The sequence below is a fragment of the Ornithorhynchus anatinus genome, chromosome 19 (assembly GCF_004115215.2).
Source record: "Ornithorhynchus anatinus isolate Pmale09 chromosome 19, mOrnAna1.pri.v4, whole genome shotgun sequence".
NCBI classification, from domain to species: Eukaryota; Metazoa; Chordata; class Mammalia; order Monotremata; family Ornithorhynchidae; genus Ornithorhynchus; species Ornithorhynchus anatinus.
Genome location: NC_041746.1, coordinates 18,167,254 through 18,455,611, shown reverse-complemented (window position 1 = coordinate 18,455,611; position 288,358 = coordinate 18,167,254). Strand labels below are relative to the sequence as shown.

General features: G+C 47.4%; 3 protein-coding genes, 1 long non-coding RNA gene and 1 other non-coding gene across 8 annotated transcripts; 3 read left to right on the top strand and 2 right to left on the bottom strand.

Annotated features, from left to right (window-relative positions):
* The first annotated feature begins 57,751 nt into the window (after window positions 1-57,751).
* Window positions 57,752-57,889, top strand: LOC114805770. Its single transcript, XR_003753794.1, has one exon. It is a non-coding gene; the product is annotated as a small nucleolar RNA SNORA7 (small nucleolar RNA).
* Window positions 57,890-69,631: 11,742 nt separating this feature from the next.
* On the top strand, window positions 69,632-89,219 carry CCN6 (cellular communication network factor 6). Its single transcript, XM_029047677.1, has 5 exons — window positions 69,632-69,709; window positions 71,213-71,465; window positions 75,971-76,213; window positions 81,721-81,920; window positions 87,751-89,219. Exons 1-5 carry the CDS (start codon window positions 69,632-69,634, stop codon window positions 88,030-88,032), a joined length of 1,056 nt encoding a protein of 351 aa, XP_028903510.1. The 3' UTR covers window positions 88,033-89,219.
* On the bottom strand, window positions 89,220-115,472 carry TUBE1 (tubulin epsilon 1). Of its 3 annotated transcripts, XM_039914836.1 has the most exons (13): window positions 111,864-111,928; window positions 110,253-110,416; window positions 109,998-110,050; window positions 109,548-109,714; window positions 107,753-107,810; window positions 105,206-105,321; window positions 103,429-103,550; window positions 100,444-100,631; window positions 98,488-98,663; window positions 97,115-97,255; window positions 92,415-92,555; window positions 91,629-91,803; window positions 89,220-89,863 (listed from the first exon to the last, which is right to left on the bottom strand). In XM_039914836.1, exons 6-13 carry the CDS (start codon window positions 105,304-105,306, stop codon window positions 89,705-89,707), a joined length of 1,203 nt encoding a protein of 400 aa, XP_039770770.1. In that variant the 5' UTR covers window positions 105,307-105,321; window positions 107,753-107,810; window positions 109,548-109,714; window positions 109,998-110,050; window positions 110,253-110,416; window positions 111,864-111,928; the 3' UTR covers window positions 89,220-89,704. The 3 variants fall into 3 exon arrangements, with proteins under 3 accessions (XP_039770770.1, XP_028903522.1, XP_028903523.1); XM_029047689.2 differs by lacking the exons at window positions 109,548-109,714; window positions 110,253-110,416 and adding an exon at window positions 115,380-115,472 and having other exon boundaries at window positions 111,864-111,937; XM_029047690.2 differs by lacking the exon at window positions 109,548-109,714.
* A 4,490-nt stretch (window positions 115,473-119,962) lies between these two features.
* LAMA4 (laminin subunit alpha 4) lies at window positions 119,963-280,394 on the bottom strand. Of its 2 annotated transcripts, XM_029047122.1 has the most exons (38): window positions 279,826-280,394; window positions 228,967-229,068; window positions 215,792-215,916; window positions 211,020-211,100; window positions 209,826-210,040; window positions 206,150-206,245; window positions 204,572-204,723; window positions 202,303-202,413; window positions 197,180-197,291; window positions 193,557-193,724; window positions 191,616-191,809; window positions 187,533-187,649; window positions 186,766-186,914; window positions 183,260-183,401; window positions 179,862-179,958; window positions 178,769-178,885; window positions 177,081-177,260; window positions 175,766-175,905; window positions 172,772-172,945; window positions 166,305-166,450; window positions 164,785-164,947; window positions 162,059-162,192; window positions 159,977-160,148; window positions 157,267-157,398; window positions 149,326-149,468; window positions 146,544-146,682; window positions 143,513-143,650; window positions 141,474-141,607; window positions 138,651-138,815; window positions 136,568-136,721; window positions 134,555-134,742; window positions 131,505-131,694; window positions 130,253-130,414; window positions 129,405-129,564; window positions 128,251-128,381; window positions 125,750-125,843; window positions 123,732-123,851; window positions 119,963-120,552 (listed from the first exon to the last, which is right to left on the bottom strand). In XM_029047122.1, the coding sequence occupies exons 1-38, from the start codon at window positions 280,000-280,002 to the stop codon at window positions 120,407-120,409; spliced, it is 5,460 nt and encodes a 1,819-aa protein (XP_028902955.1). In that variant the 5' UTR covers window positions 280,003-280,394; the 3' UTR covers window positions 119,963-120,406. The 2 variants fall into 2 exon arrangements, with proteins under 2 accessions (XP_028902955.1, XP_028902956.1); XM_029047123.1 differs by lacking the exon at window positions 228,967-229,068.
* Window positions 120,552-136,496, top strand: LOC114805661. The gene is made up of 4 exons (XR_003753662.2): window positions 120,552-120,682; window positions 125,642-125,935; window positions 127,067-127,170; window positions 136,432-136,496. It is a non-coding gene; the product is annotated as an uncharacterized LOC114805661 (long non-coding RNA).
* Window positions 280,395-288,358: the final 7,964 nt, after the last annotated feature.

Below are 288,358 nucleotides of genomic sequence, written 5' to 3'. Positions count from 1 at the left end.
CAGACTGTAAGCTCCTTGTGGGCAGGGGAAGTGTCTACCGTCGCTGTTAGACTGTATTTTCCCACATATTGAGTACGGTGCTCTGCACACAGTAAGGACTCAATCAATACGACTGATTTATCGACTGCTAAATCAATAGGAGCGGAGGTCAAGGAAACATAAGTGTAGGAGGGGCTACAGAGAGAATATTGCAAATGTTTACCGTGTGCCAAGCCCTGTACTAAATGCTGGGGCAGTGTAACCGGGTCAGATGCATTTACTCAGCTCCCGAGCAAAACAAAACAAAAGAACCCCAGATTTAGTGTCTCGTTATAAGCCTGTAATATGATCTTGGTGAAGAATTGCAGAAAGAGACAATGGCAGTGTGGCCTAATGAAAGAGCACAGGCCTGAGAGTCAGAGGACTTGGGTTCAAATCCTGACTCCGCTACTTGTCTGCTACGCTCACTTGAAACTCACTTGTTTCAGTGTCCTCATCTGTGAAATGGGCATTCAATATCTGTTCTTCCTCCTACATAGCCCCATATCAGTCAGTCAGTCAATCATATTTATCGAGCCCTTACTACGCGCAGAACTCTGTACTCAGCCCTTGGGAGAGTACGATATAACAATAAGCAGAAACATTCCCTGCCCACAACGAGCTTACATTTTAGAGGGGGAGACAGACATTAATAGGAGTAATTAAATAAATGACAGATATGTACATAAATGCTGTGGGCTTGGAGGAGGGATGAATAAAGGAAGCAAATCAGGGTGACGCAGAAGGGAATGGGAGAAGAGGGCTTAATTAGGAAAGGCCTCTTGGAGGAGTTGTGCTTTCAATAAAGCTTTGAAGAGGGGGAGAGTCATCTTCTGTTGGATATAAAGAGAGAGGGCCCAGGTGGAAGAGGAACTCTATCCAACCCGAGAGTCAGAGGATGTGGGTTCTAATCCCACCTCTGCCACTTGTCTGCTCTGTGACCTTGGACAAGCCATTCAACTTCTCCGTGCCTCAGTTACCTCATCTGGAAAATGGGGATTAAACCTGTGAGCCCCACGTGGGACAACCTGATTACCTGTATCTACCCCAGTGCTTAGAACTGAGCTTGGCACATAGTAAGCACTTAACACACACCATAAAAATTATTAGTATTTCTTGTATCTCCCCAGTGCTTAGTACAGTATTGGACATATAGTAAGTGCTTAACCAATACCCCCTTCATCATTGCCATTAGCTTTCCATTTGTTCACACAGGAGGCAGAAATATATGAATGATAAACCCTGGGAAAGGACTTTTGCCTTGGAATGAACTTGCTAAAACAACATTTAAACAATAAACAATTTTGCTTGTTTTCATTCATGGTACTCTCTTTGGTACTCTCATAGATATTTATGCTTCAAGAAAATTCTTCCTCCCTCACAACCCAATTTCGCCTTTTTCTTCATCCAGCCATGAAGTCATAAAGTCCCCTGTGTTTATGACAATAGTTCGTTGCTATGGGAATCATTGGGATATCATAAGTTTATCCTATTCTGCAAGATCTAATGGGAAAAGCAACAATAATAATATTAATATTCTGCAGGCCCCTATTGCTTTTGCAGGGAGTAACAGAGAAGTAAAAATCTTCAAAATGAGCTCGGGTCTTGTTCAGAGTCCTACTTTGGAATCATGGCTAGGGTGGGGTGGAACATAATAACTGCAGTATTTATTAAGCCCTTTCTGTGTGCCGCACACTGTATTAAGCGATAATCAGGTCAGATACAGTCCCTGGCCCACACAGTGCTCACTGAGTAGGAGGTAGAACAAGTATTTCAACCCCATTTTACAGATGAGGCTCCTAACGAACAGAGAAGTCAAGTGGCTTGTCCAAGATCACACAGCAGGTTTGCAGCAGAGCAGAAATTAGAACCTGGATCCCCTTTCAGATTCCATGCTCTTTCCACAAGGCTACAATCTTAACATCCACCAAGCGCAGCAAGTTCAGCACCTGAGCTCCCTCACTTTATCTCCTTCTGCAATGAGGTAAATTGAGTCTTCGACTTTCACTGGGTCTCTCTCTATTTTTCTGTCTGCCTGCGGGTCTGTCTTCCCCACCTGCTCCTAAATAGGACAGCCTGATCGAATCTAAGAGAGATAAAAGAAAAACAGCCACATGAGCCTAATCTAGTAGGGTGAGAAAGAGGCTACGAGCAGCTGGGGGCTGGACTGGAGAGTGGAAACGGGGGTTATATGGAGAGGGGGAATGTATTTACTGACTCCTGAATTGTACTCTCAAAAGTTCTTTTCAAACCGGCCCGCCTGAGAGGGTGATAAGATAATTGCGGGGGAGAAATGGGCTAGAAGGATCATGAAAACCAGGGTGAGAAAGGGCTGTTGGCCTATCCCTCCCAGACGTAACTTGGGCATTCTGAGAGACTTTTGGCTGTCGGTCAATGGTGGAAAAACTCCACTCCACTCTGGCTGAGGCAGAGTTTTCCTCAGAGAGGACTTGGACAAGAGTGTTGGTTTGAACTTCCTGCTCCTGTCGTGAAACTTGGTGAGAAGAAACTTCCGCTGGGGTGAGGCATTTCTCTCTGCCTAAGCTATACACCTGGAAGCTACGGTGAGCTAATATGCCACAGGGACTGTATCCGAACTGATTAACCTAGTACAGTATTGGACACATAGTAAGTGCTTAACCAATTCCCCCTTCATCATTGCCATTAGCTTTCCATTTGTTCACACAGGAGGCAGAAATATATGAATGATAAACCCTGGGAAAGGACTTTTGCCTTGGAACGAACTTGTTAAAACAACATTTAAACAATAAACAATATTGCTTGTTTTCATTCATGGTACTCTCTTTGCTGTCAGAGAGATTTATGCTTCAAGAAAATTCTTCCTCAGCGCTTAGACGACCTTTCAAAAAATTGTGAGCGCTTAGAAGATACTATAAAAAAAAGCAGGGGAGAGAAAAGACAAACCTAGTTTTGTGATGGCTCTTTCCAAGAGACATAGAAAGACTTTATCAGGCCTCCCTTTCCCTTCCACCTAAAAACCAGAAAGCTCAGAAAAAAGAAGATGGGAGTTATTCAAGACATTTTAAAAAAACTAAACCAATAGAATAGTTTAAAGGTTTAATTCGATCATTTATTTCAATGGCTATATATGGTTTTGGTTTTTTTTAAATTAATGGATCTTGTTAAGCATTTACTATGTGCCAGATAGTAAGTGCTGGGGTTGATACAAGTTACTGAGGTTGGACACAGTCCCTGTCCCACATGGGTCTCACAGTCTTAATCTCCAATTTACAGATAATTCTAGTTGTCTTTTGTATTTGAAGATGTCATGAATTATGCTGTCAAGTCATCTCCGACCCATACTGACTCCATGAACACGTCTCTCCCAGAACGTCCCACCTCCGTCGGCGATTGTTCTGATAGTGTAACCAAAGAGTTTTCTTGGTTAAAAAAAACAAAGCGGTTTACCATTGCCTTCTTCCATGAAGTAATAATAATAATAATGTTGCTATTTGTTAAACGCTTACTATGTGCAGAGCACTGTTCTAAGCGCTGGGGTAGATACAGGGTGATCAGGTTGTCCCACGTGGGGCTCACGGTTTTAATCCCCATTTTACAGATGAGAAAACTCGAGTCTCCACCCTCGACTCGCTCCCGTGCCGCTGCTGCCCAGAACAGGTGACTTTTGACTTGTATTAGATTGCCTGCCACTCACTAACCACTGCCCAAGCTAAGAACGGAATGGGTATGGCTCGGCTTGACTCTCCCTCCTGTAGCCGAGACTGGCAGCCTACTGGAAACTCTCCGGGTGCCATCCTGAGAGGGGGAAGAAGATATCACTGATGGTGAAATTCAACAAGGAGTGCTTGTACGGCGCGGCCATAACTGTGCACACTAAAAGGCTGCTCCTTGCTGTGCTGTCATGTTTATCATTATTAAGAATTATAATTAGTAGTAATTATTATTTGGGTATTCGTTAAGCACTTACCAAGTACCGAGCACTGTAATAAACCCTAGCTACCAGACAATCAGGTCCCAGGTGGGGCTCACATTCTAAGAGAGGGAGCACAGTTGTCGAATCCCCATTTTGCAGATGAGGGAACTGAGGCGCAGCCAAGTTAAGTGATTTGCCCAAGGTCACACAACAGGTAAGTGGTGGAGCCAGAATTAGAACCCAGGTCTTCTGATTCTTCGGCCTGCGTTCGCTCCCTAGGACATGCTATCTTCCCCAGTGTTTAATGTTTTCAGTGCCTGACGTTTTCCCTTTCACCTCCTTGTCTTCTTTCCTATGGAGTTTTCGCTTCAAAGAGCTGTTCCTCTTTTAATAGTAGAGCACCACGCTGGTTTATCCTTGGCAATCGACTCCCAGTTTTCAGCTCTAATGCATCGTTGCCTGCGGCTTTTGTTTCCCCGTGCCTTTAAAAGGTTTCCTCTACCCTCCTGGTTCTCAGTTTCTCAATTTCAGCTCTCCAAACAGCATCTATCTGGGCTTTCTGCTGTCAGTCCTTCTCACGTGTCCCATTCGGCGTAGCCATGTTGAGACGCACTTAGCTGCGATGCTGGGAAACCGACCACATTCCAGAAATTCACTGTTTGTGATGTATGGAAAGCACACAGTATCCCTATTGTGGTAGCTCAAAGAATTTTACAGGCTACTGCTCACTTAGTCTCGCAACATCTCCGAGAGGTTGAAAGGAGGCGAGCCTTATTGTTCCAGTTTTACTAATGAAATGGCAGCACAGAGCGACTCGTCTAATGGTACAGCAACTCGGATGGGGATTGGGATTGAATCCCAACCAATAATTGAGTCCTCCATCCATCCATATTTGCAAATTTGCATTTATATAAAGTTTATTTGTGTGAATGGAGGCAACTCCTTTGGTTCTGCCCCATTAAGACTTAAATTATCCTTTAGTCCTGGAGGGGCTAAATGGTCTTTGTAATCTTTGTGGAAACACACAAGCACACACGCACACCCACACTCTGGGAGAGTAGAGGGAACCAAAAAAAGAGGTTTTTATTAATATTTTCTCACAAGTTTCATTTTTCAAAATGGATTTTTCTCATTTGCCTCTGAATTTTCTTCTATTAGACTGTGCTGCTTTTGAAATGTGGAACCTCAAATTGAATTCAGTGTTCCCACCAGGGCCCCAATAAATGCCAAGTAAAGCAGAATAATAACATGACTGTTCTACACTTGAGTAATATCCTTACTAATTCAGCCCAATATACCATTTTCTCTCATTGCCACAGAGATGCATTGCTGATTTGTATTCAATTTATTATTCATCGTCGTCTGTGGGAGACCTGCATTTTCCAATAGTAGATTTGTGAGTTTAATAATTGTTCCTTCCTATGCGAACCACTTTGTTTGCCTTAATTGAATCACGTTTTATTGAACCTATTCCTTCAGTTTATCAAGATCGAGCTGTGTGTTAATCGCATCTTCCGGGCCTCCTGGAAAGAGCATGGGCCTTGGATTCAGAGGTCCCGGGATCAACTCTTGGAAATAGCACCTGCCTGCTGCGAAAACTTTGGCAAATTATTTAACTTCTCCGTGTCGCGGTGTCCTCATCTGTAAAATGGATTCGATACCTGTTCTCCTTCTTACTTAGTCAACCGTATTTATTGAGCGTGAAGCACTGTACCAAGTGCTTGGGAGAGTATAACGATGTAATGGACACATTCTCTGCCCACCGGGAGCTTACAGATAGACTGTGAGTCTCATGTGGGACAGGGACTGTGATCCACCTGGTTATCTTGTATCATGTTGTTTGGTACTCTCTCTTAGGGCTTAGAACAATGCTTGAAAGAAAGTAAGTGCTTGACTACCACCAGTACTTGAGTGAATAAATTGAATTAGTGCACTTCCTCCCTTTCTTAGACTGGAAGCTCGCGGTAGGCAGGCAACGTGACTGCTACCTCTGCAGTCTTGTACTCTCCCAACTGCTCAGTACAGTGTTCTGCGCATCGGAAGCGTTCAATAAATACGACTGATGGACTTCCCCAACTTTGAAATGGAAGTATTACCTAGGATTAGGAGATCTTCTTCTCCCGCCTTGACCGAGACCGAGAACCTGAGACTGTTCTGAATCGGCAGGAGACATCCATGCTCAGCTTTGTGTTGAGTGACTAATGAGATATTCTGTGTAAGCTTTTTTTTTTGTATTTGTTAAGCATTTACTAGATGCCCAACAAGTTCTAAGCGGTGAGGTTGTTATAACCAAATTAGGCTGGACAGAGTCCCGTCCCTGTCGAAGTAGAAGGGAGAATAGAAGAAGCGAGGCACAGAGAAGTTAAGTGACTTGCCCAAAGTCAGACAGCAGGCTAGTAGCGGAACTGGGATCAGAACCCAGGTCCTCCGAATCCCAGGCCAGACCTCTTTCCACTAAACCAGGCTGCTTCTCCTGCCTTTTGGACTGGGAACGTGTCTACCCACTCTATTATATTATACTCTTTCCAGCTCTTTGCAGAGTGCTCTGCACATCATAAATGATGAATAAATACAATTGATACATACAATCAATAAATCAATAAATGCAATCAATATTACAGTGATTTCTTCTACCATCACCCCTTTTGCACCATCTTGTCGTTCCTTTTCCTGTAAATACACAGATGCAGTGTGACCTAGTGGATAGAGCACGGGTCTGGGAGTCAGAGGGACCCGGGTTCTAGTCCCTGCTCCACCACTTGTCTGCTGTGTGTGATCTAGGGTAAGTCATTTCACTTCCTCTTTGCCTCAGTTCCCTCTTCTGCAAAAGGGAGATTCCGATCCCTGTATTCCCTCCTACTTAAAGACCCTAAGGCCCAAGTCAGATCTGATTACCTTCTATCTACCCCAGCACTTAGCACAGAGTAAGTCCTCAACAAGTATTATCATCATCAATATTATTATTTCAGATCCAAGAGCAAAGGTGATGCGAAATAGAGAGCGATTAGTAGGAAGAACCCCAACTACTGCAGCCCATACCGGGGTCTCCTTGCCCCTGCTCTGGGACTGTAAGCTCATTGTGGGCAGGGATTGTGCCTGTTATATTGTACTCTCCCAAGCGCTTAGTACAGTGCTGTGCACACTGTAAGTGCTCAATAAATATGATCGAATGAATGAATCAATGAATGAGTGAGTGAGCGAGTCAGCTCCGAGATCACCCACACATTTGTTGACTTCAGAAGAAAACCCCGTGCTCACATCCCCAGGCCTCTCCCCGCACACAATATCCTTCCTTCTACGGAGCTTCACACTAAGTCCCTCCTTCCTCTTTCCCGGCTCCGTCCTCTGCCGGGAAGGTAGGGCCACCTTGTAGTTCAGACTGGGAGAAGGACTGTTCGGCAGCCATTAAAAACACCCTGTTTGTCCCATCTTGAAGGGTTTTGCCTGAATAACGTTTCGTGAAATAAAATATGCCAATCCATTATGGAAGTGGGGAGGTGGGGACTTAGTCAGGGAAGGCCTTTTGTATGAGATGTGACCTTAATGATGCTTTGAAGGTGTGGAGGTGATAGGTATGGAGGGAGAGGGGAGACGCGGGCAAGGAATCGGCGGCGAGACAGATGAGATCAAAGTACAATGAGCAGGTTGGTGTTAGATGAGCGAAGCTCCCAAGAAGCTTATACTCTTAATGGAAGAGACAAACATAAAAGTATTTACTAATAGAGAGGTCAAAATAAATTGAACATATACATGTATGTACATATATACATGCACATATAATGTGTACCTACATATGCATGAATGCTAAAGAAGATTTAAGTACATTCACAAGTGCTAGAGTGGACTGAAAGGATGATATGGCTCAGGGTGCTGGGATATTCAGGAAAGCTTGTTGGAGGAGGAGGAGGAATTTTAGGAGGGATTTGAATACGGGGGGAGCTGTGGGCTGTCTGATGTGGGGAGGGAGGAAATGCCAAGCCTGGGGAACTATGTGAGTTGAGAGGATGAGGGCGGGAGAGTCAAGATGGAGGTACAGACAGAAGGTTGAATTGAGAAGGACCTTAGTACAGTTTTCTGCTCACAGTAAGCATTCAATAAATGCGATTGATTGACCAAGTCAGAAATTTGGGGAATAGCAGGCGAAGAGAACAGATTTTGTACAGTGGGGCCAGATGGTGGAGAGGCATGAAGCTGATTTGGAGGAGTTTTTCGTTGAGAGAATAGGGATGGGGTCTACTAGTTCTATTATACTCCCCCAAGCATTTTGTACAGCACTCTGCTCTCAGTAAGGGCTCAATAAATACCACCGACTGATCGTAAAAATGTATCCTGACAGAGAACTTTGTCTTTAAGCCTAGAGAAGAGAGGGCCTTTATAATAAAGGTTCATTCTGGGACAACGGCAGACCTGGATTTCATTATCAGCTAAGAAATTTCAGTGCCCGGGACCTTGAGTGGGTCTTGTCTTTAAGTGGGTTGAGGGACGATTTCCTCATTTATTATGTGTGGGTGATGATAATCATAAAGTCATCCTCCCGGAGATCTTCCAAAGTGTGTTTCTAGTGTTTCTACCTCCAAGGAGCCTAGTGCACTTTATTACAAATGTACAGTGTCATCACCGTCAATTACTGCAGAAACAGTGGAAAGAGCACAGGTCTGGGAGTCAGAGGATCTGAGTTCTAATCCCAGCTCTGCCAGCAACTTGCTGTATGACCTTGGGCAAGTCACTTAACTTCTCTGTGAGGCAATTTCCTAAGCCGTAAAAGGGGGATTCAGTCGCTGTTCTCCCTCTTACTTAAACTGTGAGTCCCATTTTGGACAGGGACTGTGTCTAACTTGTCTCTACCCCAAAGCTTGACATACAATAAATGCTTAATAAACATAACAATAATAATGATGATCATCATCATCCTCATCATCTCACTCAATTAGGATTTCAGTATTGCATTATGCAGTATTACCTATTAGATAGAGCATGGGCTTAGGAGTTAGAAGAAACTGGATACTGATTTTGGCTCTGCCACTGGCCTGCTGTGTGAGACTTTGGGCAAGTCACAACTTCCCTGTGTCTCAGTTACCTCATCTGTAAAATAGGGGTTAAGACTACAGTCGTAAGCCCCCGGTTTGTACCATTCATTCATTCAAAGGTATTTATTGAGCATTTACTGTGTGCAGAGCACTGTATTAAGCTCTTGGAATGTACAGTTCGGCATCCAGGCAACCGGGACCTTCCTGGATCGGGGAAGCCTCGGTGACACGTAGTAAAATCAAACCACACCTCTGATCAGCAAGGTTACCGTGGAGTGTTTTTTATTTAGTTTTACTAGCGTGCAAGGGAGTGACACATACACACACTCGTTCCCTCCACCAAGGGTCCAATACCAGTCTGCTGGTCAAGGGATCCCGTTCTGTCACTGCTTCTTCTTTCTGCTTCCAAGTATTGTTACCTCCTGATGCTCTGGGCACACTCTGATTTAGGTCCTTGCCCCCCTTTCCCTCCGCCGCCCTCGCTCCACTCACCCACAGCCCCGGATCACCTCCTCTGTCCGCCTCCTACGCTCCTATGCTCGAGCTGCCGAGTGCTGCTGGCGAAAGTCCAAACACCAAGCCAACCTCACACACTTCAAATTTATCCTTTCCTGCCTTAACTCTGCCCTCTCCTCCGCCAGGCAAAACTTCTTCTCCTCCCTCATCGACACCCTTGCCCGTCACCCCCACCGATTGTTCCGCACCTTTAACTCTCTCCTTAGGCCCCCTGTTCCTCCCCCTCCCCCATCTCTCACCCCCAATGATCTGGCCACCTATTTCCTCACGAAAATCAACACAATAAGGTCTGAGCTCCCCAAAGTCACCCCTCCGCCTCTCCCCTCCCCTCCACCAACCCTCTCCCCTACTTTCCCATCCTTCCCTGCAGTAACCTCAGAGGAGATCTCCTCCCTCCTCGCAAGTGCCACCCCCTCCACCTGCGCCTCGGACCCCATTCCCTCTCACCTTATTAAAACCATCGCCCCTGCCCTCCTCCCTTCCTTAACTTCTATTTTTAACCACTCGATCTCCAAGGGCTCCTTCCCCTCTGCCTTCAAACATGCCCACATCTCCCCCATCCTAAAAAGACCCGCTCTCGACCCCACTTCCCCCTCCAGTTATCGCCCTATCTCCCTACTACCCTTCCTTTCCAAAATCCTAGAACGAGTCATCTACAATCGATGCTTAGAATTCCTTAACTCCCATTCTCTCCTAGACCCCCTCCAATCTGGCTTCCGTCCCCTCCACTCTACCGAGACCGCTCTCTCTAAGGTCACCCGTGACCTCCTTCTTGCCAAATCCAATGGCTCCTACTCCGTTCTGATCCTCCTCGACCTCTCTGCTGCCTTTGACACTGTCGACCATTCCCTCCTCCTCCATACCTTATCTCACCTTGGCTTCATGGACTCCCTCCTCTCCTGGTTCTCCTCTCACCTCTCTGGCCGGTCATTCTCGGTCTCCTTCGCGGGCGCCTCCTCCCCCTCCCATCCTTTAACTGTTGGAGTTCCTCGAGGGTCAGTTCTTGGCCCTCTTCTGTTCTCCATTTACACTCACTCCCTCGGCAAACTCGTTCGCTCTCACGGCTTCGACTACCATCTCTACGCAGATGACACGCAGATCTACATCTCCGCCCCTGTCCTCTCCCCCTCCCTTCAGGCTTGCATCGGAGAAGCAGCGTGGCTCAGTGGAAAGAGCATGGGCTTTGGAGTCAGGGCTCATGAGTTCGAATCCCAGCTCTGCCACTTGTCGGCTGTGTGACTGTGGGCAAGTCACTTAACTTCTCTGTGCCTCAGTTACCTCATCTCTAAAATGGGGATTAAGACTGTGAGCCCCACGTGGGACGTCCTGATTCCCCTGTGTCTACCCCAGCGCTTAGAACAGTGCTCGGCACATAGTAAGCACTTAGCAAATACCAACATTATTATTATTATCTCCTCCCGCCTCCAGGACGTCTCCACCTGGATGTCGGCCCGCCACCTAAAACTCAACATGAGCAAGACTGAGCTCCTCATCTTCCCTCCCGAACCCGATCCTCTCCCAGACTTCCCTATCACCGTGGATGGTGCGACCGTCCTTCCCCTCTCTCAGGCCCGCGATCTCAGTGTCATCCTTGACTTGTCTCTCTCGTTCACCCCACACGTCCTATCTGTCACTGAGACCTGCCGGTCTCACCTTTACAATCTCGCCAAGATCTGCCCTTTCCTCTCCACCCAGATGGCTACCTTACTGCTACGGGCTCTCGTTATATCCCGGCTAGACTACTGTGTCGGCCTTCTCTCCGACCTCCCTTCCTCCTCTCTCGCCCCGCTCCGGTCTATTCTTCACTCCGCTGCCCGGCTCATCTTCCCGCAGAAACGATCTGGGCATGTCACTCCCCTTCTTAAACAACTCCAGTGGTTGCCCTATCAACCTCCGTTCCAAACAAAAACTCCTCACTCTAGGCTTCGACACTCTACATCACCTTGCCCCTTCCTACCTCTCCTCCCTTCTCTCTTTCTACCGCCCACCCCGCATGCTCCGCTCCTCTGCCGCCCACCTCCTTGCCGTCCCTTGGTCTTGTCCATCCCACCATCAACCCCTGGGCCGCGTCCTCCCGCGGTCCCGGAATGCCCACCCTCCTCACCTCCGCCAAACTGATTCTCTTCCCCTCTTCAAAACCCTACTTAAAACTCACCTCCTCCAAGAGGCCTTCCCAGACTGAGCTCCCCTTCTCCCTCTACTCCCTCTACCACCCCCCCTTCACCTCTCCGCAGCTTAACCCTCTTTTCCCCCCATCTCCCTCCGCTCCTCCCCCTCTCCCTTCCCATCCCCTCAGCACTGTACTCGTCCGCTCAACCGTATATATTTTCATTACCCTATTTATTTTGTTAATGAAATGTACATCGCCTCAATTCTATTTAGTCGCCATTGTTTTTACGAGACGTTCTTCCCCTCGACTCTATTTATCGCCATCGTTCTCGTCTGTCCGTCTCCCCCGATTAGACCGTAAGCCCGTCAAACGGCAGGGACCGTCTCTATCTGTTGCCGACTTGTTCATTCCAAGCGCTTAGTACAGTGCTCTGCACATAGTAAGCGCTCAATAAATACGAATGAATGAATGAATGAATGAATGAAGGTCCAACTCCAGGTATTTTCCCCACTGCACGACTCAGTGCTGCTTCTCTGCTTGCCTCCTGTTGATTCAAAGCAACCGCCTTTTATCTGCCTTAGTCGTCGCAGCTGTGACTCTACTTGGCAGTCATTGATTGGCCCAGGACCGTTACTGGATAAAACAGGGAGAGCAAGTCAGGGAGAGGGGGAGAGGAATATGGCAGAGATGGGATATAAATCACTCTTTCCATCAACACGCATCTCCCTCTCCCTAGTGCTGTCTCCACTGTCCACTGACTGTCAGTCAGTCAGTCCTATTTGAGTGCTTACTGCGTGCAGAGCACTGTACTAGAGCTGGGGAGAGTACAGTGTAGCAATATAACAGACACGGTCCCTGCCCACAACAAGCCTGTAATCTAGATGGGGAGACAGATATTAAAACAAAGCAATAAAATGTTAGATATGTACATAAGTGCTATGGCACCGGGATGGGGGATGAATAAAGAGAGCTAAAAGAGAGCAAGTCAAGGTGTCGCAGGAGGGAGGGAGAAGAGAAAAGGAGGGCTTAATCAGGGAAGGCCTCTTGGAGGAGATGGGCCTTCAATAAAGCTCTGAAGGAGGGGAGAGTAATTTTCTGTTGGATATGAAGAGGGAGGGCATTTCAGTCCAGAGGGAGAACAGGGGCAAGAGGTTGGCGGCAAGATAGAAGAGATCGAGGTAAGTGAGAAGGTAGGCATTAGAAGGGTGAAGTCTGCAGGCTGAGTTGTAGTAGGAGAGTAGTGAGCTGAGGTAGAAGAGGGAAAGGTAAAATAAAAAAAAAGTTGCTGCTATGGAAATTCACACTTTTTTATGGTGTTTGTTAAGCGCTTATTATGTGTCAATCACTGTTCTAAGCACCACAAGTTCATCGTGCCTGAAACAGTCCCTCTCTCATACGGGACTCACAGTTTAAGTCGGAAGGAGAAGAGCTATTGAATGCCCGTATTGTGGTTGAGAAAACAGAGGCACAGAGAAGTTAAGTGAGTTGTACCTGGTCACACAGTAAGCACTCGGCAGAGCAGGGATCAGAACCAAGGTTCTCTGACTCCCAGGCCCGCGTTTTACTCACCAGGCCACCCTGCTTCCCACTTCAACTCCTCTCCCTAACCCTGAGGCTTGGGGTGATATCTTTAGGAACTACTGCAAAAACTGTAGAAGTAAAATCTTTACCAAAAATAAACAAGCTTGAACACTGCTCCATGTCTTTTCATAGTAAATGGAGTGGAGTGGCTGCGTGACTCACATAAGACAACATCTGCCTGGTTGAAGGTGGAGGTTGTATCTGTAACATTTCTAATACTTGTGAATGACAAAATAGCTAATGGTTAAACATTCAGCAACTCAGCTACTTGGGGATCTGCATTGCAGTGTTAGGGAAATGTGCTTAATTTGGGGTTTTGGACTCCGGTTCATCCAATACTTAATGATATCCAAATCTTGGTCTTTAATTGGCGAGTTGATGTATTGCACTCGCCCAAGCAATTAGTACAGTGCTCTGCACACAGTAAGCGCGCAGTAAATACCACTGATTGATCTGAGGTTGAGGCCTTTATTTAAGAATGAGAACTAACAATAACTATTATTATGGTATTTGTTAAGTGCTTACTATATGCCGAGCACTGTTCTAAGCTCTGGGGTGGATACAAGGTAATCAGGTTGTCCCATATGGGGCTATCTTAATCCATATTTTAAAGATGAGATAACTGAGGCACAGAGAAGTTAAGTGTCTCACCCACGGTCATACAGCAGACAAGTGGAAGAGCCAGGATTAGAACCCACGTCCTCTGACTCCCAAGCCCGTGCTCTTTCCACTAAGCCACGCTGCTTCTCCAAGGAGAAGCAGGAGAAACTACCCAAGAAATGACACAAAAACCGATCACAGATCTGCTTCTATAAAGAAACTTATAATGAGATAATTGTGGTATTAAATAAGTGCCGAGCGCTGAATCAAGAGCTGGGGTAGATGATCAGGTAACACGTGGGACTCACATTCTAAGTAGGAGAGAGAACAGATATTGAATTCCCAATTTTCAGGTGAGGGAACTGAGGCACAGAGAAGCTAAGTGACTTGACCAAGGTCCCACAACAGGTAAATGATGGAGCCAGACTTAGAAACTCCCAGGGCCAAGTCCTTTCCACTAGTCCTTGCTTCTTTATGTCTAACAAGAGAAGCAAAAACTCCCAGAAAAAGACATTTCTTCCACAAAGAAAAATGATCAAATCTTTCAGAGATCATATTCCAAAGCAAAAATCAATTCTCTGGTAACAGTAGCAAGAAACCAGTACTTGAATTTGCTAAATCAACTAGAACTGTCCAAGACACAATAAATATTATGAAAAACATTATGAAAAACTAAACTATATTCAAACATAAAAATTGTAGCTAATTAAAAAAATACTTTTGGAGTAGAAACCAGGTCTGTTGCGTGGTGGGATGGCTAAAGTGGGACATCTATCACCTCCTCTGAGTCTGGAAGAAAGTTACATCTCGGCTTGCCTGCTTAGATCCCCTGTTACAGCGTCTGGCTAGCAAACAATTCTACTTAGGGGAACCAGTCCTGAATTGCTTGAAGGCCCTTTAAAAGTCTGTCTTATTTTGCCTTTTTTTTTAATGGTATCCATTAAACATTTACTATGTACCAGGCATTGCACCGAACACCGAGGTTGATTCAAGCTAATCAGGTTGGACACAGTCCCTGTCCCACATGGGGCTCAGTCTTAATCCCCATTTTACAGACGAGGTCACTGAGGCACAGAGAAGTTAAGTGACTTGCCCAGGGTTTGTGACAGACAAGTGGAGGAGCGGAATCGTAACCCAGGTCCTTCTGACTCCCGGACCTGTGCTCTATCCCCCAGGCCGGGCTGCGTCCCTTAATCAGGACTGGTTTAAGGTTCCTGTGGGCACCGGAGAAGGTGAGTTAGGGGATTCCTCACCCCAAATTCTAACCCCTCTCCACCAGAATGTCACCCACCTGCACACGTGTCCTTTGATCTACGTGTGTCTGCAAGCCTTGCATCCCGGCAGAACCCTCCATGTAAGGGGTGGAGTCTGAAGCGGAGGCGACTACAGTGACCCTGCTCTCCCTCCATCAAGTCTTCTGGACTACCAAGACAGAAAGATGAATTCCACCGAGCATGACATTTTAATTTTGGATACACTCCTCGCTTCTTATTTATTACTTCATTCTCCTTCGAGACCTGACAAACTGATCATTGCGTTCGAGTGAAAAAGGCCCCAAGCATGTTTAATCGTTTGGCTTTTTTCAGCCAATAAAAGGCAGTTTGGGGAGACAGAGTGAAAGATCAGTCTGTGCACTGTTCTCCCAGCGGGGCAGGAAAGTAAGACGGATGATTTAGGTATTTGTTAAAGACTTACTATGTTTCAAGGGCTGAGATAGGTATAGCGTAATCCTGTCAGACACAGTTCTCTGTTCCACACCCAGCTCACGATCAAAATGGGAGGGAGAGTAGGCATTTAATCCCCATTTTACAAATGAGGAATCTGAGGCACAGAGAGGTTAAATGTTTTGCCCCCAGATCCCACGACGGGCAAGTGGCAGAGATGAGATTAGATCCCAAGTCGCCTGACTCTGAGCCCTCAGCTCTTTTCACTAGGCCACGTTGCCTCTCGGTCAGTCAGTCGAACACATTTTTTGAGAGTTTACCGTGAGCAGGGCACATGGGAGAGTACAATACAACAAGAAATAGACATATTCCCTGCCCACAGTGAGTTTACAGTCTAGAGGGGCAAGCTTAAAGTTTAGAGGGCCAAAATATACTCGCTTTGGGCGTGGAATGGAAGCCGGGCCTCCGGCGGGGCAGGAGAGAATTCTACCTCTAAAGCACACATGCTCACAGGGCCAGAACTCGCTTCAGGCTTGCTAAGCCAGAAGCCCCCTTTCCCTCTGCTCCTCCCCCTCTCCCTTCCCCTCAGCACTGTTCTCGGCCACTCAACTGTATATATCTTCATTACCCTATTTATTTTGCTAAAGAGATGTACATCACCTTGATTCTATTATTTTGTTAATGAGATGTACATCACCTTGATTCTATTTATTTGCTATTGTTTTAATGAGATGTTCATCCCCTTGATTCTATTTATTGCTATTGTTTGTGTCCGTCTCCCCCGATTAGACTGTAAGCCTGTCAAAGGGCAGGGACTGCCTCTATCTGTTACCGATTTGTACATTCCAAGCGTTTAGTACAGTGCTCTGCACATAGTAAGCGCTCGATAAATACTATTGAATGAATGAACAAGCGTGCTCCTCCTTTTAGAACCGTTTGTAGGGACAGAAAATGTTCCTGCTCTGTTATTTTGCTTCCTTCCTTTCCTGGACACTTATGTCCTCCTGGGAGAAGGATACTCCTGGGGTTGTTTCCAAAGGGAGCTCCCTGAGTCAAGAGGAAGTGAAGCTTCACGCTGGAAAAGAATCCACTTGTAATTTAGCCAAACGCAGGAGATGAGCACAGCTCTGCCGGGGAGCTACCCTGTTGCCCATTTAGGCAGTGATGATTCAGGCTGGAAAACACCTCTTTTGTTCCTTCTCCACAGGAGTGCATTTGCTGCATTGGCGATGATTACTGGGTCTGACTAGAAAGGACACAATCCATCAACCTTTCTCTAGGAAAAACCTGGCCATTTATTAAACCTGCTTCTGGGCATTTCTAGAGCGAGTGGCCGGACTAGAGACGTGGTCCGATTTGTCTAATTTGCCTCAGTTGCATCCTAAGGAGCTGGAGGCAGAATATCTAAAAAAAAGCAGCCTGGCCTCGTGGATAGAGCACAGGTCTGGAAGTCAGAAGGACCTGGGTTCTAATTCTGACCCTGCCACTTGTCTGCCCCGCGACCTTGGGCAAGTCACTTAGCTTCCCTGTGCCTCAGTTACCTCATCTGTAAAATGAGGATTAAGACTGTGAGCCTCATATGGGACAGGGGTTGTGGCCAACCCTATCAGCTTGTATCTATCCCTGCATTCAGAACAGTGCTTGACACATAGTATGTGCTTAACAAATACTATTATTATTATTAACAAGCTCCCTGCTAGGTCCCTCTTCTGTTCTCTCTAACTGGAGGCTCCCAGGAAGATGGTGTTGATTCTGGGATCCTCAAAGGTTTCAGGCTTCCTTCCACTGGCCCCCAATCTCATCTTAGTCCAGTGATCCAATTTGTTTACTGCCTCTGGCTAGCAGAACACCAGCAGACTCCCAGCTGCTAATGAAATGCAAAGTTCCCTCTTGACAAGTAATCATTTCTAGAAGCAGGAAGTGCACAATCCATCAATCAGCGGTGTTTATTGAACCTTACTGTGTGTTTCAACACTGTGAGAAGCAGCACGGTGTGGACAAAGCACTGGCATGGGAGGCAGAAGGTTGTGGATTTTTATTCTGGCTCTGTCGCTTGTGTGTTGTGTGATTCTGGGAAGTCACTTCTCTGTGGCTCAGTTACCTTATCTGCAAAATGGGGGTTGAGACTGTGAGCCCCACGTGGGACAGGGATTGTGTTCAATCCAATTTCCTTGTATCTACCCCACTGCTTAGCACAGTGCCTGGCACACAGTAAGCACGTAACAGATACCGACAAATAGTAGTGCGGCTCAGTGGAAAGAGCATGGGCTTGGGAGTCAGAGGACGTGGGCTCCAATCCCGGCTCCGCCACTTGTCTGCTATGTGATCTTGGGCAAGCCGCTTAACATCTCTGTGCCTCAGTTACCTCATCTGTAAAATGGGGATTAAGACTATGAGCCCCACATGGGGCACCCTCATTACCTTGTATCTCCCCCAGCGCTTAGAACCGTTCTCGGCACATAGGGAGCGCTTAACAAATACAATAATTATTAAATACCACAATTATTATTATTTTCACCAAGTTCTTGGGACCATACAATAGAATTGGTAGATCTGATCCCTACCCTAGAGAATCTTATAATCTAGTGTCCGAAAGTGAATTATTGGTCCTGATATCGCATCTGCTTAAATGTCTCTACGTCGGTTCTCATCCTCATTCATTCAGTTGTATTTATTGAGCACTTACTGTGTGCAGAGCACTGTGCCAAACGCTTGGGAAGTACAATTCGGCAACAAATAGAGGCAACCTCTACCCAACAACTGGCTCACGGTCTAGAAGGCGGAGGAGACAAACAACAAAACAAAACCAGTAGACAGGCATCAATAGCATCAATAGAAATCAAAAGAATTATAGATATATATATATACATCATGATAAATTGAATGATAAATATGTACACATATACACAAGTGCTGTGGGGCGGGGAGGGGAGTAGAGCGGAGGGAGGGAGTGGGGACGATGGGGAGGGGAGGAGGAGCAGAGGAAAAGGGGGGTTCACTCTAGGGTATGTGGGGAAGAGGAATAGATTGGGTTTTAGGTCAGGGATATGACGGGGAAAATTCTCCTTACCGCATTCACAGGTGATGTGGCCCTTCACAGCACTACTATGACCATCTGTTGCCCCAGGCAGGTTGTCTGAGAGAGAAAGGTAGGGCAGGTGAGGGGAGGAGTGGTCCACAGAGGGATCAGTATAATTCCATTTATTTATATCGATGCTATCGATGCCTGTTTACTTGTTTTGATGTCGTCTCCCCCCTTCTAGGCTGTGAGCCCATTGTTGGGCAGGGATTGTCTCTGTTGTTGAACTGTACTTTCCAAGCGATTAGTACATTGCTCTGCACACAGTATGTGCTCAATAAATACGATTGAACGAATGAATGATCGGTCTTATTTATTGAGCGCTTACTGTGTGCAGGGCACTGTACTGATAGCTTGGGAGAGTACAATAAAACAGAAGTAGCAGACACATTCCCTGCTCATAACGAGCTTAGATTCTAAGAGGGGGAGATGGACGTTAGTAAGAATAAATAACATAATATATAATGAAAAGATACTATTAATAATAATTATGGTATTTGTTAAGCACTTACTATGTGCCAGGCACTGTACTAAGAACTGGAGTGGATACAAGCACACGGGTCATGGGTTTGAATCCCGGATCTGCCACTTGTCAGCTGTGTGACTGTGGGCAAGTCACTTAACTTCTCTGTGCCTCAGTTCCCTCATCGGTAAAATGGGGATGAAGACTGTGAGCCTCACGTGGGACAATCCGATTACCCTGTATCTCCCCCAGCGCTTAGAACAGTGCTCTGCACATAGTAAGCGCTTAACAAATACCAACATTACTATTATTGGGTTGGGCACAGTCCCTGTCCCATATGGGACTCACTGTCTCAATCCCCATTTTACAGAGGGTAACTGAGATCCAGAGAAGAGAAGTGACTTTCCCTAGGTCACACAGCAGACAAGTGGCGGGACCAGGATTAGAACCCACGACCTTCTGACTCCCAGGCCCTTGCTCTATCCACTACATCACACTGTTATTGGTGGTGGGGTAAATATCAAATGTTTAAAGGTCGCAGATTGAAGTGCACAGTTGACCCAGAGGGGAAAGTGAGCGGGGAAAAAGAGGGTTTAATTGGGGTTGGCCTCTAGGAGGAAATGCGACCTTAGTGATGCTTCCAAGGTGGACAAAATGGGGGTCTAGTGTGTATGGAGGGGGTGACAGTTCCAGGCTAGGGGGAGGATGTGGGAAAGGGGTCGGCCGCGGGATAGACGAGATCGGGGCACAGTAAGTAACCCGGTGGCAAGGAAGCGAAGTGGGCTGACTGGGTTGTAACAGGAGATTAGTGAGTTGAGGTAGGATTCAAAAATTGGTTTAGCATTGCCTTCTTCCACTTCGTAAACTGGAGTCTCCGCCCTCGACTCCCTCCCATGCCGCTGCTGCCCACCACGGGTGAGTTTTGACTTGTAGCAGAAGGCCTATCGCTTGCTAGCCACTGGCCAAACTAGGAACGGAATGGACAGACTACTGCTTGACTCTCCCTCCCGTAGCCGAGACTGGTAGAGGACTGGAAACTTCCCGGGTGTGACTCTGAGAGGTCCCATTGGATTGTACTTCCCCAAATTCTTAGTGCAGTCCTCTGCACGCGGTAAGCCCTCAATAATTACCATTGATTGACTGCTAATTCTGCATCTTAGTGAATACACCTGGTAATGATTGTTGTCTTCCAGTTTTACGCGTGGTAGCTGTTACAGGCTGTGGACCACTGGAGATCATCACCCAGGTGAAAGGAAAAGGGGAGGAAGAAGTCTAATTTCCCTTCCTCTGCACGTTTGCGCGTTTGGGTGTTCATGTCTACCTTGTCTCTGGGCCCCCGTGAATTTTCCTCTGTCTTTCTCTCTTTCCTATACCTCCCAGTTTCCTCATCTGTAAAATGGGGATTCAATCCCTGTTCTCCCAAGCGCTTAGTATAGTGCCTTGCACATAGTAAGAGCTCAATAAATATGATTTATCGATTGATTCTTCTCCCTCATACTTAGAATGAGAACCCTGATTGCGATTTGAATACCTTGCATCTATGCCGGCTTTTAGGACAGCGCTTGCAAACAAATTCCACAATTATGACACTCTGCTTCCCTCGAAACCCTCTCCTAGACCTTTGGCCTTGGCCTTACGGAAGTTTCCCCTCCACAGAAGCCCCACCCTCATCCCACCTTCTGCTCCAGAATTTTCACACTCAAACCACTGCGGGCTCCAGCTCATAAAAATAGCAGAGGCAGACTTCTGGCACTTCAGTTCTGCCAGCTGTCAGGGATTCTTGTCTCGTAGGGCAGCGTCTGCTAATTCTGTTGTATTATATTCTCCCAAGTGCTTTGAACAGTGCTCTGCATATGGTAAGCGCTCAATAAATACCATTGATTAATTGATTTTAGCCTGAGGAGTCAACAACAGAAGGTCTTACTGCAGTTTCTTCTTTCACACCGTGGGGAAGGCTGTCTCACTGTGCGTTATGGAGACAAAGGAATTTAGCTTACCAAAAATCATGGCTTTCTGAAGTTAGGTATTAAAGGAACTCGGTTTTCTGATCTGGGATCATGCTTCCCTTCCAGGAAGAGATGAGTAAAACTGAGTCTTCAGCCCAGATCTCTCTGCCTGAGCTGTTTACAGCTCATGAGTCAGATTCAGCCTGGCTCTGGCACTTCCTTAGCTCTATTCCCGCTAAGGATGGTGGAAGGAACCCCCAAGGCCAGCAGCAGCCGCCTGTAGGGCTTGCTTCCCCTCCGGGTCAGCAAGGAGCCACCCTGGGTGAAAGGGGCTGCAGTTCTGGAGTTCAGTGACTCTTCATCCCTGGCCAAAACACTGCTCACCCCTGCTCTGGGGCCTAATTTCTCCAAACCCTGCGGTAAGTCTAGCTCTGGGCAGAAAGTGCTTTTCTGAAAGAAGAGTGTGGGAAACCAGAGGTGAAAGTACGCTGGAGCTCACTGGAACGGGATCCTGGCAAAAGAATCATTACCAGAACTGTTGCTTGGGATTACGAAGCTCCGGGGGAAGTCTGGGGTTGCAGCGAGAGTTCTCGGTCCGGCCTCACCCCTCAGCGGCGGCCTCACAGAGCCTCTGACCTAGTCCCGGCCTGGCCGTTTTCAGGGAGGAAGAGGAGGGAAAGGTGGGCCGCTCGTCCCCCTCCTTCTGTCCCCCCACAATCTCTGTCACAGCTGGGGTGCCTGGAGCAGGAGAGGCTGGGAGGATCCAGAGAGGAAGGCATCGGAAGCTTTTTGCCGAGCTCTTTGATTTCCGCCAGGGTGATGCTCAGGACCCCAGCTTTGGTGGTCACCCTCTGAGCGGGAGAGACTAATCCCGTTTTCTAGCCCAAGTATAGCCAGATAGGTGAGTGTCCTCTCCCACTGGGCTGCAGGGGAGATAGAGAATAATTAGGGTACTCGTTAAGCGCTTACTGTGTGCCAAGTACTGTTCTAAGCACTGTTCTAAAGCACACTTCATCCCCATTTTACAGATGAGGGAACTGGGGCCCAGAGAAGTGAAGTGACTTGCCCAAGGTCACAGCAAACATGTGGCAGAGCCGGGATTAGAACCCATGACCTTCCGACTCCCAGGTCCGGGTTCTAGCCAATAAGACGCCGCTTCTCGTGCTTCTGGTGCCTTGGGCATGGGGAGGTGGACAGAGCCAAGACCACTCTCTGGTTTCTGCCATCTGACCACAGCTAGAGACCAGGGAGGGGCTGGGGTGCTCGGCCTCCATCCCCGACCCCTGCCTCATCTCCTGCTTGCCCCAAAGCCCCCTCTCCCACCTATTTATTGCGATATTATTCTCTCCGAAGCACTCAATACTGTGCTCTACACCCAGTAAGTGTTCAGTAAATACGATCGAACGGATAATCCCGCCCGGGCCGTGACATCTTCACATCACCCCATGGGCCTGGCTTAAAGTGGGTGATGTCATGGACACACAGCGAAGAAAGGGTCACCCCGGCTGAAAGCCTTTTCTCAAGTACCATTTACGAAGGCAGTGATTTTTCCGAGACCTTCCCTCCTGCCTGAGAACTTGGCTGGGCCAAGTTTTGCCCCCCCACCGTATTTCCACTTTTAAAACTCATTCCAAGGCTCTTCCTTCTGCAAACAAAAGCTAAATGAGGTTGTACTCACTTGCATGTATTATTTATTTTTCATTTCATAAAATATCCTTGACACAACAGTCTGTGGGTGCCCAAGAATGAATTAACATACAGAGTGCCTGAAGAGCTGAACTCATTCCACAGAGACATCGAGAGTCTCAGAAATATTCCCTCTTCAAATTCCGTCAGGGAGCAGCCTGGCCCTTTTAGCGAACTTTGGTTGTAGATTAACCACAAGTTCAGATGAAGACCAGCCAACAAAAGCATCTAAACGGATCTCTAGGGTGTCTAAGTGCCATTTTTGGTTGTATTAAAAGTATTAAGTATTTACTGTGTGCAAAACACTGTGCTAGCACTGGGAAGGTCCTTTGGCCTTTCAGGGGTTCATAGTCTAAGGGGAGGCTTTGGGGACAGACACAATAGGTGAAATACAATAAAATAAGGTGAAATCAGTCATCAGTCAGTCAGTGGTAATTATTACATGCTTATTATGTGCAGAGCACTGTACTAAGCACGTGGGCTCCTCCTCTGCCTCCCACCCCCTAACCGTGGGTGTCCCTCAGGGTTCTGGGTCCCCTTCTACTCTCCATCTCCGCCCACCGCCCGGAGAACTCATTCACTCCCGTGGCTTCAACTACCTCCTCTACGCGGACGATTCCCAAATCTACATCTCCAGCCCTGATCTCTCTTCCTCCCTGCAGTCTTGCATTTCCTCCCGCCTCCCAGACGTCTCTACTTGGATGTGCTGTCGTCTCCTCGAACACATGCCTAAAACAGAACTCTTTATCTTTTCATCCAAACCCCGTCCTCTTTGTGACTTTCCCATCACTATGGATAGTACCGTCATCTTTTCTGTCTCACGAGCCCGAAACCTTGGCGTTAATCCCTGAGTCCTCTCTCTCTTTCAACCCAAATATTCGATCTGTCACTAAATCCCGTGGAGTCAAGCTTCACGACATCGTTAAAATCCGTCCTTTCCTCTCCATCCAAATTGCCGCCGTATTAATCCCGGCACTTATCCTATCCCGCCTTGGTTACTGTTTCCGCCTCCTTGCTGATCTCCCTGCCTCCTCTCTCTTCCCACTCTGCTGCCCGGATCATTCTTCTGCAAAAACGCTCAGGCCAAGTTTCCCCACTCCTCAAGAACCTCTAATGGTTGCCCCTCCACTCCACATCAAGCAGAAACTCCTTACCATCTGCTTTAAAGTATCAATCACCTCGCCCCCCCTACCTCACCTCAGTACTCTCCTACTACAACCCAGCCCGCACACTTCACTCCACTAATGCCAATTCACTGTACCTTGATCTCATCTATCTCACCGCCAACCTCTTGCCCACATCCTGCCTCTGGCCTGGAACGCCCTCCCTCTTCGTATCCGACAGACAATTACTCTCCCCACCTTCAAAGCCTTATTGAAGGCCCATCTCCTCCAAGAGGCCTTTCCTGACTAAGCCTTGATTTCCTCGTCTCCCACTCCCTTCTACGTCGCCCTGACCTGCTCCTATTACTTATCCCCTCTCCCAGCCCCACAGCATAACTGCAATTTATATTTATATTAACGTCCGTCTCCTCCTCTAGACTGTAATCTTGCGGTGGGCTGGGAATGCGTCTGTTATATTGTCACGTTGTACTCTCCCGAGCGTTTATTACAGTGTTCTGCATAGAGCAAGTGCTCAATAAATAAGATTGATTGACACAGGCTGAGCTTTTGTATTTCTCTTATTATTCATATTGAATAATATGATTTCCCACCTAGTAATCGTTATCTTATTAGAAGAAGAAATAGGAAGAAAAAACATTTCATTCTTTCCCCACTCTTTAATGGTTACGGGCTTTCAGAGCTTGTGAGGAGAGACGGTAGGAGCTATTAGCAGAAACCCTTCTCAGCAGGTAGCAAAGCCACTGAAAATATCCATTCTTTCTCTCTCAAATGGACGGCCATCTCCATGGAAACAGAAAAGAAGAGACTCCGGCAGGCACTCTGGGACCATTTGCCTCATTTTGGCCAATCCAAAATTTGGCTCCGCTTGGTCTGGGCCTGGATATAGCAGCCCCTGACCAGACTTTTCGGGCCTCTTGAGACACTGGCCCCCGGCTGAGAAGTGAAATGTCCATTTTAGAATGCAGCAAACAGATCCCTCAAGAAGCCCCCACTCTTCGGGGTATTATAAAATAATAATAATAATGATATTTGTTAAGTGTTTACTATGTGTCAGGCACTGTTCTGAGTACTGGGATAGATACAAGTTAATCAGGACAGACACAGTCCCTGTCTCCCTTGGGGCTCAGAGTCTAAGTAGGAAAGTGAGCAGGTATTGAATCCCCATTTTACAGATGAAGAAACCAAGGCACTGAGAAGTTAAGTAACTTGATGTCAAACAGCAGTAAAAGTGGTGGAGCCAGGATTAGAACTCAGGGTCTCTGCTTCCCAGGTCGATTCTCTTTCCATTAGCCCATTTACTTCCCTGGGTATATCTGGAGTTTTAGGTTCTACAAGATTTTAAAAATAAAGAGCATTTAAAGACTAAACCTATGCTTTGTAAGACTCAAGCCATGACATTTCTTACTTCCCTATTTGATTTTTATCTGGTACCATCCCTCCTTGTTTAAACCACCCAGGAGCCATGAGCTGTTGTTTACTAAGGATCCAAATAGAATTGGAAGCATTGGGAATTCTCTTTCAGAATCTCATTAAGAGCAATAAGCTCCCGACTCCCTCTAGACTGTAAACTCACCGTGGGCAGGGAACGTATCGGCCAACTCACTCGTACTCTCCCAAGGGCTTACATAGTTCTGAGGCACAGAGAAGTTAAGTGGCTTGCCCACAGTCACACAGCTGACAAGTGGCAGAGCCGGAATTCGAACGCTTGACCTCTGACTCCCAAGCCCGGGCTCTTTCCACGGAGCTACGCTGCTTCAGTAAATATCACTGATTAATAAACCTGGGTTTCTCTGTCATCTAACACTGTCTCTTGCACACTCTGTAAGGTCTGTTAATCGTTCTGTATTTGGACTGCAGGCATTTCTGCTTCTATTAGTTCTTGGGACTAAATTATTATCGACATACATCATAACATTCATGGCATTTATGAAGCGCTTACAAATGTTCCAAGTGTTAAGTAGATTCCAAATATATCAGATTGGACACAGTCCCTGTCTCGCATAGGAGTTACGGTCTAAAAGGGAGGGGAGAACAAATAGTTTCTCCCCATTGTGCAGATGAGGAGACTGAGGCACAGAGCAGTTTAGTGACTTGCACAAGATCCAACAGCCCGCATGTGGCGGAGTTCTTTCCGCTAGGCCGTTTCTGCCTTTCATATCAATCGACCAGTCAACCGTCCGATGGTATTTTTGTGTGCTCGCCGTGTGCAGGACACTGAACTAAGCATCTGGGAGACTAGTTGGTAGATAAGTGTCCTGTCCACGAGGAGCTTAGAGTCTCAGAGGGGTGATCTGTCTAAGATGCTACTTCTGCCTGCTGGTTCCTCCCCTTTTGAAGCGAGTCGCTGAAACGTTGCTTTCGAGGCAGTAGCAGAAGCAAGGAGAGAATGTCTGCTGTTTGCAGAGTGAACTACGCTTACCCTCGTTCTCCATTTCCTTAATGGGCTCGTCGTATACGACGCTAATGAACGGGTGCTTCCCTACCTGTATCCCCAGTGGATATAAGAGAAAGCTCAGCCTTGGCTCTCCTCCCTTTCCTCAAGGAAAGGCTATGAAGTCTTTGACCGTTTGCCATGATCTGTGAAATGAGATGCCTTGTGCAACCACTTCAGGGAGTGAGCAGTAAAACACATTCAATAGGGCCTCATTTTCTGTTCTGAGGGCTGATGTGCTCCAGTGCTGATTGGAATAGCCAGGTGCTGGATTATAATAACTGTGGTATTTCTAAAGGGCTTACTATGGGCCAAGTACTGTGGTAGACGCTAGGTAATCAGATTGGACGCAGTCCCTGCTCCACATGGGGCTCACAGTCTAAGAAGTGGGACAACAGGTATTGAATACCCATTATACAAATGGGGAAACTGTGGGACAGAGACATTAAGTGACTTAACCAAGGTCAAATAGGCAGCTGATGGAGCCAGGACTGATGGAGCCAGGATTAGAACCCAGATCTCCCGAATTCTCTTCCCCTCTTCAAAACCCTACTTAAAGTTCACCTCCTCCAAGAGGCCTTCCCAGACTGAGCTCCCCTTTTCCCTATTGCTCTCTCTACCCCCCCCTTCACCTCTCCTCAGCTAAGCCCTCTTTTCCCCCCTTTCCTTCTGCTCCTCCCCCTCTCCCTTCCCCTCCCCTCAGCACTGTACTCGCCCGCTCAACTGTATATATTTTTATTACCCTATTTATTTTGTTAATGAGATGTACATCGCCTTGATTCTATTTATTTGCTATTGTTTTAATGAGATGCTCATCCCCTTGATTCCATTTATTGCTATTGTTCTTCTCTGTCCATCTTCCCCGATTAGATTGTAAGCCCGTCAAAGGGCAGGGACTGTCTCTATCTGTTACCGATTTGTACATGCCAAGCGCTTAGTACAGTGCTCTGCACATAGTAAGCGCTCCATAAATACTATTGAATGAATGAATGAATCCCAAGTCCTGTGTTCTTTCTACTAGGAGCAGCGCCAGAAGCAGCATGGCCTAATGGATAGAGCACGGGACTGGATGGACCTGGGTTCTAATCCCGATCCCCCATTTGTCTGTGTGACCTTGGGCAAGTCACTTAACTTCTCCGTGCTTCAGTTGCCTCGTCTGTAAAATGAGGATTAGGACTGTGAGCCCCATGAGGGACATGGACTGTGTCCAATCTCATTTGCTTCCATCTACCCCAGCGCTTAACAGTGCCTGGTACATAGTAAGCGCTTAACAAACACCTCACACAAACAGAGGAGCAGCTTTCATACCTGTCCAGTTTACTATGCAGAAAACCTGAAGTGTTCTTGTTCAGTCTCATTTTAAAAAACTCAGGTAGTGTCTTCCCCCTCTCTCAGGAAAGTACCTAGAGAGTTTCCACTACTCTACCAGTCTTGGCTAATAATTATAATAATAATGTTGGTATTTGTTAAGGGCTTACTATGTGCAGAGCACTGTTCTAAGCGCTGGGGTAGATACAGGGTAATCAGATTGTCCCATGTGAGACTCACAGTTAATCCCCATTTTACAGATGAGGTAACAGAGGCACAGAGAAGTTAAGTGATTAATGGGTGGAAGAGTCAAGCGGAGGCACATCCATTTCATTTCTAGCTTGGCCAGTGGCTAGCGAGTGGCAGGCAATCTGCTACAAGTCAAAACTCACCCGTGCTGAGAAGCAGCAGCATGGAAGATAGTCGAGGGCGGAGACTTAATTGTGCAAAAGACGGCGGGCAACCACTTCCGAATTTTTACCCCAAACCCCTCCATGGATACACCACCAGAACAATTACAGATGGGGGTGGGGTATTCTGGGAGATATATTTCCACGGAGTCGCTATGGGTCGGAGACGACTCGACAGCGTAAGACAACTACGTCTTCAAATTCTAAAGGACATTTCTGTCGACACCAAAATGCACCCATCCCTGTTGCCTTAAAAAGTCTCCGCTGTGGTCCTGATCCTCTTTCCTTACACAACAAGGTGGGAGCATCAGTGGAAAAACAGGGTAACCCTTAAAGTCAGTTTTCCTTCTCTCCCACTATACACCAGCACACACACCCTGCTCCTCTCGAGTCAACCTACTCACTGTGATTCATTTTCCTCTCCCTTGCCACTGACTAGTGCCAGGAGATGTTGATGCCACGCTTAAAGAAATTATAGATTCCCAATCACCTTCTTTGAACATATTCCACCAGTTAAAAGCATTGATTTACAAGACATTTACAGGTTGTTTCCCCTGATTTGTTCACCCAGAAAGTTGAGACTTTCTCTGATTGAATCTCCTTTACGAGCTCTGAGAGGTAGGGGTTGTGGGGATTGGGGGAAGGAAAGAAAAAGGAAGAGGGAGAGGCACCCGGCCCGCATCATTTTGGGGACTGGAATTTCATGTTCAATGTTTCATTTCATGCCTAATAATTAAAAACGCACTAGAATCCCTGACGAAAACAAGATCAGATTTTGGTTTTAAAATGTGCCTAGTGAAAAGTTGGCAGTGCAACTCGTTCCGAGTAGGGAACAGGAGCTTCCCTGGCCCAGTTGGGATTAAAAATTCACTCCGGGGTGGTTACATGGCCGATCGGGAGGTGGGGGAGATAAGGGGAGCGCTTACTATGTGTCAAGCACTGTTATAAACGCTGGGGTAGCTACAAGTTTATCAGGGTGGACGTAGTTCCCTTCCCACATGGGGCTCACAGTCTAAGTAGGAGGAAGCTGACTCTCTTCTCTAACCCGTTATAAAACAAAAACGCCAGAGCCAGAAATAAAGCCCAAACTTGAGCAATCACCAAGTAAAACCCTTCAAGGGAGATAAATAATCTTAGTTCAAAATGTTTCCTTCCCTTCTACAGTGTAAAGTTACTGGTGAATCACCCATGTATGTAACTTCGGGAAGGAAATATTTCCTTTTCTGCTGCAGAAGCTTAAAGGGCCATTGACCGTGGCCCGGGGATTATTCGCACGGGAGAATGATTCCAGGCCTATGGCATGTCCATTCCTGGACACCTGACCTCTTCCTGAATGGAAACGTTTACAATCCTAGGGAATTCCGCCCTTTTCCTGTGGCGATGCCTGTTTCTCATAGCAACTTGGATTCAACCCTCTGCCTCTCTCCACCTCCCCTGACCAACTCGCCCCACCCCATTTAATAGTAACAAGACATTCTGTTGATCAGAAGCATTTTTACTGAATATGGATACTATGTAGCTGACCTTATATAGTATAAGTAAGTAATTCTGGCTTTCTCTTGAATTTAAAGGGGGATTTGGGATCTCACAAAGCTCAGCTGCCTGGATTCTCTCTTCTTAAAAATTAAAAGTTTTGCTGGAATCTAGAAAAACTCAGAATTGAACTGCATGATCACCACACTCCCCGTAAAGTAACTCTCTCCTAATGACATGTCGTTAACTATGAATTGTAAATCCAAGTACCGGGTTTTTTTTATATGGTATTTGTTAAATGCTTACTATATGTGAAAAACTCTTCTAAGTGCTGGAGTAGCAACGGGTTAAATAGTCAGACTCATTCACAGTCTCGCATGAGGCTCAAAGTCCAAGTAGGGAAGTGATATTTAATCCCCATTTCACAGTTGTGGACACTGAGGCACAGAGAAGTTGTGACTTTCCAACTTCCGAGGCAGCACCTTAGACTGGGAGCCTCACGTGGGGCAGGGACTATTTCTAACCAGATTAACCCCAGTGCTTAGAATAGTGCTTGACACATAGTAAACACTAACACTGTAATACTAATAATAAAATCTCAAGCTTGTTGTACCCCAAGGAATTACATAAACAAATTTGTGGCTTTCCGGTTGGACATTAATGCATCTACTAAGGTGTAGCGCAGTGTGGATTCCTGTTGCACTCTGAGTTCTTTCAAAAATCTCAAATCTCCACCTGAGGGCTCTAGGTCTGAATGTACTATCCATGTGGAATTTTGAGACAACCGGTCTATCGGGGTTACTTTCCCTAGGATGTTTCTAAACACCCAGAACTCTGGCTCAAAAGTTTAGATTAATGCCCAAGAAGAAGAAAAGGAAACAACTAAGATTTCTCCCTCCTACTTAGACCGTGAGCCCCATGTGGGACGGTGACTGTGTCTGACCTGATTATGTTCTATCCACCCCATCGCTTAGTACAGTACATGGTACATAGTAAGCGCTTAAATAAAAGCACCGTCATTATTGTACACTCTTCGATTTAAAAACACCATTTTATCCAGATAATATTATAAAATCCCAACAAGTGTCCTTAGATCCCTAAATGTCTGAGAGGATACATTCTCAAGCAGGACAATCACCAAGATGATCTGGGGTACTTGCAGGCAGAGAGAGTGCCCCATTTAGACTCTTTCGGATTTGCCGGTGGGCTCTGATTCACAGGTGTTTCTAGCTTCTGGGATAGTTCCCAGACACTACATTCTGGTAGAATAAGAGTAAGAGAAACAGCGTGGTCAGTGGAAAGAGCATAAGCCTGGGAATCAGAGGACTTGGGTTCTAATCCGGGCTCCTTCATTACTTGCTGCGTGACCTTGGGTGAGTCGATTTCCTCACTTTTCTCACTTATAAAATGAGGATTCAATACTGTTCTCTCTCCCACTTCGACTTTGAGCCCCATGAGTGACTGGGACTGTGTCCAAACGGATTATCCTGTATCTGTCTCAATGCTTAGTACAATTCTTGGTACATAGTGCTGAAAAAATAGCACAGTTACTAAGTTTCCTACTTCCCCTTCAGTTCTCTGACCTCAGTTCCACTTCCAGTAGGAGCCTGAACATATGTTTAGACTGTGAGCCCATCACTAGACAGGGATTGTCTCTATCTGTTGCCTAATGGTACGTTCCAAGCGCTCAGTACAGTGCTCTGCACATAGTAAGCCCTCAATAAATACGATTGAATGAATGAATGGTCACAATCAGACTAGCGTTGTCACAACCAAGCTCTGCCACCAATCGGGTGAATAAGTGGCCTGACCCTTGCCTGGTTCAGAGGCGGCATGGAAGGATTGACGTCTAACGTTTTTATTTTAGGCTCCCAGCCTCATTCTGCCATGACCAAGGTCTTGGAAGTGGTTTCAGTAGGAGGAATAACAGTTTTAACAGTAATAAAATGTAGTAAAACAGTAGTAAAATGTTTTAAGTACCTGCTTCTTACAGAACACTGTACTAGGCACTGGGTTGAAATACATGGATGGGGATTAGACGCGATCTCTGGCAAACCAGGGCCTCGCCATCTAAGAATCAAGGAGGGGAGAGAGGACAAGCGACAGATACATCAGGTAAATCGAAACAATTAAAACACTAAACATAAAAGACCCAGATAGTTTACAGAAAGAATAGTAGGGTACCATGCTTGAAGGAACAGAATTTCAAGCTCCTCACAGCTCAGCAGCAGGCCAGTGACAGAGCAGGGATTATATCCCGGATCTCCCGACTCCCAGTTCTATGGTCCTTCCATTAGGTCAGCCGGCCTTCCAAATTCTGTGTTCCGGTTCTGGCTACATCCCAAGCCCAGTGTTCTTGGGAAAATGACTTCACCTCTCTGGGCTTCAGTTTCTCCATCTAAAATGGTAATCTGGGAGCCAGATTCTCCCAGGTATAAAACTGAGACTAAACTACAGTTTTAGAGAGGTGCTGATCTTTTTCAAGGTCCTAATTGAAGAAATGAACATTTCTATTTCTCTACGCACTATTGTTTCTATGTACTAAGTAGTCAATCCTAGTAGGAGCAGCATGGTTTAGTGGAAAGAGCCCGGGCTTGTGAGTCAGAGGTTCTAATCCCAGCTCTGCCACTTGTCAGCTTTGTGACTTTGGGCAAATCACTTAACTTCTCTGTGCCTCAGTTACCTCATCTGTAAAATGAGGAGTAAGACCGTGAACCCCAAGTGGGTCAACCCAATAACCTTGTATCTACCCCAGTATAGAACAGAGCTTGGCACATAGTAATCGCTTAACAAATACCATCAATATTATTATTATTCCAAAGCACCTTAAATAGCTAGAGAAATATGGCTCAGGGAATTAGCACCAAGCCCAAAGTTTCTAAGGGCTTAATCCTCCATACTTTTCTTTATTGTCTTATGCTGTCGAGTCGTGACCGATCCAGAGCGACACCATGGACACATCTCTCCCAGAAAGCCCCACCTCCATCTGCCATCGTTCTGGTAGCGGATCCATAGAGTTTTCTTGGTAAAAACATGGAAGCTGTTTACCATCTCCTTAGTCTCCGCCTTGATTCTCTCCCATGCCACCGCTGCCCAGCAAGGGTGAGTTTGACTTGTAGCAGATTGCCTTCCACACGCTAGCCACCGCCTAAGCTAGGAATGGAATAGGGAGGCCTCTGCTTGACTCTTCCTTCTGCAGTTGAGACTGGTAGAGTACTGAAAACTCTTCAGGTGCGACCCGGAGTCCTGAAACCTGATTCTTAACGCCCTCGGTGAAGAAGTTCCTGATGATGACCAGAAAACATCTCTGTTCTGTTATAAAGTCCCGAAAACATTGTGGGAATGTGGGATTGGGCGCACCCTCCTCTTGAAAGGTATAGCAAAGGAATCATCGCTGAACTGCCTCCCAGAGATCCTGTCTTCGGCCTTAGCCATGACGTGACAGCCTGGGGAAGGGAATCTGTTTCTTCCAGACCACCTGTTTCAACCTGACCGGTGACCCTCGCCCCTTCATCCCGGTGACTCTGGACAATTGGACGTGATCATCTCTGGCAATGTACCGTGCGGCTGATGAGGAGGAACTGGTTTTAAGGCCTCCTCTGGGACCTGAGGCAGCTCTCTAATCCATGGGATGCAAAGACTTTTTGCTATTAACTAAAGGTATGCTAGTGGGGGAGGGCTTTTGTTATCTGTCCCACTGCTGCTCAATCTGCAGGCGGCACACACTTCCACCATCCCTGGCCCCTTACCTCAGTGCAGTGCCTCAAACCCCTAGTGGTCCACCAATGATGACGATGATGTTGTTTTGTTTTGTTCTGTTCTCTTTGGCTTTGCTATCTCCCCCGTTTAGACTGTGAACCCGTTATTGGGCAGGGATTATATCTATCTGTTGCCGAATTGTATATTCCAAGCTCTTAATACAGTGCTCTGCACATAGTAAGTGCTCAGTAAATGCTATCGAATGAATGAATCCTCCATACTATCCATATATTTATACATCTAGCCACTGTCCATATTTGAAGGTGTCACTGCTGCCAGAGAAATCCCTTCGATGGATGTGAGTGCCATACTGAACACCCGAAAATATAGTAAGACACATTTAATCAGCCAATCAAAGGTATGTATTGAGCGCTTACTATGCACCAAGCAACTCTACTAAGCACTAGGGAAAGGACAATAAGACAGATCTGGTAGACATGAGATCCTCGAGGAGTTTATAGTCTGGGTAGGGGGAGGGCAGTCATGTTCTCCCCACTTCTCAAAAAACATTCCTTTCTTTTGAGGTTTGAAGACACACTTTTTTACTTTAATATGTTCATCTCTTTTTCATTATTCCCGGGGAAAAGAACCTCCCTCGTTTCTTATGCGCCTGATCAGATCTGCCACTCTCTTCATTTCTTCCTAGAGCTTTGTCTCCGTTTCCAATTGCTCTGTTTTATAATTTATCAGCACATTAATACTATGCAGACATAGAAACCAATTTGGCTTTAAAGATCCCTCTTGACATAGGTGCTTGGAAAATGAAATGCAAATGTTTCTTCTTCTGCTCTGCATGATAATACTCGGCAGGGACCGTTCTCTAACCGAAAGATGCTCAAAGCCCTTGAAAATCCCATGTGACTAAGACTCCAATTGTGCTTCCTTGAAGCTCCGAATCTAACCATGACCCACGCTGAAGGATGGACTAGAACTGCAGATTTTTCAACTAGAGAATTTTAGAAACAATCTGAAATGCTTGTGGCCAGAACTGTCCGGCAGACATCACAAGGGCTTCGTGTGAGAAATCTATTGTATTTTATCAGCGGAATGTGTGTAAGGGCCATTTCTAGAATAAGGGCTAATGAACAGGACTGAAAAGGTGGGGAACGTAAAGGGAGGGAAATGGGAATGGCATCGCGTATCTTTACTTCTTAGGCTGCAGATCTCTATGTCCCTTCTTTTTCACCTCAGGGCCTTGCCCGGAAGTTTGGAACTGTCCAGCAGTTAGGATGACGTGGGTGATGATTTCTAAACATTCAGAACATGCTCCAATTACTACAACCAACTCACAATTATCCCTGGAAGTGCCAGAGACCTTTTTGAGCAGAAGAGCCAAGCAAAATGAAACTTTGAGCAATTGGTGGGCCAAGAACCACACATACGATTTACTCAAATGTTTTCATAGAGTGTATCATAATGAATCTAAAGATCTTAAATGCTATAAATGCCTTGAGAGCTTCAGGCCCTAGCTTGCACATATGTAATGTCTGCTTTGTGACAGTAGGAGCAGATTAAACTCCATCCCCGGGGTCCTGGGCTACTGAGGCTCCCATCTGACCACATTGCTTCATGTGGGACATGGTGATGACATCGTTATGTCACGTGACTGCTTCATAGCTACAGTTGTTGCTGTCGGCAAGAAGAGAAACAGAGAGAAAATCAGAGGAGGAAAAATAAGGTGAGGGAAGAGGGATGATTCTATGGGTGAATTCTGGCAGAGATTAGTCAATCGATCACTCCGAGAGCTGTGGGGCTGAGGGTGGAGTGAATAAAGGGTACAGATCCAAGCGCCGCGATGACACGGAAGGGAGTGGGAGAAGAGGAAATGAGGGCTCAGTTGGGGAAGGCCTCTTGGAGGAGATGGGCCTTCAATCAGGCTTTGAAGGTGGGGAGAGTGATCATCTGCTGGATAGGAAGGGGGAGAGAATTCCAGGCCAGAGGCAGGACACGGGCAAGGTGACAGCGGCAGTGAGATAGATGAGATGGAGGTACAGTGAGTAGATTGGCATCAGAGGAGCAAAGTGTGCGGGCAGGGTTGTAGAAGAAAATCAGGGAGGTAAGAAAGGAGGGGTCAAGGCGATTGCTTTAGAGTCAGTGATAAAGAGTTCTGTTTGATGAGGAGTCCTCCGAGGGAGTGGTTGTTGATTGGAGAATGGACGGTGACCAAAACTAAACCTTGAGGGACTTTCTCTGTTAGGGGATGGGAGGCAGAGGAGGAGCCTGAGAAAAAGCAGCCAGAGAGTCTCCCGTATCCTCCCGTCTCATCTCCTCCTCCTGGCTATGTAAGAAGAAAATGTCTCCATGCTTGGCTATGGCTAGCAGTGGTCAGTCAGTCAGTTGGTCGTATTTATTGAGCACTTTCGGTGTGCAGAGCACTCGGGAGAATAAAATATAACAACAGACACATTCCTTGCCCACACTGAGTTTATAGTCTAGGCTGGGGACACCGACATTAACACGAATAAATAAAATTACAGATATGTACAAAAGTTCTGTGGGGGGTGGGAGGGAAGATGAATCAAGGCAGCGCAGAAGGGAGTGGGAGAAGAGGAAAGGAGGACTTAGGAAAGATTTCTGGTGGTGTGGCCCCCTCCGCCTTCCCCAGAACCACTCTTCTAGAGCAGAAGCCCCTTCCCCTCAGAGCCCACACCCTTCTTCTGCTTCTGCTCCTGACCACAATGTCCTCACTTCCCTGTGTAGAGTGACAGTGTGGTCTGGTGGAAGGAGCATGGGCCTGGGAATCAGAGGACGTAGGTTCTGATTCCAGCTCTGTTGGTATCACCTGGGGAAAGGCACTTCTCTTTTCTGTGCTTAATTTACTCCGTTGGATAAGGTGGGGGTGTTCAGTGCTTGTTCTCCCTTCCCCTTAGTCTGTGAACTCCTTATGGGACAGGAACTCAGTCTGACCTGACAATAAATACGATTCAACAAATGAAAGAATTATTTTCTATTTATCTCAGTGCACAGTACGGTGCTTTGCAAATAATAAGCATTTAAGTATTATTATTTCCGCTTTTTCTCCAGGCTCTGAAAAACTGTCAAGTCCATGGAATCCTCCAGGGTTTGCGGGGACTTCCCACAGGTTGTAGACAATACCACTATCCTCCCTAGCTCACAAGCCCATGACCTTGACCTTGTCCTCAACTCATCTTCCTCACACAACCCGCATATTTATCTGTCACTAAATCCTGTCAGTTCTACCTTCAGCACATCGCTAAAATCCACCCTTTCCTCTCCATCCACCTGCTTCGATGCAGATCGTAGCACTTATCCTATCCCACCTTGACTCCTGCATCTTTACCATTGACGTCAATAAAGAGAAGCGGCCGGGCCTAGTCGAAAGAGCGTGGGCCTGGGAGTCGGAGGACTTGGGTTCTCATTCCAGTGTGGCCACTCGCCTGCTGTGTGACTTTGGACAAATCACTTCACTTCTCTGTGCCTCAGTCTCTTCATCTGTAAAATGGGGATTCAATACCCATCCTCCCTCCCCTTTAGACTCCGAGTTATAGGTTTGAGCTCACCATCAGTACATCACCAAAAGAGACACAGCGCGGTCTAGTAGAAACAGCATGGGCCTGGGAGTCAGAAGGACCTGGATTCTAATTCCAGCTCCGCCACATGTCTGCTGTGTGACCGTAGGCAAGTAACTTAACTTCTCTGGGGCTCGGTCACCTCATCTGTAAAATGGGGATTAAGAGGGTGAGCCCCATGTGGGCCAGGGACTGTGCTCAACCTGATTGACTTGTACCTACCCCAGTGCTAAGAACAATGCTTAGCACTTGATAAGAGAAGCAGCGTGGCTCAGTGGAAAGAGTCCGGGCTTGGGAGTCAGAGGTCATGGGTTCGAATTCCGGCTCGGCCACTTGGCAGCTGTGTGACTGTGGGCAAGTCACTTAACTTCTCTGTGCCTCAGTTCCCTCATCTGGAAAATGGGGATTAAGACTGTGAGCCTCACGTGGGACAACCTGATTACCCTGTATCTACCGCAGTGCTTAGAACAGTGCTCTGCACATAGTAAGCGCTTAACAAATACCAACAATATTATTATTATTAACCAAGTAGAACAACAATAATAATAATAATAAAGAGCTGAGTCTATTTAAGATCAAAAATAATATAAATCGGCTAGCAGTCCTTCTTGCCAGAGTCCACTTGGACAACGCGACTCGAGCTGGCAGAGCCCAGGTTCCTCTTTCCTACCCTTTCCACATTTAACATTCAATCCAACACAGTGGCTTAGCCCAGGGAGGAAGTAGAACAGCGGCCCAGTGGGCGGAGTGATGGAGTGAAACTACCGGGGGGGGGGGGCTTAGTCATCGTCATCATCTTCATCGTCACCATTCTACAGAAGAAGCTGGGGAGTGTCCGTCAATCAATCAATGCCTATTTATTGGACACTTACTTTGTGCAGCTCACTACACTCTGTGCTTGAGAGAGTACAGTACAGTAGGTAGACACAATCCCCACCCTTGAAGAGCTTCCTGAAGAGCAGATAACTGTGATGTTTGCTAAGAGCTTACTATAGGCCAGGAACTCTACCAAGAGCCGGGCTAGATCTAAGATAAGCTGTTCGGACACGGTCCCTCTACCACCTGGAGCTTCTGGTTTAAGTAGGAGGGAAAACAGGTAAAAGAGGAAAACCTCTTTTTAGAGATGAGGAAACTGAAACACAGAGAAGTGAAGTGACTTGTCCAAGGTTGCTCAGCAGACAAATGGATCCTGGGATAACTTTCTATTGGCCTAGATGCCAATTTCAACACCATCACCTTGGTCCTGGAACTCAGTGGTGGCCATCGGCATCTTTTCTCCCCCCCAGATCATCTCCCGCCAAAGCTGCCTCCATACCTCTGAAAACGGGACTGGCTGGGGACAAAATGAGCGGCAGCCTCTGCCAGGCTGGGCAGTAGTGAGGGGGATGACGGGAGGGAGGGAGATGAGCCCTTTAGTTTGGAAGAAAAGCCCTGCTCAGAATGCGTGTTATTTCTAGTTCTGGTTTTTCCTTCTAATAAACACATTTTTGGTCCTAATTAAGCCTACCCCTCTTCGATGGCAGCACTCAGCTAGAGTCTGCTTGCAGTTGTCAGATCTGAAATTCTGACACTTGCTTCCATTCTTTGAAACCGTGCTCCAGTGACTTTGAAGTATTTCTCTTGTCTGCCTTTGGAAACATTTTCCTTTCACTACCACTCTCTGCTAAAACATCTCTTTTTTTTCTAAATTTTTACTTGAACTCTATTTGGATGCCGAACTCCACTGAATGCTTTTCTTCCAGGATTCATGATTGTCTTTGAAAGCACCGGGTGGTTTCTCACCTCCAGATCAGCACGGCTCCTGAACGAAACAAGCTCCTTCCTGGGGAACCGTGGCCTCAAACTGCATCTCATTCTTGCCAAAGTGCGCTTGAATTCTGGAGGCTGCGAGTTACAATTCAAGATGTGCAGCCAGGGCCGCTTGTGTCATTAGGTTTAAAACTTCTTTTTTCTTGTTGTCTTATTTTGGGAAAAAAATTTCCTCTCCATGTCAGAGTCTTAGTTGCTTTAAGACCAACGTGCCTTGTTGTTTCAACGCATTCACTCAATCAGTGGTATTTACTGAGCATTTGCTAAGCATCTGGGAAAGTGCAATAGAGTTAATAGGCACAATCTCTGTCCTCGAGAAGCTTACAGCATAGTGGGAGAGGCAGATGCGAAAATTAATTCAAGGAAAGGGAAGCCACGAAGTTTAAGGATGTGTACGTAAGTGATGTGGTGGTGGGGTGAGCGTATGAAGGGACGCGGACCCGACTGCACGGGTGAAACAGAAGGGAGAGTGAATAATGTGGGGGAGATGAGTGATTAGTCAGGGAGCGCTTCCTGCAGGAGATTTAATTTTAATAGGAGTTTGAAGAAGCGGAGAACAGTGGTCCTTTAGATACGAAGGAGGGCTTGAGTAAGAGGTCAATGGTAAGAGACATGAGAGCGTGGCTCAGTGAGTAGGTTGGTGAGAGAAGAGCGAAGGGTGTGGGCTGGGTTGGAGTGTTTCAGTAGGGGGTAGAGAGCTGATTGAGTGCCTCAAAGCTGATGGTGATGAGTTTCTCGCTGATGGGGAGAAAGATGGGCTTTGGAGGAGTGGGACTATGTGCCCAGAACAATGTTTTAGGAAAATGATCTGGGCTGTGCAGTGAAGTATGGACAGGAAAGGGGTGAGGCTGGAGGCAGGGGGGCTAGCCGGGAGGCGGGGGCGGGAGTCAAGGTAGGATATGGTGCTTGGACCAGCATCTGTAATCCTTACGTATTTATATCTGTCATCAACGTTTAAGTTAATGTGCGTATATACACATATACATGTGTATTTATATGTACATATACATACACAGATACACAATATAGGCCCGGGAGTCAGAAAGCCATGGGTTCTAATCCCAGCTCCATCACTTGTCTGCTGTGTGACCTTGAGTAAGAGACCTCACTTCTCTGTGCCTCAGTTCCCTCATATGTGAAAAGGCGATTGAGAATGTGAGCCCCCATGTAGGACAAGGGACTGTATCCAACCCGATATGCTTGTACCCACCCCAGAGCTTAGTACAGTGCCTGGCACATAGTAAGCACTTAACAAATACCATAATTATTATACATATACATATATGTAAACATATGCATATAAATACATACATATATCCATGCATCAATAGTGTATTTAATAATTTCTTCTGGAATTTCATCTTGGTCTAACTCCTTATCTGATCCCTGTTCTTCTCACTGCTCCCATTATTTGTAAATGTGTGATGTCTGTCTTCCCCATTAGACTGTGAGCTCCTTGTAGAAGAGGAGCTCTGTGCTCCTCTGTGCTCTGTGCTTTGGTTGTACTTTTTCAGATACTTAGCACAATGCATTTGCACTCGGTAGCTGCTCAGAAAAATCCCAGTCGATCAGTCCGAGGTATTTATTGAATGCTTACTAAGCCCTAGGGAGAGTACAATGGAGTGAGAGACACAGTTCCTGCCCTCCAGAAGCTATTTCTCTAAATCAAGGGCCGTTAGAGCTATTGATGGGAAATCGGCCATTGGGAATAACTACAGATTCATCTCGCATTTCTGTTAGATCGTGATGGGCTTATTCCATAACGCTGTTGACTGACCGCAGAAAGCATAGATATTCCTTAGAAAATACAATAGGACCCTGGGAGTTCCTGCCATCTTCAAATGGGCGTCACCCCAGTTCACGTAAGGTTAATCATTTAATGCAAAAGCTTGGAAATTTAGTAGCTCGTGGGGTAATGAACGGCTGCTTCGATGAGGGGGCCAAATAGCAAACCTGCTTAATGGATCTGAGGGCCGAACGACTTGAGGTCATCATCTTTTAGATGGCCCAGCTGGCCTACGTCTCCAACTTGCAATGAATTTATGGACAATAGCTTTACTAGTGCTGAATTGCCGTGCTGTGTTGGCAGCTCCTATGGCCTTTTAGCTCTCCGAAGCATTGGTTAAAAACCACATACCTCATAGGGGTGTTGGGTGGGTCAGTAAGATTCTTATTATGTCCTCTGCATTTAAATATTAAAAATCAGAGCACCATTTAGTGCCCTTATAGAGATAATGCAGTTTCCAAAAGGGCCTAACTTACTTCCAAAGTAGCTAAAGCTCTCTGGAAATCTGGCAGATAGAAAAGCGGATTCACCGGTTGGAAGACTAAGCTCTCAGGCTAATATAAAAGTACAGGGTAAGTAGTGATCATAAGAGCAACAACAAAAATAATGATAACAGCGACGGTAACGTCTTGGTTAAGTGCTTTCTACGTGACAATCACGGTACTAAACGCTGGGCAGCAACAGAGTAACAAACTACCAGAAACACGGCTTGCTTCCCCTTTCCTGCCGACGAGATGGGCAGAGGTGAAAGCTTGGAAGAATCAATCGAGTATCGCTGCCTCCAGTTAGCTGAACAAAAAGAAGAGAAATTTCACAAAATTTTCCAAATTTTGCAAAGATGCTGCCCTTCCCAGGGTGTTCAGGGATGACACGGCAAAAAATCAGATCCGGAGATACGTGCACACACAGGCACACGTCCACACGCGTGATATAATGATCTTATGGCCACCATGTTGGAAGAGCAACATGAGCCCTCCTGAGGAGCCAGAGTTGGAGGAAGATGCCTGTGTATGCCCCTGGTTGACGGTCCACATTCCCGGTCTGTGAGCCCACATTTTTTCAAAATAATGTTTTTTAAGCCCTATGTGCTGGGCACTGTACTAAACTCTGGGCTACTCCTCTTGAGCTTCACAGAGAGTCCCGCCCCAGCCTTCCCTGGCACCGGCCCCAGTTAGGAAGATCGGGTGACTTTGGAATTTAAAATACTAAGACAACTGATCAGTAGCCACTGCTGACTGCTTGTTCATCGGATCGCTTTGAAGGATTTCTCTTCGTTAACGTGCCATAGTGTCAATTGAGCCAATCTGTAGTAGAAGCCGGATTCTAATCCCAGCTCTGTCACCTGCCTGCTGTATCATCTTGGGCAAGTCACTTGATTTCTCCATGCCTCAGTCAATCGGTCATATTTATTGAGTGCTTACTGCGTGCAGAGCACTGTACTAAATGCTTGGGAAAGTACAATATAACAACATAATGGACACATTCCCTGTCCACAGTGAGCTTTCCTCAGTTTCTTCATCTGTAAAACGGAGATTAAATACCTGTTGTCCCTCCTAATGACTGTTAGCCAGTTGAGAAACAGAGACTATGCCGATCTGCTTATTTTATGTCTACCCAGTGCTTAGTGTTTAATATAATACTTGGCACAAGGTGAGCGCTTAGCAAATATTCCTACCGTTATTATTTTTTTTTATTACTCCACTATTTAGCGCTGCACTTTATGCATGGTGAATGCTTAAGAAATGCTACTGTTATTTTTCTTCTCTACCTGTAATTTATTTTAATATCTGTCTCTAAGGCAAGATTCTTGGTTCTTTGAGGACAGGGATCAAGCCTACCATTTCTGTTGTACTGTACTATCCCCAAGGCCTGCAAACTGGAAGTGCTCAATAAATACCATTGACTGAGTAAATGATCTCAAGAAACCCCTCTCCAGGGTTTTTGAGGTTGAATTAGCCATTTGGGCTTCTTACATCCTCTGCTCCTCCTCCCCGCCCCAACCCCTACTCCCTCCCTCTGCTCTACCTCCCTCCCAGCCCTACAGCCCTTGTGTATATATGTACATATTGATTATTCTATTTATTTTATTAATTATGCATACATATCTATAATTCTATTTATTTATATCGATGCTACTGATGCCTGTCTACTGGCTTTGTTTTGTTTAGTTATCTGCCTCCCCCGCTTCTAGACTGTGAGCCTGTTGTTGGGTAGGGATCGTCTCTGTTGCCAAATTGTACTTTCCAAGCGCTTAGTACAGTGCTCTGCACATAGTAAGCGCTCAATAAATATGATTGAATGAATGAAGGGAGCAAAAAAACCCAGATGATTGCCGAACCCTCCATTTCATTTGGGGCGAAGAGGGCACAGGTCTGCTCATGTTTTTGAGAGCACATTCTAGGGCTGAGCTGAAGCTCCCTTCTTTTCTTGGCTGTCAGTTCATCTGAGATCTGAGTACATCTGGACTTTGCTTGGCTAAACCTCATCCTGTTGTGTTGGGGCTTACGAAATCACTCGGTCATGCTCCTGGGCTTCAAACGGTAAGGGATTGATTGGAAAGCATGACACAAACAACTCACGATAATCGCAGACAGTCTCTACCTTGCACTTTGGAGAATAGGTAGAGTTCAGATGACTCGATGTTTTCTTTCTAAAATTAGTAAGTGCCCAGTTTCTAAATGAAGGTTTTTGTGGTGGGGTTAAATTCTGGTGCTTACCATTCCGTTGTTGTTGGAGAAAAAGCGGTCGATATAGAGAGCAAACCCCGATGATTTGGGCGTTTCTGCTGAAGGAAAAAACTATGACAGAGTGCTGAATTTTCGGCTTATGTAACTTGGCCTACTGGAAATTTGGATTTGAAAGTCAGAGTCTTCGTGAGAATAGGTTTTGATTAGACCTACAAGTCATCTTTCATTAACAAAGTGTCAGACTCCACTAGAAACGAACTAACACCCCGGGATTGAAACATCTGCATAGTTTGAAATATAAAACCCAAGGCAGCCATATTATCTTGCCTGTGATTTCGAGCAGCCTAAAACCATAGCTGAAAATCGAAGCAGCGCTACACTGGATGAGAGCAATAGTCAATCCAGGCAAGTGTTACGTCTCTGTTAGGCGCCCCAGAGAACCCATCTGGGAAGAAAGTGACAGTTCCCCTCTAAAACCAACTAGAAACCATTAAGGACCTGTCATCCAGTGCTACTTGAGTGGCATTTCATTTTTAAATTAAATTTATCCAACCCCACTTGATTGGTATTGTCTCCCTATACAACTTCCTGTGATAATGAATTCTGCAGGAGTGAAGGACGCTTTCTTGCATTTTTCATCTCTCGCTTTTATCACACTTTCCCCCATCAAAGCCCTACTGAAGGCTCACCTCCTCCGAGAGGCCTTCCCAGACTAAGCCCACCTTTTCCTCAGTTCCTCCTCCCCCCTCCATTGCCCCGACTCACTCCCTTTGCTAACCACCCCCCTCCCCACCTCACAGCACTCGAATATATTTGTATATATATATCTATAATTCTATTTATGTTATTGCCTGTTTACTCGTTTTGATGTATATGCATTTATAATTCTATTTATATTAATGCCTGTTTACTTGTTTTGATGTCTGTCTGCCCGCCTTCTAGACTGTGAGCCCTTTGTGGGGAGGGATTGTTTCTCTTCACTGTTGAATCGTACTTTCCAAGCGCTTAATACAGTGCTGTGCACATAGTAAGAGCTCAATAACTGTGACTGAATGAATGAATGCTAACCGGGTGACCCCCGGACCCTAGCAATGTGAGATTTGGTGAAGAGCCATTCTGGATTCATCCTTCCCCGAGGAAGCCCTTTTAAGATACTTTGCCCGATTATGTCCTCTTTCCCCTACACCCTCTCCCTTTTGCATCATCTGTGTACTTGGAATGGTATTTATTGAGTGCAGAACACTGTACTAAGCGCTTGGGAGAGTACAATGTAACCAAGTTGGTAGACCTCATCCTGTCCACAGTGAGCTTACGGCTCTTAAATAAGTTACGGATATGTACTTCTGTGCTGTGGGGCTGAGGGAGGGGTGAATATAAAGGGAGCAAATCCAAGTGTAGAAGGGAGTGGGAGAAGAGGAAACGAGGGCTTTGTATGACTCCATCACGTTATGTTCGTAATGGCCAACCTAGGGAGTTTTTCTGGGGGAAACCCTGTCCCCCGCTTTGTTGCAAAACCACCGTGGTCCTTTTCTAGGTTCCTGCACACGCAGGCTGGGCTCAGGCTGAACCTGGGCCCTCTGACAATTTTAACCGACATCGCATCACCCCATCGCTCCCACCACCGGACTGCTGCCCTTCTGACGGATTCATCGCAGGCCTCCCTTACTCTCTGAAGCCACGGACGTGAAGTCTACTAAGCCAGGGAGCAAGCAGCTCCGGTCTTTCTGCCGCAGCCTCCTCGACGAGGAGGCTCCCCTCATCGCCCGCGCCTCTTCCGTCGGTAGCATCGACCGGGTTCACCAGGAAGACTCTAGTGCCTCCACTCCGCCAGCCCGATTAGTTAAGCACTACGACTGACTTACTGGAAGCCATCAGGTGAACGGGGGACGCCCACCTCTGCATAATGATTACAGCAGAGTCTCAACCAGCAAAAAATAATGGTGGCATTTGTTAAGCGCTTACTCTGTGCCAGGCACTGAACTAAGCACTGAGGTGGATACAGACTAATCCCCGTCCCACGTGAAGCTCAGAGTCTCGATCCCCATTTTACTTTCTCTGAAGCACAGAGAAGTGAAGTGACTTGCCCAAGGTCACACAGCAGAGAAGTGGCAGAGCCGGGATTCGAACCCATGACCTTCTGTCACCCAGGCCCACGTTCTATCGACTACACCATGCTGCCTCTTATACACTGGGAAGCTTCGGAGAAGAGGGTGGGGGAAATCATGGAAACTGGAGAGTCAGTCGTCTGTGTATCCTCTACACAAGAGGAATGCTGTAATAGGAAGTTGGAATTTAGGTGGAAAGGCCAAGTCTTGTTACAGCAAAACAGATGTGCAGTTTTGCGGTATTACAAAGACACTGTATCACTGGGCCTATGTATTTCATTAAAAGGAATTTTGCAAAGAAATAAACATCATTTCCTTTCTATCGCTAAGGGAATTTCAGGAAAGGGTGGCATAACCTACCCTATTTGGCGAGCAGAGAAAAAACTATAGCCTCCAGTTTCTTTTGCCAGAGTTAGGCTTATTCACTGAGCTTTGTTTTTAGAATTCAGTCCAAATAGGAGGTTGAAGTTTTCCAAAGACTCTTTATCTTCTTCCCCATCCAAATGACTTAATTTATTTGGCAATTCTGACTTCCTGCCTTCAAGAAAAACAAAAGCTTACAAAAATGTTGCATAAGCCATTTGTCATCAAATAACTCTTTAAACATTTTGATGATCGAGGTGTAAACAACTCAAATGCTGCTACTAGACTCACCCTTTGAAACCAATCTCTCTCCGCATTTACGGAACCAACCACAGAGACTTATAACGGGATGACAAAAACCAAGAAGGTGACTGAAATCCTGAGTCCGTTGTTGGGAAGGGATCGTCTCGACCTGTTGCCGAATTGTACTTTCCAAGGGCTTAGTACAGTGCTCTGCACACAGTAAGCGCTCAATAAATACGATCGAATGAATCAATACCGGTCTCTGGGACCTTCTAGATCTGAAGAAGGCGGCCCAAACTGTAGGCCTCAAGTAGCCTTTCCTGCTACATCTAAGTTCAATTGGCCAATGGTAAGAAGCCTTCCTCTGAGAGAGCTTTATTTTGGAAGCTATCAGGACCTAGGCCCTCCGGGCTTTTTCCAATGAGAAGTAATGCAATTGAGAAAGGCAAACGAGCTGAATGTCAGCCCACCCTTTGTCATCTCAATGAGAAGCATCTCCAGCTAGTTGGCAATCTACACGTCGACACGTCCAATTACCACAGGGAACCCAGGTTTGAAAGTGCACCCAAAAGACCACCAGCTGAGACTATTTTGCTGGCTGGAAGTTAGTGGTGGAGGCAAAGAGAGTCTCATCAGGCTCACCATGCTCCCAAAATAGGGCTTTGAAAACTACTTTGGGATATCCGTCGGAGTCCGAGTGCTTTATTCAATGTCTTCTTGGGGGTTAATAAAGTGTTGGTATTTGTTAAGTGCTTACTATGTGCAGAGCACTGTTCTAAGTGTTGGGGTAGATATAGGGTAATCAGGTAATCTCACGTGAGGCTCACAGTTAATCCCCATTTTAGAGATGAGGTCACTGAGGCTCAGAGAAGTGAAGTGACTTGCCCAAAGTCACACAGCTGACAAGTGGAAGAGCCAGAATTCGAACCCATGACCTCTGACTCTCAAGCCCGGAGTCTTTCCACTGAGCCACGCTGTTACTAGCCCAAACATTTATATTATGATCTTGTCCCTGGGATTTTAGCTTGGGAACACGGTTTGACTTGTCTGAAATAATAATAATTACGGTACTTTTTACATGCATGCTATGTAATAATGTTGGTATTTGTTAAGCGCTTACTATGTGCCGAGCACTGTTCTAAGCGCTGGGGTAGACATAGGGGAATCAGGTTGTCCCACATGGGGCTCACAGTCTTAATCCCCATTTTACAGATGAGGGAACTGAGGCAAACACTACTAAGCAATGGGTTAGATACAAGATAATCAGGTCCCACATGGGGCTCACAGTCTAAGCAGGAGAAAGAACAGGTACTGAATCACCATTTTGCAAATAAGAGAAATGAGGCCCAGAGAAGTGAAGTGACTTCCCCAAGGTCAAACAGCAGGAAAGTGGCAGAGATGGAATTAGAACCCAGGTCTTCTGGCTCCCAGGCCCAGGCTCTTTAGTGACTGGCCCGAGGTCACACAGCGGACAAGTGGCGGAGCCGGGATTAGAACCGATGATCAAAACAGACTTTTTTTTTCCTCCCAAGGAGAGAGTGAACTGTCTTGACTTTAATGACACTGTTGACTTTGGCAGCCTTGTACTGTCAAGCCCCGGATGGTGACTCCTTCCTGGATGGATGGATAAGGAGATTGACCAAACACAGAAGTTGTCAACTCAACTAATGGCCGCTTTTTGGAAGAATGACACGGACTCCACCGGGACCTGATCGGGCAGTTGACATCATACCTCCCCCTCTCCATGTGACCCTTAACCTAGGATGCCCCCCAAAATCATAGACACCCCCAGAAGATGTAGGAATGCTCCAGGCCACCCAAGAAGTGACGTCATAGGTGGAAAGGCTTGCATTTTGAGGGCAGATCTGGGGAGGAGAGTGGGATTTTGGAGGTGGTAATAGGAAGGCTCAATCTCTGCTCCACTACCCAGGTCAGAGAATGACGAAGCAGTGGTTGATATGCTCACGTAAGAAGGCCAAGCTCCATCCATTGGCTGGTCAGCTCCTTCTTTGGGTGACTCTCCTGGGATGCTGGGGTTGGGTGATCTGTGGTGTCTGGGGGTGATCCTCCAGGGACATCCATACACGGTCGATGGAGGACGGCTCATCGGAAACTATATAACCGTTTAGGACGATGAGCACTTAGGAAAACAGAACCATTTGGGAATGACAATATGTTTTTTTAGGGGAAATAATGCCTCAATGGAGCTCTTGAGGGGATCAATAAATATAGGGGTAGAAGAGACCTCACAGAGTGTACTTAGATTTTCAAGTTGTCATTGGGGTAACACTGTTGCATACCCAATGCACTCAAAGGATTGGAGAGAATATTCTGTCGTGGAGAGAAAACTGACTAAACATAGGCAACAAACTTAAGGGCAGGGAGTGTACCTTCTGACTTACTGTATCGTACTTTTCCAAGTGTTTAGTACCGCACACGCACTGGTGATCGATTGGTCAAATGGTAGAGATAAATGACCATTTTGGGGTTTGAAACAGTATCGTCTAGTGGAAAAACACGGGTCTGGGAGGGGACTTGGGTTCTAATCTCAGCTCCACCACTTGCCTGCTGGGTGACCGTGGCCGAGTCACTTAACTGATCTGGGCCTTAGCTTCCTCATCTACGTTACAGGGATGAAATAGCTGTTCTCCTTTCCTCCTAGACAGTGAGTCTCGTGTGGGACAGGGCCTGTGTCTGACCCAGTGTTTAGTATAGTAAACTGCAAATCTTCGCTACTGCCCCACAGAGACCTCCGCTCTCTCGATCCCATCCGTCTTTCCAATAGCATCTCGCCTCACCTTGCCGCCCTGTCCTCTCTTCCCCCTCTCGACGATCAGGTCTCCGCTCTCAACTCCACCCTCACTACTCATCTCGACTCTCTCGCCCCCCTTTCCCTCCGCCGCTCTCGCGCCACTAACCCACAGCCCCGGATCACCTCCTCCGTCCGCCTCCTACGCTCCTATGCTCGAGCTGCCGAGCGCCGCTGGCGAAAGTCCAAGCACCGAGCCGACCTCACACACTTCAAATTTATCCTTTCCTGCCTTAACTCTGCCCTCTCCTCCGCCAGGCAAAGCTTCTTCTCCTCCCTCATCGACACCCATGCCCGTCACCCCCGCCGATTGTTCCGGACCTTTAACTCTCTCCTTAGGCCCCCTGTTCCTCCCCCTCCCCCATCTCTCACCCCTAATGATCTGGCCACCTATTTCCTCACGAAAATCAACACGATCAGGTCTGAGCTCCCCAAAGTCACCCCTCCGCCTCTCCCCTCCCCCCCAACAACCCCCTCCCCTACTTTCCCATCCTTCCCTGCAGTATCCTCAGAGGAGATCTCCTCCCTCCTCGCAAGTGCCACCCCCTCCACCTGCGCCTCGGACCCCATTCCCTCTCACCTTCTTAAAACCATCGCCCCTGCCCTCCTCCCTTCCTTAACTTCTATTTTTAACCACTCAATCTCCAAGGGCTCCTTCCCCTCTGCCTTCAAACACGCCCACGTCTCCCCCATCCTAAAAAAACCCGCTCTTGACCCCACTTCCCCCTCCAGTTATCGTCCTATCTCCCTACTACCCTTCCTTTCCAAAATCTTAGAACGAGTCGTCTACAATCGATGCCTAGAATTCCTTAACTCCCATTCTCTCCTAGACCCCCTCCGATCTGGCTTCCGTCCCCTCCACTCTACCGAGACTGCTCTCTCTAAGGTCACCCATGACCTCCTTCTTGCCAAATCCAATGGCTCCTACTCCATTCTGATCCTCCTTGACCTCTCTGCTGCCTTTGACACTGTCGACCATCCCCTCCTCCTCCGTACCTTATCTCACCTTGGCTTCACGGACTCTGTCCTCTCCTGGTTCTCCTCTTACCTCTCTGGCCGATCATTCTCGGTCTCCTACGCCGGAGCCTCCTCCCCCTCCCATCCTTTAACTGTTGGAGTTCCTCAAGGGTCAGTTCTTGGCCCTCTTCTGTTCTCCATTTACACTCACTCCCTCGGTGAACTCATCCGCTCTCACGGCTTTGACTACCATCTCTACGCAGATGACACGCAGATCTACATCTCCGCCCCTGTCCTCTCCCCCTCCCTTCGGGCTCGCATCTCCTCCTGCCTCCGGGACGTCTCCACCTGGATGTCGGCCCGCCACCTAAAACTCAACATGAGCAAGACTGAGCTCCTCATCTTCCCTCCCAAGCCCGGTCCGCTCCCAGACTTCTCCATCACCGTGGATGGCACGACCATCCTTCCCGTCCCGCAGGCCCGCAATCTCGGTGTCATCCTTGACTCGTCCCTCTCGTTCACCCCACACATCCTATCCGTTACCGAGACCTGCCGGTTTCACCTCTACGATATCGCCAAGATCCGCCCTTTCCTCTCCACCCAAACGGCTACCTTACTATTACGGGCTCTCGTTATATCCCGGCTAGACTACTGTGTCAGCCTTCTCTGTGACCTCCCTTCCTCCTCTCTCGCCCCGCTCCGGTCTATTCTTCACTCCGCTGCCCGGCTCATCTTCCTGCAGAAACGATCTGGGCATGTCACTCCCCTTCTTAAACAACTCCAGTGGTTGCCTATCGACCTCCGCTCCAAACAAAAACTCCTCACTCTAGGCTTCGAGGCTCTCCATCACCTTGCCCCTTCCTACCTCTCCTCCCTTCTCTCTTTCCACCGCCCACCCCGCACGCTCCGCTCCTCTGCCGCCCACCTCCTCGCCGTCCCTCGGTCTCGCCTATCCCGCCGTCGACCCCCGGGTCACGTCCTCCCACGGTCCTGGAACGCCCTCCCTCCTCACCTCCGCCAAACTGATTCTCTTTCCCTCTTCAAAACCTTACTTAAAAATCACCTCCTCCAAGAGGCCTTCCCAGACTGAGCTCCTCTTCCCCCTCTACTCCCTCTGCCATCCCCCCTTTACCTCTCCGCAGCTAAAGCCTCATTTTCCCCTTTTCCCTCTGCTCCTCCACCTCTCCCTTCCCATCCCCACAGCACTGTACCCGTCCGCTCAACTGTATATATTTTCGTTACCCTATTTATTTTGTTAATGAATTGTACATCGCCTTGATTCTATTTAGTTGCCATTGTTTTTACGAGATGTTCTTCCCCTTGACGCTGTTTAGTGCCATTGTTCTTGTCTGTCCGTCTCCCCCGATTAGACTGTAAGCCCGTCAAACGGCAGGGACTGTCTCTATCTGTTGCCGACTTGTTCATCCCAAGCGCTTAGTACAGTGCTCTGCACATAGTAAGCGCTCAATAAATACTATTGAATATAGTGCTTGGCTCCTATTAAATGCCTAACAAATACCACAATTTTTCTTTAAATTATCATTATTATTAATCAGTGGGATGCCCCAGGCATCAGTGTTATAGACCAATTTTGTTTAATTTCATTGAAGTCTCCTAGTTTGGCCCGACACTAAGATTTTCTGACTAGTGAAATTCTATGCGGAAGGGGATAAATTCTGGCATAAACCTGGTAATCCTGAGATAGTGGTTCAGTAAATGGCTGGTGAGCTTCAACCAATCTATCCATGGTATTTATGAAGTGCTAACCTTCTACAGAGCATTGGACTAAGCACTTGGGAGAGTACAGTGTATCAGAGTTGGTTAGGCAGGTTCCTCGCCTACAGTGAGCTTACAGTCCAGAGGAACTTCAGCTTCAGAATGAACAATTAATATCCCTAGGGAAAAATAATCCCGATTACAGCTACATTCATTGCACAGGACCCAGATCTAGGCATTATTGGTTCAACGATCAAAAGAACATAGCAGCGTGGCCTAGTGGATAGAGCACGGGTCTGGGAGTCAGAGGGACCTGGGGTCTAATCTCAGCGGACACTTCTCTGCTGTGTGACTTTGGACGATCACTTCACTTCTCTGGGCCTCAGTAACCTCACCTGTAAAATGGGGATTAAGAATGTGAGCCCCATGTGGGACATGAACTGTGTCCAGCCTAATTAGCTTATATCTACCCCAGGGCTTAATAAATTCTTTAAAAAAAAAAAAGGCAGCCAAACAGGACAACCAAGTGCCAGGAGTGAGTGCTCAATAAATGCCACTGATTGATTGATCGACTGACTGAAGACCATAGGAAACAAAACAAAGGATGTAGTTTTTTCCCTACTCAAAATATTAGTAAATAATGGTGTTTGGTAAACAGTTACTAAGTGCCAGGTGTGCTGTATTAAGTGCTGGGGCGGATGCAAACAAATCGGGTTGGATACAGTCCATGTTCCTCTTGGGGCTCACAGTCAAAATCTCCATTTTACAGAAGGGGTAACCGAGGGACAGAGAAGTGAAGTGACTTGCCCAAGGTCACACAGCAGACAAGTGGAGGATGTGGGATTAGAACCCATGATCTTCTGCCTCCCAGGCCTGTGCTCTATCCACTATACCATGCTGCTTCCTGGGCCCGCACCTGGAATCTCACCTGTGCTTGCGTGGCTCAGTGGAAAGAGCCTGGGCTTGGGAGCTAGAGGTCATGGGTTCGAATTCCGCATCTGCCACTCGTCAGCTGTGTGACTGTGGGCAAGTCACTTCACTTCTCTGGGCCTCAGTTACCTCATCTATAAAATGGAGATTAAGACCGTGAGCCTCACTTGGGACAACCTGATTACCCTGTAATAATAATAATAAAGTTGGAATTGGTTAAGCGCTTACTATGTGCAGAGCACTGTTCTAAGCGCTGGGGGAGATACAGGGTAATCAGGTTGTCCCACGTGAGGCTCACAGTTAATCCCCATTTTACAGATGAGGTAACTGAGGCCCAGAGAAGTGAAGTGACTTGCCCAGTCACACAGCTGACAAGTGGCAGAGCCGGGAGTCGAACTCATGACCTCTGACTCCGAAGCCCAGGCTCTTTCCAACTGAGCCACGCTGTTTCCCATATCTACCCCACTGCTTAGAACAGAGCTCCGCACATAGTAAGTGCTTAACAAATACCAACATTATTATTATTATTATTACTTCCTATTTCAGGGTTTAAGATCCTCCAGGTCTGGGACTGTGCTTACAAATCATTTTCTTGGTACAATACCCAGCTCTGCCCCGAGGGTGCTTAAGAAATGTTATTGAATGATGCTGCTGGCATGCCAACGTGCCGTTGTGTTGTGTTTTTTTTAAATAAAAGCGACTAAATACCTGATAGAGACAGAAAACAAGGTCAGGCGAAACCGTTGGGTTGGAAATGGAAAAAGGACAACAGAGCGCTTTTATTTCTGCACAGCCTCACAAGTTTTGGTTAAAATGCTGGCTTGCATTTTGTTTTCATTTCCAGTGGGTATGTTTTCAGTTGGCACTCAAACTCAATGCGTAAATGGTGTGGGAGGTTCAAAAGTTGCATTAGCATTTCCTTTCTAAGAGGCACGGTAGGATCTTCGGGGAGCTCTGTCGGCTTCAGAGCACACCGAGCACGTCTTCCTAACTGCACAATTACCAGATGCCGCGGAGTAAAAGAATTCTCTTTCGATGCTGGAAATCCTGCCTTCCGCTGAGAAGCAGCTGACTTCCAGGCCTTGCCTGGTCCTTACTGGCATCATTCTGGTTTCTCTTTTTTTTTAAATGGAATTTGTTAAGGACTTACTCTACGCCAGGCACCGTTCTAAGCCCTGGGGTAGATATAAGATGGGTTCATGGGTTCGAATCCCGGCTCTGCCACTTGTCAGCTGTGTGACTGTGGGCAGGTCACGTCACTTCTCTGTGCCTCAGTTACCCCATCTGTAAAATGGGGATTAACTGTGAGCCTCACGTGGGACAATCTGATGACCCTGTATCTCCCCCAGGCTTAGAACGGTGCTCTGCACATAGTAAGCGCTTAACAAATACCGACATTATTATTACATTATTAAGATAGTCAGATCGGACACAGTGGGGCTCACGTGGGGCTCACAGTTTGAATCCCCATTTTACAGATGAGGAAACCGAGGCAAAGAGAAACAAAGTGACTTGCCCAAGATCACACAGCAGATAAGTGGTAGAGCCGGAGTTAGAGCCCAGGTCCTTCTGACTCTCAGGCCTGTGCTCTATCCATTAGGCCACACTGCTTCCTTTTCCATCCCTCTGGAAATCCCTTTGACAGTTTGTATGTTGGCCGTGTTCTGTGTCCATCTGAGGTCATCTCTTGACGATGGAGCTATGGGAGACTTTTGTCCTATTTCCTCTACTGCATTTTTGTCAGCTTTCATACATACCGTAGAGGGAAGCAGCGTGGCTCAGTGGAAAGAGCCCGGGCTTGGGAGTCAGAGGTCATGGGTTCGAATTCGTGCTCTGGCACTTGTCAGCTGTGTGGACCGTGGGCGAGTCACTTCACTTCTCTGGGCCTCAGTTCCCTCATCTGTAAAATGGGGATTAAGACTGTAAGACTGGGACACCGTGATTACCCTGTATCTACCCCAGTGCTTAGAACAGTGCTCTGCACATAGTAAACACTTAACAAATACCAACATTATTATTATTACCGTGATCTAGCTCTATAGTTCTGCTTTATTCTGCCTCTTGCTCTCCACACACAAGTTTTGGTTTCCCATCTTAGCCTAGCTCCCTTACCTTCTTTTGCTGTCATAAACAGGTCACTCCTTCCCCACACCCTCGTAACCCATCTCAGCGTAGCGAGTTTTACCTCCCGACTAGAAGCACCTCATCACTCTATTCACCATCTACACCCACTCCCTTGGAAAACTCATTCGCTCCGATGATTTCAATTACCCCCTCTGTGGAGATGATTCTCAAATCTACAACTCTCCCCCCTGCACTCTCGCATTTCCTCCCGCCTTCAAGACCCGTCTACGTGGATATCATGCTGACAGCGCAAACTTAACATGTGCGAAACAGAACTCCTCGTCTTCCCACCCAAACCCTGTCCTCTCCTTGATTTTCCTATCGCCGTAGAGAGCATCTCCAGCCTTCCTGACTCGCAAGCCCTAAATCTTGGTGTTATCCTTGACTCGTGTCTCTCATTCGACACACATATTCAAACCATCCCTAAATCCCGTCGGTTCAAGCTTCACGACATCACTAAAATCTGCCTCTTCCTCTCCATTCAAATCGCCACCGCGTTAATCCAAGCATTTGTCTGATCCCGCGTGACTGCTGTATTAGCCTCCTTCCTGACTTCTCTGTCTCCCGTCTCTCCACACTCCGGGCCGCACTTCACTCTGCTTCTCGAATCATTTTTCTACAAAAACGTTCAGTTCACGTTTCCCCGCTTCTCAAGAACCTCCAGTGGTCGCCCATCCACCTCCGCATCAAACAGAAACTCCTTACCATCGGTTTTACAAGCACTCCATCACCTTGCCCCCTCCCACCTCACCTCGCTGCTCTCCGATTGCAACCCGGCCCACGCACTTCTCCGATGCCAACTTACTCACTGTACCTCAAAACTGTCTGTCTCACTTCCGATCTCTCACCCACATCCTGCCCCTGGCCCGGAATGCCCTCCCTCCTCATATCCGACAGACATTTTCTCTCCCCAACTTCAAAACGTTATTGAAGGCGCGTCTCTTCCAAGAGGCCTTCCCAGACTAACCCTTCATTTCTTCTTTTCTCACTCCCTTCTGAGTCACCCTGGTTTGCTCCCTTTATTCACCCATCCCTCAGCCGCACGGCACTTAGCGATCAATTGTATTTATTGAGCACTTACTGTGGGCAGAGCACTGTACTAAGCACTTGGGAGGGTACAATCTAACAATAAACAGACACGTTCCCTACCCACAACGAGCTTACAGTCTGCAGAGACAGACATTATAAATAAATAAATTATCGATACGGACGTAAGTTCTATGGAGCTGGAAGAGGGGATGAATAAAGGGAGCAAGTCGGGGTGATGCAGAAGGGAGTGGTAGAAGAGGAAAGGAGGGCTTAGTCAGGGAAGGCTTCTTGGAGGCTTCGATAAGGCTTGGAAGGGGGGAGAGTAACTGTCTCGTAATCGTACTAATGTACAAATCCGTAATTTATTTATATTAATACCTGTCTCCCCCCTCTAGACTGTGAGCTCATCGTTGGCAGGGAATATGTCAACGAACTCTGTTGTATTGTACTCACCCAGGTGCTTAGTACAGTTCTGTGCACACAGTAAGTGCTCAGTAAATATGATTATTAACCCTTTTGGATTTTTTATGGTATTTCTAAGTGCTCACTATGAGCCAGACACTGTACCCATAGACAAGCAGAATAGTCATAGAGAAGCAGCATGGCATAGTGGACAGAGCATGGCCACTCGTCTCCCGTGTGACCTTGGACAAGTCATTTCACTTCCCTGGGCCTCAGTTACCTGTAAAAGGGGGATTAAGACTCAGTCCCATGTGAGACAGGGACCGTGCCCAACTCAATTACCTCGTATCTACCCCAGCGTTTAAAGCAGTGTTTGGCACATAGTAAACGCTTAACGAGTACCGTAATTACTATTAACAAATACCATGAAAAAGCACCGTTTTAAGTGTCGAGCTGGATAAAAGCCAATCTCATCAGACATAGTCCCAGTCCCACTTGGGTCTCACAGTCTAAGTAGGAGGGAGAACAGGTATTGAATCCCCATTTTACAGATGAGGAAACAGAGGCACAGAGTAGTGAAAGTCACACAGAGACCAAGCTGTGAAGCCGGAATTAGAATCTAGGTCCTCTGACTTCCAGACCCTTGCTCTTTATTCCGAAATCCTAAAATCCAGTGTAAATGCCCACTCCTAGAAGAGTTAAAATGATTTCTGTTGTCATTTGTATCTGCCTCCAATTAAAGCCAATTTTCCCTAGCCTACATGCTTCTCCTGCTCTTTCATTGTAAACCACAAGAATCTGACAAGTGCCCATTAAACCCCATAACTGTGAATGCAGAGTGCTGGCTGTAATTATTTTCAATGAGGTTTTTAGTTTTTAGATTCCTACCTACGGCATCAGGCCCCAGAGTGACCACAGTTGGTTTTAAATGATTTCTGATTGCTTTGCCGTTTTTTGGCCTGAAATACACTAGGAGCCGTGCCTCGCCTCTTTGCTCCGGCTCCGCGGAGTTAATGGTGTTGGTGAAATTACGGCAGAGTCCTTCCTCTGTGAGCCCTTGAAGCTCTTTACTGGAAAGCGAGATACGGGAAGTCCTCGACTTAAGATGTTCCAACTAAGATTGATGACTCTTTTAGCATTTCTAAATTTACATCTCGCTTCAGCTTTACAATACGTTGCTTTTGACTCTACAACAACATTTTCCTATGTGTTTCTTATACGCTTCACATATCTTTCCAATATGGCCCCTGCTCTGGAGGTGTGGAGGAGGGCGGGGGATGGGGAAATGCTTTTCAAAGGCATGATGGGGTGGGTGAGATGAGGGAGAAATGAAAAGAGAGAGGGTCAGAGTGGAGGGGGAGATGGAGAGGTTGGTGACGCAGGCAAAGCTTCCCTGGTAAAGTCACCAGGAAGAATCAAGATGTTAACGTGACTTCCAGTAAAGGAAAAATCGACCACCTTATCTACCAATCGATCAATCCATAAGATGTATTAAACACTTACTATGTGTAGAACCTTATGCTAAGTTCTTGAGAGAGTAAAATAGAATTAATTGACAGGACCCCGCAGTCAAAGAGTTTACAATCTCTTTGAGGGAAGGAATAATAGAAAACATAAGATATGTATGTAAGCGCTACAGAGGGCTGGGAATAGTCAGGTGGCACAAGGGTGCTGATCTGGGAGTTGATGGAATCAAAATGCGGAGATTAAGAAATGAAGTGGGGAAGGCCCCTCGGAGGAGATGGGATTTTTGAAGTTCTTTGAAGATGGAGAGAGCAAGTCTCTGTTCGATGTGGAGGGGATGGAGTTCCAGCCAGCAGGGAGGCGGTGAGCAAGAGGTTGTTGGCGGGAGAGACGAGAATGAGGCCCAGTGATGAGGTTAGCTTGAGAGGAACAAACAGAGCAAGATGGATTGTAGTGGGTGAAGGGATTGGTGAGATAAGAGGAAGAGAATTGATTCTGGGTCTTGAAATCAATGGTCAGTAGTTTCTACTAGATGCAGAGAGGAATGGGCAACCACTGGAGGTTTTTGAGGAGAGGGGAGAAACATGGAGATCACTGTAGGAAAATGATCTCCGCAGCAGAACGAAGTATGGTTCAAAGAAAGGGGAGACAGGATGCAGGGAGACCAGTGAGGAGGCTGATGAATTAAAGTGGGATGTGACCAGAGCAACCTCTCAGGGTCACACCTGGAGAGTTTCCAGTCCTCTACCAGTCTCGACTACGGGAGGGAGAGTCAAGCAGAGGCCTACCCATTCCATTCCTAACTTGGGCAGTAGCTAGCAAGTGGAAGGCAATCTGCTACAAGTCAAAATTCCCTTGTGCTGGGGAGCAGCAGCATGAGAGGGAGTCGAGGGTGGAAACACAAGTTTACCTCGTGGGAGGAGGCAGTGGTAAACCACTTCTGCATTTTTACCAAGAAAACCCTATGGATACACTTTCAGAACGATCGCAGATGGAGGTGGGGCGTTGAAGCGTCGCTATGGGTCGGAAACGACTCGACAGCAGAAGACAAGACAAATGACAGTGATCAGTGAAGGGAACAGAGGGGTGACTGTTTGGATGGAGAGGAGGGGCAGATCCCTGAAATGTCCTGGAGCAAGAACCCAAATCATTTGGTATCAGACAGAATATGGGCGTTGAAAGGGAAGGAGTGAAAGGTAAACCAAGTAGCCTAGTGGAGCTAGGGAGCCAGAAGACACGCATTCTAATCCCGCTCTATCATTTGCCTGCTGTGTGACCCTAGGCAAGTCACTTAACTTCTTGGTGCCTCAGTTTCCTCAACTGTAAAATAACCATTCATGATCTGTTCTCCCTCCCTCTTATAATTTGAGCTCCTCGCAGGGCAGGGTCTGTGTTTGATCCAATTATATATCAACCCCAGATCTCAGTACAGTGTTTGACCCACAGCAAGTATTTAGCAAATACTATAATCATCATAATCTCAAGGTTAAGGGAGTGATAGGCTGCAACCTATGATGAAATCTCTCTGACTCAATAGACTTAATGTGACTACACTGCTCATCTGTAAGTGACCGACTATATTATCCTGAGTAATTTTCACAAAAATAGCTTATCTGACCTTGGTACAAGAACGAATCCCCCATTTAAAACACCGCCCCTGGGAGAAAATTGGTTCAAACATGCCACGATTCAACTTCGCCCGCAGTTTTCATGAACCTGTCGTGTTACAGCCAGAGGACTGTCTCCATCCCAGTTTTAATGGCATTTAAATGATGAGAAAACAGCCTAAGATCAAGCAAAGCTAGCCCCTTCCCTTCTCTGCCTGGTTCTGTGGGGCCACGAAACAGAAAGACATTCCGGAGATGATGAGCCTGCCTCCCTGTGTCGGTCTTTGCTTCGATCCTTGAACGTTAGATCCTTAACTCAAGTTGAGAGACCTCTTGAGCCCCTTCCTGTGTTCAAATCAGGGGCTTGGCCACATGACAACTTCGATGCAGTTTGGATCGCGCTCCTCTGAAGGGTTCAGTTAACCCCAGTGACACGTGTTAAGTCGTACTTTCACGCCAGAAGATCGAGATCTGCCTTGTTTCCCCGTAACTTAGCTTCTGCTACTTAGAGAAACAGCATGGCCCAGTGGAAAGAGCGTAGGCCTGGGAGTCAGAGGACCTGGTTTCTAATGCTGGCACCCTCCTCTTGCCCACTGTGTGACCTTGGGTAAGTCACTTAACTTTTCTATGCCTCAGTTTTCTCATCGGTAAAATGGGGATTAAGTCTTACTCCTACCTACACTGTGAGCCCCGTGAAGGACAGGAACTGTGCCCCACCTGATATCTACCTCAGCTCTTAGAACGGTGCCTGACACATAGTAAGCACTTAATAATATTAATTCTTATTAAATCATCAGATCCTAGGCAAGCGGTCCCACGGGAGGGGGGAAGCAGGCCCACAAGATGGGGAGGAGCATTGGTAACGAAGGAAAGAGCAGGAGGCGTGGGAGACGCCGGCCACTATGGCGAGTCAGTCTAAAGACCCATTAGTCTTGGGTCTGGGCAACCTCCAGTCTCCTCCCTGATGAAGAGCCTGATGAAATCAAGAGAGATATGACCTTGGTGGATGTTGGATCCATCCAGTTTGGCGGACTGGAACTCCCGCCCGTTTCATATCTGACAACCCGAGCAGTGAGGCCTAGTGGATGGAGCAAGAGCCTGGGAGCCAGAGGATCTAATCCCGGTTCTGTCCCTTCCCTGCTGTGTGACCTCGGGTTTCTCTCATTCGATCGTATTTATTGAGCACTTATTGTGTGCAGAGCTCTGTACTAAGTGCTTGGGAAAGTACAATAAACTGTGACATTCCCTGCCCACAATAAGCTTACAGTACATAAGTGAATAGATCCAACAGACAGCTTAAAGAAACAAGACAGACCATGGAAAAAATATATTTTCTTCCACTTCAGAGAGTCTCAGACCGACACGGGAAAAACGAAACCTTCCCCTCTCCTCCGCACTGTGCTCATTTGTATATATTTTGATTACCCTATTTATTTTGTTAATGAGGTGTCCGTCCCCTTGATTCTATTTATCGTTTTTGTCCGTCCGTCTCCCCCGATTAGACTGTGAGCCCGTCATTGCGCAGGGATTGTACGCTCCAAGCGCTCAGTACAGTGCTCTGCACATAGTAAGCGCTCGATAAATACTACTGAAAGAAAGAAGGAAACGAAGCCAGCTCATCTTTCTTAACGAAATCAAGAAGATGCCAGGTAAACAGAAGGTTACACAGCCAACTGTTTTTTATAAGATTGTCCGAGATGCCAGAAATGATAGACTGCGGGGCAGGAAAACGAATCCCGAAGGGATCCGAGGTCAACGAGAGTGTCTTGTTGGGTTGGTTCTTCGGCTTCTCTGCGGTCCATCGAGCAGAGTTCCTTGACAGAAGCGATGTGCTGCAGACTCCTGGAGCCATCGTGACAGGTTGAAGCAGGAGGCTGATGCGTGAACTTACTGCACCACCTACAGCCAACCGACATCATAACAGGGAGAGACTGGACCTCGAAAAAAGATCCATTGGGATACGGTACCGATGGAGTCCAATGGACTCACAAGGAGGAAAGACAAACAGCAAAATATGGTCCGAGGAAATGCATTTCTAACGTAGCGTAACCTAGTGAAAAGAGCATGGGCCTGGGAATTATGGGACCTATTTTGGAGTCGCGGCTCTGCCGAGGCCTACTGTGAGAACTCAGGCCATCCCCGAACCTCCTTTGATTTCACTTTCCTCCTCTAGAAATAGACTGCGAGCCCGTCAATGGGCAGGGATTGTCTCTATCTGTTGCCGAGTTGTACATCCCAAGTGCTTAGTACAGTGCTCTGCACATAGTAAGTGCTCAATAAATACGATTGAGTGGATTGGGAACCCCGGGGAGACAGGAACTGTGTCTGATCTTACAACCTTATGTCCATCCCAGCGCTGAACGTATATCGAGTGCTTATTACTATTATTATTTATCAAGCAATCGTATTTTTCCAATCCCGTTCTAAGCGCTTGGGAGAGAACAATATAACAAGATCCAAAAAAACCTAACTGTAACAGAAAACCTAAACAAGTGATTATAAGCACAATCAAAATAATAACAAACAACATAAATATATAGAAACAGCGTGGCTTAGTGGAAAGAGCCCAGGCTTGGGAGCCTGAGGTCATGGGTTCGACTCCCGGCTCTGCCACTTATCAGCTGTGTGACCTTGGGCAAGTCACTTAACTTCTCTGGACCTCAGGTACCTTATCTGGAAAATGGGGATTAAGTCTGTGAGACACACTTGGGACAACCTGATTTAACTTGTATCTACCCCAGTGCTTAGAACAGTGCTTGGCACATAGTAAGCACTGAACAAATACCAACATTATTATTATTTTCAATTTTTTTTAACCTGTACACAAATACTACATTTTCAACACCTTTCACATCCTAAACAGCCAAAAGTCACGTTTGCTAGCAACCTAGAATTCTGTTTTTATCTATGCTAAATTAATCTGCCATTATCTGATGATAAATTGAAATGGGCTCCAGTCCCCAGTTGAACAAGTGCCGAGTAGCTGAGACTCCATTTCCAAGCTCTAGTTACTTCAATCAAAATCTTGCAAAAGTTGAGGAGGAGAGAAAGAGAGGTATTTGGACAAAAGAGAACAAAAATAAACTTTGCAGCACCCTCTTGAAGTATTTTAAAAGGTGGTCCAAAATCTCAAATTTCTGAGCCTTTATACCATCTGACTTGAAAGGGAACTCGGTTTAAACATTTCAGGGTATTACCACTCATCCACCCTATCTTCTCTATTGGTATTTTCCTCTGGGAGCAACTATTCAAAGGGACTGATGCAAGGGGGATGGAAGTGTTGGACAGGGGTTCAATTTAGCTCTTAATGATGGTAGAATAAGCAAAACAGAATCGTCCCGGGGCTAAAGTTTCGGTCCACTGGGCTAAAACCGAAAGGGTGAAGTAGGAATAGCACATAACTACCTGGAGGCGTACAACTCTTAGGAGAGTCCCCTTCATAACATTGCTAAAATCCACCCTTTTCTTATCAACCAAACTCAGTCAAGTGTCCAGCTGGGTTCACTGTGAACTGGAGTCTTGCCAAGGTCACCAACCCTCAGGACACGGCTTCCCCAAATCTGAGGAAGACCTCAGTGGGCTTTCTTCACACACTGGGTTCAGACCTGGTGGCTAGAGTCCTGCCACATATTTGTCGGCCGCTGTGATTACAATTTGCCGCAGCCCAGTGGAAAATCCTCACAGAGTTGTAAGTGAACTGCACCTCTGCTTTGGTAGCTCCTCCTAGAAAGTGTAGCCATTTTGGTTCCCGTCAGACCCGAGCTGAATCTGGATGCCAAGGCCGACTCAGGTGAACAAAGATCAGAACTGGATTGGTCTGCCCATAGATTTTGATCCCAGTGAAGCTCTACTGGGTGTCCAGTAGGGAAAAGCACAGAATAGGCAGCATGGCCTAGTGGAAAGAGCATGGGCCTGGGAGTCAGAGGACCTGGGTTCTAATCCCAGCTCTGCCAGTTGTCTGCTGTTTTATATTGGACAAGTCACAAATTGTGCATCAGTCACCTCATTTGTGAGCCCCATCTGGGTGTGCCCAATCTGATGAACTTGTATCTACCCCAGTGCTTAGTACAGTGTTTTTCTCATAGTGAGCCCTTAACAGATACCATAAAAAGCAGACCCTTATTTAAAAAGCCAAGGAAACATTCCTCCTCCCCTGAAACGAACCGCAATGGGACTCCGGATTATGCTTAATGGCAGGGACCATTTTGTATTTCTAGTGCACTACTGTTGGAGAAATAAAGGAAATGTGACAGACTGCAAAGATGTTATTGAGATTTTGGTGTGATCAGAAAGACTTTAGATGGAGGCTGTGGAAAAATGAACGTAGTTTCCGGAAGGAAATAAAAACAGGTTAATGAGGAATGTTTCAAAGAGAGCCAATCCACACTGAGGTTTTCTGAGATTTATGAGAAAATAACTGCCTTAAAAGAGGATGAAAGCCATTTCATGAAAGACTTTTTTTAGTGACAGAGTCAAGAAAGACAATTAGAAAGCTGCATATGTGAATGAAAGGACAGTTGCCATTTAAAAAACAGTCTATTTTGATAGAATCAGGACTGATTTTTATGTATTTTTGAAGAATTTCTTCAATATTCTTCCACAAAGAGGAGCTTTCTCCAGGAACATACAACGGACCTGTAATACTACTACTAATAATAATATTTTAAGTGCCTACTATGCGCCGAGCACTGTTCTAAGTGCTGGGGTATTTACAAGGACAGGAGAATCCTTCCACGTGGGCTCCGTGCAGTGGTGGTTAGCATATTGTGAACTCTGACCAACTGGGAGAGGAAGATATGACATTACGTCTACTTATTTTTCCTAGATTCCTTGATAACGATCTGGCGATTCTTTTAAACTGTGAGCCCCACGAGGGACAGGGATTATGCTTAATTCCCTCCTATTTTCTCCCAGTGCTTAGTACAACATTCACAGTACAGTGATCGCCAGGTCGAGCCAAATGCTTATTCTCTCCCATCTTGACTACTGCATTAGCCTTCCTGACCTCCCTGCCTCCCGTCTCTTTCCCACTCCAGGGCTAAATTCAATCCTGCCCAGATTATGTTCCTAAAAAACTGTTCAGTCCATGTTTCCCTTCTCTTCAAGGATCTCCATTAGTTGCCCTTCCACCTCCACATCAGACAGAAACTCCTTTCCATTGGCTTTAAAGGATTCAATCACCTTGTAGTCCCCCTTTCCCACATTTTACCTCACTGATGTCCTCCTACAACTGAGCACATTCACTTCAGCCCACTTTTTTTTTTTTAAAAATGGTATGGGTCAGAAATGACTCGATGGCATAAGATGAGACCCCCCAACGCTTATTACAGTACTTGGTCCAGAGTAAGCTCTCATCCAATATCAAAAATATTTCCCAGGACCAAGTTAATACCTCCTAGACCCACCCCGACACTCAACTGTGATGCTAGCAGAAGCCCGTGTGTAGACAAGGAAGAGAGATCAGACCAATTAACATACCAAGAAATGGAGTCTGAGTTTCTACTGAAAAATAGGTGTTTCTCTAATATTTTTATGTGTTTGGGGGAAGTTTCCGGCTTTCAGGGTATCGGGCAAAGTAATAATAGCAAAGGCATAATTGCTCACTTTCACTGGAAAAGGATGGACGAATGATTGCTCTTTTTATCCATAAACACTTTGGAACGCAATGTGGGGAGGTAGATTTTCCACCCAGTTTGGAGAAAAGGAAGTGTGCTTCCCCAAGCCAGTTCTCGCTACGAAGCCGTTCTTCTGAATTCCAAGGAGGGAGAATCCAGTGAACGGCAAACTTATTTCACTGGGGCTCCTCCAGGGTAGTGGTTAAGTGGGAACGAACAGGGTGTCCAAATGATCCTCAAAAAGGAAAGAAGTCTATTCCAACAAGTTATATATAGAGAAGGTGAAGCAGCGTGTGTGTGTGTTTTCTCACGCCGAGGCAAGGTAGGCTTTGCGGAGACACAGAAGAGAGCTTTGTGTACCCTGAGAGCATTGAACAGACTCAGCCTTCTCTCTATCTCTCATTTTCACTTCAGATTCCTCAGGAACATGCAGAGAGTCCTCTTCCCCACCCTTCTCATCACTATTTGCACTTCGTTGGTAAGTCCTGGCCAGTTTTTGTTTCCCTTCCAGGGGACGGTAACAGCTCTGATTTGCTTTATGACCAAAAAAAAAAAAGGAATTAAAAAGGGAAAAATGAATTACTTCAGGCATTCATGCAAAATAGGAAGCCATTTTCCACGCTGAGTGAAATTCTTTAGTTTTTTTTCAGTGCATCAAAAAAGTGAAATATTATTGACTTTCACTTCACTGAAATAGATCTCTTAAGATATTTTAAATCATTTCAATTTCTAATCTTAAAAAAATGAAACCATTTTCCCCAGCAACGAACATTTTTATATGGCATAGTATTTACAGTAAACACTGCCTCGCCATTTGGGTTCCAAGCCGAGCCCACCCATTCCACAGTCTGGTTTTGAAATAAATGAGCAAAGATGCACTGGGATCAGTGTTTTGACAACAAAAAGGCTCAGTTAAACTGAAAGAAGGGCTTAAGGCTTCTGTGGCTTACACACATTTTCTGCTCATGAAACATTAGAAACCAGTCCACAGAGCCTTTTAAGCCTATTTAAAAGTTGAACTCATCTGCGCTTAGTAACAAAATAAATCATTTGGTGTAGGCTCTTCATTGATTCATTTAGAAAGAAACAAGGAGGATTTAAGAAGGTATTTTTTCCCATTGGTCAATTTTAGGCTCCGTTCGTCGGGCTAGAAAATCAGCTCTTAACCATTAGAAGTCCGGCATACTGGGGATTAAACCTAAATGAGGACAGTGAATAGAGAATAAGAATTTAGATTTTTTTTTTAAGGAATATAACTGGATAGCTCAATAAAGTAGCATGACCAAATTATAGCATTTATCACCACAGGTCTCCACAGGGCTTGATTTTTCAAGTTCAGATCAGGATGGGAGTGGAGAAGGTGAGGGAGAAAGGTGGAACTGAGTGTACTCACCATTATGCTTTCTTGTCTCTAAACTCAGCCACCGTTTAGTCCAGAAGTGTCCCTAGCTCGTTGTGGGTGGGAACGTTTCTGTTGTATTGTTGTGTTGTATGCTCCCAAGTGCTGAGTAAAGTGCTCAGCACACAGTCAGCGCTCAATAAATATGATTGATTGACACTTGCAGTTTATTGTTTTGAGACTGTTGTACTCTCGCTGGATTCTCCTTCCCTCCTAGCAGTGAACAGTGGTTTTAGTAGAATTGGTGGTAGATGAAGGTGCGAGCGTGGCGTAGTGGACAGAACACGGGCCTGGGGGTCAAAAGGTGACCGGTCCTAAATCCCGGCTCTGCCACTTGGCTGCAGTGTGGCCGTGGGCAAGTCACTTCACTTCTCTGTGCCTCAGTTACCTCATCTGTAAAATGGGGATTAAGACTGGGAGCCCTACGAGGGACAGGGACCGCGTCCAACCCGATTATCTTGTATCCGCCCCAGTGCTTGGTACAGTGACTGGCACACAGTAAGCACTTAAATACCATAATTATGAAGTTCACCTCAAGGGCAAGGGGCTTCATCTTAGTTGGCCACAAGTCTACATTTAGGGGCTTGTCTCAAACCTTTAGAACATAAAAACTCTGCCTTTCAAAACACACACACACACACACATATATATGTGGATATATATATTAAGACTGTATACTAGTTTTAAAGAGAAATGAAATTGCAATATTGACAGAGAGAAGTGACACTGGGCAGGTAGATTTCTTCACAAGGAAAGTGGTGCTTTCGGATGTGGCTGGTGAGAGATATTACATATTGACCTTTGCTATTGTCAGTCTTCTCAGGGGCCTGATTTCTTGGTTTCATTAAAAAAAAAAAGAGAAAAATCCAGGTGAAGTCAGTGTTAACCTTCCTCACTTCACAGGTCTCTAAAGATTGAATTGTATCTACCTCAGTATTTGATGCAGAGTAAGTTCTCGCTTAACAATTACTATTATACATTACATATTAATGCAATGTAAGCGATAGGCTAGGTGGCTGAGCAACAATATTAATTATTCTGGATTTAAATTACTTCACACCAAAGTATTTTCAGCAATGCACTAAATGGCATCCTGGACATTTGAATGAGTCTCCCTAAGCACCTAATGTAATAATACTGATGGCACTAATAATTAAGCACTTAATATGTACTAAATCCCAAAGTAGAGACAACATAATCCAGTCGATACAACCACTGCCCCACGTGGAGCTCACACTCTCAGGGGGAAGGAAAACTGGTATCTACTTAATCTCCATTTGACAAATGAGGATACTGAGGCACCGAGAAGTTAATTAACTTGCCCAAAGTCACACGGCAAATGGTGGAGGTGATATTAGAACCCAGACCCCTGACTCCCAGGCCTTGGTCTTCCCGCGAGGCCGTGCTGCTTCTCTATCATATAGCAGGGAATCACATGGGCCGTCTGGAGTGAGGTAATAGGGGGTGGGGTCTGGGGTTGGATCAGCCCGCACCCCCATTTTGGGCTTCCTCTGGCCGGAGGAAGGTGTGGTGATGGAAAACAGCACACTGAATGCTCGTTGGGAGCGCAGATCTCCTCGGGGGCAGTCGTCCTAGCAGGCACGAATGCCGCCTCCTCCGTCCGGAAGCGAGACCAGGTGACTTCTGGGTTGTGGCCAGAAATGTATCCGCATTTGGCCTGGGAAAGGCTTGGCCAATGGGCCTAGGAAGAAGAGGGCCAGATGAAGCAGGTTCCAGCTATATTGACTTCTGCAAGGTTCCACCTGTAGGGATCGGAGACGAACCAAATTCCCAACTACGACAACCTACGCCAGCCCACACAGTCCACTCCTCTGATGCCAACTCGCTCACTGTACCACGATCTCATCTGTCTCACCACCGACCCATGTCCTCCCTCTGGCCTGGAACACCCTTTCCCGCCATATCTAACGGACTACGATTCTCCCCATCTTCAAAGCCCTGCTAAAATCAAACCTCCTCCAAGAGGCCTTCACTCACTAAGCCCTCATTTTCTCATCTAAGCCCTTTCTTCTGCATCACTTCTGAACTTGGGTCTGCACCTCTAAAGTGCTTTGATAGTCACCCCTCCCCGGCCCTACACCACTTATGTACATATCCATCTGCAATTCATTTCACATACATATCCATCCACAATTCATTTCACTGTCTGTCTCCCCTTCTAGGCTATAAGCTCTTGGTGGGCAGGGATTGTGGCTACCTATTCTGTTGTACTCTCCCAAGGCATTAATACAGTGCTCTACACACAGTAAATGCTCACTAAATGCCACCGACTGATCCCAAATCGTGCTGTAAAAGCAGAGATAACACAAAGATGGAATGACCATCATGATTATCCCGGAAGGGGAACAAAATGAGCGTTTCTCTCCCGATCCATCATAATGGTCCCCTCCTTCCATCAGTCAGTTGAATTTATTAAGCCCTTCTTGTGTGCAGAGTGGGGTGGGATGGGCCAGCCCCCCCCACCAGGACCAACCAGCACTTTCCTGGACCAGGGGAGCCTCAATGACACATGGTAGAAGTCAAACCACACCTCTGATCACCAAGGTTAAAGTTTTTTACTTCATTTTACCAACATGAAAGGGAGTGACACATATACACACACACACCCACTCCACCAAGGATCCAATGCCGGTCCGTGGTCAAAGAAGCCTATTCTGCCACCGTGTCTTCTTTCGGCTTCCAAGCACTGCTCTCCTCCTGCAGATGTTTCCCTCTCTGCCTCCTGTGAAAGAGGATCCCCTTCCAAGCAACCGCCTTTTATCTGCCTTACGCGGGACAGTTGTGGCTCTATGTGGCAGCCATTGATTGGCCCAGCCCCGTTACCTGGGAGAACAGGGAGAGAAAGCCATTCCTCCCTCCATGCTTCACCCCCACAGACCAGCAGTCCCCTGCCTTAGATAGAGCCCATCAGTGCCTTGGCAAAATCTCTCCCTTGTTGTTGTTCGTGCCATCACAAACAGTCACGAACAAGGCAGCTTGCTGGGGGCTCATCACACAGAGCACTGGACTAAGGTCTTGGGAGAGGACAATATAACAGAGCTGGTAATAATAACGATAATAATGATAGTATTTATTAGGTGCTTACTAAGAACCAAGCACTAAATCCTGGGGTAGAAACAATCTAATCAGGATGGACACAATCCCTGTCCCACAAAGGGCTCATGGTCTTCATCCCCATTTTACAGATGAGATAACTGAGGCACAGAGAAGTTAAGCGACTTGTCCAAAGTCACACAAACGGATAAGTGGCGGAGCCGGGATTAGAACGCACAACCTCTGACTCCCAAGCCCTTGCTCTTTCCACTGAGCCATGCTGCTTCTACTTTTCAATAATGATAATAATGGGATTTAAGTTAATAATAATTTTGGTACTTGTTAAGTGGTTACTATGTGCCTCGTTCAGTTCTAGGCCCCGAGGTGGTACAAGTTGATCAGGTTGGACGCAATCCCTCTTCCACATTGGGTGCACACTCTAAAATTCCCATTTTTAACAGATGAGGTAACTGAGGCACGGAGAAGTTAAGTGATTCGCCTAAGGTCACCCAGCAGACGTGTGGTAGAGTCAGGATTAGAACTCACGACCTTCCGACTCCCAGGGCCGTGCTCCGTCCTCCACGTGGTGCTGTTGAAGAAGGGACAGGAGGAGAAAGGGAGGGGAAAGGAACAGGGGGGATTTTAGGGAGATCACACCTGATGGTTTCAATTTTCTCGATGAAGTTAATCATCTGAAACAGCTGGCACTGGCAATGGGCGTCAGTAAGTTCTTAATGGGCAGGGAACGTTTCTGCTATTTCTGTTGCGTTGTACTCTCCCTAGAGTTTAATACAGTGTTCTGCACATAGTAAGTGTTCAGTAAATACCACTGATGATGATAAATAAGGATGGAGAAATAATGTTGGTGGGCAGAGAAGAGGCCAGAATGAAATCAGGTGAGGTTGAATTTGGATGGACGAGGTGGCCCGAAAGCTGGATTTCTGCCAGCAGTTCTCTGCAGCTCAAGCCCAGGAGACGAGGAAGAGGAGTGTGAGGTGATCCGGGGCTACAGGAAGGTGGAACAAGGTCTGAGGAGGAACAGGGAAGCAAGGGAGCTGAATTCAGTGCCGAGAGTGATGTGAAGGGAGCCGATTTGTGCATCAAGAGTAGGTAGTCTGGGTATGGAGGCCAAATGGGGCATGATTGCTTTAGAAAATTGGAGGGGGTCAAAAGAGTGGCGGTCTCTGCGAGGGAATAGGACAGATTTTCGGGGAGGTGTGTCGGGGAGAGAAGGCAGGTGTGGGGGATTTTGTCAGACAGAAGATCTTCGGAGGCGGTGAAGGTAGAGATCGTACAGTGAATGGAGTCGGTGAGGTTTAGTGTGTATCCCAACTAGTGAGTGGGTGGGGCGGAGCAGGAGGTGAGTGGATTTGAGAAGTGAGAGAAAGTGAGAGTGAAAGGATCATCAGGAATATTCACATGGATACTGAAGTCCCCAAGGATCACTGTAGGGAGAGAGAGAGAGGGAGAAAGAAGTGAGAAAGGGAAGAATGGAGATAAAAGAAAATTTGGAGGTGGTAAGGCCTGTTCTCCTTGATATAGTTGATGTAGTGCTTGGCCTACAGTAAGCACTAAACAGATGTATTAATAATGATTAATTTTTATTTAAATATACACCTATTAAAGGATCGTGTGGTTTAAGGTATCAGGTGGCATACACTATTTTCCAGCCTCTTGCCTCAGTCTTCCCGTATCAAATAGTTCAAAACTTTGATTTTGTACAACTTTTCAATATTTTATAAAGTAAAATAGAAACAAGTGGCCAGGGTAGAGAGAACACCACCAGCTGTGGAATTGGAATGGAAAAACATCTATCACGGTGGTCCCTGTGAACCATCTACTTCCCCTGATTCACTAATTGCCCTCGAATCAATGTGATTTTCTGTAACGGAGGATCCTTCGAGAACACTACCCTCCTAGCGGAAAGAGCGCGGGCCTGGGAGTCGGAAGGACCTGAGCTCTAATCCCGGCTCTGCCACTTGCCTGCTGGGTGACCCGAGGCAAGTCACTTAACTTCTCTGTGCCTCAGATCCCTTGACTGTGAAATGGGGATTCCATACCTGTTCTCCCTCGTAGTTTCACTGTGAGCCCCATGTGGGACCTGATTACCTATATTAGAGAAAGATCCCGGGCCTGGGAGTCGGAAGGACTTGGGTTCTAATCCCGGCTCTGCCTCTTGTCAGCTGGGTGACCTTGGGCAAGTCATTTAACTTCTCTTTGCCTCGGTCACTTCAGTTGGAAAATGGAGATTAAGACTTTAAGTCCCATGTGGAGACAGGGACTGTAACCACCCAGCTTTGCTCATCTTCACCCCAGGGCCCGGCACATAGTAAGCGCTTAACGGATGCCACAGTCGCGATCATCGCCATCTTGTATCTACTCCAGCATTTTTAGTACAGTGCTTGGCACCTAGTGATCGTTTAACAAATACCCCGATTATTATTACGTCAGTCCCACTGCAGGTCCCGAAACAATGGGCGGTTGGGTGAGAAGCCTGAGGATAAAGCTCCCGACGTTGGCGGAGGACGGCAGCGCCTGGAGTTTTGCCACTGGCCTTGCAAATGCCCCGGGAGGCCCACCTGCCCTCCGGGGGTGAGCCTGGTAAAGGATGGCTGTGGGTGCTGTAGAACCTGTGCCAAGCAGCAAGGGGAAACCTGCAACGAGGCTGACGTCTGCGACCCTCACAAAGGCCTTTACTGTGACTACTCTGCGGACCGGCCCAGATACCAGGTTGGCGTGTGTGCGTGTAAGTTGACGTTTTTGGAATCGCACTTTCCGGAGAAGGGAGGCCGGCTGCGTTGGAAGAAGACAGCGGATGCTCGGTTTGGAATTGTCGGTGAAATGGCTGGCAGGACTAAGGCCTGGAAATCCCTCCTCTGTCTCATACCCCACACCAACAATCTCCCCACCTTCAAAGCCCTCCTCAAACTACACTTCCTCCAAGAGACCTTCCTTAGTACAGTGCCTGGCACATAGTAAGCGCTTAAAAAGTACCATGATTATTATTAACCCTTCGTCTCCCCTAGCTACCCTCCCCTCTGCATCAACTATAACCACCGCTTACCTGTAGACTGTAAGCTCCTCCTGCATTCAATCGTACTTATTGAGCGCTTACTGTGTACGGGGCGCTTACTACGTGCAAAGCACCGTACTAACCGCTGGGGGACTACAATGTAACGATAACCAGACACATTCCCTGCTCTCAACGAGCACTGTAAGCTCCTTGTGGGCAGACATCGTGTGGACCAACTAATTCTGTTGTACTGTACTTTTACCAAGCGCTCAGTACGGTGCTCTGTACCCAGTAAGCGCTCCGAAAATACCGACTGATCCTTATACTTTTATCGATATGGATCCTTACATATTTTCCCTCTCTACAATTTATTTTAATGTCCTTCTCCCCCCGTAGAATATAAACTCCTTTAGGCAAGGGACAGTGTCGACGGATTCCATTGCACTTTACTGAATGTTCGATGTAGTGCTCTGTACATAGTAAGTGCTCAATAAATACTCTCGATTGATTGAGGACTGAGAGGGTAATCAATGGGCATTCCACTTTCATACTGAAGAATCATTCTGCAGTTCAAAGGTTCTGCTGCAGATGGTGAAAATATATCCACAAGTGTGGGGGAATTCTGAATTTCCTGCACACTAGCCATGAAAATATAATGGGACTCCATTCTGGGGTCGTCATCATTTACGATGAGCGCTGATCAGAAGCTAAAGGTGCTACTGAGGAATATTGAATTTCCTGCACACTAGCCATGAAAATATATATGTTGGTATTTAAGCGCTTACTATGTACAGAGCACTGTTCCAAGCGCTGGGGTAGATACAGGGTAATCGGGTTGCCCCGCATGAGAATCACAGTCTTAATCCCCCTTTTACAGGTGAGGGAACTGAGGCACAGAGAAGTTAAGCGACTTGCCCACAGTCACACAGCTGACAAGCGGCCGAGCCGGGATTCGAACCCATGACCTCTGACTCCCAAGCCCGGACTCTTTCCACTGAGCCGTGCTGCTTTATAATGGGACTCCATTCTGGGATCCTCATCATTTAGGTTGAGCACTGACCAGATGCTAAAGGTGTTACTGAGTAATCCTGCTGCCTCTCCTAAGCAAGAGACCGGAGCGGGGATGGCTCTATTTGAATCTATGAATTTTCTTTCAATAGTAGTAAGTGGAAATTGTAATTTTTATTGAGTGCTTATTGGGTGCCGTGCCCTGAATTGAGCACCGAGGAAGAGTACATAGGTGGGAATTAGACACGGCCGCCGTCCTTCGAGGTACTCCAAATTTAGGAATAGATGTGAGGGAGGAGGGAGCAGACGCTAGGATTCACGACAGAGTAAAACACTAAAACAGCGTGAAAGACAAGGACAAATAGGCAAGCAGTGTGGTTCAGTGGAAAGAGCCCGGGCTTGGGAGTCGGAGGTCATGGGTTTGAATCCCAGCTCCGCCGTTTAATAATAATAATAATAATGTTGGTATTTGTTAAGCGCTTACTATGTGCAAAACACTGTTCTAAGCACTGGGGGGATACGAGGTGATCAGGTTGCCCCTCATGGGGCTCACAGTCTTCAACCCCATTTTACATATAAGGGAATTGAGGCCCAGAGAAGTTCAGTGACTTGAACGAAGTCACACAGCTGACAAGTGGCGGAGCGGGGATTAGAACCCATGACCTCTGACTCCCAAGCCCGGGCTCTTTCCACTGAGCCACGTCAGGTGTGGGCAAGTCACTTAACTTCTCTGTGCCTCAGTGACCTTATCTGTAAAACGGGGATGAAGACCGTGAGCCTCACGTGGGACGACCTGATTACCCTATAACTTCCCCAGCACTTAGAACAGTGCTCTGCACATAGTAGGCGCCTAACAAATACCAGCATTATTAAAATATTCATTCATTCCATAGTATTTATTGAGCGCTTACTATGTGCAGAGCACCGTACTAAGCGCTTGGAATGAACAAGTCGGCAACAGATAGAGACGGTCCCTGCCTTTCGACGGGCTTACGGTCTGATCGGGGGAGACGGACAGACGAGAACGATGGCGATAAATAGAGTCGAGGGGAAGAACGTCTCGTAAAAACAATGGCGACTGAATAGAATCGAGGGCAACGGAAACTAAAAGCCAAACAATAGGGGGCTGAAAGTAAAGGAGCAGAATTTCAGGCTTGTCTAGGTTCCGATTCCAAGGTTTCCTGGAGGCCTCATGCTACAGGAGCTGTTCTCTTTCTGGAAACTCCAACGGAGGGCTTGAGGAGCAACGTGGGCTAGCCCGGGCCTGGGAGTCAGAAGGACTCGGGTTCAAATCCCAGCTCCGCCACATAGCTGCGTGGGATCTTGAGTCAGTCGCTTAACTCCTCTGTGCCTCAGTTACCTCATCTGTAAAATGGGGATTAAGACTGGGAGCCCCATGTGGGACAGGGGCTCCGTCCAACCCGATTTGCTTGATATCCATCACGGCGCTCAGTACAGGGCCTGGTACATAATGAGGCACTTATAAATACCGCAATTATTATTATCTTTCCATCCAGGTGATGGAAGGCAGGATGGGCTGGAGGCCCCTGGGTCGTGCGGAGGGGAGCTGGGAGGCAGTGAGGTTGGTAAAAGAACATGCCAAGGCCAGGGGCCCTGGGGGACGGAAGGAAAGGCAGTTGCCCCGGTCATGGTGGGGTGGCAAACGTTCAGGGCATTGAGGCCGTAGTTACCTCCCGTTTCCCTCAGCTACAAATTCAGTTGCATCTTTCCAGATCTTTTTTAAACACAGCTAATGAAAGAAAACATCAGTTTCTGTTCACCGCAATACAAGGACATAATAAAGTGGAAGGGGATTGGTCCAATGATTGGGAAGATGGAGACTTTGCCTAAGGAGAATAGACTGGATTGGTTCAGAGGAAAGATAGAGCTCGAGAGAGGACATGATTGTAGAAAATCACAAAGGGCCTGGAGTGGGTGAAATCGGATTTCTTTTCTCCAAATCCCGCAACACCAAAACAAGAAGGCTCCACTGAAGCTCCAAGGAAGTAGGTTTAAAACAAACAGAGGGAATCACTTCGTGGCTCAGTGGAAAGAGCCCAGGCTTGGGAGTCTGAGGTCATGGGTTCGAATTCTGGCTCTGCCATTTGTCAGCTGTGGGACTGTGGGCGAGTCACTTCACTTCTCTGTGCCTCAGTTACCTCATCTGTAAAATGGGGATTAACTGTGAGCTTCACGTGGGACAACCTGATGACCCTGTACCTAACCCAGTGCTTAGAACAGTACTCTGCACATAGTAAGCGCTTAACAAATACCAACATTATTATTATTATCATAACTCAAAGTATAGGGTGGTAAATATTTGGAAATGGTTTCCTTGGAAAGCTCTGCAGGAAGAAACAGGAGTAGGTTCTAAAGGGTCTTGGATAAAATCATGGATCAGTCAATCATATTTATTGAGCACTTAACCGAGTGCAAAGCATTGTATTAAGTACTTGAGAGAGTACAATATAATAATAAAAAGACGCATTCCCTGGCTATAACAAGATTACAGTCTAGAGGGAGAGACAGACATTAAATAAATTACAGATATGTACATAAGTGCTGTGGTGACGGGAGAGGAGAATGAAAAAAAGGAGCAAGTGAGGGTGACGCAAAAGGGAGTGGGAGAAGAGGAAAGGAGGGCTTAGGGACCGGTGATACCTATCAATCTTCACACAGTTCCTTCAAAAAAAACCTGTTGTCACCGTCAGAGACCAAACACTAGATCATTGATCTGCTCCGGTAAGTAGCACTTAGATTCTGATTTTTCTCTTCATGGCAGATATGTCAACAAAGACATGATGTTCTTAGTCATTCTTTGACTCTGGTGCCTTCAGCTTCCAAAATCAACCAGCCAAATATTTCCTCAGAGAAGCAGCATGGCTTGGTGGAATGAGCACGGGCTTAGGAGTCAGAGGTCGTGGGTTCTAATCTCCGCTCTGCCGCTTGTCAGCTGTGCGACCTTGGGCAAATCACTTCACTTCTCGGGCCCTCAGTGACCTCATCTGTAAAAGGGGGATTAAGACTGGGACTGGACAACCTGATTACTTTGTATCTACCCCAGCCCTTAGAACAGTGGTCAGCACGTAGTAAACACTTAACGAATACCATCATCATCATCGTGTTTCCCTTGTTTTGTGGACTCGATTTTTCTCTTCTCTTACTGATAGATGTTGCCGTTGAAAATGTGATTACGTCCACTGATAGTGATCTGCCATTTCCCTTTTCAGATCTGATTGCTGTCGGATGTGAGCTCAATCGGGTACACTATCGCAACGGTCAGGTTTTTCAGCCCAATCCGCTGTATAAATGCCTGTGCGTCAGCGGTGCAATTGGATGTATGCCCTTACTCATACCTAAACTAGCCCGCAGTCACTGCCCTGGGACCGAAACGGGAAAAAAATCGGATCATTCAACCTGTGACTCCGGAATGTTACGGCAGCAGCTGTCCGCGACCTACAAGACAATCCCAGGTGCGCCTCTCTAGCCAAATGTTTTTCCTATATTCCATAATGATAAAGATGTTATCTGGGAAGTGCCGATTATGGTGATATACCAAGCTCTGGAGATCCAGATAGATCAGCTCGGATGAAATTCCAATTCCAAAATGGGCCTCATAACCTCAGAGGGAAAGAGAACAGGTATTTAAATTCCCATTTTACAGATAAGAAGGTGAGGCCCAGAGAAGCGAAGTGACTTGTCCAATGTCATCCAGTGGCAGAGCTGGGATTGGAACCCACATCCCCTGACTCTCAGATCTATGCTTGCTCTGTGTGAGCTCACTGGTCAGAAACAAAAATAACCGCTGGTCTTCCCACCTATTTATCATCTCAACATTCACCTCTCCTCATTAGATTTGAGCCTCTGATTACTATGTTTTTGGGAAGTGGAAAAGTTTACTTGGAAGGCAGCAATACTCATGTTAAATTGTTCTCTGCCTGAACTGAAAATTTTCAGAATTTTTCAAACATGCACATTCCTCCTATATTAAGTAAGCATAAAGTGGGTAAAGTGTTAAGAGTCTGGGAGAATAAAGTTCTTGTCTCCAGGATTTGACTGCTAGACTAGAAGGAGAGCATTCTTATACCCATCGTATTACTGTTTTAATTCAGCCTTGCAACTAGATACCTAATCACAGTTATTTGTAACATCTTCCTTCCCCTTTCCTTCCCCCAACTCTCAAGAGGTATATAGATAAATCTAATATCACTATGTTAGTTATTTGCCAGGCTCACAAAACTCTGGAACCCTGGACGACTCTTGGAATGGACAACAATTAATGAATCATTAGTTAGCATTAGAAACTTGGAGCATCAGCAGTGTCCATTAGGCAAAGATTGGTTGAAACCTTAAATTTGGAAATATAAACCCCGTGGGGCAGTTTTGAATTAGTTTAAACAAAAACACATTCTAGGATTTCTCAATTTTTTTAAAAATATGGCTCTTCCATTATATCCCTACACTAGCTACTTAACTGAAAAGATATTAAATCTTGGTTTTTTTTTCAAATATTATATCATCCTTGAATACTTTAGTGGGCTATCTCCATAAGGTCACATATTCATATTACAGTTTCCCTGACTCTTTTCTTTTATTATTAATTCCAGTGGGTTTCCTTATGGTAATTCCACTGACATGAACTAGGTATGTAAGTGCTTTTGATTCATTGGATGAAATTGTATAAAAATGGGAAATACAGTAAACAAAGTAAATGTTCGTATACTCACAGGAAGGGCCATCAGAAAAGGAACTGTTTTCATTAAGACCGTGAGTCCCACATGGGACTGAAAACTGCGCCCAACCTGATTTACTTGTGTCCACCTCAGCGTTTAGTACAGTGCCTGGCATATAGTAAGCACTTAACAAATACCAGAGTCATTATCATTATTGTTAGAAGAGTAACTGACCCCTTGCGGGGTAGGGAGTGTATCTGAGCTGATTATATTACATGAATCCCAGGACTTATTGCATACAGCAAATAGCACTTAGCAGATAGCACTATTACGATTGATGTGGATGACGGTGATTATTATCATTATTATCATAAACTTGCTGGCCGATCTGTGGGTTCTGGTACTAGGTTTACTTAAAAAAGACTCTTCCTATAGTCACTGATCCTGACAGGAAACTATTCGCCTTGGTGTTGCTGAAATGTACCCTCCCAAGCGCTCAGTACAGTTGTCTGCACACAGTAAGCTCTCAAATACGATTTAATGAATGAATGATGTCAGTTAATCATATTTATTGAGCACTTAGTGTGTGTAGAGAACCATACTAAGAGCTTAGGAGGGTACAGTACAACTGTATAACAGACACATTCCCTGCCCACAATGAGCTTACAGTCTAGAGGGGGAGACAGACATTTAAAAAAAAAATTACAAATATGTGCAAAAGAGTTGTGGGACTGGGTAGGGGGATGAATAAGGGGACCAAATCAGGGTGACTCAGGAGCGAGTTGAAGGAAAGAAAATGAAGGCTTAGTCAGGGAAGGTCTCTTGGAGATGGGCCTTCAATAGGGCTTTGAAGGGGGGAGAGTTGTCGTCTGTCGGATTTGAGGAAGGAGGGCATTCTGAGCCAGAGGCACGATGTGGACGAGTGGTCGGTGACGAGACGGACGAGAGTATCAGAGGAGCGAAGTGAGCCGGTTGGACTGTAGTACGAGAGTGGTGAGGTGGAGTAGGAGGCGGAAAGGAGTTGAGTGCTTTAAAGCCAAGGGTGAGGATTTTTGTTTGACGCGGAGGTGGATGAGCGACCGCTGGAGGTCCTTGAGGAGTGGGGAAACAGGCCCCGAACGTTTTAATAGAAAAATGTTCCAGGCAGCAGAGTGAAATATGGACTGGAGTGGGAAGAGAGGGCAGTGAGGTTAGCATTCATTCATTCATTCAATAATATTTCTTGAGCGCTTACTATGTGCAGAGCACTGTACTAAGCGCTTGGAATGTACAAATCGGGAACAGATAGAGACAATGCCTGCCCTTTGGCGGGCTTACGGTCTTATTTAATGAGCTCTTACTGTGTGCAGAACATTGTACTCTGCTTTTGGGACAAAACAATGCAACAGTAAACAGACACGCTTCCTGCCCACAACGACCTTACAGTCTAGAGGAAATGAGCAGTCGCCTGATCAGTGACTCGAACCCTGGACTCTCAGATTAAAAGTCTGATGCTCTACCGACCGAGAGCAGCCGGGCTCCAAAGAGGCCGATACAGTAACCAGGGCCAGATAAGTGATTGGATTAATAATAATGATAATATTTAAGTGCTTATTTTGTGCGATTAAGCTCTAACATGGTAGTAGAATGGAGCGGAAAGCACAGATCTTAGCGACGTTGTGAAGGTCCGACTGACAGGATTTGGAGATGGATTAAATATATGTGTTGAATGAGAGAGATGCATTGAAAAATGTAATAATTATGGTATTTGTTTAGCCCTTACTATGTGCAGAGCACTGTTCTAAGCGCTGGAGGAGATACAGGGTAATCAGATTATCCCACGTGGGGCTCACATTTTTTAATCCCCATTTTTACAGATGAGGTAACTGAGGCATAGAGAAGTTACGTGACTTGCCCAAGGTCACACAGCAGACAAGTGGTGGAGCCAGGATTAGAAGCCACGACTTCTGACTCCCAAGCCCGGGCGCCTTCCACTAAACCACGCTGCTTTTTAAATATATGGGGCAGTGTTCCCTAATTCAAGAAGGTTTATGACTGGATCCTAGTTTCTGAATGGTCAGCAAGAAATCATGACATGATATAACCTCCTCTCTTCTCAGTGCTTAAAACTCAAGCTAAACTTTAATTTTTAAGTACTATTCCTCCTGTGTTCATGCTTTTTCTTCATAAACCATTTATAGCAGCATCCTTAACTGCATTTTCCAGTTTACTTCCAATTAGATGTACCCGATATGCAAATTCATTCAACGAGTGGCATTGTATGCTTCTTGTTTACGGAGAATTGTCATAAGCTCTTGGGAAAATGTAATAGAGTAAAACAGTTAACCTCTCTTTATTGACTGCAGATACGTGCCAGGTTTTTAATCTGCTTCTGCATTAAGGTCTTTAAAAACTGTTGGCTTCCTTCCAGATCCCCAAGGATTTTTTTCCCCTCCCCTACATCTCTTTTGGGGAATTTTATATCCTGTAGAAGCATATAGAAGCTTGCAAAGAATTATCATATCCAAATTTTCACCTGGACTACTCCCTGTTGGAAAATAGTCATCTGAAATGAGTGCGGTCAGGAGAAATTACCAGAAGTGCTCTGGAGTTAGAGAGATGCTCAGGGAGGAGAGGGCTTTGGGTCCTATGGCCAGACTTGGGTTCGCTTTATGAGTTTAGAGGAGCGGCGCGGCTCAGTGGAAAGAGCCCGGGCTTGGGAGTCAGAGGTCATGGGTTCGAATCCCGGCTCTGCCACTTGGCAGCTGTGTGACTGTGGGCCTTCACTTTTCTGGGCCTCAGTTACCTCATCTGTAAAATGGGGATTAACTGTGAGCCTCACGTGGGACAACCTGATTACCCGGTATCTCCCCCAGCGCTTAGAACAGTGCTCTGCACATAGTAAGCGCTTAACAAATGCCCACATTATTAAGTTTGTTAGGGAGGCAGCTTCCAAGAGAGCCAAGCAGATCTTAGGGAGTAGGCAGAATTTAAATCTAGGCATAGTTTGTTGATGTCTGCCTCCCCCGCTCTAGACTGTAAGCCTGTTGTGGGCAGGGACTGTGACTCTTTATTGCTGTATTGTAGTCTCCCAAGTGCTTAGTACCATGTTCTGCGCACACTAAGCGCTCAATAAATACAACCGGATGAACAAACTCCTCCTCTGTAAGACTGTAGGCTCCTTGTTGTCGGGGAAATGTCTACCGAATCTGCTACGTGGTACTCTCCCAAGTGCTTACTTCAGTGCTCTGCACGCAGAAAATGTCTCAATACAACTGATCGAGCGATTGATTGTCTCCCCCCCTAGACTGTAAGCTCCTTGTGGGCAGGAAACATAAATGGCAAATCTGGTACATTGAACTCAAGTGCTTAGTACGGTGTTCTGCACACGGTACTCAATAAAAATGATTGAATTATGTACCTGGCGTTTCATTCATTCTACCTCAGAGCATGTTCTCAGAAAGCTTAATTCATTTTTGTTGGATAATAGTTTCTCAGAATCCGAAAGAGGTCCCTCAGGGAAGCAATTTTTCAATCTAAATTATTTGGGGGTCCCTCAAGGAATTCCAGGTTTCGGAGAGATTAAAGAATGATAAGTATTACTGAAACTAGGGGAATGAGTCCACCAAAATATTTTTAGTCTTGAAAGGTAATAATACTGATACATACATAAGTGCATACTATGTGCCCAACTCTACACTAAGTGCTGGGGTAAATACAAAATAATTAGATTGATGCCATCCCTGTCCCACATAGGGCCCGTAGTCTGTGTCGGAAGGAATGGGAGGTAATTCCCATTTTACAGATGGGGAAACTGAGGTACAGAGAAGTTAAGTGACTTGCCCAAAGTTCCCCGGCATGTGAGCGCAAAGGCAGAATTAGAACCCAGGTCTTCTGACTCCCAGATCTGTGCTCTTTCTACGAGGCCCAACTGCTTCTCTAAAGTTGACAGTCAATTCATATTCTGATTAACACCTTGCATTTCCTATACCTAACTTCAATTCCAACGTTCTGCTCGCAGTCACTTCAGGAGCGAGGAAGAACCAAGAGAAAATCAGTCTAAACTTCCATTAACCAGAGGCTGGCCTGCTTGGAAATGACTAAGTGAAAAGTGCGGCAATGGGAAATGGATCTTTTCATTGCCGATGTTAAAATTAAAAAGATATATATCGATCGGGGGACGGCGGGAGGAAAGCGTGAAGGGGAGACAGAACTCATTATAATTTCGTTCGGGGGTTTCGCATCGCGTTTACATCAAGATGACTTCGAAAAACAATTAACACTACCCACGTTCAGTGATGGATAGAATGCCTCACTCTCTGTTTTAGCTTACAGGCATCTGCGTCTCCCGCTGATTTTGAAGAGGAGATGCTTAATTCAGGCCACAGCATGGAGTCCTTGTTCTAGAACGTGTGGGATTGGCATATCAAATAGGATAACCAATGAAAACAGTAACTGTGAAATGAGAAAAGAGAAGAGACTCTGCTACATCCAGCCTTGTGACAGTACTATATTGAAGACTATCAAGGTAAGATTCGATTACAGTACGGGGAGTGTGATTGAAAAATAAAATGCTATTTTATCTAAAACAACTAGGGTACTTGGCTGCTGTGTATTAGTACTTCTGGATAGCGGAACAGAGAGAAAATACGGAGCTCTGTAGGGATTTGATATCTGTTCTCCTTCTCTTCTAGACTGTGAGTCTCCCAGACAGTTGGTCTCCCCCGCCCTCGAAACCTTATTGAAGGCCCACCTCCTCCAAGAGGCCTTCCCAGATTAAGCCCCACTTTTTCTCATCTCCCACTCCCTTCTGCATCGCCCTGACTTGCTCCCTTTGCTCTTCTCCCCTCCCGGCCCCGCACCGCTTATTTCCATATCCGTACATATTGATGTCTGTCTCCCCGCCTCTTTACCGTAAGCTCGCCGAGGCGGGGAATGTGACTGTCGTCGTATTGTACACTCCCGAGCACTTAGTACGGTGTTGCGCCCACGGTAAGCGCTCAGTCATTACGACTGAATGAATGAACGTGGAACAGGGATTGCGTTCAACACGATTAAAATGTACCTGACCCGGAGCTTGGCATGTAGGAGGTGCTTAATAAATACCACGGTTATGAATAAAATGCCCTGATACACTGGCATAAGGATACAGAGAGAAAGCGGAAGTCTTAAAGCTTCCGAAAAGTCCCGGCGGGCCTTTACTAAGAGCTCCGTGTCACTTCAGAGGAGGAGGAGGTAGGAATTGAGTCTCCTACATAGCTCAGTGGATTTGAATAGGCTATTGAGAAGAAACCACACGACCTAGTGGAAATAGCACGAGCCTGAAAGTCAGAGGACCTGGGTCTAATCCTGGTTTTGCCCCTTGCCTGCCGAGTGACCTTGGCTGAGTCACTTATCGGTGCCTTGGCTTTCTCATCTGTAAAGTGGGGATCCAATACCCGTTCTCCCAACCCCCTCAGTCTGCGGGACAGGGACGGTGTCCACCTTGATTATCTTGTATCTACCCCAGTACTTAGTACAGCGAGCGGCACGTAGTAAGCGCTTGATAAATACCATTATTATTAGGGAAGATGTTTCTTTCAGTTCATCCAATAATAATGATATCGGTATTTGTTATTCACTTAAGCCACCTACTGGGGCACATTCAAGATAATCGGGTTGGACACAGCCCATATCCCACATGGGTTTCACGGTCTGAGAGGGAGGGAGACCAGGTATTTCATCCCCATTTTACATATAAGGAAGCTAAAGCATAGAGAAGTTTTGTGGCTTGCCCAAAGTCATAATAATAATAATAATAATAATGATGTTGGCATTTAAGCACTTACTATGTGCAAGGCACTGTTCTAAGCTCTGGGGGATACAAAGTGATCAGGTTGTCCCACATGGGGCTCACGGTCTTCATTCCCATTTTGCAGATGAGGTAACTGAGGCGCAGGGAATTTAAGTGACTTGCCCAAGGTCACACAGCTGACAAGCGGCAGAGCCGGGATTTGAACCCGTCATCTCTGACTCCCTAGCTCTTTCCACTGAGCCACGCTGCTTCTCTAAGTCATATAGCAGGCAAGTGGCAGAGGCAGAATAAGAACCCAAGTCCTTGCATTCAATCGTATTTGAGTGCTTACTCTGTGCAGAGCACTGTACTAAGTGCTTGGCGACTGAGGCCCAGAAAGGTTGAGTTCGTTCATTCATTCATTCATTCATTCATTGATTCAATACTATTTATTGAGTGCTTACTAAGTCTTTTGAACCCCAGACTCATGCTTTTTCTACTAGGCCATGCTTCTTTGAAATAGTGGATAGAGCACGGGCCTGGGAGTCAGAAGGTCATGGGTTCTAATCCCAGCTCCATCACCTGTCTGCTGTGTTACCTTGGGCAAGTCATTTTACTGTACGGTGCCTCGGTTACCTCATTTGTAAAATGGGGATTGAGACTGTAAGCCTCATGTGGGAGAGGGGCTGTGTCCAATGCAATTTGCTTGTATCTACTCCAGTGATGATGACGATTATGGTATTTGTTAAGCGCTTACTATATGGCAAGCACTGTTCTAAGCACTGGAGCAGATACAAGGTAATCAGGTTGTCCCACGAGGGGCTCACAGACTTAATCCCCATTTCACAGATGAGGTAACTGAGGCACCAAGAAGTTAAGTGGCTTGCCCAAGGTCACCCGGCAGGCAAGTGGCGGAGCCGGAATTAGAACTCACGTCCAGTACAGTGACCGGAATACAGTGAACACTTACAAATACCATCATTATTATTATTCTCTACTATCTCCTTTACTTCCTTGTCCAAATTCTCATTCCGAGGATAATGCAGCTAGAATGGTGAAAGCTGCCTAGAGAGATAATTTAGCTAAAAGCTTTACAGACCCCTCCCAGCCAAAGTACACTGATAAGGTGGCTTAGTCATTAATCTGTTGTACCCTCCCTCTGGATGGATCTACTGAGCCCTACTGGTGAATCAACAACCCGAGGACAAGGGAAAAACATGGAGATTAAGAGAAATCAGTTTATTATAATAATAATATTGGTATTTAAGCGCTTACTCTGTGCAGAGCTCTCTTCTGAGCCCTGGGATAGATACAGGATAATCAGGTTGTCCCACGTGAGGTTCACAGTCTTAATCCCCATTTTCCAGATGAGGTCACTGAGGCACAGAGAAGTGAAGTGACCTGCCCACGGTCACACAGCCGCCAAGTGGCAGAGCTGGGATTCGAACCCATGACCTCCGACTCCCAAGCCTGGGCTCTTTCCCCTGAGCTACAGTTTAAAAAGAAAGGCAGCGGGAAAATAATCTCCTCGGCTGCTGATAGATGAATAAACCCTCTCTGGCCCTTACCTGAGGGGTCAGAGACAAGAAGCTGAGCGCTACAGATATAATCATAATTATTTTCATAATTTTGGTATTTGTTAAGCGCTCACTATATACCAAGCCTCAGGGACCCTTGGGAGAATGTGCAGAGGAGGGGAGAAGGCGTATCTGTTGGTAAGATCGCTGGAAGTCGGCAGTTCTTTCTGGATTTCGCTGCTTTCTATCTACGAAAGAGTGAATCGATTAGACTGTGAACCCGTCAGTGGGCAGGGATTGTCTCTCTCTGTTGCCGAATTGTACATTCCAAGCGCTTAGTCCAGTGCTCTGCACGTGCGCTCAATAAATACTTTTGAATGAATGAACCCTCGTGGATCTGCTACGTGGTCCCCTATTTCTTCGTAAGGGAGGGTAGCTCCAGGATCCCGAGGACGGAGAGTGAGTGAGGTGATCTCTCTCTGCTGTCACCCTCGGTGCCAGGGAGCTACCTGGAAGCACGACACCCCATCTTGACCCATCGTCCTCGAAAGGGGGATGCTATTTTCCTCGAACCAAATGGTGGTTCCAGAGCCCTTGGGGGGCTGGTTCAACTGGGCGGTCTTTAAGGAGCCGCTCCTACGACATGGCTCGGGGACTATCCGGTCAAACATCGGTCGCTCGGGCCCGAAAATCCCTCGATCAATGGTATTTAGTGAGCACTTACTGTGTGCCGAGCACTGCGCTACGTGCTTGGGAGAGTACGATATAAAGGAGTTGGGAGAAGCAGCGTGGCTCAGTGGAAAGAGCCCGGGCTTGGGAGTCAGAGGTCATGGGTTTGAATTCCGGCTCTGCCACCTGTCAGCTTTGTAACTGTGGGCAAGTCATTTGACTTCTCTGTACCTCAGTTACCTCGTCTGTAAAATGGGGATGAAGACTGTGAGCCTCACGTGGGACAACCTGATGACCCTGTATCTCCCCCAGCGCTTAGAACAGTGCTCTGCACATAGTAAGCGCTTAACAAACACCAACATTATTATTATTATCTTCAAACCAAATGGTGGTTCTAGAGTCCATGGGGGGCTGGTTCAATGGGGCGGTCTTTAAGGAGCCGCTCCTACAATATAGCTCGGGGACTATCTGCTCAAGCATCGGTCGCTGGGACCTGAAAATGCCTCGATCAATGGTATTCGGTAAGCATTTACTGTGTGCCGAGCACTGTGCTACGTGCTTGGGAGAGTACGATGTTACCGGAGTTGGTAGAAACATTCCCTGCCCGCAGGGAGCTTACAGTCTAGAAGGGGAGACAGACTTTCACGCATTCATTCGATGGTATTTACGGAGCACTTACTGTGTCCAGAGCACTGTACTAAGAGTTTGGGAAGGTACAATATAACTATAAACAGACACGCTTCCTGGCCACAGTGAGTCAGGCATTAGTACAAATAAATTACAGATATATGCGTAAGTCACCTCTCAGGGTCGCAGCCGGAGAGCTTCCAGGCCTCTATCGGTCTCGGCTAACGGGTGGGAGAGTCAAGCAGAGGCCAATCCATTCCATTCCTAGCCTGGGTAGCGGCTAGCGAGCGGCGGGCCATCTGCTACAAGTCCAAACTTACCCCCGCTGGGCAGCAGCGGCCCGGGAGAGAGTCGAGGGCGGAAGACTCAGGTTTACCGCGCGGACGGAGGCGACGTTAAACCTCTTCCGGATTTTCACCGAGGAAGCTCTCTGGATCCACCTGGAACGACTGCAGATGGAGGTGGGGACCTCTGGGAGAGACGTGTCCGTGGCTTCGCTACGGGTCGGACACGACTCGACGGCGTAAGGCGACTGCAACCTATAAGTGTCGCGGGGCTGAGGGTAACTGTTACAGTCGTTCTATTGTAACACTCAGTTGTTATATTGTACTCTCCCAAGCGCTTAGGACAGTTCTCTGCACACAGTAAGCACTCAGTAAATACAAGTGACTTACTGACTGGAAGGAATAAAAGGATGCAAATCCAAGGGCAACAACTAGAAGTTGCAGGCCTTCAGAACCTCAGACTTTCCCACGGAGCCCCCTATCCCAGCCTCGACTTACCACACCTCTGTCCTTTCTTCTTGGGGCCCCAAACTGCCCACCGAGCCTCGCCCCTCATCACCCCATCCCTCCCATTTCCTCCCCAGCTCTCCGTCCCCTACGCCCATAAAGATTGGCCCGAGGAAGCCCCATTCCACTGTGGGCCAAATTTCTTTTATTCTTGACCAACTCCGGACTCGATCACCGCTCTTCCCTCACGATCACCAATCCCTCATCCATCCCAGATGATATCCTCTCTCCTATACTTTCTCCCAAAGGGATCTCCCCTTGTTATAGTGGACTCTCCCCAGCTTTTAGTACGGTAGGTATTCAAGCAACGTGATGGACTGATTCTTCTCACTCCCCCTCACTCGTGGGGAAAGAGGGAGGAGTCGGCCTGTTCCCCGCCGCCCCATAATGTCACTTTTGCACCATCCCATCCCACAGTCCTTCACTTTCTCTTCCTTTGAAGCCCACGTCGTCTGCCTCTACCGACCACCAAAATGACTAGTTGCCGTCATCGACTACTGCTTTTCTGAGTAATTTTGATGCATTTCTCCCTGCTTCCTTCTCTCCTTCTCCTCCCCCCATAAAATCCCATCTCCTCCAACAAGACTTCCCCATTAACTCCCATCTCCTCCAATAAGACGTCCCCATTAACTCCCAATACTCAAGCCCCTTTTCTGAATAATTCTGAGGCATTTCTCCCTGCTTCCTTCTCTCCTCCTCCTCTCTGCATAAAATCTCATCTCCTCCAAGAAGCCTTCCCAGTTAACTCCCAATACTCAAGCCATATCAACCTCAGTCACTTATATCGTGTACATAGTTATTTATACCCTCCCTTAGCACTTGAATACATATGAATGATCAACTGTACAATTTATATTTCTCCATTGGTAAATATTTTAAATTCGGGTCCCCCTCCAAAAGAGCAAAATCTCCTTGGGGTTGAACATTCTGTAGTCTGGTTTAGATCGTTTTCTTCACTTCAAGCATCACTTTACTTTCCAGGTTCCCAAAGGAAAAACCTGTCAACCAACATTCCGACCTTCCAAAGCAGAGAAACTTGCCTTTTCTGGATGCGCCAGCACTCAGAGCTACAAACCAACTTTCTGTGGCGTGTGCTTAGACAAGAGATGCTGCATCCCCAACAAATCTAAAATGATTACGATTCAATTTGACTGCCCAGATGAAGCGTCGTTTAAGTGGAGGATGATGTGGATCACCTCTTGTGTCTGTCAGCAGATCTGCAGAGATCCGGGAGATATATTTTCTGAGCTCAGAATTTTATGAACGGGCTTGACGTGGTCAGCCGTCATCTCCTCAAAGCCTGTTTCCTGAAATTTCCATCTCAAGTTTGCCCCTAAAACTGAAAATGCACAAGTTGGTATTGCTGATGTGGACCTGCTCTTGGCAGACATGAAGATGCACTTGTGAAATCTTCCCCCCGTGACATGGTCGTGATGGTATTTATTAAGTGCTTACTACTGTACTAAGTGCTGGGAAGGAGTAGACGAGTGAGAAAAAGACATGGGAATCGCTCAGGAGTATTAAATGTTTTTATATGAGTTATTCTTATACTGGGAAAGTGTAGCAAGGTTATTGATAAAAATAAAATCAGGCCCTAATATGTTGACTCTCACAAGGATGGTGGATTATGTGCAGAACCAAGAAGTCTGCTGTGGTCTGCCCCTAATTGTCAACAGAGGCGATTTAAAAAATATATTTTTTGAAATTATTTCCAGTAATTCATTGCACTATGCAACAAAACCTGGAAATATCCACAGTCAGATGAAGCACAAAAAAAACCCACCAAAACATTTGGGTCAAGCTGACTCCCAGGATTGGACTTTAAAAATTAAGGTAAATAATCCTACAATAAAATACATTTTTCCTGCTCTTTGCTCATCTTATAATCTTTCAAATTTCTTTTGCGAACTAAAGAATAGTTCTTTTTTAAAGTATTTCTAGACATGGCCCGATTCAAGATCTTCCACACTTTTTCCCCCAGTAAGTTTTGTAACTTTGATCAAATGCTTGTTTGAATGTCGGATAAATTAGTCCCTTTAATTTCAGCGGTACTAAGAAAAAGAATGAAAGTTCTGAACTAAGGAAAATGGAAAAGCACTTAGTACATTATTTAGACTTGGATAAATAGATTTTAGTTTCCAAGAATTGCCTCAACAAATAAAACTCATTTAAAGCTTTGCATTATAAATTAAAAAACTATTGTATAGTCACGCTATAATCGAAGTTCCCTTGAAGGACTCTTAAACTGCAGTTTATATTAATTGTGAAGTGTCTATTTACTGAACTACTCAGAGATGTAACAGATCCTGAACAGGTCAAGCTCGGCAGGTGTCTGTATGGCTGTATATATTTTATGTGCGACAAAGCAATACCTAATAAAAGTTCATACATGCAATATTTAATATTATTCAATAATTCAGTTTGATAAAAAAAGCAGATTGAAATGGAAATGGAAAGTAATACTTTTTAATGAATGAAATATGAAGCCAAGGAGTTGAATATTCAATTACACAAAAATATAAACATTTTATGGAAAAACATTCTCATCTTTGAATAGCTTTACCGTGAATCACCGGTTGGTTAGACAGCGCTGCAGAATACAATCGAGTGCTGTAATAATTAAGACTTTATTAAATAGCTGATGATTAGCGCAGACATCACAACCAGTTAAAGATGGACTCCCCAGTGCTAACTCACCTGAAAAAGGGACCGTCTTCCCCAAACCACAATCGCAAGTCTAGCGGCTTCAGATATTTCAGTCCGGCACCTTCGACCAACGGGACCAAAACGCAAATCTCAATCCGCTTTCTAGACACAAGGCACTGAGGAAATTCGAAGGCTTTGGGTGAATTCTCTAGTAGCAAAATCACAGCTTTAAGGGCCATCCGGCGAGTTGCACATCACCGCAGGGGGGACCGTCGGAGGCTTTTTTCCCTTACATGGCTACGTTCAGCCTAGGTGGGGCTTGCACGGGCGTACGCTTAGTAGCATCCAGCTGCCTATATTCCTCAATGAGAGAAGTCAACGACGAAACGGCTTCGGTGAAACAGCTCTCCTCCATCCCTTCGACCTGTAGGTAGTGATGAAGGTGAGCCTGGAAAATGAAATCGATCGATCGATCAGTGGCTTCCCTGGAGTGCTTACTGTGTGCAGAGCACTGTCCTCGGCGCTTGGGCGAGCGCGATACAACGGCGGAGTTGGTAGAAACGTTCCCCGCCTCCGGCAAGCTGAACGGGGGGCAGAAGAAGCCACGGCCACAAAGGAGACTAGAGTTGGGTAACCGAAACAGGCCGTAAATGTAGAAACATTAGGTCATTTGTTATCATGCGTACACGTGTTGCCAAAGTGAACTTTCTAAGTGCTCAGTACGGTGCTCTGCACAGCAAGCGCTCAATAAATACGACAATGAATGAATATATGAAGATTTAACCAAACGTATCAAAACATACGCAAAGACCAATTACGCTTCTAGTGGATATCTGGCACTGTTTTTTGGTTTTGCCTCCTTATCTCCCAATTCTTCAGGGGGCTTTCGTTTGAAAAGAGCTGCTCTCCTGTTGATTACGGGGCGTCATGTGGAGCAGGCTGATGCGACTGTATCCCAGATCGCTGCTGAAGCATTATCTGGGTTCCCTCTTACCGTGTCCCAGTTTCACCTCACCAACTAGCAGTTTCTCGGCTAGTTCCGTGTCCTCCATTCCTACCAGTGAAGTGATATTAAGGTGAACCTCACTTCAGACTGTGCGAGATCTGATTATCTCGTCTCTACCCCAGCAAGGACGACTGCGCTTGGCAAATGATAAGCACTTAACAATAACGTCATCCTAATCCCAATAATTATCATTTAACGCTACGAGACTATTGGTTCCAGGACTGTGTTTAAAGTGATCCCATTTTGCCATTTGGCCCGTAAGCGACTCCGATGTGATCGCTCAAGTAGTCAGAGGGAGCGTCTGGAGCAAGCCAGAGACTGAATCTGCTCTGCGCAAAATCGAGGTCTGTGTTTTTTAAATGGTAAAAACACATCCCGCTTTGCCTTTGAGAAAATTAAACAGGGGGTAGCAACTGCACGATTTTGTTGTCTCATTTTTAGACTGGTGTGTAAAACTATTTCCATCCTCACAGAAATGGAGTTCTTGCCAGTGTGTACTTCCTGGGAGTTGGCCCTGTTGACTGTAAGTTCACTGTGGATAAGGAATGTGTCTGCCAACTCTATACTATTTTACTTCCCCAAGTGCTTAGTACAGTGCTCTGCACATAGTAAGCGCTCTATAAATCCTCCTGATTGAACGGATATTGATACTTCTTGCTTATGAGCCCTGAGACTCTTTGCTGTGGCCCTTGCTTGTTGGCCTTTATGAGTCAAAGGCAGGCAAAGGGGGACGAAGACAGGTTCTGTGAACCAGAAACGCCACAGATGCTATTGTGGTCAAATTATACAGACGTGGTTTATCGGGGTATCTGGTGTGAACTCTGAGGAAAGAACAATGGTATGTGGCTTGCGGAAATACTACTCCTGTTGGCAAACATTCTCCCCATGAGTTTCTAAACGGCATGGAGCATTCTCCTGGGAAACATTTTCGGCAAAGAAATTTCCTCCGAATAAATCCTACCCCCAAAATACGGGAAGGGCCATGGAAATCATACCCACACCTACCCGTAAACCGCGCCAATCCTTACATTTGGCAACAGAAGAGATTATCTTTCTCAAGGATCGAGCGATATCAATCAGATCCAACTATTTATCGCCGAGAGGCATCCCAGTCTAACAGCGGTACCGTCCCTAATAAGCGTAGGTCTTAAAAATGTCTATTTTAATACGTCTGTGACGTAGTGGTCTTTAATAAATCTCCACTTACCTTTTTCTTGAAGAGTCTTAAAAATCTCTCTCTGAGTTCCATGAAAGTAGGCTTTACACAGGTGTTGTTGGCTAATGCCAACAGTGAGTGAGAATGGCCAACCGGAGGTATTGAACATAGGCTGGTTTTCCAGCCTTCTTGATTCCAGGAAACAAACTGGAGAGAAGGTTTCAACCTGCAACACAAAAGCTGACACCTAAGGATCACATAACGACGGATCTGACAACATAGGGTGACAGGAATTTTAAGAAACGCACCAACTTTCTGGGGAAATCAAAGGAAAAAAATGTGGAAGTGATTTTCACTAAATTAAGTAGACACAGCTAGAATTCACTGGATAATGGCCAATAATGATCTTTCGGGGGCAAAGTCCACATAGGTGCAATTGGCACTGAACCTTTACTTGGAGTTCAAGTCTAGTGGGTACAGCACGGTCCTGGGAATCAGAAGAATCTGGGTTCTAATTCCGGCGCGGTCACCTGTCTGCTGTGTGACCCTGGGCAAGTCACTTAGCTTCTCTGACCCTCAGTTAACATCTCTAAAATGGGGATTAAGACTGTAAGCCCCAGGTGGGACAGGGACTGTGTCAAGACCGATTAGCTTGTATCTATCCCATTGTTTAGTACAGTACCTGGCACATAATAAGTACTTAAGAAATATCACAATTTTTATTATTATTATTTCTGCCTTCATATCAAAAACAAATTTACTGGAATCAGTTATCACAATTTTTTTAAAAATTCAGCTTTTACCATTCAAGCAGATTGAAAAAGTATCAAGTCAAACCTTTCAATGTTCCTGCGAAGATCTGAAACGTGGACATTTCCTCGAACCATAAGAGCACAAGCAAGGTAGAGACTGTGTTTTGGGTCAGCTCGAATTAGTTGGTGATCTTTGCTAAAGGCATCTGAAAACATCTGATCCAACCTAGAATAACGAAAGTCATTTTTTTACAGCAAATGTTATTTATTGAACAAAACCAGTTTACGGGTCCTACATATTACTACTTAATGAAAATGCAAGTCCTATTTAAATATAAATTTAAAATGACATGCTAATGTCTAATGACATTAGAAGGTCAGCTTCTAATTCTGTTTATGTCACTTGTCTACTGCATGACCCTGGGCAAGTCATTTAACATCTTTGTACCTCGGTTTCCTCATCTGTAAAACGGAGATTAAATATCCAGTCTCCCCTCCCATTTAGACTGTGAGCCTCGTATAGGACAGAGCCTGTATCCAATCCTGCCTTGCATCTGCCGTCGTGCTTATCACAGAGTTTTGCTTCCAGTCACAACATCACTAAAATCCACCCTTTCCTCTCCATCCAAACTGCTACCAAGCAGTTAACTGTTCCCGCCTTGACTGCTCCATCAGCCTCCTTGCTGACCTCCCTGTCTTCTGCCTCTCCCGTTCTAGTCCAAACCTCACTCTGCGGCTCGGATCATTTTTCTGAAAAAGAGGTCAGTCCACGTCTCATCACTCCTCAAGAAACTCCATTTGTCGCCTCTTCCGCATCAAACGGAACCTCCTGCCCCTTGGTTTTAAAGCACTCAATCACCTTGTCCCTTTCTATCCTACCTCGCTGATTTCCTATTACAATCCACCACGCTTACGTTGCTCTTCTGTCGCCAACCTCCTCACTCGACTTCGATCTTGTCTCTCTTTCGTTCTTTCATTCAATAGTATTTATTGAGTGCTTACTATGTGCAGAGCACTGTACTAAGCGCTTGGAATGCACAATTTGGCAACAGATAGAGACAATCCCTGCCCCATGACGGGCTCTCAGTCTAATCGGGGGAGATGGATGGACAAAAACAAGACAACATAATCACGATAAATAGAATCAAGGGGATAGACACCTCATTAACAAAATAAATAGGGTAATAAAAATATACACCCCTCACCTAAGGCCTGCCTCCGGCCTGGAACTCCCTTTCCCTTCATACCCAGCAGACCATCACTCTCCTGGTCTTCAAAGCCTTATTAAATTCACACCTCCATCCAGAGCTCTCCCTGACTAAACTCTCATTTCCTCTCTCTCCCTTCGGCTTCACTCCTCACTTGGATTTGTAACATTTATATTCCCCACCCTCAGCCCCATAGCACTTAGGTACGTATCTGTAATTTATTCACTTAATGTCTGTCTCCTCCTTAGACTGTAGGCTTCTACCAACCCTATTGTACTTTCCCAAGCCCTCAGTACAGGACTCTGCACAGAATAAGCACTCAGTAAATAAGATTGCTTAACCAGGATTAGAACTCAGGTCCTCTGACTCCCAGCCCCAAACTCTTTCCACTGGGCCGTACTACTTCTTTAGAGTATAAGCTCCTTCTGAGCAGGAAATGTGATCCTTGTCTGATTTATACTTCATAGGACTTTAGTACAGTGCATTCCACTCAGTGGGTGCTCAATAAATGCTATTACTACGGATATTACAAGGAAAGGGTTGAAGCGAAGTTATGCCATGGCTTTGGGATTAGGATTCTATTGTGATGCTTTAAATTATGCTATAACTTTCAAACGTTTTCAGATATTTTCAAATGTACCCAATGATTGGGAAACCTCATTTTTAAATACCCAAACTCGTTCTAACTACGCCCATTATGGATTTCACTAAAGTGGGCAGAAGGAATTTCATTTTTGCAGAAATGGCAACAAGCGAAATCCTAGAATATTAAAGTAATCTTTACTTAGAGAAGATAACATTCAAAACCCCCTAATTTATGTCTTCTGTTCTCCTCCAAGACAAAAATAGATGCAGAATACAGAACTAGAATTCCTTAAACTAAACCACAACCAAAAGCCCCTCAACTGCTTAAAGCAGCTTCTGACAATTTAAAATAGCTTTTAAAACCCTCTTTAATTACAGCAATGAGTCACTGGTTTTATAAAAAACAAAAAATACCTAATACCTTGTTTAATCAAGATATAAACTTAACCTGTAGATTATCTGATCAATGACATGGCAGAATTTTAGGAACTTGTAGTAGATTAGCAGATAAAGATTCTAAATATAAAAGTCACTAATTCAGTGAAAATATTTGGGTGAACAACAGTTTAAAAATAATTCACATTTGATATTTCATTTATCTACTATTCGTGGTTTTGAAACTTCGCTCCCTACTAGTGCTTTCTTTTTATTAATAGAAACTTTTTACTCATTTTTAAACAAACACAATTCTCTGAATTTCAGCTCGGTGGAATGCATAGGATGAAAATGCTGTAGATTACCATTACTCACCACCAAAGTCAAGTTTATCAAGCACTATATCCCCCAAAGTAATCTTATGTACCTAAATTTATTTGATTAATTTGAATTTATTTTACTGGGGAAGCTTCTGCATTGCTAGAGTTTGGGTGAGATTATGCACAGCAGGCCTCGGGGAATTCATGTCCTTTGACGTTACGCAATATGAAAATTGACTATACACCAGAATTATACAAAAAAACCACCTCTTATAATGTTACCATGTTGAAGTTACAAAAGTAACCACTTTGAAGGAGTGCTTAAAAAAAATGAGTTCTTTCAACGTATTTTTTTCTCAGAAAAATGAATGACTATTTTAGGTACTATATTCAAAGAACTGGTAGCTGTAAATTCCTTTGTCTGCAGTAAACGCCTCAATATGAAAACCACAGTCCTCTACAGTGGAACAACAGTTATGTTTACAAACATTTAATTCAGTTGTACACAGACAGTAGAGGGATCAATAAATTCGACTGATTGATCGATTGGTTACAGCAGCGTGGTTTATTTCACTATGCTTGTCAGAGGCAAAAGAAAAAATGCTCTTTTGCTTGAGCCTCTAGATTTCTGCCACTTGCACTCCCAAAGAATGCTCTTTAAATGTCCTTGAGGTATTTATAAATATTGTGAGTATTCAGTTCAACAAAGATGTTCCTAACCTTCCAAGTTTCACTTGCGATCCACATAAGAAAAAACAAAACCCCCAAAACTGTTATTTATATTGAGACTAATTATTCAGTTGTATTTATTGAGCGCTTACTGGGTGCAGAACATTGCACTAAGTGCTTGGAGAATAATATTAATAATAATAATAATAATAATGTTGGTATTTGTTAAGTGTTTACTATGTGCAGAGCACTGTTCTAAGCGCTGGGGTAGATACAGGGTCATCAGGTTGTCCCACGTGAGGCTCACAGTCTTAATCCCCATTTTACAGATGAGGGAACTGAGGCGCAGAGAAGTTAAGTGATTGCCCATAGTCACACAGCTGCCAAGTGGCCGAGCCGGGATTCGAACCCATGACCTCTGACTTCCAAGCTCGGGCTATTGCCATTGAGCCATGCTGCTTAGGCATTAATTACATGTTTAGCTTATTTGCTAAGATTATTTTTCTTCTCTGAAATTAGGCATTGATTAAATGTTTGGCTTATTTGCTAAGTAGGATGATTTTTCCTCTCTGAAATACCTCGATTTTATGGGGCCATTTCAAATCCATAATGGCTTTAGAGTAATCAATCAACCGATGGCCCGAATTTGGGTGACAGGGCTGATTTAGGACCGCTTGCCTCCACTGCTTCGAGATCGACAACGGACGGACGGAGCTTGCCCAGGTGACCTTGAGTGGTCTGACACTGTCAACCATCCCTCTAGACCAGGAGCTCATTGTGGGCAAAGGACAGTGCCTGTTTGTTCTTATAATATACTCTCCCAAGCGCTCAGTACAGTGCTTTGCACGCCGTAAGCTCTCAATAAATATGACTGAATGAACCAACGAATGAACCCTCCGCTTCTCCTAGAAACATTATCCAACCTCAGCTTCACCAACATGTCCTGGTTCTCCCCCTCTAGACTGAAAGCTCGTTGTGGGCAGGGAATTCATCTGTTCTATTGTACTTTTTCAATTGTATATATTTTCATTACCCTATTTATTTTGTTAATGAAATGTACATCGTCTTGATTCGATTTATTTGCTATTGTTTTAATGAGATGTTCATCTCTTGATTCTATTTATTGCTATTGTTCTCGTCTGTCCGTCTCCCCCGATTAGACCGTGAGCCCGTCAAAGGGCAGGGACCGTCTCTATCTGTTACCGATTTGTCCATTCCAAGCGCTTAGTACAGTGCTCTGCACATAGTAAGCGCTCAATAAATACTATTGAATGAATGAATACTCTCCCAAGTGTTTAGTAGAGTGCTCCGCACCCAGTAGGCGCTCAATAAATACGACTGATTGACTACCTCTGAACATCTACCGGTTCTAGGTAGCACAGATAGATGCTCATTGCTCTCCCAGAAGGTTTCAGGGTGGGAATTACTCCTCTCTGCAAGCCGTCGCTGAGTCCCCTCGAAGAAATAGCCAAGAAGGAAGCCCCATCCCCTGGAGGCAAGATGGCAGGAGTAAAACTGCTCTCCGGTCATTTCTTGCCACCTACCGCCGGTCTCGAAACAGACCAAAAATAAGTCTCCTTAAATATCAAATTCCATTTGGAACCTACAGAAAAATAAAGCCGTCCTACCTTCGAGGAGGAACATCGACATCTGCAAGTGTGTACAGAGGAGTGAGGCTTGAAACAAGATAATGAAGTTGAGGAAAGGGAACCAAATTCATGCTGATTTCATTAAGGTCCATGTTAAGGGAGCCTTCGAACCTGGCAGAGCTAAACATTGAACAAAATATGATTAAGAAAAATGAATTTATTTTGAAATTATGCAGAAGCAGTTTTTAACATAATTCTTTTTAATGAATATTTCTCAAATCATTTTATACAGTACAATTTCCACAGTATCATTGGATATTGGAAAAGAATATTTCGTGCTACTAGACAAAAAATGAATTTCCTAGATCATACGAATGACAAAAAGCCTCAAGGCACCTTGGCTTTCCTTTTTGAAAATTCGATTTAAAATGGACCAGGACAATTTGTAGTTAAGCCTGAACGCTGATTAACACAACAGTTTGATTTTTCTAAGGTGGATTGCCACATATAGGGCTGAATCTTCTCTAAGAATAATATTCCTTTTAACCAGAACTAGCAATCGATTGCATTATTTTTTTTCTCTTCTGTAATGGAATATGCTAATACATTTACAGAGGTGGGGAAAGGGGTTAAGGTCCTTCTCTTAGGTTTAACTCAGAAGTATATATTCTAAATTGCCAGGCCCCAAAGTCCGAAGGCCTGAAACCTTCTCAAAGTTTATACTGCAAACTAAGAATTAGTCATTGAGAATGCCTTTGTCTCCTCCTACCTCATCTTGCTGCTCTCCTACTACAACCCAGTCTGCTCACTTCACTCCTCTAATGCCCGCCTACTCACAGTCTCGTCTATCTCGCCACCGACCTCTCGCCCACATCCCGCTTCTGGGCCTGGAACACCCTCCTTTTTCATATCTGACAGACAATACTCCCCCACTTTCATAGCCTTATTGAAAGCACATCTCCTCCAAGAAGCCTTCCCTGTCTAAGCTCTCTTATCCTCTTCTTCCACTCCCTGACTTCCTTCATTCATCCACCGTCCCAGGCGCACAGAGGTTATACACATATCCGTAATTTATTTACTTATATTAAAGTCTGGCTCCGCCACTAGATTATAAACTCACTGTGGGCAGGGAATGGGTCTTAATATTGTTATACTTTACTCTCCCAAGCACTTAAAATAGCGCTCTGCACACAATACGCACTCAGTAAGTCCGACTGATTGATTGATGCCACAAGAGCGCCAGACACGTCCTGGAATCTAAAGAGAGACCACGTCTAATTCCCACCTCTGTATTCTCTCCCAGTGTCTAATACAGTGCTTGGCACACAGTAAGTGCTCAACACACTTACTACTAAACACTCTTAAGTATGGCCGTTACAGCTTTGACAAAAACCAGTCGCCCTAATTATTACCTTGTCAAATTGAGCAGTAAATTTGCCACGATGTTGTTCATCGTATCGAATGGTTTCGCCTGATGCTTTCTGATACCTCCTTCGCTTGAAGTTATCAAACTTCTCGGCTTCAAGGTCGTACCTGGCTTTCCGGACTTTGTCATCTGATTAATTTTGCTGACGATGTCAAACAGAGACTTACAAGGAGAGAAACGTGAAACAAGGACTGAAGAAGGCAGAATACGGTCACGGTTTCATCCTTCATAAAACAATTTTCAGTCGGGAAGTCTCAGTGAGACGGTGACCGAGACGGTGGCCAAATCCGATGGTTTCTCCTCCACCTTTATCCTCGACTGCTGCTTTTGACGCTGTGGACCACCCCCTTCGATTTGAAATATAACCAATCGATCGTATTTATTGAGCACTTAACTGTGTGCACGGCACTGCACTAAACACTCGGGAGAGTACGATGTGATAGAGTTGGTAGACATATCTCCTCCCTAAAGTGATTATCCAAACTTGGCTCGAATGACACTATCATCTCCTGTTTCTCCACCCATCTCTCTGACTGCTCATTATTATTCTCTTTCCCAGCTCTTCCTCTGTCACCCCTTCTATTCTCCATCTAAACCCACTCCCTCGGAAAACTCAATCTCTCCCAAGGCCTCAACTACCATCGCTACGTGGACAATTCCCGAATCGACTTCTGCCGGCCTCACCTCTCTCCTTCTCTGTAGTTTTGCACTTCCTCCTACCTTCAGGACATCTCCACTTGGATGTCACACTGACACCTCTTCTTCCCACCTAGACCCTGTCCTCCCCTTGTCTATCACTGTAGAAAACACCACCAACCTCCGTCTCACAAGCCTGTAGCCTTTGGCATTATCCTCGACTCATCTCTCTCATTCAATCCACATATTCAATCTGTCACCAAGTGCTACTTTCACATGATCGCTAAACTCCACTCTTTCCTCTCCATCCAAACTGTTATTATGCTGATCCAGATACTCATCATAGCCCATCCTGACTACTGTATCAGCCTCCTTGCCGACTTCCCTGCCTCCTCTTTTTCTCCTCCTCAGTCCTTACTTCACTCTGCTGCCCGGATGATTTTTCTAAGAAATCATTCAACCCACATCTCCTCATTCTTCAAGATCAACCAGTGATTTGCCCAATCAATCCAGCATTAAAGAGAAACTCCTTACTATCAGCATGCTCCCTTCTACCTTACCCTGCTGATTTCCTACTATAACCCAGATGACACATTTCTCTCCTCTGATGTCAACTTACTCACTGTACTTCGATCTTATCTCACATTCGGCTCCTGGTCAAGCTAGACCCCTTGGGTCTTTATTTCACGGTACCCATGTCTGGTCGTAGACATATCTCCGCTCTTTGCTTTTCAACATTTAAGTTCTCTACCTTACATTTTCCCCTGTTAAATTGCACAATTTTCAGAGGAGGATTTTTCCAATTTGTCTCTGTCATTTTTAAGGTTACCGCTCTTTTCTTAATGGGTTGGCAATCTCACCCAAATTGGAATCGTCTGAAAATTGAATGCGCTGCTCTCAATTCCTCAAAGTTCTGTTCCAACCTGCTATTGGAGCTAAAGATTTTGAACCCGCCTCGGAATGGGGGGGTGGGTGTCATTGATAGACCACCTCAGAGTGATGGTGAGCTACTGCTTTCTCATGTGGAGTGTAATCCCAGAGCTCACTGTTCATCCACGAACGGCTGTATGACTAAAGACTATAATTTCCCTGTTTGTCAACGTGACTGTCATGGGTGACTGAATGAAAACACTTCTGGAAGCAGTTTTTGGTGAAGCAAAGGGACGTGAGTTTATTGACATCACCCAAGCTGAAGTCTATTTGACCTTCACGAAGCCAAATCAGTTACACCTTCACATCGCGTGCACTTCTAGTGCTTGCAAATTGCCGTATATAAAGAAGGCAGAGAACCGACAGTTTGCCTTACTTCGTTTTCGATGGGAAGCACACAGTCAGCATGCTCATTCAGTTCCTTCATCGCCAAGACGCTGTTGTACGGTGAAGTGATGACGTCGTCTTCCCCGGATGGATAGACTGAAGTAACCAATCTGTACACTTCTGGGAATTCTTCTTCAAGCACATTTAAAACAAATGTGCCGAGGCCAGATCCTGTGCCTAACAGTGGAAATGCATAAGAAAACAGATGAAGTGACATTCAAGATCAGGGATAGTCCACTGTCTTAAACATGTCTTAAAATCCCATTTAAAAAACTAAAATGATCACATTCTGCACTTGACCTTTCATCCATTCATTTGAAAATTGTTCCACTGTAATTTTCAAATGATTCCTGCACTTAAACACTCATTTCATGTTCCGTTTCAGGTGAAATCATCACAGAGAGGAGACAAATTTGGAGCTCTCAAATTCCACACTTTCTCTTCTCTACGCTCACTTAAGGTAGCACGGGGCCGACCGTTACCGTCATCAAAATTCTTTCCCATCCCCATCAGCCACTGCCTTCCAGATGATTCCACCATTTGTCGATCACGTCTATCTGACTCCCCATTAGATGTATCATACTTTTGCTTAGTGCAGTGCTCTGTGCACAGTAACAGAAGTAATGTTGGTATTTGTTAAGCGATCACTATGTGCTGAGCACTGTTCTAAGCGCTGGCGTAGATACAGGGTAATCAGGTTGTCCCACGGTCATAATCCCCATTTTACAGATGAGGTAACTGAGGCACCGAGAAGTAAAGTGACTTGCCCAAAGTCACACAGCGGATAGGTGGCGGAGCCAGGATTAGAATCCATGACCTCTGACTCCTAAGCCCGTGCGTAAGCAGTTCATAAATACCACTGATGGATTATAAGCCCGTAGAGAGCAGGAAACGTATTCTGCTTTGGGAGTTGCCCTCCTAAGCACTTAGAACGATGTTTCGAACTGTTTTTCTGCACCCACCACCCCACTAAGCAGAAACCTCCACTGGCTGCCACGAACGGCCGTATGATTGAATACCATAATTCTCTCTGCACCAAACACAAACCATCAGCTCTCAGTCTCTCTCCTTCCTATTTATCCATTCCCTTCTCGCACTGTCTCTCACTGTACCTTCCTCTCAAGCTGCCTCACTCACCATGCCTCGTTCTCGGGCTCGCTCTCGCCGCCGACCCCCTGTTCACCTCCCCTCTCCTGCCCGGGGACTCCCACTTCTAATCCGTCAGACCTCTGCTCTCCCCATCTTCTGAAATCCTGGCTCCTCCGAGGACCCTTCCTGATTGATTCCTCGCCTCCCTACCTATAACCCTTTGGTCTCCCGGGTACTTCCGCACCACCTAATTCTTGAATACTCACCTCCTATCCCCAAGAAGCACATATGTACAGAGGTAGGTACATATCTGTTGCTTTCTCCTATCTGTAATTTATTTTAGGGTCTGTCTCTCCCACTATCAGTAAATACTACTTTTGTGAAGAGCGAGGATAACGTGTATTATCTCTGTTGTGCTAGTGCAGTGTTCGACACCCAGTAAGCACTAAGTCAGTATTATTAATTGATCACTTTAGTATAATCAGTAAGGGAATCAATAAATACCACTGCCTGGCCCTTTTATCTAGTTTGTTTCTTTCCCCTTCTCCTCATTTCATGAAGAAGGGGGAGATAAAAACACGCTCAGAAAGAGCATGACGGCTGGTACCCTACTCCAAGTTAATCAATAATCAAAGACAGGGATCAATAAGGGAATTGGCTGAAAGGGCAACATCTTTCACGCCATCTCGGTTCTATTGGGAGGAAGGGCTGGGGATGGGGAAAGAGAAATTAGGGGGCTTGGGAAATCAACTGGATTCAGCTTTAGTCAGATGACAATATTTTCAACTACAAATCTGGCACATTCAAAATCTTCTTAGCCAATTCATAATTATCCATTTTCCCACAAACAGCCTCAAAACAATAGCGGAAAGTTGAGCTGTGCCTTTTCTATCTTACCTGTAATATGTGAGTTTTATGAATTTATGATACAGTTGGAAGTTTTATTAAAGAAGTATAAGGTTGAATGTAATACATTTTTCTGCTGCGAAACTCTCTGGCTTATGAAAGCATAAAAATATGACGATTTTTGCATTACTGATCCTAAAATTCCACCAAGATTTAAAAAAATGCCCTAGTGCACATCAACCGAGATAATGTACGTCAGTGGGCGGGGATTGCCTCTATCTGTTGCCGAACTGTACATTCCAAGCGCTTAGTACAGTGCTCTGCACATAGTAAGCGCTCAATTAATACTATTGAATGAATAATGTGTCCTACTTCTGCTCGGGGGTCAGGAGATCTGAGTTCTAGTCCCAGCTTGGGCATGACCCTGCTGTGTGTCTGTGGGCAAGTCATTCAACCTCGCGATCTCTTTCTTCATCCGTAAAATGGGGTTCAGAAGGATCGCGAGTCCTCCTCCTTACACTGAGCCCAACCTGAGACAGGGACTGTTTCCAATCTGTTCAACTTGTCTGCACCCTAGTGCTTAGCCCAATGTTTGTCACATCGTAAGCACTGTGAATACCACCGTAATACCATCTGGCAGCAGCGTGGCCTAGCGGATAGAGCATGGCCCTGGGAGCCAGATTCACCTGGGTTCTTCCCGGCTCCGCCACTGGTCTGCTGTGTGACCTTGGGTCACTTAGCTCCTCTGGGCCTCATTTACCTCATCTGTAAAATGGGGATTAGGACTGTGAGCCCCACGTGGAATAGGGACTGTGTCCAACCTAATTACCTTGTACCTTCCTGAGCACTTAGAACAGTGCTTGACACACAGTAAGCGCTTACCAAACACCATCATCATCATTATGAATACCATCATAATTGCTATTATCACAACAGTGTTTTATCAGCACGAAGAACATCCCCAAGGACCAAATGTGTAGAAATTTACAGCAATATCACTTTCAAAAATTGAATCGTGATTTTGAACTAATCAATTTACCTCCTCCCATGGAATGAAGGACAAAGAAACACTGCAAACAATCACAGTGCTCTGCTGTCTTTCTAAGCTTTTCCACAATGCGTTCCCGATACTGGCGGCCAAAAGTTTTGTGCCCTACGGCCCTGAAAGAAAGAAATCAGGATTTTACAATCCCCGCAAAAACCGTCATGAGTCTAGTCAATCTACCGTATTCGGGCTGGATGGAGTCATCCATTCATTCGATCGTATTTATTGAGCGCGTACTGTGTGCCGAGCACTCTACTAAGCGCTTGGAAAGTACAATTTGGCAACAGATAGAGACAATCCCTACCCAGCAACGGCCTCACTGTCTATAAGACTATGTGAAACTCAGTAGAAGATACAACTCGGCAGCTGGAAGGACTTCATCACTAAAAGACATGAAATTGCATAGCTCCTCTGCATTACATAATGACCGCCGAAGAACCTCTCAATCCATTCTTTACTCCGAAAGTGCCGAATACTCAACGAAATGTCTAGAATCAAATATAGACCGATAACGGCCGAAGGAAAGACAAATCATGCCGAGCAACACGACGAACGGTCCGTACCGAAGGAGTATCGGATTGGAAGGTCGGAGGATAGATGAGATGGAGGCAGAGTGAGAAGGTCGGCAGTAGAGGATCAGAGTGTGCGGGCTGGGTTGTAGTAGGAGAGTAGTGAGGTGAGGTAGGAGAAGGCAAGGTGATCGAGGGCTTTAAACACGTAAATCCTTTTTTTTTTCAGGCAGTTAATTCCCTGTCCCTGCCATAATGGCAGAGTGACGGGTTCATACTTTTAGAATATGACAATAATGACTTATTAATGTTTGTCCTCCAGAGTTACATCATGGCTGAGAAACGTACAGCTCTGGATGGATAATCTACCAGAACACATGATGAGAATGCTGTTGGCTTCATGAGAGTTCCATGATAGAGGAGTGACAATATTTTGCACAAGGTCAATCTGTGTCGTCCCGTGCTGACATCCCTGGATGGCTATTAGGTAGGACCTACCTCATCCTGCCCCCTTATTCTCTTTTGCTCTTCCCACCTCGCTGTTCTTACTCTCTCCTCCTCCTCTCACCATTTTTTTATAATGGTATTTGTTAAGTGCTTACTATGCGTCAAGCACTGTTCTTTCATTCATTCATTCAATAGTATTTATTGAGCGCTTACTATGTGCAGAGCACTGTACTAAGCGCTTGAAATGTACAAATAGGTAACAGATAGAGACAGTCCCCGCCCTTTGACGGGCTTACGGTCCAATCGGGGACTGTTCTAAGTTCTGGGGTATATAAAAGATAATCAGGGTGGACAGAGTCCCTGTCCCACATGGGGCTCACACTCCAAGTAGGAGGGAGACTATGTACTGAATCCCCATTTTACAGTAACAAAAGGCAGGTCGTCACTGGAGGTCAAATATTAGAGGCAAGTTGTTATATCTGCTACCAAATTAATTGGTAAACCATATTCCTGGCTTGGGGAGGTGAGCAATTAAGGGATCTTTCCAGTTAGTCTCAACTACTGGAGACAATCATGCACTATCTACGAAGGAAAAGCGATTATTTCTTTCTGCTTCATCTCCCTTTCAAAATAATAAAGAAGAAGGACAATGTAATATAGAGGCCAGGGAGATTGATTTGGGTGCCTACTGCATATTAAAGGCAGTATATATTAAAAAGGTAATGAATTAGCAGACAAGGATCATTAGGCCAAAGCCAAATGGAGTGGAAAATGAGAAACTGTAAGCAACTCCAATAAGCGTTCGATATTCTCACCAATTATTCCCTGAGCCGGAAACATCCGTGATGAGCTGCTTACTATCAAACACATCTCTCAATGGTCCCTGCAGGATCTCGTTCACGACACCTTCCTCCATGTCGATCAAGACTGCCTGAGAAAGAAAATGTAATCAGAAAACATCTCTTCGGGATTATTATTCAAAAGGAACAAAGGACATCTGTGAGAAAAAGCTGCTTTGTTCTTCTCAGATTTGGAGTTCAAACTAAAAGCGATGCAGAGGGCCGCCTCGACGAAAAACCAATCTTACCCCTCGTTGGAAAGTGATTAAGATTAATTAAGATCTAATTAAGATTAAGATTCCAGGTGGTGTGTTATTATCCCCGAAGTTATTCTTCTATCATCCTTTATTACGACTCTGTGCCTGGAAGAGTAGCCTTCCAGAAGGCAGATGTCCCTCTGACATCTATGGGAGCGTCGCACGGAATCCGAACCTGACAAGAGTTCTACACGGGCTGAAAATCTGGGACCCGGCCACGGTCGGACCGAAGATTTCCTCTGCGTCGAGCAGAAGCTCCGGGTCGTCGGCTTCCAGGAGCATCTCCCCGACCATCTCCTCTGACTTCACCGTCTTGCTTCACCCTTATTCTCCAGCTGTCACAGTTTGCTCCTCCCAAGTGAACTTTCTTACTGTGGTTCTCTGATGGTCACTCGAGCTAACCCCACACTTACAGATAGGGGTGATAAGCCTCAGAAGTTGCCAGAATTGGTAGAATCTCACTCCCGAGACCCCCTCTACCCGAGGGAGGCTAATCTGCTTAAACACCAGGGCCTGAAAAAGAGTCCATCTCAGGAGAGGATTAGATAACAATAATATTGATAATACTTATGGTATTTGTTAAGCGCTTACAAAGTGCCGCGGGAGATACAAGGTAATCAGGTTGTGCCACGTGGGGCTCACAGTCTTAATCCCCATTTTACAGATGAGGCACAGAGGTCCTCTTGATGTTTGGGGATGCTCATCTGGAAGCCAAAAGTTCTCAGCAAGCGGCCCAAAGAGAGGAGCTCCTTGTGGTCAAGAAACATGACTACCAACATTATCGTACTGCCTTCTCCCAAGTGCTTGGTAGAGTGTTCTGCACGTGGTAAATCCTGAATAAAGACCACTGATTCACGGACCGTGGATTAGGGTTGGCTTGGCGGAAGTCCACGATTCTCACTCATCCTGGGAAGGGAACAGTGGGAGGGCTTTAAGACCTTGTGGCCACTCTCAGGCATTCAAGCTCCCCTTCCAGGAGCTGCTCTGGCTCCGGGCTCTGGAGGACAATCTCATTCTTCATTTATTCCCCTATTGCTTAGGGAAGGAGTCCTCCCCACTGTAACTTCCTCCCCCAAATCTCCACCAGACCACAGATCATCTCCCCTTTTCCAAGCAGTCCCCCCCCACCCCAAAGCCACCTTTACCACTTACACAGAGAATCAGTTTACTGTATTCCACCTATTTATTCATTCTTCCATACTCTCGTTATTATCACACGTATTTATTTTCTGCCTGTTCCCACTATGTGTAAGTAATCAATGTCAGCAAGTCTCTCCCCTTTTACTGTAAACTATTTGAGGCAGAAACACATGTCAGTTATTTTTATTCCTCTAGTCTGTAAGCTTCCCCCTTGGAGATAAGCACTTAGTTGAGAAGCAGCGTGGCTTAGTGGAAAGAGCCTGGGCTTGGGGGGGTCAGAGGCCATGTGTTCTATTCCCGGCTCCGCCACTTGTCTGCTGTGTGACCTTGGGCAAGTCACTTAACTTCTCTGTGCCTCAGTCCCCCCATCTATAAAATGGGGATTGAGACTGTGAGCCCCATGTGGGACAACCTGATTACCTTGTATCTACCCCAGTGCTTAGAACAGTGCTTGACACATAGTAAGCGCTTAACAAATACCACCATTATTATTATTACAGTCACGGCCATAGTAAGCGCTTAATAAATCAGACTGAACGACTGTAAGCTCCTTGTGGGCAGGGATTCTATTTGTCTGCTCTATTGCACTGTACTCTGCCAAGTATTTTATACAGTGCTCTGCACACAGTACGTGCTCGATAAACACCACTGATTATTGTATATTCCAAGGTGTTTAATCCAGTGCTCTGCACTCAAAGGATACTACTGATTGTCGGCGTGTAGGTGCAGTTGTTTGGTTATTTCCTGTTGCCGGGCTTGCCCCGAATTTGCTGTTTCTCTTGATCTGAGTGGACCCCCAAATTAGGGGGATGGGATATGGACTTTTCTGCCTCAACCTTAGCCCAGTCTGTCTTTGTATATGGTGGTTCCTCCGGGGTTCAAACGATTCCTCCGGGGTTCAAACGATTGAACCTTATTATTAATTTATCCAATCCAGTAATAAAAATGCAACTCCTTTTCATATATGTGGACATCAGACTCCATTTCAGCTCCAATAATCTGAAGATTTTAGCAGTTTAAAATTTACTCTGAAAAAGGTGTAAGCAAAAAGAATTCATAAGGTCGGGATACCAATATGATATTAAAATTGTGTTAGTATAAAGAAAAATCTTTGGGTATGTCTTACTCTGGCTTTTAGTGAACAAATTTTCCCTTTGGAAATATCCGCGTCACCACCACCAACTCTGGAAAAAAAAAAAACAGAAAGAAATGATTGGTAAAAGCTAACTAGTAACTAGTATTTTTGCATGAGTCATTTCTAGAGGATTTTTTAATCATTTTGATCAAAAACAATGACTCAAGATCCGTTGGTAAACGGCAAAAGATTCTATTCAAGTCAAAGAGACACTGTCCCCGTTCTCTGGGATTTAGAGGAACCTGTTCCATTTAGCTAGAAGAGGGTCATTTCTGACTTGGGAAAAAGAAGTCTCAGTGGAGTGAGGAAGGGAGAAAGTCGATGGTGCAAGAGTCTGGGATGAGCACCGGGGCAGGAAAATGGATCGATAGGGAGAGGATGTGGGGAGGATCCAGGGAGAGACTCGGGGTTTGAAAGCGTATTTGAAAGGAGAGAGGAAGGAGCCATCAGAGAGTGAGCGGTTTAAGATGGGGACAGAGGGTGAAGAAGTGTGGGCACAAGTGTTTTAAGAAAGTGAGAAGAGATCAAATTGGTGGGGGTGGGGGTAGTTTTTGAAAGCAGGCAGTCAGTCACCTCTTTGCAGGTAGCTGAGAAGGAAAGGGGATAGGAGGAAGTTGGGAAAGTGAGGGGAAGACTGAAGTGACCACATCTGATGGTTTCAATTTTGGTGTCCAGGGGTCTTTCTTGGATTCCCTACTCTTGTGGAACACTCACTTTCTTCCAGGATATCTTTATTCATTCATTCATTCAATAGTATTTATTGAGCGCTTACTATGTGCAGAGCACTGTACTAAGCGCTTGGGATGAACAAGTCGGCAACAGATAGAGACAGTCCCTGCCGTTTGACGGGCTTACAGTCTAATCGGGGGAGACGGACAGACAAGAACAATGGCACTAAACAGCGTCAAGGGGAAGAACATCTCGTAAAAACAATGGCAACTAAATAGAATCAAGGCGATGTACAATTCATTAACAAAATAAATAGGGTAACGAAAATATATACAGTATAACGAAGCAGCGTGGCTCAGTGGAAAGAGCACGGGCTTTGGAGTCAGAACTCATGGGTTCGAATCCCGGCTCGGCCACTTGTCAGCTGTGTGACTTTGGGCAAGTCACTTCACTTCTCGGTGCCTCAGTTACCTCATCTGTAAAATGGGGATTAAGACTGTGAGCCCCATGTGGGACAACCTGATTCCCCTGTGTCTACCCCAGCGCTTAGAACAGTGCTCGGCACATAGTAAGCGCTTAACAAATACCAACATTATTATATCTTTACGTGGATGTCCCACTGGCAACTTAGCGCAAATTGGCCAAAACTGAATTCTACATCTTCCCATCAACCTGCTCCTCCTCCTCGTCTTCCTGACGCAATTGACAATTCACTATCTTCACCGTCACTGAGCTTGTAAACCCGGTGCCAACTGTGACTTCTCCCTATCTTTAATGCTTACATTCTGTCTATTGTTAAATCCTGACAGTTGTTTCTCCACAATATTCTTGGAACCACCCTCTCTTGTCCACCCAAATGGTCACTATCTTGGTTCAAACTCTTGTCTTCTCTGGATTGGATGGTGGCGCTTATTCAGTCTCGCTGTGTCCAACCTCCCCCTGTTCAGCGTGTATTACATTCTGTGGCTCAGGTCATCATCTGAATCTGCCATTCATTTTCTCCTCTCCTCCAAATACCCCAATTGGGTATCCAATTCCTTTTGCATTAAGCTAAAAATCCTCACCATTCTTTTCTTGTTCCTGTTTTTCCTCATAATTGAAAATAATTGGTGTCTACCTGTCTCTCTTGCAAAACAAGAAGCTCCTCGAGAGCAGGAATTGTGTCTTTTATCTTGATTGTAACCTCCCAAATGCTTGGTACTCTACTTTTCACAGAGGCACTCCAGAAATATAAGTAGTTTGCTCTGGGCAAAAATAACTCTCTACCAGTCAGACGACTTTCATCTGGGAAAAAAAAACCTGTCATCACTCTGGCTGCAATGAATATACAGAAAAGGAAGAAAACAGGATGAAACAGAGTCATAATGCTTTGGAGATTAAGGCACTAGTAAACCCAGCACTCTATGGTAGTTAAAATATTTAGACACCAAATAGAGACAAACCTAATCAGTGCTGAAGTTATCTAAATCTACGATTTCTGTAGTCTAAAGTATCCCTCTTATATGGAGGGCAACTCTCTTTTGTTTCCTTGCACAGTGTGAGAAATTTATAATTAAGCATATCTTACCTGGCATCCACATTTCTAAAGAAGCTGCTTAATGACTCGTCATAAATTCCATTCTAAAATAAAAAAAATGGGTCCCAGAGTAAGTAAAGTTTCAATGTCACAATTCTTTTCCATCCAGGCTTCTTAGAATCTGAATAAACCGTTAACAGTCCTTGAACAACTAAGTATTTGTGAACATTGTACTCTTGCTAGGATAAAGAAAAGAATGGACAAATAGAATACACCACATGGTGGCATATGAAAATGCTCCCTTACCAATTAATCACTGAGATCTGAAGAGGCCCTGTGCCTGCTTCGGGCTTGTTCGCTGAAGCGGTGTCCTTCGTGGAAGCAAGGCCCAGCGTAGTTGCTTCATTTTCCTCCCTCCACCTCACCCTCAACCCCATTCCTCTCACTCCGCCTCCGAAACTTGATGATTCCTGAGGGGAAATCCTGAAGTTGGTCTCCGTGGAGTAGCACGGGATAATCCTGGGGGGGCAACCTTGCATGGTAGGGGCTCCTTACACTAATGGATGTCCTCTACTCCATCTTAATCCTCCTCAAACTCCCAGCTACCTTCCACCCTGCGGGCCACCCCCTTCTCCTGGAATCTAAATTGGGCTTTATTGACATTATCCTCTGGTGGTTCGCCAATATCTCTGGTTGTTCATTTTCAATCTCTTTTGCAGCCTCTCCCTCTGCCTCCCACCCTCTAACTGTGGGACTCCCTCAAGACTCAGTTCTGGACCCTCTTCTCTTCTCCATCTCCACCCACTCCCCTGGAGAACTCATTCGCTCCCATGGCTTCAACCATCATCTCTATGCAGATGATTTCCAAATCTACATCTTTAGCCCGGCACTCTCTCCTTTTCAGGAGTCTCACATTTCCTCTTGCCTTCTCTACCTGGATGTCCCCCGACACCTCAAACTTAACATGTCCAAAACAGAACTCCTCATCTTCCCGCCCGAATTCTGTCCTCCCCATCTTTCCCATCCCTGTAGACAACACCATTACCCTGTCTTACAATCCGATAATCTTGACATGATGCCCATCTCTTTCATTCAATCCAAATATTCAAGCGCTTAGTACGGTGCTCTGCACATAGTAAGCGCTCAATAAATACTATTGAATATTCTATCTGTCACCAATTCCATCAGCCTCCTTGCTGACCTTTACAGCCTAGAGGGTAAAGGGACATTAACAGGAATACATAAGTAATCTATAATACATAACTGCTCTCCCCCACTTTGAAACCTTGTTGAAGGCTCATCTCCTCCAAGAAGCCTTCCCTGACTAAGCCTTCCTCTCCTCTTCTCCTATTTCCTTCTGTGCTGCTCTTACATTCAGCCTCCTTCCCAGTCCCACAGCACCTATGCATATATCTGTAAATAACTTTAATTTATATATAAACATCTAATATTATTTATATATAAACATATTTAATATATATATCAATGTATATATATGTACATATTTATATTAATGTCTGTCCTCCTCTAGACTGTGAGCTTGTTGTAGGCAGGAATGTGTCTGTCTGTTGTTACACTGTACTCTCCCAAGTGCTTAGTACAGTGCTTTGCACACAGTAAGCGCTCAATAAATATGACTGAATGAATAAATAATTTACGCCTTCATAGCTTCGTATGGTTGCTATCCCTCCTGAAAGTCTGAGCCTTATACGTTTCTTGCCTTTTTTTGGGGGGTGGGGTCCCTAGATCTCATTTTTTTCCCAGCCCTGCTGAGTTCAAACTGAAAGATTGCCCCCCGATACTTCAAATCAGTTTGGAAGGTATAATGGTGGATAGAGAGAAAAAGAGAGGGACCTCTGAATGTGACTGATTCCTGGGAGGTGCTGCAGGCAGGCCGGGCCAGGTGAGGGCGGTTACCTTGTTGACGGCGGCGTGTTCTCGCAGCGCCAGGTCCCAGAAACAGCAGCCGATCTGATTCCCGCACTGGCCAACTGCAAAGCATCGTCCGGGGCCAACGGGGGGAAGGAAAGAGATGGGCTCAGGGAAAAAGGGGAACGGCCTGCCACTGCTCGGACCCACAGCCACTCACTCATTCCCTGACTTTTCAGGGGAATTCCCCGAATTCCCTGATTTCCTCATCTGTCTGGAGCTGACCGATTACATGGGCCTTCCTTATGGCTGGATTTGGAGGACGGCGTGAAAATAAACAAGGTGGAAAAAGACAATCTGACATAATATCGGTATGTATTAAGCGCTTGCTATGTTTCAAGCACTGTTCTAAGGGCTGGGGTAGATAAAAGCTAATCGGGTTGGACATGAGTCCCTTTCCCACATGGGGCTCAGAGGCTTAATCCCCATTTTACAGGTAACTGAGGCCCAGAGAAGTGAAGTGATTTGCTTAAGGTCACACAGCAGACAAGGGGTGGAGGAGGGATTAGAACCCAGGGTCTACTGACTCCCAGGCCTGTGCTCTATCCACTAGGCCATGCTGTTTCTCTTTTAATAATAATTATAGTATTTGTTAAGTGCTTACTACGTGCCAAGCACTAAGTGCTGGGGTAAATACAAGGTAATCGGGTGGGGCTCACAGGCTTCATCCCCACTTTCCAGATGAGGTAACTGACACACAGGGAAGTTAAGCAGCTCGCCCAAGCAGACAAGCGGCGGGGCCGGGATTAGAACTCATGTCCTGTGACTCCCAAACCTGTGCTCTCGCACTAAGCCGTGCTGCGTCTCAAAGCCACAGGCCTGTGGTAAAGTTTAGGCCTCAGGCTGCTTCTTCATGAGAAAGCAGCCGGTCCGCTGAAGGGGCTGGGAAAGGAGGAGGGAGGAGAAGGGAGAGGGGAGGGAGGGAGATAGGATGGGGGGGGGGTGGAGACGGAAGGGACGGGAGAGAAAGGGAGGGAGGGGAGAAGAGGAAGTTGGAGGGGGGGAAGGAGAGGGAGACAGAGGAAGAGGACGGGGGACACTGGGAGGGGAGAGAGGAAAGAGGGAGAGGGCAGAGGGGAGGGAGGGAGATGGGATTGGAAGGGGGGAGATGGAAGGGAAGGGAGAGAAAGGGAGGGGGGGAGAAGAGGAAATAGGAGGGGGGAAGGAGAGGGAGACAGAGGAAGAGGACGGGGACACTGGGAGGGGAGAGAGGAAATAGGGAAGAAGGAGAGGGGAGGGAGATGGGAATGGAAACGGGGGAGATGGAAGGGGCGGAAGAGAAAGGGAGGGAAGGGGAGAAGAGGAAGTAGGAGGGGGGAAGGAGAAGGAGACAGAGGGAGAGGATGGGGACACTGGGAAGGGAGAGAGGAAAGAGGGATAGAGGGAAGAGGAGAGGGAAGGAGGGGTGAGAGGTGGAGAAGAGAAGGAAGGAAGCTCATTATGGACAGGGAACGTGTCTGTTAATTCTGTCGTATTGTAACTAGAGTTATGTTGGTATCTGTCAAGCACTTACTATGTGCTGAGCACTGTTCTAAGCGCTGGGGGGATACAAGGTTAATGAGGTTGTCCCACGTGGGCTCACGGTCTTAATCCCCATTTTCCAGATGAGGTAACTGAGGCACCGAGAAGTTAAGTGACTTGCCCAAAGTCACACAGCTGACAGGTGGCGGAGCCGGGATTAGAACCCATGACCCCTGACTCCTAAGACCGGGCTCTTTCCACTGAGCCACGCTGCTTCTCTTGTACTCTCCCATGCAGTGTGTAAAGTGATCTGAGCATAATAAGCATTCTATACTTGTCATTGGTTGATTGAGGGAAGGAAAGAGGAAGGAGAGGGGAGGAAGGGAAGAAGGGTAGAAATAATAATAATAGTAATTATTATGGTTTTTGTTAAGCCCTTACTATGTGCCAAGCACTGTTCTAAGTGCTGGGGCAGATACAAAGTAATCAGTTTGTCCCACGTGGGGCTCACAATCTTAATCCCCATTTTGCAGATGAGGTAAATGAGGCAGAGAGAAGTATAAATGGCTTGCCCAAGGCCACACTGCAGACAAGTGGTGGAGTCAGAATTAGAATCCATGACCTTCTGACTCCCAGGCCTGTACTCCATCTACTAGGCCACGCCAGAAATAGAACCCATGACCTTCTGACTCCCACGTCTTTATTCTATCCCCTGGGTCAGGCCACGAAGGAAAATACTAATAATACTAATTCCGGTATTTGTTAAGCACTTACTACCTGCCAAGCAGGGTTCTAAACGCTGGGGTAGATACAGGGTAATCAGGTTGGACACAGTCCTGTCCCGTGGGGGGCTCACAGTCTTAATCCCCATTTTACAGATGAGGCAACTGAGGCCCAGAGAAGTGAAGAAGTGATTTACCCAAGGTCACACAGTAGACACGTGGTAGAGGTGGGATTAGAACCCAGGTCCTTCGGATTCCCAGGCCTGTGCTCTATCAGAGGAGAGGGGAGGGGCAGGAGGTGAAAAAGAGAAGAACGGAGGAAAGAAGGAGGGAGGAGAAGGAGTGCGTTACCTCTAGATCGTGAGCTCCTTGTGTAAGAGAAGCAGTGTGGCTCAGTGGAAAGAACCACGGGCTTGGAAGTCAGAGGTCATGGGTTCGAATCCCGGCTCTGCCACTTGTCGCCTGTGTGACTGTGGGCAAGTCACTTCACTTCTCTGGGCCTCAGTTCCCTCATCTGTAAAATGGGGATTAACTGTGCGCCTCATGTGGGACGACCTGATGACCCTGTATCTCCCCCAGCGCTTAGAACAGTGCTCTGCACATAGTAAGTGCTTTACAAATACCAACATTATTATTATTATTATTATTATACAAGGTCAGCAGGTGGTCCCACAGGGGGCTCCCGGTCTTCATCCCCATTTTCCAGATGAGGTCGTGGAGAAGGGAAGTGGTGGATGAATGAATGGATGGATGGATGCATGGATTTGCTATTGTTTTTGTCTGTCTCCCCCAATTAGACTGTAAGCCCGTGAAAGGGCAGGAACTGTCTCTCTCTGTTACTGATTTGTCCATTCCAAGAGTTTAGTACAGTGCTCTGCACACAGTAAGCTCTCAATAAATACTAATGAATGAATGGATGGATGGATGAATGTATAGATGGATGTTTGGATGGATGGAGAAGCAGCGTGGCTCACTGGAAAGAGCACGGGCTTTGGAGTCAGAGGTCATGGGTTCGAATCCCGGCTCTGCCACTTGTCAGCTGGGTGACTGTGGGCAAGTCACTTCACTTCTCTGGGCCTCAGTTCCCTCAACTGTAAAATGGGGATGAAGACTGTGAGCCTCACGTGGGACAACCTGATTCCCCTGTGTCTATCCCAGCGCTTAGAACAGTGCTCTGCACATAGTAAGCGCTTAACAAATACCAACATTATTAGTAAATGAATGAATGGATGGATGAATGAATGAAGGAAGGAGGGAGGAGAGGTGGGGGGGGCAGGGAGAGCGAGGCGCGTGGGGCGGAGGCGCATGCGCCGCGGCTTACCCTGCACCAGCACCGACTGCGTCATGGGCGCGGCTGCCGTGCGTGCGCGCTCCCGCCGGGCCGCCGTGGGCGCTCCGGGCCGCCGTGGGCGCTCGGCGGGACCCACACCTCCCCCCGCCGCGGCCGAGGAGCGGGAGGCGCCGCAGGGCGGGGGAGGCGCCGCAGGGCGGGGGGGCCCGGGGCGGCGGGGGCCCGGGGCGGCGGCGGGCGGAAGGGGAGGGGCGGGGCGGGAGCGAGCGGGAGCGGGCGGCGGTCACCAGGGAAACGGGCGGGGAGCTGCGCGCGCAGCCGGGGCGGGGCCGCGCGGGGCGGGGCCGGGCGGCGCGCGCTCCCGCCCGCCGCGCGCTCCCGCCCGCCGAGGGGTTTCCCGCCCGAGGCCTCGCGCCCTGCGGCCCGTTGGCCACGGCGAGGACACCCGACCACAACCATAATAATAATAATAATAATGTTGGCATTGGTTAAGCGCTTACTAGGTGCAGAGCGCCGTGCTAAGCGCTGGGGGAGATCCAGGGTCATCAGGTGGTCCCACGGGCGGCTCCCAGTCTTCATCCCCTTTTTCCAGAGGAGGGAACTGAGACCCAGAGAAGTGAAGTGCCTCGCCCACGGTCACCCAGCTGACGAGTGGCAGAGCCGGGATTCGAACCCACGACCTCTGACTCCCGAGCCCGGGCCATTGCCGTTGAGCTACGCTGCTTGTAAATAATAATGATGGCGTTTGTTAAGCGCTCTGTGCCGAGCGCTGTTCGAAGCCCTGAGGGTAATGAGGTGGGCTCACGTGGGGCTCCCGGGCTTCATCCCCATTTGACAGATGAGGTCACTGAGGCCCAGAGAAGTGCCTTGCCCAAAGCCCCACAGCTGGCAAGCGGCAGACCTGGGATTCGAACCCATGACCTCTGACTCCCAAGCCCGGGCTCTTGCCGCTGAGCCACGCGGCTTCTCTAATAATGGCATTTGTTAAGCGCTTACCCTGTGCCAAGCACCGTTCTAAGCACTGGGGGAGATACGAGGCCGGGTGGCCCCTCGTGGGGCTCACGGTCTTCATCCCCATTTGACAGACGAGGGAACCGAGGCCCAGAGGAGTGACTCGCCCAAAGCCCCACAGCTGGCAAGCGGCGGAGCCGGAATAAATAAATAAAAGCAAACCGTGGTATTTGTTAAGCCCTTACTATGTGCAAAGCGCCGTTCTAAGCACTGGGGGGGGGGGGACACGTGGCTCAGTGGAAAGAGCCTGGGCTTGGGAGTCATAGCTCATGGGTTCGAATGCCGACTCCGCCGCTTGTCAGCTGTGTGACTGTGGGCGTCACTTCACTTCTCTGTGCCTCAGTGACCTCATCTGTAAATGGGGATGAAGACCGTGAGCCTCTTGTGGGACAACCTGATGACCCTGTATCTCTCCCAGCGCTTAGAACAGCGCTCTGCGCATAGTAAGCGCTTAACAAATACCAACATTATTATACAAGGTGATCAGGTTGTGCCACGTGGGGCTCACGGTCTTCATCCCCATTTTCCAGATGAGGTCACTGAGGCCCAGAGAAGTGACTTGCCCAAAGCCCCACAGCCGGCAGGCGGCAGAGGGGGATTGGAACCCAGGACCTCCGACTCCCAAGCCCGGGCTCTTGCCACCGAGCCACGCTTGCTTCTCTAATAACGGCATTTGTTAAGCCCTTACTATGTGCCAAGCACTGTTCTCAGCGCTGGGGGGGATACGAGGTAATGAGGTGGTCCCACGTGGGGCTCACAGTCTTCATCCCCATTTGACAGATGAGGGAACCGAGGCCCAGAGAAGTGACTTGCCCAAAGCCCCACAGCTGGCAAGCGGCAGAGCCGGCATTCGAACCCATGACCTCTGACTCCCCAGCCCGGGCTCTTTCCACTGAGCCACGCTGAATAATTTTTAAAATAATCCGTACCAACTTCTCCCCACCCTCCCCGTAATGTGTCCGATCTATAATTAATAATGATTGATAATTATGGCCTCCGTTAAGCGCTTACCACGTGCCAGGCACTGTCCTAAGCACCGGGGTATTTACAAGTTAATCACTCTGTCCCACCTGGGGTTCACGGGCTTAATCCCCATTGTACAGATGAGGTAACTGAGGCACGGAGAAGTTAAAGGTCACACAGCAAAGTAGCGGAGCCGAGATTAGAACTCGCATCCTCTGACTCCCAAGCCCGTGCCTCGCTGCTCTCTGTCTACTGATTTATTTTAGGGTGATCGCAGAAGCAGTGTGGGGTAATGGATCGAGCGAGTCACTTCACTTCTCTGTGCCTCAGTTACCTCATCTGTAAAACGGGGGTTAAGACTGGGAGCCCCACGTGGGGCAGGGACCGTGTCGGAGCCGATCAGCTTGCATCGAGCTTGTTCAGGGCAGAGAATACGTCTGCTAATTCCGCTGTGCTCTTTCATTCGTTCATTCATTCGGTAGTATTTATTGAGCGCTTACTGTGTGCAGAGCACTGTACTGAGCGCTTGGAATGTACAATTCGGCAACGGATAGAGACGATTCCTGCCCATCGACGGGCTCACGGTCTAATCAAGGAAGACAGACGGACAAAAACAATAGCAATAAATAGAATCAAGGACATCTCATTAACAAAACAAATAGGGTAATAAAAATATGCTCTCCCAAGCACTCAGTACAGTGCTCGGCACAAAGGAAGCGCTCAGTAAATGCCGTTGATCCATCGATTGGCCGATCCACCCCACCGCTTAATACAGTGCCTGGCACGTAGTAAGCGCTCCGCTGAGCCGTGAAATAGGAACCGGAGAGGGGAGAAGTCGGGAGTAGGGCGATTATTAGCAAGGAGGCTGATGTGGGGATGTCGGGGGGGAGAAGACTCTGAAAGGACTCTTAAGGAAGTTATGGGGTCTCCGTCCCCGAACATCCTTTTATGAATTGTAATAATAATAATGATAATGGTGGTATTTGTTAAGCCCTTACTAGGTGCAAAGCACCGCTCTATGCGCTGGGGAGATACAAGGTGATCAGGTTGTCCCGCGTGGGGCTCACAGTTTTAATCCCCATTTTACAGATGAGGTCACTGAGGCCCAGAGAAGTGACGTGACTTGCCCAAAGTCACCCAGCTGGCAAGCGGCGGAGCCGGGATTAGAACCGACGACCTCCGACTCCCAAGCCCGGGCTCTTTCCACTGAGCCACGCGGCTTCTCTATTCCAAGCGCTTAGTACGGTGCTCTGCACATAGTAAGCGCTCCATAAATAGTATTGAATGAATGAATGAAAATAAATAACAAGGATCTGCTCTGGTTAATTGTTTAAATAGTAATAATTTAACTGTGGTTTAATCGTTCGTCCTCCTGAAGACGGGGGTGCTTATTAGATGACTCCTCCCCATCATTCCCGTTTCTCCCGATTCTATAGTTGCAGATGCCGCTCGTGTTTTTATCCGGGAACATTTCCCATTCGCAATCACTGGCTGACCGAGGGCCTCCTCGTCCTGGTTGGACAGACGATAGCCCCGGCCGGCAGCTGGTCAGGGAATAGGTGAAATGGATCGCCAAGCGTGTGGGCCTTATAATAATAATAATAATAATAATAATAATAATAATAATGCTGGTATCTGTTAAGCGCTTACTATGTGCAGAGCGCTGTTCTAAGCGCTGGGGGAGATACGGGGTCATCGGGTTGTCCCACGTGGGGCTCACAGTTTTAATCCCCATTTTACAGCAGAGGGAACTGAGGCCCAGAGAAGTGAAGCGACTTGCCCACGGTCACACAGCTGACAAGTGGTAGAGCGGGGATTCGAACCCATGACCTCTGACTCCAAAGCCCGGGCTCTTGCCACTGAGCCATACTGCTTCTCTAATGCCTATATATAGGAATCATTCCCGGTGTCCCTCAGACGCTTTTCTCTTTCACAAACCAGCTAAAACCAACCCACAAACCTTACTGGTCTCCTCTAATTCTCTTTTTTTTAGGTCTATCTCCATTCCTTCCCCGTACTTCTCGCGCTGCCGATCGTCTTCGTCTCCAGGATAACACCCCTGATGAGAAATGTCAGCAACCGTCCCTGTTTCTCATCCCGCCTCCGCCACTCGTCTGCTGTGTGACCTGGGGCAAGTCACTTAGCTTCTCTGCGCCTCGGTGACCTCATCTGTAAAACGGGGATTGAGACTGTGAGCCCCACATGGGACAACTCAGAACGGCGTTTCCACATAGTAAGCGCTTAACAGGTACCCTATTAAAATAGAAATCTGAAACGAACGTCCACTTGAACTTCAGGAGAACTTCTAATTTCACTCTTTTGCCAGTTTGCGTGTGGCCTCGAATAAACTTTGCCGGATATGATCATATAAGAGAAGCAGCTTGGCCTAGTGGAAAGCGCGGACCTGGTTTCCCAAATCGGTGACCTTGGGCAGATTCACTTTCCTCAGTGATAAAACAGGCATTCACTACCTCTTCTCCCTCCTACTTGACCGTGTGGAACAGGAACTGCGCCTGACCTGATTAACTTGCACCTACCCCAGCGCCTAGAACAGTGCTTGACCCACAGTAAGCGCTTAACGGATGCTAATGCTAATAAATTCCACATTACGATGTAGAACAAAATACTTGGCTACCAAGAACGATCTATCGTGTACGTTTATTCTTTAATGCAGCTTAGCAGATCTCTTCGAGGTAAACAAAAGTAGCTTAGGGCATATAATGCTTAGGAGGGGAAGGGGACTGCAGCGATTAAGATCGTCTATCCACGCTTCGAAAGTGCCAATGTTTATTTAAAAGCAAACTTTGGATTTTATTAGAGGAATCCAAGACCTCTCCATCGTATAAACGTACGGTCAATGCACGTTACTTTAGCCTCCTTTTTATTTCTTTTCGTTTCCACATTTGCGAGCCGACGGCGAATGCTCGGGGAAGGCTTCCTAAATAAAAACGATTCCGCTCGGGCCTTCGTGGCTCGGTAGGTTCCGGCAAGAGGAGAAGACGCGGGTTCTCCCGGCTAGGCGAATTTAATTTTCTTCAGTGCGCGAAAGAACTCTGCAGTTCGGCTGGAGCGCTGAACTGCTGTCAAGCTACCGGACAAGAATTGATGCTCACCGCACCGCTGACCAGGGCCGCCTTACTGAAGCTCACCGGCCGTTCGTCGATCACGAAGTGGCGGATGCAACCGGTGAAGGGCTTGCCCGAAGCCAGGCTAGGCGTCAGTAGGGATTCTGGAAGCGAGAGGAAAATCGACACGCTAAGACGCTGCCCCGAACTGAAGTCATACGATAGAGCGCCGGGTAAATGATTCCAGCGAAAATCTACGCTCCGAACCACCGGGGCATGCACCGATTTACCCAGGTGAATAGTGCCATTTTTAAGATTCGGTCGCTCGGCTGGCTTCAAGGCCCAAGCTTTCCACTTAAGGATCCGGTCAGTCAGTCGATCGTATTCGTTGAGTGCTTACTGTGTTACAGAGCGCTGTGCTAAGCGCTTGGCAGAGTAAACGAGAAGAATAAACAGACACATTCTCTGCCTACATCATTCATTCATTCATTCATTCAATAATATTTATTGAGCGCCTACAATGCGCAGAGCACTGTAATTCGGCAACAGATACAGTCCCTGCCCATTGACGGGCTTACGGTCTAATCGGGGGAGACGGACGGACAAAAACGATAGCAACAAATAGAATCAAGGGGATGGACATCTCATCAACAGAATAAATAGGGTAATAAAAATATATACAAATGAGCAGACGAGCACGGGACTGAGGGGAGGGGAAGGGAGAGGGGGAGGAGCAGAGGGCTGAGAGTCTAGAGTCCAGAGCTGACAGTTACATATTACATGATATATTGCCATATCCTTATACTGTAATCTCCCAAGTGCTTAATACAGTGCTCTGCGCGATGTATTAATCAATGAATAATTAATCAATAATCAACGAATACGACAGATTGATTCAGTCATAGCTAGGAATCTTTACAAGTACCCTTCAAAGAGGTCATAGCTCATCTACTGAGAAGAGGCGTGGCTCAGTGGAAAGAGCACGGGCTCGGGAGTCAGAGGTCGTGGGTTCTAATCCCGGCTCCGCCCCTTGTGCGCTGGGTGACCTTGGGCAAATCACTTAACTTCTCTGGACCTCAGTTTCCTCCTCTGTCAAATGGGGATGAAGACTGTGTGCCCCACGTGGGACAACCTGATCACCCCGTATCTCTCCCAGCGCTTCGAACAGTGCTTGGCACATAGTCAGCGTTTAACAAGTGACATAATACTAGGAAAAGTACTCCTCCTACTACTGATGATGTGAATGTTTTGCTCTGGGGCAAAGCTGAATTTTGTCTCCTAGATCTTTCCCCCTCAAAGTGAAACAGTGTTTTTCTGAGATCTAATAATAGCCCTATTTTGCTCCCCTAGAGCACCCACGCTTCCTTCGCTCATCGGATTTATTGGGGGCTTACCGTGCGCCTAGCACTGTACTGAACACCATCATTTTCAAATCTTTGTGTTGCTCCAGCCTCAGCCGTGAGCCCACGTGAGAGGGGGACTGTGTCCAGCCTGGTGATCTCCTATCGATTCCTAATGCTTAGTACAGGGCTTGACTCGCAGTAAGCTTTAAACGAAGGCCACGATCATTATTATAATCCACGCGCAGAGGAGAAATGAATTCAAATGGACTTGGTTCCGATTTATCCCCCCGGGAGTAGTTTATGGACCATAGATAACGACGGACGACGATTCTCTGATTTGGACACTGGGACAGTCGCTACCCGGGGTGGGGACGGTATTGCTACCCCCTCCCTGGATTGCAGTTATTGGATATTCGAGTCCGAGTGACACGTACATTCGGATGTGCGTGCATTGACAAATCTCCCTAGGTCCGGAATATCCCTCTGGCCCCCTCATTCCCCTTCCTCGTTCCCGATCTACCGCTTTCCCCTTCCGGACCCTTTAACGGAGACACCTCTTCCGAGCTGCTGCGCTCCAGAGCTGCAGATCTGAGGGGATTTAGGGAATTGAATCAACGGAGGAGAACATCCTGGGGGGAAATGGAAAGAGCTAAACGTGGTAGTCAAGACGGAGACCAAACAGAGGCATAATAACCTATAAGTACTTGAAAGGAAAGCAAGATGCGGCCACGTTGGATTCATTCATTTCATTCAACTTCTCACTCTAGGCTTCAAAGCTCTCCATCCCCTTGCCCCCTCCTACCTCTCCTCCCTTCTCTCTTCCCACCGCCCACCCCGCACGCTCCGCTCCTCCTCCGCCCACCTCCTCACCGTCCCCCGTCCTCGCCCGTCCCGCCGTCGACCCCCGGGCCACGTCGTCCCGCGGTCCCGGAAGGCCCTCCCTCCTCACCTCCGCCAAACTCATTCTCTTCCCCTCTTCGAAACCCTGTTGAGAGCTCACCTCCTCCAAGAGGCCTTCCCAGACTGAGCTTCCCCTTTTCCCTCTGCTCCCCTCTACCCCCCCTTCACCTCCCCTCAGCTAAGCCCTCTTTTCCCCCCCTTTCCCTCTGCTCCTCCCCCTCTCCCTTCCTCTCCCCTCGGCACTGTGCTCGACCGCTCATCTGTATATATTTTCCTTACCCTATTTATTTTGTTAATGAGATGTACGTCGCCTCGATTCTATTTATTGCTATTGTTTTAATGAGATGTTCATCCCCTCGACTCTATTTATTGCCATCGTTCTCGTCTGTCCGTCTCCCCCGATTAGACCGTAAACCCGTCAGTGGGCGGGGACCGTCTCTATCTGTTGCCGATTTGTACATTCCAAGCGCTTAGTACAGTGCTCTGCACATAGTAAGCGCTCGATAAATACTATTGAATGAATGAATTTGTCATCCAAGGACTATGAAAAATTTCTTTCTTTCTTTTATTCCTTAATGCATGCTATAATCAACACCTCCTTGCTCTCATCACCCTATCAGCATCAACTGATAATGTTAGAGAATTACTGGTTAAGTTTCTTTGACTCCGTGGGGATGAGATATCGTGTTCCTAGCTGTCATTTAGCCTCACCACCCAGGTCTGTGGTGGGAGAAAGAAGACTACACTAAGCGCCGGGGTAAATACAAGTTAATCAAGTTGGACGTAGTCCCCGTCCCGCATAGGGCTCCCAGGCTTAATCCCCATTTTACAGATGAGGTAACAGAGGCACAGAGAAGTAAAGTGACCTGCCCAAGGTCACGTAGCAGAGCTGGGATTAGAGCCCAGGTCCTCCTGACTCCCAGGGCCGTCCTCTACCCGCTAGGTTGGGTTTGGTCATCCGTGAAACGATACTTTATGCAAAGACCCTTGAGATCCTCGTGAGAAAGACCCAAGTCAGGTTTCAAAGGAACAGCTGAATGAAAAAGGATCGACTTGGGAACTTGGGAATCTGCCGGCCAAGTGTGGGGGGAAGATCTCACCCGGAACACCTCCAACAAACACAGGCTCTCTCTGGTCAGTGGGTTTGGGATTTATTGGTCCGACCACGTGGTTAACTTCAGAGTCGACGTCTAACTGCACCACATTTAAGCGTCGAATAACTGAAAAACAATAGAAGAAAGCACCGTAAGCCCTCTGTATTTTATTTTCTTCTGAAAGGACCTAAATTCTCCATTTGCCAGGGAACTTCCCATTCTAATAAATAATAATGTTGGTATCTGTTAAGCGCTTACTATGTGCAGAGCACTGTTCTAAGCGCTGGGGTAGAGACAGGGTAACCAGTTGTCTCACGTGAGGCTCACAGTTCATCCCCATTTTACAGATGGGGTAACTGAGGCCCAGAGAAGTGAAGTGACTTGCTCACAGTCACACAGCTGACAAGTGGCAGAGCTGGGATTCGAACCCATGACCTCTGACTCCCAAGCCCGGGCTCTTTCCGCTGAGCCACGCTGATTCTACCTACTTGATTGTACTGCACTCTCTGAAGCTCTTAGTAATTCATCCATCAATGAAACGGTATTTATTGAGTGCTTACTATGCGGAGAGCACTGTTCTAAGTGTTTGGGAGAGTAGAATATAACAGAATCAGTGGACGTGATCCCTGCCTATTCTGCACACACGAAGCGCTCAGTAAATACCATCGACTGTTTTACAAAACAAAACAAAATCTGTGTTCTAAAATGTTAAGGACAGAGTACTGTTAAAACAAGTAATTAGTAAGAAACTACACTAATGCTTAGCAATGAATACATTCCCTTTATATCACATCTACACTATGCCTCTGCAGGAAGAAAACTGGAAACGATGAAGAAGCGGAAACTTTTCTCACACAAGAACATACAGTTCTGAACCCACTGCTCATCTCACCGAGGGCATTCTGTAATCAGAAACAATAATTTGAGAAACACCGAAAGGCTTCACTTTACTGAAAATAGTCACGCCAGCCGACTTAGAGAAGCAGCGTGGCTCAGTGGAAAGAGCCCGGGCTGGGGGGGGGGGGTCAGAGGTCATGGGTTCGAATGCCGACTCTGCCACCGGTCAGCTGGGTGACTGTGGGCAAGTCACTTCACTTCTCTGTGCCTCAGTTACCTCATCTGTCAAATGGGGATGAAGACTGTGAGCCTCACGTGGGACAACCTGATGACCCTGTATCTACCCCAGCTCTTAGAACAGTGCTCTGCACCTAGTAAGCGCTTAACAAATACCGACATTATTATTCTTCTCATTATCACTCTCCCGAAAATATCCATGCCAGCAGACATTTCAAAATGACGGCTAGGAGATCTGGATACTAATCCCAGTGAAACAATTGAAGTGACTCGGAATCCTTTGCTTAAATCTCTCAAGTCAACCCTTCTTCTGCTTTCCAGGGCCAGGCGGGGTAGCGGGAAGATGCCGTGGATTAGTTTTCTTATGTGTCTAGGCAGAGAGGCTTTCAAATCAAGGCAGGAAAGGGTGGAATGGGATGAGAAGAGGAGTAAGTGAGGGATGAGCCAGGCCACGTGTACAAACAACGCAGAAATCCCTAAATAATGATAGTATCGGTTAAGCGTTCACTATATGCCAGGCACCGCACTAAGCGCCGAGATCGATACAAGCAAATCGGGTTGGACACAGTCCCTGGCCCATATGGGGCTCAGAGTCTTATCAGTGCTCTGCACACGGTAAGTGCTCAATAAATATGATTGAATGAATGAATGAATTCCCCATTTGTAAGTGAGGCACAGAGAAGGGAAGTGACTTGCTCAAGGTCACAAAGCAGATAAGTGGCGGGGCCCAGGATTAGAACCCAGGTCCCTCCGACTCCCAGGCCCGTGCTCTGGCCACTAGGCCATGCTGCCTCTGCTCATCTCCGCCTCACTCGTCTCCGCTTCTCTCTTTATCCATCCAGAGCACACTTCCAGCTCCTGACTTAGGCGCTATGCCTCGGTCTCCCCTCCCTCGGCCCAAACACCCACGGTGACGACGGCGCTCACGATTTACGAGGGAACCAGCCTACCTGTGATCCTATGCCACCGGCCGTCACAGAGACTCTGTTTTGGGGTCACTGAGGTGGAGAAGTCTTTGACGCCATTGTTAACTTTCACTATAACCTGGAAAACAGGATATTGGAGATTTAGAATTTCCTTTTTTTCCGTTCCTTCTGTTCTCTTCACCTTTACTCTCGGCAAAGATGCGCATATAGGTAATTTTATTTATTTATATTAATGTCTGTCTCCCCCTCTAGACTGTAAGCTTGATGCTATTTATCGCTATTGTTCTCGTCTGTCCGTCTCCCCCGATTAGACCGTAAGCCCCTCAAAGGGCAGGGACTGTCTCTATCTGTTACCGATTTGTCCATTCCAAGCGCTTAGTACGGTGCTCTGCACATAGTAAGCGCTCAATAAATACTATTGAATGAATGAATAAGCTCACTGGGGGCAGGGAACTGCATCCGTAATATTGTTATAGTGTACCCTGCCAAGCGCTTAGTACAGCGCTCCGCACACAGCAAGCCCTCGATAAATACGTCCGACTGACTAAAATATTTTAACTTAGAATCACAGCAAAGGCAATAAACACAAACAGAACGATTTTCTACATATCTACTAGAGGGCCCTCTGGTAGTTTTTTAAAAAACAACACTTTTCAATATGCTGTAAAACTTTATAAATATGAGAAGAAATTACTTGCATTTGGAAAAAGCGGTGAAGAGGGGACAGAAAGGGAAGACTGGAAGCTTAATGACGATAGGTTGACTTTTTTTTAATACAGAAAGTACGGTGAGGCTGAACTGAAGCCACGCTCTCTAACTCAAGTCAGTGAAGTCTGCACTCGTATTTTATTAAAAGCGAAGCTTGTTGTTCTTTCATCTTTTCTGAAGTTACAGAGGAAGTTAACTATTGAAGTCTAAACTCTATATTAAAACCCTCACGGAGGGTGCCAAAGTATTCAAACTTGAGGAACCAGAGCGAAGGATGAGTATTTCCCCTCTAAACTGCTTGGGGTCAGGGAACGCGTCTACCGACTCTGTTACATTGGACTCTCCCGCGTGCTTAGCGGAGCGCTCTGCACTCAGTGAGCTCTCAGTAAATACGACGGATGATTGATTATGAGAGAAGAGCTTCTCCTAAAGGGAGGAATCTCGGCACCTGAGCAGAATGGGGCGCATCTTACTCTTCCAAATTAGTTCATTCCTTCTCTAGGTAAAACCAAACTGATTAGAATCTAAGATTAAGGCTCAACGGGGAGCAGCTTAGTTTACCCAATGAAATCATCACTTGCAGCTGTTCTCGGTCCCTGCGTGCCACCACTAACCCTGCTCTTCCAATTCCAGGATTCCGGGATTTAGGTGAGCGGGATTCTACTCCCCGGCTCCGCTGGTAGCTGGCTGAGGTGGAGGAAGATGGTACGACCACCCCCGGGGAAGATGCCAACCAGGTATGAATGAGAAAGTGTGTGAGAGACCCTGTGCAAGCCACTAAGACTAGAATCAATTCCTCTGCACAGGCTCCCGGTGGTCTTGAAGTCTCAGAATTGAAACCCATCTTTGGTTCACAGTGATGGTGATACGATTCCTGCTAGTCGGTGGTTTTATATCCGAGCTGTCACACAATTTGTGCAGGTGACTGCTTTTAATGCCCATCTTCGGAAGCAGCCTGGCTCAGTGGAAAGAGCCCGGGCTGGGGAGTCAGAGGTCATGGGTTCGAATCCCGGCTCCGCCGCTTGGCAGCTGGGTGACCGTGGGCAAGTCACTTCACTTCTCTGGTTCTCAATGACCTCATCTGTACAATGGGGATGAAGACTGTGAGCCTCATGTGGGACAATCTGATGACCCTGTATCTTCCCCAGCACTTAGAAAAGTGCTCTGCACATAGTAAGTGCTTAACAAATACCAACATTATTATTATTATCACTCTGTACCCCAATTTTTAGAGGTGCCTATGTTTCAGATTTGTCTTTGGACCTTTGCAGGAAATACAAATACATATGCGCCTCAAAAACATTTTTCCCATTTATCCACCCTGGATAGCCAGTTCGATAGCTGTTTTTGCAAGGGAAGGGGGAAAGATCTAGGGCTGACACACAGTACTTATTTGCAAAAGAGATGTTAACTGAAGGTACACCTACTGTTATTTTAAGATGAAAGTACTGATCGATCGTAGCTGCAAAATTTCAGTTCTTAAATGGATGAAAGGGCATGGCTATGAATTTAGTGTTCTTTTATTTTGACAATGTAATTGGAGGCTTTCACTGCATCTTTGTTGAAAAAGAAAAGTCACGTTTGCCTTTGTTCTATGTCTGAATCCCTCTCTCTCCCCATAGCTGTCATATTCTTGCCCTAAAGGGATATTCAAACCAAAACAATCGAGAGAAGATCCTACCAGAATCTGTATATCTCCCGAGGCTGACTTTCATACCTTCACTTCCCCATTTTTCCAGTAGGAACTCGTTTGCCGTAAAGATTTTGGAAGATAAATCTTAGGTAGGAAATGGTTTAAAAACGACTTTCGGTGGTACCTGTCCTTGTTTTATGTGAACGTTGAGATATTCTCCATTTACACTGTGTCCATGAAACAGGATTCCTGAATTGCTTCTGGGACGAACTTCAAAAGCTATTTCGAACGTCAAGCCAATGTTGAATGATTCATCTGGGGAAAGAGAGTTCGGAAACCATTGCTCGACATGTAGAAGCAGATATATGTCATTAATATAACGTATATGCTATTAATGCGGTATTTCTACCTAAGGCCATTAGACTATGACCAAATGATTAGAACAGAACACTTTAATTACTCGTGTAAAATTCCAGAGGCTGGATGCTGAGACTTTGTGAGTTTGCATATGTGGAGGGAGAAAGGAGAGGAAAAGTGGCTGTATTTCTGCTGTGTGTCAGGAGTGGGGTGGGACGGGAGAAAGAAAAATTAGAATTAGGCACAATCCTTTCACAGCTAGCTTTCCCGGTGAGGCTGGGACATTGGCAGAGTTAAAATGGGATGGAATTGCATTTCACTTGCTCAGAGGATGAAAATTTCATAGGGGATTCTGATTCGTGGAAGCCAGCTGGTTATGTATAACAGATCGACAGTGGAGAAAGTGAGGGACGGGAAGTTTGGAGCCCCAGTTAGTGTTTGCTTTTTTGATAGAAATTCAAATTTATCTGGAAGAAAGCAGCAGATTGGTCTTTTGTCAATGGTAGGTTCTAGAAATTGCTCCACAGTTTTAAGTCGGACCTGATCAGAGCTGGAAAATTTAGCCTTTCTCTTTAAAAATCTGGTGGTTTATGGAAGTTGGGAGGCAGTGGAGTTTAGTAGTAAGGGCATGGGATTTGGAGTCAGTACATCTGGGCTCTAATCCCAGCACGGCCACTGGCCTACTCCGATGACCCCGGGAAAGTCATTTCACCTCTTTGGGCTTCATTTTCCTATCTGTAAAATGGGGGTAAAGATATGCGTTCTTAGATTATGAGCCTCGTGTGGGAACGGGACTGTATCCTATCTGATTATTTCATATCTACCCTAGAGCTCAGCACAGAAAGCACTTGAGACACACCACTTTCGGATGGTATTTTAAACCATCTGGAAAATCATGACGTTCTTATGATTTCAGTCTGAATACAGAAGATGGCTACTGGGGAAAGGTATAGTGAACTGGATTACTCAGTATGACATTACCTAGAACCACATAACCCCCTTCTACTGAAAAATAAGTTCCAGTTTCCATAGGGCCTTCAAAACAGGGAGTCACGCTGAACGTCTGAGAAGCAGAAGTAACCGAGGTCCCGTTAAGCTGCAGATCGCTGAGACAACCGCTAAAACTGTAAACTGAGTTTATCTGAGAGGAGAAAAGAGAGGAATTATGAATATCAGCACTATAAAATTTCACACTCTTCTCCACAGATTCTATATCAATTCCATCTTCCTTTCGGAGGTTCCAAATATCTCTAATAGAACCTTATTTATCTCGACTCTTCTAATGCTGGAAACCTTTTCAGAGCAGGCTTTTGCAAAAACTACCTTGGTCAGGATTAACTCTTTCCCAACAACTGCTTCATACGGGAGTTTGGGATTTGATGTGCATGGGCCATCGTTAAGGTTAATTTTTTAAAAAAAATGATTAGCCACTGCATGCTATACGCAGATTGGTAAGGAAATATAAAACATTGGCTTTGCTGTAAAGCAGAAGGTAACCGTTGGGCCTGAGGGGCTCTTCTGCTCTTGCAGTGATTGTAAGTTGATCTGGTCTATCTCACCACTGACCTCTTACCCAAGTCCTGCCTCTGGCCTGGAGCTCCTTCCCCCTTCATTTCCTGTGAACCTGCACATTCTGAAAAGTCTCTTCCCCATTTCTCTCCCCCACCCCAGTACCCACTTCCCTGGCAAGAATTTGACTGGAACTCCTAATATTCTCCCGGATTTGGGTGGGAAAACCCCCCCAAAAACATTATTGTGCACACATCCACGTCCAAAATCAGACAAGCATTTTGGTTTCTCTCTGGATCTCAGTCTTCCAGATCCATTACCTGGACATTCTTCACTGCTCTTCCAGGAGCCACGCCCCCCAGGAAAATAGGACTCCTGATTTTCCAGTCGATGGCAGAGGCAGGAACAGGGACACTTTCTTCTAAGACACGCAGGCCATCAATTGTCAGACGACCACTGTTCACTCCCCGTACAAATATCACCTGAAGGGAGGAAACACAGATCCAGGAAAATCAGAAACGTGCTGATCATTTGGTGGAAGAAAGGCGTTAATAGCTAGAATGATGGGTGCAAAATGTAATCCTGGAGAATTTAGGATTCTCTAGATCGGAAACTCCCCCGTTACACCGTAAAACCTCACGAGAGCAGGGATCAGGTCTACTTACTCTGTTGTACTCTCCCTACCTATTATTCATTCAGTCGTATTTATTCAACGCTGACTTTGCGCAAAGCACCGTACTAAGTGCTTGGGAGAGTACGGTATAAGATCAGACGTATTTCCTGCCTGCAGCGAGGTTACGGTTTAGCGGGGGAGAGCTATCGGTACAGTGTCTGCACCCTGAAAGTGCTCAATAAATATTGCTGATTGATTGATAAACAACCAGTTTGAGTGTGGCTGGAGAAGGCTCAGTTTTAAAATTCGCCTCCTCTCCAAACCCTCCTTCTGCTTCAAAATTCTGTTGGTGCGTTTAACATAAAATCTAATCCTTGAGCGGTCACCTCCTTAATAACCGCTGTCTGCTAAATTATGCATTCCAAATTTCTTTTCTCCCACATCTGTTGGAGAATTCTCCGGGCGAGACGGTTCCTTTTCTCCAAGGATGTGGGCAGAGAGGTGGCATTTAGCTTGGGCTCTGGGTCCATCTCAAAAATGACCCTGTCACTTCAGGGCACCCTCCTGAAGGTACACAGGACCTCACCATGGCTTCAGATCACTAAGACATTACAGGGGGCTTTCTTACCTCTCCTACCCTCTAAAGAGTGGAATTGTCCACCTTTTCAGGAACTGGAATCGAGCCACATCCCAGTCCTGGCCACTTATTTAGTGCTCGGCACATAGTAAGAGCCTAATAAATGTCATCGTTACTATTAAAAGGACTCGCTAACGGGTTCAGAAAACAGTTGTTCAGAGAAGAAGGGGAGAAAAGTGATTCAAGAGATGGAAGGGAGGGCTCTGAGGAAATAGCCTGCAATTAAAGCAGGAGATTTCAGATAGGAATAAGGAAGAATCTCTGTACTGCTTGTGATGCTGGATCGAGATTCCAAGGGTGATGGCGGCCGTATTTAACTTACGTCGTGCCACAGCCCGTCATTGTACTTTTCCTGGGATCTGAGCTTTACTTTCCGGTGGCCGACGTTAAACACGAACACCAGCCGACCGTGAGCCACAAAAAGGGTCATGAAATCATTCTCCTCTTCATCGGAGACGTAGAAGATCATTCCATGGGAGGAGCGAGTTTTCAGGCGGAGGGAGAACTGAGATCTGTCAAATGAAAAAGAAAGGCTGCAACTTGTAAAATGGAGTACAAACGCTGACCTGCTTCCCAGTGACGAGACAAGCGTAATGAGTTGGTGAAAACTGATGAAAATTGATCAGCTGGCAGTAAACACACACACACACATCCCTAAACCTACCCCGTCCATATCCACACCTTTATTTGGTGTTCAAAAGCCATTTATGGTGTCCTTTACCATGCGTTCTTATCTGACCAAAGAGACCGATGTCAGTGTCACACCCTCCCTCCCAGTGAAAAACTATATAAGAACTGTTTTTTAGGTGAATTTGCTATTTGCAGCACAAACTCTGGTTCTCAATGCTGCCTTTTGGATTCATGATCTTTCTGAAGCCTCCTGTTGGGGAAAAAAAAACCACCCAAAAACATCTCCGTTAACCCAGGAGACTAAAGTCAGTGATGGGAAGATTGGAGAACGAATACAATTTTAGTTTCGTATGCTATCAGAGAGCTTGGTACAGGTTAATTCTTCTGAGGAAGTTTGGAATCACGATTGTATTCCTCCGCAAGGAACCCTACAAAACATATAATCCAACCGAATATATATACTTTGGCTGAATGCCCCACATCAAACAAAACTTACTTAACCCAAGCTAATCGGGGTTTGGGACAAAGTTAATTTTGCCTGCATTGTTTACAACTCATGGCGTCCGCCGAAATCACGTTAGAAATACAATGGCATTTGGATGGAGAGCATGCTCGGTGATGAGCTGTTTCGATCGTGAAACTTCTGACTTCCTATTGTATTTTCCATATCAGTGGAAGTGAAGTGAAGGTCAAACCTAAATATCTAGTGGCTACGGCAGCCCAGGGATCTGCTCATACATTTTAAGTAACCAAGGAGAAGGTCAGGGTAAAGGATGAGGATAAGCTCTTTGATGACAGGAATGATGATTACCAACCCTACTGTATCGTACTCTCCCAAGCAGGCACTCAATAAATACCCCTGATTGATCGATTGATTGGAAATCCCCGGAGTGACTGTACTGTCCACGGCCAGGTCCATTCATGTTTCGAATGTGCTTTTAAATTTTAGGACTGTAGACTCCTTGAGAGCCGGGATCACGTCTGCCAGCTCTATCGTGTTGTGTTCTCCCAAGTGCTTAATAATGTTGGTATTCGTTAAGCGCTTACTATGTGCAGAGCACCGTTCTAAGCACTGGGGTAGATACAGGGCAATCAGGATGTCCCACACGAGGCTCACAGTCTTAATCCCCATATTACAGATGAGGGAACTGAGGCACAGAGAAGTGAAGTGACTTGCCCACAGTCACACAGCTGACAGGTGGCAGAGCCGGGATCCCACGGCGCTTATGCACGTATCCATAATTTATTTATATTAACGTCTGCCTCCCCCTCTAGACTGTAAGCTCGTTGTAGGCAGGGAATGTGTCGGTTACGTTGTTATATTGTACTTTCCCAAGCGCTTAGTACAGTACTCTGCACACAGTAAGCGTTTAACGACTACTTTTGATTGAGTGATTCCGCACACAGAGAGAGTTCAACAGATACCGTTTATCCGTTGAAGTTAGACTTGAAAGCCTTCATCGAAGAGGTGAGCACAGCTTTGGAAGTGGCGATAATAATAATTATGGTCTTGGTTAAACGCTTCCCACGTGCCAAGCACTGTCCTAATTCCTGGGGCAGATGCAAGGTAACCAGGTTGGACACAGTCCCCGTCCCACACGGGGCTCACAGTCTTACTCCCCATTTTACAGATGAGGCAACTGAGGCACAGAGGAGCGAAGTGAGCTGGCCACCCGGCAGACAAGCCAGGATTAGAACCCATGACCTCCTGACTCCCAAGCCTGTTCTCCATCCTCTACACCGTGCTGCTGGGTATCTCTTTCTGAGGAAGGTGACGGAGAGTGACGACGAAGAAGGCGGGCCTAGGATCCGGCCTTGGTTTCTCTCCACACGGGGCATTTCCAGTCGGGGCTGTCTCCAACTCAGCCATCCCCAAGGCAGTGGGGGGTGAGAGGTTATTAGCTGATAGAACACGTTCCCTGTTCCCTGCCTGCTCTGCACATTCTCCGTGAATTAATCATTGGTTGGGGAGCCGTTGTGGGGAGAGGTTTTTTCTTCACCACTGGAATTCCCCCATGGCACAAAAGTGTGCCTCTTTGGGCCTTCGATCAAGCTGGCACTCGGGCTCGAGGCCTGGGCCGTTTCACCTGTGAAGTAGAGTGCCGTGAATTCCATCAGGTATTGATAATAATCATGGTACTTGTTATTAATAACGTTGGAATCTGTTAAGCACTTACTATGTGCAGAGCACCGTTCTAAGCGCTGGGGGAGATACAGGGTCATCAGGTTGTCCCACGTGAGGCTCACAGTCTTCATCCCCATTTGACAGATGAGGTCACCGAGGCACGGAGAAGTTAAGTGACTTGCTCTCGGTCACGGTCACACAGCTGCCAAGTGGCAGAGCTGGGATTCGAACCCGTGACCTCTGACTCCCCAGCCCGGGCTCTTTCCACCGAGCCACACTGTTTCCCTAAGCACCGCTAATGTGCCGAGCACTGGGATAGATACAAGGTTATCAGGTTGTTCCACAAGGGGGTCACGCTCTTAATCCCCATTTACAGCTGAGGCAACCGTGGCCCAGAGAAGTTAAGTGTCTCGCCCAAAGTCACACAGCAGACGCGTGACTAATCCCAGATCCTTCCGACCCCAGGGCCCGTGCTCGCTCCACTAAGCCGTGCTGTTTTTCAGTGCTCCGCAGGCTATTTCATAACCGTGACGATAGTAAAGGGGCGCGACTGGAAGCCGGGCAGAACAGGAGCGGGAGCGGTCCCCGGAAAAGGTGGGACCAGGGTTTCGATTTACCTTTTTCCAAAATCTCCTTTCAAATATTCAAACTCCTGGCGACTGTTGGCTGTCCCTCCGTATTGGTAAGCGTGTGCAATCGCCTGGGGGCTCTTGGACAGGCGGCAGTAAGACTCCCTCGGAGCGTCTTGCTCTAGAGATTTCGGTCCAGTTGGAAAGCGGGAAAGGGATTCCTTATTCTTTCCTCCCTACACAGAAAGAGAATCAGAAACCACAGAGGATAAAGCACAGAAGGAGCAGAGGGGTGAGAATGCAACAGTCAAATTTTAGTGACTAACTCCCGGTAAGGAATCCGTCCGGAAGGATTTTTGTCGAGGAAATTTAGAAATTTCCCATCTTTAGCCCCCAAATGATTAATGCCTGTCTCCTCCTCTAGATTTTAATCTCGTTGTGGGTAGGGAACACATCCACCAACTGTGTTATATTGTACTCCCCCAAGCACTCAGTATATAGTAAGTGCTCAATAAATACCATAGATTGATTGATAATGCCCCCAGTTCTCTTAACAGTCTGCAACCCATGGATACCTGGTTTGGAAAGACACATTTTTGGTTTGTTTTTTGTTTTTTTTTCCTCATTTTTGAAAATTATAAGAAGTCCAAACTGGGATACTGAAGATATAAAGAAAAAAAATCTGTGTTTTCCAATCATAAAATTAAATTTTCATTTGAAAAGCGTCTATTGTTACGTGAATATATCTAACAAAAACCCTCGCAAAGCTATTGACATAATGAGATGGTAAAGACTTTGCTCATCTGGATTATTGAAATCAAATTGAGTTAGAGATATTAAGGGGAAAGATAAGTTCTTCTTAGCTGGGTTGGCTCTAGGAGAAAAAAAGGATTCTTGACGTGATACTTGGGAGTTGTCAAATCAATTTTGCTAGAAATGGTAAAAACCTTGAATCGGGGATCGTCAAACTGAGAAAATGATGGTACAAATTTGAAGAGTTTTGATAGCTCGTTCAACACTGCTAGGAATGAACTCATTTACCTTATAAGACTAAGCTCTCCCTCCCCTCCTCATCACCCCGACTCGTTCCCTTTGCTTTACCCCTTTCCCCGCCCCACAGCACTTGTGCATATATGTGTAAATTATTATAATTCTATTTATAATGCTATCGATGCCCGCTTACTTGTTTTGATGTCTGACTCCCCGTTCTAGACTGTGAGCCCGTTGTGGGCAGGAATTGTTTCTATTCGGTGCCGAATTGTACTTTCCAAGCACCTAGTACAGTGTTCTGCACACAGTAAGCACTCAATAAATACGACTGAGTGAATGTAGCGGTCCAGGCAAGTTGTTCATTTTAAGTGTCCGCAACAGTGTGGCAAAGCAGAGCAAAACTGATCAGAAAACTAATTATTCAGTTCAGTTGGGGTAAATATCTATAATCAAAATTCAGAAGAATGAAGCAAAAGGATTCATAGCTATTTCAGAGAGGTAAAACCAATTTAGTTATCAATCAATCAATTAATTGCAGTTTTTGAGTGCATACTGTGTGTAGAACACTGTACTGAGCACTTGGGAGAGTACAGCACAGCAATATAACAGATATTTCCTGGCCACAGTGAGCTTCCAGTCTAGAGGGGCAGACAGACATTAATATAAACAAACAAATTATGGATAGGTACATAAGTGCTGTGGGGCTGGGGGTGGGGAGGGTAAATAAAGGGAGCAAGTTAACCTTTTTTATAAATAGTTGTTAGCTTTGGATTGACAGTAAATTTGCACAGGTGCCTTTGAAATAATCACTTTCCCTTTTACAACTTGAGTTTAGGTGAAGCATGCCGACAAGCCTCTTTTAAATGAATGTAATTATGCTACAGAGAATCTTGGAGAATCTGATTCTACAAATTTTTCTTTTTTTTTTTTTAAAGGTGACTACGATTCTCCTGTATGATCATCGCAAAATGCAATGGTATGTGATTGCTTAATTGACAAAGACCAGTTATTGCCCTACATGATAGATAAGGACAACTGGAGCAAATCTTACCTTTTCATTTCAATCCTTACCTTTACGTTTTGCTTGTATTTAGGTCTGGAGGAATTTTTCTCCTTTTTGTGCAGGAGGGAGACCGGGGGGGACTCGATGGGACAGTCATAAAGGGAAGTGTGAACCTTCTCAGGATACCGCTGGAAATCCTCGACTTCCACGTCTCTGTCCAGCCTACGTGCGGCAAGGCAGAAACATGGGAAGGAGCACTGCCAAGTGGACAATCAAACCGCTTCAAGAGATTTTCAAATATCCAAATGTACCGGTAAAAAGCATGTAGTTCTCATAAAACTACGGTTTTATAGGAACTCTGAACATTAATTTTAGCTAAGGCAACTTCTGCCTACAGGGCTAACTGTCCTTTGTATGTGTTGTTCGGAATCCCTTGGTAATAATAATAATAATTATGGTATTTGTTAAGCGCTTACTAGGTGCGAAGCGCTGTTCTAAGCGCTGGGGAAGATACAAGGTCATCAGGTTGTACCACGTGGGGCTCACGGTCTTAATGGCCATTTTACAGATGAGGTAAGTGAGGCACCGAGAAGTTAAAGGAGTTGCCCAAAGTCACACAGCTGACAAGCGGCTGAGCTGGGATTTGAACCCACATCCTCCGACTCCCAAGCCCCTGACGCTTTCCACTAAGCCATGACGAGGAGACTTCTGAGTGACTTCAACTCCAGATTTTAAGAAAGGACTACGACAAAATTCATCCGACTCTCAGTCAGTAGGCACTTGGTCTTCCGAAAGACGCTATGATAGGTGAAACCACTGTCATTTCAAGATGGTCATTTCAAGAAACTACTCCTTGATCTGACCTAAAATCTGAATTTTATTCTAGTTTAGGGGGCAGTCGCCCTAAAGCTGGGACCTGAGCTGTGTCTTTCCTTGGCGTGTGGAGAATTTTCATCTTTAGGTTTTCCCAATTAGTCAATCCTATTATACTGAACACCTATTGTATGCTGAACACTGTACTGAGCACTTGGGAGAGTACAGTGGGGTGAGAAGACATGATTCCTACCCTCAAGGAGCTCATACCTATGGGGAGACAGACACGAAATAATTAAGAACTAGATGAAGAGAAGAGACAGATGGATTTTATTGCTATCGCTTTTGTCCGTCTCCCCCGATGAGACCGTAAGCCCGTCGATGGGCAGGGGCTGTCTCTCTCTGTTGCCGATTTGTACATTCCAAGCGCTTAGTACAGTGCTCTGCACATAGTAAGTGCTCAATAAATACTCTTCAATGAATATGTGGATGAGTGAGTTTGGCGCACAGGGTGCGTGGGAGGGCAAGAGGCCTAAATAGCATGGAATTGTTGAGGTGACAGTTGGGCAAAGAGGATCCGGGGAGAAGAAAAAAGAGGCTTCTTGGAGGAGATGTGGTTTTTGGAGGGGGTCTGAAGATGGCAAGTCTGGGAGATTTGAAAGGGAAAGGAGTTCCAGGCAGGAGGAAGGAGGCGAACAAGGGGTGGCAAGTGGGAAAGACGAGAGCGAGTGGTAGGTTAGTTGGAGTGAAGAGTGCAACTTGTAGGGCAGCGGGAGAAGACAGTGGACACGTCAGTGCTTCCAACGGCGCTCGGCACGTAGTCGGCACTTAACAAATACCACCATCGTCATCGTCAGGGCCTTAATTCCGGAAGGCCTTAAATCCAAGTTAGGAGTGTCGGCTTGAAATGAAGAGGACTAGGCAGCCCTTGAAGGATAAGTGGGAAATAATGATCTGGGCATCAGAGTGAAGCACAAATTAGAGAGGGGAAGAGACTGGAAGCAGGGTGATTAGTGACTAGGCTGATTTAATATAGGACAAGTTACTGAGACGGGGCCTGGCCATTTGGACGGAGTGAAATGGGCAGATCCAGGAAATGTCGTGGAGACAGAAACCACCACACAAGTGCTACTGTCCTCCTCGCGTACCCAGATAAACTGATAAGAGTAAAAGATCAAATGTGTATCGGTATTGCAGGCTTCCCTGAGCTTCAAACTTATTCTATTCTAGAATTGAGACATTTTAGAACTCAGTAGATTCATTTCCCCATTAAAAGACTGGAAGTTTCTGCTATAGCTTTCCCATGTATTTGGTTAGATGGACATACGCTTCACCCACCTGGAAAAATAGGCATCGCTTATACATCCAGTGAAATTAGCAAACTGAGGACTGACTGGTGAGCCGCCGAAGTAAAACCTGCTTTCGCTCCCCGAAGCCGGCTCTGCTTTTCCTTTGGCTGGATTCTTTTTTCCAAGTTTGTCTTTATCCACGATCAGTTCATATCTGCGAAGAGAAAATTTCTGTGATTAGCGGCCCTTCAACCTTTTAGACACGAGGTTTTCGGTGATATGCTAAACATGCCAGATTTTTACAGAAGACAATTTAAAAACTATTTGGGTCAGTAAAAGAAACACTAATAACCTAGATTTGTAGGTCAAATATGGTGCCACATTTGAAATGGTCCAAGAGGTACCTGTCGCTTCGCTGTCAGGGGAAATATAGCCTCTTTCCCATCAAGGTACATAGACCCAGCCCTATAGCCTTCCCTCCCCAGTTCCTATTTCTGGTCCCACCTCTCTACACCCTGATCTCTCTCTTAATCATTCATTCAATAGCATTTATCGAGCGCTTACTATGTGCAGAGCACTGTACTAAGCGCTTGGAATGTACAAATCGGCAACAGATAGAGACGGTCCCCGCCCACTGCCGGGCTTACCGTCTAATCGGGGGGAGACGGACAGACGAGAACGATAGCAATAAACAGAATCGAGGGGATGGACACCTCATTAACAAAATAAATAGGTTAATAAAAATCTTTACAAATGAACCCAGTGCTGAGGGGAGGGGATTGGAGAGGGGGCGGAGCCGAAGGAAAGAGGGAAAAGGAGGCTTAGCTGAGGGGAGGTGAAGAGGGGCAGAGAGGGAGCAGAGGGAAAAGGGGAAGCTCAGTCTGGGAAGGCCTCTTGGAGGAGGTGAGCTCTCAGTAGGGCTTTGAAGAGGGGAAGAGAGTCAGTTTGGCGGAGGTGAGGAGGGAGGGCATTCCAGGGAGGACGTGGGCTAGAGGTCGATGGCGGAATAGGCGTCGCCGGGGGACGGTGAGGAGGTGAGCGGCAGAGGAGCGGAGCGTGTCTCCCCACCCTCCCTCTCTTCTATTTTTGTATTTATTTAAAAGAAAAGGTTTCGCTGTCCCTGTTGCCACGGCTTCTGACTCCCGTCTTCTCTGGCAGCAAAACTGAGGGCCCGGAGCCAGCTTTGGGTAGGATGAGGGGAGGAGAAGTGATGGCTGTGGAAGAAGAGGAGGTGGGGCAGGGGAGAAGATCTGAGGCTGCAGTCTCTCCTTCCCCTACCGCGCTTAACCTTCTTCCCTACCTCTCTTCCCGCCTCCCCGCCTCCTCCGCTGGAGCCTAGCAGGGCTCACAGCTGTTGATATAATAAATAAAACTAAAAACAACAGGGCGAGAAGAGACGTGCTGGGGCGATGAGGAGGAGACGGGGGTGAGTGTGGGACGCAGGGAGGAGGAGGGCAGGCTGGTCACAGGCTGGGAGCGGGAGGGATGAGACGAATCCACAAGAGGGGAAATTTGAGCGGAAATCACTTGGAGAGGAGGCGGTTTCTGCCGGGCTCGTACCGAACCATCCGGAGGCCCACAGCTCTAGCAACATAATGGAGAAACGGCAGGGTCCCAGAATGATGCAGCTCCGAATCTGGAGGGAGGTTTCTTGGATAACCGGAGTGGGATGTTCGAATCGAGCTGTTTGCACCTCAAGGGGTTGAGCTCTGGCCTGCCGGAGCCTGGCCAGGGAAGGTGGGGTACGCTCAAGACTTGCATCAGAACTGGGAGCAGGGTGGAATTTAAGTCAGTCGGTCAAGTGCGTTGATTGAGTGCTCTGCAAACTGTAGTAATAATAATAATAATGTTGGTATTTGGTAAGCGCTTACTACGTGCAGAGCGCTGGAGTAGATCCAGGGTAATCAGGTTGTCCCACGTGAGGCTCACAGTTAATCCCCATTTGACAGATGAGGTCACTGAGGCACAGAGAAGTGGAGTGACTTGCCCACAGTCACACAGCTGCCAAGTGGCAGAGCTGGGATTCGAGCCCATGACCTCTGACTCCCAAGCCCGGGCTCCTTCCACTGAGCCACGCTGCTTCTCTAAGCGCTGGGGAGAATATGATACAATAATACAACAGACACATCCACTGCACTGATGGTCCGTGAAAGACCACCAGCGCCATTTCCGTTAAGGAGAGCAGAGCCGAACGAGTCTCTGGTGAGAATAATATTATCTTGGTGACGTTTGTGAGAAGCCCCGGACAAGGAACTGTGAACCCGTCACTGGGCGGGGATCGTCTCTATCTGTTGCCGAATTGTCCGTTCCAAGCGCTTAGTACAGTGCTCTGCACATAGTAAGCGCCCAATAAATACTACGGAATGAAAAGGAACTCGGTGACTTTCCAAGGAACCTCCATTCTACCACCACCACGGACTTTGCGGCCCACCAGAGGTCACCACTGCTCATTCTAAACGCCTCTCTTCGGTGAAAGAGGAGATCTTGCCGCCGGCCCTTTCGAACAGAACAGATGGTTCAAGCTTCCAAAATTCAGCCGGCGATATTCACGTTTAGAATGCAGGGCGGCTTTTAGGTTAGCCGGCGTGAAACCGTCAATGCGTGCGAATAATTGGAAAACTCTGGCATCCTCAAATGAATCCCATAAACTGAATCGGCACGTAATTTTCCAAGAGCCAAAGCCGGACTTCTATAATTAATAGTTAAATCTGTATACGCCGGTATTGTTTTTTCAACTAACGACCAAAAGTCTTTTCTTTGCATTCACCTCTAAACCAAAGGACGCACCATAACGCTCGGATTGTCACTGCAGATAACAGAGTCCAAAAAGCAATTATGGGACTTTTTCAAAATAAAGGCCAAAGAGCTGTACCTCGTCGGTGAGACGGATGTAATGATGAAATGGGGCTGACCGTCATTGTACTGTTTATCTGTTGATTGAACCTTTATTCCTTTTACACTTAGTACCACAGAACCCTTATCCAGGGAAAGAGAGAACACATCCGACTGAAAAGGAAGCATAGTCAGGAAGTTAGGATATGGAATATTCTAAGTCTGGTACAGAGGCTTTGAGAATTTCGCACCCGTCTTTGCTTTGAACGTGATGCCATTTCCAGATCAGACACTTTATCGTTTACGTTTCCCAGGGTTCTTTTAAGGGTTTAATGTGGGAGCGAGACAGGTTAGTGAAGAGAACAGTGTACGGGTTTTTTCTGGATTTGATTTAATGCCATTTCCATAATATAGGGGGAAAAATTGCTCTATTCTCATCTATAAGGAAACAATTTCAGCAACATAAATCCCCGGAGCCAGCTAATTTTAATGAATATAACAATTATTCACACAGCAGATATTATAGCGGCGTGACTCGGGGGAAGGAGCCCGCGCATGGGAGTCAGGGGTCATGGGTTCGAATCCCGGCTCCGCCACCTGGCAGCTGGGTGACTGTGGGCAAGTCACTTAACTTCTCTGGGCCTCAGTTTCCTCATCTGTAAAATGGGGATTAAGACTGTGAGCCTCACGTGGGGCAACCTGACGACCCAGCGCTTAGAACAGTGCTCGGCACATAGTGAGCGCTTAACAAATACCAACATTATTATTATTATCTAACCCACTGCCAACTCCTTGCCCACATCCTCCCGTGGGCCAGAAACTCACTCCCTCTTCATATCCTACGGCCCGTCACCCTCCCCACCTTCAAAACCCTCCTAAAATCACCTCTCTTCATAAAGGTCTTCCCCGACTACGCTCTTTATTCCTCCCATCTGCCCTTCTCTCTACGTCGACTATGTATTCGACTGTTCCCTTTAAGCACTCCGATACTCACAAACTCCACGGCACTTATGTACATATGCTTACAGTCTACTACTTCCCCTATCTGTAATTTATTTTAAAGTCAGTCTCCCCCCGTGGATCGTAAATTACTTGTGGGAAGGGATTGCGTCTCCCAACTCTATTAGGTTGTACTTTCCCCAATATTTATTACAGTGCTGTGCCCATGGTAAATACTCAATAAACACAACTGATTGATTGGGTAGGAATTAATAATAATAATAATAATAATGTTGGTATCTGTTAAGCGCTTACTACGTGCAGAGCACTGTTTTAAGCGCTGGGGTAGATACAGGGTCATCAGGTTGTCCCACGTGAGGCTCACAGTCAATCCCCATTTTACAGATGAGGTAACTGAGGCACAGAGAAGTGAAGTGACTTGCCCACGGTCACACAGCTGATGAGTGGCAGAGCCGGGATTCAAACCCGTGACCTCTGGCTCCCAAGCCCGGGCTCTTTCCACTAGAGCCACGCTGCTTCATAATGGTATTTGTTAAGCGCTTACTACGTGCCAAGCACTGTTCTAAACGCTGGGGGAGACCCAAGGTGATCAGGTTGTCCCACGTGGGGCTCACGGTCTTAATCCCCGTTTTACAGACGAGGGAACTGAGGCACAGAGAAGTTAAAGGAGTTGCCCAAAGTCACACAGCCGATAGGTGGCAGAGGCGGGATCAGAACCCATGACTCTGGCTCCCAGGCGCGGGCTCTTTCCACTAAGCCACGCCGCTCCTCGGTGGGGATTGGAATCGGGATGGGGGGGTGGGGCGCAGAAAAAAATGGAATGGTCTTTTGGGGTGAGAGATTGCAGCATCACTTGTATGGATCTTACGGGCAAGAGCAATCAAAAAGACTTCCCTCTGCCGCTCACACAACATGGGCTCACGCTACAGATCGGAACAAAAGGTTCCCTGTCACGCACGAACCGCGCGTGGTGTTGGGAGTCAGGCAATTCAAACAATTTAAACACGCACATTACCGCTTCGAAATTAAGTCGAATATATTTCTCTATTTTTTAAGCTCTATCTGCTCTTCTCCATTTAGCACAGAGATTGTTTTCCCGACTCCAGAGCGAATACTCACCCCCGAAGCGTAATAGAACAGCAGTCCGTTGGGCTGTAAGGTCCGGAAATTAAAGCCTCCCTCAAAGCCATCGAAGAAAGATATCTTCAGGCTTGAAGCGATGAAGCTCTGTCCGTTGAAATACGCTTTGCGGGACATCTACGTGGCAATCAAGAGAGTTGGCAAATGAGCCGGCGTATTTTCAATGATCGCTGATGATAGCACACGGGGCGGATCATTTCCATTTTAAAAATTCTCCGCACGGCTAACTTTCGTATGAAACGGCCTGATTTTCCGATAAGGTCGGGAAGATTCAGAAGGCTCAGGGGACACCCGAGCTGCCTGCGAGTAAAATGAACAGCCCCGAACCCTTTTAATGTTTCTCTACCTGCTGATTTCTCAAGCGGAATCCTTCCCGATGGCGACGTATAAGCATATCCAGAGTGGGGATGAAAAATGGAAATCTCATCATCTGTGATAAATCCCCGAAGAGAAGCCCACGAGGGATACGGACTAGGTGTTCTGACACCGGGACTTCGAAGACGGTTCGCTGCGTGACCGTTTACGAGAAGTTACCGAGTTGTCCTCTGTGCCACGCTGACTGTGCGTGTCATCAGAACACACGAAGGAACGACAGGACGCGCCGCTAGGCTAGACGGGGACCCCGGTGGACCCCGATTTCCCATCTCCCGAGTGGGAGGGCGGCGGTTACTTGAGAGACTGTAAGCTCGTTGTGTGTGGGCAGGGCACGTGTCTGCTTACTGTTATACTGTACTCTCCCAGGCGCTTAGTACAGTGGTCTGCCCACAGTAAGTGCTCAATAAATACGATGGACTGACTGAATGAAGAGAAGTGACAGGGCCAGGATTAGAAGCCAGGTCCTCTGACTCTCGGGCTTCTGTTGTTTCCTCGAGGCCCCACTGCTTCTCATTTTAGAGATGATAATAATGGAATTCGTTCAGCACTTACTATATGTGCCGAGGCTGTTCTAAGCGCTGGGGTATGTACGAGGTCGTCGGGTTAGGGCTGGCAGATGAGGTAACTGAGGCCCAGAGAAGTGAAGTGACTTGCCCAGAGTCACACAGCCGACGGGTGGCGGAGCCGGGATTAGAACCCACGCCCTCGGACTCCCAAGCCCACGCTCGGAAGAGACTGTAGAGTTGAGTGATGTGGCTAAGCTCAGACAACAAACAGGTAATAATGTCGGTATCCGTTAAGCGCTTACTGCGTGCGGAGCACTGTTCTAAGCGCCGGGGTAGATACGGGTCAATCAGGTCGTCCCACGTGAGGCTCACGGTTAATCCCCATTTTACAGATGAGGGAACTGGAAGCCGCTCATGAAACCGGTGACTTGCCTTTTCCGCAGGTTTTATAATGATAGTCCTTGTTGACGACGCTAAGTACCGCACTAAATGCTGGGTTAGACGCGTGGGGAAGGGGCTGAGGCGAGGACAGAGAGTCCAACGTGGAGCAGAGACTGGGGCCTCCGTGCGTCGCAGGGAGCGGGACGGAGATCGGGAGCCCCTTGAGGGACGGGGCTTTGGGGCCCCATATGGCACCGGAACTGGGAGCCCCACGTGGGAAGCAGCGCGGCTCACTGGAAAGAGCCCTGGCTTGGGAGTCGGAGGTCATGGGTTCGACTCCCGGCTCCGCCACTCGTCAGCTGTGTGACTGCGGGCGAGTCACTTGACTTCTCTGTGCCTCGGTTCCCTCCTCTGCCAAATGGGGATTAACCGTGAGCCTCACGTGGGACGACCTGATCACCCCGCATCTACCCCAGCGCGTAGAACGGCGCTCCGCACGTAGTAAGCGCTTAACAGATATCAACGTTATTACGGGACGGGGACCGGGAGGCCCTCGGGGGACAGGAGCCGGGAGTCCCACGTGGGACGGGGACCGGGAGCCCCACGAGGCACGGGAGCCGGCAGCCCCTCATGGGACGGGGACTGAGAGGCCCTCGTGGGACGGGGAGCGCGAGGTCCACGCGGGAGAGGAACCAGGAGCCCCGCGTGACACGGGGCCCGGGAGCCTCGTGCGGGTCAAGGACCGCGAGCCCCACACGGCCCGGGGACTGACAGCCGACGCGGGGACGTCGAGCCTACTGGCGGACAGGGCCCGGAAGCCTCTCGCGGGACAAGGCCCGAGGGACAGAGCTCGTGTCGGATCTGAGTATAATAATGACAATTATGGTATCTGTTATCTTGGACCTACCTCTCTGCGATTGGTTTGGGCTCCTCGGTGGCTCCGACTCGTTTCCGTCTGCGTCTCCCCCGGCCGGACCGTGAGCCCGTCGAAGGGCAGGGACCGTCTCTATCTGTTGCCGATTTGTACGTTCCGAGCGCTTAGTACAGTGCTCTGCACATAGTAAGCGCCCGGTAAACACTATCGAATGAATGAACGAACCGAGGTGGGGCGGCTCCCGTTTGGGGAACGGGGCGCTCTCGGTGGTCCGTTCTCTCCGGACGGCACCGCCTCCGCCGGGGCCCCATCGTCCCCTCCTCCAGCCACCTCGTCCCCCTCGTCACGAGCAGGATCGTTACGTGCTCTTCGTCGGGCGGAAATCGGTTCCCGCGGCGACTGTTTAGGGTTTTGGCAAACACCCCAAATTCAGATTACCGTTCAGGGCACGGAGGAAAAGGAAGAGGGAAGGGAAGGGCTCCCTGGGTAAGTCTTCTATTCTGCACTATCCCAGACGGGGGCTTTCGGGGATTTTTCGGCCCAGGAGACGATCTTCAACATCACTTCTGTCCCCCCTTCGCAAACCTCCGGTCGCCTGGGTGTCAACGGCCGAGCCGGCCGCCGACCGGTATCCCGAGGACGTAAGGGTGATCCGCGGCCAAGGGAACGGCCGGAACGGGAGGAGACGCCCGAACGCTGCCGGCGGGGGAAGGGAAAGAGCGACTTCAGAGGAGAGAGCGGCTTCGTATTCCTGAGCCGCTTCTCAGGCGGGACGGCGGGCGGAATCTGGGGATCCGCAGGGGCTGGGCCACTCTCCTCCCCTGCGAACTCTCCTCCCTCCTGCGGAAAGTCATTAATTGCACAGGATACTTACGAGGGTCTCCTCCGGGCATCCGTAACCAATCCCCAGAGTCTCAGGCTGCTCCAGCAAATTGAAATCTTTCTTCTGAAACTGGAAACCCCTCATGCACCCTCTGAAGTTGATATCTAACGGGAGGTGCGCTCGCAATGTTCTGGAAAACAAAATCCACTAGGGTCACCTGGATGAAACCGGTGACTCGACTTTTCTGCAGGTTTTACCGTAACAGCACTTGCCGACAGCCAACCGGGGGCTAAGCACGGCACTAAACGCTGGGTTGGGTGCAAGATGATCAGGTTAGACACGGTCAAAGTGGGAGGGGGCAAGATTGAATTCCCAATTTACAGATGAGGTAACTGAGGCACAGAGAAGTGAAGCGACCTGCCCCAGTCTGGACGTCAGCCGACTTCATTCAGTCATATTTACTGACCACTTAGTGGTGCAGAGCACTGCGCTACGCACTCGGGAGAGTATAATACGACGATAAACAGACGCATCCCCTGCCCACAGCGGGCTCGGACCTGGGAGTCAGAGGATCTGGGTTCTAATCCTGGCTCTGCCACAGGTCTGCTGTGTGACCTTGAGCAAGTCACTTAACTTCACTGAGCCTCAGTTACCTCGTCTGTCAAGTGGGGATCAAGGCCGTGAGCCCCACGTGGGGACGGGGAATGCGTCCATCCTGATTTTTCTTCTACCCACCCCAGCGCTTAGAACAGTTCTCGGCACATAGTGACCGCCTACCAAATACCCGAGTTATTCAAGCCAGCGGCAGGGTGTTCGGGCAATAATAATAATAACGATGGCATTTGTCAAGCGCTTACTACGTGCCAAGCGCTCTTCTAAGCGCTGGGGTATATAGAAGCTGGCGGCAGTGACAGTTCTTGTTCTTCGCGGCTCAGTGGAAAGAGCCCGGGCTTGGGAGTCGGGGGGTCATGGGTTCTAATCCCGGCTCCGCCGCTTGTCCGCCGGGTGACTTTGGGCGAGTCGCTTAACTTCTCTGGGCCTCGGTTCCCTCATCCGGAAAACGGGGACGGAGACCGTGAGCCCCAAGGAGGACGGGGACTGTGTCCAACCCCATTTGCTTGTAAAAAAAGTAAAATAAAAATAAATTGTGGTATTTGTTAAGCGCTTACTATGTGCAAAGCACTGTTTTCTAAGCGCTGGGGGAGACAAGGTGAGCAGGTTGACCCACATGGGGCTCACAGTTTTAATCCCCATTTGACAGATGAGGTAACTGAGGCCCAGAGAAGTTAAGTGACTTGCCCAAGGTCACACAGCTGGCTAGCGGCGGAGCCGGGATTAGAACCCCTTGATCTCTGACTCCCAGGCCCGCGCTCTTTCCACTGAGCCGCGCTGCTTCTCGTATCCACCCGCAGCCCTTAGCACAGTGCCTGGCACAGAGTAAGAGCTTAATAAATATCACAATTATCATTATTGTTATTTCCTCTCCTATCACTCCCTTGTGCCTTGCCCTGACCTGCTCCCTTCATGCATCTCCCCTCCCAGCCCCATAGCAGCAGCGCGGCTCGGTGGAAAGAGCCCGGGCTTGGGAGTCGGAGGTCGTGGGTTCGAATCCCGGCTCCGCCACTCGTCAGCCGTGTGACTGTGGGCGAGTCACTTCACTTCTCCGGGCCTCATCTGTAAAATGGGGGATGAAAACCGCGAGCCCCACCTGGGACAACCCGATCGCCTTGTATCCCCCCAGCGCTTAGAACAGTGCTTTGCACCTAGTAAGCGCTTAACAAATGCCATTATTATGTACAGACCTTTCAGTTATTTCTTTATATCGATGTCGGTCCACCCGGCTAGACTCTAAGCTCGCTGTGGGCAGGGAATGCCTCCGTTTATTGTTATATTGTACTCTTCCAAGGGCTTAGCACAGTGATCTGCACACAGTAAGCACTCGATAAATACGACTGACGTCTTTAGCCCCTTTATCCCACTCTCCCGCCTACCTCCGCCGTCCCCGAGGCGACGGCGGAGACAGCCGACGCTATTTAGAGCCTCAGTTCCTCTCTCTCGGGACAGACGGAGCTCTGTTGGCAGATTTCCAGAAGCGTTAATCAGCCAGTCCTATTAACTGAGCGCTTTCTGTGACCAGAGCTAGCCACGGCAACCGCTCTGTCCATTCCAAGCGCTCAGTACAGTGCTCTGCACATAGTAAGGGCTCAGTCAATACCACTGAATGAATGAACGGACCGCTAGTCACCTGAAAGGAAAGGATTAAATGTAGCCGCGTGGGTAGGCCTGGAGCTGCGCCCTTTTCTTTTCTCAAATATTCGGTAAGTGCTCACTGTGCACCAGGCACTGTACTAAGCACTGCGGTAGGTACAAGGTTGGCAGGTTGGACACAATCCCTGTCCCACAGAGGGCTCACAGTCTTCATCCCTACTTCGCGGGGGAGGTAACTGAGGCGCAGAGAAATGAAATGCTTTGCCCAAGGTCACCCAGTGGCGGAGGTAGGATTAGAACCCAGGACCTCCCGCCTCCCAGGCCCGTGCTCTACCCACTAGGCCACGTTGCTTCTCCCCTCGGCACAAGTCACTAAGCCACTCGTCCGCTGCGTGACCTCGGGCAAGTCAGTCACCTAATTTCTCTGCGCCTCCGTCACCTCGTCTGTAAAAAAAAAATGGGGATTAAAAACTGTGAGCCCCACGTGGGACGATAACCTGTATCTCCCCCAGCGCTCAGAACAGTGCTCTGCACATAGTGAGCGCTTAACAGATACCGTAATTATTATGATCATTTGTGCACCGCGTGAGGGAAACGAAGCCACCGTACGGACCGGGAAACTCACCTGGATCGCAAAATGTCTGAAGGAGCGCCTCCGATGTACATATCCGTGAAAGGGATTTTCATCTTTTCGTTATCCACGCTCTTCACGTGGCGCCTGTCCACCACTAAGATCATCTTTTTATCATTATGGTAAATGACAGAAATCTGAAAGGGATGAAATACAGTCGATCTTCACTGAAGGGTGAGGCGAGCGAATGTAGTTTCCATCCCGTTGATGACCCTCCGTATTCTTGCAAGCGTCCGCGTCGTCGGGGAACGTTGCACGGGGTTTATTGCGGGGGGGGGGGGGGGATGTCGCGTATTGTCGTGTTGTACGTTCCCAAGTGCTTAGTAGAGCGTTCCGCACGCGGTAGGCGCTCGGTAAATACGACCGAAGGAATGAATGAAAATCGTGACGTTCCCTGAGCGTGCAAAATGTGCAAGAAATACCTAAGCCTGGGCATTCAGGCTTGCGTTAATACTAATGATGTTGGTATTTGTTAAGCGCTTACTATGTGCTGTTCTAAGCGCTGGGGTGGATACAAGGTGGTCAGGTTGTCCCACGTAGGGCTCACAATCTTCATCCCCCCTTTACAGATGAGTTAACTGAGGCACAGAGAAGCCAAGTGACCCGCGCGAGGTCACACAGCCGACAAACGGCGGAGCCGGGATCAGAACCCACGACCCCTGACTCCCAGGTCCGGGCTCTTTCCACTGAGCTTCTCCTAAGGGTGAGGTGCGAAGGAGAGCAGAACAGGAGCTACGTTCATACGCCGAGGGATGATGGTCATAATGAAGTCATCGAAGTCATAGGAGCAGCGTGGTTCAGCGGAAAGGGCGCGGGCTTCGCAGTCAGGGGTCACGGGTTCGAATCCCGGCTCTGCCCCTCGGCAGCTGTGTGACTGTGGGCGAGTCACTTCACTTCTCTTTGCCTCAGTTCCCTCATCTGGAAAATGGGGATGAAGACCGTGAGCCCCACGTGGGACAACCCGATTCCCCTGAGTCTACCCCAGCGCTTAGAACAGTGCTCTGCACATAGTAAGCGCTTAACAAATACCAACGTTATTATTATCTGTTAAGCGCTCACTATAATACCCAGTGCGCCACCGGAATCTCCGGCTGGTCCCGAGAGGTATAACTCTCCTCCGTAGCCACGGGAAGACCGAGTTCCTCCTAAGACCGGAAATACCCTTGACGAGAGAACGTGGGAGAGGGGCGTGTGGCTTCCGCCTTTTACACGCCGTAAAGCCAGGAGAAGAGACTATCTGGGGCGCAGATATATCTGTACTTTCCCAAATGCTTAGTACAGTGCCCTGCACCCAGGAAGGGCTCAGTAAATACGACTGAATGTATGAATTTATTCTAATGGTCGCCTCCCCGCGCTAGACCGTCAGCTCCCTGATGGTGTCTACCCACCCCTGTAGCACTCTCCCAAACGCTCAGCGCACTGTTCGGCACGCCGTCGGCGCTCAGTAAATACCGCCGATGGATTTTTTGAGAAGCGGGGCGTGGCTCAGTGGAAAGAGCCCGGGCTTGGGAGGCAGAGGTCATGGGTTCTAATCCCGGTTCTGCCCCTTGTCAGCTGTGGGACTGTGGGCGAGTCACTCCACTTCTCTGTGCCTCAGTTCCCTCATCTGTAAAATGGGGGTGAAGACCGTGAGCCTCGCGTGGGACGACCTCATTCCCCTGTATCTCCCCCAGAGCTTAGAACAGTGCTCTGCACGTAGTAAGCGCTTAACGAATACCAACGTCATTACTGCTTTTTGATTATAGACGTTCTTAATGGATTTTTATTAGTGAGTAGTCTTCATAATGTTTCCCTTTCCCCATTTAACTAAAAGCCACACTTGTTTATTCATCTAAATGCCTCTTTCCTCCCCGCATCCCGTCCCAGACCGGAAGCTCACTGCGGGCAGGGGAAGTGCCTGTTTATCGTTGCGTCGTAATAGTAATAATGTTGGTATTTGCTAAGCGCTTACTATGCGCCGGACACTGTTCTAACCGCTGGGGTAGACACAGGGTAATCAGATTGTCCCACGTAGGGCTCACGGTCTTCATCCCCATTTTACAGATGAGGTAACTGAGGCACAGAGAAGCGAAGTGACTTGCCCACAGTCACACAGCTGACAAGTGGCAGAGCCGGGACTAGAAGAGTGCACAGCGAGGGCTCAATAAATCCAACCGAATGAGTAGGACTCAGAAAATGAAACCTGGGCATTTATTCCCGAATTGGTTTTTATCTAGCTCTGTATATTTTGGGGCAACTTAAAACGCGTAGATAAACGTACCCGCCACAAAAGCATCACGTGCCTAAAACGGCCAACCATTTACATCTTTCACACTGTAAAAAATCTGCTCTTGAACATCGAAGCTACCACTTACTCCGAGCCATTCTGGATTTTGGGGGTGAACTCCGTGGCCTACGCTGAAACAGGGTCACTAGTTGCTCTTTTCTCTGAACACAACACAGGTGAATTGTAACCTGTTCCGTTTTCTTTTAGAGAGGCTGTAATAATCACGATAATGGTGGTATTTGCTAAGCGCTTACTACGTGCAGAGCACCGTTCTAAGCGCCGGGGTAGATACAGGGTCATCGGGTCGTCCCACGTGAGGCTCACAGTTCATCCCCATTTTACAGGTGAGGTCACTGAGGCACAGAGAAGTGAAGTGACTCGACCACGGTCACACAGCTGCCGAGTTCGAACCCATGACCTCTGGCCCCCAAGCCCGGGCTCTTTCCACTGAGCCACGCTGCTTCTCTAGCCGCTCGATCAGTCATACTTATTGAGCGTTTACCGTGGGCAGAGCACTGTACTGAGTACTTGGGAGAGTAGGATATGACAACGTGGGAACATTGCGCTCCCCTTCTCGATCCTGGGGACATTGTGCTCCCCTTCTCGGCCCCAAGGACATTGTGTCCTCGGGGGACATTGTGTCCCCCTGCTCGGGCCCGGGGACATTGTGCTCCCCAACCGCTCCCCCACTCCGCCCGAGGCGGCCATTTTAGGAAGCCCCCACTCTGCCCGAGGCGGCCATTTTGGGAAGGCCTCACTCCCTCTTCCCTCTTGAGGTGATTCATCTCTCCCGCCCCCGCCCCGGGCGACGACGTCCTTGTTCTCACCATGTTACCTTACCTTAGCCGCCGCCTACGGCCGCCACCCACCCCGGACAACCTCAGGGCCCCCCCGCCGCCACAGGGTTATTTGGTCATGAGCTCTGGGACTCTCTCGGCCGCTGGCCGCTTGACTTTGAGTCTGATCGGGTAGGGTCGGCTCGTCCCCCGACCCTGGTCATCGCCTGCTTATTAACACTATTGTAGTGTGCCTTACTGTACCATGTTGCTATATTTGCGATCTCGCTTTTTATTGTTTATTGTCGTCAGATTTTGAATTTGATCAGGTCACCCCTTAATCGAGTCTACCCCCGACCCTGGTCATCACCCCTTTTATTAACACGACTATATTGTATCATACTGTATTATGTTGCTATATTAGCACCACTGTATTGTATCATACTGTATCATGTTGCTATATTACCGATTTCGTTTATTACTGTTTATTGTTGTCAGTGCTGCCACCCACCTCTCTGGCCTCGCCATGTCCCTCCTCCCCCCTTCCCCCCTCCCGCCCCTTCCTATCCTCCCCTTCCCCTTCCCCTTCCCCTCTCTCGCTCAGCTCTTTCCCGCTCTCTCCTCTGTCTCCTCCCCCCCTCCTCTCTCCCGCCCTAGAACCCCACTTTACCAGCGCTACCCCTCTTCCCCCTCCCCCTACTCTTCCCCCCACCAAACCCCCTCTTCACCCCCTCCCCCCTTCTCTCTTCCCCACCCACGCCCCATCCCAGTCCTCTTGTCCCACCGCCACCCCTCATCCCCCTCTCCCCGTCCAGGGCCCCGCCACCTCCTTCCCATCCAAACCCTCCCCTTCCCCCGCCCTTCCCCCCCTCCTCCCCTTGCACCCACAGCTACTTTCAAGTGTGGCCTCTGGAACCCCCGCTCTGTTACAGGCAAGCTACCTTTCATCCATGACCTTTTCCTCTCCCGCTCTCTCCTCCTCCTCGCCCTTTCGGAAACGTGGCTCTCTCCCGAAGACACGGTCTCCGCCGCCGCTCTCTCCGGCGGAGGCCTCTCCTTCTCCCACTCCCCCAGACTCACCGGTAAGGGAGGAGGCGTCGGCTTCCTCCTCTCGCCCCGATGCCGCTTCCGCACTATCCCTCCTCCCCCCTCCCTCTCCTTCCCCTCCTTCGAAGCCCATATCATTCGCCTCTACCACCCACTCCAGTTACTTGTCGCCGTCATCTACCGCCCTCCCGGTCCCACCTCCGACTTCCTCAACCACCTTGACCCCTTTCTCACCTTCCTCCTCTCCTTCTCTCTGCCCACTCTGATCCTCGGAGACTTCAACATCCATACGGATGTACCCGACGACTCCTCTGCCGCCCGCCTGCTATCCCTCCTCGACTCTGCCGACCTCCTCCTCCACCATACCGCGCCCACTCACCGACTCGGTCACACCCTCGATCTCGTCATCTCCTACCGCTGCACTATCTCCTCCCTCACCGACTCTGAAATCCCTCTCTCGGACCATAACCTTCTCACCTGCCTCATCTCTCACACTCCCTCCCCCTGCAAATCTTCGCTACTGCCCCACAGAGACCTCCGCTCTCTCGATCCCATCCGTCTTTCCAATAGCATCTCGCCTCACCTTGCCGCCCTGTCCTCTCTTCCCACTCTCGACGATCGGGTCTCCGCTCTCAACTCCACCCTCTCTACTCATCTCGACTCTCTCGCCCCCCTTTCCCTCCGCCGCTCTCGCTCCACTAACCCACAGCCCCGGATCACCTCCTCCGTCCGCCTCCTACGCTCCTAGGCTCGAGCTGCTGAGCGCTGCTGGCGAAAGTCCAAGCACCGAGCCGACCTCACACACTTCAAATTTATCCTTTCCTGCCTTAACTCTGCCCTCTCCTCCGCCAGGCAAAGCTTCTTCTCCTCCCTCATCGACACCCATGCCCGTCACCCCCGCCGATTGTTCCGGACCTTTAACTCTCTCCTCAGGCCCCCTGTTCCTCCCCCTCCCCCATCTCTCACCCCTAATGATCTGGCCACCTATTTCCTCACGAAAATCAACACGATCAGGTCCGAGCTCCCCAAAGTCACCCCTCCGCCTCTCCCCTCCCCCCCACCAACCCCCTCCCCTACTTTCCCATCCTTCCCTGCAGTATCCTCAGAGGAGATCTCCTCCCTCCTCGCAAGTGCCACCCCCTCCACCTGCGCCTCGGACCCCATTCCCTCTCACCTTCTTAAAACCATCGCCCCTGCCCTCCTCCCTTCCTTAACTTCTATTTTTAACCACTCGATCTCCAAGGGCTCCTTCCCCCTGCCTTCAAACACGCCCACGTCTCCCCCATCCTAAAAAAACCCGCTCTTGACCCCACTTCCCCCTCCAGTTATCGTCCTATCTCCCTACTACCCTTCCTTTCCAAAATCTTAGAACGAGTCGTCTACAATCGATGCCTAGAATTCCTTAACTCCCATTCTCTCCTAGACCCCCTCCGATCTGGCTTCCGTCCCCTCCACTCTACCGAGACTGCTCTCTCTAAGGTCACCCGTGACCTCCTTCTTGCCAAATCCAATGGCTCCTACTCCGTTCTGATCCTCCTCGCCCTCTCTGCTGCCTTTGACACTGTCGACCATCCCCTCCTCCTCCATACCTTATCTCACCTTGGCTTCACGGACTCCGTCCTCTCCCGGTTCTCCTCTCACCTCTCTGGCCGATCATTCTCGGTCTCCTACGCCGGAGCCTCCTCCCCCTCCCATCCTTTAACTGTTGGAGTTCCTCAAGGGTCAGTTCTTGGCCCTCTTCTGTTCTCCATTTACACTCACTCCCTCGGTGAACTCATCCGCTCTCACGGCTTTGACTACCATCTCTACGCAGATGACACGCAGATCTACATCTCCGCCCCTGTCCTCTCCCCCTCCCTTCAGGCTCGCATCTCCTCCCGCCTCCGGGACGTCTCCACCTGGATGTCGGCCCGCCACCTAAAACTCAACATGAGCGAGACTGAGCTCCTCATCTTCCCTCCCAAGCCCGGTCCGCTCCCAGACTTCTCCATCACCGTGGATGGCACGACCGTCCTTCCCGTCCCGCAGGCCCGCAATCTCGGTGTCATCCTTGACTCGTCCCTCTCGTTCACCCCACACATCCTATCCGTTACCGAGACCTGCCGGTTTCACCTCTACGATATCGCCAAGATCCGCCCTTTCCCCTCCACCCAAACGGCTACCTTACTATTACGGGCTCTCGTTATATCCCGGCTAGACTACTGTGTCAGCCTTCTCTCTGACCTCCCTTCCTCCTCTCTCGCCCCGCTCCGGTCTATTCTTCACTCCGCTGCCCGGCTCATCTTCCTGCAGAAACGATCTGGGCATGTCACTCCCCTTCTTAAACAACTCCAGTGGTTGCCTATCGACCTCCGCTCCAAACAGAAACTCCTCACTCTAGGCTTCGAGGCTCTCCATCACCTCGCCCCTTCCTACCTCTCCTCCCTTCTCTCTACCGCCCACCCCGCACGCTCCGCTCCTCTGCCGCCCACCTCCTCGCCGTCCCTCGGTCTCGCCTATCCCGCCGTCGACCCCCGGGTCACGTCCTCCCGCGGTCCCGGAACGCCCTCCCTCCTCACCTCCGCCAAACTGATTCTCTTTCCCTCTTCAAAACCTTACTTAAAAATCACCTCCTCCAAGAGGCCTTCCCAGACCGAGCTCCTCTTCGCCCTCTACTCCCTCTGCCATCCCCCCTTTACCTCTCCGCAGCTAAAGCCTCATTTTCCCCTTTTCCCTCTGCTCCTCCACCTCTCCCTTCCCATCCCCACAGCACCGTACTCGTCCGCTCGACTGTATATATTTTCGTTACCCTATTTATTTTGTTAATGAATTGTACATCGCCTCGATTCTATTTAGTTGCCATTGTTTTTACGAGATGTTCTTCCCCTTGACGCTGTTTAGTGCCATCGTTCTTGTCTGTCCGTCTCCCCCGATTAGACCGTAAGCCCGTCAAACGGCAGGGACCGTCTCTATCTGTTGCCGACTTGTTCATCCCAAGCGCTTAGTACAGTGCTCTGCACATAGTAAGCGCTCAATAAATACTATTGAATGAACGTGACGGAATTGGTAGCTATAGCCTCCACCCACGACGAGTTTACGGTCTGGGGGGGCGGCAGACGTTACTATAAATAAATGAGTTACGGATCGGGACCCAAGTGCTGTGGGTGTGGGATGGGGGAGGAATAAAGGGAGCGAGTGGGAGAAGAGGAAATGAGGACTTATATATATATACAAGAGAAGCAGCGTGGCTCGGTGGAAAGAGTCCGGGCTTGGGAGTCAGAGGTCATGGGTTCGAATCCCGGCTCTGCCACTCGTCAGCTGGGTGACTGTGGGCATGTCGCTTTACTTCTCTGTGCCTCAGTGACCTCATCTGTAAAATGGGGATGAAGACTGTGAGCCTCACGAGGGACAACCTGATGACCCTGTATCTACCCCAGCGCTCAGGACGGTCCTCGGCACATAGTAAGCGCTTAACAGATACCAACATCAATTGATTAATTAATCAATTACATGAATCAATATCGCCTCTTCTGTGCCATTTGGAGGCCCTCTAAATGAAAGAAGCTATTCCACTTTGCAGAAGAAAGAGGGTAGTTAGAAATCCAGCCCTTTCCGTTAATTTGTTTAATTTGTTCTTATCAGCCTGAGCATATTCAAAATATTTCAACTTAAAAACACCCAACCTCTAGGAGCGACTTCCATCACAATATCCGTTCTCGTTTAATCATGCGCTAGAATCGTACAGTGTGGATGCCGTAATAATGAGAAGGAATTCACTCCCGTGGCCTGGCCTATTGGATTCATCTGGACAATCTATCCAATTAATCGGGATAAATAAGTCCAACTCTTTCAGTTTCCCATTCTCACCTCATGGTATTTTGCGTCGTTAATTGGGGCTTTCTTTAGAGAGTCTTCCAGATGTACCGGGCCGCTGCTGAATCCGAAGTCGTAAAATACGTGCAGAAATCCGTTGCGCATTTCCAAGCTGAAGAACGCGGTCTGTGGAAGATAAAGCGAGATTAAAAAGTGAGCAGATGCCACACTAGAAATGTGGCAAATAATCGCATCTGGGGGAACTTTACTTTCAGGACCTTAAGGCCTAATGAAATTTACTGACATTTATTTATGGAAATTGAGTCAATTTTAGCTAATATTTTTAAATGGTGTCAGATCAGAGACAGTTGTTCCCATTGTTTGAGATGATTATATTTGCTAAGGGGTTTGGAAAGAAAAGGAAAATAACCTTTCCTAAATTCTGTTAATTTTGCCGAGGGGCATTATTTTACAGACTAATTGTTCTAACTAAGGAATAATAATTGTGGTATTTGTTAAACGCTTACTATGTGCAAAGCACTGTTCTAAACACTGGGGGATACAAGGTGATCGGGTTGTCCCACGTGGGGCTCACGGTTTTTTTAATCCCCATCTGACAGACGAGATAACTGAGGCACAGAGAAGTTAAGTGACTTGCCCAAGGTCACACAGCTGACTGGCGGCCGAGCCGGGATTAGAACCCATGACCTCTTACTCCCAAGCCCGCGCTCTTTCCTCTGAGCCACGCCAATCAGTGTGGCACAGTGGAAAGAAGGTGGGACTGGGAGTCAATAGGACCTGGGTTCTAATCCCCACTCCGCCGCTTGTCAGCTGTGTGACCTTGGGCAAGTCACTCCTCTCTGTGCCTCAGTTACCGCATCTGTAAAATGGGGATTAAGACTGTGGGCCCCACGTGGGACAGGGACTGTGTCCCACTGATTTGCTTGTATCTACCCAAGTGCTTAGAACAGCGCTTCACACATAGTGAGTGCTTAACCAATACTCTCATTATTATTCTCTGTGTTGCCTCAGCTGTAAAATGGAGATTACGAATTTGAGCCCTATGTGGGACAGGGACCGCACCCGATCTGATTGTCTGAAGTGCTAGCTACCCCGGCGCTTAGTGCAGCACAGCGTGCGCACTTAGCAAATGACATTAAAGATCGACTTCATTAATGATAATAAAAATAATGGCATTCGTTAAGCGCCGCCTATGTGCCGAGCACTCTTCTAAGCGCGTGGGCAAGGTGATCAGGTTGTCCCACGTGGGGTTCACAGTCGCACATTTTACAGATGAGGTAACTGAGGCCCGGAGAAGTTAAGTGACTCGTCCAAGGTCACGCAGCTGACAAGTGGAGGAGCCGGGATTAGAACCCTCGACCTCTGACTCCCAAGCCCGCGCTCTTTCCACTGAGCCCCACCGCTTCTAAGACTAGAAGAAGCTTATGCTTTTAGATTCTGTGCTTAGGAGGACTACTTTAATTTCTTGAGAACAGGATAAGTCCAACCAGAGACCTTAAATTGAGTCCTTTTTAGCTAATCTTTTAAAATGGGGTTCCCACTGTTTGAGATTATTATTATTCGCTAAGCGCTTGCTCTATGTCAAGCACTGTTCTAAATCCTGAAAATAGATACGACTTAATCAGGTTGGACACCGTCCCCGTCCCACTTAAAACTCCCCGTGTAAGTAGGAGGGAGAACAGATATTACAACCCCATTTGACAGATGAAGGAACTGTGGCACAGATAAGTTAGGTTACTTGCCCGAGGTCAAAAAGTAGACGAGTGGTGGAGCCAGGATTAGAACCCCGGTCCTTTTACTCCCAGCCCCACCCCTTTTCCACTAGGTTGTGCTGCTTTTTTGAAATTAATAATAATAATAATGATATTGGTATCTGTTAAGCGCTTACTAGGTGCAGAGCACCGTTCTAAGCGCTGGGGGAGATACGGGGTCATCAGGTCATCCCACGCGAGGCTCACAGTTAATCCCCATTTTACAGATGAGGTAACTGAGGCACAGAGAAGTTGAGTGACTCGCCCACGGCCACACAGCTGCCGAGTGGCAGAGCCGGGAGTCGAACCCATGACCTCTGACTCCGAAGCCCGGGCTCTTTCCACTGAGCCACGCTGCTTCCCTAAAATTGAAATCGCAGAGCCACGTTGAAAGGGCATAGTTCATTAGCCACAAATACGGAATGCATGTGCCCAACGGAATTATTTCCCTCTATCTTCCCTTCTCTGCGGCAAAAAAAAAAATCCATCATTTCCTTCCAAAGTCAGAGTTGAGTTCGATGGCACACACAGACTCAGACTGTAAAATCCCACAGTGATCATTCGGGCGCCGACCCCCTCGGGGGCGCAACTGGAGAGTTTCCAGTCCTCTGTCGGCGTCGGCTACGGGAGGGGGAGTCGAGCCGGGGCCCGTCCATTCCGTTCCCGGCGTGGCCGGTGGCTAGCGAGCGGAAGGCCGTCCGCTCCGAATCGAGACACCGCCGTGCTGGGCGGCGGCGGCCCGGGAGAGAGCCGAGGGCGGACGCTCGTCTGCTGCGCGCAAGGAGGCGACGGTCAACCGCTTTGGGATTTTTACCAATACGCCGGATGCACCACTAGAACGACTGCACGTGGAGGTGGGGCCTTCCGCGAGGGCTGTGCCCGTGCTGTCGCTCTGGTTCGGAGACAGCGTAGGAGGAGATTATTCCGGCTTTCGTACGGGAAGTCTGAGGTGAGGATGGAGAGGTCAGAGGGGATGCGGGGAAATTACTCACTCCGTTGACCATCAGTAGCACAAGTCCGTTGTCCGTTGGGGTTCTGACTTCTATGTCGAAGCGGGTCACTTGGCCAAACTTTCCCCTCCTCGTGATATCCCTCACCACCGCGTAGCTGGAGCCGTCAAAAAAGTAACTTGCAGCCCGACTTTGCGTGAAGGCCAGTTTATCTCTGAGAAGTAAAAGACACGAGAGTAAATAAAGATACCGAGCGTCTCTGTTTTGTCTTCCGAGGGACCGCAGACCCTTCCGTCTTCATTAGGAGAAGCAGCGTGGCTCAGTGGCAAGAGCCCGGGCTCGGGAGTCAGAGGTCATGGGTTCGAATCCCGGCCCTGCCACCTGTCAGCAGTGTGACCGTGGGCAGGTCGCTTCACTTCTCTGGGCCTCGGTTCCCTCATCCGTAAAATGGGGATTGAGACTGTGAGCCTCATGTGGGACGACCTCATTACCCTGTATCTACCCCAGGGCTTAGAACAGTGCTCTGCACATTTACCGACGTTATTATTATTATTGTCATTAGGATAACATCGGGGCTTGGGGGCTGGACGGCTACCCGTTTCTCCCATTTCCCCGTCTCTCTTTCTCCCTCTGTTGCTCTCTGGGTGTCTGTTGGTTTCTCTACCTAGCTTTCTCTCCCTCTCTGCTCCATCTTGCCTCGGTTTACTTCATTCAAACGTGTGTCTCTCTCTGTGTCTTTTTGTCTGTGTTGATCCCTCTCCGTAAGCCTATGTCTTATTGATCTAGTATGCCTGCTTCCCTGTGTGTGTGAGCCTCGTCCGCTCTTGTGCGTGTCTTTTGCTTTTTTTTTTTTTTTAATTCTAATAATGCTAGGACCTTTGACTTCACCTCTGGAAACCACACCCCTGGAAGATCCTTCCCCCTGGATGCCCTGGCTTCCCTGCCCCACTTAGAGTTCTGAAAAATAAGATCACCTTCAATCCCGGGAATTCAGGTTTTTTCAACAGCGGGCCGGCCAATGACCGGAAAGCTGCATGTGGCCTGGGTGAATTTTTTTTATTTATAACAAGGGGTGAAGTGCAGCCTGTTCAAAAATATGGACTTTTGAGCTGTATCAAAAAATTACAAAACAGAGTTTAACCAATTTAATTAGCACCAACATGGACAGTGAAAAGCCTAGTGCTAGGCACTGATCCATTCTGACCAAGTCAATGGGAATATGTATAATAATAATAATAATAATAATGTTGGTATTTGTTAAGCGCTTCCTATGTGCAGAGCACTGTTCCAAGCGCTGGGGGAGATACAGGGTCATCAGGTTGTCCCACGTGAGGCTCACAGTTAATCCCCATTTTACAGATGAGGTCACTGAGGCCCAGAGAAGCGAAGTGACCATCCCACGGTCACACAGCTGCCAAGTGGCAGAGCCAGGATTCGAACCCATGACCTCTGCCTCCCAAGCCCGGGCTCCTTCCACTGAGCCAAGCTGTATTTAACGGACTGAACGATTCTCAGGAACTGTCTTCGGTCAGGGCACGTCCCAATTCCGACTAGGTGAAAAAAGAATGCTAAATAACTCAGGTGGGCTACACTCTGCAGAAGAGGAGCCCACTTTAGATCTATGGGGTCCACAAGTTGGACATCCCTGTCTTAGACTAACCCCGGGTATGTAGAGCGCTCCTCTCGTGCTAACCTCCTCACCGAGCCTCGATCTCGTCTATCTCGCCGCCAAACCCTCTCCCGTAACGCCTTTCCTCCTCAAATCCGCCAGACAGTTACTCTCCTCTCTTTCAAAGCCTCGTTGAGGGCACATCTCCTCCAAGAGGGCTTCCCTGACTAAAACCCGCTTTCCTCTTCTCCCACTCCCTTCTACGTCGCCCTGACGTGCTCCCTTCGTTCATCCCGCCTTCCCATCCCCACAGCACTTACGCCCAGATCTGTAATTTATTTATTTATGATAACATCTGTCTCCCCACCTCTCGAGTGTAAGCTCACAGTGGGCAGAGAATGTGTTTATTGTTGTGCTGCACTCTCCTCAATGCTCAATACGGTGCTTTGCACGCAGTAAGCGCTCGATGAATACGACTGAATGGATGCACAGAGCCAGCCTTCGCCTCGCCATACCTGGCACAGGGTGTCGCCTTTATAGGATCCAAGTTGAAGATGTGCTTGAAATTGTACAAGCTGATCACGTCATCATTCAGGGCGGCCAACTCCAGGCAGCCGACGAAACCCGGCAGGTTCAGGCTGGGAGGGAGCTACGTCGGAAGGAAACAAATGGGTGGCGGGGTCGGATTCAAACGGCGAAGGGCCGGGGGGGGCGGGACCGAACGTTGTGAATTTCCAAGCCGACAAAAACTCTGAGGCAATTATGAGAGAGTCAGAGTAGAGATACTTTGCCGAACTACTTTCTTGAAGAAGACTGGAAGAACTAGCAAAATTGACATTTAGGTGGGACTCCAAGAGGAAGAGGGACAGGTTTCTTACCTATTTGCCACTCCTGGATGCCCCCTCTCTCCAAACCACTAAAGTTTCTTACCTGAAATTGCCCCCCGACTTCCCCGGCCCTCGTTCGTCGCTCTACGGCGGATTCCTAGCTCAAGCTGTCTCCTCTGTGCTCAGGAAATGCTGAAGTTGAAGCTCTGTCGCCGCTTCCTCCAGATTTCCTTCCCACCCCCAGTAAAGGCCAAAGTGGCATTCCTCAGTGGCATATGCCGGTGCTCTTGCAGTTTCACTGAACGCGCTCAATAGCCGGGCAGGTTGGGTAGCGGGGAAGAGGCATGATGATTGTAAAAATACCCATCAGCGCAGCCAATTTTTCTCCTCAGGGAATCTCAGAATTTACATACAAGACTTCTTCCCTTTTGAGTTACATAAAGCTATCCCCTCCCCACCTCCCTGAACTTTCTTCCCTGAACCCCTAAACAGAGAGCTGACTCCTAGTCTCCCTGACTCCAAACCCACCCCCCATCTTTTCCATCTCCTTGTACCGCCCCCGGCCGCCCCCAATATCGATTCTTGAACCTCGATTAGACTGTAAGCCCGTCGAGGGGCAGGGACCGTCTCTATCTGTTGCCGATTTGTACATTCCAAGCGCTCAGCACAGTGCTCTGCACATAGTAAGCGCTCAATAGCTACTATTGAATGAATGGACCTTTAATTTTTGCTAGAGTTTCAACAGAGTGGATCTGGAGAAGGAAGAAGATGGAGGAAGGAGCAGGAAGCGGGGCTCTGAGGCTCTCTCTCTTGCACTCCGTTCCTCTGTTGTTCTCCCCCATCCCACCCCCATCCACCTCTGACGGCCCCCGACACTGCAGCCCCCGAAAAGGGGACCACCGGGCACAGAAACGGAAGGGGAGGAGGAAGCGGCAACGGAGTGAAAAGTGACACCCCTCTTCAGCCTGGCATTGGAGAAATGGTAGAACGCTATTTCACCCTGCTCTAAAAGCGGTGTTCTCTTTTGAAACCTGGTATATTTGGGGGCCGTAGGGAATGTTTCTTTAACACTTCTCGAAGGTTTCCACGGCAGCGATCGGTAGCGGTCACTGAACATTGAATCAAAATTGCTTTGTTACTGGAGGGAGGAAAAAACCAGATCTGAAAACAAATAAAATAGCCCAGAGATAATAGAGTATTAGCTGGCTTTAAAATCCCCAAAGAACCCAGAACAGCAGCAGAAAATTATATTATCTGCTACCATCTACCACATATGGCTATCATTTCTGATACCTTCAGATTGAGCCCTCTCTACTTCCGTTCGTCTCAGAGAAATCTGATGGAAAAGTCTCAAAATTGAAGAATTAGAGAGAGACACGAAAAGTATCAGGCAGAATTTAGGGAAACATTTCCTTTCCAAAAACAATAGGACAGATCTCTTGGACCGGATGCTCTGTTTGGGTTCTGAGGTATTCAAGTATTCATGAAGAAAAGGGACAGATGAATGCGGTGACATATAGAATGAAGTGAATACAAAATAATAAGCAAATGTACTCTTGCATCTTTTGTTTGCCCAGCAGAGGAATTTACAAGCTCAATTAATTCTAAATTTATAGTCACCCCTGCCCAAGTGGCTATAAACTTGTGATTTTTATCCATTTGAATAGTTTTTATTCTTGCTTTTGACCTCCGCAACTGAGGCAGTCGCATTCTTCATCCTATCTAAATAGCGTTTAATCACTTGGTTATAGAGACGTTGACTCGGTTGTCACGGTTTAGAGATTAATTTGTTAAATCACTTAATCCTGATTGAAGTTAGTTAAGGAGGTCCCAGGGACAATGAAATCACAATTCTTTCCCCAGGGGAATTGTAGTTTGAAGTGGGGTAAGAAGTGATTCTCATGCTTTGCTCTCATAGAGTTGGATTAATAATAATAATAGTAATAATATTGGTATATGTTAAGCGCTTACTATGCGCAGAGCTCTGTTCTAAGCGCCGGGGTTGATATAGGGGCATCAGGTTGTCCCACGTGAGGCTCACAGTCTTCATCCCCATTTTAAAGATGAGGTCACTGAGGCCCAGAGAAGTTAAGCGACTTGCCCACAGTCCCACAGCTGACAAGTGGCAGAGTTGGGATTAATACAGTTAATTAAATTAGTTAATCACATATGTCATTCTCTTATGTTAACTAAATATGTCATTCAATGTGGGGTGCTTCTTTTCCACAGGGTTCCACTGCTTAGTAAGCGTAAAAGGTGATGGTTATTATTAAAATAAGAACAGAGTGAACCTGAATAATAATTACGGAATCTGCTAAGCGTCTACTATGTGTCGAGCACTGGGGTAACTACCGGTTGGGTTCAGTCACAGTCCCTGTCCCACAAAAATTGACACTACAGTTTTGGGGGGTTACCTTAAAATTCGGAGGCACTCCCCCAACGTAGAAGACAGTATCTTCGGGCTTCAGATCCAGCAGGGAGTCGTCACCGGAAACCTCGCCCTTCTTGATGAACTTCTCTTCCGCCGTGCTACTGAGACTTGGCACGGTTAAAAATACCTTTCCGTGTTTACCGACTCTACGGAAGGAGGAAGGAATCATCTTCATTTTTCCGGTGACTACGCGAGACTTGAAAACAGCAGTTTCCGACGTGTCGGACGCGGCGCGGACTGCCGGAGAGAGAGCGGGCTGGGAATCGGGACACCTGGGTCCCAGTTCTAGCCCCAACTCTGCCATTAGCCTCTCACATGACTCCGGGCAACCTACTTAACTTGCCCTGGGTCCCGGTTTCCTCATCAATAAAATAGGGATTAAATACCAGTTCTCTCCTGCTTAGACCACGAGCTCCACGTGGGACGGAGACTGTCCGTTATTCTTAATTCTGTGACTGTCCATTATTCAGAATTACTCTTGTTAAATCCGCACTACGGTAAATGCTGAGCAGCCGCTATGGCCCAAGTCTCTTATTAAATGCTAGGGCAGAAACGAGACAATCAGGTCAAACGCTGTCCCTCACCTATTTGGAATTCACAGTCCAAATAGGAGGGAAGGCAGGATTTCATCCCCATTTTACCCAAGGGGAAACTGAAGCACGGAGAAGTAAATCGACTTGCCCTAGGTCGCACGGCAGGCCGGTTGCGGAGCTGGGATTAATACCCAGGTCCTCTCACTCCCAAGCCCGTGTTTCTTCCCGCTAGGCCACACTGCTTCCGTGCTTATTTTCCACAGGGTTCCGCTGCTTAGTAAGTGTAAAACGTGACGGATATTTTTAAAATAAGAACATACTGAACCTAAATAACAATTATGGAATTTGCTAAGTGTTTAATATGTGTCGAGCACTGGGGTAACTACCGGTTGGGTTCAATCACAGTCCCTGTCCCCCATGGGGCTCATGGTTTAAGAGGAATGAGTACAGGCTCTGTACCAAAAATGCTTCAAAACCAAAAAAAACCAACAAAAAAATTGATGTGCGACAACAGAAAGCCCACAGATGATTCCCGCTCTCAAAGATTTTACACGGTAGTTGTTTTCTTGCTCCATTTAGGATATTACCCCGTCCACGTAAAACTGGAGAAAGATTCTTTCGGAGGGACGAGGATTTGGGATTGGGTCTTGGAGAAACAGGTCCGAGAAGCCGCGGGACTTAGCACGGGCCTTCTAATCCCGGCTTTGCCACGTATCTGCTGCGAGCCCTTGTGCAAGTCATTTCACTTCCCTGGGCCTCAGTCACCTCATCTGCAAAATGGGGATTAAGCTTGCGAGCCCCATGTGGGATAGGGACCGTGTCCCGCCTGATCAACGGGTATCTATCCCAGCGCTTAGAACGGCGCTCGACGCATCGTAAAGGCTTAACGAGTACCGCCATTTTTGTTTATTATTATTAGACGCGCACGTCCCGGGGGATGATGACCCTCCAAGACACCCCTACCCCTTACCTTTCTATCTTGATGCTACTGAAATACGCGGGCCACGAGCTGAACGGTTTGGAGTCGAGCGGAATCTCCACATCTTTGTGGCCCAGGTTGTAAATGTACACCAGGTTGTCATTTTTAATCGCGAGTCCCATGTAGTCACTTTTTCCCTGAAACACCAAAAGATCTGGATCAGGGAAAATCAAGATGGCCAAACCGAACCAACCCACGCAGACCTTCTCTCCCTTTCCGTTTGAAAGCATAATCGTCAAATCGCCCTGGGAACACAAAACTGAGACATTCACCGAGCTAAGGAAAGTGGTTGCCGGCATCGTGCTCTTTATTATTGCATTCGTTAAGCGCTTATTATGTGTCAAGCGATCAATCGATGGTATTTATTGAGCATTTAGGTGCAGAGCGCTCTACTAAGCGCTTGGGAGAGTACAATACGGCAGAAGTAGCAGACTCGTTCCCTTTCCTTAGCGAGCTTACAGGCACTGTTCTAAGAGCTTAACAGATACCACAATTATTATTATTATTATAATGAGAATACTTTTGATATGGAGGATCCATTCTTCTCTTTGGCCGAAGCGACCACAGCCTAGACGAGCTGCCGCTCCACTGTGCCGCGACCCAGAAAGCAGCTCTTTTTTATCTTACGGTATTAAGTGTCTACCGTGTTGCGGGCACTGTCCTACGCGCCGGGGTAGACACGGGTCGATTTGGTCGGACCCGATCCCTGTCCCGCATGGGGCTCACTGTCTAAGGAGAAGGGAGAAGAGGTCTATTTTGCAGACTGATAAAGTGAGGCATAGAGAAGTTGAGCGACTTGCCCAAGGCCACACAGCAAGCCTCGTCGTGGGCAGGGAGCTGCCTACCCGCTCTGTAATATTGTCCGCTCCCAAGCTTTCAGTACAGGGCTCTGGGCAGAGTAAGCGCTCAGTAAATACCACCGATCGATCGATCGATCGATCGAAATTCCGGTCCCTGGAGGGGCCGGCCATGTTGGCTGACTACGAGCCGGGCCTAGCCGCCTCACGGAAGGCCCTCGGTGTTTTTTCGCCCGGAAAAACGTCGCCACCGATCGCACGGTCCCAGTGGGCAGAACCAGTCTTCCAGACTGGGACTCTGGCATTTTTTATAATTCTTCATTCAATAGTATTTATTAAGCGCTTACTATGTGCAGAGCACTGTACTAAGCGCTTGGAATGTACAAATCGGTAACAGATAGCTTTGACTCGTCTCTCTCGTTCACCCCACGCATCCTATCCGTCACCGAGACCCGCCGGTCTCACCTCTACGATATCGCCAAGATCCGCCCTTTCCCCTCCACCCGGACGGCTACCTTACCGCTACGGGCTCTCGTCAGATCCCGGCTAGACCACCGTGTCGGCCTGCTCTCCGACCTCCCTTCCTCCTCTCTCGCCCCGCTCCGGTCTATTCTTCACTCCGCCGCCCGGCTCATCTTCCCGCAGAAACGCTCTGGGCGTGTCACTCCCCTTCTTAAACACCTCCACTGGTTGCCTGTCGACCTCCGCTCCGAACAGAAACTCCTCACCCTAGGCTTCGAGGCTCTCCGTCACCTCGCCCCTTCCTACCTCTCCTCCCTTCTCTCTTTCCACCGCCCACCCCGCACGCTCCGCTCCTCCGCCGCCCGCCTCCTCGCCGTCCCCCGGTCTTGCCCGTCCCGCCGTCGACCCCCGGGCCGCGTCCTCCCGCGGTCCCGGAACGCCCTCCCTCCTCACCTCAGACAATCTAATTCTCTTCCCCTCTTCGAATCCCTACTTAAAACTCACCTCCTCCGAGAGGCCTTCCCAGACTGAGCTCCCCCCCTTTTCCCCTCTGCTCCCTCTACCCGCCCTTCACCTCTCCGTAGCCGAACCCTCTTCTCCCCCCTCTCCCTCTCCTCCTCCCCCTCTCCCGTCCCACCCCCTCGGCGCCGGGCTCGTCCGCTCGACTGTATAGATCTTCATCACCCTATTTATTTGGTTTATTTTGTTTAATGAGATGCACATCACCCTGATTCTATTGAGTCGCCATTCTTTCTACGAGACGTTCTTCCCCTCGACTCTATTTATTTATCGCCATCTTCCTCGTCCGTCCGTCTCCCCCGATTAGACCGTGAGCCCGTCACAGGGCGGGGACCGTCCCTTATCTGTTGCCGACTTGTCCGTTCCGAGCGCTTAGTACGGTGCTCTGCACATAGTAAGCGCTCAATAAATACTATTGAATGAAGGAGATAGAGACGGTCCCCGCCCTTCGACGGGCTTACAGTCTAATCAGGGGAGACGGACAGACGGACAGTAACAGTAAGCAGTAAACAGAATCAAGGGGATGAACACCTCATTAAAACAAATAATAATCACGGTATTTGTTAAGCGCTTACTCCGTGCAGAGCACCGTTCTAAGCGCCGGGGGAGATACCGGATAATCAGATTGCCCCACGAGGGGTTCAGATTTTTTAATCCCCATTTTTGCTGACGAGGTCTCTGAGGCAGAGAGAGGTCAGGTGACTTGCCCGAGGTCACACAGCAGACAGGTGGCGGAGCCAGGAATCGAACACACGACCTCTGACTCCCAAGTCCAGGCTCCTCCCACTAAGCCATGCTGCTTCTGGGACTTGTTAAGTGCTTACTCTGTGTCACACACCGTTCCAAGTCCTAGAGTAGGTACAAGTTAATCGGGTCAGACCCAGTCCCTGTCCTGCATGGGACTCACGGCCTAACTAGGAGGGAGAACAGGTGTCCCCGTTTTACAGTCGAGGAGACCGAGGCACAGAAAAGTAAAGTGATTCGTCCGGGGCCACACGGTAAGCGATCGGCAGAGCCGGAATTGGAACCGGGCTGTCGATAGAGCCCGGGGCCTGGGAGTCAGAAGGTCGTGGGTTCTAATCCCAGCCCCGCCACGTGTCTGCTGCGTGGCCTTGGGCAAGTCACTTCACTTCTCGGTGCCTCAGTCACCTCACCTGAGAGATGGGGATTGAGGCCGGGAACCCCCGTGGGGCAGGGACTGTGTCCGACCCGATTTGTTTGTAACCATCTCGGAGCTTAATACGGTGCCTGGCGCGTAGTAGGCACTTAAAAATGCCACTATTATTATTATCATTATGGTTATTGACCCAGGGTCCTCTGACTCCCGGGGCCGCGCTCACTCCCCTAGCCCTCTGTGCTCTTTCCACCTGATCAAAGGAAATCTAGACTCTCTCCGGCACAGAGTGACGCTTACGAGGGAAACTGAGGCCTCATTCGGGGAAATGGGTCTGGTCTTTGTTCCCCTCGGCCTCGCTGTCAGTTTGCCACCCCCCGGTCAGTGAGATCGTCTTCCCTCTCACGATGGGGCTGGGGATTATTATTATCATTATTATCATAATCATTTTCATTATCGTTTTTTCTGTGTTTCTGGTCCCCTCTACCTGACTCTAGGGGCTGAGGAGAGAGAGAGAGGATCCTCCATCCAAATAATAATAATAAAAATAATGATAACTACAGTAACATAAGCGTGGCTTAGGGAAAGAGATGATAATAAGAGATGAGATCACTTATTTGGGCCAAGTTTTTTCATCAGCTGGAGTCTGAGGGGAAGAACTAAAGCATCAACCCTTTCACTAGATGGGAAACTCCTTGAGGGCTGGGATGTAATAAATGATAATGACGACGTTGGTATTCGTTAAGCGCTTACTATGTGCAGAGCACCGTTCTAAGCGCTGGGGGGGATACAGGGTCATCAGGTTGTCCCACGTGAGGCTCCCAGTTCATCCCCATTAGACAGATGAGGTAACTGAGGCACAGAGGAGTCGAGCGACTCGCCCACAGTCCCACGGCTGCCAGGCGGCAGAGCCGGCATTCGAACCCCTGACCTCTGACTCTCAAGCCCGGGCTCCTTCCACTGAGCCACGCTGCTTCCCAACTTTAGGGTAAGGTATCTGTGGAGCGGTGAGTTCAGTGCTTCGCACACAGCAGTTTAAGAGCGAAAGGAGGGAGAAGCGATCGACGCTTTACGAGTCCGCCGTCGGTCTAGGCCGTTCTGTGGATCTGGAGCCCAGCCGACCGACAAGCCGCGCGGTCACAGACCAAAACCAGATCTTTCCGGCTTAGATCCGGGCCCACGCGTAGTTACGGACCGAAAACGGATCTTTCAGGCTTAGATCCGGGCCCAGGTTCCACCTATATCTCGTCGCCCAGTCTCATCCCCTCCTCCGCCCCCATTCCGTTCATTCGTTCGATCCCATTTATCGAGCGCTTACTGCGTGCAAAGCAAAGTGCCCGGGAGAGTCCAATTCAACGACACGCGGACGCGTTCCCTGCCCGCGACGAGCTCACGGTCTAGAGGGGGAGACGGACGTTAAGATCCGTAAGCACATAAATGGATAATGGCGGTATCTGTGAAGCGCTCACTACGTGCCGAGCACCGTTCTAAGCGCTGGGGGGATACAAGGTGATCGGGTTGGCCCACGTGGGGCTCACGGTCTTCGTCCCCATTGTACAGATGAGGGAACTGAGGCGCAGAGGAGTGAAGCCACTTGCCCACAGTCACGCAGCTGACAGGTGGCGGATTCGGCATTCGAACCCATGAACTCGGACTCCCGAGCCCCGGCTCCTTCCACTGTTACAGACCTATGCGTACGCGGCGTGGGGCCGGGAGGGAGGGTGAAGAAAGGGCGCGAGTCGGGGTGACGCGGAAGGGAGAGGGGGAAGAGGAGAGGAGGGTGCGGCCAGGGAAGGCTTCCCGGAGGAGACGGGCCGTCGATAAGTCGGGGAGAGCGACCGTCCGTCCGATACGAGGGGGGGGGGGGCGTTCCGGGCCGGAGGCGGGCCGGGTGCGAGAGGGCGGCGCAGAGATGGATGAGATGGAGGTAGAGCGAGAAGGTCAGCGTTAGCATTTAACATTAACATATTAACATCCAGAAGAGAAGCAGCGTGGCTCGGTGGAAAGAGCCCGGGCTCGGGAGTCCGGGCTGACGGGTTCGAATCCCGGCTCCGCCGCCCGCCGGCCGCGTGACTTCGGGCCAGTCGCTTCACTTCTCTGGGCCCCAGTTACCTCATCTGGAAAACGGGGATTAAAAACTGTCGGCCCCACGGGGGCCAACTTGTTCACCTCGCGTTCCCCCGGCGCTCTGCACAAAGTAAGCGCTTAACGGATACCACCGTTAATTGATTAACGTGTCCTACCGAAACGAGGCCACCGCTCCCTTCTGCTGTACCCGGATTAACGGTCGCCTCCCCCTCTGGAGAGGCAGCGTGGCTCGGCGGAAAGAGCCCGGGCTTGGGAGTCGGAGGTCACGGGTTTGAATCCCGGCTCTGCCGCTCGGCAGCCGTGGGACCGTGGGCGAGTCACTTCACTTCTCTGGGCCTCGGTTCCCTCGTCCGTAAAACGGGGACGAGGACGGCGAGCCGCACGTGGCACGACCCGATGACCCTGCATCTCCCCCAGCGCTTGGAACGGTGCTCGGCACACAGTAAGCGCTTAACGAATACCAACGTAATCATTTTTAGACCGTAAGCTCGTTAAGACCGGGGAACACGTCCGCCGGTTCTCCTGTATTATACTCTCCCAAGGGCTTAGAACAGTGCTCTGCACATAGTGTGACTGTGGGCAAGTCACCTCTCAGTGCCTCAGTCACCTCATCTGTAAAATGGGGACGAAGACCGCGAGCCGCATGTGGGCCGACCTGATTCCCCCGTATCTCCCCCGGCGCTTAGACCGGCGCCCTGCACGTAGTAAGCGCTTAACGAATACCAACATTATTGTTGTCACGATTAAACGTTCAATCGGGGCCACGGATCGATGGAGCAGCACGGCGTGGTGGATAGGAACGGGCCTGGGAGTCAGAGGATCGCGGGTTCTAATGCGGCTCACTTGTCCGTTGTGTGACCTCGAGCGAGTCACTTCGCTTCTCCGGGCCTCAGTTAGGTCACCTGGAAAATGGGGATTGAGACCGCGAGTCCCACGTGGGCCGGGGACTGGGTCCAACCCCATTTGCTCGTATCCACCCCGGCGCTTAGCACGGCGCCTGGCGCAGAGTAAGAGCTTAACGGACGAAGTCAGGGGTCACGGGTTCAAACCCCGGCTCCACCGCTTGTCAGCTGTGTGACTTCGGGCAAGTCGCTTCCCTTCTCCGGGCCTCAGTTCCCTCAACTGTAAAAGGGGCACGAAGACCGCGAGCCCCACGTGGGACAACCCGATCACCTCGTATCCTCCCCAGCGCTTAGGACAGTGCTTTGTACGCAGTAAGCGCTTAACGGATGCCACCGTTACCGTCACCACAGTTCTTCTTCTTCTTCTTCTTCTCACTGATCGGCTCTGGGCTCCCGGCCCGCCCGTGAAAACCGGGGAGCTTGATGTGCCCTGAGATCTCGTCCGCAACGTGAGGGCCCCAAACTGGGCAGGTTCTGGCGAAAGGGCCGGACGGTGTCCCCGGGGCAGGGGGGGCCTCACCGCGCGACCACTCAATTGCGGACCCCGGTGAGCCGAGAACGGGATTAGCCTCTCACGTTTCGGCTTCCGAGATACAGGATGAATCGATCGGACGGTCCGCTCGGTTCTGCTCCCTTCGCCGGAGGCTTCGCGTACAGGCTCATCGAGGTGAAGGCCTTCAAGTCGTCCACGTGCGTCTTGGGATTGACTTGGACGGCCGACTCACCGTCGAACGTCATGGAGACCTGAATCTGGAGGGGGAAGATACGTCTTATTCGAATTTTCACCTATATCTTTGCCCTCGGAAAATTCACCTACGGCTTTCTCCAGATCTGCTTAGATTATAATAATCCCAATAACGACGGCATTCATTAAGCGGTCTCTATGCGCTAAATGCCGGGCACGCTCGCCGAGAAGCAGCGCGGCTCAGTGGAAAGAGCCCGGGCTTGGGGGTCGGAGGGCATGGGTCCGAATCCCGGCCCCGCCACTCGTCTGCTGTGTGACTGCGGGCGAGTCACTTTACTTCTCCGGGCCTCGCTTCCCTCATCTGTAAAATGGAGAGTGAGACTGCGAGCCTCACGTGGGACAACCTGATGACCCTGTATCCGTCCCCCCAGCGCTTAGGGCAGTGCTTGGCACGTGATAAGCGTCTGACAAAAGCCATGATTATTTATTCATTCATTCATTCATTCAACAGTATTTATCGAGCGCTTACTACGTGCAGTGCACTGTACTAAGCGCTTGGAATGTACAATTCGGCAACAGATAGGGACGATCCCTGCCCGCTGACGGGCTCGCGGTCTAAAACGGGGGAGACGGACGGACAGAAACAAGACGACATCACGATGAATAGAATCAAGGGGACGGACACCTCCTTAACAACATAAATAGGGTAATAAATAATAATGATAACGTTGGTATTTGTTAAGCGCTTACTATGCGCAGGGCACCGTTCTAAGCGCTGGGGGAGATACAGGGTCGTCAGGTTGTCCCACGTGAGGCTCACAGTCTTCATCCCCATTTGACAGATGAGGGAACCGAGGCACGGAGAGGTGAAGTGACTCGCCCACCGTCACCAGCTGCCAAGTGGCAGAGCCGGAATTCGAACCCATGACCTCTGACTCCCAAGCCCGGGCTCTTTCCACTGAGCCACGCTGCTTCTCTAATAAATGCATCTCTCTGGCTAATTCAGCCACACACCCCACCCGAGGCGTCTGTTTTAGAGGGTGCTAATTTGGAACCGAAAGGTTGAAATCATTTTCTTTAGGGAAGCAGGGTGGCTCGGTGGAAAGAGCCCGGGCTTGGGAGGCAGAGGCCATGGGTTCGACTCCCGGCTCTGCCACTTGGCAGCTGGGTGACTGTGGGCGAGTCACTTCACTTCTCTGTAGCTCAGTTCCCTCATCTGCAAAATGGGGATTAACCGTCAGCCTCCCGTGGGACGACCCGATGACCCCGTATCTCCCCCAGCGCTTAGAACAGTGCTCTGCACATAGTAAGCGCTTAACAAATACCAACATTATTATTATTTTCTTGTCTTTCTCTTCCTCTCCCTTTAGTTATCCCTTGCCATCTCTGAGCCGCAGCAAGATCGTCTTGCCTCTCACGACGGGGCTGTGGATGATTATCATCATTATTATTATCATCATCATTATTTTTATTATCGGTTTTTCTGTGTTTAACTCTAATCTGGTCCCCTCTACCTGACTCTAGGGGCTGAGGAGAGAGAGAGAGAGAGAGGATAAATCCTTAACCCCATCCAAATGATAATAATAAAAATAATAACAACTACAGTAACATAAGCGTGGCTCAGGGAAAGAGCACGGGCTCGGGAGTCAGAGGACGTAGGTTCTACCCCCGGCTCCGCCACTCGTCCGCTACCTTGGGCAAGCCACTTAACTTCCCTGTGCCTCAGTTACCTCATCTGGAAAATGGGGATTAAGACTGTGAGCCCCAGGTGGGACAACCTGATGACCTCGTATCCACCCCAGGGCTTAGGACGGTGCTCGGCACATAGTAAGCGCTGAACGGATACCGTCAATATTAAACGCTTGCTTTGTGCTAAGCGCTGGACTCAAGGCTGGGGTAGACGGAACACAGTCAGTCTTGGCACTCACAGTCAAAGTGGAAAGGAGAACAGGTATTTCATCCCCATTTTCCCGACGGGGAATCTCCCGCTCCGGACCGGAAGGTCGTTATGGGCGGGGAACCCGTCGGCTGATCCTCCCGTGTCGCTCTCTGCCAAGTGGCCGGTACAGTGCTCTCCACGTAGTAAGTGCTCCGTAGATCTCATTCATCCGCCGCTCGGTTAAATGGTGGTCGAATTCATGCTGACCGGCCCCCCGAGCAGCACGGCCCAGTGGATGGAGCCTGGGAGTCGGGAGGTCATGGGTTCTAATCCCGGCTCCGCCCCCCCCGTCCGCCGTGTGACTCCGGGCCAATGGCTTAACTTCTCTGTGCCTCATCTAAATGGGGATCGAGACCGTGAGCCCCACATGGGGCAGTGAGTGACCGCCTGCTTGCATCCACCCCAGCGCTCGGTAAAGTGCCTGGAACATAGTGAGTGCTCAACAGATACCTTATAGCATTATCATGATTCTGATCACTATCATTAGTAATAGTTCAGCGTTCTGCCCACGGTGCGGGCTTAATAAATACGACTGTGATTTAAGCGATGCTGCCGTTATTGCTCCCCTGGGCTGAGAGAGACGATAATACTGATGCTGCTATCCGTTAAGCGCTTACTATGTGCAGAGCACCGTTCTAAGCGCTGGGGTAGACAGAGGGCGATCAGGTTGCCCCACGTGAGGCTCACGGTCTTCAGTCCCATTTTCCAGATGAGGTCACTGAGGCCCGGAGAAGTGCAGTGACCTGCCCACAGTCACACAGCCGCCAGGCGGCAGAGCCGGGATTCGAACCCATGACCTCGGACTCCCAAGCCCGGGCTCTTTCCACTGAGCGACGCCGCTTCTCTCAGCCAATGCAGGCAGAGAGGTCTGGGGTGAGACGCAGCCCAAGGGAGATAAACGAAGCTCCCCCGCTCCCGTGACTGGTCGGTCCCGTAGCTTCTTTACCTTGCTGGCAACGCTCCTGGTCTGCGCGATCAGCTCCCTGATCCGCTGAATGCTGGCGGAAACGTTGCTTGCCGGTCGCTTCTGCTCTACTGTTCGCAGTTGATCCAGGAGCTGGGGGACGACTTCGGTCAGGTTTTTCACTGCAGTTAAAAACGATCGAAAAAATCTTAGAACGGTTGCAGATTCAAGCGGAGAATCAACCGTCCAACCGTCGCTTCGGGCGGAACCGCGCGAGATCGAATCCCAGGGATCTTAATCCTATTTCTTTATACCGATGCCTCTTTGTTTTGATGTCTGTCCCCTCCCCTCTAGATTGTAAGCCCGGCGTGGGCAGGGATTGCCTCTTTATCGCCGAATTGTACTTTCCACGCGCTTAGTACGGTGCTCTGCGCACAGTAAGTGCTCAAGAGCTACAATTGCACCCATGAGTGACCGGCAAATTAAGCGTATAAGGATTCGCCTTAGAAACCGATCCGAACAGATTCGTGTGCAAACGATGTGGACTGCATGCTCACTGTGGGCAGGGAACGGGTCTGGTACTCTCCCGAGTGCCTAGTACAGTGCTCTGCACGGAGAGAGCGCTCAACAAATGTGATCGCGTGAATGGATCGTCCAATTACTGGTATTTATTGAGCACTTACTGCGTAGGGAGCACAGTACTAAATGCTCGAGAGAGAATGTAACACAGCAAGATGGCAGACACAATCCTTACGCACGAGGACCTTCCAGTCTACGGCGGAAGGCGGACGTTAAAATAGACTAGGGTTCGGGGAAACAGTAGAGCGTGAGAACATTCTCGATACAAGCTCTTTTCGGGCGGGGAACGCGTCTACCATCTCTGTTGCACTATACTCTCCCACCCTCTCTGTTGTGCTCTAATAATAATAATTGATAATTGTGATATCTCTCCAGCGCTTACTACGTGCCAAGCGCTGTTTTAAGCACCGGGGTAGATACGAGCTAATCAGATTGTCCCGCCTGGGGCTCACGGTCTGAAATCCCCATTTTACAGACGAGGGAACTGAGGCACAGAGAATAATGATAACGGTGTTGGTATTTAAGCGCTTACTACGTGCAGAGCACCGTTCTAAGCGCTGGGGTAGATACAGGGAAATCAGGTTGTCCCACACGAGGCTCACGGTCTTAATCCCCATTTTACAGACGAGGGAACTGAGGAGTCCAGAGAAGTGAAGTGACTCGCCCACAGTCACACAGCTGACAAGTGGCGGAGCCGGGATTTGAACCGATGACATCTGGCTCCCAAGCCCATGCTCTTTCCACTGAGGCAGATATCCCTCTGGCCGGATATCGATACCTGCATCTCTAGCAGAGTCCACCACCGTGTCGTAGGCGGAGGAGTCGAAGTCCCGAAGGCTCTGAGACCAGGTGTGGAGATTCGTCGCCATGGGCTCCGTAGCTCGGTCAACTCCCGAGGTCCTCTTTTCGGCTTCTTCCGTGATCAGCCTGGACTGTTCCAGGCGTTGCTCGGCATCGCCTGGCAAACGGAGAGGGGGTAAACGGTGACCCGAGCGCTTAGTCCGGCGCTCCGCGCACGGTAAGCGCTCCGTAAATACGACTGAATGAATGAATCGAATCATCCCACAGAGAAACGAAACCTCCGTTCGGGAAACACGCAGATGGGCGGGCGGGCCCGGCTCGGTCAGGTTGAAGGGAACGTCTGTCTTTCGGTATCCGAGAGCGATTTTTTGGCATTTGGATCCCGGTTAGTCTGTGAAGAGGGGAAGGCTACCTTCCATAAAGTGTTTGGAATCCTTCAGGGGGGCAAAATGCAGCGTCTTAGTAAACACGTGGCTTGAAAACACTCCTCCCCCAAAATCCTTCATAAATGAAGAAAAAGTATACAGATGGACAAAATATACGTTCCCCTACTGTCCTCCCCTGCCTAATGATCTCAGGGAAAATTCCGGGGTACTCGGGAGGTTTTATCGATATTCACGGAGTATTAATTTAATACTAAGTTGCCGGAACGTTGCAATTTTAAAGAAAGAGGCCAAGGGATGAGGGTCCAGCCTTAAGAAAACAAACCGATTTAATTCCATTCTCATTCGATCAGTGGCATTTTTTTAGCCCTTTTTAAAAAAGGGTATCTGTTAAGCACTTACTATGTGCCACTCACTGTACTAAGCGCTGAGGTGATACAGGGTTGTCAGGTTGGACACAGTCCCTGCCCCGCGCGGGGCTCACGCTCTTAATCCCCATTTTACAGGTGCGCTACCTGAGGCACGGGAAAGGGAAGTGACTCGGCCAAGGTCACACAGCAGACGAGCGGCAGAGCGGGGATTAGAGTCCCTCTAGACTGCAAGCCTGTTGTGTGCTGAGATTGCCTTTCTTTATAACGGTACTGTACTTTCCAAGCGCTTAGTACAGTGCTCTGCACACGGTAAGAGCTCAATAAATACCACCGAATGAACGAACGAGAGCCCAGGTCCTTCTGCTCCGGGCCTGTGTTCTACCCACCAGGCCACACTGCTTCTACTTTTACCGCGTGCTGAGCACTCGACTCGGCACTTGAACCCTCTTCATCTTGGATGTGCTGATCCCCATCGAGCTTTATTTTTTGTAAAAATCGACACTTCCAAGTGGATATCAGGAGGTAAAACCCCCACCTTCGCTCTGCCCAAGGTTCTGATTGGGAAGCTTTTAACTGTCGCAAACCGTGGACCTGGCCATCTTTTACCCTTCACATCCCTCTTCCACGAAGAGATCGTGGCGGCCTCACAGATGCTTGGTTTTCTCCTCCTGGCTTTCGGGCCTGACCCAAATCCCTAGGCTGATGAGATTTGGGCAGTGGAATGAGACGAGCCGTCGGAAAAGGAATGACAAGGGTCGAAGGCTGAGGGGCCTAAGGCCGATTTTGGGCACGACGACAGCTCCAGGGAGACCCTCGTGCTCTGGTGACATTCTGACTCCGCCTCCGGCTGCTCCGGTCCTGTTCCGCGTCTACGATTCGTAAAATTTGCGCATTCGCGGGGCTGCTTTCACCTCTCTCTGTTGCTTGCAGCTTCTTAATGGCATCTGTTAACCTGTCCTTCAGGGCATCCTTTCTGGACAGCGCTCCACTCACACGCCGACTGGTGTCGGCTACCGCCGGGTCATTACCTGTGGAGAAGGATCGGGAAAGGAAGTTAATTACGTGGGTATTTGTTGAGCGCTACGGGCCAGGCACTGTTCTGAGCGCTGGTAGTGCTTAAGAAAATGCCAGAATTAATTAATACTTCTATGTGGAGATGTTTACATTATAATAATAATGACCCGGAACGTAAATATCACCCCTAATACACTATTAGGGTACAGAATCATTACCGGTAATAATAATGATAATTTTTAGTAACAATGATATTATCAAGTGCCCACTGGGTACAGTGCACTTTACTAACTCTTCTGTACAACAGAAGTTGGAGATATGTGGGAGATGAAAGTTCTCATTGTTTAGATGCTGAGTCTCATTAAATGTAAATGTAAAAATGGTAAGGATGATTATTAAATATTTATAATTTTGAAGATGAGATGGCTTTATTCAAACTAATTCCTTGTCCCTTCCCCTCCACGGTGAACTCTTTTTCCGCTTCGGAGGCCAACCGGTACTTATTAGCATTTTGTACAGTGTATTACGCTTCTCCAGAATTGCCTGTGGTAAAAATTGCACTTTTTTTGCCCCTCCCGGAAAAGTATATTGACCGAACTGCTAGTATCTGTCGTTTTTACCTATCGGGGACTCTGTTTTTTATCACTGATATAGTATTATAATCTTGCTAGCATTAACATAAAAAACCTCCTCTGGAAGCCTGTTTCCGGTATTTCAAAGTGATCGTCGGGTCTTTCTCACTCCTTGAACTCGGACTAGAAGTGAGCCTGACGATCTACAGCAGCACGGTTTCTTCCTTAATAAATATCTTTCCATATGCAAAGAGGACTGGGTTATTTGAGGAGTTGACTCGATGAACAGGGATGGTCTCTATCTGCCGCCGAATCGTACATCCCCAGCGCTTAGTACAGTGCCCTGCACATGGTAAGCGCTCGATAAATACTACTGAATGAATGAATGAATGATTAACCAATAGGAAGAAACAGTAACTTGAATCAGCCGCCTCTTGCAGTTCTCTGGCTTGATTGAGAAGATTTTCGCTTTCGTCTCTGTGGTAAATGATCTGAGTGTCGATCCCAACTACGGCCTACAGATTAATTGGAAAAAGACGGAGTCAGAACGATGCAATTAAAATGCGGCACTTTATCGAGGTCAAAATCCCTGCCGCTTCCCCTTCACAGATCACACTGAGGTCAAATGGGGCTATTAGTTAGAAAATCGTTTCTCTGGAGTTTTCAAATTTGCTTTTTTGAAGTATTTTGCCTGAGAGAACATTGCACTCACGGGCTCCCAGGGCTTCGACTACCATCTCCATGCAGATGATTTTCAAATCTACATCTTCAGCCCTGACCTCTCTCTTTCTCTACCGTTTCAGAATTCCCCCTGATTTCAGGACATCTCCACTTAGGTGTCCCTTGACTCCTCAAAACTTAACATGCCCAAAACAGAACTCCTCATCTTCCCACCCAAACACCGTCCTCCCCGTGACGTTCCCATCACTATAGACACCACACCACCCTCCCTATCTCAGAAGCCTTGGCATTATCCTTGACTCATCTCTCATTCAACCCACATATTCAGTCTCTCATCAAATACCTTCACGATGTCACTAAAATCAGCGGTATTCTTTTCTCCCAAACTCTTCCTGTGCAGATCCAGGCACTTATCCTATCCCGCCTTGAATACGTCATCAAACTCATTCATTCTCTCGATCGTATTTACTGAGTGCTTACGGTGTGCAGAGCACTGTACCGAGCCCTTGGGAGAGTACAGTACAACAATAAACGGATACATTCCCTGCCCACAACGAGGGGGGAGACAGACATCAATACAAATAAATAAATGACAGATATGGACAGAAGTGCTGTGGGGCGGGGAGGGGGGAAGGAAAAAGGGAACAAGTCAGAGTGACGCAGAAGGGAGTGGAGAAAGTGGAAAGGAAGGGCTTAGTCTGGGAAGGCCTCCGGGAGGAGACGCATCCTCAATGAGGCTTTCAACGGGGGAGGGTCATCGTCTGTCGGATTTTAGGAGGGAGGGCCTTCTAGGCCAGAGGCGGGACGTGGGTTATAGGGGGAGGCGGCGAGATAGGCGAGATCGAGGCACAGGAAGAAGGTTGGCGTCAGAGGAGTGAAGTGCGCGGGCTGGGTTGTAGAAGGAGAGTAGCAAAGGTGATTTAGGAGGGCTCAAAGTGATCGACGGCTTTATAGCCAATGGTGAGGAGACTGTGTTTGATAGGGAGCTGGATGGGCAACCCCTGGAGTTATCTGAGGAGCGGGCCGACACGTCCTGAAAGTTTCTGTAGAAAAACGATCCGGGCGGCAGAGTAAAATATGGACTGGGGTGGGAAGAGACGGGAGGCTGGGAGGTCAGCGAGGAGGCTGATGCAGTCATCCAGGTGGGATAAGATGAGAGATTGTATTAACCTGGTAGCAAATTGGATGGAGAGGAAAGGGCGAATTTTTGAGGTGTCGTGAAGGTGGGACCGACAGCATTCAGTGATTTTTCTCCTTACTGACCTTCCGGCCTCCTGTCTCTCCTCACTCCAGTCATTATTCCATTCTCCTGACCGGATCATTTCTCTAAAAAACTATTCAGTCCATGTTTCCCCCTCCTCGAGGACATCCGGTGGTTGTCCACCCCCCTCATCAACAAACAGAAACTCCCTACCGTGGGCTTTAAAGTAAGTACTCAATCGCCTTGTACCCTTGTTGATTTCCTGCTGCAACCTAGCACACTCACTTTAGTCCTCTACTGCCAACCTACTCACTGTACCTCTATCTCTCTGCCCACTCCTCACCCATGACCTGTCTCTGGCCTGGAACGACCTCCGCCTTCGTATCGGACAGATCATCGTTCTCCCCACCTTCAAAGCTGTATTAAAAGCACATCTCCTCCAAAAGGCTTTCCCTCACTAAGACCTCATTTCCCCTACTCGCCCTTCTTTCGGCGGCACCCTTGAACTTGGATCTGTGCCTTTTTTAAGCCCTTGAAACTCACCCCACCCACAGCACTTACAGACAGATCTGTAATCTATTTTAATATCTGTCTTCCCCACTGGACCGTAAGCTCCCGTGGGCAGGGAGTGTGTCTACCAACTCTGGTCTTCTCCCAAGTTCTTAGCACGGTGTTCTACGTACCATAAATGCTCAATAAATACAATTAACTGATCTATCAACTCTCTTCCCCTCTTCAAAGCCCTACTGAGAGCTCACCTCCTCCAGAAGGTCTTCCCAGATTGAGCTTCCCCTTTTCCCTCTGCCCCCCCCTTCACCTCCCCTCAGCTAAGCCCCCTTCCCCCCCTTTCCCTCTGCTCCTCCCCCTCTCCCTTCCCTTCCCCTCAGCACTGTGCTCATTTGTATATATTTTATTACCGTATTTATTTTGTTAATGAGGTGTCCATCCCCTTGATTCTATTTATCGCGATTAAGTGGCCTTGTCTTCTGTCCGTCGCCCCCGATTAGACTGTAAACCCGTCACTGGGCAGGGATTGTCTCTATCTGTTGCCAAATTGTACATTCCAAGCGCTCAGTACAGTGTTCTGCACCTAGTAAGTGCTCGATAAATACTATTGAATGAATGAAGCTATTGATAGACTTGGTTTTTTAGACAGGTACCGCCGCACACTTCGACTCTGTGTCCCCCTAGACTGTAAGCTCCTTGCGAGGAGCCGGAATCTTGTCTATCAAGTCCACTGTGAGCGTCTCAAGCACTTAACCCGGTAATCTGCTCACAGGGCCCGCTCAGTAAATGCCACTGATGGATCGACTGAAGAAGGCCAAACACGTCTCGGTGGAATTTTGCCCTCTTGCTGACTTTGCTTCAGCCACCTGAATGGCCAAACCTGTACGTATTTCAAGCTTGAAATTTCAGTAAACTTCTTATTTCACCCTCCTCTCTCGCTCCTTCCCTTCCTCCCTCCAGTCTCACCATTCCATCTTTCAGTCGGTGGCATCTGAGGCAAAAAATTAACATTGCGCTAGAGAATCCGGTCTCAGAAATCGACGCCTTATCGTAGCAGGAGAGTTTGCGGGCGCCGATGAAGCTTAGAGCTGTGCCATTCAGGGCTACCCAGAGTGGAGAGATCTGAGTCGAAGCCTCAGATTCACCTGCGCTGGGCAGCGGTGGCACGGCAAAGCGTCAGAGGCGGACCATCGCGTGATCAGAATGTTGAACAAAGACAACGGCAGAGACTCGAGTCTTTTAACTGTGCTCCAGAAGGCAATGGGAAACCACTTCCCTATCTTTCCCAAGAAAACTCTACGTACAAACATACCAGAACAACTTTATGGCAGAAGATGGGACATTCTGGAGAGGGGGCGTCCATGGAGTCTCCACGGGTCGGAAACGATTCGACGGCATCCGAGGGAGATGAGGATCTTAGTACTTACGTCATTAACTCGGTCCGTAATGTTCAGTGCCAGGGTAGCCGTTTCATTTGCTTCATCGACAAAATTTGCGATATTTTCATACACATTTGATGCGGCCAGTGCCTTCTGTACGAGCCCGCTGGCATCAGCACCGTGCAAATTCCTGTTAGGAAGACAGACAAGAACTGGAAAGGGGATTTCCATTCCTCATCATCTCTCTTCCTTTCTTCCACGAGAAATGATGTCAGTCACGGGGTCTCATTGCCGTGATGACTGAAGCATCAGGAGATAGAACTGATGAGCCCCAAACCAGCCCATTTATCATTTCCCCAAACCTCTGGTGGGACTGGGGTTGCGGTGGCTCTATTTAGGTTGAATCTAGCCCAGTGCTTAGCACAAGGCTCGACACAGTTATTGTTATTACAGTGATATTGGGGCTGCCCTGATTCCAGTCTCCATCTTCAACCTCTGGCTGGATTTAATTTGCCTTGAATCCATTTGCCGTGGCTGCTGGGGTCAGGACTCTCTCCCGTCAGCCCTGGATACGGGAACTTCAAGGAGATTTAATGATCGTTTCCATCTCTTACCTTGGGAGTTTGTTCGGTCGGTGTTTGGCCGGGAAATCCGGGTTAGTCTAGGAGCATATTGGCCACCCTGGGAGATTTGCTAAAGCCTTCCTCAGAACCCCTGAACTGATTTGGTTTCCAAGACTTTTTAGTCTACTAATTACCTAGACTCCAGGCCTTGGGGAATATTGGTTCGGTAAAAATCCTTACCCACTCCAGTGAACTCTCTTCTTCACCCTCTTGTTGGAGGGAGGCGGCCAGATGATGATAATGACATTTATTAAGTGCTTACTTATGCGACAGGCACCGTGCTAAGTATTGGGGTGGACAGGAGAAGTAGCGTGCCTGGAAGTCAGAAGGTCACGGGTTCTAATTCTGGCTTCTCTGCTCTGTGAACTTGGTCAAGTCACTTTACCTTTCTGTGCCTCAGTTACCTCCTCTGTAACCGAGATTGAGACTGTGAGCTCCATGTCCATATCCACCCCAACGCTTAGTACAGCACATGGCACAAAGTAAGCACTTAATCGATACCATAAAAAAGGAGATGAATGGATGAGGCACTGATCCTGTCTTACACGGGGCTCCCAGTCTAAGAAGGCGGGGGAAGAGGGATATCATCCCTGTTTTACAGATGAGGGAACTGAGGCACAGAGAAGACAAATGACTTATCCACGGTAACCCAGCAAGGAATCCATATGTCCTGTCTTCCAAGCCTCTGCTCTTTCCCTTTGGCATTGCTTGCTCATTTGATTCCTCAGGCTCTCGGGTAGGAGAAGTCTCAGGTTACCAAATGGCAAATGCCCGATTCCTCCTCCTGACTCAGTTCTGGCCAGTGGAAATGATTCTACTTGCCGCTTAGGTTATTCTATATCCAGCCTTTCCTCATCACGAGAAGCAGCGTGGCTCAGTGGAAAGAGCCCGGGCTTGGGAGTCGGGGGTCACGGGTTCGAATCCCAGCTCTGCCGCTTGTCAGCTGGGTGACTGTGGGCAAGTCACTTCACTTCTCTGTGCCGCAGTTCCCTCATCTATAAAATGGGGGTGAAGACTGTGAGCCTCACGTGGGACAACCTGATGACCCTGTATCCCCCCCAGCGCTTAGAACAGCGCTCTGCACATAGTAAGCGCTTAACAAATACCAACGTTATTGTTATTATCACCTTCAGAATTACACTATGTCTGCTTTCAGCGATGGAGAAGTGAAGGCACTAAATAGAGTGGTATTTCTTAAGTGCTCATACGACGTAACAAGTACTGTAATCAACACTGAGGCAGATATAAGATAATCAGTCAGACACATTCCCTCTTTCCTGACTCTCAGGCCCAGGCTTTTTCCACCATGCTGTTTCTCTCTGTCTCCCTGTTAAGCTCACTGCTAACCCTTGTCTTCCACAAAGCTTTCTCTGAATCAATTAAATGGGAAGATTTCCACTTTAACAACAGCCAGTTGTTAATTACACTTTATTTTTATTTTACAGCATTTATAAAGAGCTTACTATGTATCCAGCACTACTCTAAAAGCCGGAGTAGACACAGGTTAGGTCTCAAATGGGGTTCACAGTCTAAATAGGAGGGGGAACGGGTTTTATAGTTCTATAGTTGTGGAAACTGAGGCGCAGAGAAATTAAGTGCCTAGCCCAAGGTAACCCCACGTGCAGGGGGCAGGGCCACGATTAGATTGTTCTTTGATCCCCAGAAACAGGGTGAGAAAGGAGATAAGGGAAGGAATAACAAGGAAGAGAAGAGGAAAAAAATGTATGTAAAAAAACTTCCTCTACAAAGTATAACATAGTGATTGGCCCCGGTGATTAGTGGGGCGCGATTAGGTCTCTCTCAAGTCAGAATAGTACTTGAGCCCATTATGGGCATTTAATAAACAATTGGGAATAATATTTTAAAGGACAACCTTTAGTTTTACTTCAGATGTGGAAGTTCAGTGTCAATAAATACCATGAATTGATTGACAGAGTTAAATGGTATTTTCCACTCGGGCTAGAATTGTCACAAAATTGGGCCCTCAGGCAACCGGGAGATTTCGGTTTTAGGGTATCTTAAAACTAACTTTTAATAATTGTTTATCATTTATAATCGTTCAAGTAACACTGTTGAGAGGTATAATGGGTTCTCGACCTCAGATGCAATAATATAAGCCTTCTCCCCCTCTCCCCAGATCACCGAGAGAGAGGGGATGGCCTCCGTTAATGGAGGATTCCGTTAATATCAATTGAGTACTCCGAGTGGGCACTCCCTACGGAAGCAGATGCTCAAGGAAAAGATTTGGAAATCTGCTAATTTATTTATTCTTGGAAGCTGAAGAAAATCGATGGTTTCGGGTTGGTTTGGTTAGTCACAAACTTGAGGCTTTAGGCGGTCAGTAGAATGGATAGATCGCTTGGCTAGAATCTGTGTTCCCTGCACAATCCTTCAACTATTTCTCTGAATCGTCTCGGGAATACAGATCTGACTGTTTCATGTCTTTGCCTTCCTGTTGGCGAAACTGGAGATCGTAATGCATTTCACATATATCGTGGCCCTGCGAAAATGGGATGTGAAAATGGGATATTTTTACAGGGCTCTGATCTCCCATGGTAATATTCTTTTCATAGCACTCTTTTGAGAAACAATTTGGCCTAGCGGAAAGAGCACGGGACTGGGAGTCAGAGGATCTGGGTTCTAATCCCTGTTTGGCAACTTGTCTGCTGTGTGACTTTGGGAAAATCACTTACCTTTTCTGTGCCTCAGTTTCCTAATCTGCAAAACGGGGATTCAATACCTGTTTTCCCTCCGCCCTAGACAGCGAGCTCCTTGTGGGACCTGATTATCCTTCGTCTACCTCAGTGCTTAATTCAGCGCTTGGCACTAATTAAAGAACTTAATAAATACCATTATTATTATTATTTGCTTTGCTGAACTACTTCTCCTTTCTTCCATTCTCCTACCATGAGAACATGTTGTAAACATTACCTTCTCAGTTCATCAGCATGACCTTGAAGGTCCTTGGCATGCTCCATAGCCCGTTGAACCAAATCCTCATTGAGGTTAGATAAATTGCCCAGTTTTTCTTGTAATTCTGCTTTGGCTCCATCTATTTCCGCATAGATTCCTGATGCATTCTGACGGAAAAATGTGGTTAACATTGATCATGAAAAAAAGCCAGAGTTCATCTCAAGATAGCTGCTTTTGGTGTCCCAAAGTAAGAACGACACGTAGACTGCCTTCAAAATTCAATGGAAGGTATTTTTTTTTGGCGCATTGGGATGATCAAATACACAGCTAGAAAACTGGAAACTAGAATCTAGTTTCTGAAACTTCACCTATTTCCTCCGCACCAGGATTACTGTTCTAAACTTCCTTGGAAAGTCTGGGTCCGCGCTTAGCACAGTGCTTTGCACACAGTAAACCCTCAATAAATACCCCTGATCGACCGACAGACTTACTGCCAGTTCTGACTTGTTGACTGAGAATTCTTTAGAAAAGAATCGAGCGATTCAAAGCAAGAGATTGGATAATACTAGCTTACTTTCCTTTGTCACCTTATAAAAGCATGTCAGGGACACTCAGGGCAAAGAATACGTTTCCTGGAATTTGAGGGGATTATTTTTCACTGGAGTAGCTACCGGTTTCAGCCGGTAGCTAACGGAATGAGTTTAACTGGAGCTTAAAGTATCAGCTTGTCATTTTCAGTGGCTAATAAAAAGTACGGTCTTTAAACCATTAACCCAGACTCTTACCTTTATCACATCACCGAGCTCTGAAATGGTCACACGTGGGTTTTCCAGAGAGTCGGAGGATGCTCTCAGAGAGCTATTGACAAGTTCCATTTGTTCTAATACTTTTTCATGCTGCTTCTGGGAAGAGAGAGAGAGAGAGAGAAGATGAAGAAGAAGGAGGGAGAAAGTCTAGAGTTTAATGTTTATGATATTTACCAAACAACAATTTTAAACCGAAGCATATACTGGGGCTCGATTACAAAAACGACGAAGACTTGCTTCTTGCTGAACGGTGCTCTAAACTCTACAACGCAAGTCACCTTACTCGCGTCGTTTTCCCACCTACAAATTCCCTTTTCCCCACAGCAGACAGAACACAGCTTTCACCACATTCAAATCCCTCCTAAAATCAAGATTCCCCTGGTTAATTTCCCAGGACGCTAAGCCACGTCATCCCTCTAGATAACTCTGTGGATTTATCTGCACTCTTTTTCGCCCTCTTGCGTATATGCCTGAGAAGCAGCATGGCCTAGTTCATAGACCTTGGGCCCGGGAGTCTAAAGGACCTGGATTCTAATCCCAGCTCCGCCACTTGTCTGCTGTGTGACTTTGGGCAAGTCACTTCACTTCTCTGGGCCTCAGTAACCTCATCTGTAAAATGGGGATTAAGACTGTGAGCCCCATATGGGATACGGACTGTGTCCAACCTATCTAGCCCAGTGCTTAGTTCAGCGCATGGCACACAGGGGTAGCAATTAACCGTAAAAAAAGTTGGCTCAATTATCTATTTTGACCACTCTAGTTGTAAATATCTTCATATCTGTATCCCTCCTGCCCCCCGATTAGAGTGTAAGTCCTTTGTGGGCAGGGAAAATGTCACATCCTTAGTCTGCACTTCTAACTAAAGCATCTTGTATAGTACACTGCATCAGCGTGGCTCAGTGGAAAGAGCCCGGGCTTGGGAGTCAGAGGTCATGGGTTCTAATCCCGGCTCCGCCGCTCATCAGCTGTGTGACTTTGGGCAAGTGACTTAACTTCTCTGTGCCTCAGTCCCCTCATCTGTCAAATGGGGATGAAGACTGTGAGCCCCACATGGGACGACCTGATCACCCTGTATCCCTCCCAGCGCTTAGAACAGTGCTTGGCACATAGTAAGCACTCAACAAATACCATAATTATTATTATCATCAACCTGAGTACAAAGCAACGTTTACCTTTACCGATCAATCAATTAATCAATCGGCGAGCACCTAGTGTGTGTAGAATACTTGGGAAAGGACAGTGCAACGAAGTTGGTGGGCAGGATTCCTGTCCACAAGAAGCTTAAGGTCTACGCGAGGCATTCGTATTCAAAGTAAAACTCAGTGTAGTCCTTAAAAACGATATTCTTTATTGTTTATTGAGGGTCCCTAATGGACTTAAATGCCGTTCAGATTCAAGAAAGACCTAGTCACTGACCTCTAGGAACCAACAACCAAGCAGTGTGAGCAATATTTGGTAGAGGAAGATTTTTCTATTCGATTTTGTATCTTTTCCCTTTGTTTTCTCTTCAATTTTATCTCTCTCTTCTGCCCCCGTTACCTGCCGGGGTTTTAGAACAAAACGAGGTGTTGGGATCCCAGATGTTCTTAATGCAAAGTGGATTTAACCGATTCAAGGAAGGCTTCGCGGAAGAGGTGGACCGGTAATGAGCTTAAATGGAAGCCCGGGAAAAGCAGCGTGGCCTAGTGGAAACCCGAAGGGGCTTGGAAGCAAGAAGATTAGCACCTGTGTGCTAATCCCATCTCCACCATTTGTCTGCTGTGTGACCTTGGGCAAGTCACTTAAATTTACTCTGCCTTAGTTTCCTTATTTGCAAAATGGGGATTAAATCCTACTCCTTCCTACTTGGACCGCGAGCCCCTTGTGGAAAGGAACTGTGTCCAGCCTGATTATCTTGTAACTACCCTAGCGCTACCCAATCATAATGATAATAATGATAACGATGATAATAATTACATCCGTTAGCACTTACTATGAGCCAGACACTGAACGAAGCGCCGGGGCGGATACGAGCAAATCGGGTTGGACACAGTCCCCGTCCCACGTGGGGCTCACGGTCTCAATCCCCATTTTCCAGAGGAGGTAACTGAGGCCCAGAGAAGTGAAGCGACTCGCCCAAGGCCACACAGCAGACAGGTGGTGGAGCCGGGATTAGAACCCGCGATCTCCTGACTCCCAGGCCCGGGTTCACTATGCCACGCTGCTTCGGAGCAGCTTATTACAGCGTTGGGCATATTGTGAGCGCTCAACAGATAGCGAAATCGATTAGCGTGGGGAACGTCGCGTGGGAGTGCTTACGGTCACAGGAGGAGACAGGAAAGACAGTGGAGAGTTAGGAATGAGGGCGGAGGAAAGACGTCAGGCAGGAGGAAGATCGCGAAACAGAGGTCGGAGATGGAGGACTGAAGATAAAATCCCGGGGAGATGATGAGGTGAGCTGTAGTTGAAGAAGAGAGCCCACGGTTGGGTAGGGATCGTCTCTACCCGTTGCCAGATGGTACTTTCCCAGCGCTTAGTACAGTGCTCCGCACACAGCAAGCGCTCCATAAATACGAGTGAATGAATGAGTGGAAGAGAGGGAGAGAGCTGACCGAAAACCTTGAAGTCAGTGGTCAGGAGTTGCTGTTGGATGTCAAAGCGAACAGACGATTATCAGAGGTTTTTGAGGAATGGAGATGCATTTGAGAAAGACGATTTACAAAGCAGTGTCAAGTGTAGACTAAAAAGGAGAGAGGCAGGGAGGCTCAGTGGAAAGAGCCCCGGCTTGGGAGTCAGAGGTCGTGGGTTCGAATGCAAGGCACTCCTCTGGGCGTCAGTTGCCTCCTCTGTCAAATGGGGATGACGACTGGGAGCCTCACGAGGGACAACCTGATGACCCTGTATCTCCCCCAGTGCTTAGAACGGTGTTCTGCACATAATAATAATAATGTTGGTATTTGTTAAGCGCTTACTATGTGCCGAGCACTGTTCTAAGCGCTGGGGTAGACACAGGGGAATCAGGTTGTCCCACGTGGGGCTCACAGTCTTAATCCCCATTTTACAGATGAGGGAACTGAGGCACAGAGAAGTTAAGTGACTTGCCCACAGTCACACAGCTGACAAGTGGCAGAGCTGGGATTCGAACTCACGAGCCCTGACTCCAAAGCCCGTGCTCTTTCCACTGAGCCACGCTGCTTCTCTAGTAAGCGCTTAACAATACCACCATTATTATTATGGCAAGTGTTCTGGCAGAGAGGTGGTCAGAGCAGGGACACCCTTCTCCCTCCTCCCCTCAATGGCAGAAAGCACCCGCGCCTCTTCGCCGGACCCCAGACCCTCTGACCCTCCGTACCCCTTCCCAACCCTCGGTACGACGTTTTGCCCAGAGTGAGCATTTGCCAAAAAATCATTCATGTGGGCTGCATTCTAATCAGGGGCCGGACAACCGAGCGGAGAGAACACGGGCCTGGGAGTCAGGGGACCTGGGTCCTAATCGCAGCTTTGACATTTGCCTGCATCGTTTCACTTCTCTGTACCTCAGTTTCCTCATCCGTAAAATGGAGATTCAATACCCGTTCTCCATCCGTCTTAGACTGTTAGCCTCCCGTGGTATAGGGACCGTTTTGGCCTAGCGGACAGAGCACGGGGCTGGGCGTCAGAAGGTCACGGGTTCTGATCCCAGCTCCGCCGCCTGTCTGCTGCGTGACCTTGGGCAAGTCACTTCATTTCTCTGGTTTCGGTTCCCTCGTCTCTAGAATGTGGAAAAAGACCGTGAGCCTCACATGGGACGGGGACTGTGTCCGACCTGACTCGCTTTTATCTACCCCAGTGCCTGACGCATAGTAAGCGCTTAACAGATATCACAGTTATTATTATTCTACGCTTACGTCACATCTATCCCAGCATTTAGTACGACGTCTGGCCCGTGACGTGCACCTAACTGGTGGGAAATCTCCACCTCGGCAGCGTGGTCTTTGGGAAGGACCGATTCTCTCTTGTTCTACCCCCTTTCAAGGGTTCTTGAGGGAAGAATTTCTACATTTCTCCTCGACCTCGACACGGACATTTCTCAGGACACGGTACCTCTTTCTCCCGTAGCTTGGCAGCGGTGGCTCTGTTTGCGTCCTCCGCATCTCTGACGTGGTCCAGGGCCTGGTCCAGTGACTCCTGCAGGTCTGTCAACTTGGCATTATAGTCATCCAGCTGCTCCACGACGATGGGAAGTAGAGATCTGGTGTCATTGTACAATGCTTTCCAATTCTCAGCTTGCTCTAACACTGAGAGATAGAGGAGGAAGGGAGAAACCATCTTCAGTTCATCGGTCAGTGGTAATAACTGAGAACTTATTCTTTACGGAGCACTTCATTCATTCAGTCAGATTTCTCAAGCGCTTACTGGGTGCAGAACACGGGACTAAGCGCTTGGGAAAGTACAATTCAACAAAAAAAAACGGTGACATTCCCTGCCCACAATGAGCTAAGAGTTTGGGAAAATAGAGTAGAATGAACAGACATGATATCTGCCCCCGACATTACAATCTAGCGGATTGTTTTTTCCTTTCTCTCTTATTCCAACTTTGGCTTTGGTTACTGGAAGCTTTCAGAACTACCAGGTTTGTAAGTAAAGTGAAGGCAAAGTGGGGAGCATGGGCCTGGGAGTCGGAGGTTCTGGGTTCCAATCCCGGCTCCACCACGTGCCGGTTGTGTGACCTCGGGCGAGTCACTTATCGTCTCTGGGCCTCAGTTAACTCATCTGTAAAATGGGGATTCACAACCTGTTCACCTTAGACTGGGAGTACTGTGCGGGACAGGGACTGTAACCGAACTGCTTATCTCGGATCTTCCCCCACGCTCAGAACGGTGCTTGAGAGTAGTAAGCGCTTAACAAATACCACAGCTATCATTATTTTTAAAGTACAATAGTAGATGGGCTGGAACCTTCTGGAAAAAAAGACGAGGCCTCTAGACTATGCTAAGTGCAGGAATACTGGGCCGCGGGTTTGGGGCTAGAACAGCAGCTTGCCCAGCTGTGTTTTAGGGTCCACTTAAGACCTTCAGTTTCCAAGCGCTTAGTACGGTGTTCTGCACCCAGCAAGCGCTTAAAAAAAAATAATACTATAATGATGATGTTGGTATTTGTTAAGCACTTACTATGTGCAGAGCACTGTTCTAAGCGCTGGGGTAGACACACAGGGTAATCAGGTTGTCCCACACGAGGCTCACAGTCTTCATCCCCATTTTACAGATGAGGGAACTGAGGCCCAGAGAAGCGAAGTGACTTGCCCACAGTCCCCCAGCTGACAAGTGGCAGAGCTGGGATTCGAACCCATGACCTCTGACTCCCAAGCCCGGGCTCCTTCCATTGAGCCACGCTGCTTCTCTAAAATACGACTGAATGAACTGGGCTTGTTGTGGCGGTCGGGCGACACGGATTTCAAATACTAATAACGATAATAATGCTAATCAGTGGCATTCTGAAGCAAAAGCTGCTTAGAATCGCTAGAAAGATGCCTTAGCACGAGGAGAAAAGGTGGGATGGACTTGGTTGGGAGGGGAAGGGGACTCTTAGGTCACTTCCCTTTCCTCTTGATTGCTCCGTTAACTCTCTCCATAGCATTGGCTCTTCTGGAAAATAATGACAGTTTTCTATAATTCCTTTTATATCAGAAAATCCTCCAAAGCAGTGCCCCTAGTTTGTAAATTCTCTGTTCCCGCCTTTGTATTTAACATACATTTGTAACAGATGAAAAGGAGCATTAATAGAAAGAAAACAGGAGGGGTCTCAAGGATCTCCGCCGCTCTGTTTTAGGCGCCTGGTTAAGATTTGCTGGGATGAAGCCAGGAACAGCCCCGGCTCCTTGGCACCCGCGTAAACGCAGCAGAAGGTAAAGGGATGGATTGCCACGCAAATTTTCACTTGCCGGATGATTTTTCCTACGGCAAACCTTCCTCTATCTCATCTCCAAACAGAAAGACCAACAGATGGGCGCGGGGAGGGAACGGAGGGGGAACCAAAAAACCTTACAATCTTGCGATTCGTCAGCCTCCTCGTCCACGAGCTCCCGTTGAGAGAGGAAGGGTTTGCGCAGGCGGATCTCTTCCAGCATCTCTTCGGCCAACATCAGCTTCGTGGCGATGTCCTCGGAGCTCAGGTCCTGCTCGATTCCGTAATAGGCCAGCTTGTCGTTGATCTCTGGGGGCGAAGAACGGACGCTCACGTTGGCCGCAATACAATCCGACGGCCGAAATCCGCTCAGTAGAGGGAACGGGGTGGGGGATGGACGGGAGGGGAAGGCGACGGGCAAACTGCAATCGTGAAAAGGCTATTTGTGAGGGGAGTGTTTCACCCTTCCCGTTTAGAGAGCCGTTCGGGCTGCCAGTAAAGTACGGCCTTAATCCTGAGCAGAGGCCATCTGCACGGAAGCCAAGGAGTAAACTAAATGACTTCTCAACCTCCGGATCGGGTCTGGGAGTCGGGAGGACCTGAGTTCTAATCCCGGCTCCGCCATCTGTGTCTGCTTTGTGCCCTTGGGCAAGTCGCTTAACTTCCCCGTGCCTCGGTTCCCTCATCGGTAAAATGGGGTCCACCCCACTGCTTAGTAGTGTCTGGCACATAGTACGCGCGTAACCAACATTATCGTTATTATTATTTCATCATTATTATTATCATCTCAGTTACGGTGTCCCCAGTTTGGAAACTACTGGAGAAATCTGATCTGACTCACCACGTTATATTTCTTTAGATGACAAAGACATTCAAGGCGTAGGGACATTCATGTGAAACCTCTAATCTCCAATCACCGTAAGGCACTCGCCTCTCCCGAGAAATGTGATTTGAGGGGTTTTCTATTGGTTTTGTATGCGCCAAAATGTCCAGCTCTATTAAGGATGGAATATCTCACATGAATCTCTTTAACACACCATCGAAAGAGACCTTGAGAGAGATTTAGAGGCACGACTCCTGTCACCTTCATGTTGTATTCCTCCAATATTATCACTCAGAGAGGATGATCTTTCCGTTCGAAAGAGCAATTTCATTGGCTCCCAGTGGCTTCGAGGCCCCCAGAGCACGCTTTTTTGCGGGGGAGAAAGTGGGGAAACGAGAAGGCTGTAGCCCCTCAAACCAGTCCATTCACTTGTCTCCCCATCTTCAAAACCCTGTCAAAAACCACAACTCCTCCAAGAAAGCCTTCCCTGCCGAAATTCTCATCTCACCACCCTGTCTCATCTGCGTCTCTTATACTCTTGGGTCTGTACCTATTATCCATTTTGACGCTCATCTTACCCGCCCCCCACCCCCCAAAACACGTGCGTACGTTTATACTCTAATGCTTCACCTATCTGCGATTTATTTTACCGTCTGTCTCCCCCACTACGCTGTAAACTTCTCTAGGACAGGAATCATCATCTGTGAACTTAACTGCCTTGTGCTTTCCCAAGCAGGAGTGGCAGAATGGCCTAAGGGGTAAAGCGGGGGCCTGGGAGTCAGAAGGACCTGGACCTAATCCCGGCCCTGCCACCCGTCTGCTGTACACCCTTGGGGAAGCCATTTCACTCCTCCGTGCCTCGGTTACCTCATTTGTAAAATGGGGATTAAGACCGTGAGCCCCGTGTGGCTGATCAGCTCGTGACTACCCCAGTGCTCAGACCGAGGCTTGAAACACAGCAAGTGGCGTCATCCTTGACTCCGCTCTCTCACTCACCCCACACATCCAATCCGTCACCGGGGTCTGCCGGTCTCGCCTTCACAACGTCGCCAAGATCCGCCCTTTCTTCCCACCCAAATCCCTACCACGTTAGTTCAGTCCCTCATCCCATCCCGACTGGATGACTGCATCAGCCTCCTCTCCGATCTCCCATCCTCCCGGCTCTCCCCGCTTCAGTCTATACTGCGCTCTGCTGCCCGGATTATCTTTCTACAGAAACGTTCTGGGCGTGTCACCCCCCTCCTCAAAAATCTCTAATCTGCCTATCGACCTCCATATCAAACAAAAACTCTTCAACATTGGCTTTAAAGCTCTCCATCACATCGCTCCTTCTTACCTCACCTCCCTTCTCTCCTTCTACATCCCAGCCCGCACACTCCGCTCCTCCGGTGCTAGCCTTCCCACCGTGCCTCGTTCTCGCCCGTCCCGCCGTGTCCCGCCGTCGACCCCTGGCCCGCGTCCTACCTCTGGCCTGGAACGTCCTCCCTCCTCAAGTTCACCGACCAATCACTCTTCCCCCCTTCAAAGCCCTACTGAAGGCTCACCTCCTCCCAGAGGCCTTCCCAGACTAAGCCCCCCTTTTCCTCAGCTCCCCTCCCCTCCGTGTCGCCTCCACTCGCTCCCTTTGATCTACCCCTTTCTCCCCGCCCCAAAGCACTTACGGATAGAGGCGTATATCTATGATTCTAGTTAATTATATCGATGCTCGTTGACTTGTGTTGGGTATATGTCTATAATTCTATTTATTTATATCGATGCCCCTTTACTTGTTTTGAGGTCTGTCTTCTAATAAGAATAATAACAATTTTGGTATTTTTTAAGCCCTTACTATGTGCCAAGCACTGTTCTAAGTGCTGGGTAGCTACAGGGTCATCAGGTTGTCCCACAGGGGGCTCACAGTCTTAATCTCGTGGCTCAGTAGAAACAGCCTGGGCTTGGGAGTCAGAGGTCACGGGTTCTAATCCCGGCTCCGCCGCTTGCCAGCTGCGTCACTGTGGGCAGGTCACTTCACTTCTCTGTGCCTCAGTTCCCTCATCTGTAAAACGGGGATTAAAAACTGTGAGCCCCACGTGGGACAACCTGATCACCTCGTATCACCCCAGCGCTTAGAACAGTGCTTTCCACATAGTAGGCGCTTAACAAATACCACCATCATTATTATTATTATTATTATTAATCCCCATTTTCCAGATGAGGTAACTGAGGCACGGAGAGGTGAAATGACTTGCCCCAAGTCACCCTTCTAGACTGTAAACCCAGGGTGGGCAGGGATTAGCTCTCTTTATTGCTGAATTGTATTTTCCAAGTGCTTAGTACAGTGCTCTGCACACAGTAAGTGCTCAATAAATGCAACTGAATGAATCAAATGAACAGATACCATTACTATTATAATAATTATTACTTCAATTTAGTTTCTTCCTAGACATTTCAAGTAAACAATGCTAATAATTTTGGTATTTGTCATTTTCTTACTTCGTGCCAAGCTCTCTACCGAGTGCCGGGGTAGTTACAAAATAATAAAATCCCACGTGGGCCTCACAGTCGAAACGGGAGGGAGAATAGTTATCGAGACCCCATCTTGCAGCTGAGGAAACTGAGGCACAGGGAAGTTAAGTCTTGGCCAAGATCCCGCAGCAGGTCCGTGGCGGAGTTGAAATTAGAACCCGGGTCCTCCGACTCCCAGGCCCACGCCCTTTTTGCTAAGGGCACGTTCCTTCTCGACTCAAGGGGGAGAGGTAAGGAAACAACCGAGATGATTGTCACGCTGACCTCAAATTGGGATTTCGGACGCAAAACGTTTACTCATGGAACTCTGGGTGTTTATATTGCTAGTTTGCACAGTTGCCTGACCCCCTCGTGCAGTGCACCGATACTTCCCCATTTAAAAAGGCATCAACAACATCTCCTTGACATCGAGTTTAGCAGAAGTGAATCTCTTTACCTTGGATTTCATCGGCCATGTCACGGGCTCGTTCTACAAGCAGGGTCGCCCGGCTTTTGGTCACCACAGTTTCCTTGTGGACCAGTTGCCCCTTCGTTGAGGCTTGGCTTCCCTATGAGTAACCAACAGAAACGCAAGTTTACATTTACGATCCTGGACCTGTGTGTACAGATGTGTGTATTCGCGTGCATTAAAGTTTTCTAGTAATAAGAATGTCCAGCCAGCACGTAAAGTGACTCAATATGACACCTGGACACTGCTGTGATGACTAATTCCAAATAAACTAGCAGATTAAACTGATCTAATCGTTCTATACCATCCGTCGCAGGAAAATGAAAACGAACCATCTTCCTCAAGTTGACTGGCAGGCAAGAAAGTTGCCTGTTCTAATTGACCGATTTGATGTTAGGTTTGTGGAAAAATCAGGTGAGAAGGCAGAGACCGGTAAAATAGGTTGAATCTCGTAGAGTAATCAGTTGTTCATGGTTGGCAGACCCGTAGTCAGTCAGTTGTATTTATTGAATGTGTATCGTGTGCAGAGCACTGTACTAAACGCTTGAGAGGGTAAAACAGACACATTCCCTGCCCACGATGACCTTACAGTCTAGAGGGGGAGACAGACGTTAATATAAATAAATGAAATTACACCTCTGATGGTTTTAATTTTCTCAATCAAGTAGGCCAGCTCATGTGGCTCAGTGGCAAGAGCCTGGGCTTCGGACTCAGAGGTCATGAGTTCGACTCCCGGGGTCCGCCACCTGTCAGCTGTGTGACTGTGGGCGAGTCACTTAACTTCTCTGTGCCTCAGTTCCCTCATCTGTAAAATAGGGATTAAAAGTGTGTGAGCCCCACGTGGGACAACCTGATTACCCTGTATCTCCCCCAGCGCTTAGAACAGTGCTCGGCACCTAGTAAGCGCTTAACAGATGCCAACATTATTATTATTATTATTATTAGGGGAAAGTGATGGGGGAAGTGTGGGGAGAGAGGCAGTTTGAGGAGGGAGTTAAATGTCTGGAACAACAGGCGAGGGCGACGGACATGGGTGTCATTAAAGATGGAGAAATAATGTTGCCAGGCAGAGGAGAGGGCAGAGTTAAGGATACACTTTAAAGGTCAGTCTGCTATCTATATCTCCACCACCAACGCTCTGTGGCTTGTGCACAAGAGCAAAGGAGGGGGACTGTGGAGGTGATCCCCGGGTGTGGGTTCGTGGTACTAGCTCGATGAAGGGATGAGGGAGCGAGCAAGTTGAGATCAGTGTAGAGACGGTGGCGTCGAGAGTGTCAAATTGGTCACCAAGAGAAGGTAGTTTGGCTACGGAGGCTAAATGGGGCAAGATGACTTGAGAATATTGGGTGCGGTCGAAAGATCCGAGGTCTCTGTGGGGGAACAACACAGATTTGCGGGGAGGAGGTGTGGGGGAGAGAAGGCGGGTGAAGGGGTTGTGGTCAGAGAGAGGGATCTAGAGTTGGTGAAGGGAAGAGATTGGGCAGGGGCTGGAGATGATGAGTTCAAGTGTGTGACCAAGTTGGTGAGTCGGAGAGCCGGGGCGGAGCAGGAGGTCGGTGGAGTTGAGGAGTGATAGAAAGCGGGCAGCGGAACATCTACGTGAAGCAGCGTGGCTCAGTGGAAAGAGCACGGGCTTTGGAGTCAGGGCTCATGAGTTCGAATCCCAGCTCTGCCGCTTGTCGGCTGTGTGACCGTGGGCAAGTCACTTAACTTCTCTGTGCCTCAGTTCCCTCATCTGTAAAATGGGGATTAAGACTGTGAGCCCCACGTGGGACAACCCGATTTCCCTATGTCTACCCCAGCGCTTAGAACAGTGCTCGGCACATAGTAAGCGCTTAACAAATACCAACATTACGTGCTCATCCAAGTCCTCAAGGATCAGCGTAGAGATGGAGAAAGAGCGGAAATGTGAGAAAGGGATCGAAATGGTTAAAAAACCTGGGGGCGGGGTCTGGGTGGGGGGCAGTAAATGACCATTACTAGAATTTGGAGTGGGTGAATGACTGACTGACCAAAAATTCAGTGGGAGGTGGATGTGAGATTGTCTGTGTGTGCGGTGCCTTTGTTCCCGTGCAGCAGAGATGGGAAACCCGCTTTAGAAAAATGGAAATCTTCTCCAGTCTGGACAGGATTCGGTTGTGAGTGATGCAGATGGAATTGACTTCCTTTCAGGATCAGAGACACTGGTTCACTGAAGGGGTGAAGAGGAGGAGGAAGCCCTCAGCTTGGCCTCTGGCGGTGCTATTCGTCGGTCTGCTCTTCCGCATGTCAATCCTCCCCCAGAGCTGGCCGAACTGAACGTGGAGGTGGCTGGATTACGACGCCATGTCAAGCCGGACCTGTCTCTAGCATACAGACCCAACGGGTGGAGGGGCAAACGGACAGGTGGAAAGCGGAGGACGATGTCCTCCCGCAACCTCATTTTCACCTTCATCTGTGCCCAAGGCAGAACTGAGATCCACCAATAAATCGTACTCACCGAGCACTGACTGTGGGCAGAGCGCTTCTCCAAGCGCTTGGGAGAGTACGATATCACAGGTGGGGGGTAGATTATTCCCTGCCCACAAGTAGCTCGCAGTCTAAAGCAGCGTGGCTCAGTGGCAAGGGCCCGGGCTTGGGAGTCAGAGGTCATGGGTTCGAATCCGGGCTCTGTCGCTTGTCAGGTGTGTGACTGTGGGCGAGTCACTTCACCTCTCTGGGCCTCAGTTACCGCATCTGTAAAATGGGGGTGAAAACGGCGAGCCCCACGTGGGGCAACCCGATGACCCTGTCTCTCCCCCGGCGCTTAGAACAGTGCTCTGCACACAGTAAGCGCTTAACAAATACCAACATTATTATTATCGTTAGATACGTACATAAGTACCGTGGGGCCGAGGGTGATTAAGGAGGCGACTCTAAGCGTAAGGATAATGCAGAAGAGACGCGGGTAGAGGAAATAAGGGCTTTAACACTAGCTAAATACCCGCCAGGACTTCTTCACGGCATTAATGTCCCCTCGGCCGGGTATTCAGCCGTTCAATATTACTATCACTACTTTAATATTAATATTAGAGCGGGCGAGGATGAACTCAAAACGGACAAAGTGTCTGGATTTTGCCAGTCCTCAGGACAGTGCTCTGCACAGAGTAAACGCTTAATGATTACTCTTCACGCTGCTACTTAAGTAGTCTGTGCCTTGACAATCGATCAATGGTGTTTATTTAGTGCCTACTGCACGCAGGACACTGTACTGAGCACCTGAGAGAGTTCCATATAATAATAATGTTGGTATTTGTTAAGCGCTTACTATGTGCAGAGCAGTGTTCTAAGCGCTGGGGGAGATATACAGCGTAATCAGGTTGTCCCACGTGAGGCTCACAGTCTTAATCCTCATTTTACAGAGGAGGTGACCGAGGCACCGAGAAGTGAAGCGACTCGCCCACAGTCACACAGCTGACAAGTGGCAGAGGCGGCATTCGAATCCATGACCTCCGACTCCCAAGCCCGGGCTCTCTCCAGTGAGCCACGGAACCTCCGATAGACCCGTTCCCTGCCCCCAGGGAGCTTACGGTCTAGAGGGGTGAGACATACCCTAAGCTCAAGCAAATTTTAGCCCTTCCCTCTCTTTCTTGGTTGCCTGCCAGGAGATCCGTGTTTTCCGATGTGGAAGCCAAAGGACTAAATTCCGTTCAGGGGATATTTAGATGAACTCAACTTTTCATGCATACAGATTTCCGTTTCCCCTCACTTGCGTTTCTTCTTCGATTCTGCCTAGATTTGCAAAATGCAACCTTCACCTTTTGGATCTGTTCTTTAGGGTAGAGTTCGGTTCAGGCAAACCTGAGGAGAAACGGTGAAGACTGATCGACGCGTCTAACAAATGAACGGCTTAATTACGAAAGCACCAGGTGGCGCTGCTGTATTAAAAAATACAGTGTGATGCTAAAAGTCAAATGTTGAAAATGTACAAATATCTGAGGTGAAAAATAATGTTGGTATTTGTTAAGCGCTTACTATGTGCCGAGCACTGTTCTAAGCGCTGGGGTAGACATAGGGGAATCAGGTTGTCCCACGTGGGGCTCACAGTCTTAATCCCCATTTTACAGATGAGGGAACTGAGGCACAGAGAAGTTAAGTGACTTGCCCACAGTCACACAGCCGACAAGTGGCAGAGCTGGGATTCGAACTCATGAGCCCTGACTCCAAAGCCCGTGCTCTTTCCACCGAGCCACGCTGCTTCTCCAAAAGCAGCGGAGAAAAGCGAAAAAAGTGGCCGTTGGCCTTAAGGATAGACGTCGTGAACATATTCTGGACTCATCTGCGTTTTACTTCAATTTTCCCGTAATCCGATTTACGTTTTAAAGGCGGATTCCACGGTCTCCGAAATATTTCGACGCACCGTGTTAAAGGGGAAAAGATCTCAGAATCCGCTACCTTTGCGCGCGTATCTGTGGGTGTAGGTGCGCCCCGTGTTTATTGTTAATTGGTCACATTATCTATAGGTGATTTTTCGTATGTTTAATCACACCCAATATTTTTCAGAAGTATTGTTGACAAAATGATGGAGTGAAATCCAGTAACATCGAACGCCCGAGTACCTGGGCAAAAGTCCCGGGAGGCATTTGGCTAGGGCTAAAGCGGACGAACAGTTTTCATCTTGAAACCCACTTTAAAATGAGAGAGTTTCCAACTGATCCCCACATCCCCTTATCCGCCTTACCACTTAGACCCGTACTGTTTAGTGCTTTTATTTACTTATTCATTTTTTAGTTACTTCTGGGCCAGTTCTACAGTTCCTCTTTGCTCCGACTGTTTGCAATCTGTCTGCCCGTCTCCTCACTTTCCATTTTAACGGAACGCTCCTAAGCACCTCGAATAGCTCTCTGCGGCCAGCAGGAGCCCGGAACGATGCTCTGCCCAAAGTGGGCACTGAAGAATGATGGCAGAATCTATCGCCTTTGGTCAGGGACCGGATCCGACCCGATTATGTCGTATATGCCCCGTCTGCCTCAACGCTTAGCAGTGTGCTCGGCACAGAGTAAGCCCTAGACAGATATCACTACTATTAGTTTGCAAGATCCTGTGTTCACACCCAAAGTCCACATTTTCTCTCAGCAATTCAGGGTACCGACCTTTTCAGTAAGTTCCTCCATATCCGAGAGCAGAATTTTCATTGTATTCTCAGCACTGCCGACCTGTATCTTTCTTAGGATGTAACGGTTCTCTCTTTCCGACAGCTTTGTCTGGGGAGAAATGATTTTTGTTTAATTCAGTGGATTCATTCTGGCACGCACAAGCACAACGCTCCCTCCCGCCCCAGGCCGCCCAAGACACGCAAATACTTTACAAACACAGCATAGTCTAGTGGATAGAGCACAGGCCTGGCATTCAGAAGGAACTGGGTTTTAATACTGGTTCCCCCACTTGTCTGCTGTACGACCTTGGGCAAATCACTTAACTTCTCTGTGCCTCAGTTCCCTCATCTGCAAAATGGGGATTAAGACCGGGAGCCCTATGTGGGACAGGGACTGTGTCCGACCCGATCGTCTTAGAACGGTGCCTGGCACATAGTAAACGGCGTGGCTCAGTGGCAAGAGCCCGGGCTTGGGAGTCGGAGGTCATGGGTTCGAATCCCGGCTCTGCCACTTGGCAGCCGTGTGACCGTGGGCAAGTCACTTCACTTCTCTGGGCCTCGGTTCCCTCTCCTGTAAAATGGGGACGAAGACTGTGAGCCTCCCCAGGGACAACCCGATTACCCTGCATCTCCCCCAGTGCTTAGGACAGTGCTCTGCACTAGTAAGCACTTAACAAATACCAACATTATTATTATTGAGCACTTAAGTGCCATCATCATTATTATTATTATCAGAAGCAATTTAAAAGGATTCACCCATCAGGGATGGAAGACAAGATTTGGTCTTTAGGACAGGAAACCCTCCCAGAGGAAGGGGTTACAGTGCTAATGACGTGTGCTGCATCCCTCCCACCGTCTCATTTCCGTACTCGTGTGCTCGTCGAGGCCCAGGATGCATCGAGCTAGAAGGGAGGCAAGAGTGTAGCACGTTGTTATAGCGACCGCTCCGTCTTGACCCTCACAAGCGAGCGAAAGACAGGGAGGGGACCAAGAGCCATATCTCTCGAATCCCGATACAGTGTTCGTTCCGCTGGACCAGAAGCAGTGACAGTTAAAGAGTTCGAGACCCTGAGGGACATCGAACAGTAGAGACCAGTGAAGGGTAGGCCCAAATTCCTCCCAGGTTTTGCCGTCTCTGGAGCCTGCCCACCTCAAACCCTCCTTGCGCTCTCTCCGCCGAGCACCTCAAGACATCTGCTGAAACATCTTCAGTGGTAGACGGAGTTGGAAGAATAAAGAGTGGAAATACTAAGCCCGTGGAAGGAGCAGGAGACCAGGAGACTGGATTTCAGTCCCGGTTCTGTCGCCTGCCTGCTCCGTGACCTTGAGCAAGTCAGTCGACTTCTCTGTGCCTCAGCTGCCTCATCTGCAAAATGGGGATAAACTAATTCATTCTTCCTCCCTCTTAGGCTGTGATCCCCATGTGGAATGGGGAGGGTGTCTAATCTCATCATCTTGTAACTTCCTCTGCGTTTAGCATGGTGCTTGGCAACTAGTATTGGCAACTTGGCAACTAATAAATGCCCCAGGTAGTAATCGCCGTAGTTTTAATAACAATAGTAGTTACTAATAGTAATATTAATACTAGAGGAGCAACATGGCTCAGTGGGAAGAGCCCGGGCTCGGGAGTCAGAGGACGTGTGTTCTAATCCCCGCTCCGCCACTTGTCTGCCGTGTGACCTTGGGCAAGCCAGTTAAATTCTCTGGGCCTCACTTATCTCAATCGTAAAATGGGGATTAAGACCGTGAGCCCCACGTGGGACAACCTGATCAACCCCAGCACTTGGGAGAGTGCTTGGCACTAGTAAGCGCTTAACAAATATCGTCATTATTATTATTAGAGTAGTTGAAATAGTAGTAGGTTCTCTCTCTCTCTCTCTCTCTCTCTCTCTCTCTCTCTTTCTCTCTGTCTGTTGAACAGCCCTGACTCCAACATCCAGGATATCAGCCCCATGGTATATAGTCCCGGACATTGGACGATAAAACAGTCGTTCCAAGAAACTCCTCCGGTATGAGGAATTTCTCCCCACCGAACTCAGAGCTACCCGAAAGGATTCAGAGGAAACATTTCTATTGCTTGGGTGGATTAATTTTTTTTTTGCCTTCTTCCTCTGCGATTGGTGCCATGGGAGCCCCTTGGGGTGTAAATTGGCTTTTCTAGGTCTGGGATGAACTGGGGGAGTTAATCTGCCAGCCAGAACCCACGATGGAGTTACTAGGGAACCAACCCTACAAAAAGCCCAGAAGGGCGCATTGGTTCTACTCACTTTGAGGGAGGAAATAGTGGAGTTGATTTCATTCACGTGCCGGTGAGCAGCGACCCCGGAGGAGACGGTCAAGACGTTCGATTTGCTGTCATCGATAGACAGTCCCGCTAACCGGAGGTCGTCTGTCAGATCCCAGATACATTTGTCGCAGTCTGGTAAAGAGAAGAGAAAGCCACTTTGCTTTGAGTGTCTTGCAATTTGATCTAAAAACATTTTTCGGCATCTTTAGAATTCCTCCGCTAATCACACCCTCCTTCAGTGTTTCAAGATGGGGTTCTCAGTCTTTCTGGAGATTTTTTGGGTCACCGTCTCCCCCAGACCCTCGATGCATCCTCACGGTAGCCGCCCTCTTCTCTGCTTGGGGGGGGCCACGCTGCCAGTTCGGGATAAACGTTGGTCATCGTCTTTTCTGCATCTACCCCAGTGCTTAAAACAGTGCTAAGCGCTTTACATGTTCCACAGTTACTATTATTATCATTACTAATTCAGTCAATCGTATTCATTGAGCGCTTACTGCGTGCAGAGCACTGTATTAACCTTTTGTCTAATGGCACTCTCCACCTTGTGACGCTCAGATGGTTCTCGGAGGTGGGGTGATCTATGGGACTGTGAAGTCATCTAGGATTTAAAGGGTCTGAACTGTGTCCCTGGTTTGACTAAACTTGGCGAGGCCTTGAGGAACCCCCTGAAATATTTAATGCTGCAGTGTCTCGATACGATCCCTCCATCAGTTGCATTTCTTGAGCATCGTCTGTGTGTTCTGCACTACTCTAAGCACACGGGAGAAAAGAGTCGGTCTACCCACAAGGAGCTTAGCCATATTTACCAACCTAAGGAGCTGGGAGATTAATGAGATAATATCTGGACGGCACGAAGAAGAGGTCGACTCCAAGAACTTCAACAATCAGCATCTATTTTAACTTTAACGGGACTTACAGCATTTTGTCTGAACTCTATATCCTTTTTTCTGAATGGGATTAACTGGACAATCAAGGCATTGAATCAAAGAAGGCTTGAGCAAATCTGTCTCCTCAAATCTGAACCTTTAATAATAATAATATTGGTATCTGTTAATCGCTTACTATGTGCGGGGGGCACCGTTCTGTTCTAAGCGCTGGGGGAGATCCAGGGTAATCGGGTCGTCCCACGTGAGGCTCACGGTTCATCCCCGTTTTACAGATGAGGTAACTGAGGCACAGAAAAGTTAAGTGACTGGCCCACAGTCCCACAGCTGACAAGTGGCAGAGCCGGGAGTCGAACCCACGACCTCTGACTCCGAAGCCCAGGCTCTTTCCGCTGAGCCACGCTTTAACTCTGGATGCTTTATTGAAGATACACGTGGAGGGTGTCACTACGTCTCTGCTCATTTGCTCACGGCGCGCGGTGCGTAGTAAGCGCTTAATCGATACCATAATTATTATTATCATTATTTTAATGACCTTCTACAGAACTTTGCCCAGACTTGGCTAACACTGGGGATTCAGGCAGACTTGAAGCTCGTATGATGTCACTCTTAAATCCACACCTGCATGGTATTAGGCAAAGAGGAGTTAATCAATCAGGCTTTGTTATTCTTACTTAACGCTGGGCAGTCGGTGCCCGTAGGATCTTTGAGGTTTTCTGCCAGACATTCTCCTGTTTGACTGTCACAAGGGCCTCCTCTGCAGTCACACACTGCCGAAAACAAAAAAGAGGAAAAAAAAAAAAATTCACCATTCGTTATTTAATGAAAACCAGAGCTACCATTCTGTCGCTGGGAGGAAAAGTGCATCATACCTACATTATTTCTCATCAGTTGAGATGGAGAAATTTCTTAATGAGCTCGTTGATAATAACGGTGGAGTTGGTTAAGTGCTATGTACCGCTCTCTGTACCAAACACTGGGGCAGATATTGGAGGGTCAGGTTGGACACGATCTCCGTCCCACATGAGATTCACAGTCTAAGGTAGGAGGGAGGACAGCAGCTTCTCGAGAAGCGGCGTGGCCTAGTGGATAGAGCGTGGTCCAGAGAGTCAGAAAGACCCGGGTTCTAATCAAGCCTCTGCCACTTGTTTGCTGTGTGACCTTTGGCAAGTTCTTAACTTCTCTGTGCCTCAGTTACCTCATCTGAAAAACGGGAATTAAGACCGTGAGCCCCGCGTGGGACTGTATTCGTATTGTTTATCTGTGATTTATTTATTCATATTAATGTCTGTCTCTCCCTCTAGACCATGAGCTTCCTTGTGGGCAGGGAATGTGTCTGCTTGTTGTACCGTACTCTCCTAAATGCTAGTACAGCGCTTTGCGCACAGTGAGCACTCGATAAATATAATTGAATGAATGAAAGAAGGAAAGGGACCTGGACTGCCCCAGTTCTTAGTACAGTGTCTTAGTAAGGACTTAACAAATGCCATTCAAAAAGGAAAAAAGCAAAACTCCTCCAAAGAAACAAGTGGATATTTGATCCCCTCTTAAGAGATGAATAAGCTGAGACACAGAGAAGTTAAAATGACCAAAGGTTAAGGGACCCGCCCAAGGTCACACAACAGGCAAGTGGCATAACAGGGATTAGAACGCAGATCCTGGACTTTCAGTCCCGCGCTCTTTCCACTAAATCACGCTGCTTCTCAAGAAGGCTTCTTAAGAAGGCCGTCCCCGTCCCGCATCTTAGATCCTATTCCCTCGCATAATATTCTCGACCGTGTAACTCCCCACATCTCCACAAGTGGCAAGTCACTTAACCTTGGGTCTTATAGTGCAGAGCACTGTACTAAACACTCGGGAGAGTACAGTGCATTAGGTAGGTATGAACTCCACTCTCAAGGAGCTCTCATTCTAATCCCTAAGGCTGACGTGCCACGTTGGACCTAAGATCCCTTGCCAAGACCGACCAAACCTAATTGATTCACCTTGTGAGCCTGGGCACATCTCTCAGGCTCAGTTTCTTCATCGGTAATCTGGGGGATAAACATGCCGACCCATCTCCCAGACAGGCATGAGAATTATTTATAAATCTGGGTGAATTCCCTCCCTGAGAAATGTAGCATTAAAATCCAATCACTTCATGTGAATCATCTTTCATTACAAGAGAGTCTTTTAACTCTTAGTCCTCAGTACAGCGCTCAGCGCTTAGTACAGTCCTTGGCACATAGTAAGGGCTTAAATACCATTATAAAAATGGTAAATATAAAGATGATTAGTAAAAATATCCGCTGGGGTATTTTTGGTTTTCGACAAGGAGAGAAGAGCGATCTTCAGAAGCAGGCCCAATAATTGCTTTGCTTTCATACAGAAAGGCTGGCAAAGCTACTTCAGAGAGGCATGGATTTATTATTTTTCAGTTGATCAGTGTTCCAGAAAGGACAGATTTATGAAAAAATTCAGCAATAACAACATTTAATTGCTGCCGAAAGATTTTAAAATTAGCTCTATTTTAATGGCAAACCTTTAAGGCTTCAATTTGGCTTCTGCCAGTATTCATGACAATTTTTCATTCTCCTCTACTCTGGGAAAAGTCATAATGAAAATCCTTGCCCTTTATATTCTCAACTGGGGGAACCGTGCAGATCACTTTGGTGGAGGTTTTTCATTTATTTGCCTATATTGTGGTTTCTATAGGTCAAGTCTGAATATTTCTATTGCCGCCTTTCCTACCGTCTCACTTCCTGTCTTTACTTCTTAAGGCAGAATTACACCTTCGCAGGCTACAAAAAAGAAGTGAAGAGCAAAAAATACGAAAAAAGTGCATTTTCTCCTCTTTCCCCCTTAAGAATTCCTGTTATATTTACTTTAAAACGTCAGACCTAATCTGTACAGACAGCGGATAAAATATTAATAAACTGTCTAAATATTCATCCAAATATTTTGTTTAGGCGGTGAGAACTTTCTACTAGTGAAATTGCACAGATAAAAGGTGAAATGACACTCACAGGTCTCCATAAAAGTCTTTTTTTTTTTTATGGAGAGGCAAGATTCATGAGGCAAAGCTAAGAAGTGAAATTCAACTCTGAGAGCAGAGATAATTGATTCCTTTCATGTACGACATCATTCAATCCTCAACTTGAAATTTAACCGTCTGGAGGAAAGTTTTATAAATTTATCCTTTTCAAACATTAACTCCTCTCTCCCTTTGATCGGTATTGAAAAGCGATTGACTAATTAATGATATCAGTGATATTTGTTAAGTGCTTATTCTTGTGTGGTATTTGTTAAGCACTTACTCTGTGCTAGGCTCTTTACTAAGCACTGGATAGAGTTGGACATAGCCATGTCCCACGTGGGGCTCAGGGCTTTAATCCCCATTTTACTCACGAGGGAACCGAGGCACAGGGAAGGAATGTGACTTGCCCAAGGTCACACAGCAGACAGATGGTGGAGCCAGGATTAGAACTCAGGTCTTTCTGACACCCAGATCTGGGCTCTATCCCCTAGGCCCTGCTGCCTCTCCATGTGCTGAGCACCGTACGAAGAGCTGGTTTAGCCTCAAGATAATCAGGTTGTACACAGTCCCTGTCCCAAAAGGGACGCACAGTCTAAGAGGGAGGAGAGCGGTATTTAATTCTCATTTTAAAGACGAGGAACACGAAGAAGTTGTCACTTGTCACAGCAGACAAGTAGCCAAACCCACGTCCTTTGATTCCCAGGCCCCTACGCTCTCCGTTAGGTCATCCTGCCTCTCCAACGCTTGGCCAAATTCATCTGAAAACACGTGGCGTAAGGAGAAAGATGTGGAAAAATGGTTTGATATAGATTTGCGTTTGTCGATTTATTGAGGTCCGGGTCATCGACTAAGGTACTCAAATAGTATTGGCAGCGTGGCTCGGCGGAAAGAGCCCGGGCTTGGGAGTCAGAGGTCGTGGGTTCGAATCCCAGCTCTGCCACTTGTCAGCCGGGTGACTGTGGGCTAGTCACTTAACTTCTCTGTACCTCAGTTACCTCATCTGTAAAATGGGGATTAAGACCGTGAGCCTCACGTGGAACAATCTGATGACCCTGTATCTCCCTCCCCCAGTGTCAGAACAGTGCTCTGCACATAGTAAACGCTTAATAAATGCCAACATTATTATTATTATTATTGCCATAAATATTCATCGCGACAACAGGTTCATGAAGCTCTAACGGGACTACTGTCCCCTCCTAGAAAACGGGGTGAGGTAATACAAGCGCTGTCCGTGGACAGACGACTATTTTACGTGCTATATTTAGCGTCCTCGGCCTGCCCGTGTAGAGCGCTCGTGTTAGCATGGGATTAGTGTGGTGATTTTCTTATCGTACCTGTACAGTTCTTGGCTACCCGGGCATCTCCATAATAACCGGGGGCGCAGCGCTCGCATTTGAATCCCGTGGTGTTGCGGAAACAGCTGCGACACTCCCCCGTGACTTCATCGCAGTCCTCGAAGATCAGGTTGGGGTCTGAATTTCCGCTGCAGTCGCATTTTCTGCAGGTACTTCCTACCAGTAAGGGGTTTCCATAGTAACCAGGGGCACACCTGGAAAGGAAACAGAAGAAGCAGTGGAAAGAGCCCGGGCTTGGGAGTCAGAGGTCACGGGTTCTAATCCCTGCTCTGCCACTTGGCAGCTGTGTGACTGTGGGCAAGTCACTTCACTTGTCTGGGCCTCAGTTCCCTCGTCTGTAAAATGGGGATGAAGACTGTGAACTCACGTGGGACAACCTGATGACCCTGTATCTACCCTAGCGCTTAGAACAGTGCTCTGCCCGTAGTAAGCGCTTAACAAATACCAACATTATTATTATCCTCTCTCCGTCCACTCCGCTGTACTGTTATATCGTATTCGTCCGAGCACTTACTATCCCGACTCTGCCCTTGTCATCTGTGTGACTGTGGGCAAGTCACTTCACTTCTCTGTGCCTCGGTTCCCTCATCTGTAAAATGGGGATGAAGACTGTGAGCCTCACGTGGGACAACCTCATTCCCCTGTATCTACCCCAGCGCTTAGAACAGTGCTCTGCACGTAGTAGGCGCTTAACAAATACCAACATCATTATTATTATTATTATTATTGTTACTCCGTTGAGTGAGGGGATGGTTCTCAATTCCCCAAGTACTTCCACCTGAGTAGCCCGAACGAGAAGAACTGCGGCATCCTGTGCGACCTCCGGCAAGTCTGCTCTGTGCGACGATTTCCTCAGCTGTAAAGTACTTATTCTCCTTCTTCCTTAGACTTCCTGCCCCATGTCCGACCCGCTCATCTTGTATCCGTTCCAGTGCTCGATACAGTGCTCGGCACACAGTGAGCACTTAAACCCCGCAGTTATCATCACCCCGACACCTAGGATGGTGCTTGGCACGTAGCGAGTGCTTAAGAAATGCCGGTATTTTTATGTTGTTGGTGTAAAACGCTTTGATGGCTGAAACTGAGGTGTTTGTTTAATAAAGAGTAAAAAAAACATATTCTTCCAGGATAAAACTAAAATATTCTAGCCGAACAACATCCACGTTAACTCACCTTTCACAGTTGGGGCCCGCATACTCTTCTTTACAGACACAACGCACCGCACCACTTTTCTTGTAGCAGGAGTCTGCAAAACTAGAATCGAAAACATCGACCGTAAGATTAAATGAACAACACACCGGGAAAGACGTAGCAAACGCTCCCAGTGACCATATACCGTGAATTTATTGATGTTACTTCACGAAAGAGTTTACTTATATGATTATAAATAACCACACACTGATGCCTCATTCATTGGTCTCCACTTTATGGAACTGGAAATGTAATGTTTTTAAGTGACAAGCGTTTTATTTCTACTCCTAAAACTTCGTCACGCGTGGAGGTCTTTAACTTTGGAAGCGAAATTTAACCAAATCGAACTGATGTCTTTATAACGTAAAGGCTCTTAGGGGGTCCTTGTAAAGCGTAAGCTAAAACGGTTTGAAAAAAATGAATAATTTGCATTCATCATCCAGCGATATAAGCTGGGGTGTCTCACGGCCCTTAGTGAAAGAAAGGTGGGCATTAAAAACAGGGTGGAGACTCAGCTTTCTGCTTTAAGGCCAACCCCACTCTTCTACCTGACCGGGACCCATTCACTTCGCTCCCCGTGCCTCAGTTTCTCTTTCCCCAAATTTTGGGTGTGAATATTGAGCTATCCGACAGAGACACGCTATCTAAGAAGACTACCCCCTCTTGTTCAAGTTCATGTCTGCGACTCTGGAAGATCTCCAGCCTACGCAACGTGAAGCGATAAAGCCCGCTGATCGGAGCAAAGTTGAGGGGAGGGGAATAGCTTGAACTCTGTCCCAAACGGAATGGCACGGAGAGACGGCAAGCAGAGGCCTCGGCATTGGATTGGAACTTGAGGGAAGAGCTGGGAGAAGTCATGGCGTAGCGGATGGAGCCCGGGCCTGGGAGTCAGCAGGTCGCGAGTTCTAATCCTGGCTCCTCCACCTGTCTGCCGTGTGACCTTGGCCAAGTCACTTTTCCGTGCCTCAGTTACCTCACCGGCAAAATGGGGATTGAGACCGCGAGCCCCATGTGGGACAGGGACTGTATCCAACCCGGTTTCCTTGTATCCGTCCCAGCGCTCGGTACAGTGCCTGGCACAGAGTAAGTGTTTAACAAATACCACCGTTATTATTGGGTGGGATCTGCTAACGGGCTGGGTTTAATGTTCCTGAAGGAAGGATCTTTTTGTCGGATTGTGCTGTAGCAGGTTAACTTTGATCGGTGGCACATCAGTAGGACACTTCCTTGAAAAAATTAGACCAGGAAAACCAGTGCCCTTAGGGGTGGCCTTTTCAGTGGCGGTTTCCCTCGGCCGAGTAAGGGCCGGCCCTCCGAGGTGGGGAGAATCGATCCATCGGTGATTATTAATTATCATTCTTTCTGTTAAGCACTTCACTGTGGGGCAAGCACAGCTCTAGGTACCGGGGTAGATACAAATTATTCGGCCCGGACCCAGTCCCGTCCAACACAGGGTTCACGGCCTAAGTCAGAGGGGGAAAGGCATGGAATTCCCATCTTACAATTGAGGAAACTGAGGCCCAGAGAAGTTAAGTGACTTGCCCAAAGTCACCCAGCAAGCAGTTGACAGAGCCGGGCTTGAAAGCCAGCTGCTCTGACTTCCAGGCCCGTGATCTTTCCCTGCTGCTTCCAAGTGCCTACTCCGTGCAGAGCACTGTACTCAGTGCATAACGCAGTGCTCTGCACACAGTAAGGGCTCAATAAACACCACCGATGTGGCTATTGATGATAATAAGTATTTGGGAGAGTACAATATACAGTAGAGTTATTAGGCCCGATTCCTGCCTTCAAGAATCCTACAGTCGAGTGGGGGAGACAGATATTAAAACCAAAGACAGACAGGGGAAGCAGCGGAGTACGAGGCTATGCACGAGCAGCCTAGAGCACTGTACTAAACATCTGGGAGAGGACAGGATAACAACGTAACAGATGTATTCCCCGCTCACAACAAGCTTACGGACTAGAGGGGGAGACGGACATTAATATAAATGAATACAATTTCAGATATGTACGTAAGTGCTGTGGGGTTGGGACGGTGGAGGACGAAAGGGAGCAAGTCAAGGTGATGCAGAGTGGGAGAAGAGGAAAGGAGGGTTCAGTCAGGGAAGGCCTCTTGGAGGCCTTCGACAAGGCTTTGAAGGAGGGGAGAGTAACTGTCAGGTAGGAAGAGGGAGGGCAGTCCAGGTAAGAGGCAGGACGTGGGCGAGAGGTAGGCGGCGAGAAAGACGATACCGAGGTACTGTGAGAAGGTTAGCATTAGAGGAGCGATGCGTGCAGGCTGGGTTGGAGTCTGGGGTACGACTGGTCGTGGGGAGAACGTGGCGGCCGTTTGGTTTCTGGATAACGATTAGCACTGTCTCCACATCAAGGATGAGTGTAGAAATATCGAAACGTTTCTCAGGTTATTTTCGGAAAAGTATTTTTGGCTTAAGTAACGCTCGGGCAACAGTATATCTGCAAAGTTCCCTCCATCCATTCTCACAGCTGGACTTGCGAGTGAATGCATTTTGAAAGAGAGCAAATGGATTTGTTTCCCTTGTTTGGAGACATTTATAAACCGGGCAGAATGCAAAATGGGATTCCTGGTGAAGAGCCATAGCCTCGATTTATCTTCTGGAACAGTCGGGTAAGAATATTCCAACTCCATTATAATCCTTTGGCCTCGACACTTTGTTTAACTTGTTCTTACTCTTTAGTGTGCTCTAAGAAATACTTCAGCGGTGTAGAACGCATGAACAAAAACATCCTGAATCGTTTTCTTCAAGGTTTACTCAAATGCAGCCCCCACCGAAACACGCATATAGCCATACACCCATTTGGCTTCGAAGCCCTGTAACCTCTGCTAGCATCTGGACAGATCTGTCTTACGTTTGTCTGCCTGCTTCCAAACAGATGACTTTTCCCTTAATTGAAACTACCCCGATCGTTCCCGGAGGAGGTAAAGAACATGTCTGGTCAGTCCCAGAGAACAAAGATCTGTGTAAACTCATCCCGGGGACAGCTATGTGACTCAAGACCTCGGACACTGAGAACCGTGACCTTGATGTTTGTCGGCCCGGGATGTAGCTAGCGTCTGAATCCACTGTTTCCTTTCCTTTTAGGGACATTCATTTCTCCGGTTAAGAGGGCCTCACTTGGCTCGTTTCACACTGTACGCGACGTCCCGTATACTCCATGGGAGTTTTACATTCTTATGCGCTTTTGAGGTACCAGAGGGAGAAACAAACTGATAGTATTTTTCTCTGTACTTCCGATGTTGCTGTCTTTGTCGAAGACGGACGACTAACTTGGTACCAAATGCCCGGTGGAAAGCCACGTACATAAAACGAGTCTGAATATCGGAGTGTTTCTGCATCGGTCTGAGGGCCAATTCCAGGCTTAGGAAAACGTGGTTTAAGAATTAACCGGGTGAACAAACCAGTGGGAAGAAACGAAAGCAAGCCGGAAAGGAAGAAAAAGGAGGTCCCAGTTGTACGCTCTGTAATTTTTTGGGATGGTGTTTGGGGTTTGTTAAGTTGTTGGGAGAAGCAGCGTGGCTCAGTGGAAAGAGCACGGGCTTTGGAGTCGGAGGTAATGGGGTCGACTCCCGGCTCTGCCACTTGTCAGCTGTGTGACTGCGGGCAAGTCACTTCACTTCTCTGTGCCTCAGTTATCTCATCTGCAAAATGGGGATTAAGACTGTGAGCCCCACGTGGGACAACCTGATTCCCCTGTGTCTACCCCAGCGCTTAGAACAGTGCCCTGCACAGAGTAAGCGCTTAACAAATACCAACATTGTTATTAAGCGTTACGTTCCAGGTGCTGTACTAAGCGCTGGGGTAGATACAGGTTAATCACACAGGGCTCACAGTCTTCAAATCCATTTTACAGAAAAGGTAACTGAGGCGCAGAGAAGTTCGGTGAGTGCCCAAGGTCACATAGCAAACAAGTGGAGGAGCTGGGATTAGAACCCTGAGTCTTTTGACTCTCAGGCCTGACTCTCTCCATTAGCCATCCTGCTTCTCTTCCTCACTGCCATCGTCGTGCCTCACTGTGTCGAAACTGTGCTTCACTGGATTTCTAAGATATTTCTTTTTTACCCTCCCTGCTTCAAATTCCCACCTGCCTTTGCTCTCTTTAAGCCCTGCGGTTACAGAGTTCACCCATTATAAAGCTCTCTTTTAGTACTCTTTCAAGATAACCCTATTGAATTTTAATACTGATGGAGTTTGAATTTAATTTAATTTGAATTTACTACCGATATGGGAGATCCCCCCGGTGTAGTGAAGCGAACAGAGAGTTAGGAATCGGGGGAGACCGGCTCTATTCTCAGCTCTACCCCGCTCCTGCTGTATGGCCTCGGGAAAGTCACTTAGCCTGTCAAGCCCTCAGTTTCCCCATCGTAGAATGGCGATAATGATACCCAATCCACTGCTACGTCCCCAGTTGCTTGACTTGAGGGAATTTTCAGGCATCTGTTCCTAGAGCGTCTATACATGAGCACACACAGGCACAGACTTTAAATATTCCATCTCCCTAGAAAAAGTGGCAGAAAGATCAGAAGCTACCAAGGCCATTTCATCGCGATGTCAATTTTCAATTAAGGGACGAGAAGAAGGTAGAGACAATACTTCTAATTTTCTCCCTCTGGGCTCTCAGGATATCAAATGAGTTCCGGAGCTTTTCGGTCCTGAGAGAAAACCCCCAAATTCTACAAGGACAAAGAGCAAAGGAAGAATGAGTGGACAGACAATCGATATTCCTCTTGAACTTACTTGGCAAGGTAGGGCAGAGGGCAGGGGCAAGGTTGGCACCCGGTTGGCGCTCCTCGAACGACATCCCCAAAGAAGCCATCCACGCATTTTTCACAGTGCTCTCCAGTGGTGTTCCTCTGGCAGCCCTGAAAGACAGAATGATCGGTGTTCGAGGGAAGCTTTGCTGTCAAAATCCTCGCTCTGCCTCACAAATGCTGCAAAAATTGGCCCCCGCCAGATATTGACAGATGAGACAGGGAGTGAAGGAATGATAAAATAATGAGCACAAACTACGTGCCGAGCACTGGACTAAACGACATGTTTCCCCACTCCTCGAGGAACTCCCGTGGTTGCCCAGTCACCTCCGCATCAAACAAAAACTCGTCTCCACGGCTTCAAAGCCCTCAATCACCTCGCCCCTTCCCACCTCACCTCGCTACTCTCCTGCTACAACCCAGCCCGCGCAAAATCTGCGCAAGGGTCTCGGGGTAGCCCGCAGGCGACACATTCAGGAGGCCCATATTCAGAAAGATGCTCTCGCACGGACTGATCCGCTCTTATAGTACTACTTAATACTACCTAACAGTACTACTATTACGAATAATAGACGTGGCATTCGCCAAGCACTCTAAGCGCTGGGGAAGACGCGACACAATCAGGTCAGACACGGTCCCTGTTGCGGTTGAGGCTCGTGGCCTACGTGGGTGGGAAAACAGGTATCTAATCCCCGTTTTATACAGGAGGAAACTGAGGCCCAGAGAAGATATATCCAAGGATAAGGATAGATTCATCCGCGGTCACACAACAGGCAAGTGGTCCGCACAGGGCTCTGCACACAATAAACATTCAAATGCCCCCGATTGGATTGAAGTGGCGGAGTCAGGATTAGAACCGGCACGTCTAGACTCCTGCTCCTTTACCGTCTTCACCAAGTCTGAAGTTTACTTGCTCGGGATGAAAAACACGTGACGGACGATGACTAGAATTAGCTGATTTTGTGGCAAGAGATGGGGTACAAATGTAAGGCCGAAAACCGTAAGATTCCCCTGTGGACCCGGCCGAAAGTAGGTGCCAGAGAATGAAAAATAAACACGCCGCCCGAGTTGCGCCTTACGGAACGGTCGGAGAATATAAAAAAGAATGAATGTACCGCTTTCGGTAGAGGGCTGTGCTTGGAGTGAAAGATGAAATTGATGGATTAGGAGTTTATTTCTTTCTGGTCTGGAGGAATGGAATAGGTGGGAGAGTTGGAAATCAAACGCTCCTCACTCTTGGTTAAGGTTGAGATAAGGAGAGAGTCAAAGTTGATAATAAAAGTCGTGTTTAAGTGGTCACTGTGTGCAGAGCGCTGGGCCTGACGGAGTATGATCAGATGGGACACAGGCCCCGTCCCACGTGGGCTCCCATTCTAAGTAAGAGGGAGAACCGTCACCGACCTCCATTTTACAGATGAGGAAGTCGAGGAACAGAGAAGTCCAGTGATTTACCCAAGGTCGCACAGCAGGCAGGTGGCAGAGCCGGGATTAAAACCCAGGTCCTCTGACTCCGAGGCCAGTGCTCCGTCCACCAGACCGCACCTTCGCTTCAGTACCCAGCCTTGTGGATATTGGAAATTTGGGGGGATGGATGGTTGTAGAAATTGGGATTGGGATGGTTTTCCACAGTGGGGATTATGGGACGTTGTTCGTAATGGCACACGGTGATAAATCTGAACATTCCACATTCTTGATTCTCTTTATCGCCATTGTTCTCGTCGGCCCGTCTCCCCCGATTAGACCGTCAGCCCGTCAGAGGGCAGGGACCGTCTCTATCTGTTACCGATTTGTCCATTCCAAGCGCTTAGTACGGTGCTGTGCACATAGTAAGCGCTCAGTAAATACTATGGAATGAATGAATTCCACGGCAACGGAGGCAGGAAGGTTGGGGCTCAATATTAAGGTCCGTACATACTGGCAAGAGAAGATGAATTCTTCTTCAGTGATGCTGAGCTGTTGTGACATCAACGCTAAAACATCAACTGATCTCATCTGACCTGATCCGACATCGACTCACACAACTCCTCAGTCGAGTGACTTGGCGTGCCGTCGCCAACTTCCAGGATTTGCCGGAGATGAAAGGGGAGACTCGGATAAATCCGGCTTCCGCTGCTGAGGGGACTTTCGGCCGAGTCATTCAATTAATCAATCCGTATTGATTGAGTGGTTACTGGGTGCAGAGCACTGTGCTACGTGCTGGGGAAAGTACAACAACATCATCATCATCAAAATAATAACGTTGGTATTCGTTAAGCGCTTACTACGTGCAGAGCACTGTTTTAAGCACTGGGGTGGATACAGGGGAATGCGTTGTCCCAGGTGAGGCTCACAGTCTTCACCCCCATTTTACAGATGAGGGAACTGAGGCACAGAGAAGTGAAGTGACTTGCCCACAGTCACACAGCTGACAAGGGGCAGGCAGCACCGCGTAGAACGTCGCGCGGAAAGAGCCCGGGCTTGGGAGTCAGAGGACGTGGGTTCTAATCCCGGCTCCTCCCCTCGCCTGCCGTGCGACCTCGGCCAAGCCACTTCACTTCTCCGTGCCTCAGTTACCTCAACTGTAAAATGGGGATTAAGACCGTGAGCCCCACGTGGGACTACTCCGGAGCTTAGAACAGTGCTTGGCACAGAGTAAGCGCTTAACAAATACCATCATTATTATTATTATTATTATTATTATTATTACAGACACACTCTCTGTGCAGAACACCGTACTAAGTGCTTGGGAGAGTGCAATATAACGTAGTTGGTAGACACGTTCCCTGCTCATAAGGGGTTTACGGTCTAGAGCCAATTCTCAAGTGGTCCGGATACCTCTGCTGTACTTAGGGAGGCAGCGTGGCTCTAGTTGAAAGAGCCTGGGTTTGGGAGTCAGAGGTCATGGGTTCGAATCCCAGCTCTGCCACTTGTCAGCTGTGGGACTGTGGGCAAGTCACTTCGCTCCTCTGGGCCTCAGTTACCTCATGTGGAAAATGGGGATGAAGGCTGTGAGCCTCACGTGGGACAACCTGATGACCCTGTAGCTCCCCCAGCGCTTAGAACAGTGCTCCGCCCGTAGTAGGTGCTTAGCAAATACCGACGTTATTATTATTATTAGAGTCTATTCTCAAGAGGTCCGTCCGGATACCTCTGCCGTACTTAGAGAAGCAAGGTGGCTCAGTGGGAAGAGCCTGGGCTTGGGAGTCAGAGGTCATGGGTTCGAATCTCTGCTCTGCCACTTGGCAGCTGTGTGTCTGCGGGCGAGTCACTTCGCTTCTCTGTGCCTCAGTTACCTCATCTGTAAAATGGGGATTAAGACCGTGAGCCTCATTTGGAACAACCTGATGACCCTGTATCTACCCCAGCGCTTAGACTCGTGCTCTGCACATAGTAAGCGCTTAACAAACACCAACATTATTATTATCAACTGCATTTTTTTATGGTATCTGTAAAGTGCTCACTACGTGCCAGGGACTGTACTAAGCCCTAGAGTAGGTATAAGCTAATTAGTTTGAACACAGTCCGTGTCCCACGTGGAGCTCCCAGTATTAATCCTCATTTTAGAGATGAGGTAACTGAGGCAGAGAGAGGTTACGTTCACACAGCAGACGGGAGGTGGAGCTGGGTTTAGAACCCAGATCCTGCCTCTCAGGCCCGCACTCTATCCACTAGGTCATGCTGCTTGCCTTCTGGGAACGCATGAAGAAGAAGAAGATTAATAAGTAGCAGAATGTTGACCGCCCCCCTCTTTCCCTGACCTCGTGTCGCCAACGGGATGGGAGGGCAAAGCCAGATAATCTTGTCCCCTACTCAGACGAGCAGGGGTGGAAGCAGAAAGAAAGACACTGGAACACATAAATGTAGAGGGTCAATTAACATAATCTCAGGGGCCAAGGAGGGAGCGCTGGGTGAAGGAATGTATTTAAGGATTTGGGTCAGAGTGTATCCTGGGTCAAGATGTAATGTCATCAGTCGACCTCCTCCGTTAAAAATAGAGGTCTGTTGCCTTGACCCCTTGAAACGCATCTTGGAACAAACCAGCGTGTGTAAACACAAAAGAGTACGGGGTCCAGCTGGAGGAGAGTAATACTAATGAATAATAATCGTATTTGTTAAGCGCTTACTATGTGCCCCGCACTGTACTAAGCGCTGGGGTGCATACAAGCAAATCGGTTGGACACAGTCCTTGTCCCACGTGGGGCTCACGGTCTTAATCTCCATTTTACAGATGAGGTAACCGAGGCACAGAGATGTGAAGTGACTCGCCTAAAGTCACGAGAAGCAGCGTGGCTCAGTGGAAAGAGCCCGGGCTTGGGAGTCGTAGGTCATGGGTTCAAATCTCGGCTCTGCCACTTGGCAGCTGTGTGACTGTGGGCCGGTCACTAAACTTCTCTGGGCCTCAGTGACCTCATCTGTAAAATGTGGACTGACTGTGAGCCTAGCGTGGGACAACCTGATGACCCTGCATCTACCCCAGCGCTTAGAACAGTGCTCTGCACATAGTAAGCGCTTAACAAATAACAACATTATTATTATTATTATTAAAGTCTCTAGTCCCGAGAGCCAGCATTAGAACTCATGACCTTTTGATTAGAGAGTAGAGAGGACTGAAAAGTTTTTAGTGCTTTCATTTCTCTCTGAAAAATCCCTTCTGTAAAATGGGTTGTTAATAATAATATTGATAATAATAATGATAATAAAACGTTTGTGAAGTACTTTCTGCCAAGCACTGTACCAAGCAATGGGGTAGACATAAGATAATTAGAGATAATTAGATTGTCCACGGTCCCTGTTCCACAGGGAACTCACAGTCTAAAGGGCAAGGAGAACAGGTATTTCACCCCCAGTTGACAGCGGAGGAAACGGAGACAAAGAGAAGTGAAATGACTTGCTCAAGGCCACACAGCAGACCCTGGGACCGACGTAGAGGAAATGGAAACCCCAGTCGAAGCTCAAACCTGGAGACACTCTTTCAGCCCAGAGTTGGCTCAAGACATTTTGTCTGAATTTATCTCACCATTAACTCAACTAAAGGCAGTTGGCCAGAGGAGCTAGAAGGGATTTCAATTTGTCTGCTTCATTGTCAGACAGCTGAATCCCATCTGTGCCGAAGAAAACCGATCAATTGTAAAATAGAATCGTAAAATATAGGTTCATATTTCATTTCTGGGGTACCTAATAAACTACAAAACTCAGCCAACTAGCTGTCCCATTCCCTTATTGCTTGACGGATGTTTATAGATTCCATAACGTACCTTCAAGTCAGCCATGATATTCATTTGTAATAATTACCCTCAAGGATAGAGTTACCAAAACCTCTTCCAAGTTTTCACATTTTCTCAACGCCTAAGCACCAACTCCCTTCGCTCCTAAATCTTCCTACCGAAAATTTTGCTGTGAGATTCCCCGAGAGGCATTAATGTCCTACTAAGTTTCTTCACGAGTCTTTTACCTCTCCAGTCTCCAAACCTTAGAGTTCTCTCCATTAAGCGAAACTACTTTGGGTCCAGCAGACCTGATTTGTATAAGGATAACCATCTAGAAAGCCCTGAAATGCTTTAAGGCAAATGTGAAGTGAATCAACTCTTCCACGTGAGCGTAAATATAGACAAGACAGAACGAGGTGGGATTCTGTTTCCTAGTTTTTAGGGGGATAGCTTTCTAGGACTGTGTCTAGAACCACGATGTTACGGATATTAATTGACATGTTTCTAAACACGTGGCCATTAAAGGCGCTTCGAATGGTCCTTTCTGGGTTCCCTTCTCTTCTCCATTTACCCCCTCGCCCTCGGGGAGATCATCCACTCCCGGAGCTTCAACTTTCATCTCCCAACTCTATCTCTCCAGTCCTGACCTCTCTCCTTCTCTGCAATCTACTCCTTCCTGGATCTCCTTCCATCTTCACATCAGACTGACCGCCACTCTTCCCGCCTTCCAAGCCCTCCTAAAAATCACATCTCCGCCAGGAAGGTTTCCCTGATTAACCTCCCCCTCCCCACGCATTGAATGTGTACCCCCTTCACATTCGGGTATGCACCCCACCCCTCACTCCCCACACCACTTAGGCATCCTCATATTTGATTTCTTTCTCTACCTGTAATTTATTTTGACGTCTGCCTCCCCCCACCCCTGCTAGATCGTATGCTTCCTGAGGGGATTAATCATGTCTGCTTAGTTTATTGTACTCTCCCAACCACTCTATACAGTGCTCTGCACAGAATAAACCTTCAATAAATGTCATCCTTTGATTTCTAAATTCATTGTAGAATGGATGGTTTAATACTCTATTAACTCAAGTCCTCTGACTCACCCGTGTTCTCTCCTCACTTTCCAGGCTTCTCCTCGTCGTCAGTACGGTTGAGGCCGTGTCCCTTCCAACTCTCTATAGCACTCTCCCGTACTCTCGATGCTATGCCCTGCACGGGCTTGGGAGTCAGAGGATCTGGGTTCCAATCCCAGCTCCACCATTTGTCTGCTGTGTGTGACCTTGAGCAAGTCACTTCACTTTTCTGTTCCTCATTTACCTCATCTGGTAAATGGGACTTGAGACTGTGAGCCCCACGTGGGACAACCTGATTGCCTTGGATCTACCCCAGAGCTTAGAACGGTGTTCGGCGTGAAGTAAGCGCTTAGGAAATACCATCATTATCATTATGATTAACCCGGTACATCTCGGGTAAATATTACCGGTTGATTGAACGGTTGAGTCGTGAACAGCCCGATCTGGAATGCGAAGGAATCAAAGGGCCAAACGGGTAATGATCTGCTCTATTTTTTTTCTCCTGTCGTTTGCTTTGGATTTCTTAAATTTCACCCATTATCTTATAATTCTCTTTCGATTTTCTCTAAGCCTGCTGGACCTCATTTAGGCTGGAGACCGCTTTTTGCAGGCCTTGAGATGACTTCTTCATAGATAACCACGAAATCACCCCAGGGTTCAGTTCGATGTTTGCACACTGCATATGCTTAATGAACGTCCGGGTTGATGCTGATTATCGGTTGACGTATGCTACCCGATATTGTCACCGATGGGGCAGAAAACGGACCGTAGTCATCTACGATAGAACATTTTAAATCTGAGACTGCCAAAAATTCTCCGCAGTCAGGTACAAGCTAGCAAGAAAAGGCTACTGGCAACGGCTCTTCCTTCAACATGCTGCAAAACCATTCAGTCTGCCACGTGTCAAAGAATCTTCCAGAACGGAGGAGCGCTTTAGTATTGCCCTTCCTCTTCAACCGTAAGGCTCCCGCCTGCTGATTTCCACAGCAAATAGGATGTTTAAATAGCAATTCTAACTTCAGAGGAGACCTCACACTGAATCGTCGATCATTCTTATCAAAACCTGAGTGCTTTCTGAATGATGGCATATTGTAATGTGTCTATATATATATGTATATATATATCTGTTACACAAGAGATAAAGAGTCCTGCAGTTGAATATGCTTTCAGGAAATGTGGAATGAAAAGTGAGAGCTTCTTAGCTTCTCCTTGACTTGCTCTCTCAGCCCCACAGCACTTATGCACACATCTGTAATTTATTTATACAGCAAGCTTGTTGTGGGCAGGGAATGTGTCTGCCAACGCTGTTGTGGGGGAAGCAGCGTGGCTCAGTGAAAAGAGCCTGGGCTCCGGAGTCAGAGGTCATGAGTTCGACTGCCGGCTCTGCCACGTGTCAGCTGTGTGACTGTGGGCAAGTCATCTAACTTCTCTGTGCCTCAGTTCCCCCATCTGTAAAACGGGGCTTAACTGTGAGCCTCACGTGGGACAACCTGATTAGCCTTTATCTACCCCACGCTTAGAACAGCGCTCTGCACCTAGTAAGCGCTTAACAAATACCAACATTATTATTATTACTGTAGTTTACTCTCCTCAGTGCTTAGAACAGTCCTCTGTTCACATCAGATCTCAATCAATACCATTTATCTATGGTTTGTCTGGGTGATAAAGAGGACAGCCGGAATCCTACCCTGTCTCTAAGAATTTTTCGGTGACTAAGCTCGTGAATCAATGGACTGACCCAGAGTGATATTCCTCCTTAAAGTTGGTTTTGCATGAAATCGAAGTGTCGTTTATATTCTAACTTGGAAGCCAAAGTTTAGCTTGTGCTCAGATGAATCTGTCTTCTGTCTCTAATGGAAAATCTGTATTTCCACATTAGCAACAGATTGAATATCTGTCCATTTTCAATGAAAAGGTTATATGGTTGATCTGTATTCCAATTTTAGAGTTGCCTGTTAAAAGAGGAAAGAGAATTCGTGAGAAGCAACTATTTCCTGTTCTAGCTAACCTAATGAGTGGGTTCATTTATTGATCAGATATAGTTCATGTAGCAGAGACTTCAAGGGATCAATTTTTGTCTCATAAATAATGACGAAAAGACACTGAAAACCATAACCATTGAGTAAATACTGATGTTTGGAGAAATTAGAGTTAAAATAGCTTTAAATGTCCTTGAAAAAAACCACAACCTTATTCAATTCATTAAACCAGGAGAACTTCCTTCCCCATATTGAAGGAACTGTAGACGTTAGAGTTGAAAGTCAGACTCCTGGACCCCTTCTTCCACCCCTTTCCTCACTGCTGACAATGTTGATACCTTTAGGTCCTGATCTTTATAGGATTAATTATTCAAGTAAAAGACATTAGACATTTTCACCCATAGTTTCTGGGAGTACAGCATAAAGCGTAACCAATTACAAAAATCTTCAAAGGAGCAGAGCGAGAAGCGGGGTGACCTAGTGGACTGAGCATGGACCTGGGAGTCAGTAAGCCCTGAATTCTGATCCCAGTTCTGCGACTTGTCAGCTGTGTGACCTTGGGTAAATCACTTAACTTCTCTCTGCCACAGTTCCCTCATCTGTAAAATGGGGATTAGGATGGCGAACCCCATGCGGGACCGGGAGTGTATCTACCCCAGGGCTTAGTAGAGGGCCTGGCCCATACTGGCCCATAGTGAGCACTTCACCAATGCCATAAAAACATAAAGAACTCTTTTCTCTTATAGCTGTCTCAAGACGATACGCCTCCGGGTAAGGAAGCCCACTTGAATGCAGGAAAACTTACGTATTAATAATAACGGTATTTAAGGGCTTACTAAGTGTCCAGCACTGGGGCTCACAGCCTAAGTAGGAGGGAAGACAGGGATTTAACTATTTCACTGATGAGGAAACTGAGGCACGGAGAAGTTAAGTGAGTTCCCAAGGTCACACAGCAGACTAGTGATGGAGCTGAGATCAGAACCCAGGTCCTTCTGACGCCCGGGCCCGGGCTCTAGCCACTAGGCCATGGTCCTCCCAGCAGCGTGGAGCTGCTTTTCAACTAGGCACTCTCTATTTAGGCAGAATTTGTCCTACGCGATGTACTCAGACGAAAGGTGGAGAAAATCTGCCCTTCCCTCTCCATCCAACCGGTAGCACTTGATAGAGTCACTTATCCTCTCCCCCCTCGATTACTGACTCAGCCTCTTTGCTGACGTCCCAGCCCCCCGTCTCTCCCGACTCCAAACCTTACTTCACTCTGCTGCCAGATCGTTTTGCTTTAAAAACATTCGGGACACGCTCCCCCCCTCCTCAAGAACCTCCAGCGGTTGTCCATCCACCTCCGCGTCCAACAGAAACTCCTCACCGCTGGCTTTAAAGCAGTCAAGCACCTTGGCCCCTCCTACCTCGCCTCGCTACTCTCCTACAACCCAGCCCGCATGCTTCACTCCTCTAACGTTCACCTTCTCGCTGAGCCTCCATCTCGTCTATCTCGCCGCCAACCCCTCGCCCACATCCTCCCTCTGGCCTGGAACGCCCTCCCTCCTCAAATACAACAGACAATTTCTCTCCCCGTCTTCAAAGCCTTATTGAAGTCACATCTCCTCCAAGAGGCCTTCCCTAAGTCCCCCTTTCCTCTTACCCCACTCCCTTCTGTGTCGCCCTGACTTGCCCCCTTTATTTGGGAAGCAGCATGGCGTAGCGGATAGAACACGGACCTGGGAGTCAGAAGGTCATGGGTTCTAATCCCGGCTCCACCACTTGTCTACTGTGTGACCTTGAGCGAGTCACTTCACTTCTCTGTGCCTCAGCGGTCTCTTCTGTAAAATGGGGATTGAGACTGTGAGCCCCAGGTGGGACGGGGATCGTGTCCAACCTGATTAGCCTGTATCCACTCCAGTGTTTAACACAGTGTCTGGCACATAGTAAGCACTTCACAAATACCATAATAATAAGGATAGTCATTGTTATTACGCATCCCCCGCCCATCCCAGCCCCACAGCAGTATGTACATGTCAGTATTGTATTTATTTGTATCGATTGTCTGTCTCCCCCTCTAAGCCTGCTGTGGTCAGAGACTCTGTCTATTGTTATATTGTACTCTCCCGAGTGCTTAGTACAGTGCTCTGCACACAATAAACCCTCAAAAAATATGAATGAATGTATGAATGTCCTTCCCATTCCTAGGACAGAGCATCTGGTAAGTGAAGCATCATTTCCCGGTTTCACACCTGATGTTTCCTGGGGTGGGGCTGGGGTAAAGAAGGAGGAGGAGGATCATTTATTTTTGTGCAGGATAGAGTTGCGATCCTTCACCGGGGCTTACTGACTTCTGATACGGCAATATTTTCACTGAATTACAAATCACACAACCCCGAAATGGCACAATTACCAGAGTTACACATTTGCTCCGGGGCTTCCAGGAGGGTTTGTTTTCAGTCACCGGGATTAAGAGAACAGGAAACCGGAGACGGAGGCATTAAATTGGGATGGCACAGGCAGCTGCATGAGCCTACACAAGAGCAGAGAGCATCCTGTGTGGAATGGAATATTATTGGCAGCTGGGAGAGAGAAAAGGAGGAGGGAAGATGGAGAAGGAAGAGCTCTGTGGTTTCCGTCTCTGTATTCAAGAGAATGACTGATCTACTGCATAAAAATAGATGAATCAGTTGACTTCCTTCTGAGTTCAATTAGTGAACTCGTATTCATATTTCCTTAGGGACAATTAGATTCATGTTAATCTTTAAAGACCCTCTAAAATCTTCCCCCTACCTGTAATTTATTTCAGTGTTTCACACCCTTGCTGGATTGCAAGTTCCTTGAAGGCGGGAATCCTGTGTACGAACTGTACTGTGCTCTCCGAAGCGTTAAATGCAGGAGGAGTGCTCCATAAAAACTACTGGTTAATTGTGAGAAGCAAATGCTCACCATTATCCTTCATAATTAAAGCTTTTCCGATCTCTGTAAATGCTATGTTGGACCTCCCTGAGGAAAATCACCCTACTCAAGAACACTTCAGTCTCAAGAAAGGCGCAATTGTGAAACTTCCTTTCTAATCAGTTTCTTTCATGGTATTTGTTAAGCACTTACTACCTGCCAGGCTCTGTACTAAGCTCTGGAGTAGATAGAAGCTAATCAGGTTGGATAGCGTCCCGATCCCACTTGAGGCTCCAAGTTGTAATCCCCATTTCACAGATGAGGTGAGGAAGGTGCAGAAAGGTTTTCTGACTTGCCCGAGGTCACACAGCAGACAAGTAGAAGATCTGGGATTAGAACCCAGGTCCTTCTGACTCCCAGGCCAGTGCTCTATCAGGCCACACTGCTTCTGGAGTGCTTGAGTGTTTATTACGTGGCTCAGTGGAAAGAGCCTGGGCTTTGGAGTCAGAGGTCATGAGTTCGAATCCCGGCTCTGCCCCCTGTCAGCTGTGTGACTGTGGGCAAGTCACTTCACTTCTCTGTGCCTCAGTTCCCTCATCTGTAAAATGAGGATGAAGACTGTGAGCCCCACGTGGGACAACCTGATTCCCCTGTGTCTACCCCAGCGCTTAGAACAGTGCCCTGCACAGAGTACGCGCTTAACAAAAACCAACATTATCACTATTAAGCATTTGGGAGAGTACATTACAACAGAGTCAGCAACCACGACGAGCTTCCCGACTAGAGGGGGAGACAGACATTACTCTAAAACATTTCCCTCAGCTTTTGAGTAACATCTCACCCCCATGCCTCATTTTGATAAACAGGCTGGAGGAGGTTATATTCGTATTAGCTTATAAGAAATAATGCTGAGCATAGGTCAGAACCGTGATATTGCTAGAGAATTCGGATGAATGATCCCAGATGGTTTCATTTGAAATTTCCATCGAAGGGAGCAGGAACTAGGAGCAGAGTCAGCATTACCACGGAGTGAGTAGAAACCACTTCCAATCATAAATGTCAAGGAGTTTAAATCGAGTCAGGGAGACAAATAGTGAAAACAAATTACAGGTAGGGGGAGAAACAGAGTTTAAAGATACGTGCTTTGTGGGGGAGAAAATGGAGTCAGTGTGCCTCAGTGGAAAGAGCCCGGGCTTGGGAGTCATAGGTCATGGATTCGAATCCCAGCTCAGCCACCGGTCCGCCGTGTGACTGTGCGCAAGTCACCTAACTTCTCTGTGCCTCAGTTCCCTCATCTGGAAAATGGGGATGAAGACTGTGATCCTCACATGGGACCATCTGATGACCCTGTATCTACCCCAGCGCTTAGAACAGTGCTCTGCACATAGTAAGCGCTTAACAAATACCAGCATTATAAAAAATTGATAACAGAGTTGGAAGCTAAGAGAGTAGTCAGGGAGGGCTCCCTAGAGGGGGTGTGATTTTCATAGGGCTTGGAAAAGATGGGGGGAGCAATAGTCTGCTGGATATTAAGAGGGGAGTTCTTGGTGATAGAGGAAGAGCTGATTGTCTAATAATAGTAATAATAATATTTGTTAAGTGTTTAGTATGTACCAGGTATTGTACTATGCTTTGGGGTGGAAACAAGGAAATCGTGTTGGCCACAGTCCCTCTCCCACGTGGGGCTCACAATCTCAATCCTCATTTTACAGACGAGGTAACCGAGAAGCGATGTGACTTGCCCGAGGTCACACAGCAGACGAATGGTGGGGCTGGGGTTAGAAACCTGAAAACTGAGCGGGAGGGACTTCCGCTTGCTGCTGAGAGGGATGGGTAACCACTGGAGCTCTCTGGACGAAAGGAGAGTTATGCTTAAGAGCCACGTTTGGTTTGCATGATGTGCTCTGCGGGAAAAGGGAAAGCGAAGGACTTCACTGTGGAGCTCGTTTTGGAGCAGGCAATACTGGATGAGCAGGATGAAACCCCGCTCTCTGAAATGAAAAGCAAGGATGAAGTGGACCCGGGGGAGAGGGGAATACCGCTTACCACACAGATTCCGGAACCATCCAGGCAACCATCCGAGTTCCCGTTACAGTTGCAGGGCAAACATTCTCCAGATGCGGAATAAAAATATCCAGTTTCACATTTCTGAAATGAATACGATATTATTCCGAAGGTTAATCTGCTGATAATAATTCGGGTATTTGTTAATCGCCTACCAGTACAAGCTTTGCACTAAATGCTGTAAGGGGTAGACTTAAGCTATCAGGTCGGACCCAGACCCTGACCCGCCTAGGGCTCACAGGTTAGGGGAGAGAACAGGTTTGGACCACATTTTGCAGTTGAGGAAATTGAGGCATAGAGAAATTAAGTGGTTTGCCCAGAGTCTCCCGGCAGGGAAGTGGCCAAGGCAGAATTAGAACCCAGGTTCTCCGACTTGGTGGCCCCTTCTCTTTCCTAAAAGCCATGCTGCTTCACAACTACATGATCGGGACAGATAGCTTCCATGGAGGACTGAAGAAACACACAACAAATCACACTGAAATTGACCAGCAACACGCTGTTTAAGTATAGTAAGGATTTTCTTCCCTTGACGGTCTTTAGAGAAGCAGCGTGGCTTAGTGGCAAGAGCCCGGGCTTGGGAGTCAGAGGTCATGGGTTCGACTCCCGGCTCTGCCACTTGTCAGCTGTGTGACTGTGGGCAAGTCACTTAACTTCTCTGTGCCTCAGTTACCTCATCTGTAAAATGAGGATTAACTGTGAGCCTCGCGTGGGCCAACCTGATGACCCTGTATCTCCCCCTGCGCTTAGAACAGCGCTCTGCGCATAGTAAGCGCTTAACAAATACCGGCATTATTATTATTTATCTTGCCTCTCCTTTAGAACTATTGTTCCCCACCTCTCGCTTTATGGTATTTGTTAAAAGCTTTCTTCGTGCCGGGCACTGTACTAGGCGCTGGGGTAGATACAAGATAACCAGGTTGGACGTAGTCCATGTCCCCCATGGAGCACACAGTCTAAATTCCCATTTTACAGATGAGGTAGCTGAGGTACAGAGAAATGAAGTGATCTACCCAAGTTCACATAGCAGACGGGGGGCCGAGACGGGATTAAAACCCAGGTCCTCTGGTCTTTCCCAAGGTCTCCCCCCCTCAAATATTATCCCTACATTCTGAGTGCGAATTGAGTGCAGGCAGCCAAAGATGGGGACGGAGGGGGAGGAGATGAAAAAAGAGGGTTTACTTCGCTCACTGAAACCTTCGCTTTTCCCTCGGGCCGAATGAGATCATTATGCCTCAGCGACGAGCTATTACTAGTCTCCAACACGTTGTTGCTTATGAAATAATAAATTTACACTATTCAGATCTTTCAGAATATAAAGCAGGTAGTTGTCATATAGTAATAATGATGACTACATAATTTCCAGCCCTCTAAATCATATAAATCCTAGCATTTATGAACTTTCTTATTTCCATCCTCAGCATATTTGCATAAATGTTTATTCAATTCTACATTAAATGGTTTATCTTGATTATCCTACTTGTAAATAAGTGAATAATATAGGGCTTTTCACGAGTAGTAATATTTGTTAGCTATTCCCACCCTAACCCTGTCCTCACCCTGACTTTCCCATCCTGTCCCACGAGCCCGTAACCTTGGCTTATCCTTGACGTCTCTCTCTCACTCAGCCCACATATTCAATCCATCACCAATTCCTGTTGGTTCGACCTTTATAACGTCGTTAAAACCTGCCCTTTTCCCTCCATCCAAACTGCTATCAGGTTAATCCAATCACTTACCCTATCCCACCTCGATTACCGTGCCGGCCTCCTCGCTGACCTCCCGGCCCCCCTCTCTCCCGACTTAAGTCCGTACTTCGCTCTGCTGCCTGAATCATTTTTCCAAAGAAATGTTCAGGCCATATTTTCCCACTCCTCGAGAACCTCCAGTGGGTGTCCATCCACCTCCACATCAAACACAAACTCCTCAGCATTGGCTTTAAACCACTCAATCACCTCCTACCTCACTTTGCTATTCTCCTACTACAGTCCAGCCCGCAGACTTTGCTCCTCTAATGATAACCTCACCGTATCTTGATCTCTACTGCTAACCTTCTCACCGTACCTCGATCTCGGATCTCGTCTATCTCGCCCCTGACCTTTTGCCTCTGGGCCGGAATGTCCTACCTCCTCATATCCAACAGATAATTACTCCCCACGCTTCACACCCTTCTTGTAGGCACATCTCCTCCAAGAGGCCTTCCCTAACCTCTCTTTTCCTTTTCTTCAACTCCCTTCCGCGTCACCCTGACTTACTCCCTTTGCTCTTCCCCCATCCCAGCCCCGCAGCACTTATGTACATATCTGTGATTTATTTATTTATACTAATGTCTGTCTCCCCCTCGAGACTGTAAGGTCTCTGTGGGCAGGGAATGTGTCCGTTATATTGTTATATCTTCCAGGGCTCTGCACACAGTAAGCACTCAACAGATACGATTATTAATCAGACTATTATTATGTGCCAAGCCTAATACTAAGTACTGAGGTAGATACAAGGTGAACAGGTCGGACAGGATCCCTGTCCCACATGGGGCTCGCTGTCTAAGTAGGAGAGAGACGAGGGATTGGGCCTCCCTTTCGCAGACGAGAAAAGAGAAGTTAAGTGACATACCCGAGGTCGCACGGCAAGCGGGCGGCAGAACCGGGATTAGAATCCGGGCTCTCTGTCACCCCAGACCATGCTCTTTCCACTAGGCCACACTGTTTCTCAGTAGTCTGCCCCGTTGTCTCTCTCTCATCCCTTTTTAAGTTCTTTATCTCTGGCTTCGAAACAACTCTGATGATACCTTGAGCCTGTATAGACCTTTCTCTTTTCCATAGCATTTCCATATTAGTAGATTCATTTGACTTACTCGATGAAGCAAATAGGGTTACCCATCTCCCTCTGAATCAAGCAGAAATTCCTTACCATTGGCTTTACGGCACTCCACTGGCTCTCTCCATCTGAAATATTTGCTCTCTTCTCCCATCACACCGCAGCTCACTCTTTGCTCCTCCACATGTCACCTTCTATCTAGACCTCACTTTCGACCCTCCCGACTCCAGGCCCTCGTTTACTCTGTTCCCCCAACTCAAATCCATCAGATTACCGCCCTCCCCATATTTAAAGCCCTCCTAAAATCCCACCTCCTTCGACTTCCCAGGACCCTTAATACTTGTGTACTCGCTTCCCGCTCCGAGAACTCTTCTAACTTTGTAAGAAATGTGGCCTAGTGGATAGAGCACGGGCCTAGGAGTCAGAGGATCTAGGTTCTAATCCCGGCTCTGCCACTTGCCCGCTGGGTAACCTTGGGCAGGTCACTTACCTGTCCCTCCATTTCATCATCTGTAAAATGAGGGTGAAATCCTACTAGAGATGCAGCGTGGCTCAGTGGAAAGGGCACGGGCTTTGGAGTCAGAGGTCATGAGTTCGAATCCCAGCTCTGCCACTTGTCAGCTGTGTGACTGTGGGCAAGTCACTTCAGTTCTCTGAGCCTCAGTTACCTCGTCTGTAAAATGGGGATGAAGACCGGGAGTCCCACGTGGGACAACCTGATTCCCCTGTGTCTACCTCAGCGCTTAGAGCAGTGCTCTGCACATAGTAAGCGCTTAACAAATACCAACATTATTATTATTATTATTATTATTACTCTCTCGTCCCAAGACTCGGAGTTGCATGTGGGGGCAGGAGACTTTGGCCAATCTGATTATATTGAACCTACCCCGTGCTTCGCACAGTGTTTGGCACATTATAAGCCCTTAGCCAGTACCATAAAAAATCACTTAACCTTTCTGTGCCCCAGTTTCCTCATCTGTTAAATGCAGATTTCCCTCTCGGACTATGAAACCCATGTTGTACAGGGACTGGTTCTGAACTGTTTACGTTGTATCTTCCCCGACGCTCAGTACACTGCTTGGCCCATAGTAAGCACTAAGCGAATACCCCGATGATTCATGCTGTGGGATCCTACACATTCATTTGTAAAGTGACACATAAGGCTTAAACCTGACCGCCGTACTCTACTAAAGCGTATTCTGGCGACTGCCCTTTGACACTGTGAGTAAGACAGAGAATGCCACCCCAGCCTGAAAACATTTCCCTGCCAAGGAGGTGGGAATGTAAATCCAACTAAGGTCATTATTGTTCTTGTTGCCGGGCAACGCTCACTTTGGATATCGATGTCTATTTTCGGAGGGATTCACACGAGCGACACTTTGAATCGTGGGCTTCGTTTAGACGAACGGCAGAACTCTCCGTCCCCCGCGCTCTGCTCGACCTTTTGACCTCCCGTTCCGCCGAAAGGTTGTATGGAGTTAAGAGGAAAATTGCACTTTGGGGAGAATCCATCTCATCGTTACCTCCATGAGGGAAAAGATCTAACTCTACTGTACTCTCCCAAGCACTTAGAACAGTGCTCTCCCCAGAGAAGGTAACGGTGAATACTTAGGGCTGATCTTCTGCCTGACATCTGTCAAGTGAGGATTGAAACCAGGAGCCCCATGGGGGACAGGGACTGTGTCCAACCCCATTTGCTCGTATCCACCCCAGCGCGTAGTACGGTGCCTGGTATTCATTCATTCAATAGTATTTATTGAGCGCTTACTATGTGCAGAGCACTGTACTAAGCACTTGGAAAGTACAAATCAGCAACAGATACAGTCCCTGCCCATTGACGGGCTCGACTGGCACATAGTAAGCGCTTAACAAATGCCACAATTATTATTATTATATCCCAGCTTGAGTTCTGCATCAACCTTCTCGCTGACATCCCCGCCTCTCCCCTCTCCGGCCTTTATTTCACTCTACTGCCTGGATCCTTTTCTTAAAACATTATTCTGCACACATTTCCCCATTCCTCAAAATCCTCCATTCTGCTCTCTCCATCCATTCTCAATCGGCTCTCTCCTTACTACTTATCCACTCTCTTCTCCCGCTACCTCCCAGCTTGCGCTCTCTCAAGCTAACAAGCTTCCTATCTTCTTCCTATCTTCCTAGTCTCATCTTTCTCACTGCCGACCTCTTGCTCAAACCCGCCCTCCCAGCTCCTTCACCTCCAGCGGACCGCAGCTCTCCACAGCTTCAAAACTCTTCGGAGGCAGACCCTCTTTGCTTTCTATTTCCCCTCCCCACCTCAATATACACTTTTCTCCCAGATGCCATTTCTGCACTTCTCTGCCACGTTGGCTTTTAAGTTCTCCCAGTATCCACTAGCATTTTATATATCAATATTTACATATATATACTATATGATTATATATTTTTATACACTAGTTTACTCCCCTCATATAGGTAATTAACTTTAGTGCCTCTCTCCTCCTTAGAGTGTAAACCTATTGAGGCCAGGGATCCTGACTACTAATTCTACTGTACTTTCCCATTAAGACCCCTGTAGCTCTCACAGAATAATAATAATCATTTTGGCATTTGTTAGGCATTTCTATGTGCCAGATACTGTACTAGGGACTGAGAGCAAGAAGCAGCGTGGCTCAGTGGAAAGAGCACAGGCTTAGGAGACAGAGGTCATGGGTTCTAATCCCAGCTCCGCCACTTAGCTGTGTCACTTTGTGCAGGTTACTTAACTTCTCTGTCCCTCAGTTATCTCATCTGTAAAATGGGGATTAAGACTGTGAGTCCCGCGTGGGGCAACCTGATTTCCTTGGATCTCCCCCAGCGCTTAGAACAGTGGTTGGCACAAAGTGAGCGCTTAAAAAATACCATCATCATCATTATTATCAATCAATCAATGATTTATTGAGCACTTACTGTGTGCAGAGCACTCTACTGAGTGATTGGGAGAATACAACAGAATCGGTAGACATAGTCCCTGTCCACAATGAGCTTATGGTCTAGAGACACCATCTGTAGACCTGGGTGTAAACCCAGTAAGTGTCCTGTAAATATCATGAATGGATTGATTGATTCACTCATTCATTCAATAGTATTTATCGAGCACTTACTATGCGCAGAGCACTGTACTAAGCACTTGAATGTACAATTCGGCAACAGATAGAGACCATCCCTGCCCATTGACGGGCTTACAGTCTACTCGGGGGAGACAGACAGACAAAATCAAGACAACTTAATCGCGATAAATAGAATCAAGGGGATGAACACCTCATTAACAAAATAAAAATTGATTGAGTCCATTAGACTTGGCTATTGGGTCAATAGTGACTTCAGAGAGTGCAATTTTGAGGGTGTGATGGGGCTTCATTATCTGTCCGGAGGGACGTGTTCGGTGATGTTGACATTCTTAAAGCATCTGCATGTTTTCTTGGGAGTTTGCTCGCAGATAGAAATGATTTATGCATATTAAATGTCTGTCTCCATCTTGTTGTCGACAGGGAACCTGTTCTTCCAATTCTGTGGTACTCTCGCAAGAGCTTAGTACAATGCTTTGCACACAGTAAGCGCTCAATAAATGCCGATGATGATGATTAGAGGACTGATTCGGGGATTTTTGAATGCCGTAACCCTGTTCGGTTGAAAGAGTTTCCCAGAAATTGGAATGTATTCTCACTCTATCTTCTGGGTTGCCTTTTCAAACAGAGCTGAAGAAATAGGTTGAGCAATAAAAGACCTAGGATGCACCCTTCAGTTTCCTCACTTGGTGATGGGAAAAGGATCTGATATGGTCAATCCAATTCTGATGTCCTTCAGGAGTAGTCCTAGCATCTTGATAAGCTTCACAAAGGGAGAATAACCAAAAAACAATTCAACCTGAAGACCCACACTGAGAAGTATCTTGGCCTAATGGATAGAGCTCGGGCCTGGGAGTTAGGAGATTCTGGTTTCTAAATCCTGCTCTGCCATTTACCTGCTGTGTGACCTCGGGTGACTCACTTAACTTCTCTGTGCCTGTTACCTCAGATGTAAAATGGAGAAAGAGACTGTGTCTAACTCCTTTAGCTTGTATCCACCCCGGTGCTTAGCATAGTGCCCAGCACAAAGCTGAACCAAATACCCCAAAAAACCAAACCCAAAACAAACAAACAAAACAACAGGAAAAACCCAGTCTAGGTGGGAAAATTGAATCAAAATTCCTGTGTGGATGGGCAGCCTGGGAGAGGTTAGGTTGCTCTGTGACAGAAAAGGGAGGAGTAACTCTTTTCTGGAATATCTGGAATATACAACTTTTCCTGATAGGAAAAGGGCCCTAAGAATGGTCAGTCAATCAATGATACTTTTTGAGTGCTTACTTTGAGCAGAACACTGTACTAAGATCTTGGGAGAGCACAATACAACAAAATTAGTGTATCTGCTCCCTACTACTACTACTACTAATAACTGTGGTATTCATTAAGCTCTTTTCTATGTCCCAGATACCGTACTACGCGCTGGGGTGGATACAAACAAATCAGGTTGGAACGATTCCCTGTCCCACATGGAGCTTACAATCTAGAGGTGGAGACAGGTGTTAATACAAATAAATAAATAATTTATAAGATAGAATTTAAATGTATGGGCATAAGTGCAGTGGCATTGGGGGTGGGGTGAATATCACAAAAATCACAGATCCAAGTGGTACTTACAATTGATTGCTTCCAAGTTAGCGGCATTTCATTGCGCTCTAAAGCTCATAAGACCCCGACCAGCATTCTCCTGACCCTCTACTGAGGATTCTCATCCACATGTTCCCAGATTTGCGGCGCAGCTATGAATCTTGGCAGATACGTTCTGTGCTGCATGTCGGCCCCGTGTGGAACGAGGTTTGTATATGTGACTGGCTGGTACTTAAAATTGGTTGCTTCCAAGTTAGCGGCATTTCATTGCTCTCTAACGCTCATAAGACCCCGACCAGCATTCTCCTGACCCTCTACTGAGGATTATCATCCACATGTTCCCAGACTTGCAGTGCAGCTTCGAATTTTGGCAGATGATACATTCTGTGCTGCACGTCAGCTCTGGGTGGAAAAAGAGGATTGTATCTGTGACTGACCGCTCTGTTTATTTGTTATATTTGTCCTATATCTTCATAATATAATATAGAGATACATATCTCTAGATTGTGAGCTCGTTGGGGGCAGGGAATATGTCTACCAACTCTGTTGTATTCTCCCCTCCAAGCTATTAGTACTGCACACAGTAACCATTCAGTAAATAACACTGATGTGTAGTTACTCCAGGGGCTAACACAAGGCATGGAGCAAAGTACTTAATAAATACCAAAACTAACATACCTGATGTAGGAGGCATGCATGGAATAGACATTAAGACCATAACAGATCTTACAAAAACATTTGACACCCTCTGAATCCTGGACTCTGATATGTACAGAATAAGCATTTACATACACAGGAATAAAGTGATCAATTAAGGAAATCCATATGCTTCCTGCGTTCAGGTTGTAGACTGATACATACAGAACTCGAGTTTGCCCAATTGAAATTCCACACATTGCGAAAGGTGAAGTTTAGTTTTAGGATCCGAGAGAAAATTCCCCTTTGCTTGACCAACTTTTTCTCTGAGACTGGAGAGAAGGTGGTTTCAAATTCCTCAGAAGTTTACCCAGTTCAAAGCATTTTCTTACAGTCACAAAGATTTATTTCTTCTCAAGAGTGATGGAGAATGTCCTGCCAAAAGTAAAAGCCGGCCTGTGTAAGATATATAGCTGGTTTTAGAAATAAATTTCTGTGATTGGTACCGTATAAATTAAGTGAAGATAGTTTTTTTTTTTCAGTCAGTTATTAGGGTGACCACATTCTGGATAAAACAATTATAATCCCATCAATGCCTTAATTTAACTACTATGGTAGCTGGAAAAATAACAGATTTTCTAGCACCCACTGATGATAAGTGAAAATGTATTGCCTACTTTGCCTATTTTAGAATGTTGGAATCATTTTTTATTCATTTTTACTGATTTGTTGGTCTCCTGCCATAACACCCTTGATCAAGCCGCTAGTCTTCTTATAACCATTTACCAGTGAGTTACGCTGTATTCCTAAAAGCCCTCTTTGGCCTTGTCATGATGGAGCAAGCTTGTTTTTAGAAAGGACTTTTCTTGTAGGAATTGCTATTTGTTTAATGACTCAACCTGGGGCGAACAACCTTAAACATTGTCCTAGCGTATGCAGAGATTACACTGTGAAGATAGAATGGATGTCTAAAACCTGTAACACTGATTTCGCCTTCTAAGTCAGTCCTTCATTTCTCCGGTGAGGTTAGTGAAGATCACCCAAAACCCTTGGTAACAGCTGCCATTCAGACATAATCTCAGAACATCAGGAAGCACACACGATAGTGTAAGGTCATGGAAAAAAAAAAGCCTTGCTTGCATCAGCTCCAGTTAGTGCTTTTGAGTTCTGTCATGCTGACTGACATCCTAAAGTATCAGAACAAGATTCTTCTCATGAAGTTGACTCGAGAGTGGGAAAGCGTTCAGGTGTGTGAGAAACATGCATTTGATCAAACATTTTTCAGTCTGGTATTCAATCTGCTACAAGTCAAAACTCGCCTGTGCTGGGCAGGAGTGGCACGGGAGAGAGTCAAGGGCAGAGACTCGAGTTTACTGCGTGAAAGCAGGCACTGGTTAACCGCTTCCTTATTTTTACCAAGAAAACTCTACCAAGAAAACTTATTTTTACCAAAAACCACTACCAGAATAACTGCAGGTGGAGGTGGAGGCATTCTGGGAGGGATGTGTTCATGGTCGGAGACAACTTCACGGCATAAGACACAACTCGGTATGCGCTATCAGGATTGGCCCGTGAGTCAAAGGTTGAAGATAATCAAATGTGTCGGATTTCTGGGTGGTCAGACACAAAAAGAGGCCACTTGAAAAAGAGACCGAGATACAGACAGAAAGAAATACCAACAGGTAGGCACTAAGTAACCGAGTATCTACCTCAGCATTTAGCCCAAAGTGGATTCTTAATGCATATCATTTAAGAGAAAAAGAGACCTTTTTTTTTAAAGTACCAGTGGTCCGCAAAGTAGGCCACTGGATCAGCACCTCTGCCCAAAGTCTGTCATTGCCTCTTCCTGCCTTAAAACAATGGCATCTATCAATCATCGGTATTCGCTGAGCCCTTACTCTACGTAGAGCACCGTACTAAGCGCTCAGGAGAGTACAGTTCATCAGAGTCAGCCAACAGGGTCTTTGCCCTCAGTGAGTTTACGGTTTAGAAGGGGAGACAGTCATTAATGTAAATGAAAAAATTTATAATACATAATTTAAAAATATGTACATAAGTGCTATAGAATTGAAGGTGGGGCAAATAAATTTCCCATAGGTCACAGATCCAAGTGCATCGATGTGGCAGAAGGGAGAGGGAGGTGGGGAAAAGAGGGCTTAAAGAAGCAGCGTGGCCCACTGGCTAGAGCACGGGCCTGGGAGTCAGAAGATCATGGGTTCTAATCCCGGCTCCACCACTCGTCCGCTCTGTGACCTCGGGCAAGTAGCTTCACTTCTCTGTACCTCATCTGTAAAATGGGGATTAAGACTGTGAAGTGGAAATGGCAGTGGTGGTCTGGCACATGTGAAGGGGAAAGGAGTTCCAGGCTACGGGGAGGGTGTGTTAAAGGGGTCAATGGCGAGACAGAGAAGATCAGTACACAGTGAGTAAGCTGTGGCCAAGGAGCAGGCTGGGCTAAAGTAGGAGAACAGAGAGGTAAAGGAGGAAGGATGAGTGCTTTAAAATAGATCATAAAGAGTTTCTGTTTGATGTGGAGATGGAATGGCAACCACTGAAGTTTCTCGAGGAGTGGAGAGAGAGTGGCTAAGAGAGACATTGTGGCTTAGCGGAAAGAGCCCAGGCTTGGGAGTCAGAGGCCGTGTGTTCTAATCCTGACTCTGTCACTTGTCAGCTGGGTGACCTTGGGCAAATCACTTAACTCCTCTGTGCCTCAGTTACCCCATCTGCAAAATGGGGATTAAGACAGTGAGCCCCACGTGGGACAACCTGATAACCTTGAACCTATCCCAGCGCTTAGAACTGTGCTTGGCACATAGTAAGCGTTTAACAAATACCATCATCATTATTACTATGGACTGAACATATTTTTAGAAACATGATTCAGACAGCGGAAGGAAGTAGGGACTGGAGTGGGGAGAGACGGGAGGCAGGGAAGGCAGCGAGCAGGCTGATGCGGTAGTCGGGAAAGAGATAGGATAAGGGCTTGGACTAGCAGAGTAGCAGTTTGGAGACAAAAAGGTAGATGTTAGCGATCTGTGAAGGTAGCAATATTCTTTAGGTAACGTCTTCCAAGTTCATACAAAAGTTTATGAATCTGAACAATTCACTAGTAAAATTGAATTTACTGAAAACAAAGTCCGCAGGAGAACAGATTGGATATTTGGGCTGTGGGAGTAACGATAAGATAAGGTGATTGGAGGTCAGAGACTGTTGCTCCCTACTGACCTTTATCTAGAGGAAGGCTTCAATTCAGTCTGTGGTTCCATAGGAATGTAACTGTGTCGTCTCTATTCTGAGTCACATTCGCCCACCACCTCTCAGTGCTTATCACGTTACATGGCTTTCCTTCGGATAACCAGGCATGAATGTCATCTCGTTTTCTTCGGCAGGACTGCCGGAGAGAGATAATGGCTGCCGTTTTGATGCATCTAAGGGAGTGACTAAGCTTCCCCTTTAGCCTTCTGCATTGTCCCGGGACTCCTGCTCGCTTCCAAATACGTAGATGTGCCTTCATAATAACAATCGTGGCATTTGTTAGGCACTTACCCTGTGCCAAGCACGGCAATAAGTGCTAGGGGAGACGCGAGATAATCCAATTGACCGCAGTCGCCGTTACCTGTGGGAGTCTCAGTCTAAATATAACTTTCTACTAAGAAAGACCAACTAGGGCATTCGTTCATTCATTCATTCAATCATGATTAGACTGTAAGCCCGTCAGTGGGCAGGGATTGTCTCTATCTGTTGCCGAATCGGACATTCCGAGCGCTTAGTACAGTGCTCTGCACATAGTAAGCACTCAATAAATACTATTGAATGAATTATTGAGCGCTTACTGTGTACAAAGCACTTTACTAAGAGCTTGGGAGTGTCCGACAACAGACACATTCCCTGCCCACAGTGAGCTCACACACTAGAGGGGGAGACGGCCCTTAAAGGAATGAATAAAGAAATAAATAATTAAATTATAAATATATAAATAGGTGATGTGGGGTTGGGAGGGAGGATGAACGGAGAAATCGAGTCAGGGCGACGTAGAAGGGAGCGGGAGAAGAGAAGAGGGCTTAGTCAAGGAAGGTTTCTTGGAGGAGATGTGCCTTCATTAAGGCTTTGAAGAACTCACTGCGCGCACAGAATGTGTCTGTTGTACTCACCCAAGCCTTTAATACAGTGTTTTGCACACTGTAAGCACTCAATAAATACGACTGAATGAATGAATGAATGAATGAATGAATAAAGTGAGGGAGAGCAATTATCTGTCTGATATAAGGCGGGAGGGCATTCGGGGTCAGAAGCAAGATGTGGGCGAGAGGTCGGCGGTGAGACAGACGAGAGATTGAAGTACAGTGTGAGGGAGAGAGGCGAGGTGAGGTAGGACGGGGCAAAGTGATTGACTGCTTTGAAGCCAATGATGAGGAGCTTTAGTTTGATGTGGAGGTGGATGGACAACCCACTGGAGTTTCTTGAGGAGGGGGGAACATTGAACATTTTAGAAGGAAAATGATCGGGGCATCAGGGTGGAGTATGTACTGGAGTGGGGAAAGACAGGAGGCAAGGAGGTCAGCAAGGAGGCTGATACAGTAATCAAGGTGGGATAGGATAAGTGATGTCCTTCCCCTTGACTCTATTTATTGCCATTGTTCTCGTCTGTCCGTCTCCCCCGATTAGACCGTAAGCCCATCGAAGGGCAGGGACTGTCTCTATCTGTTGCCGATCTGTACATTCCAAGCGCTTAGTACAGTGCTCTGCACATAGTAAGCGCTCAATAAATACCACTGAATGAATGAATAAGTGCTTATATTAATGTCGTTGCAGTTTGGATGGAGAGGAAGAGGCAGATTTTAGTGACGCTCTGAAGGTAGAAGTGACAGAATTCGGTGATGGCTTGAATATTTGGGTTGAATGACAGAGAGGAGTCAAGGATAAAGCCAAGGGTACAAGCTTGTGAGACAGGAAGGATGGTGGAGCCATCAACAGTGGTGGGAAAGAGAAGGGGAAGACAGGGTTTGGGAGGGAAGATAAGAAGTTCAGTTTTAGCTGTGTTAAGTTTGAGGTGACAGGAGGACTTCCAAATAGAGATGTCTCGAAAGCAGGAGGACATGTGAAACTTCAGAGAGGGAGAGAGATCAGGGCTGGAGATGTAGATCTGGGTATCATCCGCAGAGAGGTGGTATCTCCCACTTTATGGTGACCTGTTATTTATGAAACTCGAAATGACTCACAATTCAGTGTGGAAATTGACCCCGTGGGAGGTGATTTCCTTTCTCTCCTTATCTTCCTCACGCATTCATCTCGGCAGCATGGCCACGTGGAAAGAGTTCCCGGCCTAGAAGTCAGAGGTCCTGGGTTCTAATCCCAGCTCTGCTACATGCCTGTTGTGTAATCTTGGGCAAGTCTCTTAACTTCTCCGCGCCTCGGTTACCTCATCTACACCATGGGGATTCTATAATTATTCTCACTCCTACTTAGAGTGTGAACCTGGTGTGATAAGGGCACTCTGGATTGATTATCTTCTATCTTCCCCAGTGCTTAGGACCGTGCTTGATGGTAATAAGCACTTAACAAATACCACAGTTATCATTATTATCATGGCAGATCTGCCTGTTGCCCTAAGCATGGAAGGGGAGAGAGAGAGAGAGAGGAGGATTTCAACCTCCTTTGAATCCCTGAAGAGTTAGGCCATCTCCGGGGACAGGATATGAAGCTCCTCAGGACCTGGGTTGGGGAAAAAAATGCTTTATTCTTTTTCTGAAGAATCTCCAGGATGTGACTGCTGTGGCCTTGGAAATTAGAGGAGACGCTTGATCATATTTCCACAGTTTCCCAGGTTGCTGCCTTTGAAAGGATTCATCCTTAGTTACAACACAAGTGAACAAAGTAAATAGAATACTTTCCCAGACCTTGGGTAGTTATTTTTACATGGCCGTAGCTAGTCCAGAGTTTCTCGAAGCAAGGTCTGTCATGAGCAGCTGTGTGGCATCATTAAGAGTCTTCATTAAGAGACTCCTCTCCCTGTTTAAACTGCCTCTAGGCTGAATTCCAGTCTCCTTGGAGATAGCTTTTTCTCCATCTCCCCCTCTTTTACCCCAACCTGCTTCATGCTCGAGCCCTGAGGGCTTTTAAGAAGAGGTTTTGAGGCCTTGCGTCTAAAATTACCAAGCATGTGCCGTTAAAGGTGGACAGTTTAAGGCAGGAAGGGAGAACAGTTCTGAATTTTAAAATGCTACTGTTCAACTGTGAAAAGAAACCCAAACCACAGATGGACAGATTTCAGCCTTTAGTTTTCTCTCACATCATTTTTCTCCCTGACATTAGCTGAAAGGGGTAACAAGAAGTCTTTTAAAAATGACACTATTCCCTGGGGAGATCTCACGGGGAATGATCGTATCTGAATACAAGCCTGGGTGAATGTCATAACATTCGCACAACATTTACATTTCCTTCCCATGTTATATTCCTTTCAACTACCCATTCTGTCCCAACCACACCTTTATCTTTGTTTTTTTAATGGTGCTGCGTGTTAAGGTAGATACCAGTTAATTACGTTGGACACAGACCCTGTCTTACATGGGAGAACAAGTATGACGAACTGTACATAATTTCGAAGACCTCTTATTTCAGCACTATGTCATATCCACTTTTCCTTGTTCTTTCTATCTGCAAATCATTATAATGTCTGTCTCCCCTGATAAATCATAAACTCCTCGAGGGCAGGGATCATGTCTACTAATGATTTTACTCTTCCAAGAACTTGGGTCAAAGCTCTCCACAGAGTAGGTGCCCAATTATAGCTTCTCAATAGCTATACCGACTGGGAGCCAGGAGACCGGGATGATTATCCTGGCTCGGCCACTTCCCTGCTCTGTGACCTTGTGTAAGTCGCTCAACTTCTCTGGGATTTATTTTCCTCATCTGTAGGATGGGGATTCGATATCAGTTCTTCCTTCCCTTTCAACTATGGGGCATGGACTCCGTATGATCTGATTGCATACGACACAATCCTTAATCAGTTAATCGATCAGTGGTATTTATTGAGCATTTACTTATGCGCAGAACACCGTCCTAAGCACTTGGGAGAGTACGACACAAATGCCCTTGTTATTGATTGATTGGCTCATAGCCCGAAGGACCCAGAAAAGGTCCCTGCCCACGATGAGCTTACGGTCTAGAGGGGGAGACAGTTTCCAGATTTCACCATCAGTGGTATGTATCGAATACTTACTGCGAGGTTGTTGTCGGCAGCGAATGCGTCTATTTTATTGTACTCTCCCAAGCACTTAGTACAGTGTTCTGCACACAGTGCATGCTCAATAGATACCATTGACTGATTCACTATAGCGTAATAACGATAATTATAACTTCGATATTTGTTAAGTGCTCACCATGTGCCAGACGCTGTACTAAAGCAATGGGGTGGATACAAGCAAATCGGATGGACACAGTCCCTGTCCTGCATGGCCTCATGGGCTCAATCCCAATTTTACACACGAAATAATTAAAGCGTAGAGAAGTGAGATGACTTGCCCAAGCCACGCAACAGACCAATGGCGGAGCCGGGATTAGAACCCATGACCTCCTGACTCCCAGGCCCGTGCTCTCTCCACTAGGCCATGTCCCTTCTCTGTGTACTCGCCCAAGTGCTACTCTACTAAGCACTTAGAAGAGCACAGTACAACAGAGTTGGAAGACACATGTCCTGTCCACAGTCAGCTTACAGTTGAGAGGGATTTCCCTAAATAATTCAGTTGGATGATACTATTCACCAGGCCTACACTGACAGATGCCTCTGGACAATCCTAAATACCCTAAACCCCATTGCCCACCGAAGGAGACACAGTGGACAAGTCTCGACCTCTCCCAACCTCTTTGTACAGTGCTCTGCACAGAGTAAACGCTCAACCAATACCACTGATTTATTGAATGACCGATGGATTAACCTCTGTGGGGATGAGGCAGACATAGTTGATTTTATTCTAAAATTTTCTCTGATGCCTTCAGATACTCTGATACTCTGTTTCGCAAATCTGGAAACTGTAAGTTAAAACAAAAAATATTACCCTCGGGGGAAATTCTGCATGTTGTTACCAAGAATTGTCGTTAGGAAACAGGAATTCTTGAGAAAGAACTGGTCGGACGTGGGCCCAAGTTATTATAGAGGAAAACTGGCAGAATTTAGACTCAGGGTGAATGTGGAAGGTAAATGAGAGAAAAATAAAAACCGTCACTAAGACTGCAAGCATCTGGAACAGGGAGCGTAGTGGAGTAGTACACAGGAATGGGAAAACTGGGAAGGGGAAGTTTAAGAGAGAAGATGAAGAGTTCTGTTTAGACTCTGAATAATTTTTCACCTTCTCTGAGGATAGAAATATTCTTCTGGAGTAGAAAGAGTGCATGCTTGCCATAATCACTTTAAAAATAAAGTCCACGGTGACAGAATATTCTGGTATTTCAGTCATCTCATTAACGGAAAAAGAGTAGTTGGATGGGATGTGTGCAGATTGTAAATGTGTCTTATCAGAGACCCTTCTTTCTGTCAGTGATAATAGAAAACATAAAATAAATCGAAAGGTACTATCTGGGAAGAATGTATTTACTTCTAATGGGAATAGGTGTAGGAAAACCAAGAAAGGATAGAGTCAGTATACGGTTTAACTTTTTCCAACTCACTGTACCTTTAATTCATCTGTCTCACCTGGGACCTCTTGCCCGCATCCCGCCTCTGGCCTGGAATACCCTCCCTCCTCGTATCCGACAGATAATTACTCTCACCTCCTTCGAAGCCTTATCGAAGGCCCATCTCCTCCAAGAGGCCGTCCCTGATTAAGGGCCCCTTTCCTCTTCTCCCATTCCCTTCTGCGTCTCCCTGACTCGCTCCCTTGATTCATCCCCCCTTCCGGCACTTGTGTAGATATCAGTAATTTATTTATTTATATTCATGTCTGATTCCCTCTCTAGACCGTAAGCTCGTTGCGGGCAGGGAATGTGTCTACCAACTCCATCATATTGTGCTCTCTCAAGCGCTTAGTACAGTGCTCTGCACACAGTAAATTCTCAATAAATATGATTGACTGACTGATTGGTTAATCAAGACGGGATAGGGACCCGGACGAGCGTAGTAACCCTTAGGATGGAGAGGAAAAGTGGATTTTAGCAATGTTGTGAAGGTAACACTGAAGGGATTTGGTGACAGATAGAATGTTTAGATCGAATGAGAGAGATGAGTCGAGGATAATGCCGAAGTTACCGGATTGTGAAACCGAGAGGATAGTTGTGTTGTCTCCAGTGGCGGGAGAAACAGGGGGAGGACAGGCTTTAGACAGGAGGATAAGGAGTTCCTGTCCCACATGGGGCTCACGGGAAGGGAGAGAAGGTACTTTATCCCATTTACAGCTGCAGAAAAAAAAGATAGAGATATTATGAGAAGCAGCGTGACTTAGTGGAAAGAGCACGGGCTTGGGAGTCAGAGGTCGTGGATTTGAATCCCGGCTCCGCCACAGCTGGGTGACTTGGGCAAATCACTTAACTACTCTGTGCCTCAGTTACCTCATCTGTAAAATGGGGATTAAGACTGTCAGCCCCACGTGGGACAATTTGATTACCTTGTATCAATCCCAACGCTTAGAACAGTGCTTTGCATGTAGTTAGCACTAAACAAATACCATAATTATTATTATTATTAAGTAACTTGCCATAGGTCACCGAGCAGGCTTGTGGGAGAGCTGGGACTAGGACCATAGCCTCCTGATTCCAAGTCACAAAAATGTGCAGTGGAGAAAAACGGAGATGGTTCTGTATTCAGGCTACAGGTGCCCCTCCTTTCCCCTAAATTTGACAGGAATCCTAGTTGTCTCATTAAGTCAAATTTTAAGTTATGCAATTCTGGAAATCTCATAGGAAGAAAAGAAATGTGCTTAACGTTTTTCTGCTTCACTGGTTTTCAGTAACATGTCAGTATTACTGCAACCTGAAGAAATAAATGCTGGAATGGGAATTAAGGCTTCTCTTTATTTTCTTCCTTGCTAAGCACTGTTCATGTGATAAGCAGCTTGATCTAGTGGGTAGAGCAGGGGTTTGGAGGTCAGAAGGACCTGGGTTCTAATCCCAACTCGGTCACATTTCTACCGTGAGACCTTAGGCAATGTACTTAAAAGTCTCTGTGTTTTAATTATCTCATCTGTAAAACGGGGATTAAAACTGTCAGCCCCAGGTGGGACATGAACTGTGTCCAACCTGATCAGTTTATATCTACTGCAGCGGTTAGTACAGAGCTTGGCACATAGTGAGTGCTTAACAAATACCATTAAAAAAAAGGTAAAAATCAATATGTCCTTCTAAGACCTCCTGCCTAGTGTCCTCACTCCAGAAGTCCAGGTTTAAAAACCTCCAGAGTTAAAATAATTTCAATCGGTGGTAATCATTGAATGCTTTCTGCTTTCTCTGTCAAGAGCTTAGGAGATAACAATCCATTAGGGTTGGTAAAAAATATTCCCTGCCCATAAAGAATTTACAGTCTACAGTTGGCTGAATGTTCTGATTCTATTTCTTCAATAAGAAATAGCATTTTTCATAGTTTGTAAGAAGGTCAGGACTTTCCTGGTGTGTAAACAATAGATTTAAAATCATAATTTGTCTTAGATTTTGACTTTTACAAGAAATTTTCAGGATATCATTCCCCATTTCACAAATGAGGTCTGGCTTCATCGTCCCGCGAAAGAATGGATTAAGGGATCGTGTAGGGTAAGGACAGTGAGTTGCACAATTTGGCTGATTATGAAGCAGAAATAAATCACTTAAATGCCACAGTAATTATTATGGTCATTATTTGAAAACGTCAGCTTTGAGACTCCATTCCATTATTTAATCATGGTATTTCTAAAGCACTTACTATGTGTCAAGCACCGTACTCAGCACTGGGGTAGATACGAGACAATCAAGTTCCATGTGGGGCCCTCGGTCCAAGTAGAGGGGAGACCAGGCATTGAATCTCCATTTTGCAAAGAAGGAAACTGAGGCAAATAGAAGTGAAGTGACTTGTCCAAGGTCACACAGCAGACGAGTGGCGGACCTGGGATTAGCACCCAGGTCCTCTGACTCTGACTGAGAGTATTCCTCACTCTAGGCTTCGAGGCTGTCCGTCCCCTCGCCCCTTCCTACCTCTCCTCCCTTCTCTCTTTCCACCGCCCACCCCGCACGCTCCGCTCCTCCGCCGCCCGCCTCCTCGCCGTCCCCCGGACTCGCCCGTCACGCCGTCGACCCCCGGGCCACGTCCTCCCGCGGTCCCGGAACGCCCTCCCTCCTCACCTCCGCCAGACTGATTCTCTTCCCCTCTTCGAAACCCTACTTAAAACTCACCTCCTCCAAGAGGCCTTCCCACACTGAGCTCCCCTTCTCCCTCTACTCCCTCTACATGTATGTACATTTGAGTCAATCCAATTATTCCAATTCCACTTGCTTGTTAAGCTTTGACTCCCTCGTTAGGTGGTCAGCTACTTGAGGGGAAGGAAGAATGCCTTATGTTTCTTTTATATTTTCCCAAGTGCTTAGCAGACCGCATCGCACTCCATGAGCAGCAGCGTAACCTGGGGGTTAGAACACGGATCCGGGAGTCAGAAGGACCCGGGCTCTAATGCTGGTTGTGCCACTTGTTTGCTGTGTGACTTTTGGCAAGTATCTTAACTTCCCTGGGCCTCAGGTAACTCATCTGTAAAACAGGGATTAAGAGTGTGAGCCCCATCTGGGACCGGAACTGCCTCCAACCCGATTAACTTGTATCTACCCCAGTGCTTCGAACAGTGTTTGGCACCTAATAAGAGCTTAACAAGTACCATCGATATGATCTTTGACTCGTATTCACCCCAGCACTTAGTACAGTGGCTGACACATAATAAGCACGTCGCAAATCCTACGGTTATTATTGTAATAAATATCATTGAAACCTCTACTGTTAATAATGTTGGTATTTGTTAAGGGCTTACTATGTGCAGAGCGCTGTTCTAAGCGCTGGGGGAGATACAGGGGAATCAGGAGGTCCCACGTGAGGCTCACAGTCTTCATCCCCATTTTACAGATGAGGTCACTGAGGCCCAGAGAAGTGAAGCGACTTGCCCACAGTCTCACAGCTGCCAAGTGGCAGAGCCGGGAGTCGAACCCATGACCTCTGACTATTACTTCCAGAAATGCCTTGTCTATTTAGGCTTTACTGAAGTGGGAAGCCACTGTGAGAAGCAGTGCGGCCTACTGGAAAGAACCGTCTCAGATTCTAGACCGGTGCATCTGTGTGCCTGCAGTTGTCTTTGTCTCTACAGGAATTCGGCAAGTGGCTCTAGAAAAGACTGCCTGCGTGGGGAATTCTTGAGGCAATTCAGGTGTTTCCCCTTATTTTTTCAAAAATAGATCTATAAACCATAGTTGGCCCAGACGACGTGAACGATAAACATTTCCGAAGCAACGGCTCGGGCCAAACCGCCAGGGGAAATGGTGACCCATGAATTGTAACAATAGCGTGTTAACCTCTGACAAGGCCTAGTGGAAAGAGCGGGGGCCTGGGAAGCAGAGGACCTCGTTCTAATTCCTGCTCAGCTACTTGCTTGCTGTGTGACCTCGGGCGAGTCATTTAACCTCATTTCCTCCTCTGGAAAATGAGGATCAAATACTATTTCCCCTCCCCCTTACTCCGGGAGCTCTGTGTGAGACGGAGACTGTGACCAACCCGATTATCTGGTATCTACCCCGGTGCTTAGTCCATAGCAAGTATTTTCCAAATGCCGTAATTTTTATGACTAACAATAGGCCCGCCAGCAACTCCAATGGAAACAGAAAGAATCTCAAACAAACCGTCACTCAACAATAATAATTGCGATATTGGTTAAGTGCCTATTATGTGCCAAGCGCCGTTTTAAGAACTCCGACAGAGGCAAGGTAATCAGGTTGGATGAAGTCCCCGTCCCACACAGGGCTCACAGTCTAAATAGGAGGGAGAGCGGGGTGTGGCTCAGTGGAAGGAACCCGGGCTTGGGAGTCAGAGGTCAGGGGTTCGAATCCCGGCTCTGCCACTCGGCAGCTGGGTGACTGTGGGCAAGTCAACTTCCCCGTGCCTCAGTTCCCTCATCTGAAAAATGAGGATGAAGACCGTGAGCCTCACGTGGGACAACCTCATTCCCCTGTATCTACCCCGGCGGCTTAGAACAGTGCCCTGCACATAGTAAACGCTTAACAGATACCAACATTACTATTATTATTATTTACAGATGAGGTAAATGAAGCACAGAGAAGTCAAGTGACTTGCCCAAAGCCGCCCGGCCGACAGGTGGCCGGGCGAGGATTAGAACCCAGGTCCTCTGATTTTCAGGCCCCTGCTCTTTCCACTAGGCCACGCTGCTTTCCTCACTCGCTGCTCGCTCCAAATAAGGACGCTGCAAATGTAAATCGCGTCCCAGTTCATCTCACGGAATATTGTCCCCGGGAGGTTAGGGAAACTCTCCACAGCTAACCGCCGTTTTGGGAAATCACCAGACTAGAGTCGAAGACAGTCTCGACTGTTGAAGGAGGCCGGGTTAGTGCCGCAACAGGAGGGCCGGTCATGAACCGACCAGATGGGAGCTTATGACACGTCCTGAGTATCTCGAGGGGCTGCAAGAGATGGCATTACTGAGAGGTGGAGAACTTGAGGGAGGAGAGGTAAGAGGGAGAGGAAAGGCAGTGAACGCGCCTACCCACTCTCTCGTATTGACTCTCCCGAGCGCCTAGTACAGTTCTCTGCGCACGGTAAGCGCGTTATTAATACCGTCGACTGATCGGTTGATTGACTGAGGCTCACGTGTCCTCCTGACAAGAGGCTTTATCACCCGGTGGTTTGAGTTTTGGAGCCGCTTCCTGAGAATCGGGACACTTGCACCCGTCTCATCTTCTCGGGCAAGCCAACTTAACCTCCCTGGGTCTCAATATTTTTCTGTAAAAGGAAAGACTATTAGTTGGTGTTTGTTAAGCGCTTACTATGTGCAGAGCACTGTTCTAAGCGCCGGGGGAGATACAGGGGAATCGGGTCGTCTCACGTGAGGCTCACAGTTAATCCCCATTTTACAGATGAGGCAACTGAGGCACAGAGAAATGAAGTGACTTGCCCACAGTCACACAGCTGCCAAGTGGCCGAGCTGGGATTCGAACCCATGACCTCAGACTCCCAAGCCCGGGCTCTTTCCACGGAGCCAAGTCACCTCGTTCCGACTTACAGAGATTTTTGTGAGGTCGGTTTGATGTTCGCGTGAGCGCTTTGAGCTCCTCAGAAGAAAAATGCAGCAAGTTCAGTTTCTCATCATCATTACTGTCGTGATATTCTACAGATCCAACACAGATCCGTTTCACCTGATTGTAATCTCACCACCCTTTGGCAGAGATACAGCAGTGCTTTTTGAAAGACGAGAGACCGACGTCAAAGAATGGAAAAGGGCCAGCGGGATCTGGTACTTGTTCTGCGCTCCTGGTCGAATTAGTAGCACCACACAGATTTTTCGGGGCGTGCTGATATGCGATTCGATTCCTAGCCTGTGGATTTGAATCCCGACTCTGCTTTTGAATGTTTGTGTGTAGATCTGAGGATTTTTTAAGTGGTATTTGTTAAGAGCTTGCTTAGGTTCCAGGCGCAGTTGCAGATTATACAGATATTCGGTATGGAAAACGGTCCATGTCCCACATGGGGCTGTGTGACTGTGTGACTGTGGGCAAGTCACTTCACTTCCCGGTGCCTCGGTTCCCTCATCTGTAAAATGGGGATTAACTGTGAGCCTCACGTGGGACAACCTGATTCCCCTGTATCTCCCCCGGCTCTTAGAACAGTGCTCCGCACGTAGTAAGCGCTTAACAAATGCCAACATTATCATTATTATTACGGGGCTCCTAGTCTTAAACCCCATTTTACAGAAGAGGTAACTGAAGCACGGAAAAGGTAAGTGACTAGCCCAGGGTCACCCAGCAGACAAGCGGCGGAGCCGGTATCCGAACCAAGGTCCTCCGATTCGCCGGGCCTGTGCTCTTTCCACTAGGCCAGGTTGCTTCTCATTCCATTCATTTAAACTCTCCTTAGAGAGAGTGGAAAGAGTTTAGGCCTGGTTGTTAGGGGAGTGCTAATCTCAGCTCCTCCGCTTCTTCCCTTCTCTGTGACCTTGGGCAGATCACTTAACTTCTCCCTGTCTCACTTCCCAAACTTCAAACCTTCTTATCTGTAAAACCGAGTACAGTAGATTGTCATTCCATCCGAAAGCCCTACTGGTAAACACTGTAAGAATATACACGCGCATGTATGCTCAGATATTTCCAAGTTGGGATCATTTTCAAACGCTCCATAAATAAACAGAAGCAGCGTGGCTCAGTGGAAAAAGCCCGGGCTTGGGAGTCAGCGGTCATGGGTTCGAGTCCCAGCTCTGCCACTTGGCAGCTGTGTGACTGTGGGTGAGTCACTTCACTTCTCGGTGCCTCGGTTACCTCATCTGTAAAATGGGGATTAACTGTGAGCCTCACGTGGGACAATCTGTGTCTACCCCAGCACTTAGAACAGTGCCGTGCACATAGTAAGCGCTTAACACATACCAACATTATCATTATTATTATTATTATTATTATTAAACAAACATGCAAAGGTTGAGTGATCATTAATGTTACTTAGAGGGATGATTTATCGAACTGGAAATTCAGAAACCAGACACCAACGAGGCAGAAACTTTTCCCAAAGACAATTATAACTCACAGTAGATTCAGATTTTTCCAGGCATTTCTTCACTTTGAACTTCATTTCACCAAGAAATTCAGGAGAAATATTTTATATCCTTAGAAGGATCCAAATGATGAAGAAAGGGACAGGATTCCTTGCATCCCCGGGTCAGCGTGCCCTGGGTTTCGTGCCACTTCTATTTCCGAAAGAAATATCAAGCCAGAGAGACCCTGTGAAATCTTATCCCACTGAACCCGACTTTCATGTAGTTTCATATAGGTGAGGTTAAGAAGTTGTAGATTTCTTCTTACCTAGAAGCAGTTTAATCTAGTGGAAAGAGCGGAGGTCTGGGAGTCAGGGGACGTGGGTTCAGATCCCGAGTTGGCCACTTCCCTGCTGTGTGACCTTGGGAAAGTCCCTTAACTTGTTTGAGCCTCAGTTTCCTCACCTCTGAAATGGATCCTTCCTCAATACTAATACTACTACTAATAAGAATGGTATTTGTTAAGCGCTTACTGTGTGTCAGACACTGTTCGAAGCGCCGGGGTAGACACATGGTAATAAGGGTTGCCCCACGTGGGCCTCGCAGTCTTGAGAAGCAGCGTGGCTCAGTGGAAAGAGCCCGGGCTTAGGAGTCAGAGGTCATGGGGTTCGAATCCCGGCTCCATCACCTGTCGGCTGTGTGACTCTGGGCAGGTCACTTGACTTCTCGGTGCCTCAGTTCCCTCATCTGTAAAATGGGGATGAAGACTGTGAGCCTCACGTGGGACATCCTGATTACCCTGTATCTACCCCAGCGCTTAGAACGGTGCTCTGCGCGTATTAAGCGCTTAACAAATACCAACATTATTATTATCGATAATCCAAATGTACTGGTAAAAAGCATGTAGCTCTTATAAAACTATGGTTTTATAGGAACTCTGAACCATTCGTTTTAGCTAACCAACTTCCGGCCACAGGGCTAACTGTCCTTCGTATATGTTGTTTGGAATCCCTCGATGATAATAATAACAATAATAATGATGACGATATTTGTTAAGAGCTTACTGCGCGCCAAGCACTGTTCTAAGCGCTGGGGGAGATACGAGGTCAGCGGGTTGTCCCACGCGGACCTCACGGTCTTCATCCCCATTTTCCAGATGAGGGAACTGAGGCACAGTGAAGTTAAGTGACCGACCCAAGGTCACACAGCAGGTAAATGATGGAGCGGGATTTAGAGACCAGGACCTTCTAACCTGCCGGCCCGAGCTCTTGCCAATAGGCCGTGCTGCTTCCTTCGCCTTAGATTTGAGACCCACGAGGGACAAAGATTGTGTCTGATCTGATTATATCTACCCCAGTGCTTATGTGCATGGAGCACAGTAAATCCTTAACACATAACACAATGCTTATCATTTGGAGCTGTTTGGCTTTTTTTTTTTTTTTAGGCTGGATCCACACTAGCAATTGATCTAAATCAGTGAAGTACGATGTTTGAAAGGCTTGAACGCTTTGCTTATTGAAGGTGCAAGGGCCGTTTACGGCCCGAAATATTTATGAGAGGCAGGGTGGCCTAGTGGAAAGAGCAGGGGCTTGGAAGTCAGAGGTCGGGGGTTCTGATCCCGGCTCCGCCACTCATCAGCTGTGTGACTTTGGGCGTATCACTTAACTTCTCTGTGCCTCTGTTACCCCAGCTGTAAAATGGGGATTAAGCCCGTGAGCCCTCTGTGGGACAACCAGATTGCCTTATAATAATAATAATAACGTTGGTATTTGTTAAGCGCTTACTATGTGCCGAGCACCGTTCTAAGCGCTGGGGTAGACATAGGGGAATCGGGTTGTCCCACGTGGGGCTCACAGTCTTCATCCCCATTTTACAGATGAGGGAAATGAGGCACGGAGAAGTCAAGTGACTCGCCCACGGTCACACAGCCGACAAGTGGCAGAGCTGGGATTCGAACTCACGAGCCCTGACTCCAAAGCCCGTGCTCTTTCCACTGAGCCACGCTGCTTCTCTTATATCTCCCCTAGCGCTTAGGACAGTGCTTGCCACACAGTAAGCGCTTAACAAATACCATCACTATTATTCGGCGCTCGGTACAGTGTCGGGCACATAGTCAAGTGCTAAACCAATGCCAGCGTGGCTCAGCGGAAAGAGCCCGGGCTTGGGAGTCAGAGGTCATGGGTTCAAATACCAGCTCTGCCACTTGGCAGCCGTGTGACTGTGGGCAAGTCACTTCACTTCTCTGGGCCTCAGTTCCCTCATCTGTAAAATGGGGTCTAACTGTGAGCCTCACGTGGGACAACCCGATGGCCCTGGATCTACCCCAGCGCTTAGAACAGTGCTCTGCACATAGTAAGCGCTTAACAGATACCAACATCATTATTATTATAATCATATTATTATTACAGGACATTGATGCCAGTTAGGTGTCAGTCAGTCAGCTGTCTTTATTGAGCCCTTAATATGTGCAGAGCACTGTGCTAAGCACTCGGGAGAGTAGTCTATAAAAATAGAACGAGCACATTCCCTGCCCTCAGTAAGCTTACAGTCTTACAGTGCGTTCGTGGTGGCGACCGGTGGAGCGTGGAGGGGCGAGAAGCAGCATAGCCTAGTGGATAGAGCACGGGCCTGGGAGTCAGAAGGACCCGAGTTCTAATCCCGGCTCGGCTACTTGTCCGCTGTGTGACCTTGGGCAGGCCACTCAAATTCTCTGGGTGGGCCTCTGTTACTTCACCCGTAAAATGGGGATGAAGACTGTGAGCCCCACGTGGGACAGGGAGTGTCCAACCTGATTAGTTTGCATCTACCTGTGCACTTCGAACGGTGCTTGGCACATAGTATGCGCTTAAGAAATACCATAATTCTTATAATTATTATTATGGAGAGGGGGAAGGGGAATGAAATTTTGGACAATTTTCCATTGGAGGCCCAGTCTCAGGAAGCCCTTTCAAAGTAATAATGATAATGTTGGTATTTGTTAAGCGCTTACTATGTGCCGAGCACTGTTCTAAGCGCTGGGGTGGATACAAGGTAATTAGGTCGTCCACATAATAACAATAATAATAGTAATAATAATAATGTTGGTATTTGTTAAGCGCTTACTACGTGCCAAGCTCTGTTCTAAGCGCTGGGTAGATACAAGGTAATTAGGTTGTCCACATAATAACGATAATAATAATAATGTTGGTATTTGTTAAGCACTTACTATGTGCAGAGCACTGTTCTAAGCGCTGGGGTTGATACAGGGTAATCAGGTTGTCCCACATGAGGCTCACAGGCTTAATCCCCATTTTACAGATGAGGTAACTGAGGCACAGAGAAGTTAAGAGACTTGCCCAAAGTCACACAGCGGACAAGAAAGTATTTCCTCTACTCTTCTTCAGCTCACTGTTCTTTAAAGAAAAATCATTTTTACCGATGAAAGAGGTAAATGATTACAGAGTAGGCTTAGGTGCCTGGGACAGTCAGTGTCTTTCTCAAGGTCTGTTGCACGTACTCTGACGGTCGAATTTCAACAAAATGATTCACCTATTTTGAAAGGGAACTGTTAGTGAAAGCCGACAGTGGCTGAATTAAAGCGATTCTGCAACCTCTCAACGGAAGGGAAAAAACTGGGCCGATTTCAGAAAATCCCTTCAGTTACAGATGTTTCCAGACCCCCTTCCTTTATCCGAGGAGAAAACAAAATACCATTCAGCAACGGACCCAGATTTAGAGATGGGGTTGGTTCCAATATAAACATTTCTCAGCTAGGCATTTCCCATAAAAGTACCCGGTCAATTTTTCCATATACAGCGGGAGAGACAGAGCCTAAGCTTAAAAGGCATTCTCTGCCGCGGAGAAGAGTGAAAACACTCGACCTGGAGATGTCCAGCCTACGGGTTAAGGAAGGAGGCGGTGTCAGTTTTTTCCTCGTATATGATCAAACGTGTCGTAGGAGATACGCAGTTCAGCCAGGGGAGTGTGGGTGTTCTGTGCTTACGTCCGATTCTTTTGGACAGAGCACGGGCCTGCGAGGCGGGAGGACCTGGGTTCTGATCCCAGATCCGCCACTCGTCTGCCGTGTGACCTTGGGCAAGTCACTTCGCTTCTCTGGGCCTCAGTTATCTCATCTGGAAAATGGGGATTAAGACCGTGAGCCCCGGGCGGGACTGCGTTCCACCAGATTAGCTTGTATCCTCCCTGGCGCTTAGAACATCTCCTTGATTCCATTTATCGCCATCGTCCTCGTCCGTCCGTCTCCCCCGATTAGACCGTCAGCCCGTCGAAGGGCAGGGACTGTCTCCGTTACCGATTTGTACATTCCAAGCGCTTAGTACAGTGCTCTGCACGTAGTAAGCGCTCGATAAATACTACGGAATGAACAGCGCTTGACGCATAGTAAGTGCTTAACAAATCATCATTACCTGTAAGCTCGTTGTCTAGACTTTAAACTCGTTGTGGGCAGGGAGTGCGTCCGTTTATTGATATATTGTGCTCTCTCCCAAGTGTTTAATACAGTGTTCTGCACACAGTAAGTGTTCAGAAAATATGACTGAATGATTGAATCTGATTCTTTCTGATTTCTTAATTGTTTCAAACAGGGATCGACAACCCTTCCAACATAGCGGTCTTTCTCTTTAAGGTCCAAGTCACCTCCATCCACCCTGAGAGGGGTGAGTGTTAGGAACGGCGGCTACCCCTCTTACCCTGCCACCCACTATCTGCCCCCCTGAGGTCCCCCCCACAAAAAAAAAACCCCACCGAGTTAGGTGGAGAAGGAAAAAGGACGGATCACCAGGATATTCTCATCATAGAGAAGCAGCGTGGCTCAGTGGAAAGAGCCCGGCCTTGGGAGTCAGAGGGCATGGGTTCGAATCCCGGCTCCGCCACTTGTCAGCTGTGTGACTTTGGACAGGGCACTTCACTTCTCTGGGCCTCAGTTACCTCATCTGTAAAATGAGGATTAAAACTGTGAGCCCCACGGGGGACAACCTGATCACCTTGTATCCCCCCCCAGCGCTTCGATCAGTGCTTTGCACATAGTAAGCGCTTAACAAATACCATCATCATTATTATTATAACACGGTTCTCCCAGGCGTCCTGTTAACACTTCCAGAGGCCCTCATCTGGGATTCTGACCCCGGCATGGTATTTCTTACATTGAAGTTGTGCATTGCGTTGTGGACAGGAATGTGTCTGCTTGTTGTTATATTGTACTCTCCCAAGCGCTTAGTACAGTGCTCTGCACAGAATAAACACTCAATAAATGCAACCGAACGGACGAGATGAACGAACAAAGCGTTCTCCCCGGTAAAGATTCGCAACCAAGAGCCTGGGTTAGCTTGGGGCTGGGATTTCCGTGATCAATCAGTCAATCGATCAGTGGTATTTATTGAGCGCTTGCAGTGTGCCTTGCACTCTACTAAGCGCTTGATCCCTCGGGAAATGGCCGGATGGATCCCCCAAGCCTTAGGTCTATTTGACTTTAAAGCTATGCATCCAGAGTTTCTTCACTTCCCTTCACAGAGAAGCTTGGCGATATATGGAGCTACATTTTCCTCATAGTATACGAGACACTTCCGGAAGCTGCATCAACTTTTTCATGTCTCTGGGTACCGTGTCCAAACTGATTGGTTCTTTGTTTGAACTGCTACCTGCACAGGCTAAAATAGGGAGACTCTTTGGTCAACTGCATGGACTTACCCGACTTCTGGGCTAAAATAATAAAGCTCATTGGACATTTACGTTATTTGCGCATACACTTTGCTGGGGGGAGTTGGGCATTTTTGCTCACCTAGAACCAATGCTCAAAAGCTTGGGAGGAGAAAGTGGAGAAATTTACTTCCCGTTACTGCTGAAGGGTCCAGAAGATGAGGCTAGAAAGGTGAAAATCGAGGACAGAATCGTGGGCCTGGAGTATGTTCATAAATGCCATATTGACCGTAATTTAGCACAGAAGGTGACACCAATTAACTGTGGAACTAAGGCACCAAACCTTCCTAAAATACGCCCACTTCAACTTTTATTGAGGTTTCACTTAGTGAATCAGTGATATTTATTGAGTACCTATTGTAGGCCTACTAAATGCTGGGGAAAGTGCAAAAGAGGGAGAAGACATGATCCCTCTCCTCAGGGAACTTTCAATCCAACATGCGTGACTGACATGCAATCATTTACAACTAAGAAGAATCATTGCAAGTATGGATATTTCCAAGAGGCCGTGAGAGCAAAAATATAGAGATGATACTTGGGGATTGGGACCTCGGGAGAAGAAAATTCAGCGGGAAGTCTCCTCGAGGAGGTGGGAAGAGTTGTGGTTTTGTTTTTCTTTCTTTTCTGGTATTTGTTCAGCACTATGTGTCCAACACTATTCTAAGCAGTGGAGTAGACACAAGTCAATTAGGTTGGGCACGGTTCCTGTCCTGCCTGGGGCTCACAGTCCAAGTAATCGGGAGAACAGGAGAACTGAGGCACAGAGAAGTGAAGTGACCTGTTCAGGGTCACAGAGCAAGCAGTTGGCAGAGCCGGGATTAGAACCCAGGTCCTCTGGCTCCCAGGCCCGTGCTCTTTCCACTAGGCTGTGCTGCTTCTAGAGGTTCTCAAGGGGGAAGGGATTTCAGAGTTGAAGAGAAGGGTGAGATTAGGAAAGGAGGTGGGGCAGGGAATGTGTTTGATAACAATGGTGCTTGTTAAGTGCTGGCTAGGTGCCAGACACTGTTCTAAGTGCTGGGGTAGATATAAGAGAATTGGATCGGACACAGTCCCTGTCCCACACAGGGCTCGTAGTCTTAATCCCCATTTTACAGATAAGGGAACTGAGGCCCAGAGAAGTTAAGTGACTTGCCCAAGATCACACAGCAGACAAGTGGAGTTGGAATTCGAATCCAGGTCCTACTGACTCCCAAGCCCGTGATCTCTCCACTAGGCCGTGCTGCCTCTACCGGCTCTACTGTATTGTTCTCACCCAAGCGTCTAGTATAGTGCCAGAAACACGGCAAGTGCTCAGTAAGTACCATTGATCGATAAATTAAGAGTAGAAAAGGAGGTGAGTTTGGGAGGAACGGTGAGTTAGCGAAAGGTCATCTGAACGCCAGGGGGACGTGTAGCCTGGAGAGGGAAAGAGACCAGAAACGGAAAGATCAGCGAGGAGGCTGATGAAATAGTCAAGCCGGGATATGACAGGTTTCTGGCCTGGGAGAGTGGCCGTTTGGATAGAGAGGCAGATGTAGAAAATGTCGTGAAGGAAAACCTGACAGGATTTGAAAATGCATTAAATTTGAGAGTTGAAGTAGAACAAAGTGCCAGACACTGTAGGTTTTGGAAACAGGTAAGATGTTGGAGTTTTTGACTTTATTTGGGAGCCTAACTGTAGGACTTCCTCAAGGTTCAGTTCTGGGTCGAAGCAGCGCGGCTCAGTGGAAAGGGCCCGGGCTTGGGAGTCAGAGGTCACGGGTTCGAATCCCTGCTCGGCCACTTGGCAGCTGTGTGACTGTGGGCGAGTCACTTCACTTTCTCTGTGCCTCAGTTACCTCATCTGGAAAATGGGGATTAACTGTGAGCCCCATGGGGGACAACCTGTTTACCCTGTATTCACCCCAGCGCTTAGAACAGTGATCTGCACATAGTAAGGGCTTCACAAATACCAACATTATCTACACCAGCCCCCTTGGAGAACTTATTCAAATCCCAAGGCTTCAACTACCATCTCTATGCAGATAATTTTTTATGGCATTTGCTAAGTGCGTACTCTGTGCCAGGCACTGTACTAAGCACTGGGGTAGATACAAGCTAATCAGGTTGGACGCAGTCCGCGTCCCACGTGGGGCTCCCACTCTTAATCCCCATTTTACAGGTGAGGTAAATGAAGCATAGAGAAGTGAACTGACTCGTAGATGATAATAATAACAATAATGTTGGTATTTGTTAAGCACTTACTGTATGCAGAGCACTGTTCTAAGCGCTGGGGTTGTTACAGGGTAATCGGGTTGTCCCACATGAGGCTCACGGTCTTAATCCCCATTTTACAGATGAGGGAACTGAGGCACAGAGAATTGAAGTGACTTGCCCACAGTCACATAGATCTGGCTTCTAATCCTGCCTCTGCCACTTGCCTGCTGCGTTACTTGGGGTAAGTCAGTTAACTTTTCTGTGCCTCAGTTCCCTCATCTGTAAAATGGGAATTCCGTGCCTTCTCTCTCCTACTTAGACTGTGTAGGACAGGGACTTTGTCTGATCTGATGAGCTTCTATCTTCCCCACGGTTAAGTAAGCACTGAACAGTTACCTTTATTAATATCAAAGCCCGTCATTGGGCAGGGACCGTCTCTACCTGTTGCCGGATTGTACATTCCAAGCGCTTAGTACAGTGCTGTGCACATAGTAAGCCCTCAATAAATACTAGTGAATAAATGAAAAAGGTCACAGATGGGAAGAGAAGTTGAGTACAGCAAGAAAGACCTGGAGTCGTCGACATAGGGTTGCTTCAGGAGCCTTGAAGATGGATTGGTCTCCCCCGATTAGACCGTAAACCCATCAGAGGGCAGGGACTGTCTCTATCTGTTGCCGATTTGTACATTCCAAGCGCTTAGTACAGTGCTCTGCACATAGTGAGCGCTCGATAAATACTAGTGAATGAATGAATGAATGAACTGCCTGAGGGAGGATGAAATGAGAGGACTGTTGATCCAGACTAGGGCTTGGGAGGATCCCCCCCAAGTTAGAGAATGAGAGGGGAAGAGGAGAAAGGCCAAGAGGCCGAAAAAGCACCACTAAGGAGGAAGGAGGAAGACCAGGAGAGAACTGAGTGGGTGAAACAAAGATTTAATAGCCTCTCCCAGAGGAAGAAGTGATCTAAAATGTCCAAGGCAACCTTCACCCCTCAGAAACTTTGAATGGACTCTAAGAAAAGCTGCGTGGGCTTAAGGCTTTGATGAGAAATTCTTTCCAAATATTTATCAGCGTACATTAAACGAAAGAAGAATTTTGGATTTTGTGAACCACAATAAACAGATCCTGCTGAGAGACGGTGGGGCGGAATCCTTACATATTGTTCTTTGAAAAGTGTTCAACCTTTGTTGACATCATTCAAAGGAATCGAAGGAAACAAAGATGAGACGTTCTCTCCAAATAACGCCTCCAAACTGCTAACCATTTTCCCCGGTTGTCTGAATGTATTACTTGAAAACAGCGGTGGCACGGAAAGCTGTTTCCTGCCTCATTTGCCAAATTTTTCTCGTCTATAATTCAGTTCACCTTATAAAGCAACCTAAGTTCCAAATCGCAACCCGCGGGGTAGAATCCTAAAATGGCCTCAGACGATCTCACCTTTATGCTCAGCGTTTCGTGGTGGAAAGAGCCAGGGCTGAAGAGTCTGACTATCGAGATTCGAACCCCCGGTTTTGCACCTGTCTGCTGTATGAACTTGGGCGAGTCACTTCTCTACACCTCAGTTTCCTCCACCGTAAAATGTGGATTAAATACCTACACTTCCTCCGACTTACACTGTGAGCCCAGTCGGGAACTATGTCTGACCTGATTATCTTTTTACCTACCCCAGCGCTTAGTACAGTGGTTGGCACTTAGCGCTTAACAAATACCGCCATTATCATTACGTAGCCAGCAGGCGCTAGCAAGGGTTGGTCCGGGGAAATTAGTTTAAAGTCTCTGGCACCGTCTAACACGGTTCCCCTTCCGGAGACCGACCGGGAACCCTAATGAGAGAAAGTCTCCCTGTTAGCGTAAAAGCATGCCAGCCTTCTGCAGCCTCCTGGACTCCTTCTACCTTCTAGCTTTGTAGGAACACTTAGTACAGCGGGCTGCAGTACTTTCCCAAGCGCTTAGTACAGTACACACAGTAAATAATAAATACTATCGAATGAACGAATGAATGAAGGGCCTAAAGAGGTTTTCTTCGTCCCTTTTAAAGCCCTCAATCACTTTGCCCTTCTCCTTTCTCGCCATGCTGCTCTCCTAATAATAATAACGTTGGTATTTGTTAAGCGTTTACTATGTGCAGAGCACCGTTCTAGGCGCTGGGGTAGATACTGGGTCATCAGGTTGTCCCACGTGAGGCTCACAGTCTTAATCCCCATTTTAGAGATGAGGGAACTGAGGCACAGAGAAGTGAAGTGACGCCCACAGTGGCACAGCTGCCAAGTGGCAGAGCTGGGAATCGAACCCATGACCTCAGACTCCAAAGCCGGGCTCTTTCCACTGAGCCACGCTGCTTCGCAACCCAACCCTCGCACTCCGCTCCCCTAACGTCAACCCTCTCGCTGGGCCTCGGTCTCGTCTATCTTGCCGCCAACTTCTCTCCCGCTTCCCGCCTCTGGCCTGGAATGCCCTCCCCTCTCATATCCGATAGATAATTACTCTCCCCTCCTTCAAAGCCTTATCAAAGGCACATCTCCTCCCAGAGGACTTCCCAGATTGAGCCCCTTGTTTATTATTATTATTGCTAATAATAATAATAATAATGAAATAAAGTTATTTATTAAGGGCTTATTATGTGTCAAGCACTGATTTAAGCAGTATTTCCCCCATCAGCCCTTTCCTCTCGGTCAACCATTCCAAGCGCTTAGTACAGTGCTCTGCGCATAGTAAGCGCTCAATAAATACAGTCGAATGCATCATGAACTTGGCTGTATACCTCTTATTCACTCTGATGCCCTAGCTCCAAATCACTTAGGTAAATATACTGGGTCCAACTTCATTCGTTCGTTCAGTCGAATTGATTGAATGCTTACAGTGTGCAGAGATTTGTAATAATAATAATCATAATATTGGTATTTGTTATGCGCTGACAGCGCCGAGGGCTGAAGAGTCTGACAACCTAGATTCTAATCCCCGGTTCTGCACCTGTCTGCTGTATGAACTTGGGCGAGTCACTTCTCTATACCTCAGTTTCCTCTACCGTAAAATGTGGATTAAATACCTATACTCCCTCCTACTTAGACCGCGAGCCCCGGCGGGAACTATGTCTGACCTGATTATCTTTGTACCTACCCGGCGCTTAGTACTGCTTAGAATTCCTTAACTCCCATTCTCTCCCGGACCCCCTCCGATCCGGCTTCCGTCCCCTCCACTCTACCGAGACCGCTCTCTCTAAGATCACCCGTGACCTCCTTCTTGCCAAATCCGATGGCTCCTACTCCGTTCTGATCCTCCTCGACCTCTCTGCCGCCTTCGACACTGTCGACCATCCCCTCCTCCTCCACACCTCATCTCACCTCGGCTTCACGGACTCCGTCCCCTCCCGGTTCTCCTCTCACCTCTCTGGCCGGTCATTCTCGGTCTCCTTCGCGGGCGCCTCCTCCCCCTTCCATCCTTTAACTGTCGGAGTTCCTCGAGGGTCAGTTCTCGGCCCTCTTCTGTTCTCCATCTACACTCACTCCCTCGGCGAACTCGTTCGCTCTCACGGCTTCGACTACCATCTCTACGCGGACGACACGCAGATCTACATCTCCGCCCCGTCCTCTCCCCCTCCCTTCGGGCTCGCATCTCCTCCCGCCTCCGGGACGTCTCCGCCCGGATGTCGGCCCGCCACCTAAAACTCCACATGAGCGAGACCGAGCTCCTCATCTTCCCTCCCGAGCCCGGTCCTCTCCCAGACTTCCCTATCGCCGTGGATGGCGTGACCGTCCTTCCCCTCTCTCGGGCCCGCGATCTCGGTGTCATCCTCGACTCGTCTCTCTCGTTCACCCCACGCGTCCGATCCGTCACCGAGACCCGCCGGTCTCACCTTTACGATATCGCCAAGATCCACCCTTTCCTCTCCACCCGGACGGCTACCTTTCCGTTACGGGCTCTCGTCACATCCCGGCTAGACTACCGTGTCGGCCTTCTCTCCGACCTCCCTTCCTCCTGTCTCGCCCCGCTCCGGTCTATTCTTCACTCCGCCGCCCGGCTCATCTTCCCTCAGAAATGTTCTAGGCGTGTCACTCCCCTTCTTAAACACCTCCAGTGGTTGCCTATCGAACTCCGCTCCAAACAGAAACTCCTCACCCTAGGCTTCGAGGCTGTCCATCACCTCGCCCCTTCCTACCTCTCCTCCCTTCTGTCTTTCCACCGCCCATCCCGCACGCTCCGCTCCTCCGCTGCCCGCCTCCTCGCCGTCCCTCGGTCTCGCCCGTCCCGCCGTCGACCCCCGGGCCGCGTCCTCCCGCGGTCCCGGAAGGCCCTCCCTCCTCACCTCCGCCAAACTGATTCTCTTCCCCTCTTCGAAACCCTACTTAAAACTCACCTCCTCCAAGAGGCCTTCCCACACTGAGCTCCCCTTCTCCCTCTACCGCCCCCCTTCACCTCTCCGCAGCTTAACCCTCTTTTATCCCCATCTCCCTCCGCTCCTCTCCCTCTCCCTTCCCATCCCCTCAGCACCGTACTCGTCCGCTCAACTGTATATATTTTCGTTACCCTATTTATTTTGTTAATGAGATGTACATCGCCTCGATTCTATTTATTTGCCATCGGTTTTTACGAGACGTTCTTCCCCTCGACTCTATTTATCGCCATCGTCCTCGTCCGTCCGTCTCCCCCGATTAGACCGTGAGCCCGTCAGACGGCAGGGACCGTCTCTATCTGTTGCCGACTTGTTCGTCCCAAGCGCTTGGTACAGTGCTCTGCACATAGTAAGCGCTCAATAAATACTGTTGAATGAATGAATAGTACAGCGGTTGGCACTTTGTGAGCGCGTAACAAATATCGCCATTATTATTATGTAGCCAGCAGGCACTAGCAGGGGTCGGCCCAGGGAAATTAGACTGAAGTCTCTGCACTTTCTACCACGGTTCTGAGGTAACCGAGGCACAGAGAAGCTAAGTGACTTGCCCAAAGTCACACAGCTGAGACTTGGCAGAGCTGGGATTTTTGTACTAAACGCTTGGGAGAGTACAATATCAACAGACACATTCCCTGCCCGCCACGAGCTTACTTTGTCTGTAACCGCTCCACCGCTTAGTACAGGGCCCGGCACATGCTAAGTGCTTAACAAATAACAAGTAATCAATTTTAATACCTGTCTCTCTATATAGGCCGCAAGCTCCTGGCCGAAAGGAATCACACATCTACTGACTCTGTTGTATTGTCCTTTCCCAAGTGCCTAGTATAATAATGTTGGTATTTGTTAAGCGCCTACTATGTGCAGAGCACTGTTCTAAGCTCTGGGGTAGATACGGGGTAATCAGGTCGTCCCACGTGAGGCTCGCAGTTAATCCCCATTTTACAGATGAGGGAACTGAGGCCCAGAGAAGTGAAGTGACTTGCCCTCAGTCCCACAGCTGACAAGTGGCAGAGGTGGGATTCGAACCCATGAACTCTGACTCCCAAGCCTGGCCTCTTTCCACTGAGCCACGCTGAGTATTGTGCTTGGCACAGGGTAAGTGCACAGTAATTACCATCAGTTAGTTGCTGCACCAGACCCAAATTCACGAGTGAGTAGAATAGAGGTGGCATTCATGAATAAATCACTCAGTGGGAATCACTTAATTGTGGTATTTGTTAAGCACTTCCTATGCGTCGGGCACTGTGCTAAGCGCCGGGGTAGAAACGACTTAATCCAGTGCCACATGGGGTTGACAGTCTTAATAGGAGGGAGAAGATTTATGGACTCTCCCATTTTGTAGATGAGAGAACTGAGGCACAGATGAATTAAGTGACTTTCATTACTCATTCAATCGTATTTACTGAGCACTTGCTGTGTGCACAGCACTGTACTAAGCATTTAGGAGAGTACAATGCAAGAATAAACGGACACATTCTCCGCTCACAACGAGCTTACAGTCTAGACAACGGGCTTACAGATAATAATGATTCCCTGCCCACAGTGACCAGAAGACAAGCGGTGGAGCCGGAATTAGAACCCAGCTCTTCTGACTCCCAGACCCTTGTTCTTTCCACTAGGCCGTATCGCTTGCACACAGTGCCCTTAAAATAGATCTCGGGGCCCTTCTGTCCAAGGCCTAAACATTCAGGGTAAGAAGTGGTCTGTCGAATACTGCTTCTCCTTCAGCAGGAGGGAGTATTCATTCATTCAATCGTATTTACTGAGCGCTTACCGTGTGCCGAGCACGATATTAAGCCCTATAGTTTTTGAGGATTTCAATTTAGGGTTTCCATCAGTAGGACGTGCGCTTGAGTTGTTTTTGCAGTAGTGGCACTGGTTAGAACTGAGCCATCCACCCTGTCTCCTCTCTTCCCCTCTTAGCACACACTGTAACAAGGATTTCTTCCGAAAAAAACGGTATTTTGCCCGAGAACAGGGGAACAGTCCTCCAAACTTTACTCCAAACTTTAAAGCACAGTAGTGGTAAAGTGACATCATGAAATGCTTTGTATTTTGTGAAGTTCCCTGTGGCTTGATCCAAATTTTCCTTCATTCCCTTTAGGGCCCTGGAAACTTTGAGAATTGACATCATTTGTGAAATTAAATAATGCTTTCCAGAAGATGGGGTCTTAAATGTACCAGTTCCTGGGAAAAACCAAAGAATACATTTTTCCATTTCCAAGGAGAACAGGATTAGCATCCTGCAATTTTGGGGGAGATTTTCTTGGCCAATCTAGGAATTCAAACTTTACAACATTTGGGGGGCCATATGAAGGCAGGATAGTTTAGTAATAATGATAACGATGGAATTGGTTAAGCGCTTACTATGTGCCGGGCACTGTATTAAACACTGTACTAGTAGTCTGAGAAACGCAAACTTCAACTGTAGGAGTATCTGAGGGAGTTTATCTGTATAACAGAAGATAATGAATTAAATGGGCGTAACCTGATAGAACCAGCAGAAGAGAGAATCCGGGAGCAGCGTAAAAGGGCAGGCGTCACGTCTGCTTCACTGTACTCTCGCAAGCATTTTGAACAGTGCTTTCCGCAAAACATCGGGGTTCAATTAAGTCTACTGATTAATTGATTATTTGTCATTAACTTCTTGGGCCTTAGCTGACTCGTTGCAAAATGGCACCAGCTACCCAAGGTGAATTTTGGAGTGATGAGTGAACTATCTGTTTGCAAGAACTAAATAAATGTTCTTAGGACTTTTAGAATCATCTTTTGATTATCATCCTTTTCCTTTGGAATACAGCTATCATTTTCTAAAAGGTTTTCTTCTTTTAATATGTCTTTTGACTTGGAGTAAAAACTATGAGAAACTCTAACCTGATACTTACGAAAGTCCCTAGTTTGGAGTAAATTATTTCTAAGTAGCAGAGTTTAATGGAACCTGAAAATGTCATGTACTGAAGCACAAATCCCTAGGAACAATTCTTTGAGTCTCCAATCGCAGACACAAAGGATAGAAACCTTATAAACAACAACAGGACACCGAGGAAGAACAGAGAATGAGGCGGCGTCCTGGGGGAAGATGAATATTTTGCCCAACCCAAATGAGCTTTGAGTTCTAATGAATAATCATTTGAGAAATGGAATTTGAAAAGTAACTTTAAAGGGGTGTGTAAGAGTTCCTGAACTATTAAAGTTTCACCAGGATATCAGTAGGCGGGACACTTAAATACCCTGTCATCAAGCGCTCAGTACAGTGTTCTGCACATAGTCAACGCTTAATAAATACGATTGAATGAATGAATCAAGCCAAATTGTTGTTTGCTTTCAGAAAGGATGACTTTATGAAAGGGCACAGCCAATTGAAATGAATATCCAAAGGCGAGTGTACAGTAAGGCGGGGAAACAGCAATCCTGGTTAATTCCGTTTCACACGCTACGTGGCTCAGTGGAAAGAGCCCGGGCTTAGGAGTCAGGGGTCATGGGTTCTAATCCTAGCTCTGCCACCTGTCAGATGTGTGATTTTGGGCAAGTCACTTCACTTCTCGGTGCCTCGGTTACCTCAACTGGAAAATGGGGATTAAGAACGTGACCCTCGTGTGGGACAACCTGATTACCCTGTATCTACCCCAGCGCTTAGAACAGTGCTCAGCACATAGTAAGCGCTTTACAAATACCAACATTACTATTATTATTAAGCGCTTACTATGTGCCGAGCACTGTTCTAAGCACTGAAGGCGAAGGTCATTGACACGGGAACCAATCCTTTTCACTAGTGGCCATTGCTCTGGCTGTGCCACGGACCCTGAATCGAGAAGTGCCCGAAACTGAACTTCCTTCTGACGTCTATTTTTATTTGGTGTATTTGTCTCTTAAGCTGCTTTAACGTTTAATTGTTTCATCGCTCCCAATGTGTCTATCTCAAGTCCTCTCCCCAGTCTTCATTCCTGGATTGTGAGCCCTCCGAAGGTCAGGTTCCATGTCTAATTCTCTTTCCCCGTGTTTAGTACAGTGCTATGCACACAATAAGTGCTAGATAAATAGTAACTACTATTACTAATTTCAGTTTAAGGGGAGCTAATATCTGTGATCCACTAGTGTCCCTCAGGGAACTAGCGCGCCTCGGAAAATTCTAGAAACAGCTGGGCTGACCTGTTTTTTTTCTGGGTAGGTCGGACGGGACCGATCCAGCTCAGAATGGAGTGAGGAAGATCTGGTTTATATCCCAGGTTAAGGAAGGCATTACTGATGGTGACGCGCTGGCTTGAGAGAAATCAGAATTATGGCAACTTTTAAGTTGTCCTGACCAATTTTTATAAGGTCGATGCAAGGCTGCTGTTTTCTCTAGTTCCTATTTCTCCTCTCTCAGGTCACTGCCAAGGCCAGAAGTTTCTAAATAGTAAATCCTATGGGAGGAAGACCCAGAAATAGTAGCAGAGAAGCCTGATGAGGAAAAGGAAGCTGGGGAATATCTCTCTCTGTGTAGGATTTCTAGCCTCTATTTTTCACATACAGGAATTTGGACAAGCTTCAGAGAGGCGATCCAATCTTCAGCTGTTTGTCAAGCACTTAGTACACTTCTCTTTGCGCGCAGTAAGTGCTCAATCAATATCACTGATTGATTTTCCCATACTAGCCCAGAGACCGAGCTGAACACCGGACTCTTTTGTGTATAAACGGGTACAGCTAAACTGTATTTATATGTTCTTATTACTATTGCTACTAATAATTGTGGTATTTGTAAAGTGTTTCTTGGAGAAGCAGCATGGCCTAAGGGAAAGAGCACGGTCCTGAGAGTCAGAGGACCTGGGTTCTAATCCTGGAACTTCCAAATGCTTGCTGTGTGATCTTGGGCAAGTCATTTTATTGCTATTGTTCTTGTCTGTCCGTCTCCCCCGATTAGACTGTAAGCCCATCAAAGGGCAAGGACTGTCTCTGTTACCGATTTGTACATTCCAAGTGCTTAGTACAGTGCTCTGCACATAGTAAGTGCTCAATAAATACTATTGAATGAATGAATGAATTAATGTCAGTCTCAACAGCTAGATTGCAAATTCCCTGAGGGAAGGTATCCTGTCTACCTATTCTGCTGTACTTTTCCAAGCTCTCATACTCATACTGTACTCTGAACAAAGTAAACCCTCACTAATTACCACGGATTGTTTGATTGATCTAGAGGGTTTCAGGGTATGTTTTATAGCACCATGGTAATGTATCAGGATTTACAAAATGAACTCTGAAAGCTCTAAGTCGCTTTATGTAGAAAGGACATTGGGAATTTTTTTTCGTCATTTTATAAATTCTGCTCATGATTGACGATCACAGAATTTGTAAGATTAGTATAGCCTGTAAAGAAAAATTAGTCCACTCTTCAGAACACAGAGACTGGATGGCTCAGAATCTATTGCAGACAGTTAGCTTATATGTTATCTGCAGATTTCTAGGAGAAAACATATATGTCCGTCTCTTAATAATGACAGGGTTTGTGAATGATAATAATGACTTTTCTTTAGCTCTTATTGTGTATCAGGCACTGTGCTAGATATCAGTGGAAAGAACCTGGGCTTCGGAGTCAGAGGTCATGGGTTCGACTCCCGGCTCTGCCACTTGTCAGCTGTGGGACTGTGGGCGAGTCACTTCACTTCTCTGTGCCTCAGTTACCTCATCTGTAAAATGGGGATTAACTGTGAGCCTCACGTGGGACAAGCTGATTACCCTGTATCTACCCCAGCACTTAGAACAGTGCTCTGCACATAGTAAGCGCTTAACACATACCAACATTATTATTATTATTATTATTATCATTATGAAATAACTAGATTAGACTGTTTATGCCCCACAAGGGACTCCCAATCTAACATCATAAAATGATGACTATAATAATAATAATTGCACTATTTGTTAAGCACTTACTATATGCCAGGCACTTTATTAAGCACTGGGGTGGATACAAGATGAGTCGGACACAGTCCCTGTCCCTCACTGGGCTCACAGTCTTAACCCTCATTTTCCAGATGAGTTAATTTAGGCACAGAGAAGTGAAGTGAAGTGACCTGCCCAAGGGCACATACCAGACGAGCGGCGGAGCCGGAATTAGAACCCAGGTCCTTCGGATTCCCACACCCGTCCTCTATCCACTAGGCCACGCTGCTTCTAAGAGAGAGAACAGTTTTCTTATTCCCGTTTTATCAAGACACAGAAAGGTTAAGTGAATTGCCACAGCAAGCCAGTGACAGAGGGAAGAATTAGAACTCAGGTCCTCTGATTCTCAATTAATCGCTGGTACTCACTGAGTGCTTACTGTGAGCAGAGAGCAGTACTAAGTGCTTGGAAATTCTAGAACAATAGAGTTGGTAAGACAGGCTCTCGGCCCACAGGAGTTCATAATCTAGTGCGACTCAGAGTATTGGCAGTTTAAAGTGATTCCTTCTCCTTTCTCCACAGTCCTGAATTGCCCAGAATCTCCTGCACGCCATTCTCCTGAATGCCATGCCATGGAGAAGCAGCACGGCAGAGTGGATAGAGCACAGGCTTGGGAGTCAGAAAATCATGAATTTTAATCCCTACTGTGCCACTTGTCTGCTGTGTGAATTTAGGCAAGTCACTTCACTTCTCTGTGCCTCAGTTACCTCACCTGAAAAACGGGGATTGAGACTGTGAACTCTATGTGGCACAGGGACTGTGTCCAACTTGATTTGCTTGTGTCCACCACAGTGGACAATGCCTGGCACGTAGTAAGCACTTATTATTATTATTGTTCTTCTTCTTCTTCTTCTTTAAAGGGCTTTACTGGGCTGAGATGTATGGTTCAATCGCTCAGTCAATAGTAGTTATCGAGTGCTTACTCGACGTAGAGCTCTGTGCTTAGGGCTTGGGAGAGCAAAATAGAATTCCTAGACATGGATCCCTGCCCTCAAGAAGTTTACAATTTGGGCAGGGGAGTCAGACACTAAAATTAATCACAGATAAGAGGACGAGGGTTCTCTCCGTATGTAGAAGCGCTTAGTACAGTGCTCTGTGTATAGTCAGCACTCAAAAAATGCGATTGAATGAATGAACATAGGGCGATGATGGTATTTGTTAAGCGCTGCGGTAGATACGAGGCAATACGGTTGTCCCACATGGCGCTCGCGGTCTTAATCCCCATTTTACAGATGAGTTAACTGAGGTAGAGAGAAGTTAAGTGACTTGCCCAAAGTCACACGGCTGATAAGTGGCAGAGCCGGGATTAGAACCTCTGACTCCCAAGCCCGGGCTCTTTCCACTGAGATATGAACGGTGGGTAGTGATTAGGGGATAGGACATGAAGAATGTGTACATAAATGCTTGTATTTAAGTGCTTCAGTGACACAGAAATGCCAAGGTAGCACTGGGAGCAATATAAGTCAAGAAAATCAGGAATTAATCAGGCAAGGCCAGTGGGAGCTGTGATTTCAGAAGGAGTTTGAAGATGGGGAGAACAGAGGCCCTCAGGTGTGAAGGGGAAGGCAAGCGGTAAGCTGCAAGGGGGATAAAAATGATGCACAGTGAGTAGGTGAGGTTGGGAGAATCAAGGAGTGAGAACTGAGCAGCAGTGGTAGGAAAAAGCAGATGAGAAGTAGGAAGGAGGGGCCTGAAAGCCAATGGCCAAGCATTTCAGCTGAGGTGGCAAGAAGTGGGTAACCGCTGGAGGCTTTTGGCAAATGGGAGGATGGATGCAGAATGACTTTTTACAAAAATAAAGACAGCAGAGTGAAATAGATACAAGTTCCCCTCTTGACGATAACTCGTTGTGGACGGGGAACGCGTCTTGTATTATACTCTTCCAAGAACTTAGTACAGTGTTCAGTATTGGGTAAATACCATTGATAATGAACCCAAAGACACCATTTAACAGTGGAATGCTAATAAACAGTGGATAACTGACTCTGGAGTCCATTTGTTTTACTGTACCGATTTGCTAAATCTGAGAGAGAGAATTCTTTCCTAAAACCAGCTGCCTTCGTTACCAGAGACATTCTGTGAGCTAATGCTCAAGGAGCCATAAAGGCACTTATTTCCTCTCCATTTGGAAAATACATGATCTTTGACTTTACTGAAATCCAACCCATGGTGCTGAATTCCCTAGGTGCCTGGGTAGTGTTTCTCGTGTTGCTCTAATGGATCATCGGCTGGAACTTTTTCCATGATTTTCCCCTACTCTCACAATAAGGTCTGCGATATGTAAATTTTCCCACCACTCCTAAGCCTAGGAAGGCCGCCTCTTCCAGGTTCTCATGATAAAAAGGCTCACGGCTGAGCTGCTAGCAGCTGATATCCATTAGGACCTTGATGAAAAACATAAGTTGGAATTACAAACATCTGTAGTTAAACTTCCCTTCAATAAACCATTTCCCAGAATTTAACTCTGCCCACACCCCGAGAGAACAGCAGCTGAAAAGTCCCTACCCCTTCATAAATATACGAGGAGATATCAAATGTATGGCAAGGCATACAATTTCTCCCAATTACACATGACTCTTTTTGGTGTTGAAAATATATTGTTTAGGGTGTTCCAGAAGTTTAAGTGTTTTAAAATTGTTCAGATTTTACTTCCATCAGACAAGGGGGCAAATTAGTTTTGTTGCCTCTGCCATATTTTGTTAGCCACTTAAGGCAATGAAAAACTGTCTTCTTTGACACAGGGCCCAGATAAGAAATCAGGCTTAAGAAGGAGACAGAGATCCAAGACTTTACCTTCATTATTTTTGAACCTCTTCCAAATTTATACACCACTTTTCCCGGGGTTGAAAATGTTGCATTCTTCACTGTGGGTTGGCCAGATCAACCTGGCCCCAGACAGGAACTGGGGGGAGTGGAGGAGAATGGTGCCTGCCATAGAACTATTTGGCAAGGAATGAATATAAATTCCAACATACACTTAACGTTCCAACGTACAAATACCTCCATCACTAGGAGGATGCCAAGTTTTCTACAACATCCATTTAGCTGTGGAAGCCACCCCAATCTGAGAGTGTTTCGGTTGGGGGTGGTGGGAGAGTGGGAGACTTCAGAAGCGCTTAGTACGGTGTTCTGCACACAGTAAGTGCTCAATAAATATGATTGAATGAATGAACAGCGTTCTCCTGTTCTCCGGAAATGTTGTCATGTCTTTCTTTCACAGGGCCCCTGCCTTGAGGTTAGGCAGAAGGAGAAAGTGGGGGAGAGTGTGATGAGAATTGGAATTCTCACCACCAAGTGTCTAGAGTTTCTTGGGGTGGGAGTAGAAAACTACTTCTTTTACTTCAACTTCTCTATAAGACCACTAGACTGAGGGGATTCTTGATGCTTTAAAAAAACAACTTTAGAAATTTGGAAGGGGGAGGAAGTCTGGTAAAACCGGGTGTATTTTACCGGCCAGCTGATGAACGTGGTCTTTTTTTTCTACTTATTCAATCAAGCAGCAGTCCACTTTTAGGGAACACCTAGGTGTGGAACAGTGTCAAATGCTGGGCAAAGAATATTAGTCAGATATTGATAGGCCTTAGCTTTGAGGAGGTCGCATTCTGAAGTAGGTGACATTTTCATGAATATATCCCTGAGATTATTATATTAAACAGCAGGAATGAGGACCATAAAAATAACGATTTATATCATGTACAATTTTGATGGGTTGACTGATCACTGGGTTGGATGTGAATGGAAAGTCATCAATTCACATCACTCTTCATGGCCAGATCTTCATTCAGATAAATTTCCTTTTCCATCCCAATCATTATCTCGTATCTCTAGTTACAAGGTCTTCACACAAATACTTCTTTGACCGATAATAATAATAATAATAATGGTATTTGTTAGCACTTACTATGTGCCAGGCACTGTACTAAGATCTGGGGTGGGGATACAAGGTAATCAGGTTGTCCCACTTGGGGCTCACAGTCTTAATTCCCAGAGAAGTGAAGTGACTTGCCCAAGGTCACACAGCAGACAAGTGGTGGAGCCGGGTTAGAATCCATGACTGATAGTTTTTGTAAAATACATACGGCTATCCCACGAACAGTAGGACAGTGCTGTGTAGCACTTTCTAGGACAGTCACACCCTGGAGGGTATCGTGTGGTGCAGGAAATGAATCGATCGTATTTGAGCGCTTATTGTACTAAGCGCTTAGGGGAGTACAATCTAACAGACTTGACAAAAATTTTCCCTGCCCAAAATGACTTAAAGTTTAGAGAATGAGGTTTCCCCATGAAAGGTACTCCAGGTTAGAAGCAGAAAGCAGTGACATTCAGGATGGAATGGAATTCTTAATGATTATCAAAGCTTCTGGAAAACTTCCTGCTTGGAGACATTTCTGCATCCGATTTCCGCCTTCTCTGGTCATGTCTATCTAACACCTGCCCACCGCATGAATACGTATTCCCTCGCCCTTAGCAGGTATGAATAGTCTTGGCTAACGTTTATTTACGTTTATTTATCCTTCCACAGTCCTACTCTGAGAAGCTGCCACATTTTTTCTTTCACCTCCAACTGCTTGCCGATGGCTTTTGTCTGTCAGTCGCCCCCGTAAGATTGTAAACTCCTTAAGGGCAGCAACAATAATAATATTACATAATTACAACATAATAATAGTAGTAATAATCAGCAATAACAACATAATAATAATACTTATTAAAGGTTTATTAAGTTTCAAGTGCTGGAGTAGGTATAAGATGTACATGGGGCTCGCAGTCTAAGGGAAAGGGAGAATAGATATTAAATCCCCATTTTACAGATGAAGAAACCGAGGCTCAGAGAAGTTAAGTGATGTGACCAAGGTCACATGGCAGGGAAGTGGCAGAACCAGACCTAGAACTCAGGTCTCTTGATTAATCAAATAACAATAACAATAATGATATTAATAATTCTGGTATTTGTTAAGCACTATGTGCCAGGCACTGAACTACACGCTGGGGTGGGTACAAGCAAATTGGGTTGGACATAATCCCTGTCCCATGTGGGGCTCCCAGTTTCAATCCCCATTTTACAGATGAGGTAACTGGGGCCCAGAGAAGCGACTGGCCCGAGGTCAAACAGCAGACAGTAATAATAATAATAATACTGATGATGGTATTTGTTAAGTGCTTACTATACCAGGCCCTGTACTAAGCGCTGGGCACTATACTGAGTGGCAGAGCCAGGATTAGAACCCATGACCTTCTGACCCCCACGCCCGTGCTCCATTGGGCCATGCTGATTCTCAGTCCTGTGTTCCTTCCACGAGGTCACAGTGCTTCCCCTCCTGCTTCTCGAATAAGACGACGACTCAAGTGAACTCTCCCAGTCGCTTCGTACAGTATTTTGTACACCATAGGTATTACCGATTGCTAGGTACTATATAGATGGGTAGATACTTGTTCTTTAAAACAAATGACTAAAGATATAGGGAAATAGGAGGCTGGGTGTATTTCATTCATTCATTCACATATATATTGAGCGCTTACTGTGTGCAAAGCACTGTACTAGGCGCTTACATTTGAAATCTGAAATGCATGGCTCCTAGTTATCCAGCATTCTGGCCCTATCTTTCCACTAGAAGGAGCTGAAACATACGCCAAGCTTGACAAACACACTATTCGACAAGACCCACTTAAAGTAGGAACAAATCCTGGAGACCCAGTACTCCCCTTCTACCTGTTCTTTCTTACATATCATACATTTCATTATCATAATCATATATCTATAATATCTACTATGAATCTATCGATCACATCCCCTTTGTACATTCCAAGTGCTTAGTACAGTGCTCTGCACATAGTAAGCGCTCAATAAATACTATTGAATGAATCCCCTTATCAGTAAGATCCTTGTGGGGCTCGGACCTCCTTAATCTTAACAATATCATATTCTTTTCGGGTGCTCAATAAATATTTACTGACGGAAAGATTGGACTAATCTAGTCTTTAAGGTACTAAGGTAAGACTACCGATCGATGAAGTGTGCACCTTTATGCAAGCTTGGGTTCATTTCAGAAGGGCCTAAATTTGGGGCTAGTTAATAGAATCTCTGCTTAGGGATAAGACCCTCCCAACAAGGGAAAAACCTTGGAAAAAGCAAGACGGGGGATGAAACAGGCATTAGTGCAGTACGCTTCCCACCACTCGGCTTTCCACATTTGAGTGGCTCGAGGTCGTGCTAATATAAATCCAAACAGAGAGAGAGTCTATTTCTAGAACCTTTCCACTATCTACTATTCAAATCCTTTTTCCATGAACACCATATAGAAAAACAATTTGTTTCAGGACAAATTATTCACACTGATACTCATCAGGAATTTCCTGGGATCAGATCTGTACGCTAGCGTTAAGGAGGAGGGTAAATTTTAGGAGTGAAACCTGGTTTTTCTCCGTGGGATCACAGACTAGCCGGATTCCTTATGTGAAACTATGTTGCGGTAACAGAATTACCACAATCATGGCCTTTATACAGCGTGTAATTTGGCTCGGTCGGGTATGACTAACAGAGTCTGTCTGTTCCAGACAGCCCAAGAGCTCTAGCCAGAGTTTGGAATCATTCCTTTAAAGAAATAAAGGAACCAAAGGAATCGACCGAGTCATATAATGAAGTAAAAATTTCTAGAGGGATTTATCTGGTTGAAAATAAGTGAGAAAGGGACCAACGGAACAAAACAAACAGGCGCTACAAACAAACAACTCAAAGAAAGCAGCGAGGCCCAGTTGAAACAGCATGGGCCTGGGAGTCAGAGGACCGGGTTTTTCATCCCGGCTCTGCCACTTGCCTTCCGTGTGACCTTGGGCAAGTCATTTAACTTCTCTGTACCTCAGTCACTTCATCTGTAAAATGGGGATTAAGACCTGAGCCCCTTGTGGGACACGGATTGTATCCAACCTTGTATCTACCTCAGCGCTTAATACAGTCCCTGACACAAAAGCTGTTGTTGTTAATGGTATTTGTTAAGCGCTTACTATGTGCCAGGCACTGTGCTAAGCACGGGGGTAGATATGAGTTAAGGTTGAACACAGTCCAACCGCACTTAACAAATGTCATTTTTTAAAAAGTGATTTCTTTCATGCGATGCTAGTTGAGCAATTGCATTATGCCCAGGACAGCATGATTTTGGTGTTTTTTTAATAAAAGTTCTAGAGCTTTTTTATCCCCGCTCCATTTTTCCTTGGAAGCAAGATCCAAAATGCAGGACATTTGCTTCTTGTCAAACATTTCATTAAGGGATTTTCCGTTTTGTAAGCAACAGGTGGAGATAATGTTTCCCAGTGGTTCATTTCAAGCCTCAGAGGAAGAGGGACCCTTCCCACTTTGTGGATTCAAGCCAAGATCCAGCCAACCCCCCAGGGAGTTGTCCAGAGCTCAGGCTTGCTACTTTCTCACGTAGGTCACGTTTCGCAGCGCACAGTGCTGATGGGGTGGTCGATCCCGGCCCTACATCTCACAGCTGGGAACCGCTCATGACAGTGCAGATCACAGTTCCCACTTCTGACAGCGTTTCCCCTCGCCTCCAGTGGTTCTAACGACAGGACCTTTATTTCAGGTTTAGGTCTCTTGGGGCCACCGTCCGTGACACTCGATATATTGTCCTCTCACCGCTGTTTTCTTTTTATTTTATGATGCTCTGCTAGGGCATCCTGCCTTCCCTTCCCATGACCTCGGGTGACTTCTTTCACCACCTCCTTGGCATCTCACCCGCGTCGGACACCGTTCTCTGACTCAGGGAGATAGGAAATAACGGTCTCTTGAATTTGATTTCCCTCACCTTTCCTTCTCCACCTGGGTTGTTTCCTTAAATAAGACCATCTGTCCGATGAGATAAATCTCAACCGAGCGGCCTTCCGCGATCAAGCCGTCTTGTTCCCGGCTCCCTCTCCCTTCTGCGTCGTCCTTCCACTTGGTTTTGTGACCTTGGGGCACTTAGTATTAGCCCCACCATCAGTTCACAACACTTATGTACATATCTATAAATCATGCTATGAATTATTGAAATTAATGTCTCTCTCCCCCGCTAGGCTGAAGCTTATTATGGGCTGGGAGCATGTCTACCAAACTCTGTTGTGTTGTACTCTCCCAAGCGTGCTCTCCGTGTAGTAAGTGCTCAATAAATTCCTATGATTGACTGTTGCCCACATGGGAAAATTTCTATAAACATTTACCAACAGCATTCCATTGTTCTTTGTCTTTCTTTCTGGCTGCTTCACCTTAGTTTTGAGTTTAGTTTTTGAAAGGGGTCTGTACCTTGGCAAGTGTCTACTTGCAGTTTTCTGATTTCCCTTGTTTCTTTACTCCGCCTCTCCCCCCTCCCCGCCCCTTAACACTTTAGCCTTCCTCTCTTCCCTTATTGCAAAAGAAGCACTGTTTCTAATTGCGAAGTTACACAAGAGACAAAAGAATCGATTCTGCCACAATGAGTTTCCCATCCGAGCGATGGGAAGGTTGTGGTTATCCGTCATGCATATCAAATGTCGGGACAATTTTCTTTGATAAAAGCTACTTAGTGTATGGGACAGGTCAATCCTCTTGGAAAAGCTGCCTAGAGAGACAGATAGTCCTTGGTAGCAGACCTAATCAGGCTGCCTTTTCTGAGAAAGCAGAGCATAGAGATATCCTCAAGTCTCAACAGTGATAATTCCTAAAGTGTCAGCTGCTGAAGATTGAACAAAAAAAACACATTTCTATTCGATGTCCATCTACCCTCAGTTAAAGATTCAAAGCAAATTATAAATAGGTTAAAGCGACATCGTGGGTGGGCGGAGAGAAAAAGCCCAAAACAGATGAGAAAGGAGAAAGCTTTGAGACGAATCGATGATAGAGCTACCAGACTTACCGAAGCTAGTGGCGACTGCTGTCCTCTGGTTCCAGTGGAATCTTGATTGCTGGCCACTGAGTTTCCTTCAACGTCAAAATGAAAAGCGCTACCCTCCATTGAAGGCTTGCCCGAGGAGGAGAAGCATCTTAAAAGTAGTAAAGGAATGACCGGCCACCAGATTGACATCAAAGCCATTGCTCTCCCTTACATCCAGCGGTGATCGTTTCTTCTAGATTCCTAGTGATTGTTTACCCTCTTCAGTCAGCACCCCCCTTGGTTTAGTGCTGCCTCAGTTATTTTAACTTTCTCTCGGTTCGCAGTTTCCAGATGTGGCACTTCCAAGCAGTTTATCCAGCCCCATACAAAAAGAGATTTTCTTTTGCTTGCTCTGTCTCTCTCACTGGTTCTTCTTTTCCCTAGAGGCTCCGCCTGAATACATACAGATGGGCAGTGCCTAAACAGAGAGTGTCAAAATGCAGATTGTATTCCAGGAAGGTTCAGTCTCCCCAGCCTTCTTATCTTCGCTCCGTCAGGATACAGACTGACTCTCAATCTTGGCTCTGGCTTCCTTCACATAATCACATCCCTCCCTTTTTTACCTTTGGCTCTGGGACCCCTCCCACTTAGAACTAGCCATTCAATCACGGAAACCAAAATTGGCTCCTCATCCTGCTCTTATTAGGCGATGATCCCTAAATTCTGGTTGATTATGCTACTGCTGGAAGAGCTTTCCTTGCACCTCCAGCTTAATCAAACAAGGTGTCTGATGCATTAAAAAAAACAAACGAAAAAATACCCAAAACGCATGAGCCCCCAGACTGGTATCTATTGGTTGAGGGAGGGGCAAACTAAGAAGAAGAGGATGGGGGGGCGGGTGGAGAGGGGGAAAGAGTAGAGATAGATTGTACAGAGAAACAGTTTTTCCGATCCTGGCGGTCGTCGAAACACGGTTGCATTTTAGCTATATTTAAAATTTATTCCCTTAAAGTTTGCCAGCCATCCTTGCTCCAGAGAGCCACTCCTTTCCTCTCCCAGCACTTTTAAAAAGAATATCATTCACTGCGGCCTCGGAAAATGACTTCATTACTCAAATGCATGAACTTTAATTTACAAAGAGAATCTTGTTTTTCTCCTCAAGAGGTGCTTTGTGAGATACTAGGAACAAGGCCTGCAGTGTATGAAAGCCCGTCAAATATACTGCCCACAGCCGACCTCTTAGTTTTTGCTTATAATCTCATGAAGACTACGTCTGTCTAAGTAATGTAACCTTTCCAAGACTGCTGGACAAAGTTAGGATACAATTATACCCGAGTCCACCCCAGTGAATTGCCGGGCAGTTGCCACAAGCGATAGATATTTTCCTTTTTATTGATCTTGTACCCCAGCCTTTGAAATTCCTCAGTGTGAAACCTGAATAATGAGTGATTATCAGACTCCCTTGAAGCAACATCTGTTTACTGTTATACTGTACTCTCTATTTCATTCATTCAATCATATTTATTGAGCGCTTACTGTGTGCAGAGCACTGTATTAAGCACTTGGAAGGTACAATTCGGCAACAGATAGAGACGATCCCTGTCCAACAACAGGCTCACAGCAAATTCACTCCCCTGGATTTTTTTAAGACTCACCCATGACGTTACACGCAATCATTGCAGTTAGGCAAATTCCCTCGCTGCACCTCCCTCCCCTCATAATAATAATGTTGGTATTTGTTAAGTGCTTACTATGTGCAGAGTTCTAAGCGCTGGGGTAGATACAGGGTCATCGGGTTGTCCCTCGTGAGGCTCACAGTCTTCATCCCCATTTTACAGATGAGGTAACTGAGGCACAGAGAAGTGAAGTGACTCGCCCACAGTCACACAGCTGACAAGTGGCAGAGCCGGGTATCGAACCCATGACCTCTGAGTCCCAAGCCCGGGCTCTTTCCACTGAGCCATGCTGCTTCTCATAGATTTTCTATTCCTCCACCTTCCCTTTTCTCTCTCCTCCCACTCCCCATTGTTTTCAATCTGGTAACCTGCCTAGTGTCCCTGCTGTAAACCACCTTAAATCTCACTGGCCTGTGCCACTCAAAGACATGAGAGGCCTCACCTTGGCGCTTAGAGCAGTGCTTGGCACCCAGTAAGCGCTTAACAATTACCATCATCATCACCCCCACTCAAAGCCGCAGGAACCCCTGCTGCCATGGATGAATAATAATAATAATTATGACATTTGTTAAGCGCAAATCACGTTGGACACAATCCCTGTCCCACGTGGGCTCAGTCTCAATCCCCATTTTACATTTGAGGTAACTGAGGCCAGGAGAAGTGAAGTAATAATACTAATAATAATGATGGTATTTGTGAAGCGCCTACTAGGTGCCAAGCACTGTTCTAAGCGCTGGGGTACATGCAAGGTAGTCAGGTTGTCCCACGTGGGGCTCACAGTCTTAATCTCCATTTTACAGATGACATAACCGAGGCATAGAGAAGTTAAGTGATGCCCAAAGTCAGCCAGAGGACAAGTGGCGGAGTCGGGATTAGAACCCATGATCTCTGACTCATTCATTCATTCAGTAGCATTTACTGAGCGCTTACTATGTGCAGAGCACTGTACTGAGCGCTTGGAATGGACAATTCGGCAACAGATAGAGACAATCCCTGCCCATTGACGGGTTTACAGTCTAATTGGGGGAGACAGACAAAAACCATAGCAATAAATAGAATGAAGGTGATGTACATCTCAAATATCAAAATAAATAGGGTAATAAAATATATAGACAAATGAGCAGATGAGCACCGTGCCGAGGGGAGGGGAAGGGAGAGGGGGAGGAGCAGAGGGAAGGGGGGGAAGAGGGCTTAGCTGAGGGGAGCTGAAGGGGGCGCGTAGAGGGAGCAGAGGGAGAAGGGGAGCTCAGTCTGGGAAGGCGTCTTGGAGGAGGTGAGCTCTCAGTAGGGCTTCGAAGAGGGGAAGAGAGTCAGTTTGGCGGAGGTGAGGAGGGAGGGCGTTCCGGGACCGCGGGAGGACGCGGCCCGGGGGTCGACGGCGGGACGGGCGAGAACCGGGGACGGCGAGGAGGCGGGCGGCGGAGGAGCGGAGCGTGCGGGGTGGGCGGTGGAAAGAGAGAAGGGAGGAGAGGTAGGAGGGGGCAAGGGGATGGAGACCCTTGAAGCCTACAGTGAGAAGTTTTTGTTTCATGCGGACTCCCAGGCCTGTGCTCTTTCCACTACGCCAGGCTGCTTCTCGAAAGATAAGCTGTGGGGGCCCTTTCTTCTTCTGCTGCTGCTGCTGCTGCTGCTGCAAGTCAGAAGGATACTGCTTAGAGCTATAGAAACCGCTTGCCGCCCTTTAAGCAGGAGGTGCCCACAGGGCCACGACCAAAAACTCCAGGGACCATTCGTTCAATAGTATTTATTGAGCGCTTACTATGTGCAGAGCACTGTACTAAGCGCTTCACCCCTCAGAGCCCCCCACAAAAGAGGCTGGATCGAGCTCACCTTCCCCCAGCCCCTTCCTGCGGTAGATACAAGCAAATCAGGTTGGACTCAGACCCCGTCCCACATGGGGTCTTAATCCCCATTTTACCGATGAGGGAACTGAGGCACAGAGAAGTGAAGTTACTTGCCCAAGGTCACCCGGCAGTCAAGTGGTGGAGCTGGGATTAGAACCCAGGTCCTTCTGACTCCCAGGCCTGTGGTCTATCCACTAGGCCGTGCTGCTTCCAGTCGGCTGTGTAATTTTTCCTTAACGGTAGCAGGCAATCATCATAGCAGGGCTGGTTATAGAATGGAACCTAACACAATCCAAGTTAGTTATGGAAATACGCGTCCCACAGCACAGCCATTCGTTAGGTGAGAAGCAGCGTGGCCTAATGGATAGAGCCCAGGCCTAGGAGTCAAAGGTCCTGGGTTCTAATTCCAGATCTGCCGCCTGTCTGCTGTGTGACCTTGGGCAAGTCACTTTGCTTCTCTGTGCCTCCTTTACCTCTGTAAAATGGAGATTAAGACCGTGAGCCCCGTGAGGGTCAGGGGCTGTGTCCAACCCAATTATCTTGTATCTACCCGGCACCCAGTAAGGACTTATCAAATACCGCAATTATTATTGTCTCTGTTGCCCAATTGTACATTCCAAGCGCTTAGTACAGTGCTCTGCACACAGTAAGTGCTCAATAAATACAATTGAATTAATAGATTAACAAATACCACAATTATTAAGTACATTTTTGAGGAACCCACTACCATTCTATCTTGGAATATGCCGGTATTCATCTAATTGCAATGTCCAAAACATGGAACTCTCAATGTATCTCTTCTTTCTCCTTCTTGAATATCCATGCTTTGCTCAGAAAAATTCCAGACCAGTGCTGCACATTCCATACAGGAAGGAGGACAATTCCGCCACTCTTCAGAACCCCTTGAGAGAAAACGTTTTCATTTCCTCTGTCGTCAGTTTGATTCTTCATCAATATTGCCACCTTCCCTAATAGAGAAGAGTCCGAATTTCTAAATATCCCAACGTGATTAACCCAGAGTTTAAGTATGGATTTTTATGGGATAGTGGATTAAAATTTCCTAGATCTTTTTGTGGGTCTTCCCTATTCATCCAGAAGCTATCAGTGCCAAGACAACTTAGAGAGTCAATTTACTACTTTCTCTACATTGGCATCTCTTATGGTTTGACCCTGGAATGATCATTGCCCTTCCCCAGGTGCAGTAAATTAGTCAATCAATGCTATTTATTGAGCGTTGTGTGCAGAGCACTGTACTAAATGCTTGGGAGAATGTAATACAATAGAGTTGGTGATCTTGGAGAGGCAGCTTGGCCTAATGGAGAGAACAAGGGCCTGGGAATCAGAAGGACCTGGGTTTCATTCCGGGCTCTGCCTCTTGTCTTTTGTGTGACCCTGGGCAAGTCACTACACTTCTCTGTGCCTCAGCTTCCTCATTTGTAAAATGGGAATTAATATGTGAGGCCTACATGGAGCTCTTTGTGAGACAGGGACTGTCTCCAACCCGTTGATCTTTTATACAGCGCTTACCACAGTGGCTGACACATAATAAGTGCTTAACAAATACCATGATAATTATTATTAGACACATTACTTGTCCCCAGCGAGGTTCTCAGAGCACTTGCCTCTCAGAAACAATTTTTTTTTGCATATGTCTTTGGAGAATTTTGCCTTAGACTTTCTCTGAACGGAGAAAGTGAGTGAAGTACTTAAGCATTTCTCTGTCCTGTATGTTGTACTGGCGTGAGTTCAGTAATAGTTTTAATGGGAAAAACAGCTTTTTCAATATTCATGTTTGCCCCTTTAGGAAGCCGAACACGGGTTATTAAACAAGGGGCAAACTTCTTTATCTCTTCTCAGCTGCCGAGGGTGTTGCCTGACTCTCCTATGAGACAGAGGCTATCTCTGACTTTCTCTGTACCTTGTTTTGTTAATTACTGGGGAAGAGTTCACGGGTTTATCTTTAACTACTCTTGATTAATCTATTAATGGTTCTCTCCCTTCCTTTTCCTCTTGCTCTCTTGTTTGTCCCCTTCTGGCTCATCAAACCCCACCCAGACTTTAATTAGATTTTCCCTGATTTAATAAATGCAGAATGGGTTTTCCACACAGAATAATGTAAAAAAAAAAAGATATCCTTGCACATAAATCAAGTTCTCAGGGGCTCTCTCATTTTGAATAGTTTAAGGGAATAATTTGGAGTTGTACTGGTGTAGAGGTTGGAATCTTTTCATTTATTCACGCAATCGTATTTATTGAGTGCTTGCTGTGTGCACAGCACTGTTCTAAGCTCTTGGGAAGTACAATTCAGCAACAGAAAGAGACATTCCCTACCCAACAATGGGCTCACAGTCTAGCAACTTTTTAAAGCAATGAAAGACACTGTGTATTAGGCTGAGGACAGAGGGTGGTAGCTTGGCTTAGTGGAAAGAACACGGGCTTGGGAGTCAGAAGTCGTGGGTTCTACCAATTCTGTTGTACTGTACTCTCCCAAATGTTTAGTAGAATTCTCTGCACACAGTAAGCGCACTGATGATGATGATGATGATGATGATCCTTGTCCTCCAGAAGTTTACAGTCGAGTGCGGGGAGTCAGACACTGACCTACCTGAAATTTATTTTAGAGTCTGTTCCCACCGCCCAACTGGAAGCTCCTACTCTGCTGGTAGTAAGTGCTCAATAAACACTACTGATTGATTAAAAGGAGGATAAGAATGTGCAGCTTCTCTTGGGAAGCAGCATGGCCTAGCAGAGGGACCACAGGCCTGGCAGTCGGAAGGTCATGAGTTTTAATCCCGTCCCTGCTGCTTGTCTGTCTGCTGTGCTGCCTTGGACAAGTCACTTCACTTCTCTGAGCCTCAGTTTCCTCATCTGTAAAATGGGGATTGAGACTCTGAGCCTCACGTGGGACAAACCGATTTGCTTGCATCTGCTTCAGCACTTAGTACAGTGCCTAGCACATAGTAAGCGCTTAACAAATATCATGGTTAGTTTTACTTTATTCTTTTCTACTCTTCCTCCTTACTGCCATAATTGCCATAATAATAATAATAATAATAATGTTGGTATTTGTTAAGCGCTTAACAAATATCATGGTTAGTTTTACTTTATTCTCTTCTACTCTTCCTCCTTACTGCCATAATTGCCATAATAATAATAATAATAATAATGTTGGTATTTGTTAAGCGCTTACTATGTGCAGAGCACTGTTCTAAGCACTGGGGTAAACACAGGGGAATCAGGTTGTCCCACGTGGGGCTCACAGTCTTAATCCCCATTTTACAGATGAGGGAACTGAGGCACAGAGAAGTTAAGTGACTTGCCCACAGTCACACAGCTGCCAAGTGGCAGAGCTGGGATTTGAACTCATGAGCCCTGACTCCAAAGCCAGCATGGCCTAGTGGGAAGAGCCCAGACCTGGGAGGCAGAGGACCCGAGTTCTAATACCAGCTCCACCCCTTGCCTGTTCTAAAATGGGGATGAAGACTGTGAAGACTGCGAGCCCCACGTGGGACACGGACTGTGTCCAACCTGATTAGCTTGTAACTACCCCAGGGCAGAGTATAGGGCCTGGTAAATCGCAAGCCTTTAACAAATCCCATTAAAAAAAAAAATACTGTCCTTCTGTCACCCAAAGTCAAAGCATGGCCTTACAGTGGGCAGCTAGAACCATTTTAAGTAGTGGAATAGAATGTTACTTTCCTCCTCTGCCTTCTTTGCATCTTCCTCTGCTTGCCTCCCACCCCCTAACTGCGCGTGTACCTCAAGATTCAGTTCTGGGTCCCCTTCTATTCTCCATCTACACCCACCCCCTTGGGGAACTCATTGATTCCCATGGCTTCAACGACCACCTCTAACGCGGATGACACCCAAATCTACATCTCCAGTCCTGATCCCCCCTCTCTCTCTGCAGTCTTGCATTTCTTCAAGACATCCCTGCTTGGATGTCCTCTGGTCATCTTAAGCTTAACACATCCAAAACTAAACTCCTTATATTCCCATCCAAACCCTGTCTTCCCCATGACTTTCCCATCACTGTACGAGTCACCACCATCCTTCCCGTCTCCCATGCCCATTTTCCTTGACTCCTCTCTCTCATTCAACCCACACATTCAATCTGTCACTGAATCCTGTCAGTCCCACCTTCACAATAAAGCTAAAATCTGCCCTTTCCTCTCCATCCAAAATGCTACAACAATAATAGTCACTCATCCTATCCCTCCTGGATTACTGCATCAGCCTCCTTGCTGACCTCCCAGCCTCCTGTCTCTCCCCACTGCAGTCCATACTTCACTCTGCTGCCTGGATCGTTTTACTACAGAAACATTCAGGACATATCACTCCACTTCTCAAAAACCTCCAGTGGTTTCCCACTCACCTCTGCAGCAAAAACTCCTGATCATTGACTTTAAAGTTTTCCACGATTTTGCCCCCTCCTACCTCACCTTGCTACCCAGCTCTGCCACTTGTTGCTGTGTGACTGTGGGCGAGTCACTTAACTTCTCTATGCCTCAGTTCCCTCATCTGTAAAATGGGGATTAAGACTGTGAGCCCCACGTGGGACAACCTGATTCCCCTATGTCTACCCCAGCGCTTAGAACAGTGCTGGGCATATAGTAAGCGCTTAACAAATACCAATATTATTATTATTATTATTATTATTATTATTATTACTTTTCTTTTACAACTCAGCCTGCACGCTTTGCTCCTCTAGTGCTAACTTTTCCACTGTGCTTCAGTATCGCCTGTCTCGCCACTGACCCCGGCCCACGTCCTGCTTCTGGCCTGGAACGCCCTCCCTCCTCAAATCCCACAGACAATGACTCTCCCACACTACAAAGCCTTATTAAAAGCACATCTCCTCCAAGAGGCCTTCCCTGACTAATCCCCACCACCACATCTTCCTCTTCTCCCACTCCCTTCTGCATCACCCTGACTTGCTCCCATTGTTTATCCTCGTTGTGGGTAGGGAATGTATCTGTTTATTCTTGTATTTTATTTTCCCAAGTACTTAGTACAGTGCTCTGCACACAGTAAGTGCTCAATAAATAAGATTGA

Bases quoted from the DNA above. Each gene is read 5' to 3' on its own strand.
- CCN6 (XM_029047677.1), top strand. From the start codon at position 69,632: ATGGACGAGGTGGCCCGAAAGCTGGATTTCTGCCAGCAGTTCTCTGCA. The intron at 71,466-75,970 runs GTAAGTTGACGT...TTCCCTTTTCAG, and splicing joins CCAGGTTGGCGTGTGTGCGT to ATCTGATTGCTGTCGGATGT. The intron at 76,214-81,720 runs GTGCGCCTCTCT...TCTCTGTTTTAG, and splicing joins GACCTACAAGACAATCCCAG to CTTACAGGCATCTGCGTCTC.
- TUBE1 (XM_029047689.2), bottom strand. From the start codon at position 115,404: ATGACGCAGTCGGTGCTGGTGCAGG. The intron at 105,322-107,752 runs GTAAGACATACC...TTTCTTTCTCAG, and splicing joins TTTGTTCACTAAAAGCCAGA to GCAGTCTTGATCGACATGGA. The intron at 92,556-97,114 runs GTAGGACGGCTT...TCGTTATTCTAG, and splicing joins GTCGATGTTCCTCCTCGAAG to GTTGGATCAGATGTTTTCAG.
- LAMA4 (XM_029047122.1), bottom strand. From the start codon at position 280,002: ATGGCTTTGATGTCAATCTGGTGGCCGGTCATTCCTTTACTACTTTTA. The intron at 166,451-172,771 runs GTGAGAGGCTAA...TTGGTGTTTCAG, and splicing joins TGTATCTCGGAAGCCGAAAC to GGAAAAAGTGACTACATGGG. The intron at 125,844-128,250 runs GTACCACCGAAA...CCTGTTTTCCAG, and splicing joins TTCACATAAAACAAGGACAG to GTTATAGTGAAAGTTAACAA.